Below are 246,869 nucleotides of genomic sequence, written 5' to 3' on the forward strand. Positions count from 1 at the left end.
GTTCTTTATTGTATGGTTTACACAAAGCTAACAGAGGACCACTCCCAAGTGATCCTTCATGTTTCTGCCTCCTTGATTCCAGTCAAGGACCAAGGCATTCAACTCTCTTCTTAGTAGTATGATAAAAATCAGCTTTAGATCAGTATTTATGATAATGATTATATGATTATGGAAAGGCCCTTCAAGAAGTAAACAGAAATTACCTGGGAACCTTGTTAAAAATCAATTTTGATAAGGGAGGTCTGGGGTGGGGCCTGAGATTCTCTTTTTCTAACAAGCTCAGAGATAGTGCTGATATTGCTGGTCTACAGACCACACTTGGAGTAGCAAGGATTTAGAATGCTTTGGCTACCTAACACCTGAAGGGAAAGGATTTCTTGAAAAGGCAATAAAAGCCATTCTATCAGAACACATTCAATGTTCTAATACCAAATCTACAAATCCAACAGGAAGAAGTCTAAAACCTTTATTCCTTTGCCTTGTTAAAATGGAACAGCCCTCCTTCTAAACCCAGCCCCTGCACTGGTACTTTGGGTTACAGATATAACCACCTGTTCAGGAACCTTGCTGTATCAGTTCATCTTACTCTCCTCTAACCCCCCCACCCAACCCCGTCTCTGCTAGCCAATTTCTACCTCTGTTTAATGGCACGCAAACTCTTCTATTTAAAACAAATGCAACAAAACAAAGCTCTTAATTTAGTCCATCTTCTCCTCCAGATGAGGCCATATTTCTCTCCACTTCTTCAAAGGCAAACTTTTCAGATGTATTGTGCATATTTATATCTGTAGCCTCTATCATGTTGCTTCCCATTTTCTCCTCAAATCAATCCAACTAAGCTCCCCTGTTTGCCCTTCTACGGAAGTGCTTGTGCCAAAGTCATAAATAACCCTGAGTCACCTCGTTTTTTTGGACATTTGCCAGTGCCCGACCTTTCTGAATTACTTCACACAGTTGACCAATCACTTTGACTACAAATTCTCTTTTCCTATTGGTTTTCACTTTTCTCCAGTTGCTCTGGTCATTTCTTCTCATTCTCCTTTTCTAGAAAAAGATCTTCTACGCAACTCTTGCAGGTTAAAGACTTGAGAGCCGTCCTAGACTCTCTTCACTTCTCAAAGCTGCATTTGGCAGATGAGCTCATACATCCTAGATATTCTACAGGGTCCTTAAAATTCATTATTGCCAAGACTCAAGTCATCTTTTCCCTCAAAGTATGCTCTTTCTACAATATTCCCTTTGGTAGTATATAAGCCATTACTCATCTAGTTCCTTAAAGGGTGGACTTGGTATCATCATTTGCCTCATCCTCTCCACCCTGCACCTCTGTCTCCTCATCTCATTATTCACCATGTCCTGTTATTATATATCTGTAATATTTTACCTCCTGCTACCATTCTGGTCCCAGCTATTACTACCTCTCACCTGGACCATTGTGAAATCCCCCGAAATGGCCTTCCTATGTCTACTCTTGCTTCTCTCCAACCCATCTTTCATGCAATGTAGCCAGAGTGATATTTTCAAATTTCATCATGTAACTTCCCTGCAGAAAGTTCAATAGCTTTCCATTTCCTCAGGATAGAGTCCCAAATCCTTTTCTGGCTTACAGTGTCTTTCAGCCACCTGATCCCTGATTTCCTCTATGGTATCTTCATACTCTAGCAAAACCAGCCCTCTTCAAGTGCCTCAAATATATCCCATCTCTCTCCTGCCTTAAGGTCATCGTACTTGCTCCCAGGATGCTGTCTATTTCCCCTTCCACTTCACAGTTCAACAACCCCTCATTGGACTATAAGTGCCATAAACGACAAAAGCTAGCATACTTATTCTGTACCAGGTACCTGTGGTAGGAGCGTCTAAAATGACCTCTAAATGATTTCTGTCCCCTGGGATTCATAGCATTAAATAATCTCTTAACTTTCAGCAACTTAATTCTAAACATAGAATACCTTAACATCGAGGGGATATGATTTCTATGACTAGATTACAAAAGATTCTGACTTCCACCTTAAGGGCAGACTTTCTCCCTTGCTGGCTTTAATGAAGCCCAGTGTCATACCCGAAATACTCAGGCAAGGAACAGCCATCTAGGAAATGAGGCCCTTAGTCCAACATTCCCCAAAGATGTGGGATCCTGCCAACCATCCCTGCGTGAACTTGCAAAGTGGATCCTTCCTCAGTTGAGCCTTCAGATGAGATATCAACCCTTGTGAACATCCTGGATAAGCACAGACAGGTGGGTAACACAGTGTGCCATCCCTGGTCAAAGCCATTGGCATGGAGATCAAATGTTGTATGTTGGCCAAAGCTCAAGAGAGTGCTTCAGTTAAAATTGACGAGGGTGAAACTACTAAGGACTAGCTTTGCCCCCCTGTCACCCTTCTTTCTGGCACCAGGGATCCCCAATGTGCACTAATGTTGTATTTTGAACATGTCAAAATCTGTCAGTTTGAATGTGTCATACATGGTGTTTGTCACCTTGGCTGACATGAAGCTGTTCTGTGAGGTTTGCTTCTCAACTAATCAAACTGTGCAATACTTTGTGAAGTACTTTGATTTCATGAATGAGAGACTCTAGTTAAGCTCTGCTTGGATCTCTGACCTACTGAAACTGTGAGACAATAAATGTATATTGTTTTAAGCTGCTAATTTAGGCAACAATAGGTAACTGATACAGTACACTTCATGTGCTTTTCCTTACAAACTAACATAGTCCTCACAATATTTTTATCAGATAGGATTCATGTTTTGTGGATAAGATGCATAAATCAATAGAACAGAATATAAAGCCCAGAAAGAAACCCATGATTATATGCTAAATTACTCTTCAACAAAGGAGGCAAGAATATACAATGGGAAAAAGGCAGTCTCTTTAACAAATTGTGTTGGGAAAATGGGACAGCCACATGGCAAAACGATGGAACTGGACCACTTTCTTACAGCATAAAAATAAACTCACAATGGATTAAAGATCTAAATGTGAGACCTAAAACCATAAAAATCTTAGTAGGGAACACAGGCAGTAATTTATCTGACATCGACTATGTCGACTTCCAGGTATGTCTCCTGAGGCAAGGAAGATAAAAGCAAAAATAAACTATTGGGACTACATCAAAATAAAAAGCTTCTGCACAGCACAGGAAACATAAAACAAAGCTAAAAGGCACTGAATGGGAGAAGATATCTGCAAATGATATATCCAATAAAGGGTTAGTATCCAAAATATATAAAGAACTGATATAGCTCAACACCCAAAAAACAAATAATCCCATTAAAAATGGGCAGAAGATATGAACAGGCATTTCTTCAAGGAAGACACATGAAAAGACGCTCAACATCACCCATCATCAGGGAAATGCAAATCAAAACCACACTGAGATATCACCTCATCCCTGTCAGAGTGGCTAAAATAAAAAACACAAGAAACAACAGGTGTTGGCAAAGATGTGGAGAAAAAGGAACCTTCGTGCACTGTTGGTGGGAGTGCAAACTGGTGCAGCCACTGTGGAATCAGTATGGAGGTTCCTCAAAAAATTAAAAATAGAATAATCGTATGATCCAGCAATGTCACTATTGAGTATTTACCTAAAGAATACAAAAACACTAATTCAAAGGGATATATGTACCCCTATGTTTATTGCAGCATTATCTATAATAACCAAATTATGGAAGCAGCTCAAGTTTGCATTGATAGATAAATGGATAAAGAAGAGGTGGCATAGGTGTGTATATATATATATATATACAATTATACACACACACACACACACACACACAGTGGAATATTATTCAGCCATAAAAAGAATGAAATCCTTCCCCTTGCAAACAACATGGATTGATCCAGAGAGTATAATGCTAAGCGAAGGGGCGCCTGGGTGGCTCAGGCGTTAAACGTCTGCCTTTGGCTCAGGTCATGATCCCAGGGTCCTGGGATCGAGCCCCACATTGGGCTGCCTGCTTGGCGGGAAGCCTGCTTCTCCCTATCCCACTCCCCCCGCTTGTGTTCCCTCTCTCGCTGTCTCTCTCTCTCTGTCAAAATAAATAAATAAAATCTTAAAAAAAAAATAATGCTAAGTGAAATAAACCAGTCAAGAGAAAGAAAAATACCCAATGATTTCATTCATGTGTGGAATTTAAGAAATTAAAAAAAAAAAAAATGAGAGGGGAAAAAAAAGAGACAAACCAAAAAAACCCCAAAAAACCAAACCCAACAAAAAAACAAAAACCCAATCTCTTAACTATGGAGTACAAACAGATGATTATCAGTTGGGTGGGGGAATGGGTGAAATAGGTGAAGGGGATTAAGAATACACTTACCATGATGAGACTAAGTAATATATGGAATTGCTGAATCACTATACTGTACACCTGAAGCTAATACACTGTATGTTAACTATACTGGAATTAAAATGAAATTTAAAAAAATTATAAGTGTATTTCAGAGTGCAAATCAGTTAATATAAGCATTATATAAGTCACTAATGTAACTTCAAATTTTCTAGGAATTGCATTAGAAAATGGAAAAAGGGGCGCCTAGGTGGCTCAGTTGATTAAGCGACTGCCTTCGGCTCAGGTCATGATCCTGGAGTCCCGGGATCGAGTCCCGCATCGGGCTCCCTGCTCTGCAGGGAGTCTGCTCCTCCCTCTGACCCTCCCCCCTCATGTGCTCTCTGTCTCTCTCATTCTCTCTGTCTCAAATAAATAAATAAAATCTTTAAAAAAAAAAAAAGAAAATGGAAAAAGGGAACAGGTGAAATGAATTTTAATAATATATTTTACTGAACTCAATATATCTATAATATAGTTTCAACAGACAATTGATATAAAATGATGAGCTATTTTATATTCTAAGTAAGTACTAAGTCTTTAAAATCTGGTTTGTCTTTTATACTTTTGCTACATTTCAAGTGCTGAAATTTGGATCTGCCCTATTTCAAGTGCCCAGTAGTTAGTATTAGACACTGAGTATACGGACAATGCAGGTGTGTATGGTTAGTGCAGGTATGAAGAAAACTTGGAAGGAAGACACAGCCTCTGGGAGTCAACAGAGTATCTCTTGTCCTTATAATTACTCCTTCTGTTACAATCCCAGGACTTACTAGAAACTACTCAAAATAAAAACTGAACTTTAGGGACAGAAATAGTCTACAAATTTTTCTTTAAATGGAACCTGAAAAAATAAATCATGATGTATCATCTTAAACAGCAGCCTGAGAAGGGTGCGAGCACCTGCCTTGATGCTTCTAAAATTTAGGTTGCCTGAAATACGCAATGTCATTTCGGGCAGAAGACAGGAACGCTTCAGAGAACAAAGCTGACAGTTTCTGTGTTCTAGAAGGCAAGGATGGAGAACGTGGCCCTTCCTTGGCAAAGGCTATTGTAAGTCTTTGGCTGGCCAGAGAAAGGCCAGGAGACAAACAGGCAATGGAAAGTGCCACGGACACCTTTTACTTCCGGCTGCTGGACATCTGAACCCCTTTCGGATGGTTGTGTGTTTGCCTTCCCCCTGTATGAGGTTGGGTGGGAAGCAGTCTGTCTCCACCGTAGGAGCGAGAACGCCGGATGCTTTTGTCTGGCTTCTTGCGGCCCACGGCAGGGATGGGCATACGTCATGGGTTTGACTGATCAGCTGCCTGCACCCCGCACTAGAAATTGGGAGCTAGCGATGCACAGAAGCAGGGCAGAGAGGAAGCTGTTCGGGCCTTCTGGCCCGGGGGTGGCCCCGGTGAGCAGCACCGGCAACATCCCTTGGCAGCAGCAGCAGCACGGGCCGCGGGGCCGGTGGCGGCCTCTGCATCCGCACCCGAGGTCGGGGGGCTGCCGGCGGAGGCTTCTACTGTTCTGTGCGGGCGGCCGTGGCGCCCGGGGCTCTTCGCTCTGGCTCGGGCTGCGGAGTCTTTATCTGTTCGCGTCCTTTTTCTGGCCTCGTTGGCGGTGCAGCGGTGAGTCTGTGAGCTGCTCGGGAGCCCTGCCGTAGATTTCTTTCCTCGGTGAGTCCGCTGACAGGCTCAGGAGCTCAGCTCCTCTGTCTAATGAAATGAGGGGACCCGAGGGACAGAGATGGAGAGAGGGCGGCCTGGAAAACGGGGAAGCACGGAGATGGCGGGAGTCTTGAGGGAGAAGGGCGGAGTTACAAGGTGGGAGCGCTCATCTGGGCGGGGGGAGCCAGTGAGGATGGAGCCATTTCTGATGGCAGGGTGGCCTAGGGACCTGTACCAACAAAGGTGCCTAACGATCCATGTTCAGCAGTTCGCATTTCTGCCCCGTAGATGCTCTCTATGGCACAAAAGTTTCAGTAAAGGCCGCTATATATAATTGTTCTGGGTGGGTGTTTTCAGTGGAAATCAATGAGAAGTCACCCAGGTTGGTGCAGAACAAATATGACAGGAGAGCTATGGAGATGAACTGTGAGGGACAGCTCGACAGAGCAGTAACTTGGAGTCAGAGGCTTGGAGATGTCAGCTGACATCAGGGTCACACCCGTATTAATCTATTTGTCTTTATAAGAAGGACTGGCTCAGGGATTGGTCACAGGGGACAACCAATAGTTTCTCATCTTTATTACGGGAGTAGTCATTTTTGAAAGAGGAGCTGTTAGTGACTCTCTAAAACAAATGGAAGGGCCAGAGCTAGGAGAGTCCATATGCCAAGAATTTTCAGATAGTGGACATAAAGCATCGTCTTTTCAAGGTGACACAAAGGGGTCTAGTTCACTGTTTTAAACACATAGGTTTTAAGCAGGCAACAGTGACTAGGTAAGACCAGCACAGAGGTGTTCAAAGGTCCCATTAAAGTCTTACTTTTAAAAAGAAACATGAGGTCAGTCAATGAAGCAAAAACTTTCATGGAAACTGCAGCTAATTCGTGAATCTATTTCAACAGCACCTGCGGACGCCAATTGTGCATGGACTGTGCTTAGTATAGTTAAGAGGTTCTTGACGTAAGAGGACACTCACAAGCCACATGCTCTGTTATATTTTAAAGGTGGCAGGTACTGTTTTGGTATAAAGACACACTTGTAAAGGAGAAAACATATGCATTGCAAGCACTTCTAAAAGTCTGACAGTTTTCAACACACACAGCCCGCTTCTCCAGTGATTGTAAGCGTACAGTCACTGAGGGTTGCTTTTAGATAATGAATAATAAAAACAATCTACATATGAAAGCTGAGGACTGACACTCATTTGGTGTGGCACTATTACAGAGTCAACCCATCTAAAATGTAGAAGCCTCTTATTCAGGAACTTGCCTTCCTGGCCACAGTGTTCCTGTGGCCATGTTGAGTTAAAATGATATAACTTTCTTTATTAACAAGTGTTGAATGGCTTTTCCCTATCAATTACCTTCGTCTTGTAGACTCCTTCCCTGCTCTGTCCACCTCCCATCTCCTACCCACCTCCAGGCTGTGTTAGGTGACTCCTTCCATGTCCCTGTGATGCCATGGATATAGCTGTCTCTCGTGGCACTCACTTACCACATTATAATAATGTGGTTTTCTCCTCCCTGACCTGGGACATCTTGGGGGACAAGGTCCTTGTGGTGTCTTTTTTTTTTTTTTTAATCTCCATACCCAGTATGGTGCCTGGTACCTGGTCAGCACTCGAGAAAGTCTGTCACTCTAGGAATGACCCATTTGCTTGCATTAATGACCCACTAACTCTGGAATTAAACAAGATTTAAACAAGATTAGACAAGATGCCAAAGATTAGTTTCTCATTAGTTGCATTGTCAAATTACCTTCAAAAGGTAATTAAAAGATGGAAAGTGCCTTTCACTCTGTGCCCTAGATGAGTGGTAACCCCATGCACTCACTCCTTCTGCCCTGCTCTTCTTTTTCACCCACCCAGCTCTTCCGTTAAAATGCTTCTTCTCTGCCTCACCATGATCAAAAGCTCTATCACTATGCAAGATTTAAAGAAGCTGAAAGGAGAGATATGATGTTGTTTTGGTCAAGTTTCATCAGTCATTTTCATTCCTGTCCCCACCCCCGTTTTAAAGAAGACCAGCAATCATAAAATCTTGAATCCATAGTGGCTTGTGTTTATGCAAGTTGGGATCGATTATATGTTGTCTTAAAATAGCTTTAAATTATAAAAGCTATTTCTGAACATAAGAATTTATTAAAATTATCTTCTGAAAGCTTGATGGCGATGCAATGACTCCATGCTATGTGGAAAATAGCTGGAAAGAATAAGATGATCGAAACCCAGACGATATAGATTCCTTATTCTTTCCCCATAGGAGGTCCCTTCACATTCTCACTCAATGCATTTTCATTCTCTTGTCACATATTTCAATCAAGTCGGTTCCCAGGCAGTCAAGAAGCCATGCAAAATAAGAGGTGGCCAATTGATCGGGATGGAGGCCAACTGTTGAAAACATGGCACAGGAATTCCCAAATCCTCAGTTTTAGATCATTGAGGGTGGGGGCACTCATTTCTGAACATCACTGTGAGGACTTAAGACAATTGTCCTATGGACCAAATCTGGCCTGCCCAAGTGTTTTGTTTGGCCTTTACAGTGTTTTTATTTTTTTGTTTTATTGAGCTAATATTTTTGAATAGAGGGGTGTTCACAGAACAATATATTGTTCCATAGAACAATTTCCATAGAAAGGCGGTTTCACGAGCAATCATACAATCTGGCAGTACCGGGCCCGTGCGTGTACATGGGGAGAGTAGCTGATGCTCCGTGGTGACCGCACCTGGGAGTGCCAGTTCCATTGCCCACATGTGGGTTGCCCGGTACCCAACCCGGCTGGTTTTCTCATTTCTACCTAGTCACTGTAGGCAATTCCGTTTGCCACGAAGAGCTTCATATCATGGTCCATTTTCTAATTGTCAAACCGTTTACCTTTTTACAGTGACAGGGAATTCTCCACTGCACCAAGAAGATCTGCTTGCCTCCCACTTGCCTAGAATTAGTTACTTTTATTTGTGTAAAACCCAAAGTATGTTCTGTAGAACATTCATTCCAAGGGTTGTTAAAATTGGTGTTACAGGGCGCCTGGATGACTCCGTCAGTTAAGTGTCTGCTGTTCGGCTTAGGTCATGATCTCAGGGTCCTGGGATAGGGCCAGGCCTCAAGGGCTCCCTGCTCAATGGGAAGTCTGCTTCTCCCTCTCCCTCTGCCCCTCCCCCCCACTCACGCTCATTCTCTCTCTCAAAGAATAAATAAAATCTTTAAAAAAATTGGTGTTACATAAAAGAAAAATTTCAGTAGTCAGGTAGTTATTCATTTATCAGCAAAGATAAATTACCACTTTTTTTTTTTTTAGTGAAGGACTTAGAGCCTTTAAAACACTATTGTGCATTACTGGTCTCTACCAGGCGGATAAACATGCAACCTTTCTTCATATATATTTGACCATAGAAACTATTTTCTTGGGACTACCCTTGGAAAATGCATATAGGGATTCTTAAGGATTTCTAAGTTTTATTATGTTGTCTTCTACTGTTTCTGAAAAGTCAGTCGGAAACAAGATACAGCAACTTGCTCCAGAACACAGAAACTGTGGCTGTGATGAAACTGAGTTGGAATCCCAGAATCCTGCCATCAGTAGGCAGCAGGATGCATATGGAGTGTGCACACTGATCACTAAGTTTGGGGATAAATAGACTTAGTTAAATCCACAGTACTGGGAGAGGACAGTGTGACCACCTTGATAAAGGAACACCGATGCTAATGTAGAATCCATGATAGCAAAAAACATAATAACAATAAAAATGGGAGGTGGTAAGGAGATTAAGGAGGTAATTAATGGGGGCTTAGCCTTATTTTCGTAAAAAGTGAAAACACTTCTTCCTTTGATGTTCACATTTTACATAAGACTGTAATATATGTAATATATGTTATAAGCGTATTCATTACAAAAGCAAGCCATACAATGGTTATGGTCTCATTTTTACCTCCTGTCAAAATTAAGTCCTAGCGAAGGAGAAATTGAAGAGAACAAAACAAAATTTCCCACTATTATCATTAAATTATCATTATTAAAGACAGGCAGTCTTGTTAGTAAGTCTCCTTTTGTACTCAGAATTTAATGTTAGCTAAAATATGGAGATTCATGTTTTGGGGCCATCTCAAAAGAATAATAGCATTGTCATCACCCCTATTAGGTTAAGAGTGCAGTAGAAGAAAGGCAGAGAAAATTGGAAGCTCAAAAATTATTCATTCATTCTTTCAACAACAAATTGTTGCATCATGTCTTAGCCTGGATTTCCCTGAAAGCAGAGCCTGAGACAAGAGGTTTATTTGGGAAGTGATCCCAGGGAGGAGTGAGAGGCCAGGAGACTGAAAAAGGACAGAGGGGAAGACAGCAGCACAAGGATGCATTAAAAAGTTGGCTAGCACTGTGAGCTGCTAGGCCCCAACCCCCTGGACCTCTTGAGAAGCTTTCTGAAGTGGATCTCGTAACTGTCCCCACGGACCAAGAGTGGCCCCACAGTCATTAATGCCCTGGCCTCTGGCTTGTGTATTCTTGTGAGTCAAGTGGGTTCTCCCAGGATTCCACACCTTGGGCCAGAGAAGCACCAGGGCAGGAAGGGAGAGCTATGCGCTGTGGGCCCAGTGAGGTCCAATAGATTATACCTGCACCACGTAGGTGAATGCTTGCACAGAACTGGGGGCTGGGGTAGTGGCTGGAGTGGGAGGTGTGCTAGGTGGTGCTCCATACACACAGGCACTGAACTAGGCATTGGACTGGAGCCACAACAGTAAGCAAAAGAAGGCCTGGGCCCTCCCTCCGGGAGCATACAGACATAGATAGGTGATAGCAAATAGGAGCCCCGGGGCAGCTGCAGAACTGTTACGCTGGATACTCATGACTCTGGATGATTATGAACGAGCCGTCCAACCACTTGAGAATAGCTGCTGGACACTGTACAAGGCAGACGGCTGAATACATTGAAGAGCAGGAGATATAGGTCCCACCTCATGAATATGGGGAGGAAGGTCATCACAAAAAATAATATTCCCACCAGGGGCATCTGGGTGGCTCAGTTGGTTAAGCGTCTCAGGTCATGACCTCAGGGTCCTGGGATCCAGCCCTGAGTCAGTCTCCCTGCTCAGCGGGGAGCCTGCTTCTCCCTCTGCCTGCCACTCCATCTGCTCATGCTCTCTCCCTCTCTCTCTAATAAATAAATTAAATCTTCAAACATAATAATAATAATTCCCACCAAACACTGAACTACAACTGTAACAGCTGCTGTGAACGAGAGAAGTTCACCAGATTTCGAGAGGCATAACAGGGGTTCTGGTAAAGTCAGTTGAGTCAGGAAAGGTTGAATGCTTTCTTCATAGAAATGATATTTAATCAGAGACCTGAAGGATGATGCGCTATTAAATAAGCATCAATCGGCTATTATAGTTCAGATGCTTGGAATACCCTGTAAATGATTACCTTTTTTTTTTTTTTTTTTTTTCCTCAAATTGCTCACAGTCCAATTGTGGACACAAATGATGATTACAAGCTAACTAGAATTAAGTAAAATGGGAACAGGGAATCAGCCTGAGGAAGCTAGTGATGTTTTGGCACAGGAGATAACGTTTGGCATGGTCGGGAAGGATTTGGAGGTATCTTCCAGGTGAATCAGATAAGGACTCCATTAGAGTGTGTTTCTCCAATGGGTGCAGGAGATTGCAATGCAGTCTAGGAAATTCCTTAAAGAGAATTCAAGTTTAGCTTTTACTTTTAGGATAATCTTTTTAAAGTTAGTTAAGCAAACCTGCATTATCTGTGTGATCCATCTTACCACTGGACACTGCTGTACAACTTCAGGGCCTACATTTTCAAATGTGTTTGTTATCACAGGGTATCAAGAAACAGTGTTTGAGTTATCTGTTGCCTTGCAGGAATTCAGGCCCAGTATGTCGAGAGAGATTCTAATTTTAAGATAAGAAAAAAAATATCACCTCTTCACATGCACTATTCTAGTATCTAAACGTTGGAAACTAATTTTTTTCATCATTGCCCATGGTAACAAAACAAAAACGACTCCTACTCGGCAGTGTCTCTGGGTGCGTCAGGGTCATTAACAAGACATCGTTATCCACCTAATGGCCATGTAGTTTCACCTCAGTCAGAAGGGCTTGAAGGAAATTTGCTTCTTGCAAATTCTTATGGAGAAAGTTCTTGGAGAGCCATGACATTTCCCTCTCTTCTTAGTCGGGGGTGGGGGTTGGGGAGAGATGTGCTTTGTCGCTTTGCCATCCAAGTGAGAAAGGCTTTGGGGGAGTCACTTGAGGAGCTTGATCTGTGTCCTCTGGAATTCAGTGGACTGGTGTCTGAACTCTGAGGATGACTGTTCAGGTTGTACACTGCACAACTATAGGGGGTGCCATCCACACAGATGACAATGTTTATAACCTGTACAAACGGTACTTGGAGACCCTGGGTGTCAAAGAGGCAAGCTCTTGTGGCTGGTACTGCAGTTATGTAATAACACAGGAAGCAAATTGCACTTTCACCAACATTGGGACAAGGAGGTGAGAGATTTTCTGGTTGGTTGTGTGGGTTCACGTGAGGGAGCTGGCCTGGACTCTTCTTAAGAAGGACCACCCAGGGGCGCCTGGGTGGCTCAGTCATTAAGCGTCTACTTTCAGCTCAGGTCATGATCCCAGGGTCCTGAGATCGAGCCCCACATCGGGCTCCCTGCTCAGTAGGAAGCCTGCTTCTCCCTCTCCCACTCCCCCCGCTTGTGTTCCCTCTCTCGCTGTGTCTCTCTCTGTCAAATAAATAAAATCTTTATAAATAAATAAATAAATAAATAAATAAATAAATAAATAATAAAAAGAAGGACCACCCAAAACAAAGCCTTCTGAAGAGTTCCTCAAACCAGCAGCCTGAGGGTTGAGTGTTGGCAGTGAGAGTAGACAGGTAAAGAGTTACTGCTTTCATCATGCAGTTTTCAGTGGGGAGTCTCAAAGGGGAAAATACGTCATGAGAGAGTCGGGCCTGCACACCCAAGATCAACGAGCAGCAATGCCAGATTACAGAGGCACCATCCATGGAAGACTGTGCCCTTTGTCTAACCCTGCATGCCCTGGGCCCAACCCTGGAGGGGATGGAAAGGCAGCTAGTAAGCGGAGGCACTGAAGGAGGAAGGACATCAACCTGCCCTAATGGCCCCTGTGCTCCTGACACCCAAGACCCCAAGTTTCTTGGCCTAAATCAAGCCTTAGGGAGGGGAAGAGAAAAAATTAGGAATTTTATGATTACACTAAACTGATTATTTTAATTACTAAAACAAGGCTTTCCTTAAGACCAAAGGTGACCTCAGGACATTTCACCCAGAGTGACTGAGAGAGCTGCCTGAGACTTGAGACAAGGACAGGGAAAGAATCAGGACACTTGGTGGGTACAAAGGACAGGCTGTGGCAGAGACAGTGTCTCTTTGGGCCCTGCTGAGTGCCAAGCCCTCCAGGACCAGACCCCCTGGGAAATCTTTCAGAGAGATGCCCATCCATACCGGAAACACTTTAACTTGAAACGTATAAATAAATACTCATCCCCAATCTTTTGACCTACAGCCAAGGCCTCTGTGTGAGCACAGGTGGATGGATCTTTCTTAAACTCACCCACAAAACATCAACTGTGAAATCGGTTTTGGCTTCCTTATATTGGACTGAAAATTTTACAAACTTTGCCAAGCAACCTGAATATAGCTATATGCATGTATATGATTTCTTTTGTCTTCTATGGTCATCTCACCCATACCCATTTTTAGAAACTTGCATTTATTGGGTCTTTTGAAAGCCTTCAATTTAGTGTTTCATAGAGACAATTTTCTTTTTTGGACTCCTATTTCATCGGTTTACATAGTATTTAATTAAAGTATGTAATTCAATAACAAGTGTTACTGGCATAAACAGGTTTGGGAACACACCCAGCTGCCTCTTGGTAAACACACAGTTAAACTTGCAGGAGCAGAAGCACATGGGTGCGCTGGAAAATAGCCACTAGCTCATGTATCCTGAACATTGGTCTGTATGTCTCATAGACAGAAGGGAGAGCACAGGATTTTCTGGTGAGTTGGTAAGTGAAGGTCGGTTGGGTGAGCCGTCCACTTTGGAGGTGCAAAGTTGGAAGTGACCAGCACAGAAAGAGTTACCATTTACTGAGTCCCTACTATGTGCCTGGTGGGACACTGGACCCTTTATACACACAAGCTCACTTAGCTTTCACAGATAATTATTTTTCCCTATGTCACAGTTGAGGAAAGTGGAGTTTACAGCCATTACGTAATGGACTGTGAGTCAGTAAATGAAATAGTCAGCATTTCTCAATCTAATGTGCAAATGAATCGCCTGGCGGATGTGACTGAAGAGGCATATTTTAATGGAGTAGGTCTGGGGTGGGGCCTGAGAGTCTGTATTTCTAACAAGTTCTCAGACCATGCTTTGGGTGTCTCAGTTCTAACCCCTGAGATTCTGACTTATTTGTTCTGAGATAGAACGTAGGCATCACTATTTTCTAAAAAAAGCTCTTAAAATTTCTGCGTTTTATAAGACTTCTAGAAAGACAACTCTTTCCTTGTTATTGTTATTCTTTAGTTTTTCTTCTTTTTAAAATAAATTTCTTCTCTACTTTTTTCCAGATGAATTTAGAATTCCCATGTCAGGTTCTAAAGCAAAGTCTAACTGAAATTTTTTGTTTTTACCGAAATTGTATTTTAATATACTAATGTGGATTTTTATAGTATTTTTATGATATTTAGTGTTCCATGCAGAAACAAGATATGTCTCTCCATATATATATATATAATATATACATATAATATATATATTTATTTATATAATATATATATATTTAAAATATTTCTTCACAAACATAGATCTTGCACATTTCTTGTTAAGTTTATTCCTGGGTGAACTCTCTCTACATACATATAGTGACATCTCTTTCTAAATCATCATTCTAATTGATTATGACAATACAGGACAACTGCTGATTTAAATATATTTATCTCCTAAAAACAAATTAAAAAAATAAATGTTTATGTCCTAATTATCAATCTTACCAGGTTCATAAGGCCTAAAAATTTAATCGATTGTCTTTGGAGCTACAGAGTTTTGATTTTACCAAATTCATTTGTTAGTTTATTTTTTCAAGTATTAAATTATTGAGTATGTGAGAGAAAAAATTAGAAATGTAGAAAAATTACCCCAACAACCAAGGGAAACTATTATCATTTTACTTGGGTCAGTTTTCATTCTTTTTATATTTGCATAGCTTCTGCCACATAATTATAATCACATGGTTTAATTAACTGACGTACTTTTTAAAAGAGTAAGTGTGTTCAATATGCCAAAATCGTTTTGCTGGAAGTTTGTTTTGTAAAGAACCACGTGCTTCTCACTAATAGGCAGAAATGCGAATGTCACTTCTGTTCCTGAGATTATTGAGTTCAGTCCCTTCTTATGCTGCCAGCCCAGCTTGCTGGGATTTCTAGCAGCCAATTATAGTTCAGCGTCATGGAGCCCTCTGTCCCTCGCCCCACACATAGCTGCTGACCTCACCACACACTCAGCTGCTCCGTTTCAGGCCACTGCCGGGGTCACTCTTGCTAGGGGTTTATAATTCCATTTGAAAAGCTGATTTGATCATGACATAATCAAGATTTCCCAAGAATTTGTTCAAAAACCATTTCTCACATGGCTTTCATTGACATAAACGTATATGGGGTTTGGGTATGGTTGGGTTGATTTGTTTCTTCTTCTGTATGACTTTAAATGTGATTTCCCTCAGCTCTCTGCTCATTCACCTTAACAGGGAGGGTTTCCTTGGCCTAATTTTATAAAATAGGAATCCCCACGCTTATCCCCAGGCCAGATTTGTCCTTAACATACCCAGGGCTGGAGCAAGATCATGAAGGGAGGCCCACACATCATATGTCGAAGTATTTTAAAGGCCCAGTAGGGCTTCATGTAGACACATGTTACACCCCCTCCCCCCCTCCCGCCATCAGCCTGCCCTAGCTCTCTCCAAGCTCCCTCCCCAAAAGCCACTTTGACATTCCCTTGGGCCTGCAGGTGCACACACTTGATTTTTTTTCTTATGCAATGATTATGCATTTCTTGGACGTGTTACTTTTGTGTCTTAAAAAAAAAAACCCAACTATATCTTTTCCCCATTATTTTATCTAGTTGATTGTTGCTGCTTGCAGTAGATCTTTCTAGCCACCTCCCAATATCTCCTTGTCCTTTTGTTTTACCTTTCCTTTTCCTTTTCCAGGTAAAGATTACCTTTTTCAAATTCTCGTGCCCATGTGACTAAGTTCGGGCTAATGAGATGGCAGCAGAAGTTGGATGTGGGAGTTCTCAGAAGTCTCCTTCCTAGGGGCACCTGGGTGGCTCAGTTGGTTAAGGAGCTGACTTTTGGTTGTGGCTGAGGTCATGCTCTCAGGGTCATGAGGTCGAGCCCTGTTTTGGGCTCTCTGCACTCAGCAGAGTCTCCCTGAGGATTCTCTTTCCCTCTCCCTCTGCCCCTCCCCCTGCTTGCACCCTCTCTCTCTCTTTATAGAATAAAGAAATAAAATCTTAAAAAAATAACAACAAAAGAATAAGTCTCCTTCCTAGGAGGGAAAGAGGGAAAGAACACAACACATCTTTCATTTTGAAAAGTGTCCTTATTACAGGTAAATGATTAGTTTCTTCTATGTTTTCTTCTATGGTTATTATTCTAGTCAGGTATCCTAAGCCTTTTTGAACCAATCCTAATTCGTGTTTCTCTAGAAAACTATCTGAAACATTATATAGATTTTTAAATTTATTGACTATGGTATCGTCTTCAAGTTGTTTTGTTCCCTATTTTATTTGTAACCATAGACTCTATTTTATCCCTAATGTTGCTTATACATTATCTCTTTTTGGTGTGATTGTTTGCCAGATTAGATTTAGTAATTTTACTTCTCTTTTTTTTAAAAAGACATTTATTTATTTAAGTAGGCTCTATGCCCAGCATGGGGCTTGAACTCATGACCCTGAGATCAAGAGTTGCACATTCTACTGACTAATCCAGCCAGGCATCCTTCAACTTTTCATTTTATTTATTTATTTATTTATTTATTTATTTATTTATTTATTTATTTATTTATTTATTTATTTATTTATTTATTTAAAAGATTTTATTTATTTATTTGAGACAGAGAGAATGAGAGAGACAGAGAGCACATGAGAGGGGGGAGGGTCAGAGGGAGAAGCAGGCTCCCTGCCAAGCAGGGAGCCTGATGCGGGACTCGATCCAGGGACTCCAGGATCATGACCTGAGCTGAAGGCAGTCGCTTAACCAACTGAGCCACCCAGGCGCCCTCATTTTTTTTTTTTAAAGATTTTATTTATTTATTTGAGAGAGAGAGAATGAGAGACAGAGAGTACAAGAGGGAAGAGGATCAGAGGGAGAAGCAGACTCCCCGCCGAGCAGGGAGCCCGATGTGGGACTCGATCCTGGGACTCCAGGACCATGACCTGAGCCGAAGGCAGTCGCTTAACCAACTGAGCCACCCAGGAGCCCTCAACTTTTCATTTTTAATTGCTATTCATTTTTTCTTTAGGTTTCCTATTTGATTGATTTCTGCCTTTATCTTCATTGTTTCCTTCCTTCATTATCTTTTTTCTTTGATTTTTCTTTGTTATTTTTTGGTTTCTTGAGTTTTGTGCTAGAATCATTTATTTTCAGTTTTCCTTATTTTCCAATATGTACACTTACAAGCCATACATTTTCCCTAAAGTATGATTTTGGTTACATGAAATAGCAGATGTAAGACACTTAGAAAGTTCTGGCACATGTAGGCACGACTTTTTAAAAGTGTGCTTTCCTGTATCACATAAAAAGTCTTTAAAATTAAAAGAACTGCTTACATTATCATCTTGACTAAATATTTTCCTAGACATATTTCCATATATATTGACATTTCCTATAACCAAATTAAAGAAGAAATTCTTTTCAAAATATTTATCTTGTATGCTTTTTAAAATTAAAGACTTCTTTTCTTTTAGAGCAGTTTTAGTTAGGTTCACAACAACACTGAGAAGAAGGTACAGAGATTTTCCTTATGTCCCCTGCCCCCACATATGCCTACCTCTCTTTATCACCAGCCCCCACCAGAGTGGTGCATTTACTACAATTGATAAACCTACACTGACACATGGTAAGCACCCAAAGTCCATAGTTAACATTAGGGTCCACTCCTAGTGTTATACTTTCTATGGGGTATTTTTTTTTTAGAGTATTTTTTATTGTTGTTTCTTTTTTTATTCCTTCTTAATTTTGGCTGCTTTTTAGAATTACCCAGGAAGCTTGATACCTGATACCAAGGCTTCAACCCAAATTATATCAGAATCTCTAAGCGTTGGACCCAGACACTGTGTATTTTAAAGCTCCCTAGGTGTCGGGGTGCCTAGGTGGTTCAGTTGGTTAAGCGTCTGACTCTTGGTTTCAGCTCAGATCATGACCTCAGGGTCTCGAGATCAAGCCCTGCATCCAGCTCTGCACTCAATGTGGAGTTTGCTTGAGATTCTCTTCCTCTCCCTCCTTGAGATTCTCTTCCCCTTTCTCTCTTTCTCTAAAATAAATAAATAAATCTTAAAAAAAAAAAAAGCTCCCTGGGTGATTTCTTGGTATAGGCAAGGCTGAGATTTACATTGATCTTAACTTTCTATCCTATCTTTCCTACTCATAAGCCACAGCCATTCAGAACTATTAAAAGTCTAATAAAAATGAATGGATGTAAATGTAATGCAGAAATTTTAATATTTTATGTAACACTCTGGCAATATTTGCTCATGGACATTGGTAATCCATAATATGTAACTGAACATTACTCTGAGTATTAATAAGTGAGTTTCCTCAGCAATTTCGTGGACTTATCATAGGGAAAATAAATTTAAAGGTGGATAGGTTTTCAGATTAGTTCAGGAAAGCCTGTATAACAATGTAGCTGAAACAGTTATTTAAACAGAATTTACTAGGCACAACTGAATTAAAGACATTGTTTGCTTGAAGGCTGATGATCAAGTAAAATCAGTTCTAATTAGAAAACAAAGAGAGGGTGGGATTTCCTAAGGTACTATGCTATTTAATTATTTTCCTTGTCTTTGAAAGGGGCATCTTTATTGTACAAGCAGAATGATCATTTATAGCTGAGAATTTGAGGATTTCAAGTCCAGCTTGATACCCACCGTTTAGATGAATTTGGCCAGAAGACTATAAACTCTCTGAGCCTTCGTATTTTTTTTTTTTTAAAGATTTTATTTATCTATTTGTCAGAGAGAGAGCACAAGTAGGGAGAGAGGCAGGCAGAGGAAGAAGCAGGCTCCCCGCTGAGTAGGGAGCGCTATGTGGGGCTCGATCCCAGGACCCTGAGATCATGACCTGAGCCGAAGGCAGACACCTAACCGACTGAGCCACCCAGGCATCCTGAGCCTTCATATTTTTAAATGCAAAATGGGGACAATCTATCCTGAAGGATTCTTTTAGAGGTTACATGGCATCGAGTAGGTGCTTGGTAATTTCAATGACACTGCCAGCCCTGCTTCCTATTTATCATTATATTAAGCCTAAGACATCATCTTTCTTCTTTGCTGAGGTGACATCTCCAGGACTGTTCACTAGCCATGATGAATTGTATAACCAGGAAGGAAGAAAGAATTGCTGTGGTAGTTGCCGTTGATCTCAGATCAGCTAGGGTTACTTTTTAGCTGAGCCTGGAGGAGGCATTGCGCAACCAGACTTCCATCTGCGCAGGCTCCTTAAAGCTGAAAAGTCAAGTTACACTCTTCTGTGAGCTCTTGTGGTTTTTTGCTGCTGTTGTTGTTTTGTTTTTTGGTTTTTTTTGTAAAAGTTTGTATAAATCTTAAAAGGCATAGAGACGTGCTTTCCTTTCTCTGATTATTTTTCTGGCCACTTTGGATTCATGGTTAAAATATGCCTAGAGTAGCTTTTTTTCCCTTACTTCTGTGTTGCCACAAAAAGGAGTCATTCTGTGAGTACTAGAAAACTTACAGGGGTGCGCGGGTGGCTCAGTTGGTTAAGCGTTTGCCTTAGGCTGAGGTCATGATCTCAGGGTTCTGGTATCGAGAGCTGCGTCATCCAGAGTGGGCTCCCTGCTTGGCAGGGAGTCTGCTGCTCCTTCTTCCTCTGCCCTTCCCCCCAGCTTGTGCTCTCTCTCTCTCAAATGAATAAATAAAATCTTTTAAAAAAGAAAGAAAACTTATATAAATGATGCCATCCCAGAGCCATTATAGATGTTCCTCTAAATTAAAAGCAGAATGAGGTAGAAAGGAACTGCTTAATTTTTATTTGTGCCTAAGACTTATAAGAGAAACAGAAAGAGTCAGAGACCTTCTTAGTGACTGAATTATAGTAATTCTAGTATTGGGTTGCAGTTTGATTGTGGAATGCAATGCTCATGTACAACCCTTGTGCCAATTTACATAGCTAGTGAGCTTTACTGGCCTGAGTGAGTAGTTAATGAACAGAAAAGTTTAAAATATTTACCCAAAAAAGGGTAAAAACTAGACCAGTTGTTTGCTGGTCTAGAAAATCATGCAGGCAGCTCGGAGAAAAAAAAGGCTAAGATTACTAGAGCCGAAAATGTCTCAGCACTGCCACAGACCTTTGCTCACTCAGCGTTTCATCTAGTCCCAACAAGTGAGCAGGATCAGAGGTATTTTCTCCATTTCACAAGGGAAAGAAAAAATTGGTTCTGGGGACAAGAAGTCAATGTCTGCACGGCTAGTGAATGTGGGGCTTGAATTAGAGTCCAAGTCAGTCTGACCTCAAAGTTCTTTTATTTCTTTCAACAATATTCCTTCCTTCTGGGTAAGCAATGTCAAAAAAAGAAGTCCAAGTTCTGAATTTATGTACAATGAGGTGTGACCCAAGGTCAAGAACACTAATAGCATGCATTCAAGCAAAGGGAGCCATGAAACACTGAAGGCAGGGTCCTGGACTCATGTTAGAAATAAGGATCCTGGAATGTTGGTGAAGCAGGAAGCAATCAATCGGATGTGTGTTCAGAGGCCTGAGGGTGAAAGTAGGCTCGGGCTGCAAAGTAAGGGGAGGCAACATTTGGAGTTCTCCTGGGATCTCTTCTAATCAGACTGGTCATCAGGGTGACCTGTGCATGCCCAGCCAATCAAAGGATCTTTCCATTATGTTACCAAGGGTGAACTGACATATCAGGAATTAAATTCTGATCACTGCATAAAATTGTTTTTTTGATCAGAGCTATGTATTTTCCAACCATCTTTCTGATTTTTCTACCAGGTAGCAAAAACCAGCTGGAGAATATAGAATGTCTCATCATTGGCATTGACATCGCTGCTGAGCTAGGGCAGCTATCCTGCCTTGGCCTCAGCAGGAACCTGCACCTCAGTAAAGTCTTTTTAAGTCCAAAGTCTGAAACTGAACTTAGGAGTCTGAGGAACAGTATTTTTTTTCTTTCTTTCTTTTTTCTATTTATTTGTAAGAGAGAGAGCGCATGAGCAGGAGGAGCGGCAGGCAGAGAGAAGCAGGTTCTCTGCTGAGCAAGGAGCCCGACTCGGGACTTGATCCTAGGACCCTGGGACCATGACCCGAGCCAAAGGCAGATGCTTAATGACTGAGCCACCCAGGCGCCCCTTGAGGAACAGTATTTTCATCAGTTCACCTAGTTGTGATCAGAATTTAAAGGGCAGATTCATATCAATAAAAGCCAACTGACCGATTAATCCTATCACAAGTTAATAGCAGAATGGAACAGAATGCTCATGCCTATTGATGATGACCCATATCCTCCAGATCCTCTGAATATTCTCCCTATTTTGCATCCTTCTTCATTGCACGTAGACCCCCATATGCCTGTAACATGGTCGTACTGGATGATGTTCTGAAATGCTCTACGAACGAGGACCCTGCAGTCAGATCCAGGGTTGACATTCTGTTTTCCTCACTTTCAAGCCCTATGACCTGGACAGGTTACTGCCTAAATCTCTTTCCACCTCCGTTTCATCCTTAAAATGGGAATAATAATAGTAACATGGTTACTATGAAGCTAAAATGCAAAGATACCTGAAAACAATAAAAACAGAGCCTGGCACAGAGTACATATCTCAAAATATATGCTTAATTTATTTGCATATGTATCTTTTTAAAAAAGATTTTATTTATTTATTAGAGAGAGAGAGAGAGGGAGAGAGCACAAGCAGGGGGAGCGGCAGGCAGAGGGAGAAGCAAACTCCCTGCTGAGCAAGGAGCCTGATGACCCTTGGATCAGGACCCTGGGATCCTGACCTGAGCTGAAGGCAGATGCTTAACCAACCGAACAACCCAGGTGTCCCAATATATGTATTTATCTTTTAAAGGAGGACCCTCTTCCTCCCACCTTAGCATTACCAACAGCATTAGATGTTCTCTCTTGGGACGGGATCTCTGATGATGATGATTTTCTATAACATTAATTCTTATCAATCTCTGAAATTGGAGCTAAATCTTTTTGAACTTGTCTCAAAGTAATAGAGTGTATCCTATGTGTCTGGAAGAGTATCATGCTTGCCTTCCATCAAGATAAAGAATACCACCGAGGGGCGATTGTTTTCTACACATTATCTCTAACGGTTCCACCAAATGGCCACTATACGTCTCATGAATGAAAACTAAGGTCAGTGGTTAGAGGCTATATAAGAAAAATGTTAACTTTGGGAGGTTGGAGTTACTATTTTTTTTTTACCATTTTCCATATTTTTTCTGTATTTCTGAATATTTCATAATGAGCATATATATTATGTGTGTGTGTGTGTGTGTGTGTGTGTGTGTGTGTGTGATCAGAGAAATAAAAAGCTCCTTACAACTTAAAAATAAGAATTTTCCCAGGTCACAACCAGTAAGCGGGATAAGTCAGTATTAAACCTATCCCTGGTGATGAAACCCATGTTCATTCTTTCCCTCATGAATTCAACAAGTATGTATTGGTTGTCTCCAATGCTAAGGGCCAGGCACTGTTGTACGAGCAGGGGAAGCAATGAACAAAACAGGCAAAAGTCCCTGCCCTCCTGGAGAGCATGCTGGGGGAGGGGGGAGAAAGATAACAAGTAAGAAACAAAGGCAAATCACATACCAGACGGTGATCAACGCTGTGTAGAAAAAGAAAACAGAGGAAAAGAAGATAAGGAAGCGCAGGGTAGGGTAGGATTTCACCAGGCTTATGACTGAGAATGACCGCACCAAGTAATCTAATTTGTTTAATCTGGAACGTCAGCCAAATTAGTAGTTTGCATTGTACCAAAATGCTTGCATGGCTGTCATGCAAGGAGCAGAGTCTGATACTCAACCTTTTCCCCATTCATCTGCAATGAGCTTAGGAATGCTTTTTGAAGAATCTGGTAGATTCTAAACATATTTTAAATAAATTAGTCATGTGTGTATCATCCAAATCTTTTGGACTCCCATGTATTACAAATGAAATCAAAATGCTAACGTTGAAGTAATAGTCCACCCAGTCAGTAGGAATTGACTATCACACCACTCAATACAGAACCTAAATTCTGAATTAATGTGTATTAGGAAGGGCCAAACCAAGAAACCAGTCATGGAAAAACTGAGGCACACTCAAAAGTCTAAGCATTTTTTTTTTCAGTCTCTCATGCAACTGATTAGCTCCTGTTCTTTATCCTTGTTATCATTGGTGATTACTTTTTTAGTCTACACAGAATAATATATGGGGGGAAAAGCTGATGAATGAAAAAAAAAAGGACTAAAATGTGCCTTACTTGCAGAGCAGGCATCATATGAAGTGAACATCATATTGACTCACACCACAAAGTACAGTTGAAAGGTTCACACTTGAACATGCTGGTGTGCCTTATTTTCGAATCCGTTTTCGCACGTACATACTGAACTAGCTTCTGTAACTATGTATTCTATAAAACTCTTCCCCACACCCACACTCCTGGGCCTTTTACCGACTGAGCATGGCTTACTTCTTGCTGCCAACACAAAACAATCTAAGTAATATCCAAACTGTTTTAAATTGTCTGTAGAAACCATGTGTGAACATGATTAGCATTTGTGGGATGCAGTGACGTGACATGATCAAAATACCAATGTGTAGGTGCTTGAGAGATGATAGAGTTTATGGAAAAGGTCTTCTCCAGCGGGACTTGTCTTATCTTTAATTGGCACCAAACACTAAAGTTAGAGTAGCACAAGGCCAATGTCACTTGGAAGGGTGGGCCTCATAAGCTTATCTTCGAAGTACAAATTTTAGCCTCAAGAGTGTCCTTAAAGAGTCAGACAAAAAAAACCACCAGACATTTCACTTGTCTACACAAAATAACAAGCGTTAAGAAGTATTTCATCCTGGTAAAGGCGATTTCAGCTTCTCGGTAAGAAGAAAAACTTTTTTGGCAGCAAATATCACTTGTTTCTCTCCACATGCAAAACCGCTGGTGGTGGGAATGGAGATGTCCTGACCTATGAATTGTTTAATGATCCTCTCTACTTTCTTTAGTATTTAAATTACTTGAATCTTCAAACTGAAATATCTGTAAGTACTTTCCTTTATCTGAATTACTATCTGGGAGGAAGCCCGATATTCTAAGAGCTATGTTTTCTAGGCCTCCAACTGAGGCTATTGAGGACTATCTCTATGGTAGTAAAATGAACACCCTAGATGCACTTTCCAGGATGCTCCATGTTTCCCCCCAACTGAATGACTACTCTTGTTCTGGAGCATAAGATTTGGAGGGCAGAGGCCTCCTTGAAGAGATGATGTCTCAACTGAGCAATGAATGGCCAGAAGGAGCGGTGTATAAAGCAGGATTCCAGGCAGAGGGAGCAGCAAGCCCTCGTCCAGCAGGTGGCTCTCTCCCGGAAGGGCTGTCAGAGGCAGCCAGGCCTAGTGACCCTCCTTCCACGTTCCCCTCCCTCCAAGGGATACTTGTGTCAAATGGAGGTGTCTAGGGTGCCGCTCTACTGCCCCCCTTAGCCCCACCAGCCTGGGGCGGATCAATTTAAACAGAGGAAAAGAGAGGCAAGACTCCCTTCCTGTCCAGCGTTTGGGGAAGAGGAGACCACCTTCCCTTCTCCCACCTGGTTATCCTATAACGAATGGGGGTAGAGATGGGTATGTTAGGGAGCAGAACTTCCAGTTCTCAAATGGGTGCTTCTCCATCAACCCTGTGTGTAGGTTGCTGACTCCAGCTGCTGGATGTGATAGTGACTTTTCCCATTTCTTCCTGGCCTCGGCAAAATTCCCTACAATGGGAAAAAGCATCTACCTGATGCCCTATTCCTCTGGTCTAATAGCCATCATTTGGGGAATATTGGAAAGTGGGATCTGGAGTGTGAGGAAGCCTTTGTGAGCCACTCAAGCCATGAAAAGTAGATGACTTTCAGGACGGCTGCAGCCATTCAAGGGGCCAATGCTGGGAGTGAACTTGGGACATGAGCTTGGGATTCCACCCTTGCTCGTGTGGAAATGAGCAGAAATATCCACAAATGGCAGCTGAAAATGTTCAAAGTCTAGATGAGGCTTTTGCCATTTGGAAGAGAGCCAAGCTCAGTAAATGACTTTGCACCTGTTTATCTGAAGCCGCTTAAAATGATCGTCCTAAGAGAGCAGAAATATTTATACACTTGAACAAGTCAGGGTTCGTGAGTGGAATAAAACAATCAAATTTATGAGTTTTAGGGCCCAAATTGGTCAGGAGTTGGTCAAGATTTCATTTATTTTCCCTTCAAGCCAGTTAAACAGGCTTCACTTTTCTTTTGCCCCAGTTAGGAAGGGTCTCAGATAATTCATCAGCATAACTCCATATGACTAGAGGTTTTACTAAGTGATGATCTCAGCTGCAGGTTTGAATATTTGAAAACACTGTGCGTGGGGTATCTGGGTTAAGTGGGTTAAGCGGATGACTCTTGATTTTGGCTCAGGTCATGATCTCAGGGGTCCTGGGATCAAGCTCTCCCCTCCCAGCCCCGATGTTCCACTCCGTGCTCAGCAGGGAGTCTGCTTGAGAATTCTCTCTCCCTCCCTCTGCCCCTCTCCCCGCTCATGCACTCTCTCTCTAAAATAAATAAATACATCTTTTTAAAAAATTAAAAAAAAAAAACCCACTGTGTGGAGCATACTCAGATCTGGGCCCACAATCAGTTCTAAGGAGCTGACCAGACCGAGGACATCCCTTACTAACAGACACCAGGACAGATACCAGAGGAATCCTCTGAATGTGTGCCTTTCCTCTCTAGCAAATGAGATTTTCAGTGGGGAGGTGAGCTGTGCCACTGGACAGAGTTTGACAAGGGCAAGACATTCCCAAGCCTCATCTTGGCTATCTCCCGTGAATTTCTAGAATATTACAAATTGAGAACCAAAACTATTTTCTCTCAGCTGGTACGAAGCTGAGGCATCTTCCTTGGTTGCAAATAGCTTGCCAATGCTAAGAAAAGAATTCATTTCATCGGTAACTTAGACTACTGATGAAGTGGGCTCCAATTTAAGCTGTTTAAACCAATCATACTAAAATTAACCAAACAGCCATGTTACTTTAAGAGTAGCCTGTAGTAGGTAATTAATAACTATGTGCTGAATGGAAGAACAAAGCTGTCTTAACTGGTGTCTATAAGGTGAGCAGGGAGATGTTAGGAGAAGACTGGAAGGGTTGTTGGACTTCATGCTTGTGACTGGGGATCTCCTAACCACCAGCTCTGTGACACAGTGTCCAGTCAGCCCCTCAATCCAAAATTCCAAGGGTGATTTTGAATTCCCGCTGCCCACCTGCATCCCTGCAGCCTGTCAGCAAGTCCTGCCCGGCCCTCCTCCAAAACAGAACCAGATTTGCTTCTTTCTCCACCTGCACGACCCCAGGCAGCTCCTGGGGCGCTGACAAGCCTCCCACTCACACCCCCCTCAGCAGCCTTGACATGGCGCTGCTTACAACCCGTCAGAGCATCCCGCTCATCCGAGCCTGCAAGGCCCTTCATGACCTGACCTCTCCTTCCCTCTGCTTTTCTTGTACCTTTGATCCCTTTGCTTGGGACTCTTCAGACACATCGGCCTCAAATGTGCCTTGTGGCCTTTGCGCTTGCTGTTCCCTCTGCCTTGAAGGTTCCTCGGGTGGCTCACCACTTCCTCTCTCTCAGGTCACAGCTCAGATGTCATCTCCTTAGAGATGCTCTCCCTGGCCTCCTTAGTCATGACTCAGTGGCTCTTTATGAAGTGACCATGCTTCATTCCCTTTATAGCATGTACCGCAATTTGACAATCTGTTTATTTGCTTATCCCTCCCTCTAGCAGAGGCAGTGACTTCATCTGTATTACTCACCACTCTATCCCCAGTACTTACTCATTGTTCAACTAATAATTGTTGAGTAAATGAAGTGAATGTTACTCTTCTCCTGACATTTTCTATTTGGATTGTGACCGCCCTCCCCCCCAAAAAATCACAGAAGTGTAACATGTGACAGTGGATAGGAAAGTGAGGTCATCTATTCCTGTTTCTTCACTTTGGGATGGGCATGTGGGGGCTGGGGGTCCAAGGTGACTTGTCCAACATCACATAGGTTATCAGGGACAGAGTCCAGAATAAAGCCTCGTCTCATGATTCAAGCTGGCGCCCTCTCTACAAAAACCATGGGCAGGGCCAGGTTCCAAAATAATTGGATTTTGTGACCAAGTAAACAGTAGAAAGGGGATGTATGATGAAAGGTGGGAGGAAAGACTAGAAAGAAAATATTATAAAGACCTCTTAAAATAAAGGGAGAGGTAAAAAGATCTCACAATAACAAATAAAGGAAAACGTGTGGGCAGAGTAGTCATTGTTATCAGCAGTGGGAAAATTAGTATAATCTGCTGCGTTCTATCCCAGGGGCTCCCTGATGGGCAGTGTGCGTGAGAAGGGGGTGCCTGCTGCTCTGTAGGACAGCATTGATGTGGAGGCGCCATGACAGGCTAGAGAGGATATGCCCTGCCTGCAGACATTCACATTTGATTACACACTGTTCTGGACAAACATAAGCTTTTTATGGGGTTGGATTCAACCTAGGGGCAGTCAGTTTGAGTCCCCTGACATAAACCCCTGAATCTGGTTGGTTCTTGGGTTATACCAAATATATAATGAGCTGGAATTGTGGTCCAGTGTTGAGTACACAATAGAGAGATGCCATGATACTCTGATAGGAGAAATGATGGAAAAAGCCATTGGGTTGTTTCTAAATCTGTTATCTTCTTTTTCTACAGAAGCCATGCTCAGGGTTTGACAAATAAGTGACTGCTCAGGCAGAAAATCACTTAGGAGATGGGGAGAAGAGAGGGCTGGTTTGTTGGCTAGTGCTAGTACTCACCAGTCTACACACGGACCATTGTTTTCTTTATTTGGACTCTGGGCTATGACAGATTATATCTGAGCCAGGAAGATGGTCAAATACTCTGGAAAGAGGTCATCCCTGGTCACTGGAGTGCGATCCCAGGATTTTTCATTGTGTTAGGAAGGAAGTCCATGGTTGGGTTACAGAGCAAAGGGCAATGGAAAAATTTGGGGGATGGGGTCTAGGTATTAATGTCAAGGAGGGATATAGTGAGAGGAATCAGAAGGCTTCCAAGTAATTAAAGGGAGTGCCCTCATCTGATTATAAACGAAAAAAATCTCTGAGAGCTAAGAAGACTCTTCAGGGTTTCATCAATCAGTCTATTTAGTGAGGTTTAACTTATACTCCCTGTGTAACAGCAGCTTGAAGGTAAGTTCTATTTGTTTGTTAATATTCATTAATTCATTTATTCAAGTATGATTTGTTGGGTGTCTAGCATGCCCTAGGCACTTACAGGCTAAGAAGACAACAGGTAACAACAATAACAGAACACTATGGATTCACAGAGCTACAATTTAGTCATGGAGATAGAACCTTAATAAGTAAATCACAGAGTGGTTAAGTTTCACCCGAGAGGTACTTTGAAGGGCGCTTCACACAGGTCTGATCTTCATGTGAGAAAGAGGGATGGGATTCCTGAGAAAGAGATGGTCAAGTGCAGAGCTGAAGGCAAAGTACAAGTCTGCCAGGCAGAGCCTGGGGAAAGAGATTCCAGGAGGAGGGAGCAGCATGTGCAGAGATGGTGTGGAGACAGGAAACTCTGAAGGAAATGCAAGGAGACCCCTGGAGCTGGAGCTGAGCTGTGATGAGCTAGTGTGAATAGAATCAGAGTGGTAGGTGGGGCTCAATTGTGTGCATTGCAGACCTGCTGAGTAAAGAAAAATAGACCAAGCAGAATTTGAACATGTTCCAGGGGCAAAATTCAAAAACATCTGGATAATACCAGCACGGGTGAGGGTGGGAAAGCAGAGCTCTTCTGAAATGCCAGGAGACACCTTTCTGGAGGACAGTTTGGTGAACTGTAATACAGTTGACCCCTGCACACTGCGGGTGAGGAGCGCCCGCCACCCCCACAGTGGAAAATCCAGTATAACTTTTGACTCCCCAACAACTTAACTACTAATAGCCTTCTGCTGATCGGAAGCCTTACCAATCACAAAAACAGTCAATTAACACATATTTTGTACGGTTTCTGTCCGTTATATACTGTATTCTTACAATAGAGTAAGCTAGAGAAAAGAAAATGTTATTAATAAAACCATAAGGAAGAGAAAATACATTTTCAGTGCTGTGAAAAATCTGCTTGTAAGTGGACCTGCACATTTCAAGCCTGTTGTTCAAAGGCTTATGTCAACTGCATAAGCCTTCCTAACATATCCTTTGACACAACAGTACTCCTTCCAGGAACGTATACTAAAGAAATAATCAGATGAGGGCAGTAAGACAGTGTTATTTAACTTTGCATGAAGGAGAATTTCAAGGATGGGAAGTTGTTACTTCTTTTCAACTTTTCTTAAATCTGACTTTGTAAATCAGTTTATCTGAATAGATTTGTTTCTGCCTCTGTCCATAACAAAGTAAAGATAAAAATGAAACATTGTTATTTTGGTCAATATCTGAGTTGATTCCAGATAGGATAAGGCCATTTGCTAAGAACGTGGAGATTTAATAAAAGCCAAATCTCAACCACACGGTGGCTTGTGGATCTTGCTACTGAAGCTACTGTTCAGGAGCCACAAATCACTGCCCATCTGGGGTGACCGTCTTAGGTTACGTGGTTTTGCATCACGGCAGGCTAGGCACTGTGCTGCCAATCCAAGTGATATGGGTCAGTTTTCCCGTCTCATATAATACAGGGCTGCGTATTATAAACTGTGATCATAAACCATTAGGTCTACGACTGGGACTTTGTAAAGTGATTTTTTTTTTTTAAAGATTTTATTTATTTATTTGAGACAGAGAGAATGAGAGATAGCACATGAGAGGGGGGAGGGTCAGAGGGAGAAGCAGGCTCCCCGCCAAGCAGGGAGCCCGATGCGGGACTCGATCCCGGGACTCCAGGATCATGACCTGAGCCGAAGGCAGTCGCTTAACCGACTGAGCCACCCAGGCGCCCTGTAAAGTGATTTAAATGTGGTTCCACGCATTTTGGCGTCACCAAGAGTGAGGGCTACCAACCATCCCCCACGCAGAGATACGATCATGTTAATATTCAGCATCATGGGACTTCCCAGGGCTCCAGTAAACCGTAATGAGCCCTAACTCAACTCACAGAGATTCTGCCTGCTTCCAACATTTCCGTGAGCGGGGAACAAGAGATAAAGTAACTTCCCGGAACCTGTTTCCTTACCTGTGACTTGGAGATAACAATAGTATCGTCTCATCAGGTTATTTCTGGGGATAAGTGAGCTGATACGAATAAGAACTAAGAGCCAGGTATGCCTCAGGGTTGACTGTCCCCATGCACAATAGAGAGATGCCACGAGAGATGAAATTTTCCAGATTCAGAGTTTTGAAGTCACTGGGAGGAAAATGCTGTTATTGAAGACTGGGGGCGGGGGGGGGGGGCACGTCTAAGTGGACCCTGAAATTCCTGCTTCAAGAAACTCAGTCTTTTTGCTGCTAACCCCAAAGTGCCAGGAGCATGACTGCTCGGTTCCAGGGACAGGAGACAGGTGAGTTTGAACAGTGGCCAGAACTAACAACAGTGTCTGGGGTATGTTTGTGGAGGCAAAGTGAAAGGAAGCAAACTGACGAGGCATAAAGAATGAATGGTTACCTTGGAAAAAGCCGTCTCTAGATAGCTATGGGATACGTGATTTTGCAGTAAGCACAAACCTCCAAAATCCTAAAGAGTCTTATCTCGTTTTTAGGGAGTCTATGTCTTTTCTTTAGGATTACTTGACATTTTTCAGAGACGGTTTGTGAAGGGTCTGTGCACAGACTCTAAAGTCGGAAATACCCGGCTTTGTATCCTGCCTCTGCCACTCTCTTGGCTGTGTGAACTTAGGCAAGTTAATGAACCTCTCTGTCCCAGGGACGATATTAAATCATACCCATTTCAATGAGCTGCTGTGAAAATTCAGATAACATAAGTAAAGTGTTTCAATATTGACTAGCACTTACCAAAATGCAATTATTATAATTATTATTTCTTTTTTTCATCTTCTGGTTCCTAGACCCTTCATTAATTTTAAAGATGCTTGGCACCTTTCTGGATTCTCTTTTTTCTGTACCAAGCCTGGGACCCAGCCTGTCACTTTACAGTAGCATTCTCCAACACTCTGGATCCCCCGCCACCATGACCCAAAGGTTGGTTGCTGAAATGGAGCAGGTGCCATGGGAATTAAACTGCATGTCTGTGCTGTCAAATGGATGTCAATACTTCTGCAAGGAGGTCAAGGCTAAGACAATTCAAGAACACCAGCTTTGAAGTCAGATGTACCTGAGTTCAAATCCTGCTTCTGGTCGTTGACAGTGTACTCAGCGTTAGATAAGGTGGTCTCTCATGCCTCCATTTGCTCATCTGTGACATGGAGCTACAGGATCTGCTGGGCTGGACATCTTCCATGTGCCCTGTCAGATGTCACTCTACCCTTCCCCACTCTGCGCTGTGCCTTGAAGCTCCCCTGCCCTCTGGCTCCACGTGGGAAGCGCCCAGAGCCAGGTTCACGCAGCTGCCTCCCGGGAGCGCCCGCGGTGGTCCAGACTTCTTCAAATGCAGCCTGAATGCCACCGCTAAGCACCAAACACTGGCCGCTGGAGTAAGGCTAACTGTGTAGCCTGTAATCTGACATGGTTCCTGATCTGCCAGGAGTCTAACTTTAATTTCCACTTCTTCCCCTTGATGGACCCTCATCCTGATGACACCGCATTCCTCGCTCACTATTTCCTGACCACATCCATGCGATTCCCGACCTTGTGCCTCAACTTCTGCTGTTCCCTGCTAGGTCCTGACTACACAGGGCTAAGTCCTACCTTTTGCTTTGGCCTGGTTCAAGTGCCTTTAAGGCATTCTTCCCCTCAACTCCCAGGCACAGGGATTGTTCTCTTGCAAGAACTCCTATGCCCTATCCTCTATCACCGTGTATCTTTCTTTCAGCACTTTATCACTTCCTGCTTTGTATTACAATTGTGTGTTTTATTTCCCCTGCTTATTTATAAGTCCTCTGGCGAAATGTCTGCATTTTATTCATCCTGTGCCTCCCACAATTGCTTGCCCACGCAGGCTGCTCAACAGATCCTTTGTGAATGATGGGTGTGGTGGTGCTGGTGGGTAATGTCCATAGGCTGGGTGAATGACTTGAAAAAGCACTTGTTTGGGGTGTTCTTCAGCTGTACGAGCAAGCACCGTGTTTCTGTACAGTACCACTCATGTTGAGGGAAGGGACGGGGAGTAAAGTCATCCCTAATCTCTCTTTTGGATCACTGCTACTTATAGTTCATGACAAAACACTGTCTAAAAAGGCTCGCTGGGGGTAACCCTACATGAATGATGATATTCCAGAACGGATGGCGGGCTCCAGGGGGAGGGGAAAGTGTGAAGGGAGAGTGTAAAGGGAAATTTTCACTCTCTGCCTGCCAACCAGGAAAAATGGAATACATCCTCCATGCTAGCGTCTTTGATTCCCCTTATAACACGAGGACACATCATAATGAATTAACATTTATGTCTCAGTGATAAATTCAGCCAAGATGTATTGAACTTGCACTGTGTGTCCCAGCACTGTCACGTGCCTTGGGGGATACCGGGGACCAGAGGCAGGGTCTCTGCCCCTAATTTATTGCTCAGCTTTACCTGGGAAGCAAAATCTAAAAACAATACCATCCACAGAGAGGAGGCCTATGGATGGGCTCATTATTCGACAACTCTGCCCTAAAGCCATTCATGCGTTGAAAGCATTTTAATACAATTTGAGGTCATGTTATGTGAGCCAGATTCTCCGTGCCTGAGTTACTCTCTGGGCACAAATAAGGTTCCTCTGAGGTAGCCAGGGGTAAAAATAGCTTACCGTGGACTTTGACTTGGAGCTAAACATGTTAACCTCTTATGAAGCAACCTTCACTGGCTACCTGCCTCTGTGGCTCCAGACTGACCCTTTACTTCTGTCCCTCATCTCAGAAATGTCGACCGACATGCTGCTCATGGCCATTTGGGGAAAGTGCCGAGAACGGTCTTGGATCCTGTGGGCAGAGCACAGGGGCACAGGCAGCCTGCTGGGGCTGCTGTTGGCAGGAGGAAGGAGCAGGTCGGGTTACGGGAGACCCAGCAGTGGACACATGTCCTCCTTTCCCCTGAGCTTCCATCTAGCTGGTATTTAGAATTAGTTTACGTAGCCTATGGCTGGGAAATGAAGAAATGAAATTTCACATTTTTAATGTCACTCAACCTCCTGGTAATTGCTTGATTCTTGCTGTTCTTGTCTGTTTTTCCCAGCAACCTACTTCACAGAGTGGTTGGGAAGATAAGCTAATATGGGCTCAGGTGCTTAGGAGAGTGCTGGCACATGATTGGCATGCAAAAATATTAGGGGTTAAATATAAAATTCATCACTTGCTACCCTGTGTCTCAACCTCTTCACTCCCTGAGAGCAGGACATATATTTGACTCCTCCTTGACTCAACCTAGCAAAGGCATATGTTAATTCTTCCCTTCTAGTCTTTAATACTTTCTGATGATGTAGCCTAAAAAGTAATTTTTAATGTTAACTGCTATAAATTAGTCCTCTTCCTTGTTTATGCCCACACACTTATTATAAATATCCCTCAATCCAGCACCAACTGGGTCAGGAGAAAAGGACCCTACATCTCTTGATCAGCAGGGCTCGCCTGCTTAGAGCTGTGCTTGCTGTGGCTCGGGAAGGGTGTTGGTGTCCCCTCGTTTGTGAAGGTCTTGTCTTGTCTTTTTCTTTTTCTTGCCACAGATGAACAGACGTCAGCCTTGCAGCTGCTCTAATGACCCTGCCCAAAGGAAAGCCACTCTAAAAATAGAATCAAAGGGAACAAATGGTTTGCCTGACAACCTGTTTTGAGGGGCAGGAGGCTGGAGGATTCAAAAAATGAAAGTATGTTATCAAGGAGGATGAAAAACATACAGATTGGAAAAGTTTTAAGGCATGATTTTTACCAAAAAGCTCATTTGGTCAAGTTCATAGCTATGTGGCATCTATAGAGATTAAGTTAAACATGTAACATTGCCAGTATCAGATACAGCCTGATGCATCTGTTCTGGTTTTACGCGATGCTTCCTATATTTAACAAAGCCCTTGGTATCTTAGGAACACAATTTAAAACATTTTCATAGTAAACCACAGGCCTTTGAACTGGTGTTAAGGAGAAAACCCTAAAGACTCCACAAAAAACTGCTGGAATATATATGAATTATATATATATGACTATATATATGAATTATAAGTGAATTCAGTAAAGTTGCAGGATATAGAATAAATGTACAGAAATCTGTTGCATTTCTATATACTAATAATGAAGCAGCAGAGAGTGAAATTAAGAAAACAATCCCATTTACAATTGCACCAATAATAGTAAAATACCAGGAATAAACTTAACCAAAGAGGTGAAAGACCTATATTCTGAAAACTATAAAACATTGATGAAAGAAATTGAAGATAGCACAAAAAAATAGAAAGACATTCTATACTGCTGGGTTGGAAGAATAAATATTGTTAAAATGTCTATACTACCCAAACCAATCTACACATTTAATGCAATCCCTATCAAAATACCAACAGCATTTTTCATAGACCTAGAGTGAACAATCCTAAAATTTGTATGGAACCAGAGAAGTCCCCAAATAGCCAAAGCCAAGCCAAAGCTTGAAAAAGAAAAACAAAACTGGAGCTATCACAATTCCAGACTTCAAGTTATATTATAAAGCTGTAGTAATCAAAACCATGTGGTACTGGCAAAAAATAGACACATGGATCAATAGAACAGAATAGAGAGCCCAGAAATAAACCCACAATTATATGATCAATTAATCTTCGACAAAGGAGGAAAGAAAACACAATGAGAAAAAGTCTCTTCAACAAATGATGCTGGGAAAACAGGACAGCTACATGCAAAAGAATAAAACCTGACCTGTTTCTTACACCATACACAAAAATAAATTCAAAATGGATGAAAGACCTAAATGCAAGACCTGAAACCATAAAAATCCTAGAAGAGTACAGAGGCAGTAATTTTTCTGACATTGGCCATAATAACATCTTTCTAGATATGTCTCCTGAAGCAAGGAAAACAAAAGCAGAAGTAAACTATTGGGACTACATCAAAATAAAATCTTCTGTACAGCAAAGGAAACAATCAACAAATCTAAAAGGCAATCTCCTGAATGGGGGAAGATACTTGCAAATGGCATATCCAATAAAGGCTTAATATCCAAAATATATAAAGAACTGATACAACTCAACATCCAAAAAACCAATAATTCCATTAAAAAATGGGCAGGAGCCATGAACAGACATTTCTTCAAAGAAGATATCTAGATGGCCAACAGACATATGAAAAGATGCTCAGCATCACTCATCATGAGAGAAATGCAAATCAAAACCACAATGAGATATCACCTCACCCCTGTCAGAATGGTTGAAATAGTGTTGGTGGGGCTGTGGAGAAAAAGGAATCCTTTTGCATTGTTGGTGGGAGTGCAAACTGGTGCAGCCACTGTGGAAAACAGTATGGAGTTTCCTCAAAAAGTTAAACATAGAACTACCCTACAATTCGGTAATCACACTATTGGGTATTTACCCCCAAAATACAAAAACACTAATTCAGAGGGATACATGCACCCCATGTTTATTGCAGCATTATTTACAATAGCCAAACTATGGAAACAGCCCAAGTGTCCACTGATAGATGAATGGATAAAAACATGGTGTGTGTGTATATATATCTATACACATACTATATATATATATATATATATACACACACACACACACACACAACGGAATATTACTCAGCCATAAAAAGAATGAAATCTTGCCATTTGCAACAACATGGATGGAGCTAGAGAGTATAATGTTAAGAGAAATAAGTCAGTCAGAGAAAGACAAATACCATATGATTTCACTCATCTGTGGAATTTAAGAAACAAAACAAATGAGCAAAGGGAAAAAATGAGAGAGAGAGAAAAACCAAGAAACAGACTCTTAACTATGGAGAACAAATAGATGGTTACCAGAGGGGAAATGGGTGGGGGGATGGGTGAAACAGGTGATGGAGATTAAGAGTACACTTATCATGGTGAGCACTGAGAAAAGAATAGAATTGTTTAATGATTGTATTGTATACCTGCAACTAATATAACACTGTGTATTAACAATACTGGAATTAAAATAAAAAACTTAATGAAAAAATAAAATAAAATGGTGTCAAGAGCCTTCCAAGTTTTCCAACTCTTCAGAGAACATTTAGCTCTCAGGAATGCTTGATAGTACCATGGTACAAACAGAGCACTCACCAAACACATAATGTCACCCTGAACTTGCTCCAAAAACTCACAGCTCAAAGCCTTGCCTAGGAGACCCTCTCGTTTCTGTGAACTTCCAATTTTCCCCTCTCCCCAGGTAAACTGGAAGTGATCTAAATGATGGGAAGCAAATCAAACAGCAGAGTCACACACCTACCATTTGAGTGGACTGACGTTATACATGGAAGCCCCTAGAACTGTGTCTAGAACCATCAACTTTTTTTAGTGTATGTTCCTACATAGGGTTTTTAATAATTACAGATGTGATTATACTGTATATACAGCTATACATTTTGCTTTTTCACTTATTTCATCAGTATTTTCACCCACATTACATTCATTACATTTTTTTTAAGTTTATTTATTTAAGTGATCGCCACACCCAACATGGGGCTCAAACTCACGACCCTGAGACCAAGAGTCGCCTGCTCCCCTGATTGAGCCAGCCAGGCGCCCCTCATTACATCTTTTAAATTACTTTGTCATAAAATACACTCATGCTTAAAAAATAAATAAATAACATAGAAGTGCGTGAAGTGAAAAGTAAAATCTCCCCTCCCTTCTGTTTCCTAAACCCAAGAGGTACTAGTTCTGGTAAAGTCTTCCAGCGCCTTTTTATCTATGAGTGTCTGTCTGTGTCTAAGCAAGCGTGTTTATGTATAGATTAATTTTTCTTTACATTTATGGGATCAATCTAAACATCACTTTTGGCAACCTGCTTTTTTCACCTAGTAATGTATTTTGGGTTGTCAGATTTAGCAAATAAAAATACAGGGTGCCTTGTTAAATGTGAGTTTCAGATCAACAAGAATTTTTTTTTAATGTAAATATGTCTCAGATACTGCATGAAACAAACATACTAAAAAACGATTCATTGTTGATCTGACATTCAAATTTCACTGGTCGTCCTGTCTTATGTACTACAAACACATTTCTGTATCTGCACTTTAGATCTGTTTGTTTAAGTTGTCATGTCTAAATGTGGCCAGGCAGTCTTGGTTGGTAATAGAAGTAGAATCAGGCGTAATTTTTCTCTTCTTATTTTTCCTTATTTGTCATTACCAAAGGTTTATCACTATAAGTGCTTTGTAGGGAGATTAGGTCCTGTGAGCTGGAAGTCCTCTTCACCCACAGAGCACATTGATTGGTGAGGTGAAGGAAGCCTGTGAGTGAGACTGTGGAATGTTCTATTACTCTGCCTTATAGAGGCAGAAGACCCCCTGGGGCAGCCAGGAGGAAGGAACTAAGGAGAAGACCAGGCCAGCACCTCAGGAGGCCCCAATCTCTGCTGACTTCCTCAAAATCATCTAAGTCATCCCCTAGTGCCTGGGATTGGTGGGGTTGGCAGAATTTTCTTGGTGGGGTGTCCTGAGCCCAGACTAGGACTTGTATAGAGCCCTAGGTTCCCAATGGGCTCTGGCCCCTTTTCTTCCTTTTTGGGGCAATCTCTGATCCTCTATCTGCCCCCCCACTCCCCACATGTGGTTGACTAGATGCCCTGAGGAGCACGGGAGACTTTGTACCTATGGGGTCTTCTGGAGGCCCTGATGCTGGACCCCAGTTCCAGAAGGGAGGTTTGGCAAGTGGATCATCTCCGCTATCTCGCTCAGTATTTCTCACATGGAACTGCATGAGATTGGGCAGCCAGCGTGGGGCTGACACGCTGATTTTGAGTGACTCAAATTGTTTATACCGACAAGGCCCTGGCAAAAAAATGTTGTCCCCTCCATCCCCACAACGCTTGGGGTGGCCCTGGAGAAAACAAGCAAAAGGAAGGAGCAGGGAATGGGAAGTTGGAAAAAGGAGGGTACAAGTTGATAAAAGTCTGAGAGAAACCAAGAAACACAGCTGAGAAGGAATCTGGGGAATGTCTATGGGCAGGTGTCTAAGAATTTTGTATATACTAACTTGTTTCATCCTCACAACCCTAGGAGGTAGGAGCTATGATCACCCCGATTTACAAAAGAGGGGGAAGGAAAGAAGGAAGGAAGGGAAGAAGAAATTGATTGGAGTCCAGAGAAATTAGGTAACTTACCCAAGAATACACAGCAGCTAGAAAGTGGTAGAGATGGCTTTTGGTCAATAGAGTTGACTCCAGAGTCTATGGTCTAAAACACTTGGCTACATGTGACTAATGTGGATTTTTAACTTGTTAACTGAATAGTGTGTGATAGGACTACTTCCCATTGCCCCCAACTTTCCAGTAAACTCTACTATACTCATGAATGACTTGTTATGTTCTAAATTTTGCTTTGTTTAGAAACCAGTAAAGAAGTTATTTCTTGTTTAGATCTATAAAGCAAAGAAGCAGAAATGCCTGGGCACCAGTGAACATGTGACCGTAAGACTTTCTGGAGTCCATACAAATCTTTGGGAAGGCATATGTATCAGTTAGGATACCAACAGGGAAAGCCAACACCCTCACAGGATTTAACTAAGAAATGTTTGGTGGGAAGGGTGGACAGAATTAAGGGAACTATGAAGGACGTGAAGCACCAGGGGCTAGCAAGAGAAAAGCCTTTATATTTCTTGTCCTGAAGGGGCAAAGGGAGATAACTGTGTTATCGAGTCTAGACAGAGCTGGGAACCTCAGAAGGCAGATCGCCTGCCCAGAGCTATGACCACAGAATGAAGAGCCATGGCAACACAGGAAAGAAGTAGAGAGAATAAATATCTCTTCCTCTTTCTCTTTCTGATTTCCGATATCCTGCAGGTGTTTCCACTGGCCACACCAACCAAGAAGCCAAAGGGCAGGGGACCCTGCTGAGGCAATCTAAAGTTCAGCTTCTGGAGACACAGAGGAGGCAGAGAAAGATGGTGGAGGGGCAAACATAAAATAACAGCACTGGAATTGGAACTTTAACACACCTGGGAGTGTGTGTGTGTGTGTGTGTGTGTGTAGAAAAACACTAGTTTTGGTTTGGGTTCAGGCTCTAAGTTGGGCTTCAGTTGTTCCTAGATATCCCCCAAAGCCCAGATATATCCTAAGGAGACTGACTCTGTGAAGGTATATGCTTGCCTCCCTAGGAGCCTGTGTATACCTTGAGGTCTCTCTGTGACTGAGAACACCTTTTGCGCTTGTCTGAGTCAGTGTGCCAATCTCAGGGCATGGCCGGAACCATCTGGCTTTCTGAGGCCGACAGCCAGGCATTGGTTACCTCTCTGGTGTCTTGCTGACTCTGGACTAGGCCCACGGTCAGAGGGGCTCATTCTCTTCCGATGCCAGTGATCCTGAGGAGCGAGGCATTGTAGACTATTTCTGAGTGTCAGCAGAAGTGTTCAGGACGTTGCACAGCTCATGTAAGAGAGACCACTTTATGACTCATTATTTTAAAAAATTATATAATGTCATTTGCAATCTTCACATGCTATGGAAGTGACACATGATTCTTATTTGACTAGTTATTTTCAGTGAAAGCTTCATTGAAAATAGTGGTTTTTCGTTTCATTAATTTCATTAATCTTAAGACAGAGGACTTTTAGACAAGGGTAATTATCTTTCAGAATAAATTCCTCCTATATAGGCTTTCATTTATTATCCTGAAAGTCCCATAGGGCCTACTTGTTTGGACCTGAAGTAATGCCATTTGACTCCAGAACTGCCGTCTCTTAGAAGAAGGTCAATACTATATGATCACAGTAAAACGTGACTGCCATTGTATGATCGTCTTTCTACTTTGTAAACCTGAAAATTAGAATAGGAACAATGGTTAAAGTTTTTAGGAAGCAAACTGTTGTGAAAGCCGTAACAACTCATTGGCAACAATTTGTTTTAGCAGAAAGTATCAGGTGCGTGTTGGCCATCCTGTCATCGATCAGAGGCAGTGATGATTCATATGCTCCTTGAGGATGGAGAAACGAAGGTTTTAGAAGGATGGGGCTGATGTGTTGATGTGGATTTTGTGGGGAAGGCTTATTCCAGATTCCGGTACTGGAGTCCTGTGGCTATGCTGAAGCCTTCTAGCAATTTCTGCTGTTTCTTCAACTAACCCAGGTGAGTGAGTGTTTCATCTGATTCTGATCTTTGCTTCTACCTGATACAGTGGGGGAAAAAACCAAAACCCATAATGTGGCTAATGTGATGTTCTTGATTATGTGCTGTAAGGTGATGCTGTGATATGATCTATGACATTATCTTTGAAATGTTTTGAAGAGTCATTTTTTTTTTAAAGATTTTATTTATTTATTTGACAGAGAGATAGAGAGCACAAGTACGCAGTGAGGCAGGCAGAGGGAGAGGGAGAAGCTCCACCGAGCAGGGAGCCCAATGCGGGGCTCGATCCCAGGACCCCAGGATCATGACCAAGCCAAAGGCAGCCACCTAATGAACTGAGCCATCCAGGCACCCCTGAAGTGTCATTTTGATAAGGGAAATCTGTGTCCTAAGATGGCCGACCGAGCCAGCGAGCCAGTCCCTGGCCCGGGGCTCTTCCGGGTTCTTCTTCCTGCCCCGCTTCGCGCACACGCCAAAAGTGCCCAGTATGCGGAAGTAGAAGTGTATAAATTACCCCCTTTGTTTGTGCTTGAGGCTCAGAACTTTGGAGAGACCACTCTCCTCTGAGCCCGCCAGCGTTAAATAAACCTCCTAACCTCCAAGATCTCCAGGTGCCGCTTGGTTCTTCCCTTAGGAGATCCAGTCCAGCTTCCATAACAATTTCATTCTTACTTTTCTCAGAGGAGCACTGGCCCTTTAGGTTAGAGATTTCTTGCTCTTTTTTTTTTTTCTCTCTTTGTTTTTCAGTGTTCCTTATCATCTTGGCTTTGGCTCTGTGGTTATTTCAAGGTCGCTGTGGTCCAAATGGTTCTCAGTGAACTGATGCAGCCTCTTAGGGTTGGCTTCCAGGTCCAAAGCCCTCCCAGGGGACAGGGGAGTGTAGAGCAGGCTGGAGAAGCTAGGAGAGAGAGGAGAGGGCCATGTTCTGAAATGCTATCCCGTTCAAACCGTCCATGTGAAGGATAAATTCCAGCAAGTACACCTTTCTGTGCCTTGCTGAACTTCTAAGATCTGAAGGCAAGCCCAAAGGACAAAAATCTTAAAAATAAAAAACCAGAGGGGCACCTGGGTGGTGCAGTCGGTGAAGCGTCTGACTCTTGGTTTCAGCTCAGGTCATGATCTCAGGGTTGTGGGATCAAGCCCCATGTTGGGCTCCCCACTCAGTGCGGAGTCTGCTTGAGATTCTCTCTCCCTCTGCCCCTCCCCCACCTCTAAAATAAATAAATAAATCTTAAAAAAATAAATAAACATAAAAAGCAGAAACCATAGAAGCAGGGCTAAACCCAAGATTCTCCCTGCCCCCCGTACAGCCAAGATACCTAAAGATACTCAGTGGAATGAAACGGCAGGCTGGGAAAAAATCTGCCTCACAGCAAAAGGCACTACCAAAAACAGACAAACAAAAAAAACTGCTGACAGGGAAAAAAAATGACAATAACAATTTCTTCTCTAAGGATCTGTAATCAGAGGCCTGCCCTTTCAAGGATCTGGGATTCCAATCTACACTACCTGCTCAGTCAGGGACACCCCAAACCCAGAAATGAAGTGACCCCAGGTTAGTGTCAGTCCTGGTACATATACACGTCCTCTCCAGAGAGAAATACCCTCATCAAGCTCCCACAGGTTATTCAAACCTGAGCTTATAATAAACAATTACCAGATGCTTTAGGAAATATTATACCATGAGTGAGACTCACCAGAACCCAAAAAACAAAACAAACAAACAAAAAAACAGTTCTAGACCCCAGTAAGATTTCAGATATTGGAATTAGCAGATATAGAACACAGAATAACTATCCATGAAATACACACTTAAAGAGATGTTACATATTTTTAGTATCCCATTTAAAAATAACAATTTTCCAATTAAGAAGATAGAGCCAAAATACTGGACAACAATAGTAGGTCAACTAAGAGGGAGTGATTAGAGGTATACAATTTTAAGATTCCTATATTTTTGGAAGCAGAATCTGCATTTTATTTTACTTGGAGCTTTGTTAAATTATATACAATTTTAAAGGTAACCACTAAAAGAATAAAAGTAGAGTGTGTAATGTACAAATAGAGTGAAAAAATAATCTGAAACACATCAGGAGAAAAAAAAAGAAACATGAAAAACATAGCAAAGAGATCACCAAAGAAGATGGCAGAAATAAATATAATTCATCAGTAATCGGAAGAAATGTATACAGTAGTCCCCCTTTACCCATGGTTTTGCCTTCTGCAGTCTCAGTCACCCACAGTCAACCATGGTCCAGGAGTAGGTGACCCTCCTTCGGACGTTTTGTCAGGAGGTCAAGAGTATCCTAACGCTACCTCATAGTGCCCACGTCATTCCCGTCACTTAATCTCATCATGTAGACATGTTATCCTCTTACATCATCATGAAAAGAAGGGTGAGGGGCAGGCGCCTGGCTGGCTTAGTCAGGGGAGCATGAGACTCTTGATCTCAGGATTTTAAGTTCGAGCCCCACATTGGTTGTAGAGATTACTTAAAAATAAAATCTTAAAAAAAAAAAGAAGGGTAAGTACAAGACAATAGGGTATTTTGAGAGAGAGAGAGAGAGAGAGAGAGAGAGAGAGAGAGACCACATTCACCTGACTTTTATTAGAGTATATTGTTATATTTGTCCTGTTTTATTATAAATTATTATTAATCTCTCACTGTGCCTAATTTATAAATTAAGCTTTATCATATGTACGTATGTATAGGAAAAACCAGTCTCTATAGAGTTCAGTACTTTTGCGGTTTTAGGCACCTGGGGGTCGTGGTTAAGGGAGGATTACTGTACCGATGTTTTTTTAGCCTCAAAAATAATGTTTCTGATTGTAAAAGTGCTTTCGCCCTCCCTGTGTGTGGCCTTGGAGCAGTGCCCACAGAGGGTGGTGCAGGGGCCATGGTGGCTTTCTCCTGTACCCTGGCAGCCCCTTAAGGACCAAGCATGACCTCAAGGTGCCTGGCCTGACGCAGCCATTAGCCAGCATCTGAGATTCTCCTCCTGGTGGCAGGTCACGATGGCAAATGTTTCTCTATTACGGCATCTTTTAGGATGCTTGTTTCTCACGCTGAGTCTGTATTCAACACTAAAAGGAAATGTGCCTCTGAGGGAAATGAGGAAGGTGGAGCCATGGAACCTATGTTTCCAAGGAGGAGATTATCTTGAGGGGTGCAAAGCAACCACCAGAACACCCAAAGGATGAGAAGGACCCTTCAAAATCTGGAAGCAGATCTCACTCTAGAGCAGATAATAGAAATGAAAGGAAAGCAAATCTTGAAAAAAACGGAAGGACTTGTGTTGGCTATCCAGAAAGTCAGGAAAGAAATTTTTTAGATGAATTTTTGTCCCAAGTCTGCTAAAGAAAAAGGAAGAGAGAATGAATTCTGGTGGAACAACAGGGCTCTGAGCATTGAGAAAATATTCTCAGAGCGTTTACATGGATTTTAAGACAAAAAAAAAAAAAAAAAAAGCAATGCTTTGCTGATGCTTTTTCCTTTAACTTTTACTTAAGATAGTGCTTCTAATAAAATGGATAAACATAGCTTATCCAAGTTGAAAGCAGGAATGAGAAGTACAGCCCATCCCATCTTAAAGAACTCTTACTGGTTCCCAGAGATCTCAGCCATCACTAGGTGCAGCCCACAAATAGCCTGAAGTACCTGATGTAGAGCTAGGCTGCCACCAGCTGGTGGACCATATTTGTTCCAGGAAGTACCACTGACTTGTATTTCTAGTGCTCGACCTTTGGACATTTCCTCTCTTTTGAAATGAAAGCTAAACCTAAAATCACACTTTATCCCAAATTGGCTTTGCTTGTTGCTATTTTCCACCACATAAATAGACACTGGAGCTCGCTGGGACCCCACTCTTAACTTCTCGAGAAAGGGGTTCAGAGCTGTCCAACATCTAGTTAACCACTGGATAAGCTGAGAGTCTTTCATTTGTAAGGTAAGAAATTCAACTCAAACTTCTTACGTCCCAAATCTGAATTTATTTGCTCCTATAACTAGGAAGTCCAGCTGGGGAACTGGTCTCAGAGACCCCCAACACTCAAGCCACGTGTGGATCTGGAGTCCGAGAGCAAGGTTTGCCTTGTTGTTCCCTTGCGCTCCACACTCAGCACCCTCACTGACTCAGAGGGCCTTTCCCCAAGGAAGGATCAGGATTGTTACAGCAGGAAAGCAAAGAGAAGAAAAAAAAAAAAAAAAACGAAAACAGTGTTTATCTCTTTTCAAGTTCTAAACATATTTAAAATTTTCACAACACAGATTTTTTAAAGAGCTTTGGATTTGCAAAACCAGAGACTTTTGAGAGAAGAAAGGCTTACTGAGAATCAAAAGAGCTAAACCCCAAAGGAATCAGGGGATGGGGTCTGTGCCTTAACCAACATATAGGAGAATAAATAGTTGGTGCTGGCCCCCACAGATCAAATTAGGATTGCCCAGATGTGGAGTTTGAAAGAGGAAGGGATGGAGCATGATCTGGAAGGAGGCTGGCAATTCTATGAGCAGAGGAGTGCACCTGGGGGGACTTTTCCAAGGGGAAATGGGGTCAGCACTGGGGCATTGCCCAGGCTTCTGCTCCAGCAGCATTTGAGACTAAGTACCTGATTTCAATCTCCTACTGAAATGAAAAAATATATATTTTAAATAATCTTCTCAAAAGCATTGATGACCTGGAAAAAAAGTAAAGTGTATTCAGGACAAAAGCTATAATAGGAACATGAAGTGAGAAGAACACAGAAGCTGCTCTTCCCAAACCAGTAAATATGAGTTTGAGGTTTAAGGGACTTGCCAGTTACAGAGTACAAGAAAAAAAAAAAGCCCCATAAAATAGGAGATATCAGCCTATAAAGCTGGGTTCTGTAAAGAGCCAAACCCCTTCCATGACCAGCTTCATAATTTATGGGGCTCGGTGCAAAATGAAAATGCAGGACACCTCATTCAAAATTATTAAGAATTTTAAGACAGTAATAGCAGAGCATTAAACCCAGTAAGGGGCTCTTCTGAACTCACTGCCCTATGTAACCCCTTGTGGTGTGAACTACGCGGGAGCCCAACTCCCACCATCTCCAGCAGACCTCATTTCTAAACAGCCACCACACAGCCTTCATGGGGGTTTGCAGCTGAAATTCATACTGTCTGGGTCATTCCAAAATACCTCCAGCCAGGAATTTAGTGTAAAGGAGACTTGGGTTGGTAGTGCCCCAAGGAGCTGGCCAGAATCCAAGACAAGTCCTGTCTGATGGAATCCAACTTCAATTCAAGGGCTAACATCAATCCCCCTACTTACAGAACAAGGTAAAAACAGTTCATCGTCACAAATCATATACTACACAAGGAAGCAGGCCACCATGAACAAGAACCAACAGAAATAAGAAAATTGTAAAAAAAAAAAAAAAGACCAGGGGGCACCTGGGTGGCTCGGTCAGTTAAGCCTCTGACTCTTGGTTTCAGCTCAAGTCATGATCTCAGGATCTTGAGATCAAGACTGGTGACGGGCTCCACGCTCAGTGGGGAGTCTGCTTGAGATTCTCTGCCTCTGCCCCTCCCCACCATTCATGTGCACTCTCTCTCTCCCAATCTCTCTAAAATAAATAAAATCTTCAAAAAAAAAAAAGAAAATTGTAAACAAAAAAAACTTACAAAGACTTTTCTATTGTTGGCCTTATCAGACATAGAATATTAAAAAGCAATATAGTATGTTTGTGTTTTTTTTTAATTAAGGTCCTGGGGTGACACTCCGCTACAGTTTTGCAAGATGTTACCATTGGAGGAAACTGGGTAAATAATACATGGGATTTCCCTGTATTATTCCTCATAACTCCATGAGAATCTACAATTACCACAAAATAAAAAGTTCTAATAAAAATTTGAGGAAAAGCTAGATAATATGAGCAGTGAACAGGATAATTAAAAGGATGAACAAGTAAATTTTTTTTTAAAGATTTTATTTATTTGACAGAGAGAGACATAGCTAGAGAGGGAACACAAGCAGGGGGAGTGGGAGAGGGAGAAGCAGGCTTCCCACTGAGCAGAGAGCCCGACGTGGGGCTCAATCCCAGGACGCTGGGACCATGACCTGAGCCGAAGGCAGACGCTTAACAACTGAGCCACCCAGGCACCCCAAAAGGATGAACAAGTAAATTTTTAAAAAGTAAGTAGGACATCTAGAATTGAAAAGGAAAGAAGGAAGGAAGGAAGGGAGGTGAACTGGAAGGAATGTAATGTTCCAAAGAATTTTTGCAGAGAACAAAGAACAAAGAATGTTCCAAAGAAATTTTGCAAAATGCAGCACAGAGAGAAAAAGAGATGGAAAAACCTGACCTAGAGGTTAAGAAACGAGTAGGACAGAGTAGGTAGATCTAACAGGTCCAATTAGAGCTCTCGATGAAGAGGAGAAAGTTAGAATGGGGAAGAGGAAACACTTAAGGAGCTGACAGCTGAGAATTTTCCACAGTTGGTGAAGGACAGTAATCCATACCACACATGTCATAATAAAAATGCATGACACAACAGCCATGATGAAAAGAGGATTACTTCCAAAGGAACGAGATCAGGCAACTGACTTTTTTGACAATTCATTTAGAACCTTCCCACACACACTAACAACCTTCCAATAATTTCCCATCAGCTTCCGGATAGAGGCCAAAATATTCTGCATGTTCTACAATGCCATGCGCTAATAGTCTTTAGGAGTCACCCGTCCCTCTAGCAATCTGCGCTCCACGGTCTTCTTCCAATTTCTGGTGTAACTGCTATATTCCCTCCTGACTGGAAACTTCAGGCATGACACTCCGTCTGCATCACTTCCCACTCTCTCCCTCCTTCGCCTTGTTAACTGCTCCTCATCCTGCAGGACTCAGGCCAAACTTCGCTTCCTTAGGAAGTATAGTACACATTTGTGGAATCCGTGTTCGTTCTTTGTTTGCTTAACAGCCCAACATCTGAGCTCCACTTCTGCCTCAAGGGGAGTCTTATAAATTATATACTCTGGCTGATAAGGTTTCAAACTTCATATTCAGAATAGCTATTAGAAAGTATTCAGCCTGGGTGGCTCAGTCCATTAAGCCATCTTGCTTTTGGCTCACGTCATGATCCCAGGGTCCTGAGATCAAGCCCCCCCCGCGTTGGGCTCCACACTCAGCAGAGAATGGGCTTGAGATTCTCTCCCTCTGCCCCTCCCCCAACTCTCTCTCTCTCTCAAACAAATAGATAAATTTTTTAAAAAGTATTCAGCATATGCAGTAGGACTACCAACAAGTGAAACTTATTTTCTGGGGTGGTTTAGTAAAATGTCTCCTTACTGAATAGTGAGAGTTCTGTACTTTTTTTTTTTTTTAAGATTTTATTTATTTATTTGACAAAGAGAGACAGTGAGAGAGAGAACACAAGCAGGGGGAGTGGGAGAGGGAGAAGCAGGCTTCCTGCGGAGCAGGGAGCCCGATGCGGGGCTCCATCCCAGGACCCTGGGATCATGACCTGAGCTGAAGGCAGATGCCCAATGACTGAGCAACCCAGGCACCCCTGTACTTTTTTTTAAATCAAGAAAACATATTATTTTTCTTATGTGAAGTACTCTATCTTCAGATTTTCTAAATTCCAACGCAAATTCAGTTGAAGAGTATTTAGGTGAAACACTTTTATAAAGCGGCAAAGCCATTTTTTAAGAACATAGGATCAAGAAGTCTCTCTTCCTTTTGCATGTACAAAGGGTAGAAAGTTACCAAATCCACAAAGTGTGCCAGGGTCTTACTGTCTCTCAGTACTATAATTAGTCATTCTTCTGACTTTTCAAAGCAAGATGATTTGGGCTCTAAATACATATGGCTTTGGTTCAAGTACAAAATCTTTGTTTGGGGTAGTCTGGAGGCACTCAGTGAGTTTTCAGGTGGAGGATGATATACAGAATTATTAATTTAAATGACACTCTTTATCAGAATCCTGAGAGAGGGAAACTTCATCATGAAATCTTTTTCACCCTCTTTACCTTTTCTTAAGATAGCTACTGAAAAAGCAATTTGTAGAAAAACCTTTCAGGAGTGACTTCTAAAAGATAGCTGTGAAAGCAATGAATATCAATTCAATTTTTCAGTCCAAGGAGGCATAAAAACAAACCAAAATATGTACCATGACATCTCCATTCACTTAACTCTCTTATAATCTGTACAGAACTGTACAAAATGAAAGGTGAAAAGATTCTCCTATACTTCACCCTCTTTTTATCTCCAATATTTCATGATAAAAAAGCAGATATCCTAGTAGAGCATAGCGACTCTGATTAACAATACTGTACTGCATATTTGAAAGTTGCTAAGAAAGTAGATCTTAAAAGTACTCATCACAAGAAATAATTTTTTTATAACTGTGTGGTGATGGGTAGTAACTAGACTTATCATGGTGACCATTTCACAATATATGCAAATATCAAATCATTATTTTGTATGCCTGAAACTAATATAATGCTATATGTCAACGATACCTCAAAAAAGCATATATCCTAAAATAGGTATCTATTTGCATTCATACACATTTTTGCACAAAAGCCATTATGTTGTTCTGCACCTTGTTTTTTCTTTTTTCATTTAATAGTATATAAGAAACAATTTGCCACTGAGAAGGTCTAACTGTATGAATCATGACTTTACAATAAAAGAGAATAAAAACTTTAGGACCCTTACACAGTGGTATTTTGGCCTAGCCTGAAAACCTCAGAGGCAACTAGCATTTTCAGATAAGTTTTTAGATGACTTTCGTGGCCAAAAAAAAAAAAAAAAAGGTCTCGGTTTTGGAGGTAAACCTTCCTATATTTGATTTCAAGCTATAGAATTTACCAGTTATGTGTCCTTGGGAAAGTAAATTGACCTGAGCCAAAATGGAACAAACAGCACCTAGATTACGGGATTGTTGTGAGCATCAATGAGATTATGTATATAATGTAATTAGTGCTGTGATCACATAGTAATCCTTCAGAAATTGTAGTTTTTTAAAAATGTAGGTGTGCAGGAAGCCTCCATTTTCCACATTAGCCTTCATCTTCCCTTCTAGGAAAGCCATGTGGGTCTTTAGCAGTAAGTCCTCCCAGACTTGGCATCCTGATTTAGTGACCAAGATCATTTTCTGGACCACCACGAAGCAGTTACTTAACCTGTGCACTTCAGTCATGACTAAATCTTCTTCGTTTGTATCTGAATCTTCTTTTTTACAAGAAGCGTTTCCTCTTGTTTGGCAGAACACTGTGTACCCAGTTAGGATGTCTCCAGTGTCACAGAGAAGCCCAAGCGCTCGGCATGGCTCTAGTCCCAGAATCACCTGAAGCTGGCTGCAACCCATGTTGCCATTCTTCCCAAGGTGGCCTCTCCATGACTCTCCCCATCAGCATCCTCATCTCCACTCCCTCCCTGCGCCCTGCTGCTAATGCTCTGTCTGTGTTACTTTCTGGGCTGTCTCTCGTGGGGCCCCTACACCTTTCCCACACATTAGTAAGTAACCCCTCCTGGACCTGGGGCAGGCCACCCTGACTGAAACACTTCCCAGCTTCTCCAGGACACTGGCGAAACTCTTTGGGAGTCAGGACCCACTTTTTTCTTGCCTGTGATTCTCTCTTATAAAAGCTCCATGCTCAGGCGGAAAAGGTTCAGTAAAGGCTGGGAGAAGCTCTGGCATTACAAAATAGGAATATAAAATATGTGATCGCAGGAAGCCTTCCCTGAAAGTACTTTCTTTCCATCCAAGATGAAACGCTGAGGGTTGAAGGCTGAGGGCTGAACGCTGCTCTGTCTCTGCTGGTCCCCTGTCTGTGTAGCCCACCTGTGGTTGGGTTCCTGGGCTGGTTCTCCTGGGAAACAAACCCGGGTCTCCACTGTTCCCTCTTGAGTTTGCCGCAGGAAATCCGCGCACGTGTGCTATTATGGGAAGTGTTTCAGGGCATCTGGGAAAGCCACCGTAGCCCCCGGGGCAGCTAGCTTTCGATCCGTGAAACGGACACGTGCCATGTCTCTACTCAGGTAAACCACTTTTTCAAAGAACCTCCAAATTCCCTTCTCTCCGTATCTCTAACGGAGTCTGCTGTCCTGGTTACTGCAAGAAAGCCTCATTACTCAAAGTTGTTTGAAGCAAATCTCATCTTTTACCTTCCGTTTCCACTCTTCTCCTAGTAAATTTCCAAAGGAACGTTCCCCGCTGGATACTTTATTCTGTGCTTGTTTTATTAGGACCTACCCACCTCGCCCCGGCTGCTGAAGTGCTGAGCTACCCGCCTCCGAGCTCCTGCTGCTGCTCTGCCCTGCCCTCTAGTGGCATAAGGATGTCAGAGCAGCGGCCTCTCCGCCTTTCCGCTGCTGGAGGCTGCCAAACATGAGCCTTCAGCCCTGGCAATTTCTAGTAATAGAGTTCTTGCTTGATGCAGCTCTCTTGCCAGAAGAGGATCGACTTTAAGAGATAGCAGCTGTCTTGGACCCTAGTTTGAGTCAAAGTGCCCAAGAAATGTAGGCCATCCTGATGCATACAATATGTCACTTTGGAGTAACTACTCTGGGATCCTTTGATGTGAGCCTACAATTCAGCATGCTGGAGGAAGGATGGCAAGGTGTAAGAGATGCAACCATCCATCCATCCATCCATCCATCCATCCATCCAACCATCCATCCATCCATCCATCCAACCATCCATCCATCCATCCATCCATCCACCCACCCACCCACCCACCCAACCATCCATCCAACCATCCATCCATCCATCCACCCATCCATCCACCAATCCAGCCATCCATACATCCAGCCAGCCATTCATCCACCCACCCACCCACCCACCCACCCACCCATCCAACCATCCATCTATCCATCCATCCATCCATCCATCCATCCATCCAACCATCCATCCATCCATCCATCCAACCATCCATCCAACCATCCATCCATCCTCCATCCACCCACCCACCCAACCATCCATCCAACCATCCATCCACCAATCCAGCCATCCATACATCCAGCCAGCCATTCATCCACCCACCCACCCACCCATCCAACCATCCATCTATCCATCCATCCATCCATCCATCCATCCATCCATCCATCCATCCATCTATCCAACCATCCATCCATCCACCCAACCATCCATCCATCCATCCATCCAACCATCCATCCATCCATCCACCCATCCATCCACCCAACCATCCACCCATCCATCCATCCATCCATCCACCCACCCATCCAACCATCCATCCATCCATCCATCCATCCATCCATCCATCCATCCAACCACCCATCCAACAATCCATCCATCCATTTATCTATCTAACAACTATCTGAAACTTTGTTATAAAGAAGTTGGCTAACACAATTACAGAAGCTGAGAAGTCCCATAATCTACAGTCTGTGAGCTAAAACCCCAGGAAAGCTGGTAGTATAATTCCAGGCCGAGTCTGAAGGCATGAGAACCTGGAGTGCCAATGGTGGAAGTCCCAGTCCAAGGGCAGGAGAAGACCTACATCTCAGCTCATGCAGTCAGGCAGAGAGAGAAAATTCAACCTCCCTCTGCTTTTCAGTGTTATTCATGTTCCCAGCAGATTGGATGATGCCCACATTGGGGAGGGCAATCTCCTTCACTCAGTTCACCAATTCAAATGCTTATCTCTCCTAGAAACACCCTTATAGCTACACAGAAATAATGTTTAGTCCGTTTATCTGGATGTCCCATGGCCCAGGCAAGTTGACATGTAAAGTTCACCATCCTAGGGAAAAACTATTTGAAAGATGATGTAACCTGACAAAATTAAGTAATGTGCTGGCATAATAATGAGAAGAGGTAAATGGTAGCAATGTCAGCCTTATAGACGCTACAAGATAAAGAATTCAAAATTACTAACCATCATCACACATACTTCATGAGGAAGCAGAGGAGGGGCGGCCAACCAACGTCCAGAATGAAGCCAAGAAGGAACTTCAGAGGCTGGGGCATCTCACTCTCTTGTTCTGAGATGAGGCTGGGAGCCCCAGGGAAGGGCAGAGTAGTATCCTGAGCATCCTGAAGGGAGGACAGAAGGAAGACCAAAGGGAGCAACTTCCAGATGTCCTTTCAGAGGAGGAGACTCTTTAGAAAAAAAAAAAAAAGACTCATGAGAACAGAAAGAAAGAAATAGTTTGCAACATTCTCCATCCTCTGTGTATTCATTTTCGTTTTAATGTTATTTTTGGGGGGATAACATATTTTCTCTTCAAACCATTCCAGGCATTGAAAGTACAAAAAGTTAGCATAGAAGATTCAGTTCATTTCTGCTGCTCAGGAGAAGAAGGTGAAGATGCCCATATCCCAACTGGAATTTTGTGTTTTCCCTCTGGAAAGTCACCAGTGTATCACTCAGTAGGCTTCCACTCTGACTTCATATTAGAATAATCTTGATATTTTCTTTTTTAAAAAAATTTTTTAAGGTCTTATTTATTTGAGAGAGAGAGAGAGCACGAGCAGGGGGAGGGGCAGAGGGAGAGAGGAGCAGGCTCCCAGCTGAGCAAGGAGCCCGATGCAGAACTTGATCCCAGGACCCTAAGATCACGGCCTGAGCCGGAGGCAGATGTTCAACCAACCGAGCCAAACCAGGTGCCCCTAATCTAGAGATTTTCTAAAATTAAATCGCAACTGGGAGGGGGTATGGGGCTGGACATTTTGATTGGGAAGCTCCCCAACTGACCTTGGTGTGGCCAGGACTAGCCCATTCCATTAGCACTTGGCTAATGTACAGTGTACTCCAGGCACATTTGGTGGATTAGGTAGACATTTTGGAGAAATGGAGACAGGTTCTACCATGACTCCTAGACTGGCCTGCAGAGTTCCCACGTGTACCCCTACACACACAACGGGAATGATATTCAAACGGCTTTATTTCACAGCACTGTGGTCAGGTTATTGTTTTCTTCCTAAATTGCTTTTATTCCAAACCTTCTGAAATCTAGAAAAGTTTATAGTTAAAAAAAATACAACAACAACAACTGTTTCTCTGTACCAGCTACTGACTTTTATCTCTTATTTTGTATTTGGGTATTTTTTTCCCCCTGTCATGTATTCTATGTATACTGAAAGCATTTTCTCAAAAAACCCTTTCCTTCTGCCTTGTCTTTCTCCTTGACTCAGTGCCTACTGATTTGGTCTTTGAACCCCCAGCACTTTTGCTCCTTAAGTCTGTGGGGAAATGCTGCCTGCTCATGAGCCACACCCAAATCTGACTTAGCTTCTCCTCCTCGCAGCCATACTGCATTTGGAAAATGAGTGTCTTTTTTTTTTTTTTTTTAATTTTATTTATTCATTTGAGACACAGAGATACAGAGAGAGAGAGCATGAGCAGGGAGAGAGGCAGAGGGAGGAGAAGCAGGCTCCCTGCTGAGCCAGGAGCCCGATGTGGGCCTCGATCCCAGGACCCTGGAATCATGACCTGAGCCGAAGGCAGATGCTTAACCATCTGAGCCACCCAGGTGCCCCTGGAAAATGAGTGTCTTGATGAATTCACCTATGTTGGCCTTGCTGCCTAAACTGTAAGCCTGTAGAAGGAAATAACAGCTTGGATTGATTTCTCCAGTCTTGGACATATGGAAAGGGCTGAAACATTTTAGTAGATGTAAATTATCAAAGGCAAGATTCTCTTCTTCAATGTAAAACTAAATTTCAATGCAATTTTCATGTCGTGCTTGCCTGTTCTTCCTTCTACCCCTAACCTTCAGAGGTGATGCACACACTGGGTGAAGTTACGAGGTGCAGAGACTTCTCAGGGCAGAGGTCTGCCAAGCCTTCAGCCCCTTGGCTCAGAACTTCAACCTTCTGCAGGAGGAAATGTGCGAAAGTGGTCTGCTCCGCCCTCTAGTGGTCGCCAAGTTGCAGAACACCTTCAAAGACTAGGAGTTTTTACTATGTAAAAACTCTCCAGAATGGTATTGAAACTCTAGTTTGTTTAATACTCTGTGTATTACATACACAACTATTATCTCAGCCTTCATTAGCTGCTTAAATAAGAGGCTTGCAGTCCTTTGGTTAAGGGTCTGTAGTCATACATGGGAGGATCTCTCTGGAAGGGAGTTTCAGATCAGAGTCCTTACCACTGTAAATGTTGGGGGTCCCAGCAGCATCCCACAGGCCCCTTCAAATGTTTTCTCCCTTCCGTGTCCAGGTATTTTCCCATAAGGCACAGGAGCACCTGTGCAGATCAGGTCTGGTAAGGCTCCAGGTATTATAGTCCCTTAGGTTAAATACTCAAGCAAAAGTCTACAATAACAACCCAATGTGGTCCAGAACAGTTGACCTAGTATGTACCCCCAGGTGTTTAATCAAGCCTCACTGACTTAAAGAAAGTCACTTTGTTTCTGAGTTTTGTTGTTGTTGATAGTGGTGGTGGTGTGGTAATTTTTCATTTGTTTGCTGGTTTTTTAATTCAATCATGACGATAGAAACTGTGGCTGGGGTTTGGGGGAAGAAATCTAAAATATCACTGAAGCCAGCAGCTTTATGGAACCTACCACATAAAATGTCTTGATAAGGGGAAAGGACATTCTGATTCTGATCTGACCTTTCTCAGATAGGGGCTATGTAGAAGATGAGGAAAAATATGAGGAAGAACATAGCATCTGCAGAGAGAATATGCCCACGGCCTGCGAACAGTGCTGTCTTCTGTGGATGGTATTTTGTCGGCAAATTGCAAACATTTTCTCCAAATTGCAGGCACATTTTGAGTCCTGACGATGTGGTTCATGAAGCAATTTGTAGTCAGTTTCTTTCACAAAATGATGATGTTTAAGAACATCTTGCAATTAGGTCAAAGGAAAACAGTGTTTATTCTATGAGCTGAGAACAGGCTGCAAGCCTGAGTTCTCATTAACCCAGTGGTTGATTCACTAATGCCAGGCGTCTGTTGTGAAGGAAAGCATGGAAGCAGTTCCGCAGGTAACATTTTGCAAGGGGCCCTCTTTATAACAGCTGTCTGCTTGGACAAATGGTGGTGGCAATGCATGCACACCCTAATGCCTTGAAACATTTACCTGATGAAACCTTTACCACAAACTGGGTTCTTCTCACCTCAAATCCGATTGTGAGAAAATGGAGATTTTTTTCCCCTCAACAAATGTGTACAAGAGAGGTCCCTGGAAATAAGCAAGTGATCACAGATCAAAGTATTAGCCCATGCATTCTGAACAAACACAAACAGCAAGGCTCAAGAGAGAAAGCTCGGTTTTGTTTTCAGTGCTCTTAGATCACAATCGGCTCCTTCAGAGCCCCAGAGAACCAGGCGCAGAACAGTCCTTGTTCCACATTATGCTTTCCTTTTGCAGAGTTAAGGCTTTGACTGAAATGCTAACTGTGGAAAAACAGATCTGCTTAGGAGCCTGTAGGTTTCCACTTTATTCCACTTAATGATAGTGATGAAATCCCCCTCTGGTAAAGCTCCACAATCCTGTGAAAAGTGTCGAAGAGATTAATTAATGAAAAAAGAGCGATTCACCTGGTACCTCAAAGTTGACAGATGGATAGAAAATTAACCTTAGTAACTTCAGTATTCCTGCCGCCCAAATTCCTCTGTCCATTCTTTTTTTTTTTTTTTTAAGATTTTATTTATTTATTTGAGACAGAGAGAATGAGAGACAGCATGAGAGGGAGGAGGGTCAGAGGGAGAAGCAGACTCCCTGCTGAGCAGGGAGCCCGATGCGGGACTCTATCCCGGGACTCCAGGATCATGACCCGAGCCGAAGGCAGTCGCTTAACCAACTGAGCCACTCAGGCGCCCTCTTTTTTTTTTTTTTTTTTTAAAGATTTTATTTATTTATTTGACAGAGACACAGCGAGAGAGGGAACACAAGCAGAGGGGGTGGGAGAGAGAGAAGCAGGCCTCCCGCCGAGCAGGGAGCCCGATGCAGGGCTCGATCCCAGGACCCCGGGATTATGACCTGAGCCGAAGGCAGATGCTTAACGACTGAGCCACCCAGGTGCCCCTTCCTCTGTCCATTCCTGATAACACATTAAACACACACACACACACACACACACACCTCTTTTAGTCCTTTTGGCAAGTGTGTTTGTTTTCTGGTGTTTCTTCACGTGGGAGACAGGTTAAGGAGAGAAAGGATTACCTATGGGGAGGGAAGAAGCTGATTTAAGAACATTAATCTTTTTGCCAAAGGCATATACCTGGACATAGCAAGACTCTGACCTCTGTTAAGTTTAGACAGGAACCCAAACTCAAGCTCTCATCCTCAATGCCTCCTTTTCCCTCCTGTGCAGGGCTGCCCACCCCCAGTCCTTACTTCCCCTTACTGCCATCTGTCACCATCCTCCTCTTGAAGGAAAGCTGCCTTTGGAATAACCTGCCCCTCTTGGCTCTTGACTGATAAGGGCTGGAGAAAATGCTGCATGGAGACATAGCTTTGAGATTCTCTCTAATGGCAGGTGCCCACCGAAGAATCTCAAAAGATCTTCCACTTCCTTCCCACTCTTTAATTTTGTTGTGAGATCAGGGAGAGCAAATGTGGAACTTCCCATTTTAAAATGTGGGTTGTTGGGGCTGAAAATCTGAATGGAGTTGGTCTGAGCAAAATTACGAAATAGGTATTTGGTATCTTCCTTCATCTTTAGCTTCTTGCCCTCCCCATCTGCCCTCCCTTCAATTCCTCTTCCTTCCCTGCTTATTCAGTGCAGAACCTTCCAAGAGCAACTTCTCGGCTAGCTCTCAGCCCTTCCACCTTCCACCTCTTTAGCTGATCACCAGTAGGGTCTCAAGGCACACTGCATTTTAACAAGGCATCTTAATTCTCAGCTAGTGGGTAGGGATCCTCTCTATCCCCTGGGATCATGCTCCTAGAGAGGCTGCCTTGGGATAGATATGGTCAAATTCCCTGGAAAAATCAGGGAGAGTTCTAGCACTCTTACTCTCTAACTAGCATAACCTGCGAAGTGTGGATTTTCTTTAAACAGAAGATTGGCAACAGTTACTGATGTGAATTTTTCTGTTTTCATTGGCATTTTGATCTTGGATTTCTTAATACTTTAATCAAGCAGCTACTGCTTTCATGGGACACAATGATTTTTTTCAGATACAACATTTTTTTTTTTTTCCCCAAAAGGAACAAGCCTGGGTAAGCAAAGATCTGAGTTCTCATTCGTATCTGCCCCTCAGTAGCCGTATGACCTTGAGTAAGTTGCATCCATTCGTTCTACAAGCATGAGAACACCAGCTCTCTGCCAGGCCCTGGGATATAATGGTGAGGAAGGCACTGAGAAACCGGCCATTACAATGTGCTCTCCAGGAGGTTTGTCCATGGCCCCAAAGAAGAGAGAGGAATGAACTTCTAAGTCTGTTTGGAGGAGGGGAGGACCTTTCATAAAGCAGGTAGAATGCCGGCTCTGATGCTATGAAATACTTTGTCAGCCATATTAGACCACAAGCTTTTTGACAGCACCTACTGATTTGAAAACTCTATCTTGAAATACATATATATTTCTGTTGGTAATGGTGGTAGTTAACATTTGATTGCACACATGTGCCTTTCAACTTTTCAAGGTTAACAAATGTCTCACCTCCCAACTAATTGAAAGACTTTAGAACACTCTCAGCCAAAATCTCCTCCATCCTGTTTTAATTCCATCCTCTTTTTTAAAATCGCAAACCAATCATTATGATGTAGCTTTATACAATCAAGGCTTATTTAGAATTATCTAAATATTTATTAATTTCTTTGCTTATTATGCCTTTTTGCATATCACTCCTTCCATTTTAATTCAATTTTGTTCTTCCTGAAGTAGAGTTTGTTATAGGTGCACCCCCAATTATTATTATTATTACTTTAATGATAATTTAGTCTGGCATAGAATTTTAGCTTGATGACTATATTCCGTCAGCACCTTGAAGATATGAGTGCACAGTCTTCTGACTTACAGTGTTGCTATTGAGAATTCTCATATCAATCTACTCATTGTACATTTCGGGTACATTTTTCTGACTTTTGCTGCTAAGATCTTTGTCTTTGCTACTCTGCTGTTTCACTACAGTGTGTTAGGGGTGGATTTACTTTTACTTATCTTGGTCAGGACTTTGTGAACTTTCTGAATCAGATGACCTATGTGTTTCATACATCTTGGAAAATACTTAGTCATTATACCTTCCAATCTTGCCTCTTCCTCTTCCTCTTCCTCTTTTTTTTTTTTAAATATATTTTCCTTTTGGAACTCCTGTTAGGTAACATTTCATCTCGTCCTCAATGTCTCTTCATCTCTCTTCATATTTTTCATCTCTTAATCTCCCTGTGATTCATACTCACACCTACCCTCTGGTATGACAGTGCTCTCTTAGCTCTTCCAAACCTGTCTATTTAGAGTTTTTAATTTCAACAAATGCATCTTTGTGTTTGTTTCTTCCCCCCCGCCCTCATCTTTGCAGTTTTATTTGTCTCCTGATTCTTAGTGTTTTATGTCTTAAACTCTTAGGCATCCAGTCATGCTATTCGCGGTGTCTGTGGGGTCTTGCTCACTGTGGCCTGTGTTTTAGAATTTTAGACTGTGAGTTTATATCCAGTGAGCCTTTATCTGTGAAGATCCTGTGAGGCCTGGATTAGAGGCATGGTCCTTCAGCAAGCTATATATTTGCTCTGAAAACATGGTACTTTGAGTTCCATGCCTTGCATGAGGCCTGGGCCGCATCTCCTGTCTCCATGTGCATATTTATATACCAAGCTTTGGGCTACTGGGTGAACATTCTCTTCTGTCTCCTGCTTCCTCCTCAGAACAACCATGTACTTACATCCTCTGTGTTGCTCTGGTTTTCAGTTTTGGCTGCTTTCTCATACTTTCCCACAGTTTCTTATAACCTCAGCCATGCATTTAGAAGGAAGTTTGGTATAATTCATTCAGCATTTCTAAGTGTTTTATAGTTGGAGGCACTACAATTGTCTATATAGTTAGAAATGGACAACCCTATGCACTCTAAGAGCCAGAGCACAGAAGAATTTTAACTAGGTGACATCATTTCATTAGGTGAAAGGGTGGTCATATTCACTGCTAACATGCTAATGAGACTCAGCCACCGTTAACATGCTGTCACCTCAAAAATAGGGAAGGCTGGACTGCAGTGAATCAAGAACAAAACTTCTGTTTTTTAAGGGAAGAGATGACCAAGGAGAAAATGGTCAAGACGTAGGGGGCCTTGGAGATCAAGAGTCTGACGCTTAACAGACTGAGCCATTTGGGTGCCCCCATTCATCAGTTGTTTGATGGATGTTTCCTATGATGCAGAAACTGTTGGGGATTGAGTTCTTCCTCTTATAAAGCTCACCTTCTGGTGGGCAGCAATGCACCGTGAACAGTAAACAAATGATTGAATAACATAGCTGCAGATGGTAATAAAGGCTACCCAGAAATATGGGGACTGGGAGGTGTTAGTTTCCTTGAGGAAGAAGCACAAGCTGAGCCCTAAGAAATGAGAAGGAGCCAATCATGAGAGAAGCTAGCGAAGGGCTCCCCAGTATGAAGACAGTGTGCAGTCCAGCTGGTGGAGAACATAAGGAATCTGAGTGAGACACCAGAGCAGACAGACAGTCCTGGGAACACAGAAAGCAACTCTGCCAGATTTGGCCGCAGCTGGGGCTCTGATGGTACCTTTTCTGTTCTCCAATCCCCAGCTTCCCGCACGTCACTAATCCTCTTGCTAGCTGTCTTGTTCAGCCTCGTCGTTAAGCAGGCTGCCATCCACCACATCAAATATTTCTAAGTGCTTACATGAGCCGTAGGAATACCTAGAACACCTGCTTCTGTGGTATTTTATAGCTCTGGGTCCAAATCCTCAGAGCTTTCGCCATTAATGACTGTCTACGAGTTCTTGCACCTGTTTTTTTTTTTTTTTTTTAATTTTTTAATTAATTTATTTATTCATGAAAGTCAGAGAGAGAGAGAGGCAGAGGCAGAGGGAGAGAAGCAGGCTCTGCACTGAGCAGGGAGCCCGATGCGGGACTCGATCCCGGGACCCTGGGATCATGACCTGAGCCGAAGGCAGACGCTTAACCGTCTGAGCCACCCAGGCGCCCCGCACCTGTTGTTTTTATAGAATCCTGACTGTGTTCATGAGAATAACCACTAATTATGTTCTGGTTCAGTAAATATAAAATTTGCTATCATGGTTTTAGAAAATAAAGGAAGTGCTTGATAGATTGACAGAAAAATGTCTAGCTTTAATTGTAAAATTCCTGGATACCTTTTTTAGGTATAGATCTATAAAGCTGTGCTTCAAGTTAACAAGAACAAACACACAGCCATTTATGCGTGTTTGCATGTATTTATGTGATCATACTGGAAGACTGGAATTTACTGTGTTCCTTTTCTTGTACTATGACTCATTAGTAATTCCATACTCTTAATAGTTTTAAAACTATTGTTTACTTGATTTTGCTCTATTTTCATAATAATGATGTGAGGTCAGTGGTATTATCCCCCTTCTTTTACAATGATTTGAAAACTGGGTCCCCAAAAAGAGGACAGATTTGTCATCATGGCTCAACAGAAAATATTACTGAGACTAGAGTAAGGGTAAAATGTGCAGTCCATCTCTGCACTAAGTGAACAATACCAACATTTACACCTTGATTTGCATTAATTCAATATTTATTTATTTATTTATTTTTATTTTTATTTTTTTTAAAGATTTTATTTATTTATTTGACAGAGAAAGACACAGCGAGAGAGGGAACACAAATGGGGAGCGGGAGAGGGAGAAGCAGACTCCCCGCCGAGCAGGGAGCCCGATGCGGGGCTCGATCCCAGGACCCTGGGACCATGACCTGAGCCGAAGGCAGACGCTTAACGACTGAGCCACCCAGGCGCCCCTCAATATTTATTTTTTTAAAGATGTATTTATTTATTTAAGAGTGAGAGAGAGCATGCTCGAGAGCAGGGTAGGGGGGAAGGCAGAGGGAGACAGAATCCTCAAGCAGACTCCCCACTGAGCGCAGAACCTGACCCCAGGGGCTTCATGTGGGGCTCAACCTGGGGCTGGATCCCATGACCCTGAGATTATGACCTGAGCCAAAACCAAGAGTCAGTGCTCAACCAACTGTGCCACCTAGGCACCCCACATTAATTCAATATTTAAATAGCTATGTCGTTTCCTACCATTGTAGGAAGGCTACTGTGCATGTGTTTTCTTTTGAAATAAACACTCATTGGCCAAGATTCGTTATTGAATATCAAAAGAAAAAATTTCAATGTTTATACTCAGACATCTGTGATTTTATTTCCTTTACCTTATTTTTTGAAGACCTTTCTCTATGAAGTCAGGGTCTTCTACAATGAATTCTACGATGGGACATATTTCTGAAATATTAATCACATTAGAAGGAGTTACTTTCATTAATCCTTCATATAACAACTGAAAATAGACCTCGAGAGGAGCGTTGAGAAGGTTAAGCTCAGACATGAAGAACACTCAGTCGGAGGAGGATCCTGGCAGAGGTCTGCTTTCCTGGGGCACGGTCGTAATTTAATCTTAGCGTCAGAGCCACGAATGGCGCGACTCTTTGCAAGATTCAGGTTTGTCAGGTGACTTTTTGTGGTGGCAGTGTTGTCTCAGTGCTGGCGCTGTCCGCCTATCCCATCAAGCTCTTTGAGTACACACTTCACGACAAGTCAGAACACAAATCAGGAACGGGAAAGCTTTTCTGTTGCATCTATGTTGCATTTTAGGTTTTGTTTTACTTGCTCTAAGTAAGTCTCCTTACTTCTTGTTCTTGATGGCAAGGTACTCTGTTCCGCACTAGTCACCTATAAAACGCATCAGTTGGGAAAATCAACTGCTATAGAATCGCACACAGCTGATTTCTAACCAACCCTTGAATAGCTAAGCTTTGGGAGGGGGGAGAAACAAGGAGAAATAGCTCTTGGAAGCAAAGTGATGACCAGAATACAAGGCCTCCCAATCACCCTTTCCTTATTTATTAAGTTTTAGGTGTCATGGAAACAGATCAAAATCCCAGCAGTCATTGCCATGTTGTCATTTGATTGAACAAAATTTGGAAACAGAGACAATACTTGTCACAAAGAAATTGGAAAGAGCTGTGGGATAGGGTATAATTATTAGGTTGGGTGGGCTGGTGTAAGTTCTCTTCCTCCAACCCTACTTACAAATGTCTCCCTTAGGGCAGAATTTTGAATCATTCAAGATTCAAATAATGAAATTAGGAATTTTCTAAATTAATAACAGCTAATGTTTACTATATGATAAGTGTACAGCAAGTGACTTATATATAACAGGCTAATCCTCCCAACTACCCAGTGAGCCTGGTACCTCAGCCCCTTTATACAGATTAGGAGGTAGATGTATTTAAGCACCTTGTCCAAGGCCATACAGTAAGGAAGGGATGGAACAAGATTCGAACCCAGATAACCTCACCCAAGGCCTAAGTGCTTCATCACCAGGACATGGAGCATTGCTTGCTTGTTCTGTGCAGGGCATCTTTCTGGGTATGTCCTCAGGAATCTGACATTCTAGTATGGAAGGAAGTCAAGAGTCTGGGAAGAGGAGTTATAATGTAAAGTCCAAAATCCTTTGCCTAGTCCTCATGGACCTTTATTTTGTGATTCAACTTATTTTTCCAGTCTTTTTACCTACTACCTACCATTTTCCTACCTGAACCCTGGTGTCATTATGACGTTTCTAGAGAAGCTCTCACCTTCACAGCTCTGTTCATTGGTTTACTACTAAAATATGCTTTTCTCCGTCCCCGTTCAGATTTTCTCTAGGCTGTCCATGAAGCACTCCTTACACTTGAACTCATACCATTCCTTCCCTCCTCTTACAGTAACTGCTGTGACCAGGCATAATTCTGTGTGCTTCACATCTCTCACTGACGCAAGCCTTGAGGACACCTAGAAGGGTGTTCCGGGGGCAGGGAATGGAAAATTCAAAGGCCCCAATGCAGGAGTTTGTTAAGCATGTACCAAACCACAAGAAGGCCACTAACATCTAAGAACAACAGAGCAAAAATGAGCTATGTGAGCACTCAAGGCCAGGGGTCTTTCCATGTGTCCTGGATAACCCAACACTCAGGCTTGCCTGTTGGAGTGGTTCTTTGGAATATTATCACAATTGTTTTGTGTGTGGACTTAATAACATAACCTCAAAAGAGAGGAAATAACATTCTCAGAACTAAAAAGAGAAATAGATAAATTCATAATCATTATGGGAGATTTTAACACACCTCTTTCACTAAAGGTTATAAAAAGAACGAGGAGACAAAAAAACCCCCCAAAAACCAGGCTGACTACAGGGTGATTGGAAGGGAATGCCTGGTTCAGCATGCCCACCTCCACACCTTTTCCCCAGCTCTTTCACCCACGTCAAAGGTAGAGTGAGTGAGAGGTCAGGTCAAAGCTCCAGAAAATAACTAAGTTCACAGGTGAATTCAGTCTCACTCGGTGTCATCAACCTCATTAGGACCAGAAACTCACTGGCTATCAGAACTAGATGACAGGTACAGAATTCTCCGTGAAAATCACTCCACTGTAATGTCTTAGTGGCGATGACTGAATCATTGTGCAAAACCCCAAAATACCAGGAAAGACACTAAAGTAACTATGTATGCATTAATTTGCTACAACAAGCTTTTCCTGTCCTTCATCAAGTCAAAACTAGCTATTCTAGGCTTTTCCTAGTCAAAACCAGTTATACCTGTTATAATACTTTACCTCCCACAGCTAGCTGGTTACAGGCATATTCTCCCCACAATTGCAAACTGAGAAAATCTACCTGATCAGAGTCACACAAATGGGAACCTAACAAACACATAGATGTCCAACTTCACTATTAATCAGATAAATGTTATAATTAAGATGAAATATTTTTCCACAGATATCATATTGGCAAAGATTTTAAAGTCTGACAACACAACTAGGAAAAAAGGAAACTCTCATATAATGCAGATGAGATTGGAAATTGGTTTGACCATTCTGGAGTGCAATTTGTTAACACCTTATAGAACTAAAGATGCACCTACTCGTCAAGTCAGACATGTCACTTCTAGGTAGAAAATGTATCAAGATCCTCAAACTCTCTGAAAAACCAAGTGTTAAAATTCCAACCTGTTGAGGATCAATATTTTTGTAAAATACAGTAAAAACATAAAACAAATGAACCTTAAAAACAGACAAAATACAAGCCTGAATAATTTTTTTTTTTATTATTAGTTCAGTAGACATCAAAGTACTCAGGTGATTTGCTTCTCAAGTTTCTAAATGCCTCTTCTCAATTTCTGTACTTTCTAGTCATTAACTAGTAATGGTCTTTGGTCCATGCTTGGAGGAGCCCTGCTAGGTATTTCTAGCCCACAGGAACAAGGAGATGCATTTAGAGGAGAATGTTCAGTGCACCACTGTTTTTAAATATAAAAAAATTGAAATTTACTACCATAGTGGATAATAAACATAGTCATACAGTGAAATACAGCACAGCAATTAAAATGAATAGAGTAGATGTCACATATTAACATGGATGAATCTTAAAACTAAAACATTGAATGAAAAAAATTGTTAACAGAATCTTTCTTGCATGATGCCATTTACAAGTTTCAAAAATACTCAAAACAACATATAAAGGTGTTATGGATATGAATGTATTTGTTCAAATTAAGGAGATTACACACCAGCTTCAGGGTAATAATTTTCCTTTGGGAAGTTTGAGAAAGAGTATGAGATTAGGGCACTTTATTTTATCTATAATGTTGTATTTCTATAAAAATTGAAATAGGTATTATATAATATAAATATTTGTTAAATTTGGGTACTGGGTACATGGGTATCATGTTATTTCCCTTTAAAAATGTTTGAATTATTGCGTAAGTTTCAGTTTAAAAAGGCAATGAAAACAGTTCAAAGAAATACACTACATCTTTGAAAAATGGAAACAGTTTTAAAGTGTCATAGTTTATTTGGCCAGAATATATGTAGCTTTAGAGAAATAGACCTTATCATATTAAAACTTAATCAGTTTTAGGTTCACAACGGACTTGAGGGGAAGGTATGGAGATTGTCCCTGATACCCCTCCTCCCACGCAGGCACACCTCCCCCATCATCAGCATTTGTTAAAATTGGTGAACCTACATTGACACATCATACTGACCCAAAATCTACAGTTCACTCTTGCTGTTGTACATTCTATGGATTTGGACAAATGTATTAATCATGTACTTTTCTTTCCAAAGTTCTCTCTTAATACTGGAATAGTCCACAGACTCAGTAGGGATAATGAGAAAAGGTGCCCTGCTCTGAACACAAAATTTGTATCCCAGTCCCATCGCTTCCTATACTAACCTGTGTGAATATCAACAAGTCTCAAATCACAGAGGGAAACTTAGAGGTCACCTACTCCAACCTCCTCAATATAAAAGAAACTAGCTCAGAGAGGCAGTGAATTGACCAAGACCACATACCCATTGCTGTTGAAACTAAGATGGGGGTTGGACATTTTCTCCATTAGAAAAGTCAGTCATTTAGAAACAGAAAGATGGCATTGTAACTGCTCCATGTGTCTATAAGTCTTGATTTCAGACATTTAAATCCAGGTCTCTTCTTTAAAACTCAGTTGAGGGACCTCTGGCTCATAAGAAGCACGGAAAGAAGGCTGGCTTTGGAGTCAGGCAGATCTCGGTGTGAATTCCAGCCCTGTTCTGTGCTGAGAGCTGTGTGGCCTTGAGCCCAGGTTTACTCATCTCCAAGGATGGGGAAGAATAAATTACAAATCACATAAAGAGTCCCTGGCACATGATGGACACAATAAGTGTCTAATGAACACTTTCTTTCACCATCCTTAACTGCTAAGGTGCAGAGCGTGAAATGACACCACGCCTGCCTTGAGGTGGTGAGACAGACATGTAACAAATAATTGCAACAGAGGGAGACAGGGGCCAAATTAGATACATTCAGAGGACTCGGAGGTAATTGAACAAGCAGCAAGTAACTATTATGCTAGCCTGTGTTGACACTTAATGTATCTGAGTTATAATTTATTCACTTACAAAATGGTTCTTGGCTTTTTTTTTTTTTTTAAGATTTTATTTATTTATTTGACAGAGAGAGATAGCGAGAGCAGTAACACAAGCAGGGGGAGTGGGAGTGGGAGAGGGAGAAGCCGGCTTCCCGCCCAGCAGGGAGCCAGGTGTGGGACTTGATCCCAGGACCCCGGGATCATGACCTGAGCCGAAGGCAGACGCTTAACGACTGAGCCACCCAGGCGCCTGGTTCTCGGCTTTCTATGCTGCTGATTCAAAAGTGAGAGCATGAAGAAACGGAAGTCTTGGTATGTCATAAAGCATAATACCAATGTGAGGCATTTGTTCATCACCCCCTCTCCCTCAACCATGTGGGAGGCAGAATAATGGCCTTTCAAACCCGTCCACGTGCCTATGTTGTGTGGCAGGGAGGAATGAAGGTTGCAAACCAGCTAGTCCTAAAATAAGGAGATCATCCTGGATTAACTAGGTGGGCCCAATATAATCACAGAGGGTCTTTTGAAGGTGGAAGAGGGAGGCAGAAGTTCAGAGTCAGAGAAAGTTGAAGATGCTGCACTGCTGGCTTTGAAGGTGGAGGAAGGAACCACAAACCAAATGAATGCTCTTGGCTTCTAGAAGCTGGCAAAGGTAAGAAAACAGATTCTCTCCTAGACTTTCCAGAAGGAATGCAGCCATGCCAACAGCCCGACTTTAGCCCATAAGACCCTTTTCAGAACTAATAAATAATAATAAATTTGTGTAAAAAATTAAAAAAAAATAAATTTGTGTTGTTTTTAAGCCATTACATTTGTGATGATTTGTTTACAGAGGCAATAGGAAAGAAACCAGTATGTACAAACCACAACCTCAATACTCTGAAGACAACAGTATGAAGAATGGGTTAGTGCAGAAGGCAGTGAGAATGTGAGTCCTGCTTTTCTTCTTCTAGATTTCATGGTCATCAAACCAGAGACACTGGGTTAAAAACACTGCCCTCTCATGGTAAATCTGGGTCTAGGATCAGCAGGATGAGGTCCTTCATTAAAGCTCCTCCACATAATTCTAGCTCTGGCATGCATAGGCTGTGCTCATCTTCACTCACTAATGGCCCCAGTATATTCCATGACAGACACCGAGTAGGGATCTCCGGAAAAGCCCCAACTCCCGTCAGAACATTTCTTTCAAGCCAAATACTGTGCACTAAGGTTCCTTTATTTCTCCTGATTCATATTTCAGATACTTAGGTCCACCTAATATAAACTCATAACCATCTCTTGGAATATAGATCAAAGGTTTCTCCTGTGGTAAGTTCACTTTTGGTCCCAGTTCTTTACTTCCCTGTAGTAGCATCCATATCCATATTATGGAAAGGTCGAGTATACTTCCCTACTCCTTGACTTTGGGCTTAGCCAGGTTACTTGCTTTGGCCAATGGAATTTTAGTGACTGCAGCAAGAGCAGGGACTGGAACAATGGTTGCACTGTCGGGCTCTCTTGCTTGTTAGTGATGCACTATGAGAACATCTGGTCCAAGGAGGATGAGGACCATGTAGAGCAGATCTGAACCCAACCTGCAACTTTGAGAATGGAGCCCAAAGCCTGGAGTCAAGCACAGCCCAGGGAATGGGCCATCCTCTTGCAGACTATATGCAGAAGCCTCAGAAGTAGTAAGTCATCATGTCTTTAATTTGTTATGCGGCATTATTGTGGCAATAGCTGACAGATAGACCTCTTACACGAAAGCTTTTCTAATAACTCCCCTGAGTGCAACTGATCAACCATATCCTCTTTTGTGCCTGTTGTACTCTTAGAGATTTATATATCTGTCTCCTCAGATGGATTTAAGTTCCTCAAGGCCAGGTACTGGGTAGGATTTGACTTTGTATCTATGATCCCTAGCATGATGGCCAAAATATAGTAGGCCACTATGCTTTCTATATGAAAAGATTCAATTAAACAAATGAACAAATGAATGAATGTAAGGAACACACTATTCCAAGTCTGTGACCTTGAAGTAGGGGCAGTGACGGGGAGAAGGAAATCACAGATTTCTGGGCTGCTGCAAATGTCATCAAATACATAAGGGGCCAAACTTGGTTAGCAGACTGAATAAATCCTTTTTTTTTTTTTTTTTTAAATGTATGTTCTGTTTTTCAGGTATCTATAAATGCGAGTGTAATTAATGAAACACATTTATTTCAACATAATAACAAATGTGTAGTTGCTCGGATCATTATGTATTTTCTCAAATGATGTGTAAAAAACCCCTCATTTCATATGACGAATGAAACATTTTGACATTATTCCAAAATGGAGGGAACAACCATTCTAGACCATTCCCTTTTAAGAATCAGAGAGTTCAGCACTGTGCCATGTCTTTCTGGCTTGCTGACTAGTAGACCATGTAGCAGGGACTTGGCATGTCTGTCTGGCTTATTCTGTCCTGAGTCTCCAGGTCACTGCACATTTACATCATAAGGGCAGGGCTACTGTCAGACTTCAAGATACCTCCAAGAAAATTATAAGCTTTCATTCTTTCTCTACCCTTCCTATCACAACAGCTGTCACATCACTGCATTTTCCAGCTCAGCCCTGGGTCGTAATTATAGTCATTGCCATAAGCGTTCTTCCAACAGAGAGGCTTATTTAATAGAGAGAAACTCCCATGCAACAGAAGAAAAGACTGCCACTCCAGGAGTAATGATGGAACACCGAGAGTTTAGAACATGAAAACTACACACTGAATGTGGCAGGGTGTGGCCTTCCTGTGCTAAATATTTATAGTAGCGAAGGGGTTTCTGTGCAACTGTTGAAGCCCTTTCTCTTCAACTGGGTTTATTTTCTTTCATTCTAATTCATTTACAGGATGTCATCTCTACTCTATGGCTGGCACAGTAGATAGAAATATTTAAGGGTTTAAAGGCATCTTACGGGGCCTATCAGGCCCTCACCCTGCTCCAGAATTGATCAGGCAGCAAAAAGGGTAAGATACAGTTGTGGGTGTTGGGGTTAAGAGGAAGGAGGACAAATCATTGGGTGAATTTTAGCTGGGGATGACATCACCAGATTTACCGGGGGGAAAGGCACATTAAGTTTAGAGAGAATAACAGTCTGAAGTAGACAAGAAGATCATTGTGGAGAAAAATGATTACAGGTTATTGCAGATTTTAACTAGGATCAGGGCAGTGGGAATAGAGAGCTGGGGATATATACTGCGTGTTTCAGAGATTTGGTGGTTGACTAAAAATGATGCAAAGACGGAAAGGGTCTAGGATGACTCCAAGGTAGTTAGTTTGGGCAAAGTGTATGTCCTTCAGGACAGTGGGGGATACGGGAGGAAAAGGTCCACCAGAAGAAGAGAGAAGGGCCCGGAGTTAAGTGTCACTTTTAATTGCAAACAAGGAACCAGTGGATCATCCAGAAGATAGATATCCACCAGTAGCCAGTTGTTTTGGAGCTCAGCAGAGCAATCTGGGCTGCAGATACAGACTTCAGTCACTAGCAAGCAAGTGGAAGTTGAAGGTTAGGTGGTGACTTACTTTGCCTGAGGATATTGTATACAGAAGAGGTTCTAGGGATCGGGGATGGGAAAGGGTTATATGGAAAATGCCAGGGAGTTGACTTAAATTACATGCCTTCCACTGCTAAATAGGTGTCGTAGCGGTTTTAAAGAAGTGAGAATTACTGACAGTGCAGTACCTTTCCCCTGGGGGTGACTGTGTGTAATTTGAAAAGCTCCCTATGTGTGTCGGATATAATCTTCCATCTTGTGAACCACTGTGGAATAAACTTCTACAACACCGGATATACCTATTTACATGTTTGACTTTCCTACCAGTGTCTGCACTTATCGAGAGCGGGTATTTTTTTTTTTTTTTAAGATTTTATTTATTTGACAGAGAGAGACACAGCAAGAGAGGGAACACAAGCAGGAGGAGTGGGAGAGGGAGAAGCAGGCTCCCGGCCAAGCAGGGAGCCCGATGCGGGGCTCGATCCCAGGACCCTGGAATCATGACCTGAGCCAAAGGCAGACGCTTTTAACGACTGAGCCACCCAGGCGCCCCGAGAGCGGGTATTTTATCATGCTCAAATCTACATCCCCAGCACTTAGCACGGTGTCCAGCACACAGGTATTCAAATGCTGTACGAGTCAGATGATCTCATTTCTTGTTGATCTCATGGGTATGGCTTGTCACTGACATTTTACTTTTTACTTTTTTTTTTTTTGCCACTGACATTTCAAATGTGAGAAAAAGAGGCCCCCTAAGATTGAGTAACTTGGTTGTGTCATACATACAGCTATGAAGTGGTTCAGCAAATACCTTGTCCCAGTTGTCAATCCAGTGCTCTTCTACTATGGCCCATTGCCTCTGCTCCCTCCTAGATCTACCACCGCCATCACAAGGCAGGGCGGGAGAATCATTTAGCAATGGGCTGTAGCATTTCTGGAAGACCTTGCTAAATTAAATTCAAAGTACCCTCTAAGGTTTGTGCAGTTGGCCTTCTCACTCTCTACTGGCAGACTTCTTGAAATATCAGGTGAGAAGAATAAATGTTAAGATAGGAACCATTTCATCCTGGGCTCACTGTAGAGAAAGACTCAGGCTAACTGGGAACATAGGAGAAATGACTACATGAAGGTGAAGTGTGTGTCATAATTCCTCATAAGCCTCATCCCTTTTATCTAATCAAATAAGTAGTTTGTTTTCACATGTTTCTTATGTGAATACTAGGATTTTTCAAACAGGAAATTAAAAGTGTTGCTGCTCTTCAGGTCTCTCCTTAACCAAAATATTGGATGCTATCTTTAATATATGGAATATATGCTAAGGAAAAAAAGGAAAATGCTGAGAAAGGATTTTTATGAGAGGACATTTTATGATTGGAAAACGTAGGGGAGCAGCATGGAAGCCTAGCTCCTCCATGGTCTGTGAACAAATAGCCTTTGACTGGTAAACACCTGCTCCCTGAAAGGTAGCATCGATGCTCAGCTGGCCAGAACTCCTCCAGGAAGCCTGCCATGGAAAACCTAGCAGCTTCCAGAGAACCTATGGATCCAAGGGTGGTGAAAGGAAGATCCTGAAAAGCCAACAAAGCTTGGGGGAGCTCTCTCAATGGGTAGACTCTCATGGGAGTGATTGTGATTAGATCTGTCTTGGTGAAATGAGCTTCAGTGAGGAAGAAGTACAAAACATTAGGAGGGTAAAGGCCACCACCAGTCACGCAACTTGATTGGGATTAGTGTAATCCGTGTGCTTTTGAACAAATAGCAGTACCTCCAAAGGCAAGGGAGTTGTGTCGGGGGAGCGCGGCCCACACTGCCTGCACCTCCAAGTCAGGCAATGTGGACGGGCTTAACACCACCTAAGGTTCGAAAGGACAGAGGAAACATGAGCAGGAGACGGGTACACAAGGCAAGTAGGGGGCCAAAGACCAAGTTTGCCAAAAGAGAAAATTTGCCAAGGGATGATCATGCACCAGGAAAGGGGAAGGGATTCTTTCTCTTTTACTACAGACCTGGAAGCCTTCCCAGAGCTTCCATGGCTTAAATTCTCTTTTCCTTTCTCTGTTTCAAAGTCCTTTGTTCATCCTTTGCCTAGAATGGATGTTTTTGTAATTATCTGAATTGACCCCTTGAGTTAAGCCTCTGAGAGGGAAATAACACTTAACAGTAATCAAATGTACTGGCTACTTGAACATTGTTATTTCGTTTCAGTCTTAGAACAATCCTGTAAGGCAACAACTGTTATTCCCCTTAGGAAACCAAGCCTTAGCAAGTTAAATATTTTATTCAAATTCACAAAGCACTAAGGAGCAGAGCAGAAATTCAAATCTTGGTCTGTCTGAACCTGAAATCTTTGTTCCAGAGATGGCTCATCTCCCATGAGGCCCCGAATCAGTTCTTGTGCATCATTTCCCCCTCAGGGTATCTAGCACGGTGACTTGCACAAGCTAAGTCCTCAACACATGTTTACTGAATTTATTTTGAGTTTTTCAGTCTTTTTTTGGCGGGGGGGGATGTCCGTTTTTGTTGAATTGACCTCAGGGTATTATTATTACATGAGAACATATGTTACTAGAGATGTACCAGACATAAATCTTGTCTACCTTCTCAGAGTTTCTCAAGTGACTCATCCACCTCTACTCCACTCCGCTCTAGATTTGGATGGGAGGCCACATTTCTGGACATTGGGGCTGGCTTCCTGGGAGCTTTTTAAGGGCCAAATGACAACACCGACATAGGGGGGAATTAGGTCCCAGTGGGATAAGACTCAGTCAAGGGTGAGTGGGAGGGAGGAGGTAGCCAGGTGTCCTTTCTCGTAAACCTTGTGGAGAAAATCCTACCGGAGAACAGTGAAAGCTATGCTTTCTGAGCTATCTGGGAAGTACCCTGGCCGGTGGAGTAACTCATTGCTTCACATGGCCTTGCATTTGTCCTTATCTCACTTCTTTCTTCCTCACCTGCACTGCCCTGGGTGCCCTCGCAGCACCTGCCAAGTAAAACATCAGCCCTTAAGGAATAGAGGCATGTTATATCATAATAGAAATAATCTAGCTATCTTCTTTTTTTTTTTTTTAACATATAATGTATTATTTATTTCAGAGGTACAGGTCTAAGATAGCAGGAGGGGAAAAATGAAGGGGGGGAAATCGGAGGGGGAGATGAACCATGAGAGACTATGGACTCTGAGAAACAAACTGAGGGTTCTAGAGGGAAGGGGGATGGGGGGATGGGTTAACCTGGTGATGGGTATTAAAGAGGGCACGTATTGAATGGAGCACTGGGTGTTATACGCAAACAATGAATCATGGATCACTACATCAAAAACTAATGATGTAATGTATGGTGATATAACATAATTAAAAAAATACAAATTAGCTTATCTTCCTTGATCAAGTGCAGATGATTCCCCATTTGTCAACTTGTAACAATACTTGAACACAAAGCACTTTTAAATGCCCAATAAATGATAGCTATTAATAATAAAAAAAAAGAAGTAATCCAATAGGGGGCCCCTGGCTGGCTCAGTCGGTAAAGCATGCCACTCTCGATCTCAGGGTCATGAGTTCCAGCCCCTTATTGGGCCTGGAGCTTGTTTAAACAAACGAAAAAAGAACCCAAGAAACTCTAACAAACATATATGTACCTAGCAACAGAGATATAAAATAGATTTGTGAAGAAAAAAAAACAACAACTGATGTCACAAGGAGAGACTGGCAAACTCCTAAGTCATACTGAGAGAGTTTACTATTCCCATCTCAGAAGTTGATAGATTTCAATACTTCTCCTTTTGAAGCAGAGATAAAAAGAAATTAAGTCTGTACGAGTACTGAATGAGAAAAAGGATGCAAAATATCTTTGAAAACCCAACTGGAACGTGGAATCCTATTCAATAATCATAACAGAGTTTCTATGGAAACATAGGCTTGGGGGTTCAGAAAAATGCCGAATTTTAGGGTATGATAACTTTGTACATCGGGGAGAACCCGGTTCTCAAAGTCAGGGCATGGTGCTAGGGCGCATGATTTACACGTGTAGGTCCTCACTGGCCCCAGGCTCTTGGGTTGCTCCACATGAAACATCTCCCTCAGAAACCAAACACTTGTGGCCAAAGCCCACACTGAGCTGTTAGAAGGTGGGCTTCTGAGGATTTGTGGTCTCTGCCACAAGCCTCCCTATCCTCTAGCTCTTTCCATGTGATGAAAATCTACTTGCCAAGCAAAGTTAACCCCGAAACCGGAGAGCTGTGAGAAAGTTGTTTTGAGGCTAATGCTTTTACTGAATTATGCATTTGAAATTCTTGGTGGTCTTTTACAGTAAATGAGCATCAGATTTTTACCCTGGCATAGCCTCTCTCCCACTGTACATGCAGTTACTATTCATTTGAATTCCTGCCTCCCTGAACAACTTTGTTATCTGGAGTTTTCCAATGACATATTTGATTAATTTTAAAAAAACACGTGCCATTTTTTCCTCGTAATAAAAACAATACCCATTCATTGTAGAAGACTTCGTAAATACTGAAGAGCAGAAAGAAGAAAATAAAATTCACTCATTATCCTATCACTCACTGGTGGCCACTTGCATATTTTATCTTAACCCGGCCACAGCCTTTTGAAGCTGACCAGATTTTCTCGAAGCTCTCAGGCCTGCTTTTCTCTCCCACCTCCATCCTTTCCTTTCATTCTTCTTCGGCATCCGCCCCCCCTCCGCCCACCGCCCCACCATTTCCCTTTATGTCTGCTATTCATCACTAAGTAACAAACAGCTTTCCGAAATTACAATTTTAAAACTCGTTATATTTTATTAACTCAGAAAATTTAGGTGTAAGAGATCCATAGATGAAGACATGAATTTGTCCACCAGATTCTATGTAAAAGGTAAACCACTAGCACAAGTCATCTGAGGGATGGACTGGGTGAGATACGGGAAGGAATCAGTTCCTGGCACTATCCCCAAAACTTACTTTCTCCCAGTTCTACAGAGTCACCAGTCTGGATGAGCAAAAGCTATTTACAATGATACACAGACATATAGCACTTACTATGCACAGGAAGATGCATACCATCAGGCCTCATGAAGGCAGGACGACAAAGGCATTCAGGATCTAACATAGCTGTGGCCTTCAGGTCATCTACAGCAGTATTTCCCAAACTTTAGCAGGCGAATCACCTGGGAACCTCAGCTTACAGATTCTGATTTAAGTCTGGGATTTGGCCTGAGCTTCTGCATTTCCAATAAGCTCATGGTGATGCTGATGCTGCTGGTCTGCAGATCACACTTCTGGTACCTTCTATATAGCATTACTTACATAATCAGAAATGAAAATTATTTTATGCTATTTGTTACTAACAACATTATCACTTTGGCTGTCTTGTGTACGATGCTGGGCCTTCAGATACCCACAGTGCTGGTGAGACAAATACAGATTTGAGAAAAAGGGAACGGAACCCAGGGCACTCAGGAACACATTCTAAGGACACAGCCAGCATCTTTGGAAGGAATTGCAGGATTTCAAAGGGGCCAGCAAATTGCATCTAAACACCAAATTGTAGAGGCCACTTTTAGGCTTGAGCCATGGAACCTTGAGCAAGGCAAAAGGGTCCACAGTGGCTATTGACCTGATGCAAACAAGCTTATTAAGCCATAGGCCCTAACTGACCAATGGGCTCCTTACAACCAGGCACAGTTCTTAAGATTACCAAAAAAGGGAAAATTCCATATGCCCCCATATTCCCTTACTCTTGTCTGTCAGTGGGTCCAATCCTACACTGCAGCTTGTGAAAATTGATAAAGGGAAATCTCCTTTAGAATGGAGTCGGGAGGCTGGAAGGAGGAGCTCGCAGATCCTATCACTCACATCAATTGCAAATCCAACAGGAAGAGTCGGACTTTGCATGTGTTCTCTACTTTACTACGCCAGCAGGAGTTAGAAAGGTTTTCTTCCTCCTGCAGCAGCAATAGTTCAGCCAATGACCGACTGTTACAACTCAGTCCATAAAAGCCACTGTACATCAAACTCTCAGTTTAGTCCAATGGACTTCTTGTTCATAACAGCCTTCCCAACATCCCCCTTTGCTCTCTCAAAGAGCCTTCCTCTCCTTTGTTCTGTGGCTTTGCCTAGGGTTTTGCTGTAGCTTCCTTGTTCTGGATGGCAATTCTCTGCCATTCCCAAATAAACCCATCTTTTGCCAGTAAAATAGCTAGCAGTTTTATTTTTTTAAGGTTAACAGCCCATCTGGGCTCACTGTGGAAGGGAGTCGGAGAGCTTTGTCATTCTATGATGGCTTTCTTCTTTAGACAGCCTTGCCATGACTTTGTGGCCTCCCCTGCATGGGGACACATGAGAGGGAGCAAGAGAGGGCCATCTGAGAGTGTGCACAGGACCTAGAGGCAGCCTGTCGGTAACTAAAGTTTTTTTTTTTTTGACAGTATGTGGGATTTTATTAAACAAGATACAGATTCAGGGCAAATGAGAAGTGAAGTATAAAGGCAAACTACTATCAGCAAATAATCTGAGCCAAAACAGCTCACAGGAAACACGAAGAGAATGCAGTAGGACTACATGTGAATACAGATGATGCTAAATGGGAAAGCAAGAGAAAAGGGAGCACAAGGAGGAAAGAAAAAGACATAACAATTTGTGAGCCATCTCAAGCACCAAGAAAACTTCATTCTACTGTAGGGCAGAGGCTGGGAACAATGAGCGCAGTCCTGTGCGGCCACGTGCACCAGTTAAGAACTGAAGCACTGGCTCCAGGGAACCAGATCATGACAATCAGAAGAGACACAAGCCTATTAGAACCCAATGGTTAGGTCAGCAGCCTCCAGCGAGCTAGGACAGAAACTTCCTGCAAGCTGTCTCCAGCTACAGAATGGTACATATACTTAACTCATTTAATAGTAAGTGAAGAGACACAGTTAAGTACACAAAAGCAAACCATTTACCACCTACTACGCAACTTACTTTTTACTGAAAATATCTTGCATTCATGATGGATGCTTTCTAGGTTTTGCCAGACATTTTAACGTTAAAGGTTAAATTATTTTTTATATGCAAGTAGTGTGAAGTTTCCCCCACATGGGATCAATGATTATAAGAAGACATAATCACATGGGTTATTTGTGTTTTTTTATCGAAAAGCTAACAGACCGGCTAGTTATATTCCCCCCCAAACCACAAATTGAGTAGTAACTGAGTCTCTAGCCAATATATTCAAAGCTGAGGATTAAAAATGCAATAACAAGTCCTTACATCCAATTAAGGGAGCCCTACTACATACAGGCTAATCAATACCAGTGATACTCCTTGACTCCAGGAAGCTGGAAGACATCCTAATAACCCCACTCAAAACATTTACCTCAGGTAGCCTTTTTCCAGTTTCCAACTCATGAATAAAGAGAATATGTTGTTAATTCTATTTCAGAAAACATTTTTCAACTTGTTTTATTTACAATGCCGACTTTTAAAAGGTCATTAAACTAAAGTTAACTAGACAATAAACTAGGCAAAAATTGCTTTACAAAGAGAGTTTCGGAAAGCCCAAAATGCCACCTTCTACAGAGAACCCACAGTTCAGGTTTATTTAGAGCAAAGAAAAAAGAAACTTTTGATCATACTAGAAGAAACTCAGCCATAAGTTTGGAATCTGTACTCAAACTACACATGCAAGGAGGACAATATTCTGCTTGAACAACTGATTTGCTGCTGCCATTTGTCTACTGCTTGTCTAATATTAACAATTATAAACAGAGCAGTGGAACTAGTATTTGGAACAATCCTTACAGTGTTATAGTGTCAGGCATAACATTTCACTTCTCTTCACACCACTGGTTCTCTTTGCATACCCGGGCTTCCTCTTCTTCAGTAAAGTCATTTTTGATATTGAGGGTCTTGGCGGATCTCCTCAGGAGTTTTCCCCTTGATCATATTGGCAATGGTCTTGCATGTAACATCAAGCAAACCTTTTTTGTTTTTGTTTTTAAAGATTTTATTTATTTATTTGACAGAGAGAGAGATAGCGAGAGCAGGAACACAAGCAGGGGGAGTGGGAGAGGGAGAAGCAGGCTTCCCGCCGAGCAGGAAGCCCGATGTGGGACTCGATCCCAGGACCCTGGGATCATGACCTGAGCCGAAGGCAGACGCTTAACGACTGAGCAACCCAGGCACCCAACATCAAGCAAACCTTTGATGTCTAAGTAGTTCGCAGCCAGAATAAGTTCAAAAAGTGTTCCTTGGTCAACTTTCAGGAATTCTTGGTCCCAAACAGGGATATCATCTGTCCGCTTTTCTTCGTTCTCATCATCCTCGGGAGGAGGGGGGTAATCCTTGTGGTGGGTGCACCACTGAATGACCTTTTTTAATATTGCTGCGTTAACATTTGGTAGAGGAACTGGGTCATCATCTCCTTCAATCCATTCCCAAATCTTCCAACATGGTCTTGATAGTCACAGACTGTTTGGCAATTTCAACATCAACCTCAAATATCTCTCCATTGGAACTCTGCAACTTAATTGAAGGCATGGTGCTCAGTCTCAGGCAGACTGCAGGCTGTAGGCTGACAAGAACAGAGCTGCCTCAGCTACGAGAAGAGAAAGGCGGAGAACAAGGCCACTTGGTAACTAAAGTTTCTAATAAAATATTTCTCCAGATTTGCACTAATTACTGGCTTAGGGCTTAACCAGAACAAGATGGTATGTTTTACTGGCCGTTTCTATTTTGCATTCAGTAACTTCATCAGAGAAACAAATGCTAAACATCATACAGTTGGGTGTAAATCAACTTATAGCCCTCCCCTTCTTTTGAAGCTCTAAGTTCAACCGAGAACTACTTCAAAGAATGGCCAAAAGACCCCAGCCTCTCAGTAGTTCAGAGCTGAAGGGTGGGTCCACTGTGCTAGGCTTCAATGTTTCAGTAAAAGAAAAGGGGCTCTCCTTAGCCTGGGGCCTCACCCTCCCAGAAGGTCATTAGCCTTTAAGATCAGTTACAAGAAGCCGGAGGTAAGAGAGGACTGCTTTCTGGACTCTGGGGGACTGGGAAATCAGCTGATTCTGCCTCATGTAGACCCCCACTTCCCAACCCCAATTGACCTCACGTACAAACCGCACTTGCCCGAAGACGGACCCTAAGGGACAACCTTCGATGCTGCCCTTTACAAGGTTCTGCCAACACAACCCCACTTTCCCTGCTGGGGGTGCTCAGAGCACACATATGCTGCTATTCAGCATTTTGTGAGCTGCTGAAGGTTTCAGAGAGGGCGGGGCTGAAGACCCAGCAGTATTTACCAGTTCAGCACAGAAATCGTTTATATCACATGGTATAGACCTTATCCCATTGTGATGAGCCAATTGACATGTGTAGCTATTTATAATTGAGCTATTAAATATGATTTGTGTTGGTGTGTTTTGCTGACATTCCCACTTCATCCCTGAAAGCCCTCAAACACCAGGGGTTCTTTGACGTAATACTTTCCAGGGCAGCCTGAGGGTATTTACTTCCTCCTTCTGTGCTTTGTCACAGTGGTTCAGAGAAATCAAAATTTAAAAAAGGAAGGAAAGTCAGTGTGCCTCTAGGGAGAAGGACAGAGGGTGGAACATGTCCGTAGCTGTGGCAGAGCTAACTAGTGTCTTTGGAAAATTAGAAATGTCTACTGGTAATTTTTTAAATGTGTTCTGCAGGTGTGTGGTGCAAACTCCCTCTGCCATCTCTCCCCTAAAATCCTCAGTGAAATACATGGTACTCACCAACGGTTTTGTGTGAATGGAATATTTAAGAGCATGGGAAGATCTGCATGTTCTGGGGTGTGTAAAGAAAGCACGACAGCACTCTTGGGCACACGGGCTGGAAGACAGGGGCCCCTGGCTGTATTCGCCCAGGGGGTGCACTGTCTGGGGATGTGCAACTCTCACTGTAATATAGGCAAATGTTGCCCCCTAATGTCGTGATGTTCTCAGTCCGCATGACCAGCTGTGGTGGCCTGAAACGCAGGGGTAGACTGTGCTTTTTTTCTATCCATACATTTATAGAGCATTTCCTGGGTATACGGCTAGGATTTTATTCTTGCCCTCGAGTTTCTTCTATGCTTCAGGGAAGGCAAAATGAAATGCAGAGATAAAGACGTAATTTGGCACATGCTAAGTGCTACATGAATAAGGCAGATAACTTTTCTGAGAATACTAGTCCTATGAGATGCTCTGTGAAAAGTGTTCTGAGACCAATTAAGTTGGGGAAACACTCATATTCGGTCCTTTCCTTGGAGGTTCTCCATGCATACAAGCATATTAAAGGATCCCGCCACAATATAATCTGCACATCTTCTGCAATATAATCTGCACATCTATAATCTGCACTCTGCCCAGAGTTCCCCATTTATTTCAACATGGAACATGTATTTGTGTAACATCTATTAACATCGCAAGAAAATGGGGGAGCTTCTGTCGTAGAAGGTACATGCTGAGGATTTAGGGAAGGAAGGAATTGCTCTGGGCTGGATTTACTGTTCTATGGAAGCATTTTGGGGAGGCAAAGGAAAAGCATACAGCCTTAAGAGATAGGCAATAGGTAGGTGAACAGAGCCAGGGTGGAAAAAGAATGATCTGGAATCAGGAGAGCAAGGCAGGAAGGTAGGAACACACAGGCGAGTTTAGGGACCTTTGAGCCTTGACTTTTGGGAAGAGGCTGGGAAAAAAAAGTTGAAGAGGTAAGTAGGAACAGATTTTGAGAGTCTTAAATCTACTAGAGCTTTCACTTCATTCTGTACATCACAGTAAACACAAGCTTATTTTTAGAACAGTTTTTTCATGAAAAATTGCCAGGTACTAAGCAATGTAGAAGGCTGTTGGAGGTGTAAAATTAATTAAACAAGGAGGCTATTAGACTGAGGTGGGCTCTAATGCCTTGGTGGCCGGTCTACATAAGCAAACCAAGATCTAAGCCTGTAAATGCTTCAAGGTCATGAAATCAAAACGCTAAGGACAACCAATCACAAACAGCCAAATAGGCTTTAGATTATAACCAATCAATGATTTCCTTCTTCTGCCTTTTCCCTATAAAAGTCTCCCTTGGCTCCTGTCGGGGGGCGGGGAACACTCCTAACCCCTCTGAGTGTGGTGGCTGCCTGATTCAAATTGATGTGTGTTCAAATAAACTCTTAACATGTTTAATATGCCCTCAGTTTATCTTTTGACAGAGAAAGACTCGGTAGAAAGGAGAGCCATTCAGAGCCCAAGAACAGGATGAGGAGACCGGAGCCAGGGCAGTGGACAATAAGAGGGGATGTGCAGAACCCAACGGAGAGAGAATTAACTGGTCACAGTGGCAGGGAGGGGGAAAAGGGAGGGGGTTGCCACGAATGAATGCTACAGGGGTGGCCCTAGTAGCAGAAACAGGGAAATGGGAGAGCAAGCAGATCTGAGAGGGGCAGGGCAAATGTCACTTGGCCTTTGTTTCAAGGTCAGTGGTTTAATAGCGTCTGGCTCAACTACAGTTGACTGTTCCTTCCTGTGCCTCGTGAACAGGAGATCTGGCCACAACTATACTTTGCAGTGCAGAGAACTGTTCAAATTGAAGTTATAGATAATCAAGTCCAAGCTGACTTTAACTGAGATTGAAGATGTTCTGAGTCTCTGCCTCAAATCACACTCCCTTCTCTCTCCCTAGCAGTAATAGTACCTACCTTCCAATGTGTGAGTACCTGCTGTGCGCCAGGCACACAGTGGGTATTCTCCATACACTCCCTTTTCATTTTCACAACAACCATACAAGGCAGACTTTACCGATTTCCTTTTTCAAAAACGGCAACTTAATAAGCTTTGGTTAACTCAGAGCCCCCAAATGTAATTGTACTGGAAGTCTAAGGTTCAGAGAGGTAAAGTATATTATCCATGATCACACAGCTAGGATGTGAGCCCAGGTTTGACAGACTCCAAGTCCTATGATATTTCCTGGCTCTTACTGAAAACACTCACCTCATCCTGATGTTCCTTCTTCTTTTAGAGTATAATCTGCATTCTGGCTTCACTTATTTCAATTATTTACTGTTCTAAATAGCAGCTCAAAATCACCCATCTCACGTCCATTTTCTCACTTTCCCCGTCCTCAATCCTGCTTAATTCTTACCTGATTTTGTAATTCTGATCCGATAACATCAGGTTATGTTAAATAACATCTTTTTTTTTTTTTTTTTTTTTTGAGGGAGAGAATGAGAGAGAGAGAGCATGAGAGGGGGGAGGGTCAGAGGGAGAAGCAGACTCCCTGCCGAGCAGGGAGCCCGATGTGGGACTCGATCCCGGGACTCCAGGATCATGACCTGAGCCGAAGGCAGTTGCTTAACCAACTGAGCCACCCAGGCGTCCCTAAATATCATCTTATTACAATAGGGAGTAAATCCTTTTGAAGCTGGAGGATTTATTCAGCCCCTACAACATTAGCTGGGAAGCCCAGAGAGGTATTGTTGGTGGGTCCTAAGCAAAAGCAACTGGGGATGCTCAAAGAAGAACCCGGGCTTATGAAGATGTAGCCAGACCTCTCAGGGATCAGGCCAGGACATGGGCACCAGTTTCGGCTGTGTGGACCAAGAGTGATGCTAAGTGAGTCCACAGGGAACATTCCTGGGATCACAGGAATACCTGAGACTTAGTGCCGGGGCGTGAGCAAGGCTCAGATCTATAACAGCCAGGGGCCATGCCATAAGCATCTGAGTGGACATAGCGTAGGCTGCAAGATGTAATGGAAATCCACAATCAGCCTGTTTTCTGAAGAGCAGCCTGTGATCTCCTCCCTGCAGAAGCTCAATGGTGCAGCCTGAAACAAAGTAACTCCAGTGGCCTGGGCTGAGGCCTCTCTGAAGTCAGCCATCTTTGAATCAGCTCTCCCCGACTCCCTGTTACATTTCCCGCAGCAGTACCCTCCCTGTTTCAGGCCCCAGTGGCTCACCCTTCCACCCAACTGCAATCGTGCCTTTACTATGAATCTGGAGACTGTTCCTTGTGAGGATCAACTTCCTTCCTCGCCACGTTAGCAAATCTCTCAGTATTGTCGTTTATCTCCTTCTCCCCTCTTCCTTCTGGGGGTTAACACCTGCAGCTCTGTTCCTGCTTCCCTGAGTGGTCCCTCTCTCGCCTGCCTGTTCACTGCTTCCCTCCACTTCTCTCTATTACCCAGAGCTCCTGTTTCCTAAAGGGGCTGCTTTTGATTCGCTTCCCTATTTAAGCTGTCACTTCTTTTCCTCGTTCCTTCTCCAGTTTCCAGTCCCTCACCTCCAGTTATCATGAAACCCTTTACCATTTGACTTCTGCAGAAATGCCTCTTTCCTAGGAATCAGGGAGCTCCTGTGGACCCCTCTACCATTTCCTCCATGCTGAGACTCTCTCCTCTATGATGCTCAGTCCCCTGGTGCCTCTCTTCCTCCTTCTTTGCTTTCTTCCTGGTTCCTCTTCCCCCAGTCTGTGTGCAGATGAGTCCTCAGCTTCTGGCCTTTCTTTCCCCCTTCCTTTTACTATCTCCCTCAGTGAGGATAAAACTTCCATGACTTAGGCCACAGACTATGCACAGCACAGGGAGGCCTCCTTCTCCATCTCCAGCACAAACCTGCTGAATTCCAGCTCTGCTTTTTCAATTGGGGAAAAAGATCTTAACCCGCCTGTCCCGATTGGGCCTCAAGGTGCCCATCATTCTCTGCATGCCCGACCTCCCCAACCTCAGGTAATAATAGTTATCCTCATTATAGCTACTTTTAATGAGCATCTACTATGTACTGTAGGTCATTTACTTTAATGCCAATGATATCTCAATGAGGCAGGTGTTTTTACTCCCATTTTATAAATGAGGAAGCTGACATCAGTCATCTAATTTGCTCGCATTCACCCAGCAGAGCTGGGATTCAAAGCCAGATCTAAGTGAATCAACCAGTTAGCTCTTGTGCTTTGAGAAGAATTTAGGATAGTGGTAAAATGCAGGGCCACTGATGCTAGATTAACTGGATTCCTACCCTGGTTCTGCCACCTCCTAGCTGGTGATTTCAAGCCTGATACTTAACCTCGCCTGTGTCTCAATTTCCCAACTGATGGAATGGAGACAACGGAGTCCCCATCTTGGGCTGTTTGGAGGTCAAAGCTCTTAAGCACAGTGTCTGGCAAAGAGTAACTATGTGAGTGCAGGCTAGTATTATGCAGCACTATCACCTGTCACCCTGTTTCTTTTTCATCAAGTGACCATCCTCACATTGATCTCTTTATTTTTAAAGATTTATTTATTTATTTTAGAGAGAGAGAAAGACAGCATGCATGGGAGGGGGTGCAGGGGGTGAGGGGGAGGGAGAAAGAAACTCAAGCAGACTCCGCACTGAGTGTGGAGCCTAACGTGGGCCTCCAGGTGGGGCTCGATCCCATGACTCTGAGATCAGATCTGACCTGAAACTAAGAGTTGGATGCTTAACCAACTGCACCATCCAGGTGCCCCAAAAAAGAGAATCATAAGCAGGCTCCATACCCAGCTGGGAGCCTGCTGTGGGGCTCGATCTCACAACCCTGAGATCATGACCTGAGCCGAAATCAAGAGTCAGACTCTAAACTGACTGAGCCACCCAGGTGCCCCAATTACATTGATCTTTGACTGCATTCACAACATCCTTTTGACAAACACTGTCATTATTTGGGGGAAAACCAGTATTTGTTTTTCAAATACATCAATTTGTTTCTAGTATTTTTAAAGTTGTTCACTGTGAATAAATTGGCATTGCTTAGCCTATTATACAGAATAAAAGGATTCCCCTCCCGATTTCCCGTTCATTGGTTAAACTCATTAGGCATCACTTTGGGTAACTCTTTAGAAAAATAAGGAAGATTAAAAACTTTATTTCTATTATATACTTAGGCAAAGCAGGGATATTGTGAGGCTTTTAAAAGAGAGAATAAAAGAAGGAAATGTATGCTATCAAATGGAACACAATCTACATCAATACTTTATCATTTAGAGCAGTGATCACCTAGAGATGATTTTGCCATCCGCCCATCCCCCAGGACATTTGGTAATGCCTGAAGACATTTTTGGTTGTCACCACTTGGAAGAGGGTCCTATTGGCATCTAGTGGGGAGAGGCAGGGATGCTGGCAAACACCCTATAATTCCCAGGACACCCTCTCCGCAACAAAGAGTTATCTAATCCGAAATGTTCATAGTGCCAAGGTGGGAAAATCCTGATTTCAAGATACAGACAGGATGGTTCATACTGGTCTTCTAGTTTTTAGACTGGTGCTTGTTAAAAGCAAACAAAACTAAAAGTCACCATATAAAGTTTCTCTAAATTCCATAGGGATGGAGTTAGTGGCATTCAGCTGATGGTAAGGTAATCACCACTTCTGATTTTATTTTGGAGGACAGAGTTTAAATATATGACAGCAACCATGGTGAGATAAGAAAATTGTCACGATGGTACAAGAAGAAATAACCACCCTCAAAAGTCCTGAAAAAGTTTTAACAACAAAAGTGGTAGTCAGCAGATATCGAAGCAGAGAACTGTCACCTTGTTTCTAAAACAGCTGAATCCTCCTGGAGGCAACTGCCATCAGCATACTGTGTCAAAAGGACCTTGTCAAGTAAAAGCTGTAATTGCCAGTAGGTTCCCTGGGCAAGAGGGGGAGAGAAAAAACTGGAAAATTTCTATCCCTCTGTGAACTGCTCTAACACAGAGCACAAAGGGGCGGTGGATGTGACAGCTTTTAAGCAGACAGTTGCTCTAGGTGAGCCAGGAATAGAGTGACCCTACAGATGTTTAATGAGCCCAGAAGAAGACACTTTGCTCTGCTCCACTAGATAGAGACTGTCTTCACAAAAAACCATTGACTTGGTATATGCAAATGTTTTTGCGTAAGATGTCTTGCAATGTCTCATGGTTGCCTATGAATGCATTGCAAAATGTATGGCTTTGTAGAATGATAGTCTGTTTGAAATATAAGGAGATAAAGAAATTAATGGTGGATACTGTTTACTCCTGCGCAGGACAGAAGAGAGAAAATCCTGACACATGGTGAGCATATGAAACATCAGAAACCTTTGGGTCAGTGAAGGACAGGTACCTTCCCTTTCTTCCTCCACACTAGAAAATATCCCCAAAGTATTTTGTGTTGCCTCAATGCTATCAATCAGTAGATGATAAAGGATGGTAGGTAAGGAAGCTAAGAATGGAAGAAATGTGTCTGGTAGGATAGAGTTTTTGGGAGAGGTGCACACCTGGGGAACAGACCAGGCCCTGGAATGGTTTTCAGATGCTGATTTCCTTTCCAAGGTTCCAAGGTGAGTGGCCAGGGATGGGGTACATATGTCCCAGCCACTAGCCCAAACACAACTCTGTCTAAACTAGAAAAGAGGCCCCTCCTCAACACTTTTTTCTATCTTCCAGAAAATTGACACAATAATTATACAAGTCTACAATGACTACTGTGTCAACTCCCCTACCCTTCCCTGAGATGTGCAAAACACAACATGGGCAAAATTATAAAGAAGGAGGTCTGGTAAAGATATCAATGGTCATCAGTGGCTGAAATTTTAAAATTCCATGGCCCTAGTTTATCCCCAGTTAATAAAAAAAAGTCCTTTCTTCATAGAACAAAAGTAGTTAAAAAATTTAGGAGGAAGAATAGACCTAGAAAAAGCATTATTTTTGCAGTTCCATTGAAATAATCGATGCGGGGTGCCTGGGTGGTTCAGTCGGTTAAGCGTCTGCCTTTGGCTCAGGTCATGATCCTGGAGTCCCGGGATCGAGTCCTAATTTGGGCTCCCTGCTCGGCGGGGAGTCTACTTCTCCCTCTGCCTTTACCCTGCTCATGCTCTCTCTCTCTCGCTCTCTCCCTCTCAAATAAATAAATAAAATCTTAAAAAAAAGAAATAATTGATGCAGGCAAAAATCACCAATGAATGCTAAAACTACTAGGTAGGTGAAAGATGGTTGGAGAACAATATTTATGTGGTGCTTAAGTATCACCCTACAAATTACTTGTGGTTTTTCTTAAACAAACATGTCCTTTTTTTCAGTTAACTCTCCCAATATATATTTTACTTATTTATACGCTGTAATCATACACTACTGTACTGATGTATTTCTAAAACATACACACAAAAATACATCTGAATGAGTGAGATAGGGGTGCCTGGGTAGCTCAGTCGGTTAAGTGTTTGACTCTTGGTTTCAGCTCAGGTCATGATCTCCTGGTCCTGAGATCAAGCCCCACAAGGGGCTCTGTGCTCAGGGCCGAGTCTGCTTCAGATTCTCACTCTTCCCCTGCTTCTGCTTCTCCCCCCACTCGCACACACTCTCTCTCTAAAATAAATAAGTAAATGAAATCTTTAAAAGAGATAAAAACAATTAAGCTACTATAGATTTTTCACCCAACATCATTGTCTTTCAGACACACTTCAGAAAGCCTCAATTTAGTCTATCCATTATTTTATGCCTGGAGATTTCTCTGATGATTGAAATTACTGGCCAAAGCAGAAGAAATAAAAGGCATGGTAGAACAACATGAAAAGGGTTCAAGTCATCAAAAAGGGTCTCCTTCACCACCACTGAATGGTGAAGATGAATCCTTCTGACTCGAAGAGAGCCAAATATGTTACTTGCTTTGTTTCACTCCATTACTGGGATGTCAGATGTGGTTATGATTTTTATGTTTTTCTCTCCATCCCACATTTTCCATGTGTTGCTCATTTTTACCATTTGCTTTGGGTTTCATGCCATTCTGTAGCATTTCCCTTGTATTCCCTGTCCTGGGCCTTGACTCTCACACCAAGCTCCGGTTCATTTCAGAATAACTTGTTGCATTACCAAAACAGACAAAAGTGGGCCACTCTTCAATGAATGGGGTGGAGACTGGGGGCCAGGGAAGGCATCTACAAGGTGTGATGATGTACTTAAGGAGTGAGAGATGAGTGTTTTGGGTTTTTGTTTAAAATATGTTTTTACAATGCAGGAATCTGGTGGTCCCCACCTTAACCAAGTAACCGCACTTAGCATTACTCATCTCCTGACGAGTTCTACAATGAAATACACAGCAACTATGAAGTACGCTTACCAAAAATGCTTCACCTGTGTTTATTCAAGCCTTTATGCCTAATTTCCTTTTCATAGGAAATACAAGAGATAAAGAAACAAAATAACACCAAGATGAGAGTCAGATAGATCCAGAATGTAGGTCTGGTCTCCAACAAAGTTGTCATAAAGTAACAACAATAAAAAGTTAACCACTGTGTTGCCCTAAATTAGCGAACATATTAACATTACTGCAGTTGTGATGGGTAAATGGCAACACTTATGCTGAGAAGTCTCCTGGCAAAAATATCATATATCTTTAAATAGTTGATCATCATTTTGCAGATTATTCTTTCTTTCTTCTACATAATGAAAGACCTTATCAAAATATATTACTTTGTTAAAAATGTGTATCAAATAATATAAAAGCTTATAATAAAAGACAACATTCTTTGCATTCATCACTACCCATATCCCAGAAACAGCCAACTTTAACTTCTTTGGCTGTTTTTAAAAATAAGTATTATCATGTCTTTAAATAATGTGCTCTTATTATACTGTTTTTCAGTTTATCAGTGTGAGACCTTCTGCTATGACAGATGAAGATTTGGTTTTCTTACACTCTCATCTCATCTCTCTGTCCTCCAATATAGTTATACCATCACTTTTTGTTAATGAAAAATAATTGCATGAAAGTGTCATTGCAAAACCAAGTAGCATCCTACGAGTATACTTTTTTCTTGTATGCTTTTGTCCTTGCCCTAAGCATCTTTCCTTTCTTTTGCAATGTTTTCCTTATAACAATTCTTCCTTTTCGTTGGTGATTTTGTTTGTTCCTTCTTGTTATTTAAAAGCATCACCATATTGGGGCACCTGGGTGGCTCAGTCAGTTAAGCATCTGACTCTTGGTTTTGGCTCAGGTCATGATCTCCCAGTTGTAGGTTAGAGCCCTCCATTGGGCTCCATGCCCAGTATAAAGTCTGTTTCAGATTTTCCTGTCTGTCCCCCCCACCGCCGCTTGCTCTCTCTCTTTCTCAAATAAATAAGTAAAATCTTTTTAAAATAAAAAAGCACCACCATATTTATCTGGTTCCATTATTTTTTTTTCAGTAAAACTTTCATAGAGCCTTCTGTGCTGCTCCAGTCTCTACCAGTAGACCTCTAGATCTTCTTGGTGTTATGTCCCTTAAAGATCTCCTAAATTCTGGTTTTTCACTTTTGTGGTGTACTCTTTTGTTTTGTACAGCATATTTTCTGGAAACTTCCTAAGACAGGAAAGAAATTATTTCTGAGGCTCTGCATGTCAGAAAATGTCTTTATATTACATTTGAATAAGAGTCTTGCTGAATGCACACTAGGAGATTAGAAACCATATCCCTTGATGTTTGAAAGGCACTGCTCTATTGTTAGGCATTGTTTAATTTTCAGATTGTTTGTTGCAGAGCTTAGAAATACAGTCAATTTTTGTATAATTGTTTTATACTCTGTAAACATGCTGAACTTGTTTATTAGTTCCAATAGTTTTTTAGTGGACTCTTCATGATTATCTCTATGTAAGATTATGTCATCTTCAAATAGAGATAGTTTTATGTCTTTTTTTTCCTATCTGGATGCTTTGTATTTTTTTTTTTTTTTCTTAATTGTCCTGGCTAGAACCTCTAGCACACTGGTGAATAGAAGTGGGAAGGATGGATGTTCTTATCTTGTTCTTTAGAGGGAAGGCATCCGGTTTTCCACCATTGTTTAATCATGAAAGGATGTTGCATTTTGCCAATGTTCTTCTTGTGTTTATTGAGATGATCGTGTGATTTTTTTTTTTAATAGCTATGGGGTATTACATTAGTTGATTTTTGGGTATTAATTCCTGGGATAAATCCCACTAGCACATGGCATGTAATTCTTTTTATTTATATGTATAATTCATTTTATATATGCAATTATATATATATATATATAATTTTTGTTTCTTTTTTATATGCCTTTTCATAAGTTTGTTAGTATTTTGTTGAGGATTTTCGTATCTGTTTTTATAAGAGATATTTGTTTGTAATTTTCTTCTGTTGTTTTTCTCTGGTTTTGGTATCAGAGAAATACTGGCCTCAGAGATGCATTGGAAAGTGATGTCCTGCCACTTCTGAGAATATGGCCCTCTGACTAGGACCTGGGGGCACAGGGAGCCCTGTGTTCTTGGTGGCACCTGTCTGGAATGGAGTTGCTATCTCTCTGAGCTGGGAAGGGGGGAAAGGAGCAGGTGTTGGTTCAAATGCCACAGACTCTGTTCCTGTGAAGTTTTAGCAGATTTTCTTGAATAAATGTGTCTTCCTTTGCTCTTTGCCCTTGGGATAATCTCCAGAGATTTTAAATTGTTCTTTTTGAACATAATTTTGTTTTTGTTTTTGAACACAAGTTTTGCTGAGCAGTAGCTCTGTGGAGGCTTTTACACTGTCACATCAGAAACCAGAAGTAGAACTCGTTATCTTTCTTATCTCCTCTAAGGGTCTTTTAATTTAATATAGGAGGAATCCCCAAAATGCCCTGTGATTTTTGATTGTCCATTCATATTTAAAACTGAGGTGTTGAAAAGCTGATTATTCTGTATGGGGCAAGGACAGGAACAGGGAAGCTAATGTGAATCAATTACAGAATTTATCTCTAGATACTGGGTAAATTATGGGTTCAGAATAGAATAGAAAAGAAAACAAAAAATCAGAAGTCTGGAGGAAAAGTGAGTGTGCTAATCATCTCATCTCTTCTAGTTGGAGAAAATCAACACTGAATTGGAAAAAACTAGCTCTTTTCCTCAGCCCCGGGATTCTCGCTAACACTCTCCACACTTGAATAATTTCAATTAACTATTTTTCTTTAATTTTAGAAGGACCTTTTGGGAAAAAAAAATCTTTTGGGTAAAGAAACATTTACCTAAGGTTCAGTCATTCCTGTAATTTAAATTTTATTAAGACAAAATCAGATTTAATTTTTTTCTTAAAAATATCATGTATAGTACTATCCTCTCTTTATAAAATAATTTCTATTTATAGCTGTTTATCTCTTTGACTAACTACATTGCTTATATATATCTACCAGCCTTCTTTCTCTATATATGCATAGAGAGATTATAACAATATATGCCAGTGACTAAGGCTAGTTGTTTCTGGGCAGTAGGACCTGGGATGCTTTATTACTTTCTCCCTTTAATTTTTTGTATTGAGTGACATTTTCAAAAAGAAGCACATACCAATTTCTTTTTTAAAGCCAATACAATGCAAAAGCAAAACCTAACCCATTAACAGAGCCAATCAACCATACAATCAGGGCTGGTACCTATGGTGAGGCCAGCGAGGAGACTGGGATACAAAATTTGATTTGAAATCACACAAATGAACCCTCAGCTCCTCACTAGCCTCATCATAGTAGTCCTGGACAACCTTCAAATGACACAGGGAAAACTGGCAGATCAATGCAGGTGAAGAACAGCATGTTTGGAAACCTGGGTAGATGAGTAAAGCATACTTTTCCTTTCTTATAAATGATTATTAAATATATTTTTAAAAACTTTTCCCAGAAGAAATCATAGTCTTTACACTTTAGAATTATCTCTATTATCACTTGGAAACTAACAAGCACCTAGTCTTCTCGTTCCTTCCTGTTCCTTGATTCAGCACTTGCGTGAGTGTGTCGCAGGCTCTGGCCGCAGGGCACTGAAAGGGGCGTGTTGCTGTCAGCTGCAGCATCTCTTGCTTCATCTAGGACTTTCCTGATCACCCTCGCTAAAACAACACAATACCCTCCTTTGTCTTTCCAGCCCATATTCCTGCTTTAATGTCTCCCTAGCAGTTGTCATATTCCAAATGTATCCATCCTTTCTTCATATAGTTTTATTTTGTATGTGATGGGTTCATTGCCTGTCTTGCCTTATCAGTATATAAGCCCTGCGATGCTACCCTCACGGAAGCCTGATGGTGTGCAAGAGGTTTCCATAGTATTTGCTGAATGGAAGAATGAATGAGTTCATTGTGCACTCACTGAATGACTGTGGACCCGATGGTGTTGTGACAATATGAAAAACGCACAGTCTTTACTCCCCACAGAGAGAGTCCATATGGCAGCCTCCCTCCCTACCTCTGTTCCTGGAGACAGTCACAGGCCTCATGCAGTCATTACCTCCCAATCACATACAGTTTGTTTTCACCCACCTTTTCCTTTTCTCATAGTCCCTCTCTTTTTTTTTCTTCCTTCAACTCTTGCCCAATTAGCACAGGGAAATATTTTCCCCCCTTAAAAAAATCACTCAGCCTGATAAGCATAAAAGGTAATACTAGTAATAACATACTCATGAAAAGAAAGTCAGTTTTGAAGAGCAAATAATAGCATTATTAATAGTGAACATCTATGTTTGCTATATATCTGGTCCTCTGCCAAGCAATTTATATGCATTGCCTCATTTAATCAGTATAGATAAAGAAACTATGGCGGCAAGAAGTAACTTGTCTGGGTCACAGAGCCAATAACTGGTCTGAACCCATGTCGGTCTGATTCCAGAGCCCAGGCCTGCCAGGGGCAACAGAGAAGCTGTGCTGTTCATTTCTAATGTAATCCCCTCTGTGGGATTTTCCCTCCATCCTCTTCCCACACTACATCCTCATCCACACTACAAGCAGTTGCTCTCTTCATGTTCCCACAGCGCTCTACTCATACTACTTCAGTTGTGATCACATAAAATGTTAGGTCTATGTCTGAAAGGCTCAGCTGGGTGTATTTTCACTCATTATCAGTGTTATGAAGTATCTGCTTGCCTTATTCATTGCAATTAGGGTTGTAATAGAAGCAGGAGCTTTGGAGCTATTCCATATACATATGCATATATGGAGGATGGGGGAGAGCAAGTTCAAAACCCAGCATCTGCTACTTATTAGCAGTATAAAGTTAGGCACAGTATTTAACCCCTCAGAATGTTAGGTTACTCACATGTGATGTGGGGATAATGATGTCAGTGTTACAATGTAATGAGAATAACCTAAGATGTGTCTGTAAGGTGCCTGGCATTGTGCCTAGAACAACACAGGTACTTAGTGAACACTCTTCTTCTGGGTCCTGTACAACCCTCTGCCTACCTGGATTCTGACTCTTCTGTTGCACCTCATACAGCATTTCAGCTATGTTATGTGTTATCTGTTTTGGCTTGTATTAGTTATGTATTACTTTGCAACAAATCACCCCAAACTTAGCAGCTTAACACAATAAGCATTTACTATCTCAAAGTTTCTGTTCACCAGTGATCTGGGAACAGCTTAGCTGGTGGCTCTGGTTCAGTCTCTCGGGAGGTTGTAGTCAAGATGTCAGTTAGACCTGCAGTCATCTCAAGGCTCAACTGGGAGACTATTTGCCTCCAAGCTCACTCATGTGGCTATTTACATGCTTCAGGAGATTTGTTTCCAAGCGTATTCATGTGTACCTCTCCACAGGGCTCTCAGGCCATGGCAGCTGGATTCCTCCAGAGGAAGCAATCCAAGAGAATGAGAGAGAGCATCCAAGATGGAAGCCACACATAGTCTTTTTATAGGAAGGAATAATGCAGAGCATGAATATCAAGATGTGGAGATAATTGGGGCCATATGAGAGTTTGTCTGCTACATGGTTTAAATATTGTAGAGAGCTAGCCTAGGAATTGTGATATGCCCAATTGTTTCACTGATTTTATAGAAAAGTTTTTATGGAGAGTCCTGTGTTTACATAAGGGACTTACATACTTTGGAAACGTATACATTGCTAAGCCGGTAACTGGCTATACCAGTAATAAAGCTTCAACATACTCAACAACATAAAAATAATAACAATAATGACTTCTTTTCATAGTCTTACAAGTTATCATGCTATCTGTACCTTTCATTTCCCACTCTATGCATAATTATACTTTTCCTCTGAGTTGGTTTGTTTCTTAAAAACCATTTCCCCTTTGGCTGTCTCCTTGGTACATTTCCTACCCACTTCCCCCTCTTTGGTCTATGGATACATGAGCACACACACATTCTAGCTTCCTTCCTCAGAGAGTGGCAAAGATCAGGTAGGTAGTCATGGTGAAATATAAATATTATTCCCAGTCCCACATTTGGAGGGCAACTTGTTTTTTATTCCCAATTAAGTCATAGCTCCAGCTACCTCCCTAGATTGAAGTGTCCTGCCTTGGGATGATCTTGGCTCCTTTTCCCCCTTTCTCCTGGTGGCTGCTCTTAGTCATAGCATTGCCTAATTGTGTTAGCCTCCCAGGAGGGATTGACATGGGCAAAATTTGATATTTGTGTCTTCTCAGGCTTAGAAGAAGGATTATATAAATACAAAAATATGAATAGTAACTAGTAAAACATATCAAAATATTAAATAAGTATCATAAATATTAAAACTTTATTGTATAAATATTAAAACACATACTTTACATAAATATTATCTGCTTGGATATTAAAAAGGTAGATTCAACAATAACAGTTTGACATTTTGTATTCTTCCATTTCTATAAATTATTGAGAAGCTATTTTATTAGAGATAGTATTTAATTATTTGGGTTGTCTATGACTGCCGTTAAGTATTTTAAACTAAGTAAGTTCTGCTTTTGAAATGTTCTTTCTCAGGAAAGTAGACAGAAAAGAGCCAGATGAACAGTTAAAGAAAGAAATATAAGGAGCCATGAGCAGGTACATATTCTGAGGCAGAAAGATTTGATGATGATAGTTATATTGGGAAGGGGAAGGAAAAAAGTGATAATGGAAAAACAGGTGCACTGGGTGTGAATCATGAAAGAGAAGTGTTTATAAAAATGAAAACCTGATAGGATCACTTACTTATGATGGACTTTGTGCCATTTACTAAATGATATACTAAGGAGAACATTTTGAGGAAGAAGTATGATCATAGTCCTTTTAGAGTTGTCAGAGACCGTATATACTTTGTTACGCCATCTGCTCCAGTTAGGATGAGAAACAGGAATGAAAGAGGTGAATCTTTTGACATCCAGTGTTATTTTGTTGAAGAGCCAGGGCTGAGATTCACTGAATTCTTAATTCAGTAGCTTTTACTAATAATTGTACTTTATGATCTGGAAGAGAATTGGTTTAAATTTTTACTTACAAATTTCTTATTTTCTACATCACTTAAGAGACTTAAAAATCTGAAATAAGTCTGTCAAATGAACTATAGTTATATTCTATGTGTATGCGAATTCAATAGAGGGGTTCAACAACAGATGAGATAAAGCAGACAAAAGAATCAGAGCACTTGAAGACAGGGCAGTGGAATTTATCCCATCAGAAGAGCAAAAAGAAAAGAGAATGAAGATAGCTTAAGTGAGGTATGGGAAAACATCCAGTGGACCAATTTTTCACTTTATAAGGGTCCCAGAAAAAGAAGAGAGAAAGAGGCAGGCAGAAAACTTATTTCAAGAAATAATGGCTGAGGGATGCCTGGGTGGTTCAGTGGTTAATCATCTGCGTTTGGCTCAGGTCGTGATCCCAAGGTTTTGGGATTGAGTCCCACATTAGGCTCCCTGCTCTGCAGGATTTATTCTAGGGATGCAAGGATGGTTCAATACTTAAAATCAATGTGATATACCACAGTAACAAAATGAAGGATAAAAAGTCATATAATCATCTCAATAGATGCAGAAAAAGCATCTGACAAAATTCAATAGCCATTCATGATAAAAGTACTCAACAAACTGGGTATAGGAGGCACATACCTCAACATAATAAAGTCCATATATGATAAGCCAGTCCATATATGATAAGCCCAAAATGATATGACAGATGCTCAATGGTGAAAAACTGAAAACTTTTCCTTTAAGATCAGGAACAAGACCAGAATGGCCACTCTTGCCACTTTTATTCCATATAGTACCAAAAGATCTAGCCAGAGCTACTACACAAATTAATAATTAAAATAATAATAATAATAATGAATAAAATAAAAGGCATCCAAATCAGAAAAAACATAAAACTGTCTCTATTTGCAGATGACATAATTCTTCATACAGAAAATCCTACTGATTCCATAAAAAACTGTTAGAATTACTAACAAATTCAGTAAAGTTGCAGGATATGAAATCAATATAATAAATTAGTTGTGTTTCTATACATTAATAGCAAACTATCAGGAAGAGAAATTAAGAAAACAATCCCATTTACAGTTGCAACAAAAAGAATAAAATAAATTTAACCAAGGTGGTGAAAGGTCCAAACACTGATAACTATAAGACACTGATGAAATTTAAGAAGACACAAATAAATGAAAATATATTCTCTGTTTATGAATTAAAAGAATTAATATTGTTAAAATGTCTAAACTAACCAAAGTAATCTACAGATTCAATGTGATCCCTATCAAAATTCCAATTATATTTTTCACAGAAATAGAACAATCCTAAAATATGTATGGAACCACAAAAGGTCCCAAATGGCCAAAGCAATCTTGAGAAAGAAGAACAGGCTAGAGCCATCAAACTTCCTGCTTCAAACTATATTACACAGCTATAGTAATCAAAATAATACTGTATTGGCATAAGAACAGGCTCATAATTATCAGAACAGAATAGAGGGCCCAGAAAAAAACCCATGCATATATGCTCAATTAAATTACAACAAAGGAGTCTAGAATATACAACGGGGAAAGGACAGTCTCTTCAAGAAATGGTGCTGGAAAAAATGGATAACAATATGTAAAAGAATGAAACCAGACCACTATCATATACCATACACAAAAATAAACTCAAAATGGATTAAAGACCTAAACGTGAGACATGAAACCATAAAACTCCTAGAAAAAGACATAAGTGGTAATTTCTTTGACACTGACCTTAGCAATATTTTTCTAGATATGTCTCCTGAGGCAAGGACAAAAGCAAAAATAAGCTATTGGTACTACACCAAAATAAAAAGCCTTTGCACAGTGAAGAAAACCATCAACAAAACGAAAGGCAACTTACTGAATGGGAGAAGCTACTCATAAATGATATATTCAATAAGGGATTAATATCCAAAATATATAAAGAACTTGTACAACTCAATAATAAAAAAGCGAACAATCTGATTTAAAAAAGGGGCAGAGGAACTGAATAGACATTTTACTACAGAATACATCCAAATGGTCATCAGGTACATGAAAAGGGGTTCAACATCACTAACCATCAGGGAAATACAAATAAAAAACCACAATGAGATATCATTTGCACCTCTTAGAATCCAATTTTATGGATGAAATTTTAACTGGAGAGACATGACATCCTTTAGTTAAATGATCAACATTTAATAGTAGTGGTATTTGAATTGTCTGAATGGCACTACTCAGTAGAAAGGGCACACTTCTGTTTGTTGATATCTTTTTTTTTTTTAAGATTTTATTTATTTATTCATGAGAGACAGAGAGAGAGAGAGAGAGGCAGAGGGAGAAGCAGGCTCCCAAGGAGCAGAGAGCCCGATGCGGGACTCGATCCCAGGACCCTGAGATCATGACCCGAGCCGAAGGCAGACGCTTAACCATCTGAGCCACCCAGGCGCCCCGATATCTTTTTTTTCTTATTTTCATAAAACAGTTGTTGGCCTTTGATGAAAACTTAGTGTCCATATTGATTTAATTTATATTGTAAGAACCATAACTATAAAATAAAGGTGATCTAGGACAAGACTGATCTGCATGATCGTCTAAAATCCTTTGTAAATCAAAGTGGAAAAGAAATGAGGCAGCTGTGTTTATTTAAATGACTAAAAGATGCATTTTGATCAATTGAGATGATGTATGTTGATAGTTCATTTGAACTGTAAAACATTGTACAAATGTAAAGCATTGCCACAACCTGAGGAAAGACTTCTTGTAAGCCCCCTCTAGGCTTCATCCCTCAAGTTTTCAGTTTTATTGGAGAAAAATGTTATGAAGCAGAGGCCAGGAAAAAGATGGATTCAGTGGCAGGTGCTTTTTTTTTTTTTTTTGATTGGGCTCCCCTGGTGTACTCTCATTCATGTCAAAATACTTTTACAGTCTCATTTCTACTAATCCTCCATATTGTTTTCCCAAATACAGTACTCATATGGTAGGCTTTCTTTTAAGCTGGTAACTGAGAAGAGAGTATTGGCAATGACTAATGCCTAATGTGTAGTTTTCTGCAGTACAGAAAGCTCTTTCCACTACATTAATTCAGTCTTCTCAACAGCTTTTTGAGTGTGGCAGTTTTCATGTCTTTTGTAGAAATAAAGAAACGGATGTTGGAGTTAGTATGATTCACTCATGATCTAATCCCTAGTAGTGGCAGATGCAAAAATTTGATGCAAAATCAAGAGTTCTTTATACCCACCCCACATGACAGATGAGTGTTTGGCCCATTTCCACCAAGGCAAAATGTTGTTCAATATTTGACTCATCATTAGCACATTTATTAGGAGACTGAGAAAAATAGAAAAACAAATGAAACTCAAGCTGCTCATTTGTAACTTCTCTGAATGGAGGAGTAGATTAAAATCTATATAATACGAAATTTTGGATTTTCCACATACTAATACAATCTGTGAAGCTGAATAAATAAATGATTATAATTAATAAAAAGCAAGGAATAGTGTTTTTCTTTCAGACTAACTTTCCCATAGATAACAATTATAATGCTAGACAAAATATTTTTAAAAAAACTATCTGAAGGTACTAGAGAGTCACCAAAAGCAAGCAGGAACTGAAGAGGACTGTACACTTGGAAGAAGGAAATACCATGGTGTGAGTTTTCTGTTTTTATGGCTTTGGCAAGCATAGACACTATACTACATAAAACCACTAAAATTTAAAGATAAATTAAAACGGGCAATGTTCATAGCAATCTGACCGCCTTGAGGTACTGTGGATCAGAGTTGGAATGACCATGGCAGCTGGGAAGTGAGAGAGGGAAACCTCAGAATGGACTGAGTGAGAGCAGAAGCTCCAAATTCTGCATATAAACTCCACCTAAGACCCCTTAACTATGTATGTTTGAAGCAGCACGATTAAAAATAAAATAACTGAATACAAAATTTCAGCTGCCATACACCACAGAGAAAATAAAATGCTATAGGTCAAATATGTGTCCCACCTCAAATTTATATTGTTGAAATGTAATCCCCAATGCGGAAGTAGGGCCTCTGGAAGGTGATTAGGTCATATGAGTGGAGCCATCATGAAAGCGATTAATGTCCTTATAAAGGGAGCCCAGAGAGCTCCTTCATCCCTTTCTAATATGTGGAGACATAGTGTAAAGAAAAACATATATAAACCAGGAAGCAGGTCCTCACGTGACACCAAATCTAGTGGTACATTGATCGTGGACTTCTAGCCTCCAGAAGTGTAAGAAATAAATTTCTGATGTTTATAAGTTACCCAATATATGATATTTTTGTTATAGCAGCCTGAGGAGACTAAGACATAAGAGTTTGAAGCTTGATTTCATCTAAGATGTGTCCTAAAACAAAATAAAAAAATCAATACTCTTTGAAGTAATATAACAGAATCCAGAGATTCTATCATTCATAACATCCAGGATAGAACCAAAAATTACTAGGCATACTAAGAGACAGGAAAACGTGACCCACACTTAAAAGAAAAGGCATTCAATGCGGATTAACACAGATGACCCAGATGTTGGAATTAGTATACAAGGAGTTTAAAGCAGGGATTATAACTATATTCAGTATATAAAGGAACATATACTCTTAATGAATGAGCAAATAAGAAATCTCAGCAGAGAAATATAAACTATATATACATAAAAAGAATGAAATAGATATTCCAGAACTCCAAAATATACTATCTAAAGTTATATTTCATATGGGCTTAATAGTAGCTTGCGATGATAGAAGCAAGAACCAGTAAATGTGAAGCTAGATAAATATGTATTATCCAGTTTGAAAAACAGACAGAACAAAACAATGGGGGAAAAAGCAGAACCTCAAGTACATGTGTGCCACTACCAAGAAGTTCAACATTTGTAAAATTATAATATCAAAAAGAAAAAATAAGAAATTGGGCAAAAAAATTTAAGGACTCAATGGCTGAAAATATTCTAAATTTGGTGAAAGTTTTAAGTTCACAGAGTCAAGAAGTTTAGTAAACTCCCATCAGGATAGATATGGACATATAATAGTCAAATTGTTAAAAACCAAAGATAAAGAGAAAATCTTGAAAGCAAACAGAAACAATGACACATTACATACAGCTTAGCATCAATTTGAAATATTGCTGACTTCTCATAAAAAACAATGAAAATCAGAAGAAAATTAGAATGCTGAGAGAAAAAAATTATCAACCCAGAATTTTATATGCACTGAACATGTTCTTAAGGAATTAGGGTGAAATAGAGACATTTCATAATAAAACTAAGAGAATGTTCTGCCAACAGACTTTCACTGAAAGGTGAGATGAATGAGGTCAGGTAGGAATAAAGAACACTGGAAATAGTAAACATATGAGTGAATGTAGGAGACTTTTTTTTTTCTTATTTCTTTAAAATACATATGGTTATTTAAAAAAATTACAAAATTCTGTTGTGGAGCTTATAACATAGGTAAATGTAATACACATAAAAGCTAAAACATAAAGGAGCAGAGAGGTGGCAAATGGACCTAGATAACCGCAAGAGTCTTATGTTTTACATCTTCTGGTATATACATGTGAAAATTTAAGGCTGTATAATGTAATCCCTAGAGCAGCCACTACAACTAGAAAGCCTATAGACAGAATGCAATTACTTATTTATTCAAAAGATGGTGGAAAAGGAAGAACAGAGGACGAAAAATCAGATGGTACAGACAGAAAGCAAATAAAACATAGTAGACTTAAATCCAACCATAGCACTACAGTTGACCCTTGAACAACATGGGTTTGAACTACGTGTGTCCACTTATATGTAGATTTTTTATAGCATTGTCCTATAAATGTATTTCCTGTTCCTTATGATTTCCTTAATAACATTCTTTTCTCTAGCTTACTATGTTGTAAGAATACAGCATATAACACATATACAAAATCTGAGTTAATTGTTTATCAGTAAAGCTTCTGGTCAATAGTAGGCTATTAGTAGTTACGTCTTTGGGGAGTCAGAAGTTACACATAAATTTTTTACTGTGCAGGGGTCAGTGCCCCTAACCCCTGCATTGTTCAAGTGTCAAGTGGTAATTATATTAAATGTAAATGGGCTAAAAATTCCAAGTAAAAAGCCAGAGATGGGGGGGTGGAATTTTAATTTAGTAGCAAGAGGAAATCAGAGAAATCTTAGAGTGGCAACTTTACTTCTGATTATATAGATTGTTGAATTCTATACTGATTTACCCATGAGATTGTGTAGGTTCTCATGTTTTTTGAATGGTGTGGGTGTTCTTCCCTTACAGCAGGGATACATAATCTCTAGAAAATGTCCTTAAATTCAAATTTGAAGAAACAGAGGTTTGGGTCTGAGTGCTTCCTCTCCCAGAAGGATTCTCTTGCACATTTCTTCCTAGTGTCCAGCATTGCATATAATAAGATTTAATTTGCCTATTTGACTTGCATATAAATAACTCGGAGGGCCACTCATGTAATTTTTTATAAGACAAAGATTAGACTCCCTAGATTAAGAAAAAAATTATACTATGATTGTTATAATTCCCTGGATAACTGCCTTTCTTTCAGTAAGACTGAAAGCTCTGTCATATTCCTTCTTATCCCCCCAGAAAATTAAGCCAGTGACTGGCACAATAGTGGGCATTAAATAAATAACAACATGATTTCTAGTCCTAGAAGTAATTTACAACTGCCTCTTAATTACATTTATCTGTATATTATTTATTAACTTTTAAAACTACTTTTATTAATGAATAATTTTATATAATAAAAAGTTCCCATTTTAAATGTATAGTTTGATGAGCTGAATAAATGTATACACACATGCAACCACCAACACAATCAAGATACTTGTATATGGGGAACAAGGCTAGAAATTATATCAATAAGGAAAGCCTAAAACTCTTCAGGATACAGAATTGGTTCCCTATTTTCCAATTCACAAGGTGTTTTCATTTTTTTCTCTCTTGCCAGACTAACGTTTCAAATTCTCGGAAGTACTGTATATAGAAAACCCTAAAGACTCCACCAAGAAACTATTAGAACTGATAAATGAATTCAGTAAAGCCATAAGATATAAAATCAATGTACAGAAATCTGCTGCATTCCTATACACTAATAATGAAGCAGCAGAAAGTGAAATTAAGAGGGGTGCATGGGTGGCTCAGTTGGTTATGCATCTGACTTTTTTTTTTTTTAAAGATTTTATTTATTTATTTCAGAAAGAGAGTGAGTGTGAGAGAGAGAGAGCATGTGCAGGGGGAGGAGGAGACTCCCTACTGAGCAGGGAGCCCAATAGGAGGCTCAATGCTCGGCTTGATGTGGGGCTCAATCCCGGACTCCAGGATTATGACCTGAGCCGAAGGCAGATGCTTAACTGACTGAGCCACCCAGGAACCCCTGCATCTGACTCTTGATCTCAGCTCAGGTCCTGATCTCAGGGTTGTGAGCTCAAGCCTCACATTGGACTCCATTCTGGGCATAGAGCCTACTTAAAAAAAAAAAAAAAAAAAAAAGTGAAATTAAGAAATTGATATAACTTACAATTGCTCCAAAAACAATACAATATCTAGGAATAAACTTAACCAAAGAGGTGAAAAACCTGTACTCTGAAAACTATAAAACACTGATGACAATATAAAGAATGGAAGAACATTCTGTGCTCATGGATTAGAAGAACAAATATTGTTAAAATGTCTATACTACCCAAAGCAATCTATAAATTTAATGCAATCCCTATCAAAATATCAACAGCATTTTTTACAGAACTAGAGCAAACAATCCTAAAATTTGTATGGAACCACAAAAGACCCTGAAGAGCCAAAGCAATCTTGAGAAAGAAGAACAAGGCTAGAGGTATCACAATTTCAGATTTCAAGTTACATTACAAAGCCGCAGTAATTAAAACAGTATGGTACTGGCACAAAAATAGATACATAGATCAATAGAATAGAATAGAGAGCCAGAAACAAACCCATAATCATATGAACACTCTTCAACAAATGGTCTTGGGAAAACTGGTCAGCCAGATGCGAAAGGATGAAATTGGACCACTTTCTTTCACCATACACAAAATAAATATGGATTAAAGACCTAAATGTGAGACCTGCAACCATAAAAATCCTTAAACAGAACACTGGCAGGTATCTCTCTGACATCAGTCATAGCAACATTTTTCTAGACATGTGTCCTGAGGCAAGGGAAGCAAAAGCAAAAATAAACTATTGGGACTTCATCAAAATAGAAAGCTTCTGGACAGCAAAGGAAACAATCAACAAACCTAAGAGGCAACCTACAGAATGGAATATTTGCAAATGACATATCCAATAAAGGGTTGGTATCCAAAATATATAAAGAACTGATACAACTCAACACCCAAAAAATAATCCAATTAAAAAATGGGCAGAAGACATGAACAGACATTTCTCCAAAGAAGACATACAGATAGCCAACAGACACATGAAAAGATGTTCATTACTTACCATCAGGGAAATGCAAATCAAAACTACAAGGAGATACCACCCCACTGGTCAGAATGGCTAAAATAAAAAACACAAGAAACAACAAGTGTTGGTAAGGATGTGGAGAAAAAGGAAGCTTCTTGCACTGTTATGCATGGAAATGCGACCTGGTGCAGCCACTGTGAAAAAACAGTATGGAGGTTCCTCAAAAAGTTAACTACCCTATGATTTAGGAATTGTGCTACTGGGTATTAACCCCCAAAATACAAAAGCATTAATTCAAAGGGATACATGCACTCCTATGTTTACTGCAGCATTATTTACAACAGCCAATCTATGGAAGCAGCCCCATCGATAGAAGAATGGATAAAGAAGATGTGGTGTGTGTGTGTATATATATAAATGTACACATATTTATATACCATGGAATATTATTCAGTCATAAAAAAGAATGAAATTTTGCCATTTGCAGCAATATGGATAGAGCTAGAGAGTATAATGCTAAGTGAAATAAGCCAAAGACAAATACCAGATGATTTCAATCATCTGTGGAATTTAACAAACAAAACAAATGAGCAAAGGAAAAAAAAAGAGAGAGACAAACCAAGAAATAAACTCTTATCTATAGAGAACAAACTGATGGTTACCCAGAGGGAGGTGGGTGGGGGTGGGGGGATAGGGATGGGAGAAATAGGGGATGGGGATTAAAGAGTACACTTACCAGGATGAAAAAAAAATAAAATGAAATGAAAAAAAAATTCTCTTAATCAAAAACAAAAACAAACCAAGAGGCAGGCCTAACAGTAGCATCTTCTGAGAGCCCCAAAGCTGGGGAATTTCAAAGCAGATTAGGTGTGTTATGGTCAGTGGATTAAAAAAAAAAAGACGAATTCTAGGTAGATCCTTGGCAACAAAATTGTCAAGAATTCTGCCCCTGATTTCGCAGAGTTAACAGAAGTTTGCCAATTATTTAATGTGCGTGTCGCACTGTGGTCATTATAGAGATCTATGAATGAGACAGTACTTGTCCAAGACGTCACTATCTCCTTGGGATTAAGGTCATACAAAAATAATCATAACGCAAATGTAAGTGTCATAGAGAGACACACGGGGAATACTAATTGAGGTCTGAATTTTTTAAGAGACCAGCCGTATCTTTAAAACATATTTGGTGTTTATTAATAACCTAGTGTAGTAATCTCTGGAAGTCAAAGAAGATTAGGATGAAGGAGCCAGGCCTTTCTTATTTTTGTTTTTTTTTTTTTTTTTAAAGCAATTAGAAAACTTGCAAAGACAAGTCTATGACTTGCTTACATTCCAGACTCAGTCTCTCAGTCAGAAACCACAGTTTTCCACTAAAAGTGGCACAAAATGGGTTTCTGGAATGTGAGAATAATGGAAGAGTGGTTAAGGTCCAAAGTTGAGGTGGCCTTTCTTCCCTGAGAATGTAGAAATCACACCAGGACAAACAAAAGAGAGAGTGGAGTGGGTTTGGCAGTGGAATTTAAGGATGACCGGAATTAGAAAGTTAAGGTGATAATTCTGGGCTCAAAACCAAAGTGATACTCAGATCCATCCTCACTGATTGGGAAGAAAGGAGTCCTCCTCCTAGAGTTGAAATGATGAAGTGTCCTCCTCCTCACTAACCCCGTGGGAAACTATCCTGCACACAGTTGGAACTGGAAGTCTGTGTAGACATGTATGCCTTGTATAAACTAGTTTCAGATAAAAAATTCCCTTGGTCACTGAGCATGCTCAGCTTTCAGTCTTCTGCAGAAAAGTGGATTGGGTGGCTCCAGCTTTTAGCTTTGGCAACTTGGGTCGGGAGAGCCCGGTTGTGTCTGGCAGAGGCCACAGGTGGAATCTTGAAGAGAAAGGTGTGAGGACTAGGGGGCAGCTGGTAGGGGAGTCAGAGTGGGACCCAAAAGACAATCCATCAATGTGACTGACTTTGATCTGGTCGGCAGCCCTATGTAAAGGAGCCAGATGGTTTTCTGGAGATGGGGAGAACAGATGTTCTGGTCCTAGTCCTTGGGAATGAATCAGGGGCGAGAATGAATGGTCGTTTATTATCCAGTAGTGAGCCTCCTGAGTCCTCCCCAGCTACTCCTTCTTGGGCTACACTCTCCCTTTGCAAGATACTGGGTGTTGGTGCAGAAACCCAGGAGCTGGTTGGAGGATGCTCACCTGGCAGCCCGCAGCCGACGTGCCCCACCTCCCCCACTCCTCCCTCCTCACAAGCTCAAAATAGTCGCCAGGAGCCAGCCAACATCTGGCCGGACTAGAACAGGCTCAGAAACTCACCTTTGCTACCTCGTTTTTGCGTTTGGACTCCCGATGGGGTGCATCCATGCCAATGAGAACCTTACAGATTCTGACTTCTCTGCTTTTGACGTAATGGGGAGAGGGACTTCCTGTTAGTGTATAAACAATAAACAAACATCCAGAAGATGTGCGCCCAGGTTACACAGCCTGCAGGCGGTGCCCGCGGACCAGAGGGCACGGTCGAGGCCCCGGCGCGGTGCGGGGCTGGGGGCAGCCCGCTCATTTCTGGGGTTGCTGGCAACCGGGGAACCTCAAAAATCACACCGAATCTCATAGCTCCGGGCGCCCATGGAGCGCAAGGTACGCTTCGGGGGCGGTCCTGCCTGACCCCGGAAGAGAAAGTTGTTTTGGGGAAGGGGAGCGAGGAGACGAGAGCGAGTTAAGTAAAAATCAAAGTTGTTCTGCTCCCCTCAGGCCGCCTCTCCTCTGCTTCATCTTTACCCCAAGCTCCATTGGAGTCAGGCTTCCTCGGAGGGCCGGACGCTTCCCGAGTCCCAGCCTGAGTAGGGGGATAGGGAGCGCCCCGCCCGCAGGTTCCGACCCTCTCTGGCTCCGGGCCTCCAGGAAAACCCGGAGCGGAGCATCCCCCGGGTCGGGAAACGCCCTCGCGCGCGCCCACTGGCGCGCATGCTCAGTCGCGCGGCGGCCGCGAGTAGGAAGCTCCGCGCGGAATCAGCGGCCGCGGCGGCGCGACTGGAGGGTGGGAGGAGGCGCACCGGCTGGCGGGCGGGGGCGCTGGGACGCGGCTGGGGCTCCCGCCCGAGGTTCCTGCGAGCGCTTGGGACCGCGAACCCCCGCGCGAGGAACTAGCGAGCACCGGAGCCAACGAGTGCAGAGTGGGCAGGGGGCGGAGCGGAGCCGCCGGGCGGAGCGGGCTCAGAGCCCGGGTCTCCGCGGCTCGGCTCGGGACCCGGCGGCGGGGACGGCGATGTTCCACTGCATCCCCCTGTGGCGGTGCAACCGTCATGTGGAGACCATCGACAAGCGCCACTGCTCGCTGGTCTACGTCCCCGAGGAGATCTACCGCTACGCCCGCAGCCTGGAGGAGCTGCTGCTGGACGCCAACCAGCTCCGCGAGCTGCCCGAGGTGAGTGTCCGGCCTCACCTGCGCGCCGTATTCGGGAGAACACGGACGAGCCTGGCCAGCCCTCTCCCCCCCTCTCTCCCGCCGTCTCCTGCCTTCCCCACTCTACCCCCCTTCCACCTCCAGATCCGGTCCGCAGGTCCCACTGAACCACCACTACCTGTAGTCACCTGCTTCTTCCTCCCTTACCGCCCCCCCCCCCCCACCCCGTCGCATTAAAAGTTCCTGATCATTTTGTACAAAGCGAGCGACTTGCAGTTTTCCAAGTAGTCACTAGAGCTTCTGCGACTAGGGAAACGTTCTGGTCTGGTGAGTAGTTGAGATACACGTCTAAGTACTAACAACTGGTGCCTGTGGTCAGGAGCCAGGTGGCTCGGGCTTTTCCCGGGTGAAAGGACAGAGCGTGGCATCCGCTCCCTGGGCAGTTTTCCCTGCGCTGCCTTCCCCTATCACTGGCCAGGGCGCGCTTCCCCGTTGGCTCTGGCAGGTCCGGAGGAGGTGGGCAGCGCTCAGGAGAGTCGCACTATCTCGGCATCTTCCGAGGAATGTGCCCTGGGCCTTATCGCGGGTGGGCAGTGCTTGCAAGTGCTGTAGTTTGGCTGGCGGGTCTTGGCTCCGGGACCGTTGGAGAATTGGGGGTGGGTAGGAGGAGATCGGGCAGGAAGAGAGCTATGCCTTGGGAGCTGTGGGCAGGTGCCCAGGTGCCCGCTGCTGGGTCCCTGCCTGCGTGGACCTGTTGCGTGGAAGGAGCCGCTGTGAACGTCAGCAGAGACTGTGCCTGACGGGCCAGTTTTGCGGCCGCCTCTCCCGGAGCGGGTACGTTCAGGCTCCTGACTTCTGCCCTTGCAGTGATGCGTTACCTCTTCAGAGTTGTTTACGTAAATTAATCAGTGTGCTGAGGCTGAACTTGTTAAGCGACAGATGCTGATTGAGCTTTAATGGAGGGTCTGTGACTGCGAACTTTTAACCTTCGAGCTTGCGCCGGGAACTTAGCTTGAGTAACCCTCGAAGAGGAAGGTATCACAAATCCAAGGGTGTGCAGGAAGTCGGTGTGCAGTAATCCAAAGGTGTGCAGGAAGTAGGGAGACTAGATTGCTGGGAGTTGGAGGGAGGACCCGAGGCCTGGAGTTGGAACTCAGACAATCTTTCTTGTCCTTTAGTTAACCGAAGGCCCAGACACTGTCACAGAAACACTCACTAGTCAAATGATCTGGCTTGTTAAAATGACCTGCCCGAGTGTTTTAAAAAGCAGAACAGTGTGTTTTTCTTAATATTTCAAGTGTTATTCTTCTTGGATTAACTTTCCTTGGTTCATGTGGAATTGGATGGTTTGCTCTGTGTAATCATGGAGATTATCCTCACTAGGATCTTTGCAAAGCCCCCCAGGCTTTATTTAGCTTAGAAGCAGAAAAGCCATCCAATTCCCTCAGGCATTTATTATTTTGCAGGCATTTCCAAACACATGGCTTTGTCTGGCCTTTAACTTCCTTAAATTTGACTTGAAAGTCATAAATAAGCTCACTTGCTGCCTTACGTTGTGAATAAGTTTTAGGCATTACTAATCGCCAGAAATACAGAATATATTATTTAATACTTTTCAAGTGTGTCAGAATGAAGTTACTAGAGATTGAGTGAAAAGCTATTTAACTAGAAATGTTTCAGTGTTCCTTGTGGTATTTTTGTTTGTTTGTTTGTTTGTTTTAGTAGAACTGGAAGATTTCCTTTGACTGGATTGGCTTTTCACTCCCTTCTGCAAAGTTTGTGGGTTTTCCTGTCATGTTGGGGAATTCAGCTTGGTAAGGGGAAATTATGGGTTTTGGAAGTGTTAGGTATTCTTACTGATCCTAACTGGAAACTTCTCAGAAGCTCAAAATAGTCTGATAGCACTCTGTACATACGGTAAATAAACAAGTTTTTCAGAGACGAAAGGTGGTCTTGCTTATGGGTAATTACTGCTCTTAGAGCTCTGAAATTAGTTTTATGGCTTCTAGGTTGTTTAAAACCTGTTTCTTCATGACTTATTGTGTCTGGGTGCCGGGATGTGTATAAGCCAGACATGAACAACCACCTTGAAAGTACAGATATTTCATTCAAAGGTACAGTCTTTCCTTGGGCTGCTAGTTTCACCTCTAAGGTCTGTGTTACACATGAGCCCTGTTCACTACTCTCCCTGCCCCCTCCTCCAACCTCTATCTCTTTACCTTCCCTATCACCTGGAGGCCTCTTTTGCTGACAGACCCTCAAGGTCCCTGTGGTGGTGGTCATACTGGCTATCTGTTCTCTGTAATTTGTTTGGAAGCACAGACAAGGGAGGGGGGAAGACTGCACCCCGTACCCCAACAGCAAAGATACAGTATCCGGGCTTCAGGATGATGAAAAGGTTTGTAACCTCTGACTTGCTCCAACTTCCTCATTTTGCAAATTGAAACTCGAACTTGAAGTGACTTTTTCAAGGCTGTCCATCTGGTTAGATGCAGTCACTGGTCGCCCCCTTATTCAGCAGCTCTGGACACCTAGCAGGAATCTGGCCTATTCAGCTTCTCAACATCCATTAAAACCTGTTATTTAGTCCCCTCCTGTTTTACTCACATCATGAAGCCTGGCCTCTATCAAGCAGTTATTGACCCTTCATTATTTATTGTTGGTAGGAATATAGAGATTAAAGAAGGTATGATTCTTAGGAGCTATTCACAGCTTTGTGGGGAGACGGATGACTTTAAAACAGAAGTGGTGAGTGTGGGGTGGAGGGGGCATAGCAGTTAGCTTGATGGTTACTTACCTAACCTAACCTTTTACCGAACCTGCCTCCCCGCCCTCAGCAGATTGTCCACCTTGTGATAGCCTCTCAATGCTGCTGTCTGCAGGGAGGGCTCGGAACATTCATCATTAGCCAGACCCCAGATAGATGATAGTCTCACCATCCCTTCCCATCCCCCTTCTCCTTCCCACTTCCTCCCGGCTCCATCCCTTTGGCATGTGTATTAACAGAGACAATCTGACTCTAACCTTCTTGAGATGCTGGCATGTTTTTGCTCATACTTATGAGTGAGCACTGAGCCTGGCACCCAATAGGTCCTGCTCAGTAAACAGCTTTTATCTGTTGAATGAATTTAGCCAATTCTGATACAAATCTTCCTCCTCTGCTTGTTTCTCTTACCTTAAGCATACCACTACTCTGACATCTATTCTTTTCTAATATAGTCAGAATATTCAAGTTGGGAGTAATTTTTTTTCATGACTGTCTAGCTGGTTAGATGCACAGTCTCTGGTTGCTTCAAGTTGGAAACCACTTCAGAAGGTAAAGGTCATTCTGGATAAAGAAGATGTGGTATATATATATATACAATGGAATATTATGCAGCCATCAAAAATGAGATCTTGCCATTTGCAACGATGTGGATGGAACCGGAGGGTATTATGTTGAGTGAAATAAGTCAAACAGAGAAAGACATGTATCATATGATCTCACTGATATGAGGAATTCTTAATTTCAGGAAACAAACTGAGGGTTGCTGGAGTGGGGGGTGGGGTGGGAGGGATGGGGTGACTGGGTGATAGACACTGGGGAGGGTATGTGCTCTGGTAAGCGCTGTGAATTGTGCAAGACTGTTGAATCTCAGATCTGTACCTCTGAAACAAATAATGCAATATATGTTAAGAAAAAAAAAAAAAGAAGAAGAAGGTAGCGGGAGGGGAAGAATGAAGCGGGGGAAATCGGAGGGGTAGACGAACCATGAGAGACGATGGACTCTGAAAAACAAACAGGGTTCTGGAGGGGAGGGGGGTGGGAGGATGGGTTAGCCTGGTGGTGGGTATTGAGGAGGGCACATTCTGCATGGAGCACTGGGTGTTATGCACAAACAATGAATCATGGAACACTTCATCTAAAACTAATGATGTAATGTATGGGGATTAACATAAGAATAAAAAAAATAAAAAAGAAAAAAAATACTTAATATAATAAAAAGGCCCCTCATAAAAAAAAAAAAAAAAGAAGAAGTTAAAGGTCATTGATATGGTGGAGCTGTTTTGTCTTCTCCAAGATCCTCTACCCCACTCTGTACCTTCTCAGTGTTTCTGACACTGTCAGTTTCTCCCGCAAGGTGCATGGATTGTTGAATACCTTCACATATGTGTGTTTTACTGTGATCTCTCTGGCTCCAGTACAGAGCCTAGTCTAATGGGCAGCAAATATTTTGAATGAATGCTGTTGAGTCTGGGCAACTTATAAAACTGAGCTTCATCTTGTCACCTACTCTTAATTAGGATTCAGTTGACCTTTTGATGATAGCCAGATGACATTATCTCAAATATCTACCCCCTTCTAGCATTCTTTCTCATATCCTGCTTAAATTTTTCCCAGCCCTTAGAGCACTATTACTACCTAACTCTAGACTATAAACTTGCTTACTTGTTCTTTGTCTCCCCAACTAGAACATCAGCTCCATGAGGACAGGGATGTTTTTGTTCATGGATGAACCTAGGACAGTATCTGATATATAGTGGGCACTCACATGCTTGTTGCATGAATGAGTCTTCTCAGGTGATGTCACGTGTAGTCTGTCCCTGTTTCTCAGCCATTGTGATCCTCCTTCCTACAGTCTCACATCTGTATACCAATCTATTGAAACTAGTCATGGCATAAAGTCATTCTGATTTCTGTAGTCTTATCTTACCAGTCTTTGTTCTCCATCTCCTCTGTGCTGGGCACCTTTGACTGTCTTCTCTTTTTGAAATAATTTTTATGCATTGTAAACATAATTTCTCACTATGACTTCAACATCTCCAACTGTGATCTGTTAAGAGGATAGCCATTCCCACTTGGAATCCAAGACCCTTTTGTCTTAAATTTACCATGTTTCAATTTATGTCTGTTTCCTGCAGTTCAATTTCTGATGGGTGGGACAGCCATTCTTCCTAGCCCACAAGTCCATGGACCAAGGCTCTTTGGGCTTGTCTTGAAGGAGCAGAGACCAGGGGTGCTGGAATAAGATAGCTCAAATGCTGCTCCATCACCTGGATGCTTTCTTCAAGCCTTGATTTCCTCACTTATTATTTTAGTACCTGCTTTTTAGGGTTATTCTGGGGACTAAAGAGATAATGCATGCAGAGCACTTACAGTCAGATAGAAGATGTCTAAGATCTTTGTAGATACTGTGGCAAGACACTTTTTAAAAAATAAAACAATGTTTCTTAACCTGGAATTGGAAGACATTTTCCTGGGAGTTCGTAAATGGTTTTTTTAAACCAGAATGAGAACTTTAATGTTCTTTTCAATAATTAAAAAAAATCATAGACTCCATATATCTAGGTGAAGTCACAAATGAGTAGAGCCATAAGGTTTTAGTAGTGCCATAATCTGTGTTTGAGCACTCCCTTAATTGTCTCTAGCCAAGGGGGAAAGAAAAGATGTGGGCTTATTGCAGAAATCATGTGTTTGGGTCAGATGATCACTGGAAGTTCCATGAACAAAGGTTTCATGGCCATTTGTTAGAGAAGAGTGATGGGGAGCTGAAGGGGTCACGGAGCCCATGGTGGCATAGGCGGGCAGAACTGCGAGGAACCCGCTCCGAGGTAGTGCTGTACCGTTGTGCGCAGCCATGGGATGACTGCAGAATTGCATCGTCGTCCTCTGTCATGTTAGATTAATGTTGAGTTCTTTCTTGTTGATTTTTGTCAGATTTTTACCTTGGTTCACCTGCTAGTTTTGTAAGAGCTAAAGCACAGGGAGGACATACCTAGTTTTATATTTAGACATAGTTAAATAACATTATTATAAAAATAACAAGTCAAAGCTTAAGAAGAACGGAGCCCAGGAGAGGGCTTTCCCCTAAAAGTGATGATCCACACATTTGTCCAGGTAAAGAAGCCGTTCTCATTTCTCAGATATCCTGTTACACAGTTTAGCGCTTAGTTGTTTGTGATTTTCTCTCTCTTTTTTTAAATAAAATATTTTATTTATTTGACAGCACGCAGGCAGGCGAGCACAAGCAGGGGGAGGGGCAAAGGGAGAGGGAGAAGCAGACTCCCCGCTGAGCAGGAAGCCCGATTTTGGAGGGGGAGAGCTCTATCCCAGGAGTCTGGGATCATAACCTGAGCTGAAGGCAGACACTGAACCACTTAACAGACTGAGCCACCCAGGAGCCCAGTTGTTTGTGATTCTCTTATGTGTTTGTCCAACCCCCCTTCTACTTCTCGCCTGCCCTCAATTCTCCCCCTCCTTTTGTAGGTAAGGAAACTGAGACCTAGAGAAGTTATAATTTGGAGGGTAGAATCTCTCTGATTAAGAAACATTGAGAGAGCACCGAATCCTAACCACTAGACCACCAGGGATGGTGCTTGATTAAGAAACATTGAGTGAGTAGCTGGTACCTATTAAGTAGAATATTAGCCACCACTTATTGAGATTTCACTGAGCTCCAGACATTGTATTAGGTACTCTACATGAAGTTATTTATCTTAATTGAATAACAACACACTTTAGCCATTATAATTTCAGTTTTGCAAATGCAGGAATTGAGACTTATTTAAGAAAATTATTTAAGAATCTTCTTTAGGGAAGTTGGTCAAGGTCAGTTCCGGAGCTGGCATTTGACTCCAGCTCCATGTGTGCATTTACCACCTGGGAGCCCACCTGGGAGCAAGGAGGCCTGGCAGTGTGTCGATGCTTAGGAGGGAGCCTGTGCAGAAAGCTCTTGGCAGCCTTGAGGAGCCTCACACTCTCTGAGGAGCTGAGGGAAGGCTTTAGAGGTGGTGACATTCACGCTAGACTGGAAGGAAGGAAAAAGCATGTCAGCTGTTGAGAAACTTCCAGGAGGCTAGAAAGTGTGGCACCTGAGTAGTAGGGAGTAACTGGAGAGGAGCCTGGGGCCAGATCACAAAAGGCTCTTGACAGTTTTGCTAAGGAGACGCATTCTGTCCTGTAGGGAGGAGGCCCATGGACGGTGTGTAAGCAGAGATGCAGTACAGTTAGATCTTTGTTTTAGAAAGTAATTCCAGGGCAGAGTACAGAGTCAGGGAGACTAGTCAGGAGCTTATTGTGGTGGTCTAGGCCAGAGAAAATGATAGAGCACCTGTGGGGATGAAGAGGGGAGACGGCTTTGTCCACGATGTTCACACTGGGCATTTCCTGCCTTGGGTCCAGTGCTCTTTCCGCTGGGCCACCTTCTAATAGTGCGGTCGGTGAAGCACTTTAATACTTGTGAAACACTAAGAAGCATTTACCTCCACATTTTCCTCGATGGTGGTGTGTGTCTGCATTCAGCTTGCGAATTGCTTGCTACGACATGGCAAGCATCATATGTAGGCATTGGCTCGGGGGAAAGAAGAACAGCCAGATGTGCTCTGGATGGCAAGAGATTGTTATTTTTGGGTTTCAGATAAATGTCATCAAGTTTATAAAAACTGGCCAGCCTGTGGGTTTTATTTTTCTGAGTAATGTGAAGGTGTACTATGTGTTTACTGTACCATGAATGTTAGTTTCATCATCATCTGCTGATGCTTTGAAAGACTAGGAGAATTTTTAGACTGTAGTTGAGGCACACTGGTAAAATAGCAAAATAAGCTTGTTTCCACGGTTCCTTCTCCCCTCTTCGTGAAAAAGGGGGAACCTCGAGCCTTCCTCCCAGCTTCCCAGTGCATTATCCTCACTGCCAGAATTTGTAATTTCTGTACTGTAATAAGTAGGTACTTGGGATTTCCTTAAAAAGGACTCTATACCACCCACTTGACATTCTAGGGGTAGAGTATAGTTGATATTTACACAAGCGGGTCAGAAATAGTAAGGTAAACATTTTTTAGCAACGATGACAAAAATCTCAACCATGATCTTGCTGTGCCATGGAACAAACAGGCATTGGATTCTTTTAGGTGAGGATATAGTGAGTGCTACAGGCTTTTCTCTTTGTTCGCAGAAGTCTAAGGGAAAGTTTGCCTATTTTAGGACTCTACCCAGAACATAGGGCTAGAAATGTTTGTTCTCTACTTCATCTGATAGTTATGAGGGATGATGAGATCATGGGCCAGATCTTAGTAAATGCATAGGAGAAACTTCTGGATGTCCATTTACTTTCTCTTAGGTATTATTTAGTGGACAGGAATGGTAATTTACTATTGCATGTGGTATTTTGGAAGATCTAATGTGTGTCTAGTGTAAAATACTTTGGACTCCTAGAAGATGAAATGTTTAAAAAAATACATTTTTTGCTCATTATTATTTTGAAGAGTTTCCTTATCTAGGCTGTAACTCTAGAGTCCAGAGAATTTGACTCAGTTGGAAGAAATTTGGTATCTCAGTTTCCAAGAACCACAAGGAATGGATTTGTCATGTGGTGGGTGGAAGGAGGTGTTATACCTAATTACAGCATGTTCCATACTGATTTCCTGGGTAGTGTGGACAGATGGAGAGGGCTCTGTCTACCCTGGCCACTCTAGTCACCTTTCTTTCCACAGTCTACACCCACTTCTTGGGAAATCATCAGGAGGGGCTCTCGGCTGACTTGTGGTGGAAACTAGGAGCTCGAGTCAGAAGAGCTTGTGCAAAGGCCAGAAAGTGGCTTCTGAACCTCTGAGTATGTGCCGTGGGCTCCAGCTGCTTCACTTGATTCGGAAGATGCTGAGACCTCTGAGCTCATGCTATTAGGTGCAACCGGCCTGACTTGGGACCATGATGTGTGTGTTTTTATCTCATTAAAGGAGTAATATGGGTTGGATGCTTAAAATAATTCAAAGAATAAAAGTGACATTTTCCTTGCTTCCTTTGAAGTGATGCCAGCCATTAACAATTTTAGAATGTATTCTTACACCACCATGTATTTATTATTGTTAAAACAAAAACAACTTACTACATAAATTGCTTTGCTGCCTGCTTTTTTACTTAACACTGTCTTGGACATCTTCCATATCAGTACCAATAAATGTATTTTAGCATTGATTCTGGTATTGTAGTGTTTCACTGAATTGGATATACCACGATTGATTGGTTTAACCTTTCTCCTATTGCTGGACAGTTAAATTGTTTCTAATTTTTTGCAGTGATGAACCATGATGGATTAAATGTTCTCGTACATATTACTTTGTACTCCTGTGCAAATGTTTCTTTAATAATTTTTGGATGAAAGGGTATACACTACAAATTTTACTAGATGATGCTAGATTACCAAGATTTCTTTTTTTTTAAGATTTTATTTGAGAGAGAGTGTGTGAGAGTGTGTGAGCAGGGAGCCCAATGGGGGACTCGATCCCAGGACTCTGGGATCATGACCTGAGCCGAAGGCAGATGCTTAACTGACTGAGCCACCCAGGCACCCCCCCAAAGATTTGTTTTTAGTAATGGTGGAATGAAGGCTTTACTAGAGATGATAGAAACCTACCCACTTTACACAGCTAAGGAAATGAAAATCTGGAGAGGTCAAGTGATATGTCAAAGCAAAATGAAAATATAGACTGTACATCTCCAACTCTAGACTCTAAGTCCTGTGGATTTTCTAGGGGCGTAGAGACTGGTTCTGTCATCTCTGCTCCCTTTTTTTTGACTGTGACTCTTTTCCTATAGGCTGGAAAAGCTCTCAAGTGGGCTTTAGTCAGTTAATCAGATATTTTTTCCAGGGCTTTGGAAGACTTAGGTCTTGCCTTCAAGTAGTCAACACTCCTTAGTTGGGGAGAAAAGTTTAGGATCATGGAATTCCTAATGTGGCTCAGAGACACATGGGTCAGTAAACCAAGAGTTGCTATGGACCCTTGCAGGAGGCTCATTGGGGCATCAGAAAAGCAGGACTCTGGTTTTCACTGAAGGTAGGTTCAGATGGGCTGGGAAAGCTGGGCAGGTATTGCAGACAGGGGGCTTATTTATTTATTTATTTATTTTTATTATGTTAATCACCGTACATTACATCATTAGTTTTTGATGTAGTGTTCCATGATTCATTGTTTGCGTATAACACCCAGTGCTCCATTCAGTACGTGCCCTCTTTAATACCCATCACCGGGCTAACCCATCCCCCCATCCCCCTCCCCTCTAGAACCCTCAGTTTGTTTCTCAGAGTCCATAGTCTGTCATGGTTCGTCTCCCCGTCTGATTCCCCCCCCTTCATTTTTCCCTTCCTGCTATCTTCTTTTTTTTTTAAACATATAATGTATTACTTGTTTCAGAGGCACGGGTCTGTGATTCAACAGTCTTACACAATTCACAGCGCTCACCATAGCACATACCCTCCCCAATGTCTATCACCCAGCCACCCCATCCCTCCCACCCCCCACCACTCCAGCAACCCTCAATTTGTTTCCTGAGATTAAGAATTCCTCATATCAGTGAGATCATATGATACATGTCTTTCTTTGATTGACTGACTTCAGTCAGCATAATACCCTCCAGTTCCATCCACGTCATTGCAAATGGCAAGATCTCATTCCTTTTGGTGGCTGCATAATATTCCATTTTATATATATACCACATCTTCTTTATCCATTCATCTGTCGATGGACATCTTGGCTCTTTACACACTTTGGCTATTGTGGACATTGCTGCTATAAACATCGGGGTGCGTGTACCTCTTCAGATCACTACATTTGTATCTTTGGGGTAAATACCCAGTAGTGCAATTGCTGGGTTGTAGGGCAGCTCTATTTTCAACTTTTTGAGGAACCTCCATACTGTTTTCCAGAGTGGCTGCACCAGCTTGCATTCCCACCAACAGTGTAGGAGGGTTCCCCTTTCTCCGCATCCCCGCCAACATCTGTCGTTTCCTGACTTGTTAATTTTAGCCATTCTGACTGGTGTGAGGTGGTATCTCATTGAGGTTTTGATTTGGATTTCCCTGATGCCAGGTGGTGCTGAGCACTTTTTGATGTGTCTGTTGGCCGTTTGGATGTCTTCTCTGGAAAAATCAGACAGGGGGCTTTTGTGAGGCGACACAACGTTGAACTGTGGAGCAGAGACCCTCCCTCTGGGTTGCCTTGGTTCTGTTTCTGGAGCAGGGGCCAAGAGGATACGAAGCATGTTGGGGGACAGGAAGCATGGCTGCTAAATTGGTGTGCTGAGTCTCCCAGAGGCGCAAACTCCTTCAGCCTTTTCTCCTTCAAATCCTTTCTCAGTACTTGGCTGAGCGAGTGATCTTTCTAAAACAAAAATGTGATGAATGACTTCCTGCTGCAGTGGCTTCTCACACCTGTGGGATACAACCTGGCAATGTTTTTGTTCTCTTATCTCCCATCTCTTTCCAACTTGAACTTTCTGGCTTGTGTTTCAGCAAGAATTAGCTGCCCTTGGTTACCAACATATCATTTCATGCTTCTGAGTCTTCATTTTTTTATTACTCTGTGTACCATGAGTTACTCTTTCTCTACTTCTTTGCCTGGCTCATTGCTCTTCATCCCATGGGATACAGTTGGGGAGATAACATTCCTCCAGGAAGCCTTCCTTACCTCCTCTCTGGTCTCTGGGGACACCTGTGTCATTATTCTTACCTCTTTGTTCTTTCCTCTGCCTCCCATCAACGTGAGTTTCTTAAAGCTACACAATTTTTCTTCTTTGCATTCCTGCTGCCTAATTGGGTGGTTGGCACAGAGCAGACATTTAATACATATTTGATCAGCATTCTTGGGGAAGTTTTCAGCCCTTTTGGGGAGTGGATTTAGAAACGGGTTCGGACTAGACCTCTCTAGGTGAGAGCTTGACGATTATTCCAAGAAGAGCTGGGCTTTCTTCAGTCTTTGCATGGATGGTAGTGTCATGATGGAGTGAGATCAGCACTGGCCTGGTAATCAGCCCTGATTTTTGTCCTTGCTCTGAACGACACTAGCATTGTGACCTTGGGCAAATCACATAATCCTATGAACCTCGGTTTCCTTATCTGCGTGATGAAGGGATGGTGTCAGTGATGTTCAGGGTCCCTTTGAGTTCTGATCTCCTTGAATGCTAATTTTATGAAATTTTATGACTTGATGCCACAGTGCTAACCTTAGGAGAGTGATCCCACAGTTGTGCACATACTCTGTGAGGTTGCTTAGTGGGGTTTAGTAGAACCACAAGTCTAGGCTTAATAATTATAATCAAGGATTTGATGATAAGGAGAAGCTGTTCCAAATACACGCCTGTGGTCAGCTGTTTATTCCCTGAACCAATTAAGGGAAAAAGATCAGCAGATTTTCTCTGGTTAAAACACAGCCCCCCCATAGCCATACCCCCTCCCAACATCACCCCTCCCCTGACATACCCACAGCCTCCCCATACTCACCCCCCCCACAGACCCACACCCTCCCACAGACCCACACCCTCCCCACATACCTACACCCCACCCCTGTAGACCCAACCCCCCAACCTCCCCCACATGCTCTCATGCCCCCACCCTCAACAACCTTTGAACACTGACAATGTTTCTCCATGTCAGTTGCATTTCCCCAGCTTTTAGAAGTGAAGTAAAATGGGCAACAAGGCTGGGACTTTTTGTGTCTTTTATCAAATGAACTGAAGCAGTTCAGAGGTGGTTGTTTGAAACTTTGCATTGATTTAAGTACCTGAGTGACTGTATTTAGGCAAACTTAGTTTGGGGACTGATGATTGAGAATATGAGTTCTTTGGGGGTGCCTGGGTGGCTCAGTCGATTAAGTGTCTGATTCTTGGTTTCTGCTCAGGTGTTGATCTCAGGGTTTTGAGTTCAAGCCCCGCATTGGGCTCCACACCCAAGTGTAGTTTAGCTCCAAACCTGCTTCTAAATCCTCTCCCCACTTAAAAAAAAAAAAGAAGAAGAAGAAGAATATGGGTTCTTTGGATGGATTAATATCAGACTGAGGTGGCTTTCAGGGAGTGTGCTAGGATAAAAGGCGGCAGCTTTCTACCAGATATTGGTATCTGGCTTCCCAGGCAGCTCCATTCAGGAATGGGCACCGGGGTGGATCTCTGCTGGATCCTGACACACCCTCCCTCTTTCCCCTATTCACTGCACAGATTTACTGGGTGTCGGCAGTGCTTTAGGCATTGTTCTATCTAGTAAGATAGGTATCTTGCCTTATTCTTACAAGCTTCCATTCCAGGTAAGGGAGACAGCCAGTAAGTGGAAAAGTAAGTAAGAATCTCAGATAATGATAAAAACTGTAAAGAAAACAAAACAGGGAACTGGGGGTAGGGAGCAATAGGAGGGAGGAGGCCTCTCTAAGGAGGTGACCTTTGCATTGCTGTGAATACGCCAGAGGTCCTTGCAAAGACTCAGGTATTAGCTTGGCGATTTTGTGGGCAGCAAGAGGGCCAGTGAGGCAGGAAGACAGTATGACAGGGAAGGGAGTAGAAAATGAAGGTGAACATGTTGTTGGGGTTCTTATATGGAGGGGCTCTGAGACCCTGCTGAGGAGTTTGGATTATTATCATCATTATTATTTTTTTGTCAGTTGAAGTATGGCAGATCATAAACCCATAGGATAGCTGACTTATGCTTTAGAAAGTTCCTTCTGCCTGCTGGTTAGAGACTGCAGGAAGGAAGAGTTCAGAGAAGTGGGGAGACTGGGACAGGAGGCTTTTTATTGAAAGGTTCTAGAGAAGAGCTGATGGTGACTTGGACCAGGGTGGTAGCAGTGAGGAATGAGCTATGTCTTGGGGGGCCAAGTCAAGAAGACTTGCTGATGTGTTGGATGCAGGGTTTTGGTTTTGTCAACTGGGGAATGGCAGAGCCATTTACTCTGTTAGGGAGGCCTGGGAAAGGGAATGTAGCAGCATAGGAGGTAGGAACTGGTAAGTATTTGAATTGGGACACGTCAGGAGTTTTTATGAGACCTAGAACTTAGGAGAGGAAGTCCGGGTAATGATAATTATAATAAAGACAGCACACCTTTTTTTTGAGCAGTGTGCCTTGAATTGTTCTAAATAACTTCCCGTGATTAACTCATTTAATCCTCATAAACATTACTTCATTTTACATAAATAGCTTTGTTTTGTTGTTGAGGACACTGGGACACAGATGAATTAGCTTGCTAAGATCACACAGCTAGTAATACTGCAGCAGAGCCAGAGGTCAAGCTAATGCAGTCTGGTTTGAGAGCCATTATTCCTAACCACTGTGTCTTCCTTCCTTAAGTTAAATATGGGACCACCATGTCATCTGCACAAAGAGCCACCCCATGGGCCAGGAGTTGTGTCTGTTCTGTGAAAGGGAGTAGAGAGACACCCATGACGCCTGAGTTATTTTTGCCTCGTTAAGAAAAAGCACTGAGCTGAAATATCATTTTAAGAATCAGGTCACCAAATATTAATGTGCTCACTCAAGCATAATCTTTAAAAGAAGATTAGTGGCCCCCATTCTTTGGTGCTGGATTTCTTTCCTTCAGCAAGTAACTTACAGCTGTATCCTTACAAACTCTTGAAGGAAAAGCACATCCATCTGGAAAACCGATGGGTCTCACTGAACATAATGAGCACCGGTTTTATTATAGCGGTGCCCACATTATAATTCTGCTCATAATTATTCAACTGTTATGCTATTGGTCTCTGTTTTCAAAGCATGATCTCAAGTGATTCGCTTATGAGGCAGTTCTTGGTCTTGACCTTTTTTTTAAAGATTTTATTTATTTATTTGACAGAGAGAGACACAGCAAGAGAGGGAACCCAAGCAGGGGGAGTGGGAGAGGGAGAAGCAGGCTTCCCGCTGAGCAGGGAGCCCGATGTGGGGCTCGATCCCAGGACCCTGGGATCATGACTTGAGCAGAAGGCAGATGCTTAACGACTGAGCCACCCAGGCGCCCCTTGGTCTTGACTTTAAAGGTTAATATTATCAAGAGGTTCTAATGTACCTTTTGGAACTGCACATATTCTAATACTGTTGAAAATGGATGCCATTGAGATTAAGTTAACAGAAAATATGTGCTTTACAATAGACTTACCTTAACACATAGCATGTCACAGTTATTTATACACCTTGATTCTTGGTAACTTCATTCTAGAATGGCAAGAAGAGGTGGGGGGATGGTGTTATGTATGCCCTGCATCTCTGCTGGCTAGTGATTCACTGAGTTCTGTGGAGGCCAGGAGGAGAAAGAAGCTAATCTCACCCCAACTCTTCAACCTAACCCATCCCTGCCTCTCTTTCGTAACTAACCACTGAAAAAGAAAATTCATATAATCTATGTTATATATATAGATTATAGATCAAATTATATATCTAATTTATAATCTCTATATAAAATCTATAATCTCTATATAAATATAATCTATAATATATATAAAATCTATAATCTATCTATATATAAAATATATATTTTTTGTAAGGTAAATGTAGTAGAGTGTTATTGCTGATGAGGTGTAGTTTCTAAAGCCTTTTTAAAATATATGTATTCTCAATGTTTTATTTCAAGATTCAGGTTTAGATCCCAAGTAAATCTGGCTCAAGAGGAGTGTCAGGGATCTTCTGTGGTTTCAGTTCCCTGGTGGTTTCTTCTGAGGGTCAGCCCTGGAGAAACAGAGGAGTGTATCTGGAATACTCTTGACTGCAAATAACAAGCTTTGCAGCCTAAAAGGCCCTAAATAGGCCCGTCGCCACCTCACCTACAAGGAGGCCCGGAGGAAGGTGATGGTGGGGTTGGTTTAGCAGGTTGGCGGTGCAGGGGTCTGGTGTGGCTTTGGTGGGACTAGCTGGGCCTCTGTCCTGCCGCAGCCCCTCACAGGTTGGCAGCTCCAGGAGACGCCTCCACAGAGTCACGGGCCCTACCCTCGTCTGTTGTCATTGTTGTTTATTTTTCCTCGCTAAGTGGGACACAGGTAGGCAAGGAGTAGCATCTGAGGTCTGGGGCTGGGTGTGAGGTGCAGTGCCTACTGCAGGAGGAAGGCAGGGGAGACAGACGGCGGGAGACTGGGTGACTGTTGCAGATACCCTGTTTCCCGCCAGCGAGTAGTGGATCGTTATGTCTCTCTCTGGTTTAACCCCATTCTGCCAAAAACACAGGGACCATCTGCTCAGGAAAAGTCTCATGTGGGAGGGATTTCTGTTTCAAAGTATTCTTAAAAAAGAAGAAAAAAGAGAGCTTGTACATGTAGACATTTTCCCTAGATTTTATTCTCACTATGTGTGAAATTCCATGAGAGAAAACCAGAAGTAAATAGGATATTATAAAGATTAAATTACCGGATAGGCTTGTTTTCTAAATTGTTAAATGCTAATGTATGTCCTAAGTACTTCCTGGTACTTTCTCATGTACTTTTTAACCAACTGAGCCACCCAGGCGCCCTCTCATGTACTTTTTAAGTGTTAAATTTCTGTGACTGCGTGGTCTCAGGTTTTCCCGATCTCCGTGCCTTTGTCAGTGCTCTGCTCAGAACACTCTTCAGTGTACATGCTGCCACCTCCATGAAGTCTGCCCAGCTCTAGTCACATCTGCCTCTCTGTGCTCCCCTGACCTGTTCACAGTTCACTTCTCTCAGGCTCTTTGTCAGGATTGGGCTTCGTCGTGCATCTGTATATTCCCCTCAGCTTGTCATCCGGGACAGATTTTATGCGTCTCCGTCCCAGACATTTGGGAATACGGTGCCTTAGTCAAAAGAAATGCTGCAAAAATGTCTGTTGCATTGAAAAAAAAATTTTTTTGTTGTTGTTTTGTTTTGTTTTTTACAGTGTCGTTTAGGTCCATACATCCTCAGACATTCCTTAGGTGTCTAACCGCTCCCTTCTAGTGCCTCGGTGTAGTGCGTTCTTCAGTGCAGTGAGCCGCTCCCTTCATCGCCAGTGGCGTGGCCTCGTCTGGTTTGGTCCGAACGCGGCGTCCCCTGAGGACCCCGGGGCGGCCGCAGACTGCAGCGCGGGCCAGCGAGCGTGTCCCGTCCGCTGGCTGTCCACCTGCGAGTGAGGTGGGGGGGGGGGCTGAGTCAGCACGTCCTGTTGGCAGAGGGTCAACAGGAGCACAGAGAGATAACACATCATTAGTCATGTTGACAGAAGGACAGGTCCTCTCCCCCTTGCCTCTGAGTGGAGGTGTTAATGAGGAGCAGAACGGCCAAGAGGCAGGAAGTGTTTCTGGAGCCCCGGGCTGCGCTGCCCACACCCTGCATGTGCTGGGTAACCTGCCCTCGCCTTGGAAGTGTGCACCGAAACCTCAGTTGCACTTTTGAAAGTGCAAATAGCAGCTCTTTGCTGACTGCCCACGGTATTCCAGCTGCACTCCTAAGCACTTACACAGAATTTGTTCCACCTTTGGGTCAGCCTTATATGGGTTTTTTTTTTTAAAGTCCTGTTTTACAGGTGAGGAAACTGAGGCCACACCCGTGCCGACGGTCACTCCTGTGGGAAACAACCTGGCTGTGGTTAAGCCCAGGTCTTCCAGACTCCAAAGGCTGATTTTTTCGTGTGAGATGCAAATTTGGCAGATCTGGTCAGGTAGTCGCCTTGAGATCTTCATGCAGCCAACGTGCATTGAAAGCCCACTGTGCTGTTAGGCTCCGGGGATGCAAACATGAAGGCCAGTCCCTGCCTTTGGTGGTGGGGTTTAGTGATGGCATCAGGCACCCAAGCAGATTATGATGAAGGCCCGGTTGTGGAGCTGGTGGCTAAATTTTCCTGGTGGTGGAGGGCAGGGGATACAACACAGCCAAGTGTTGTGGGAGGTGTGGGGTGAAGGGCGTCAGGGGGCAGGCAGCAGCCCCATCGCGTGGGTGGCTCTGAATGCCAGGTGAGGGAGCTTTTCCTTTATTTTTGAAGCCCAGGAGTGTCTTGTCAGACTTGACTTTGGAGAGCTCAGCCTGGTAGCAGACGGTGGATGACTTTGAGGGGAAGAAGGCTGGATTCTGGGAGAATACTTCGGAGGCAAACAGGAGCAGGACTTGGTGGCTGACCGAATTGGAAATGGAGAGTCTGATGGTTGCAGGGGTCAAGGCTAACAGTTGAGTTTTCAGCTTGAGTGACTGGTACCCCCTACAGGATTTGAGGAATGAGGGAAAGGATGCATGTGGATAAATGAAAGATCGAGTCTGGTGGCTTTTGTTTCCTCAGAGAAGGACGAGATAGGGCAGTGGCTGGGCGAGAGAGATGGGTGTTGAGCAGGGGGTGCCTGTGGGCGGTGAAGCAGGAGAGGGGGCTAATGGGCATTCCTAGGATTGGCGAGAATTTCTGGCGGTGCCAGGAGCCTTTGTGATTTGTGTTTTTTTTTTTTTTTTTTCTTCCCCCTCCGGAGGGCTCAACTCTACCAGCCCAGGATTGGGAAAAGTAGATTGTAGGTGCCTGTTGCACCTGCAGAAGAGGGGTGGCAGGATAGGAGGAGTGAGGCCACTGATGTTTGTGATGGAAAAGTTATTTGGGATGCTGTGTAGGCAGAGAAAGAAGGGGATTTTTAAGCAAGGGGCGGATGGTCAGAGAGAAAATAGTGGAAATGAAGCCATGGGAGAGGTCGTGGCCAGATCTGGAATACTGGAGTTGAATATAACGGAAAGGAAGCAGCTCTGGGTGAGGTCAGTGTTCCAGGGCGGGGACCCGGGAGAGGATGGTGGTGTGTGGTGGATGTGGAGGTCAGCGGGAGCTGCTAGGCTTGCTTGTGGGATGGGTCACCTCCATCAGGAGCCACGAGGCCAGACACCTGGGGCAGGGGCATGTGGACAGTGTAGGCTGAGGAGGTCTAGTTGCAGACAAAGCTGTGGCAGAAGAGAGCACGTGCCCCATCTGAAGAGGACAGCCAGTACCACCGCGGACCAGCCCTCTCACATGGGGATGCAGGCCTGTGTGTGTGTGTGTGTGTGTGTGCGTGCGTGCACGCACTGCTTCACTCAGTGCTTGCTTGCTCTGTTTTATTTTTGTTTTTTTCTGAAAACCAGAATTTTTATATGAAGTCTCCCAATTTTTAAGTGTTGACACCTTATGCAACAGTTTAGAACATTCACTGTTTATCAGGTGTACAGACTGGACTTGGCCGTGTAGGCTGTTTGTGTCCTCTGCTGTACAAACCCCTTGACAGTCCTAGGACTGTGGCAGGAAGGAGATGGGTGGGAGGTGTTTTGTGAATTGAATCCCAGAGTCTTGGTAACGCCTTACCTTCCTGGTCATTTCATTCCGTTTGTAGGATGGAGGTTTGAAAGATAAAGAGCTAACTAGCTAATTAGTTTTTCAGTGGGAGCTAATAGGAGGTGATAGTAATCTGAAGCCTGTGGCTCAAGTGAACTACAGATTGTGATAAAAAATTTGCTAGCTTCTTCTGAAACTCCTGCATCCTTACTCCTTTTTTAGAGCGTCCCTCTCGAACTCTCTTAGTCTGCTTCTTGATTCATACCTCCTCTTTTGCTTGTTCATGGCGTTTTCTTTCCTTGCCCTTTTTTTTTCTCATTTCTTCTTTCTGTATTTACTTCTCTATCTCCAATTTGTTTTCTTAAAGGGTTCAGCTCGAGTTAGTTGTTTAAAGCATAATGGGTAGGTTTTTTTTTTTTTTTTGTATTGACTCCGTAAAATTTTATTTTCTTAGTCTTTAAAACTTGTAAATTAATGAGTTGTGATTATAGATAGTGAAACTTAGGCATTTCACATCCAAATGCATGTTTTGCCCTTCAGATTAATCACTTAACGGGTTTTACTCAAATTTCAAAACACTGTTTGTCTGCAGGCCACCTACACATAGCTTCAGCCGTCACCTGTGTTTGCAGATCTGTGTCCCTTTGAAGGTACATTTAATGTTTGGGACAGGCTAAGAACTGGGTTCTTGAATAAGAATAAGGTTATGGATTGGCCTGGGAAATATCATAGTGCTATGTGAGAGGAGGTGTGACCGTGGAGTACTCCCACCGTGTCTGTTGTGCGGCTCACGGTACATCCCCGGAGACAGGGAGGTGCACACATGTTTGAACAGTGCTGCCTGCTTGGAGTCTGTGCCTTTTATCCCCTTTCAGCGTGGCTTTAAAGACTTTGCTTCCAGATACACTGTTAAGTGGCTTAACAGTTGAATTTTCTCATTTCCAAAGACGTTTTAGTTGGGCCTTTAGTTAGTCTTTTGGAGATGAATGTACAATTTCTCTTGGCCTTTGAAATACTAAAACAGCCTTTGGGACCTGCCTTATTGTCATTGTGGGCCTGCTGAGCTCTGGAAACTCTAGGTTAGGAACCACTGGGGGATGGGTTCCCTAAGTGATGATTTTTTTTCTTTAAGATTTTATTTTTAAGTAATCTTTCTACCCAACTTGGGGCTCGAATTTACAACCCTGAGATCAGGAGTTGCATGCTCTACTGACTGAGCCAGCCTAAGTGATGATTTTGAAGAATGCACACACACACACACACAGCCCATTGCTTAACTTGTCTCTCTGTTAAAGAACCAGGCTGCTTCTTACTGGCTCATCGCTTGTAGGGGCACCACAGTGGCTGATTTAGACTTGGCTCTTTATCAGAAGCAGCTGGGAGTTGTTTTAAAACATGGATCCTAGAGCTCCATCTCCACAGATTCGGATTCATTACGTTATTGTGGGACCCCAAGAACCTGTAATGTTTGCAAGTGACCCAGGTGAATGATGTTGGGTGATCCTGTGTCCACAGAATGAGAAACACTAGTTTGAGATTGAACAGACTTAGTGTTACGGAATCTTGGAAAGATGGCAAAGTTACTTAACATCTGTGAGCCTCAGTTTTCTCATCCTTTGAGAATGAGAATGGTGATAGCACCAAGGGAGGGTCTCGGGAGGGGTACGGTAATAATACATAAAGCGCCCAGCTCTGTTGGGCACATGTTGTGTTAATTACCTGTTGTTGGAAATGAAGGATCCCCATCCGTACTCTGAAGTTGGCATATTTGTCAGAGGGAGTATATGACTAACCCCTGAGGATAAGGATCGCATTTTATACTTTCTCCTGTGTTCTGTGGGTGATGGGGGCCACTTTGTTCTGCTTAGTGCCAGTGTTTATGGTGCAGCCTGGAGTTCCAAGTTCATAACCTGAGATTAGCCTGTCTCTTGTTGTCTCTTACCATGTACCTTAGGGCTTCTTCCTCCTACGTACTTGCGTCTACACACATACACCGCCCCCTCCCCCCAGCGTGCACACACACACACACACACAGACAGCTGAGAGTTTCCTCAGGAGCTGTCTCTGAGGCCTAGCTCTGAGGTCAATGAAATGTGGTGTCAGTTGTCTATAGACCTGCCCTGCCAAGGCCCAGGGACTCTCCAGACTATAAAATTGGCCTCTGCTTCTTCCACCTACAGGGAAATTAAGGCGTCAGTTTTCAGTGGACAAATCTAGGTTAAATTCCGTTCCTCCTGTGACCACAGGAACATGAAGACGGGGCTCCCTGGGAACAGTCTTTGGTCCCCGTGAAGCGTTTCATCTTGGCCAACATCATCTTGATCCTCCTGGAAGACAGGCAGTCCAGTTTTTACAAAATGTTTTATTTTTATTTGTTTTTAATGCTAGCACTGAAAAATAATGCCTCGGTTTTGGCCCACAAAACACTTCCTGCATCCAGGATCTAAGCAGGTTTAACGAGTACCCAAGCATGTTGCTGCTTTTCGTTTTCATCTCCCCTTTGTAACTTTTGAAGTGGAACACCGCTGCATTCTTCTCTTGCTAATCATTTAAAATTTTAATTGAAAGTTCTGCCTTTATAACGTGAGCTCTTTTGGCAAATGCATGAAGGTGTGTCTAATGTAATTCTAGTTTCGAAGCAGTTTTAAAGTAAAAGAGGCTTTAATCTTCAATGCCTTTGACGCTGGGCTATTAGATATTTTTAGCATACAAATTATGGTGAGCATGGTACCAAAGGGCACATTTTTTTTTCTTGTTTGGTATGTTTCCTCTTCTTGGCTTGGTAATTATATTCGGGATAATTTAGCCTTGGACTGCAAAATAGATGTTAGGTCTGTGTTCTTATTATACAGTAATGCTTCTGTGTTTGTTACCTGGCAGAATATATAGATGTGTTTTAGGAATTGATTCCCATGATCTCTCTCCCTGCAGGCCCTTGAATCTTATAAAAACAAACACATGGGGAAAGAGAAATTGGAGATGGAAATTCTAAGTGCCTAGTGACTATAGAAATCTGTGAAAAGCCTTTTTATGTTCTTTTTGAGTTACCAAAATCAAAATAATGCTAAACTTGTAGTTAATGCTTTTGAATATTGCTTTAATACAGTAGAATATATAAATAGCATATTACAGTTCCTTATTCCCAAGGATAAGATTTTTAAATGTTTTCAAGATTTTAAATATTTTCCAGGAAACTTTGTTAAACTAAATATTTTCTTTGTAAATAAGCTCATGTGGACTAGAGGGAGGGATAAGGGACACAGTCACACCTCTTTTTTCTGATTCCTCCATTACTTCGTGTGAATGCTTTTCATGTGCCGGACAATCCAAAACAGCCTGAACGCCCTCTATCCAGCTGTCTTCCCCTTTAAAAACATGATAGCACTTTAGTTAAGATAAAAAGAGATAGCCAGGATTTTAATTAGTGCTTAAACTTTTAAGCTAAAAAAATTCATCTGGGTTGGTATTTTTGATACTGGCAATTGATTTTTGGAGGGAATAGTTTTTCTTTGTTTTTTTTTTTTGGCCCTGACTGTGGGAGTGATATTGATGCCCATTTTGAAACCTTGACAAATACAGAAATGTTTAAAGAGGCAGAAGAAAAAAGTCCCTCGTAAACCAGAGGTGGTGATTGTCTAAACGCCTCATCTGCATGCCAGTGCCTGGCTCCCAAGCAAACCTAAAGGTATCTTTCACGCCGAGCATCTTAGCTGCCACCTGGCATTGAGGATACCTCACGCAGGTCTTTTTCTTTACTGGACTCTGAGCTCCTCGGGGGAAGGGGCTGCTGTAATTTTTATATCCCTAAAATCTAGAGTAACGTGGGTACTCAAAAAGAATCATTTAAACCAAATTCCACGTATTTTAACTTCACAACATTTAGTTGCATAGAGTCAATACTGTAAGGTCAATGCTTATCTTCTTTGAAATGTCTACTAATATTTTAAAGAGCCTTTTATATCTTGAAGCTGTAATATACGGACATGGTAAAATATTCAGCCAGTGCAAAAAGTGTGTGTAGCGGAAAGTGGGTGTCCCTTCCCTGTTTCCCAGGCCTGCGCTTCTCTTGGGACCAGAAAGCTGCTTTTCTGTTACTTTGTATCTTTCCAGAGATAGTCTGTGGATATGCAAGCATTAATACAAATTATCTTTTAAAAACCTGACTCTGGGATGTAGGGCAATAGTGGATATGTGAGTGAAATGGTCCTTTTGGAAGCCATTTGAGCAATATCTTTTAAAATTGAAAAATCAAGCCCAGCAATTCCAGTTCTGGCATTCTGTTTTAAAAATAGAAATACCAGTGTGTCAAGATATATATGGAAGGATTTTTATTAATGCATTCTTGTGGTGGCAAAAGAAGAACAAACAAAACAAATGAACGAGGAATGGGGTGGGGAAGGAAAAGTGAATAAAATGAATGCTGTCAGGGAAATGGTTGAGTAAATCATGATGCATACAAGCCATGACTGTGGTACAATCCTTACAAAGATGAGGTTATTCTTTAGTTGTCATGGAGGAACCTTTCTCGATACATTGTTTTGTACAGTATCTCTTTTTACAGAACAGTGATACACTGTAAGTGACCATGTGTCTGCATGTTTATGTGTGATGTGATGAGCCTGGGAAAGATAGAGAAGGGAGGAATCAAGTCAAAAACACTTTCTAAATTCCTTCTTCTTTTTTGAATATGCCCTTGAATCTTTCCTGGTGGAGTTGGCATCATGGTCATCAAGTGATTTGCCGTATCCACTTGCTTTTCACTTCTAGGAAGTGGCATTGGGTAGTTCAATCCTCACTTATCTTATTTCATAAATGTTTTTATCTTCTGAGGTCTGAGTCACCCGAGGCAGAGCATCGGAACTCACGTTAGGGCAGCTAAAGGCTTTGTGCAGCCCGTGGGTGTGAGGTTTGAAGCCGTCGGGGAGAGCGCCGACCCTGCCAGGAGGAGCGAGCAGTGCTGGGGAGGACTAACTCCAGTTAGCGGGCAGAGAGGCTGGAGAAGAGGCAGCGGTGACCCGCGTGGGGAATGATCAGAGGCTGGGTTAAAGCCCGGGAAGATCAGAGGAAAGAATTGCTGAGAGCTGTGGGAAGACAGAGACAGTCAAGAGCCAGACGGTGACTGGCGTGTTGTGCCAGAAAAGTGAGTTCAGTGGAAGTGCTGGGATGATGAGGGTTAATAAGGCCAAGGCAGTTTGGAGAACTGATGTTCAGATATCTTTTCCTGGTTTACGTCTCAGCACATCTCTTTGTTGCCAGTCACGTTGATCTTCTTATCCTTTCCCGGATTCATGCTTCTGGCAGGAAGGAGTGGGAGGTGGATGTCATTCAGTGGGGACTTGGAAAGTACTTGAAGAAATAGCGTCCCTGCCCTCTCTTTACAGAAGTGCCTAAACGATGACTCCAGTGGTTACGAAGTAAGCTCGGGGGGAGAAGTCTAAATTGCTATTAGCAGAATCCTCAGTTTTTTAGTCTTGGATTGAGTCTAGTACCTTATCTGCTCATGCGTCTATAAAGGAGTGCAAAACCTCCACTCTGTGGACCAAAGAAATGTCAAGTCAGACGGAAGGGTGAGGGCAGTGGGGGCTCTGTGTGTTTGAAGGAATGTATGGCACCGTCCTTCTGTCCTTGAATCAACCCTACCCCCACTTCCATCTAGTCTCATATTCAATTACAGTTTTCCAGTCCATTTATTTTGCCTGGTTATGCTTTTATAGAGATGTTATTTTTCGCCAAAACTTTTTAAAAATGTGATATCCCAGATGAGATACACCAGCCAGGGCAAAAAACTGTCATTTCCTTCAGTCTGGACATAATACTTTTATGAATGCAGTCCTAAAGCATATAAATGCATATGTAACTATTGGATTCATAGTGAACTTATAGTTTAATTAGTGTGTATACCTTTGGGTATACAACTCTTAGACTCACACTGAGCTTTCTAGGGAAAGCCATCCCCAGGTTTTGTTTGTACATGCAGCTTTTGGGTCAAGTCTCCATTATTCTGTACAGAATTTTAGTTTCCTTGGATCCAGTTGTAAGACTGCATTTCTCAGGGCTAAATTTAATCTCATTAGATTACCACATTAGCTCTATGATAACTGCCTTTAAAGAGATCCTTTTCCATCTGATTTTTATACAACTTACTGACTAGTTTCAGGAACCCTGAAAATGGAATAAAAGTGCCATCAAATGGAAAGAAGGTAGGAGCTGGAGACGGAATTTAGTCTTCTGTTCTGCTGTTTGTTAGTTTTGACCTTCAGCAGACCGCTCAACGTCTTTGAACTTCCATCCCTATACTCTTCCCTTGTTATAAAATGGGAAAATCTTTGGGTGCCTGGGTGGTTCAGATGGTTAAGCGTCTGCCTTCGGCTCAGGTCATGATCCCAGGGTCCTGAGATCGAGTCCCGCATCAGGCTCAGCGGGGAGCCTGCTTCTCCCTCTGCCTCTCTCTGTGTCTCTGTCTCTTATGAATAAATAAAATCTTAAAAAAAAAAAAAAGGGAAAACCTTTGTCTCACAAGCTTTTTATGAGGATAAGGTGAGTCCATGTGTCTAAAGCATGTAGTACAGTTTTGCACATAGTCAGCACACTGCTGATGAATATCAGTGTCTTAAATTCATCAGTTAAAACACTGAATAGTGTGAAGCCCTGGGTTATACCCCTTTAGTTGGGCCAACAGGTAGCTAATGAGCCCACTGGTCAGCATGCTTTGAGTTGACTTTGATTGCTCAACTGGCTTTGAGTCCCTCCATTTTATCCTTTGGCCATGACTCTCCATTTTGTCCAGGACACCATAAGAGGTGTTAACTGCAGACCTTGGTGCATTCCAGATGCTCCATTGAAGGACTTAGGAAATTACTCATGATATAATATTATACAAAAAAGGGGCAAGACATTGAAGTGTACGTAGAGTAAAACCACAGTTTGCTAAGAAGACAATTCCAAAGTGAAGTAGATATGACCAGGGGAGAAAAGAACAAGGCAACAGTGTTTAGAGAACACTTAAGAATCTGTCACTTGCACCAAGCTTTCTTTGAACAACTGAAAGCAAAAGTTTTTTTTGTTTTGTTTTTTCCTTTTACTTTGTGTGTGCTGTAATAGTTAGAGTTCACTGTTTAGCTCTCACTGTGGAAAATCATTTGTGTTAATGCTGTGGCTCATTTGGAGATTGTAGATTCTCACGTGCCTGCCTTGGACCCTGAGAAATTCGCTAGCATGTGCTTTTTCTCTACAGACAGAGCCGAATACAACTCTCCTGGGCCCTGACATAGGCACTTTGGCTTCGAGCGCCCCTCCCTCCATAAAATCATTCCTGGTCATATTTTGTGACTGTGATAGACAAATAAAATTCAGGCTGGATTCATTGTTACTATATTCTTTTTTTTTTTTTCTTTTGGCCTTCAAAGAAATTAAAGCATTTTTGAACACCCCTCCAAGTATCCTGGACCCTCAGCCCTGTGCTTCCTGTGCCTAAAGGCTGAGTCTCCTGACTCACAGCCTCCGTTGTGCCCATCACTGAGAGCCCCCCACTGCACTTTGAGGTCCACACGATTTATGATGGTGCTGCTGTTCCATTTTGTATCCTCGTCTACTCTGAGAATATTGGATGGTCTTGATGACTAATCTGAGAAGTAATCGCTTGCTTTTCCCTTTTTAATACGTTCTCTTTACTCCTTCTTGGGTTATTGTGCCTTGGTAGCCTTTCCCAGATTCAGATTCTGTGTAGATTCTTGCCCTACTAAAGGTGGCTGGGAAGGAGGCTTTTTTTTTTTCCGGTTAACTGCTCTGGCCCATGTTATTAATGCTGCATTCCTGGGTGGCTCAGTCGTTGAGTGTCTGCCTTTGGCTCAGGTCATGATCCATGGTCCTGGGATCGAGCCTTGCGTCGGGCTCTCTGCTCAGCAGGAAGCCTGCTTCTCCCTCCCCACTCCCCTTGCTTGTGTTCCCTCTCTCGCTGTGTCTCTCTCTGTCAAATAAATAAATAAAATCCTGACTTTGGAAACACGTCAAGGTTAATGCTTTGTTTTCTAATGGTAGGCTTTTTTAAAAATTAAAAAAATGTACATATGGTATGAGATTGTTCTCCCCCCCTCTTTTGAATGGGGCCAGTCAGAAGTGTTTAGGCTTTGTCAGTGATTATTTTGAAATAAATTTGTTACAGGAAATATAATTACTGCACTTGTCATGAATTGAAATACCACTTTCTCTTTGTTCCTACCCCAGCTGTATGTTTCTGGGTCCTGTAAGAATAGCTCATCCCCTGTTAAAATGTCAGGTGGCCAGTAAGGAGTACAGATCCTTGACAAGAAGAACATAGCAATCGAGGGAGGAAAATTGCAGAGGAGTTGGGGAGGATACAGTAATAGCAAAGGCTCAGATGCCAGAGAGAGACCAAAGAATGTGGTTAAAACTTGCCTCTTGAGTGTTCAAACAGATAGGCAACACTAAAATAAAGGCCCACAAAAAGCCAGAGAAAGCCCACTCATTCGAGTACACCCTTGGAATGGAAGAGGTCAGGGCAAAATAAGATGAGGTTTATTCCATCAGTCTTTCTGTAGTCAGGAATGTTGTTGGCATTTCCATCATCCTCATAAGTAAGTGACTTTGAGCAGTGAAAGCATGTCTTCCTAAAGGTCGCCAGGATGGGCAAGTTTTCAGCGCTTGTATGGTTGCCGGGCTGGTAGCCAGGTCCTGCTAGATCCATGGACGGGGGAGCAGTTGGTTCATGTTTTGATTGTGGTTCACCCAGAATTATCAGACAAATGGCCTCCTCCTTGTTGCTGGCAAAGTGTTGAGATCTCATTGACTGTAACAGAATGCTCTCTCATTCCATTTTTTTCCATTCTCGGTTCTGGTCGCATATACTTCTTCATAATGCAAGGGAAGAATGGCTTCATGGAGAATTCATTCTCTGTGACGTCTTGTTCTTGCAGACATTTAACCCACATGTGTATTCCAAGGAGGTGTGAACTCGTTCCCATCTGTAGGGAAGGCTGAGCACAGTTAGGGGGTGAGCCTTTCAGGTACTAGAAGGGGTGTTTGAGCAAACCCTGTTGTATGATGCATCCTCTGGCTCTTCCAGCTCAGCCATCACAAAGACACAAAAATAGATTGGATGCTAGGATGCATCTCCCAAGTTTAAGCTTTTACGGTTTCCCGGATTCTCCATCTTCTCTGATCCTCACTGGGATCAGAGTTAAAGCAATGGTCATTTGTTCTCTGAGGCATCAATGGTGCTTCCCTCAGACATGTCTCTCCAACTCACAATGTTCTCATCTAGGAGGCTTATTTTTTAAATTTAAAAATAGAACAAGGAACTTCTATTAGCATGGAAAATATTGATAAGAATCCATTAAAATTCCATATTTAAAAGTTCTTTATAACTCACAAGGAAGGACGTGAATCCTTTCATAAAGAATATATTGCAGGATATATCCTCATGAAAAAGCCAAGTCGATGATACTGTCTTGCCACACTCTTTTCTCCCCCCAGTCAGTATTCAAGAAAAGTAGTGCTGATTTTTTGCTACCTGACTTGGTCAGTGTTTCCTCTTTTTCTTCTAATTCTCCAGGGGATGTGACATCATGTTCTAACTTGAATTTTGGATGCTGTCTTCTGACCCCAGATAACCTGTAGATTGCTTTGCTGCTTCTTGCAAATACTGTACTTGGTGCTGGTTAATTTTAGGCTAAAGTGCGTATCACAGGCTGTTATCTAAGAACCTTGGTAAATTTTGAGTGGGAGGAGGAGAATATGTAGGGAAATGGTGCTTGTAGAATCTTAGGGTCAAGAAGGCACTTTCTAGATCAACCATCTGTCTGATTCATCAGTTTCCTTCGTAAAACCATACAAAGTAGTCATCTGGCCTGTGCTTGCACCGAGGGTTCACTGTATTCCCGGAGGACCCTGTCATATTTTAGTTCAATTTATAGAGGGACATTTTTCTTCCTTTAGTTTCCTGCTCCTGGACCATACCAAGCAAGTCTCATCCTTTGACCATGTGACAAGCCTTCAAATATTCAGAGGCCATTTGACATTCCCTGCACATCTTCTCTCCTGACCCACTTTCAGCTCTTCATGGGTTGTGACCAGCTCTTGCCACTAGCCTTGCTGTTCTGGTGACTCTGTACTGAGCATGTTCTGGTATCCTGGGAAGTTCTCCCTTTTGCCTGGCAACCATATATGGAGAAGGTGCATGAAGTTTTCTTTAAGACTTTTGGTTTGTGTGATTTTTAGGAACACTACATGATGGTAGTAGGTTCCAAATCTTGAATATATCATGGGGGAGGAATGCACTTTGGATGTAGAGTTTCATGGGTCTACATGGAAGAAGAAATGTTTGAAAAGTGACCAGGTTCTAAAATTTGGCTGCCTTGCCTTAAAAGTGTACTTACATAGGAGCCTGCTAATTTGGGCAGCCAGTCAGTCCTCTTAGGCTGCGGAGCCTGGATGCCATGGTAGTCTCAACCTCTGCTGTTCAGTGAGCTCTCTCTACTGCCATTGTTTTGAAAATTAACACTGGGAATTGGCGGACAAGTCATTGGTGTGGAAAATAGGGAGTCTTATAAACATTATAGGTATGCTTTCTGTCCCTGGAGGTATAGAAACAGGGTAAGTTCATAGTGGCTTCAGAAACAAAGAATTTTTTGGCCAAATAACATTAGAAGTTGTACTGAGCACTCAGAAATGGAGCAGCAGTCAGTGGGGGGATGGAACACCTTTATGAAGAGGAAGGGAGCTGGGTTCATTGTTTATAAAAGCAGGTCTAGAACCATGTTTCCAGAGCTTGGCTGCTCAGCAGAATCACCTGGGGAACTTTATAAACCAGTGTGCATCAGCCCCAGCGTGGGCTCAGACTCCCTGAGGGTGGAGTCCAGGAATCTGAGGCTTATGCAGTAGACTAAGAACTGGTTTGCGGGGGCAAGTGGAGGACAGGAGATGGCCCAGCTTTTAGGACCATGAACTGCATCACCTTTAAGCTATTCTAAAACTAGGATTTTTTTTTTTTAATATTCTGTTGATCTACTTTGTGATTTCTTATGGCATATACTTTTTTATTGCTTGCGTTCTTCCACTCTCTTTCTCTGCTTATTGCTGGCTTCTACCCCTTTGAGTAACTTACTGGCTAACTGTCCGGAGGGGTGTTTCAAGCAGGGGAAGGGCGTGATCACAGTTGCCTTTCTCCTCCTTGCTTGTCCGTGATGACTGTTCTTTCCATCTGGGGCTGCAACCCCCTCCCGCCAACACTCGGCTGCATGTGCACATGTGTGCTTGCTCAGGCGTGATCCTCGGATCCCATCTGGGTTACACATCCATCTCTCTTTTGGTCTCCTGAGCACCACACCTGGCCAGTTTGTGCCTTGGGAAGGGCCCACTTGTGACTTGCATCTGGCTTTTTAAATTTAAACCTAAAGAGGCCACACCGTCTTCCAGCCTAGAGCCTCATTTTGATTTATATTTATGGTAGGGGAGCTCCCGTCCTTGCAAGCCAGCTTGAAATGAGAAGGGATGTCCCACCACACCCTGGCCCGAGACCCGAAAAAGGAGAATAAAGAACTCTCAACAGTTGCCATGGGTGATATACTAAAAGCTTGTATTTGATGAGGTGCACTGTTCTGAAGGTGCTCATATATAGTCAGGCTCCCACATTCAAGCCCATATCATGATTTGCCCCCCAGTTAACAAATCTTTAATTCAGAGCAACTGTAGGACAAATATGTGAGGCAAAGGGGAAATCTTGCTTTATGCACATTTCAAGAGTTGTTCAGTTTTCATCACTTTAAGTCAGTGTTTCTCAACCTTATTTTCTTTATCACTCTTTTGCCTCCTCCCCTGACCTGCACAGGAGCTTCTTTAGACATATTTTGCCTAATTGCACCTTCCATCATGAAATTTTAATACCACAGATGTACTATGAACCACAGACCATTGTAATAGGTAAGACTTTTTAAATACCCCACCATTAACTGTCAGCCTCTTGAGGACTGTGTCATCCCTGTAATGAATGCATGGTTTAACCCTGACCCTATCTCAGACAAGGTATACTTTGGTGGTTCTAATATGCAGCCAGGGTTGAGACCCAGTAGTCAAAGCCAGCGTTTCCAAAACTTGCTTGATCAAAACATTAACTGGGAGCACTTGTTAAACTATCAGATCCCCAAGCCCTTCCTCCTGAAGATGATGCATGGACAGGTCTGAGGTGGGGCCTAGGAATCCATATGCTTAACAATTGCTCCAGTAATTCTTAAAATTTGGAGGGTTTGGTTCTCTCCATTCTCACACAAAAGCCGCTCCCTTCCCCCGCTGCTTTTGTGACTCGCGGTTGTGGGTGTGGGGCTGTTGCTTACAGAGCATAGATAGGCTCTAAATATCCTGAATTAGAATTAGCATTCATTTTCTAGTAAATATTTTAATAAAAAACAGCCAAAATAGTGTTAGGCCACTTCACTGGACAACCATACGTTGAATATTTATTGTGTAGCAAAACCACGGTAGGTGTTCTGAGGGACACAGTGGTGTGTATGATGTGGTTTATTACCCCAGGGGCTTATTCATCTACTGGGGGAGCACAGACAGAATGCTTTGGAGGAACGGTTTTAATTTTGCCCAGGTGATTGGGTAGAAAGGCTTCCGAGAGGGTGTAGCATTTTAAGGATGAGTAAGATGTTGATAGCCAGAAAAGGGTGTTTGGAACAGTAAAGGCCTGATGCATAGCAAGTGAGTCACTGGGGCTAGAGGATGGGGTGCACGGATCTGTGGGTGTGGGAACTGACCTTAGAACGACCACGGGGGCAGTTGTGGGGCAGAGGGTAAACCGAACAGGACACTTGACTCTCAGCCAGAGAGGCTGGGTGCAGGTGCGGCCTCATGTGCTGTGTGTTGCCTTGCTAAAGTTCAATTTGTAATGACTGATTGCTCACTGGCTGGTTCTTCCAGTGGCATGACGCAGAAGAAGGCACTTTACAAGTTGTCAAAACCTACAGAAACTTTGATGATGGATAGTATAGAATATGCCCAGGTTAAGGGCTCTCTGAAGAGGAAATTAAGAAGGACTTTGTACTTTGTTCTGGAACTAGTGGACAGCCTTTGGAAACTTTTGAGAAGACACGTTTATACTGGTATGGGTCGAGTGGGCTTACAGGCTCACTTGAAGACTTAATCATGACATGTAATGTTGTTTCTATGCACACAGGTGTGCATTCCTAGTTTCCCTCTGTGACCTACAAATGACTTGTTTGGATAATGCATTTGAGAGTTGGAAGCTCTCCGTTTAAAGGCCAAGGAAAAGGAACATGGGTAATTTGTGTCACCTGCTTTTCTTCCATCTTTTTTCATAGTTATAATCAAAGACTGTTGGCACTGGAGGGGAGCCCAGGGATCTAGTTGAGTCCCTGTGCCATCTTGCACAGGGCTGGGACTAGAGGAGTCCTGCCTCAGGGCAGCCCCATGCGGTGCTGAGCCAGGCAGGCAGGCTATCACCCGGGAGAGCTGGGAGAGCTGCCTAGCTGAGCTGCTGAGCTGTGGGCTGCCCAGAGGTCTCCCAGTCTCCCCAGTGCACACAGCCCTTACTGGTGGTCAGGCATCCCAGCCCTCCCCTCCCACCCTGTGTTCCATTTGTGCCCAGGTCAGACCCACTCTTAAGTCTTGACTTGCTTTGCACGCTCTGGGTTACTGAGCTCCCTCCAAATCCATACAACCCTTTCGTGTAACTTTCAGTTTACTTTTTTTGCTTTATTTTGTTTTTAATGATTTGATTATGATGAATGATTTGATGAAACAGTTGTTTTGAATTTACTTTCTGTGCTTGGATAGTAGCTTGAGTACTTGGTAGAATGTGGGTTACTTGACTTGCTAGCTAGTACTTAAGGTCTCTTCTTGAGGCGCTTTAAGCTTTTGCCCCAGCCATCTATTGATTTATGTGTATAATGACTTTTTGTTTTTGGTCCTTCTCTGCTTTCGAAAACGAAAGGAGTCTTAAAAGTCTAAAAAGAAAGAAGTCTAAAAAGTCTTGTATTGGCATGATTCTTGTTCAGCATTGAGCTCCATCCTAACAGTATACTCCAGGGGCAGCAGGACTTATAACTGGATCTAAATGTCTTACATTTGAAGAGTCTTACTAACTTGGATATATAGGAGGCTGTGTTATGTGGTGGTGTAGGAGTAGTTACAGCTTACATTTATGAAGCATTTCTTGCATGCCAGGCACTGCTCTAAACACTTTACCTGAATTCACTCATATAATTATCACTACAGTTCTGTGAGAGATAGATGCTGTTATTACCCCCTTTTACAGATGAGGAAGCCGAGGCATGGAGAGGTGAAGCAACTCATTTGAGCTCACGCAGCCAGCCAGTAAATTAGGGAATTGGGATTACAGACCTTGGATTCTTTGCCCTACTGTTTACAATAGACAGGTGGACACACCTGTGTAAACTGAGTCCAGGGATGTAAACTCTCTGTGCTCCAGTTTCATTATTTGTGAAATTAAAGTGGTTACCTGGCTCAGAGTTAAAGGATTAAGTGACATTATGTATGCAGAATCCCTAGACTAGTACCTGGCACATTGGAAGCATTTCTTATTATTTGAGAGCTACTTTTGTAAAAAGTAAAGTGTTGGAAAGTTTTTGAAATTAGACTTTTCCAAGTCTGCTCTCATAATGTAGCATTTTAATTTTAAATTGCTTTAACCCGTGCATAGGAGATGTTCTTTCTTCAAAGAAGTCCTTGATGAGTCATCCCTCAGGATTGCCAGGGTATGGAAGGTGCTTTCCAGGGAGAAAAGGAGGTGGTGGTACCGGGTCAGGGCCAGCCCCCATTGGTGCCGATGATATGGTAGAGTGAGCCACCACACGGATAAATGAGTTATAGATATGTGGGTAGAAAGCTCGATTCAGCTGGGAGCAGGAGGCTGGGACAGTAGCACAGAAGTTCGGGAACACAGAAATACCTCAGAACATTGTATGGAGCCTGGTTCAAGCCATTTTGTCTGGACACTTGGGAGCTGTTGCTTATTTCCTGGAAGTCCAGACACTGAAGGAAAGCTGTTGTGTCTCTTACTTTATTTTGGGATTCATTCATTTCTTTTAGGATTCCTACATTTCCTTTTTCTTAAAGTTTCTCAAATGTTCTCATGTCATAAAAAGATTTCCAGGCTCTGAGAACTCTTGAGGTGATGATGTACTGAATGAATAAGTACTTGGTTTGTAGTCTTTATCCCGAGGAACCAGCTGGTCAGCAATACAAGCACGCTGCCAGAACTTTTTTGAAGAGCTTCGTCACAATGAAAGAGCCATGTCCTTAGACGGATGCTGTGGTTAGTGAGCGGAGTGGTTCCTCGTGTGGCCTACAGGCCACCATCTAGCATTACGGTACATTCTTTTTTTTTAATGAGATGTATATTCTTACATTAAATGAGCACTAGGAATGTCAGCTTGGCCTCTTACCTAAGTTTGCTGGTAAGCAGTAAAAACAAAATTTGAAGAACGTCAGAAAGAGCAGCTTAGAGATGTGGCTGTGAGAGAGCTTTGCCTTTCCTCGTCACAAAGAAAGTAGACTTGTTAGACTTCAGCATTTAGTCAGATGTAACTGCAGACCATGGGAGTTGAGCAGAATCAGTTGGACACTATGGTTTCTCTTGTTCCTTAAACAGTAGGGCAATTCAGAAAGTTTTCAAAATTAGGCCTCGTGTTTGTGGTTCTTCATCTGGATTAATACTAGAATTTAATATTTAGTTCAGTTTGTGGGGCTAAAATGTGGGAATCAGCATGAGCTCTGTTTTGTTTTTGCACAGCTGTTTGCGAGTTGCTAGGGAGTCTACTCTCAGTTTTTTCCATCTTGCTTTTCACAACTGTTTTGGTCAGCCAGTAGGAAACAGTGTGAATTTAGAATGTGTGAGAAATTTAAATCAGAGAGAGGACTTATTTTGAAGATGCAAGACTGCTCTTAGAGGAGCTATAAACACTTTGGAATGCAAACATGTTTAGGTGGAGGGACACTGCTACTAAAATTACTTAATCACACAATTTTAATCTTAAAATGTGATTCTGGAAATGCCAAAATGTGTGTTGTAGCTCACATGTATTTAGACTATGTAGACAATGTTTTAGGGCAAGTTAAGCCTTTTTCCACGATTAAATTCTGCAATGATCATGATGTTTCTAAATGCCTGAAATCTGGTTAGGGCCTAACAGGGACTTCTTAGCCTATGAAGAGATCAGGTTGCACATTTAAATTGTTCGGAGTCATGTGAGACTTCAGTAGGTATGCATCTGATGCTTGGGTTATTAGTTCTTTTAGTGTTTGCTGTATTCTACTGCTTGGTGATGCACTCCCGCCTCTTTTGGAAAAGTACCTTGGCAATTCCTTGAAACTAACTCTCCTAAATAAATATAGTAACATCATGATTACCACTGCAGGACTCCCACTTAAGCCATGCAGCAGTTGGTTAGAGACAGGTTCGTGGCTGCAGCATGCCAAAATGCCATATGTACTAAGTGGTTAGTGAGATCCTTCCCCCAACCCTTCAAGGTCTCTTGATAGTGGTTTAAAACAGTTTGGTCATCTTGAGCATTACAGAGAATAAGAGACACACTTTTTCTCTTTTTCCCCTTTACTTATAATTACTGTATGCTAAAAGTGCTGTTAAATGTTGCCTTAGAAGATTATGGGCCATTCTTGAATGATCGTACTCTGGTAATTCAGATTCATTTTTGAAATACTGTGTCAGTAACTGAATTCCTCCATTTCTTTCTTGCTATCTGGAAAGATCAAATCTTGGCTGGGGAGGATATCCATTTATTATTTCAGGAGATGAGAAACATTAACTCATGGGCAGTCCAAGATATTCTATGCTTCCAAGACAAGGGCGCATCAGTGTTGCCCATCTTTTTTCTTAGCTGAGCCTGTTACTTCAGAACTGCTTGTTGATCCACACGTTGGTGTATGTCCTGGGAAAATTCAGAAACAATATTCCCAACATTTACCTGAATAATCCATTCTTATGAATGGATTCATAGGAACCTTTCATAGGAATCTGATTCATAGGAATCTTTGATCTTATTGGTATGGCGTGACTGACCATAAAAAGGCCTAATTGACCTTTTAAAATTTAACCTGAAGGAGCATAACATGTAGTTTATGACAAGAGGCATTTATGATCATTTCATAGCATTTTGTGCCTCATTTATTATGATTTTCACTTTTTCTCCCTTGTAGTTTAACTAATCCACTGGTTTTGTGTCAGCTTCTGGATATCCCTTGAGAGTAAGGACTACATCTTGTTTGAACATCTTTTTCTCTGCTTCAAAACTGCATAAACGAGGCACATTACATATACATGTGGTGCGTATTAATGCTGTTAGCTTGGATAAACTGTCTCGAATCCAACACAGAACATCCACTAAACACATTGTATTACATTTGAGTCATGTAATGCTTTCCTGAGTACGATATATGAAAAATTCAACCTTACTGAATATCCTGTGCCAAAATATAAGACCCCTTTTAATAAAACTTAATTGAATATTTCTTTGACTTCTTTTGGAAGAACTTTTTTGGTATGTAAACTGGTCTCAAGTTTTGCTTGAAGATACAGTTGGTTCAAGTTTGAAGGAAAAACAACTCTTCGTTCAGATAAATAGACTCTTTGGCTTTCTGTGATACAAAACATCAACACCCTAAGGTTGAATGATCCTAAATCATTGAGTTTAAGTTCTTTTTTATTCCAGAAGATGTACCTTTTTAAGGTAATTTTCCCCCAGAAACCAATAATGAAACGAAGTTGCTTATTCAACCAATATTGAAACAATTTAATTTTTCCCCAGAAACCAATATTCCCCAGTTATGTTAAGTATCTAGAGTTTAAATTATAAAAAAATAAATAAAGAAAAAAAATTTTTCCCTAAAATTCCTATTATAATACAAGCAAAATAGGGATTATGCCATACATACAATTTTAAATTCTTTTTTGATAACCCTAGAACACATATATTTGTATTATTAAATATTCCTTAGACACATGACTTTTACATTTTTTATTGAAGTATAATTAACATACAGTGTTATAGTTTCAGGTGTATAACATACTGATTTGACAGTTCTGTGCATTAGTCAGTGCTCATTGTAATAAATGTAGTCACCATCTGTAACTATACAACATTATTACAATATTTTTGACTCGATTCCCTATGCTGTGCTTTTCATCCTTGTGACTTACTTATTTTATAACTGGAAGTTTGTACCTCTGAATTCCTTTATATAATTTCACCCTGCCCCTACCTACCTCCCCTCTGGCAACCACCAGTTTGTTCTCTGTATATAAAAGTCTGGTTTTTTTTGTTGATGTTGTTGTTTGTTTTGTTTTTTAGATTCCACATGTAAGTGAAATCATATGGTAATTGTCTTTCTCTGACTTACTTCACTTATCATAATACCCTCTAGGTCCATCCATGTTGTTGTAAATGACAAGATCTCATTCTTTTTTGTGGCTGAGTAATCTTCATTTGTGTGTGTGTGTGTGTGTGTGTGTGTGTGTGTGTGTGTGACATCTTCTTTATCCATTTGTCTACCAGTAGACACTCAGGTTGCTTCCATACCTTCGCTATTATAAATAATGCTGCAATAAACAAACATAGGGGTACATATATTTTTTTTAAATTAGTGTTTTCATTTTCTTTGGGTAAATACCCAATAGTGGGATTACTGCATCATATGGCATTTCTATTTTTAATTTTTTGAGGAACTTCCATGGGGTGGCTGCAGCAATTTACATTCCCACCAGAGGTGCACAAGGGTTCGTTTTTTCCCACATCCTCGCCAACACTTGTTGTTTCTTGTGTTCTTGATACTAGCCATTCTGACTTTGTGTGGGGTGATATCTCATTGTGGTTTTGATGATTAGTGATGTTGAGCATCTTCTCATGTGACTGTTGGCCACCTGGATGTCTTTTTCGGAAAAATGTCTATGCAGGTCCTCTGTCCACTTTTCAATCAGATTTTTTAGTGTTGAGTTATATAAGTTCTTTATATATTTTGGATATCAGCTCTTTATTGGATACATCTTTGCAAACATCTTCTCCCATTCAGTAGGTTGCCTTTTTGTTTTGTTGATTTCCTTTGCTGTGCAGAAGCTTTTTATTTTGTTATAGTCCATAGAGAAACAAGATTTTTAATGGCCATATAATAGTTCATTGCTTGAATTTACCATCCTGTGTTTAATCCTTCCCCTGTAGTGTTCCAGGTTGATCCTTTTTCTCCACTTTGTCATATTTGACCCTTCTCTGTGCTGTGCCAGTCCTGCTCAATCCAAGTCTTGTCAAGTCTCCATCTGTGCCATCAGCCTGTCCTTCCATGTCCTTGGTTTGTCCCTTCACTCAGGTTCTCAGTAAAGTAATGCTGTTCTAATTTATGCTACTTTTAGTATATGTGCTGCTGAAGCAAGCACCTAATTCATCTTCATTTTGATAAAAGTTTTCCTTCTCTAAACCATTGCAAATACCACTGTCAGCCTTATCTACTCTTCTGGTCATAGCACAATAAATAAAACATTCCTGTCTTCATGATTTTCAAGGTGATTCACACCTGAGCTATTTTAATTGTTGGGGTTGGGGGGTACCCTTAGGGCATTCATATCTTTGTTAGGGTTCATTAATGGTAATAGCTTGATAATGTATGAAAGCACCTCAAAAACATGAAAACATGTTAACAAATGAGAGAAGACAAAATTACTAGTGGAGCCCAGAAGACAGAAAAATTGGAAAGAGAAATATTTTAAGCAAAGTAAATATAAACATCTTTATTATAATACGTGCTAGCACTCAGTGGGAAACTAAGTTGCTTCTCTGAAATTTGATTTACCTGTGACCTTTAAGGGTCACATAAGGACAAGAGCCCACACTCTTTTCTTTGTTGCACAAAGGGTATCTGTGCTGCTGAAATCGTGAACCAGTTAAAAAAATTTATATTTTAAAACAGGAGATTTTTTTCCTGTGATCTGTTTCATTTATTTGGACAAAGAAATGGGCAAGGAAATATATTTCTTCCTGCTTCAGATTATAGAGGAAGTGGTTAGTTTTATTGAGAAGTTAAACCTTTATCTCATTTTGTATTTATTATCTGTTACCTGGCCCATGTTATAGTGCGTGGATAGAAGCTTTCAGTTTTGTGAATCAGTGTTTCAGATTTTTAAGTATTTGTGACTCTCGATTGAATACCATTCTATGTTTCTCTGAAAATGGTTAAAAAAAAAATTGAATTGCCAGTTAAATAGACAGTGTTGTTAGTCTTTTTTGAATTTCACCAGGACTGTCCTGGTGCTGGGTGATACCTTCCCCAGTGCCCCTAAACTGGACCAAGCCTTTTTTTCTTTCTATGCTCTTTTGCTGTATCATATTATAAACTTGTTTCAGATTTCTGTCTACTGCTTTCCCTGTCTTTGTCAGCCTTCCCCTTTCCTCAGTCTTTATCTGGAGTTACCTCGCCCTGCCCATGATCCTCTAGAAGTGGATTCATTTTCTTATCTGTCTAGATTACTTTTCTTTTATGTCTACTCTTTTGGCCTGGATCTAATGGGCAGCAACACCATTTAGGTGCTCTTACATGCTGCTTTCGTTGGCATGCGCTTTCCTTTCCCTTTCAACTCATTCATCAAGATGAAATACAGCATTGGCGCAGTTGTGTAACTCCTTATCCCTTTCCAAGCCTAAACTCCCCCCTTCCCCTGACTTTGTTTTACTTAGCTAATGAAAATATAGTTTCCGAAATGTTTTTTGTTAGTCAGTTAGTTACCTGAGCATTTTAATTAGCAATAATTGCGCCTTGGGTAAACCTCATTGGCTACCATACTGCCACTGCTCAAAGCTACCTGAGCATTTTATTACTCTGTGATCCTCCACTGTGATCGTGTTTTAGAGTTTTCCTTAAAGAATGTTATTAACTGGCAGCAGGGCTAGGGAAGCCACTAAATGGGGCGGAAACCTCAGTTTTCTTATCTGTTAACTGGAGATGAAAAACTTAGCCTCATTGGTACCTGTAGGGATTCAACTACGTAAGGTATCTGGGTGTCCCTCACTTAGTCTTTTATCGCCAAAAGGGGTCCCATCTTCATTGATGTCTACCAATCCTATGCATGGTTTGACATCTTTATTGAGATATGACTCATATGCCATACAGCTTACCCATTTAAAGTGCATGCACGATCCCATGGTTTTTAGTATATGCCAAGTTGTGCAGCCATTACCACAATTAGTTTTTAGAATGTTCTCATCACCCCAAGAGAAACCCCAAACCCATTAGCAGTCATTCTCTATTTGCTAGGCAACCACTAATCTACTTTCCGTAATTTTATGCATTTTTAACCTCATGCTTATTGTATTGTGTGCTAATAGGATTTTCATTTTTTTTAAGGTACACTGAAGGTATTTTGAAATGCAATCTTATAATTTTTAGAACTAAAAAGAGCCCTTCAATCATTGGATGCTTTTTTTTTTAAATAAGGGAACAAAGTGATTCACCTGGGGACATTCCCATTCCATAGCTCTTTACCAAAACACACTAAAAAAAAAAAAAATACTAATGCTTCTTTAATTAGTAGTTCTCATTTTTGAGTGTCTGCTAAAACTTTTCAAATTCAGATCCTAGACCTGAAATACGATTATTTGAATTCCCTGCTTCAGACAACTGATCCTGTCACTATTCTGTGAATATTTCTTGGGCTTTTCCCTTTATAACTTTCTCATGTATCAAAAATCTTGGCCAGAGTTTGTGCAATATGTTTTTCTCTTTTCTGTTTAAACTTTCTTTAAGCAGTCATCACTCTATGATCCAGCATAGAAATGTCTAGAATAATCTATCCAGTTTTTATGTATGTTTTTCTGTGGCATGCCTGAGGCTCCTGCTCATTTTGTGGTAGGCCATTTAACCTACCAGATTTCTCCCATCCCCTGCCTCTTTTCAATGTGATTTTTGTTGCTCCTTCCATCTACCAGTACAGACTGATTCTCCAACCCCCTGAATGTGGCAAAAATGACAGCATGCACATTTCAAGGCCTGGGCCCCAAGAGTCCTTGCAGCCTCTTCTTTTGCCACTTTCGAATTCTGCCCGGCCGACCTACAGAATGTGAGAAATTAAAAAAAAAAAAAATATTGTTTTAGAATTTGCGATGGTTTGTTATGCAGCAGAAGTTAACTGGTACATATAGGTATCAGCATGGTGGCAACGTTGAGATGATTAAAGAATGTAATCCCTGTAAAGCCCTTAGCTTACTGCCAAGCACAGAGAATCCCTTAATAGAGGCTGATGGCTATATATCATTTTGGCTGTAGCATTATCATTATTGATGTTACTTTTGGTCACTATGGTCATTTTCTTTCTCCCCTTCTCCAGGTATAATGTCATTGTTTTTCATTATCATTAACTATGATGAGTTAAAGAATTGGATGTCGTTGGTGCTAATTGTCTAGTATTTTCCTTCCTGATTAGTAAGACTATTCTTACTGTGAAATTAAACAAATATATAGCAAAGTGCATAAGGTGTAAATGTAGCTTATAACATATTATAGAATGAGTACTTGTAACTACCACTCAGGTTAAGACATTTAACATTGCTTGGACTCCAAAAGTCCATTATGTGCCCTTCCTGGTCACAGTTTTCTCCCTTACACCTATAGGCAGGCACTAATCCGATTTCATAGAAATCACTTCTTTGCTTTTCTTTATAGTTTTTACCACCTCTGTGTGCATCTCTGACCAACACTCTTTAGTGTTCAGCTTTATGTAAGTGGAATAATATAGTATGCATTTTTTTTTGCAAAGGCTTCATTTGCTGAATATTATTTCTAAGATTCCTTCCTATAATGACTAAGCTTTCATTTTGATTGCTATGTAGAATTTCATTATAAGAATATACCTCTCAGATCTAGTATTGATGGGTATTTGAGTTATTTATAGTTTTGGACAATTACAAATAATTCTGTCAAGCACATTCTTTTATGTATTCTGAAATAATATATGTGAGAATTTTTTAAAAAATAAGGTATATACCTAGGAATAGAATTTCTGGGTAATAAAATTACAGTCACTTTTTATAAATCTCACAGAAAATAACATTGCCAGATGACACAAATGATATACAGTTGACCCTTGAACAATGTGGTAATGGATTAGGGCTGCCGCCCCTCACTCCCAAGGACAGTCAGAAATCTGCATGTAACTTTTGGCTCCACCAAAACTTAACTACTAATAGCCTACTGTTGACAGGAAGCCTTACCTATAACATAAACAATAGATTAACACATATTTTGTATATTCTATGTATTACATACTGTATTCTTAGAATAAAGTAAACTAGAGAAAATGTTAAGAAAATTATAAGGAAGAGAAAATACAGTTATAGTGCTGTACTGTATTTATTGAAAAAAAATACAGTTCAAATCTGTGTTGTTCAAGGGTTACCTCTATCCTGTAACAAGTGTTAATTCTACCTCAAGATTAGAACCATTGGTTTACCATATCTTTATCAAAGAGGTTGTCCAAAAAGGCAGTTCAGGTCAAAGGGTACAGGAGTAGGAATGTGATGAGAATTACATAGAATGAAAAGGGGTGACCATTTAGTTGAAGGGTTCTAATGCATCCGGAAGGGAAATCTTTGAGTCAGTTTGGTGTCAAACTGGAATCAGCTGGAATCAAACAATTTTTCAGGAGTTTAATAACATTCTTTATGCCATTTTCCTACAGGTGAATCTGTAACAATGATTTATGTTTTCTTTACTCTGAGGAGGAGAAGTTTGGGCAATTGGGGGGACAATTGACTGATCCTTGGCCATATAGTAATTAAAGGATATAGCTCTTTTAGGACTGAGATCTCTTATGTCCCTTTCTTTTTCTTTTTTAAAGTTTTTATTTAAATTCAATTTAGTTAACATACAATGTATTACTAGTTTCAGGGGTAGAATTTAGTGATTCATCAGTTGCCTATAACACCCAGTATTCAGTACATCAAGTACCCTCCTTGATGCCCATCACCCAATTATTCCATTCCCCCACCCACCTCCCTTCCAGTTTGTTTCCTAGTTAAGAGTCTCTTATGGTTTGCTTCCCTCTCTTTTTATCTTATTTTATTTTTCCTTCCCTTCCCATGTGTTCATCTGTCTTGTTTTTTAAATTCCACATATGAGTGAAATCTTACGGTATTCGTCTTTCTCTGATTGACTTATTTCGCTTAGCGTAATACCTTCTAGTTCCATCCATATCATTGCAAATGGCAAGATTTCATTCTTTCTGATGGCTGAGTAATATTCATATATATATATGTATGTATTTATGGGCTATTGTGGACGTTGCTGCTATCAACACTGGGTGCATGTGCTCCTTCAAATCACTATGTTTCTATCCTCTGGATGAATACCTGGTAGTGAAATTGCTGGGTCATAAGGTAGCTCTATTTTTAACTTTTTGAGGAACCTCCATACTGTTTTCCAGAGTAGCTGCACCAGTTTGCATTTCTACCAAAAACGTAAGAGGGTTCCCCTTTCTCCACATCCTCACCAGCATCTGTCATTTCCTGAGTTGTTAATTTTAGCCATTCTGACTGGTGTGAGGTGGTATCTCATTGTAGTTTTGATTTGTATTTCCCTGATGCCGAGGGATGTTGAGTGCTTTTTCATGTGTCTGTTGACCATTTGGATGTCTCTGGAGAAATGTCTGTTCATGTCTTCTGCCCATTTCTTGGACTGGATTTTTTATTTTTGTGGTATTGGGTTTGATAAGTTCTTTATAGATTTTGGATACTAACCCTTTATCTGATATGTCATTTGTGAATATCTTCTCCCATTCCGTAGGTTGCCTTTTAGTTTTGTTGATTGTTTCCTTTGCTGTGCAGTAGCTTTTTATCTTGATGAAATCCCAATAGTTCATTTTTGCTTTTGTTTCCCTTGCCTCTGGAGACGTGTCTAAGAAGAAGTTGCTGCGGCTGAGGTCAAAGAGGTTGTTGCCTCTGTTCTCCTCTAGGATTCTGATGGTTTCCTGTCCCACATTTAGGTCTTTCATCCATTTTGGTCTATTTTTGTGTGTGGTGTAAGGAAATGGTCTAGTTTCATTCTTTGTATGTGGCTGTCCAGTTTTCCCAACACCATTTTTTGAAGAGACTTTTTTTCCATTGGATATTCTTTCCTTCTTTGTCAAAGATTAGTTGACCATAGAGTTGAGGGTCCATTTCTGGGCTCTCTATTCTGTTCCATTGATCTATGTGTCTGTTTTTGTGCCAGTACCATACTGTCTTGATGATGACAGCTTTGTAATACAACTTGAAGTCTGGAATTGTGATGCCACCAGCCTTGCTTTTCGTTTTCAACATTCCTTTGGCTATTCGGGGTCTTTTCTGGTTCCATACAAATTTTGGGATTATTACAGCTCTGAAAAAAGTTGATGGTATTTTGATAGGGATTGCATTGAATGTATAGATTGCTTTAGGTAGCATAAACATTTTCACAATATTTGTTCTTCCAATCCATGAGCATGGAATGTTTTTCGACTTCTTTATGTCTTCCTCAATTTCTTTCATGAGTGATCTATAGTTTTCAGAGAACAGATCCTTTACCTCTTTGGTTAGATTTATTCCTAGGTATCTTGTGGTTTTTGGTACAATTGTAAATGGGATCAATTCCTTGATTTCTCTTTTTTCAGCTTCATTGTTAGTGTATAGAAATGCAACTAACTTCCGTGCATTGATTTTATATCCTGCCACTTTCTTGAATTCCTGTATCAGTTCTTGCAATTTTTTGGTGGAGTCTTTTGGGTTTTCTACATATAGTATCATGTCGTCTGCGAAGAGTAAAAGTTTGACTTCTTCTTTGCCAGTTTGGATGTCTTTTATTTCTTTTTGTTGTCTGATTGCTGAGGCTAGGACTTCTAGTACTATGTTAAATAACAGTGGTAAGAGTGGACATCCTTGTGTTCCTGACCTTAGGGGAAAAGCTCTCAGTTTTTCCCCATTGAGGATGATATTCGCTGTAGGTCTTTCATATCTGGCCTTTATGATATTGAGGTACGCTCCCTCTAGCCCTACTTTGTTGAGGGTTTTTATCAAGAATGGATGCTGTACTTTGTCAGATGCTTTTTCTGCATCTATTGAGAGGATCATATGGTTTTTACCCTTTCTTTTATTAATGTGGTGTATCACATTGATTGATTTGTGAATTGAACTACCCCTGCAGCCCAGGAATGTCCCTTTCTGAGAAGAAGGGGGTCACTAACACTGTTCCAAAAGAAGGGGAAAAAGAACCTTGTCAAAAGTGGGTAATGGGAAAAGGAAATGAGCTGTACAGCCAAATTATAGACTCTGCATCTACTAAAAACGAGGATGGCTGTAAGAAGCCTGTGGTGTGGCATAATGAGCCAAGGCAATTTGGGTTTCTTTGCATGTAATTGTACACAGTGTCCTCTAAAGCGGGCCAGTGTGCTGTAATCAAACATGGTATAGTTGAAGAATGGTGTCTGTGTGTTGCGTCACATGATCACTCCACGCTGCGGTGCCCTGCCAAGACAGCTACATGAATTGTTCTTCCTGTGCCCTGGCTAATGTCAAAGAGGAGGCAGAAGGGCTTATAGCTTGTTGGGATTTTTTTCCCCCTGACTATCTGAGGAAGTTGAAAACTTGAGGATTTCTTAAAGTCTTAGTGGCATTGTGTCCGTCTTATAAGAAAGTAGTTATTTTAAAGCATTTGGATGATAAATTAAGATCCCATCAGGGCAATGAGGAAAGGATTTAGAAATTAATGTTTTCATTTTGGGGAACCTGTCAGATAGGGTTGTTTGATGTCTGGTATGTGCTTCCCAAGTTGAAGAAGGTAGTGTTCATGACAGTCTCTTTGAGGATGCTTTTAACATGCAGAACAAAACTTAAATCTGCCTGCTGTTACGATTTCTACTGGATGTGGGGATTTGTATGCTGTTGTTGCCACAGTCGTAAAACTAACTTATTATTCACTGCAGATCTAAGTACCTTAGGGACTTGATTTCTCGTATTATTTCTGAATGGTCCCTGAATGTATGGAATTGGTGATGGTTTTGTGCTGTTGCTATTATATCTTTCCTGGAAAATAAAGTGAGCTTTTCATGCTTGAGTAGACACATTGATGCATTATGAAACTGTCAGCCTCTTTGAACAATTGGCATAAGCTCAATTATTCAAATATGTGACTCTTTTGAATGGCATTTGTGTCCCCTAATGCTTTCGTACAACCAGCATCAAGAAATTTCAATACCTTTCCTTAAGAAATTAAACCTCAGCTGTATGATTAAAGAAATCCAAAGGATTAGTCCTTTCATTGAGCACTTTCATTATCTTATATAGCTAATTGGTAGCATTCATTTGCTGAGATTCATCATTTTATTGAAAAATATCTTTCTTTTTTGTTAAAAAATAAAGTATATGCATTTTCCTTATCACCTGAAATCACTTTTTTTCTTGTGTTTCCTTCCTGTCAACATGTACACATGCTTTTTACGTAGTGTACCCGTATTTTTGTCTTTTTAAAATTATATTTGCATTGTAAGTCTTTTTGAAGTTATATGGCCTTTATAGTAATCATTTCTGTCACTTACTCAATATTGAATTATTTAATAACATGCTAATCATTTCCCTTATTTGATATGTATGTTTTCCAGTTTTTCATTTTGTTGATAATAATGCAAAGACATCTTGTGCACTGTAGCTTGTTTTTCTTATTTTCAATTATATTACAAGGACAGATGCTCAAAAATATCATTACAATGTCAGTGAACTTGAAAACTTATGTTCCATGTATTGCCGTACCGCCTCCCAAATGATAGTGCCTTCTTTTTGATTATAGACGTATACAGTCTCTTTTACCAAAAATAAATAAATAAAATAAAATAAAAACAAAAAACTGACATTTATTAAATGTTAGCATCTTTCAAAACTATCATTTGGAGTAGCCTGTAATCTTAGTAGAGACTTTTTCCTTTGTAAATTCAATTTCTATTTTTAGCAAAGTAATATATGCTAATAGTTTTTTTTTTTTTTAAATCCAATAAGCCTCATAGTGTGACAGTGAAGAAGAGTAGCCTCTTGCCTTCCCTGTCCGAAGTTTCTGGCTCTTGAGAACTCCCAGCTCTTAGCTGTTTCTACTGCTGTATGCCCCCACATTTCTAAGCTTGCTTTTAGTTTGATTTTTTTTTTTTCCACTTTGTAGTTACCTTTTGATTTCTTTCTATGGAAGATGAGACTTTAACACTTATGGTTTCTTCTCCATACTCTCAATATTGATGTAACACAAATCTTGTTTTTATCAATATGTAGCTATTAAAACATTACGACTAAGTATTTTTCATAACCAAGTCTTAAATTTATATTATGAATATGTCTTCTCATACTTTGTATTTTTCCTGAAATTAATAACTGCTTCCTTTTTTGCTTATTTTGTTTCTAATTTATCAATAAACAAATCTTCTTGATACTTTCCAACACATCAGATAAACCCACAGATGTGTGTTTTGCCCCCAAAAATCTTTCCTCTGGGAGCCTCCCTGTTGTCTGCAGTGTGGACTGCTCCCTTTCAGGGCCTGCTGGTCAGCCGACATCTTGGAAGTCCCTTCACTGTTCTATCCTGGAAATTTCTTTTGTCTCTGTTTTGTTGATTCTCTGATCGTTGGATCTCAGATCCTCCTCCTTTGAGATTTATGCTCACATTTAATGGATTCCTGAGGTGCAAGGAAGATACATTTTTTTTGAGACCATGCATGTCTAAAAATGTATTTGGTCATCGTACTTGATTGATGGTTTGGTTGGGTATGTAATTTTAGGTTGGGAATAATGTTTTCTTGGAATTTTGAAGGCATTGCTCCAAGGACTTCTTACTTTCAAGGCTGCTGTGGAGTCCAGCATCTTTATGATTCCCAGTTCTTTATTATGACCCCCCACCCCACCCCCTGGTCTCTGGAAGCTTTTGGAATCTTCTTATTGGAAGCTTTTGGAATCTTCTTATTTCTGGAGTTCTAAAATTTTATATTTCTTGGTATTCTTACATGCCTGTCATTCATTTTATTGGCCATGTGGTGGACTTTTCCAAACCAGAAAATGCATGTTCTGAAGTCCCCTGTGTTCTCTTTTTGGAATACCTATTAGTCGGATGTCATACCCTGTGGGACTGATCCTCGAATTTTCCTTTTTCTCTCCCATATCTCTGTTTTGTAGTCTTTTTATCCTACTTTCTAAGGGATTTTAACTTTATTTTTCACCTCTTTTATTGGATTCTTTATTAATCCTACAATTTTTTTTTTTATTTCTAAAAGCTTAATTCTTCTTTGAAGCTTGCTTTTTATGGTATCACATTGCTTCATTTTCTCTTATTTCTCTGAGGGTGTTACTTACATTTTTTGGTTGATGAAGTTTTTTTCTCACATCCTATTTGTTTCATATTTGAAGTGTGGGCACACAGGTATTCCCTTGCATGTTAGAGGCTTTCTTCTAGTATCCAGAGAACCCTGGCTCTGCTTAAATGAAAGATCCATACACTTGAAGGGGCGGGGGGTGGGGGGTGATGGTTGGAAGCTCTGTGTGCATGGGTGGGGCTTGTAACCTGGGGCTTCTCTCTACTATAATTCGTGTCTATAGGGTCTGTTCTCATGCCTGGGAAGTTGGCTCTGGGAAGAGGGTGGGATCTCACTGATCGGGCTTTGACTCAGTCCCCCTGTTTTTAGTAGGGTGCCTCATCCCTGTCCTCAGCTGTGCTTTAGAGTCAGCTCTTCTAGAGAGGAAATTTCCAGTCTCCTGCCTGGATATGCAGGGTAGAGAAGAAGATATGGGGACCTAACTGTTCTTTATATAGATTTTCAACTGGTTCTCCTTCCTTCTCTGAGGTCACCTGGACCTAATTTCCTATTGACTCCTCACTCCACAGGCTTGAATTTCAGCTTTGTTTGGATTCTTTTGTTAGTTCCCATTTGTTCATCTGTTTTCTGGCTTCGAGGATTTTGTGGCATGTCTGGTGTACTTCTTGTCCCCTCTCATTATTAATTGTCTTCATGCATTTATTTCATATTTTTATATTTATATCCATTTCTGTATACATTCTTTTAGTGTCATTTTAGTACAGTTTCAAAAGGTGTGGGAGGAAAAGGCATGTGTTCAGTGTGCCATGGTTAATGGAAGTATCCAGTGCAGGCTCTGCTTTAGATTGGCCAAAACCAATTTTTTTTCCCTTTACACATTTGTGGGATATTTATATATTTTCTGATGCACAGTAATTCCTATTAAACTGTCTTTTAAAAATATTTTCTAATTTTTACGTATGTTCATTTAACACTGAAGATTTAATATCTGTTTCTATAAGTAGAAAATCTGACCACCCACTGGATAGTTTAAAGGAGTAATTACCATTCTCATTGAGCTACTTACTTATTTTTAAAAACTTTTGAGATAATTGTCGATTCATAGGAAGTTGTAAAAATAGTACAGAGATGTCCTTTGTGCCCAGTTTATCCCAGTGGTAGTGTCTTTACATGGCTGTTACAATATCAAAATCAGGAAATTGATATTGGTACAATTCTCAGTAGTTTTTAAAAGACATTCTTTTACATTTCATATTGGGCAGAAAGTTTACATTGCAAATATATGTGAGACCCATGTGAAACTATTTTGTCTTTCAGCAATTTTTCCAGCTAGTCAAATTACGAAAGCTTGGACTTAGTGATAATGAAATTCAGCGGCTCCCTCCAGAAATAGCAAACTTCATGCAGCTGGTGGAACTTGATGTGTCTCGAAATGGTAAGAAAAAGATTCCACTTGAATTGTCCATTTGTCTCTTCTGGTGCTGCGGGCGATTGTGAGTAAATATAGCTGGATAAATGCTGTTGGAGGTGCTTTTTCTGATGGATATGGGGAAGCTATGTATAAATTTGGGGATGAAATTAATTTAAGCCATTATTGAATGGTTTAATCAGCTTGCAGGTATTTACCAGAAATATTTCATAACACAGTTTTTAGGTGATGATTTTCTCAAAGTAGGTTCAGTCTGATTCAGAGAGTTGGAGAGGGGACTGGGAAGTCATATAACCCAGCCCCCTCATTTTACTGCATGTGACTTTGAGAGCTAATGGTGTGGTCATTTGTCCAGTGCTGGGAGGCTGCTGAAGTGAGGGGCAGCCTTCCTGGGGATAGTTTGATTCCTCCGTCTGTGGTTCAGTTGCTTGGTACGCTCCTCTAAGAATCTGTCTCCCGATAGTGAACAGAGCAGCTTGTTGTCCGGGCATCTCTGTCAGTTTAATTATTTCTTTTCTTTTTTTTTTTTTTTTAAAGATTTTATTTATTTATTTGAGAGAGAGAGAATGAGAGACAGAGAGCATGAGAGGGAGGAGGGTCAGAAGGAGAAGCAGACTCCCTGCCGAGCAGGGAGCCCGATGCGGGACTCAATCCCGGGACTCCAGGATCATGACCTGAGCCGAAGGCAGTCGCTTAACCAACTGAGCCACCCAGGCGCCCAAGTTTAATTATTTCTAATTAGGCCACTGGTGGTTCTGCCCACTTGAGTTTGTGTGGTGTGTTTGTGAGTTTATTTTGATTTCCAGATTTCACTAGAATGATGAAGTGCTTCCTATTTATAAAAATGATGATCCTTTTCCTTCTCTCCATTATTACATACCTGTTTTGTGTTTTGTTTTTGCTTTCCTGCAAAAATCTACAAGTTTCTTCTCAGTGAACCTCAGGTCTGGATCTTGCATTCTCATGTCTTCCACAGAAACTGCAAGGCTCAGATACAGAATTTTTTGGTGGGTCACTGTTATAAGACAGCGGTGATAATCAGTATTTGATTGAAAATGTGGTGGAGGAAAAATGATTTTACCCCCTACTTTTAACAGCTGTGAAGTTTCTGTCATCTACCAGATCCTATGAACTGGAAATGGTCTTTAGACCAGGCTCTATGTTCTTGACATAGGGTCTACTTTTATTTTTCTTGAGAATTATTTCTTAGTTTGAAGGTAATGCAAAAAGTGAAAAAAATTATTATTTTTTAAGATAAAAAATAAATTCATTTATTTAGTGCATTTTGGAGTGGCTTATTTGGTTGCAGAGGACCCAGATCTGTTTAGGTAGAGGGTATTCGATTGTAAGGACGCGGCTGGAGCTAACATTTCAAAAGCATTGGCTGGGAGCTGGCATCTGACACCACCTTCGGAGTTTCGTGGCCTCTCTCTGTCTTACAGCGTGTCTGCTTCTGCTGGTCTGTGCTCTGTTCTTCCCTCCCTGCTGATCTGCTGTCCTGGAACTGACCTCTCCAGGCCCAAGTGGTTGTGGTCTCTTTCCATGCACTTTTTGGCTTCTGCCCCTGCTGTGGCATCTATTTGCTAGTGACAGATTTCTAAGTGAGGAATGGTTGACCCAGCTCATCTTTTTAAGACAAATATAAACCATAAACTCCAGGTCCCTGGACACTCTAGGAATCGGCTGCCACAGGACAGGGGTGGCGAGCAATGCAAAGCTTAGCCCTGCCCCTCAGCACAGATGCGGCGGCTTCCCTTACACCGGAGTGTGGCATGGGACAGGCGTCTGAGGCCAGAATCGCCACTAAGGCTATCCTATGTCGCATTTATATAAAGTATATATCACTGAAACTGCTCTCCCTTGTCGCAGCAGTTATCTCCGTTATAAAGAGTAGCTGGCTATTAATTCTGTAAGGAAGCAGTGACTTAGGAAAACGGTCACTGAGATCACACGATCTGAAGAAATAGAAGAGCAATTTTGAAATTGGCATTAGAAGGGAAAATAAGCAGGAGCCCGAAATCCTTGAGAAGGAGGAGAAGTACTGGCTTTAATTATTTGGGAGAGGGGACACATAGAGCGTGAAGATGCCCAGTGTGATGTGACCGGGCGCTCTGTGGACAGTTGCCGTTGGCAGCTCCCCGGTTTACCACTTCTCACATCAGCAATTTCTTGCCAAACATTCTGCTACATGCTTCCTCCCATGTGTCCCTTTATACCTTCCAGCGTGTTGATGAAAGAAATTAAGCTTTCATCGAAGTCAGTTGTCAGGACACAAAATGTTTCCTTTCCTTCTGCAGGTGTTGGGAGTTTTGTGAAGGATCCTGCAGATCCTGTCACCTTCTTATCAGGCTCATTTAGAAATGCCGAGGGGAGTCAACTGCCCCCTTCCTCTAGTGGTTAGTGCCTTACTCTGGCTCAGTAGCACGGATGTGTGTGTGTATGTGTGTGTGGTGTGCGTGTGCGCGTATGGTATGTATGTGGTGTATTGTGAGTGTGTGTTGTCTGTGGGTGTGGTGTATGTGGACAGAGCAGAACAAGGTCATCATTTAGTTTAACCAACAGGAACATGGGTCTTGAGCTATTTCCAGGTCAGGCAAATCTCACTGTTCCATCTCATTATTATTATTATTATTATTTTTGCAGATAAAATCACATTAATGTGAATTTCCTAGGCAACTGAGTAGGTAAATAAAAGTTGCAACGTCTCTAGCCTGAGAAGCATTGTGAAAACCACTAGTTTGTATGGATACAGGCATTTGTGAGGGTTTGGGCTTATGTCTGGAGGCCTGTTGGAGCCTCTGGTTTTCTGTTGCTCCTGCTGAGAGGCTGCTCCTCCATGATCAGAGAGGCTGTTCTTTTGAGTCCCTGCCCAGTCCCTGAGTAGTAGCAGATCCACAGCCAGGGCTGTCTCTGTCATGGTAGGACCTTTATTGGCTTCCTCAATTCCTGATTTTCCAGAGAGCATTGCTTGACCATGGAGGAGGAAGGCAAGGTGTTAATACCAGGCCACTCAAGTCATAGGATTAATGCTTGTCAAACCTGAACATGCAATGAATTACCATAGGATTTTGTTAAAATATGGATTCTGATGCAGTAAGTCTGGAGAAGGGCTTCAGATTTTGCATTGCTAAGAAGCCCACAGAGGCTGCCATCCCTGTTGATCCCACCGAACATGCCAGGTAGCAAGATCTGAGCCATCGCTACCCACAAACTCACTACTAATGTTCCTTCAGCAGCTTCATGTGGTTATGAGTATGGACTTTGCTCAGCTCCCAGCAGTCCTGCACCTTCTCACATGGAAGGTAGGAAACCTTCAGGATATTGCTGGTTAAAGGGTAAGATGCTATTACTGACCTCAGCTCAAGTTGGCTTTCATTCCAGGAGCAAAATTAGACCTGTCCTGGTGTTCCCTAGCTCAAGTGAGGGAGAAAAGACAAGTTTTGTGTTTGTTTCCAGAAAAATCTATCAATGAGGAGGGGAGAAGTTTTTACAGGCTCATGTCCTACACCAAGTGGAACCGCCAAGACCTCCAAACCCTGACTTTTGTGGCTTTGTTTTCTGCTATTTCAGGCACAAAGTCAAGGGGATCATGTGTCGTATTAGAAAGAACAGTGAGCTTAGGAAGAAAGAGAGTGGTGCTTGGAGGTTATGTATAGGTAAAAGGAGAGAGGCTTGGGATGAGCACTGTTTTGCCGCCAAAGTGACTGGACGTGCTTGGCAGGCAGGACTCTGGGTGGAAGCCCTGGCTTTGCTTCTCAGCACCAGGCCAGCTATGGACAGGCCTCTCCTGACAGCGTTGGGCCGTATCCTAGGGAGGAGGGGGGCAAGGCATCGCTTCCTACAGACCCAGAGAGAGGCAGGGAAAGTGGCAGATTTCTCATGTTCTGACAGTGGATTAGTTTTTTAATCAGGCAAATAGCTAAAATAAACTTGGAATTAAAAAAACGAGGTGTTTCCCGTGAACACAGATTAAAAGCTGCCTGGAGTGTATAAAATTGGTATCTGAATATAGTGTTAAAATGCCTGAAGAAACCATACGGCCCTGAATTAAGCTCTGAAGCAGTTTTCTGTGGTAAAATGCAAATACTTTAATGCCTGGACTCTGTGTCCGTTTTCTCTGCTCACTGATTTTTAGCTCTTTGAGGGAAACGACCTCCGGATACGTAAGAAAAGGTATTAATTACCCCACAGCACTATCTTGCTGTCCAAGAATCTCAGGCAGACTCTGTTAATGCATCATGCTTCCTGCCTGAAGGGTTAGTAATTTGAATTTTATAGCCTATGCTGTAATTTGACTTACATCACAGTACTGTCTCATTATCCATTTAGTTCAGTTTTCCCCAAAGTGCAAGGCATACACCACTGGTACTGCTAGAGATGATTTTAAGTGGAGCCACGAAACAGCCGTTTTTAATGAGTCATGTTGAGAAAGTTACCATTTAAAAAAAAAATATTCCTTTTGGTTTGCCTTCTGTGGAATTTAATAACACTATATTATATTTAGCGTTATATTTGTCTACTCTATTTGGGGGCAGTAGTTTTTATTCATGTTAGTGACTTAAAGCAATTTGCTTCTTTAAACATAAATCTCACTCAGCTTTGAAGAGGGGGATTTAGAAGCATGAGGTAACTACTAGAGAACACAGGTGTTATACGAGTAGGGACCAGCATTGTGAAGGACAGGGATGGCTGGTGTGGACAGATCCCACGGCTTAGTATGAGCATCTCATTCCAGAGAGCCTATGAATTTATCTCACTTATGGGGCAGATAATACCGCATACAGAAAAACATGGCCAGAGACCGCACACCCTGGCTAAGTGCTTTGCAGACTCGAAGAAACTAAAGGATTGTTTTAGTACAAATCGTCACGAGCACCAGGACAACACTTCAGAGTGGATGGACCGCCTGTCTACCAGCAGGGTCATCGTCCCACAAAGTCTAGAGGTTAGACATTGATTAAATGCATGGGTTAGCTGTCCTCTGTCCAGCCGCAAGATGCTGATCACTGTCTGTGGTCTGTGGCTATGGGTTTGTTTAATGAAATCCAAAGCCAGTTTTGAAGCCTACTGAAATGACCTTGTATAACATCAAGTCTTGGTGCTTCTGAGTGCCCTGAAAAAAGCTCTTTCTGCCAAGCAATAAATCCAGTGTGCCTAAAAGTCTTCCTACTTAATTAGGAACAGTTAGCCTTTTTTTTTTTTTTTTTTTTTGGTAATAACTACATACACCCACACCACAAGTGTGGCAGAAGCCAGCTTTTACCCATGCAGACTTCAGACTTGCCACAGTCAAGCCATTGATTTCTCGTTTCTCAGGGCCTAATTCTGGCCTAAGTTTAGCACGCTGTTTAACGTCCTGCTCCAGCGGCTGGACTTAATATTACAGTAGGTGAGTTTTCTTGTCACCAGCACTGTTGAAGTATTGCAGGAGACATCCCACAAAGGGAAGCCCCATGGGCCGCTCTGCCTCGTGTCTGGAGAGCAGGACACTTTGCAACCCAGAGCCTGCTGTCTCACCTTTGCAAGAACTGCCACTTTCCCATCATGAGCCCTTTCTCTGTCTTAGCTTGTACCTTCACTTTTGTTAAGAAGGGTTAATATGGGGGCGCCTGGGTGGCTCAGATGGTTAAGCGTCTGCCTTCGGCTCAGGTCATGATCTCAGGGTCCTGGGATCGAGTCCCGCATCGGGTTCCCTGCTCAGTGCAGAGCCTGCTTCTCCCTCTCCCTCTGCCACTCCCTCTGCTTGTGCTCTTCTGTCTATCTCTCTGTCAAATAAATAAATAAAATCTTTAAAAAAAAAAAAAAAAAGAAGGGTTAATATGGAAAAAATAGAATTGCCTTTTCCTCATGTTTTAATTTCAGATAATAATTATTATTTTTAAAGCAGAGGTGGAAAGAAATTAGACTTATGTTGTATTTCTAATCACCTTAACATGCTACAAAGAGGGTTTTTTTTTTTTTTTTTTTTTTTTAGGGAGTTGAAATGTGAAAATGGTATAGAAACCATTTCAAACACTGAAAAAGTTGAAATAAACTGTACAAACAGGTCCCTCCCCCCTCTTTTGGATGGTAAAGAAACATCAATGATATTTTAGCTAATAAAACTGAACATCACAATTTAATGTTACAAATTGTTAAATCAGAAGGGAAATTCTTAGAACATAGCCTTTGCTCAAAATGTTTTTGGAGCTCTTTCAGATTTGTAGTGTATGATTTTGCATATCCTCAGACTAGTAGTTTTACTTTTTAGAGTGGATTGGTTTTTAAAAACAGCCAAACATTTTTTAATGCCAGCTTAGGCATTTAATGCCAACTTAGGCAACAAAGCAGGACACTGACAATCTTACGTTACTCCGGATCTGCTTCAGATAGCAGTTTCGAAAGGGTTCCATAAAACTTCTGATAAATGGAAACAGCTCTGAAAACCATGTATTAACTACCAAAGGGCAGGCATACCTTTAAATGTGTTCTCCAGTATATCTGTTTTTAGAATACAAAGACAGGGCTTAGAAGTTCATGACCACATATCTTCTAAGAATCCAGTATGGCTACAGACAAATTTTTTTAACATTTCTCTTTCAGTATTAGCTGCCTTAAAAAAAAAAAAATCTAAGCTTGCTAAATAAACTCTTATGGAGATATGCTGCACAGTGATTCCACTAGTGAAATAAAGTCTGAATATTATGCATTTTTATTTTCAGATAATCTACAGAAATTAAACCTTTGATTCTATAGATCCCTTTTGATGGCCATATTTGACACTTTTTACATTTTTTTCTTAGCCTTTCTCCCAAATATCTGAATCCTTTTTCCTGTCATCTAGAAGGGTCTCCCTAGGTTGCTTGTCTTGTACTTGCTTTGTCAGAATGTATAGAAGAGTAAACTATGGCTATTTATTATGGTAATATGGCTTAATTCCCTGTTACCAGAAAAGTTGTGACTTTTGTGAAAAGTTGTAGGTTTACATAACTTTCTCTCTCTCTTTTTTTTTTTTTTAATTAGCAGGTTTATAATAGAGATGGTAACCTTCAAACTTGGGAATAACACCTCTGAATATATTTTTTAGGTCAACAAGCTCTTTGGTTAGTTTGAGGTTCTCTAAATTCTTTGCCTCCCTCCCTCGTTCCTGCCCACTTCATTCATTCACTTGGTCTCTAAATGCTGTGCTCTGTGTTAGATGCCAAATTTTCCAAAAACAATGGTGGATTTACATAGAGCTAAGTTTGGCAAAGTTAGAGAAACAAAAATAATTGTGTTTTTTTTTTTTTAAACTGGTTTCTCCTGAAATAAAACAAAACTGTAACGTGGGGTGACAGTTTCTATTCATTTTTTAATTAGGCAATTTAGGTAGGCATCACTTTGACAGTTTCCAGCTCTGAAAGTGATTGTAAGTGAGCAACCATATTGCTTCATTTTGATTTTGAGGTCACCTACTTTGTCATGTGAATCTACCTTGAGCCAAGTGATGCTGAGCCCCTAGGCGGCTAAAGGCTGGATGGCATCTCTTCGTCAGGATGGTGACAGAGACATGCTTCCATGAATGCAAATGATTCTCTGAGCTTATTAAGCTGGAAAAGACCCAACTTAGAAAGGGATGAAGGATCCAAGAAGGAGAAAGTGATTGAGGAGCAATACTGAGAACTGCAGCTTGAGGATTATATAGAAATGATTTGGTTTTTAAATTATCTTTATAAGTGTTGAATAAATCTTTAACCTAACATATCTGCTCAAAGTTAATGATGAATTATGATTCTGAATTATTTTTCGGTTTGAAAAAGCCTTGGACCCTGGCCTCTTATTTTTTATGCTTACAGTTACCAACTATAGCCCATAATAATAATTGTTATTTTTTTACTTTAAGTAAAATTTATTGAGCACCTACTATATTTGTGTGAGGCTCTTTGTCTTATTCTTCCATCCCTTAAGGAGGTAAATCTACAGGCACAACGGACTTATGTGAGTAACTGCACATAACAGCTGTTACACTGTTACATAAATAAAGTGCTGGGACAGGCAGAGCCATGTCAGTAACTATAACTGATTTGAAAGAAGCTTGAAGGAAGAATAGGGCTCTTTTGGTTTGAGGTTAAAATCAGGCAGTCTTTAAAAATTCTCATTAAATTTTAGTTGTAAATTTGGAGGGAGTTAATAATGAATGGATCCTCAGCCTAGTGTCATTGTTATTGTTGGAGATTTTTTTCAAATGCTTCTTATAGATTTACAAAGTCAACAATATCATTAAAAATGCAAATATCTCAGTGCTTGTCTTTTAGATATTCACTGAAAATTATAAGATTTATCAAAAATCAAAGAAGCATCCAGTGCGTAAGAATAAGAACTGAAACTATATGAGTTGTCATGGGATTCTTTCTCTTTTTATTGCATAACTGACTATTACTGTGTTGTAAAGGATTTGTTCTGTCAGGTGAAATGCTAAGCTCTGTGCAGTTGTCAAGATAGACTATCAATTTAAAGAAAAAAAAAAAAGCCAAAAACTCAAGTGCTCAACTTTGTTACTGCTCAACTTACAGTCCAGTGTGTATGTGTATTTCGGGAGCAGAGTGGGTGGGCAGAGACTAGGGAGGTAGGTAGTAAGAGGCCCTATACAGTCAAGAATCCAGGCTGCTGCTTGTAATGTTACATCTTCACTCAACTAGTAGCCTCCACGGTCCTTGTGGGAGAGGGAGAAATTGGAGGATTGTGCATGGGCAATTTTATTTTAAAGGTTTATGTATGTATTTGAGAGAGAGAGCCCGAATGCAGGGTGAGAGGGGCAGGGAGAGAGAATCCCCAGCAGACTCCCTGCTGAGTGTGGAGCCTGACTCCAGGTTCGATCTCACGACCCTGAGATCATGACCTGAGCCGAAATCAAGAGTCAGACACTTAACCAGCTGAGCCACCCAGGCGCCCCTGCATGGGTAGTTTTTATGGGTCATGTCGAGAAGTGCTGTACATCATTTCCACCCACGTTCTACTGGCCAATTTTATGTGCCCAGCTTAACTGAAAGACGCTGGGAAATGCAGTTAGATACTTGTATAGGAAGAGAAACCTCGCTATTGGTAAGCACTAGCAGCATCTGCCACAACTGGCAAATATTTGAATGCTGGAATTGTATGATTTTTATGTCACTGATCACATGCTGCCCTAGTAAACGCACACACACACATACACACACATGCGGAAGATTCTGTGGCACTGTCCCAACCTCCCAGTGAGTGATTCATTTATAGGAAATTTAGATACATGTCCATAGGAGGATGAGGTAGCCTGCCTTCCCACATCTGCACAAAAATTTTTAAACCCAGGCATAGATGAACATGATTGATAGCCACTGATCCTAATAATTAGCATAAAACCTATGCAAGTATGTTTTTTAATTTGAATTTTTAGAAACTAAAATATATTTTGAAAATTAGAATTTTATATTTGGGGAATGTTTAAAGCATTTGCTCTAGGCAAAATGAAAGGTTTTCAAGCCAGGAATCACCATCTCCAACAAGTTACTTAACCTCTCTATGCCTCAGTTTCTTCATCTGTCAAGTGGAGGTTATAATAGCACCGACTTCATAGAAGTGCTGTCACCCTTAAAAGAGGCTGATGTAAAGTGCATGGAACAGTGCCTTGTGCATAACGAGCACACAGTGTTAGCTGCTGTAATTAATCCCCTCATCGTCTTCATGTTGGGCCACGGAGATCTGAACCAGCACTGTGAGATTAAGAAGGCAGGGCAGGGGTGAGGACACCACAAGTTTGAAGGCTGGAGTGGTACAGGTGAGGCAGGTGAGGGAGGTTCCCGCCTGCGGTGCCGTCTAGACGCTGGCTACCAAGGGCAGGCACTTGTGTTTTGTCTCACGCGCACGCTGCCCTGTGAGATGGGTGGAAGCACCTCAGGGTGAACGAGGAGCAAACTGAGGCTTGAAGAAGTTGGGATGTGCCCCAAATCAGACTCCTGTGTATGGTGGGGCTGAGGTAAGAAACCCAGAGGAGCGACCCTGCTAATTATTGAAGGTGGTCAAGGTAGGGCTGTTAGTTTCAGGGGATGTTAGGGAAAGGATGTAGACAATATTATGAGTAGGTACTCCCCAGATTCAGAGATAAAAACAGGGAAAAATCGTTTGAAGACATTTAAACTCCTAGAAATCTACATAGTAAATGAATTCAGTTGCCTGTAGAACTGGCCCACCGTAAGGGGTGCTTTGTAAATCTTCTTTGGCCAGAAATGGAACAGCATCTAATGAAAGATGTGGGGCTTTTTCTCAATAAGCTGTGATGTCACATCTCTAAGGTAATTATACTGTTTTGGCAAAAGCTCGCAATCACATAAGATTGGTGCCTTGCTAGGAGTGTAGAACAAGGAAAGCCCAAAACTAACACTGGGTAGGATTTTTACCTTTGAAAGAAAAGAGCTTAGACGAAAGGAATGTCCCTTGGGAGCAGGTGTAGCTCTCCATTATTAAGAATCAATAATAGCGTAACAGAAAGACATATTATTGGAAAACCAAGAGAACTGGGTGAATCTCTGTTATCAGAATATTTACTGGGTGCTAGTTCTGTAGCAGCTAGAAGGCTGAGCACTTCCTGTGTATCATCTCCTATAGTATCTCATTTAATCTTCGGATCAGCTCTAAGAAGTGCACTTGTATCCTCTTTTTACAGACGGGAAAATGGAGTCCCATTAATAAGCCATGGGAATGTAATATTTGGCACAGTTACTATAGGTAGTAACCCTGTACTACATATTTGAAAGTTGCTTAGAGTCATCTTAAAAGTTCTCACAAGAAAAAACAAAACCAAAAAACTAAAAACCTTGTGACTATGTTCTCACCACGGGAGTTCTCATCACGAGAAAAAAGACTTGTGACAGATGTTAACTAGACTTATCGTGGTGATCATTTCACAGTATGTACAGATACTGAATCATCATGCTGCATATTTGAAACTTAAGTAAGGTTATACATCAATTATACCTCAATCAAAACAAAACGAGTCTTAGATTAAACACTTTTTCTTGGGCACATGGCTAATGAGTGGTAGAACTGGCATTTGATCCCAGGCTTGTTAGACTCCAAAATCACAGTTCTGTCTCCCCAGTGTAAAAATTTTATATCCCACTGCTGAGAAATAATCATCAGTAGTGTTTTTAAATGTATTTTATTTATCTTCTTTTCCCTTTTATTACCGGTTTCACAAAATCAGGATTATGCAGCACAGGTATCTTACTTTTATTCACTTATTATGGGTTGTGAACGTTTCCCATCTCATTGTTGTTAAATACTGAAGTGTTTTAAAAGGCAGATTAATTAATAACTCCTACCTTCTTTTTTTTTTTTTTTTAAGATTTTATTTATTTATTCATGAGAGACAGAGAGAGAGAGAGACAGAGGCAGAGGGAGAAGCAGGCTCCCCGCGGAGCAGGGAGCCCGATGCAGAACTCGATCCCAGGACCCTGGGATCATGACCTGAGCCGAAGGCAGACGCTTAACCGACTGAGCCACCCAGGCGTCCCTAACTCCTACCTTCTTATCTTCCTGGAGAAAACATGAACAGATCTGTAACTTTAACACAACAGGAAGCTGTAGGTTTCAAAGGTAGGATTGGTGTTAGGTAAGTAACTGACAGGACAGGGCAGGGGAATTTCCAGACAGATGAGCCGAACAGACAGGAGGAGGAGGTGAATAAGCAGTTTAGAAGTTTCTACCTGATTTGGGATTTTTGTGTTGAAAGAAGTCAGGGAGGCCCAGGTAGCTCCTACGGCCATGTAGTTACAGAGGTACATACGGAAACAATGTGGGCAGAAGCAGACCAAGCATACGTGCTCACCTGCTTTTAAGGTACTGTGAAGCAGTTAGTTCTCTATTTACCTAACATATACTTTGCTTGTGAAGGTGCTTGGTGCAAGTACCATTACACGTTAAAAGTTGATATCTTGAAGTATTTAACCTTGTCGTTCCACTTTTGTTTGATGGTTTTGTGAGGTATTAAAGAATAGGCCTTATTCCATTCACCTGGGCTGGTGAGCAGTGGGTCAAGATGAACAAATTAGACAAAAGTGGGAGGACCGAGCACTGGTAACTTGACATATGTCCAAAACAAAGGCAGCCCAGAGCCGGGAGGGATTGCTGAGTTAACACCAGAGGGGCCGAGGGGACTGAGCTGTCGCGGGGGAGGCAGCTCACCGCTGGAGGGGACTGAGAGGGTTACTGGCATCTCTCCTTTCCTCAGCTGACTATTTGCATAGTGGCCTCTGTTTAACTGACTAGGACTGAAGAGCCACAGCATGGCAAGGGCCTGGGCCAGCCTGAAGTTAGGCATAAGTTGAGTCAAATGCCATGGGCGTGTGCTTTATCACAATTACAGGGAGCACCTTTGCATCAGGAAGTCACAACTCGCTCTATGCCTCCTCACACACCTTTTAAATCATCAGTCTCTTCAGGGCCTTTGCACATTGGCAGTTAGAGAGAACAGGTGTCTGTTGCTGTTCCTTTACATTAAGGTCCCTGCCTTTGGCTTTTGTCATGGACTGGTCAGCCTTCAGCTTTGACTAATTGGAGCATGGCAGAGAGATCTCCTCCCTGTAGCTGCTTGGCATTTTCTTAGCAGATGCTTTGGTCCTCTGGAGCCCTTTCCTGCTGCCAATTGAATTTAATCTTATCTCCAAAATCCCTTTTTTACTTTAAGTAAATCCCTTCCAGACTCTCCCGGCCCTGTTACCGACTCTTCTGACCTTCCTTAGGGACCCATATGGGAAGAGATAAGCTCAAAGAAATGTTCTAAATAAAGGCATCAGATTTCATTATGAAAAGCACAACAAGCACTTGTGAAGTCTTGGCTAGAATGTTTGTTTCACTGAGATGAGGTAGGTTGGAGCAAGAACAGAATTTTAGAATAAGTTTTAGTCACTTCTTGAATTTTTAACCAGCACCAGGTATGTAAGTTACGTGCTGGGAGCGAGAGATAGCAAGTCGGTTTAGTGATGGCTCTCAAGGGATTTAGGGTACAAGAGTGGAGGGACCAAGTCCATCTGTGATACCAGGACTATGTGGAAAATCTCAGAGGATGCCTGAAGGAGTCTAGGGAGGGAGGGTCTTGATCATTCTGATCATTCCTGGGGAAGGGGATATGAAGAAGGATTCCCCCTGGGAAGGATGTCCCTCAAGCTCTGAGGAACAAGTAGCAGGTAGAGATAAAGTACAGGAAGGATATTTCTGGGCAGACGAAATGGCACGAGTGTGTGTCTGAGGGTTTGAAATAGCCTGATGAATTTGGGAAATGCAAGGTATTACTGGAGTGCATGGCAGTGAAATCATGAAGGTTCTGTATGCATGGCTAAGGAATGTTTTCTTGAAAGCTGTGGGGAGCTGTGAAATGGTTTCCAGGAGGGGAGTGGCTCACATCTCACCCTGGCACTAGCAGGAACATGGAGTTGATGGAGAGCAGCCTGGATACAGAAGGCCAAGGGAAAGACCAGATAGGGGAACAGGAGAAAATGAGGTACCAGACCAGGGGTGCGGGTGACAAGTGGGAAGATTGCTGGATGTGGAGGGGTAGGGTGAGGGAGAGGATGAATTCTCACTTCCCAGTGCAGAAGAGATGGGAGACATTAAAGAGAGCTCAGGCCTGGAGGGGAAAGATGAGTGTATTTGTGGGCATGTGGAGGGTGAAATGCTTTGCGATATCTAAATGGAGGTGGTTCAGTAGGCAGCTGAGTGTAAGGGTCTGAGGCTCGGGGGAGAAATTTGAGCAGGAGATAAATGTTTGGGGGTCATTCATGTGTAGGTGATGGTTGAAGCTACGGGCATGAATGAGGTCACTCCCAGAGAGAGGGAGGATGTGGTGTTGGAAGGGGGGATGAGCATGCAGAATATTAGTTTCAGGGAAAGCAGAGGAAGAGGGCCCCCTCTAAGATTCTGAGAAGGAACAGCAGAAGGATTCATCAGCACCATTGTAGAAAAGGCCCAGCAGGAGAGTGGCGAGCGGTGTCATCACATTAAGTGTCATAGAGGGGATTGAGCTTGTGGGATGGAGCTAAAGTTTGCAGATGAATGGATGGAGTTGTCGTCATGGCTGAAGCTATAGGCACAGGCTGTGGAACAGCGGCACCTTTGCAAGCACCCTCCTGAAAGGACTGATGAGACATGGGAGAGTCACAGGAGTTAACCAAAGGCAGGACCAAAGGCAGGGAGGCACATTCGGAAAGGCTGCAGGGTAAAATGGGGTGGAGCTGTCAATAAACATGGACTGAAAAGTTCCCATTGGTTTTGGCATCTGGGAGGTCATCTGTGACGACAAAAGCGATGTCAAAAGTGGTTTACAGTGCACATCGTTTGTTGTTTTATGCTTTTCCCCGGACTATGAGAGATCAGAGGAAGGCTTGAAAAACACCAACGATCACCATTTCCAGGAGGAAACAGCAGTAGTCACTGTTTCCTGCTGGATCTGCCAGTTCTCAGGGATGTGAGCGGTCATGATGGTGCTGTATGTCTTGGATAGCTAACTGTGATATAATTAATGGAGGAATTTCATAACCCTCTGGTTGTAATGTGGACATGTTTGGGAATGAGCTATGCAGGCTTTGCTGCTGCCAGAGAAGCAGATCGAGAAGGCAAAAGGTGGGGGTAACCGGCCACCGATACTCTTCTCCTGGAGTCGGGTCATTAACTAGGGCTAGGACCAGAGTGGACTCTGGACATTTTAAGCCTGGTTATTACCTATTAAGTATTGAAGACCACGGACAGAGTTCTCTCTGTCCAGGACCCTTTAATAATTGCATGTACCCTTGGTGTTTCCAAGTTTACTTCTCCTTACGACTTTTTAAAAAAAATTATAAAAGCAGTATACGGTCATTATAAAAACTCGATAGAGGCAAGTAAAGGGCAAGTCAGCAACCTTTCTACTTCCAGACTCTCCCGGCCCTGGCTGAGGTTGCCAGTGTTGGGTGTCACACAATATTGGGCTTATTTTTATGAAACCTCTCTCAGTCACTGGATTATGGATCACAGTGGACCAAGACTGTGCCTCTCGTATTCACCTTACTTTCTGCCACATAGGTGGTTCCTTAAATAAATGGTTAAAGGAACAAATGATGAAGGTATAAGTGAACAAATGAGTGAATCTCTTGGGCTTTAGCCCTTACAAGCATTGCTTCCATTCCTTCCATTGTAATTTCAGAGAGACACTGGCTGAGAGGAAAGCACCTATTTTTGTCACCTTTTGATTTGTAGGAGTGCTTATTATATGGATGGTAACTGCGTGACAAGGGACAGGGTCTGTAGTCCCTTTATCCAGCCTGAGGGTGCCGATTTCTTTGATTATGTGAATAAAGTTAATCTATTCAGAAACTGGTAGATGACTGTCAGGGGTGACAACCTTAGCACTTCCCATGGAGTTAGAAGGTGAGCTATTTATAATGAATTTTACGTTCTTAAAAAGGAGTACATCTGAACTTCTGCATTAAGTTCAAGCAGTTTGGAAACTTTTACTGTAAATCCTGGGTCAGGCAGTGGAGTGCTATCCCATAGATAGCAGCAAGAGGAATAATTCTGTCCAAGAGATGACAGGCCAGTGTTCTGAATGTATGGGCAAAACCGTACTTACAGGTTTGAAAGGGAAGATCAGAATGGCCTGATGATCATCAGACCACAGAAGAAGGGGCTTTTAGGAATGGTGAGATCAAGTATTCCTCCTGTCTAGAAATTTAGACTTCAAATTATGGTCTTCATTCACTTGGAGTGGTGTTTCTCCAGGTGGGCTTGAGACTGCCTCCGTTAGAATCCTTGTTAAAATGGCGTATTTCCACCTTACATAAGGACTGCACAATCAGAATTTCCAGGGCAGGATCCCTGGAGTTTGCATTTTAATCTACAGGAAAACTCATATAAATTTAAATTGGAGCTAGGAGCCTAATAGAACCTGTTAGGCTCTTTTATGTTTCTTTTTAAGAAGTTAAATGCATTATAAATAGCATACCTTTTCTTCTGTCAGTTGCCAATTTGTAATTTTTAAGCCGTTAAGCTCTTTTTCTACCGTATTTCTTTGAATCATATAAACATGTTTTTGAGCCCTTTTCAGAATACCTTTTGCACTCTGTTTTCTAGTTTAACCTCTTTTTTTTTTAAAGGGCTACTTTTGGAAAGGTATATTTGTAGTACCGGTAAGGAGAGGGATTTCTTAAAAATTTATTCTACTTAAAAATGGGAAGGAGGTGGTTCAGTTAGATTCAAACAGTCCCCCCTTTCCACCCTCTCCCCGTCTTCCACTAGACAACAAAACAGCTTTCCCTTGTTAGGTTGCTGTTTTATGTCCCCTTTGAGGCAACCCAACCCAGCCTTCAGCACACACAGTCTTTATATGTTGGCTCTGCTTCAATCTAAGAGCAGAAATAGCTTTATTATGGAGGTAAATTATGGATGGGAGCCACGAGTAATTGTCAGATACACACTAAAATGACCAGGGCCTCATCATTAGTGGTTCCTAATATGGCTGCATGCTAGGTTCAGCCCTTTTTAAAGTACTGCCCTAATCCCAGCCCAGGTCGATTTATTGGAATCTCAGGTGATGATTGGCCCCAGGTGGTTCTGGTATGCAGTCAGGACTGAGAACCAACTGAGTTAAATGCCTCAGTGTTTCTCAGAGGCAGCTTTAAGACCCTCTTTATCTGAATCTCCAGGAGTGTTGCATTAAAAAGGCAGATTCCTTCCCTGGACCCTAGACCTGGTGAAACAGTTGCTAGGAGGGGGGCCAACGCTATCACCAAGTAAGTGATCCCAGTGATTGTACTCTGAAATTGAGAATCCCCAGCCTCTGGGGCACTCAGTGGTTTTAGTTACCTGGGTTGGGATGTGCATCGGAAAGAGCTGGTGACAGTAGTTGAGAAGCCGTGTTTTGGCTAGTTTATTTGGGCCACATGGCTTCTCCCTGCCCTTCTGGAGAACTGCATTGTTCACTCCTAGCCCTGCACCCTCTCATCTATTCTGTGTGTTACCCAGAGTGATTTTAGGAGTCTGAATGACTCATTCTAGCCTGTGGTTGAGTCTGTCAGTTCACAAACACTGTGCATGGTGTGGGGGTGTGAGAAGAGAACACCAAGTTTAGTAGGTTGCTTATTTCAGTTGACAAGAGTCACAGATGCTCATGCAAAGATTAAGTATACTTAAAAAGGTAACATGAGGGGCGCCTGGGTGGTTCAGGTGTAAGCGTCTGCCTTCAGCTCAGGTCATGATCCCAGGGTCCTGGGATGGAGCCCCACATCGGGCTCCCTGCTCCATAGGAAGCCTGCTTCTCCCTCTCCCCCTGCTTGTGTTCCCTCTCTCTCTTGTCTCTCTCTGTCAAATAAATAAAATATTTAAAAAAAAAGGTAACATGAGACAGGGGAGCAAGCCCATAGAATTCATGCAAAGGAGGGGTGTGACCACAGGCCCTGATTTGCACTTCAGGGGAGGGAATCTCATGGTCCAGGGAAGATGGAGGAGACTGGGGGCAGAGATGAAGACTTAATTTTTTGGATCAAGAGCATTCATCCATTGGAAGACTTAGAATTTCCTTAGAGAATTTTGATGCATAAATACCAGGCATTGTAATTTTGTTCCTATTAAATGGGAATAATTAAAATAAGCTGCAGTTTTGAGTGAATGTTGAATGAATGGATGAATACAAATACTGTTTTTTTAGTTTTTTAATTTTTGGTATTTAGTTGCTGTTATCGAGAAGTTTAAGTAGGCAATATTCAGAATTTTGTTCTGGGAGGAGGGTAAGTAAAAAGAAATGCCAAACTGTCCACATGTTTTTATTCCTTTCCCATTATTCTATATGAAACCTAACATTCTGCAATTCTTCTTTACTTTTTGGTTGATTTGTTTTTATATTTGCACATTGGGATCTTGTGTCTCAAGACATATTTGTATTTGCTTAGCCAGAACTCTGCTGGGGAGGAAAAGCTGAGGCGTGAAGGTTATTTTGGTAATTGTGGCTGGAATTAGGTGAAACCTTCTGGGCTGGGAAAGTTTTTTGGCAGCACAGGTTACCAAGACTCTAAAATAAAACTTTGGCAAAGGTCCCTCTGGGGCGCTGTGCAGAGAGACCCACGTCCGCCTTTCTGCTCTGCGTTGTGCCTTCACAGACACGGGGAAGGCTGCTCAGGCAGGAATTAGGCCTTTGTCTACGAGGCTGACAGCCGCCTGGGTGAGTCTGTGGTGGTTGGAATAATATGATAAATGGGATGATGCCTTTGAAAAAAATTTCCATTTAGCATTTTTTTTCCCCCCTGCACACCCAGAGGAACAGCTGTGGCAGCAAATGCAGACTTGAATCATGCATTCATATTTAGTCTTGTTTGACAACCCCAGATATTTTTAAGCAGGATCGAGTCAGGCAACCAGCATTACAGCATTCAAACTGTCTTAATCAGCCAGACTGTTTGGCACACAAGAACCTTGTTTTACCCAAGTAGTAAATAATTCTCAGTGAAGCAATATGATGTACCGAGTGTGCCCAAAGTCTCACCATTCAGTATTTTACTACAGCTTGTCAGCATCCCTTTCTACATGCTTGTTCCGTTTATCACTAGTTGTTTATAACTTGTAGTGTTTGAATTCTGTGTTTGGCCAGGTCTCGATCGATGGTTTTTAGATATAATAAGGACCCTAACTTCAACATGACCCTCCCATTTTCCTTTTTGCCCTAATGCAGCATTGCCTGCTACATGCATGGTTCATTTTTTTGCTGAGAATGTTTCATACTATGACTACTTGTTTCCTTCTTAAGAGCCTGGACCATGGGGTTTTGTCATTTGCCTCTGCTATGGATAAGTGGCTCTCATCCATTGAGTCGGCTCTCCATTTATGGGCCTTCCTTCTCCCAGGTTCCTCTCCCGTCCCTTCCTCATAGCCCTGGCTCTGAAGTCCACACTCTCCAGGCCTCCCTTCCCTCCCGGCACTGCCCTCCTTGTTGCCTTCTGGGCAAAGATGGGAATCCACAGCTTTCTCCACATCTGTTGCCTCCCTGCTCACTCCACAAATTTTCCAAACTACAACAAAAATCGAACCCGAGAACGCATTAACACAAACTTCTCCCTTGACCTTGGTATCTCCCTCAAGCTACAAACCCCTTTTCTCTCCCCCAGGCTTTTTGAAGGCATACTTCCCCAGGTTCTCAGGCTTAGATTTTTAATGGAGCGTTATAATTTTTTTTTAATGGGATTGTGACGCAGGATTGCTAACTATTTTGATAAGGAAAACTATCAATGTCATTTTAGTAAAAGACAAAGAGGTTTCAACCCTCCAGGCAAGATATAATCTCTGATGAAACCGAGGACAACAGTCCTTTTAAATACATAAATTTGGCTTCATGATCAGAAAACCTTGTCACCTTCTCCCCAGTTGCCTTGTCTGCCGATTAGGAATACTGTGTCTCTCACTAGAATTTGGCCCCTACTGCTTTTATACTCCCCTTCTCTTTTTCCACAGAAGGCAGTGGATAACACTGGCTTCTCACTTTGTGCTTTGACTTCCCCTCATACCACCATGTGTGTATCCTTTTGAAGGTAACAGCAAATTCCTAATAGCCAAGTCTATCTCTTCCTTACCTGTTGGTTGTCACTTGGACCACCCCTCTTGGTGACACTCTGTGCTCCCTGACTTCTTAGCTCTGCCCCCACAGTTCTCTTCTGTCTGCCTGTTGGGTGCCCCCTGCCCATAACGGGAGGTTCATGCTTGCTTGCTTGCTTTCTTCTTGGACTGTGCACCTACCCCCACTTGCCTGTGAAATGCCTGCCAAGTGGTAGCTCAGAATTGCAGTCTTGTGTTTCTGCTTCCTCTTTCTCTCCATATTCATTGCCCCAGGCATCTCTTATTCCAGCATGTTTGGAGCTGATGGGATCTGACTGTCCAGATCCTCAACCGCTACTTCTGGGGCTTCCTCAGCCCTGAGGCAGATGGACTAGAAATTCAAAGCTCTGCTCTTCCTACAAGTCAGCAGAGCGATCTTGGACAATCTAGTTAATGTTCCGAAGCCTGCTTCTGCATCTGTTAATGGGACTACTGTCTGAGGATTTGTTGTCAGGATTAGAGATGATGCATGCAAAATGCCCTTTGCAGGACCTGGTATATTATAGGCCCTAAGGATGGCGGCTCTTCTTATTTGGAGACAGTCACGTGGAACAGCAGGAATTGGAGGGGAGGAGTTCTTCTTTTTCAGAGCCATAACTGTCACTTTTTCTGATCTTGAGCCTGTCCCCAGCTTTTTCTCTGAGTGTCTGACTTTCCACTTGTGGCTAAGATGGCAGTGACAACAGCTGTTAGGTGACTAATTTCAAAAGAGGCTCCTCTGAGTACCAGGCTGTCAGGTAGTAATTTCAGATCTTCATCGGAAGTAGCAGTACTGTGCTAGAAAATGTAAAGTGTCTGTATGGTTGAAAGGAGGGCTTCGTGTATGTGTGTGTATGTGCATGTGTGCATATGTCCATGCACCACCATGGCGGCCAGCTGGGCGTGTCCGCTCAGCACTGACCAGGGTGAGCCATGGCCCTCGTTTTCTTTTTTAAAAAACACTTATTTAAATTCAGTTAACACCTGTAGGTCACGTCTTACACATTTTCCCTTTGTAGACTAGAAATACAAATGTAATTAAACTCTGACGGGCAGTTGTTCATCTTGAACAAGTCTTGAAGTGGATTACTGAATGTCGGTGCAGAGTTTAGGCAAGGTTAGCCGTCTCTGATGTCCATGCGCATGCTTGTGAATTGTTGCATTCCTGTTAGGGTTACCTCTCTCCCCTATTTCTTTGCAGGGCAGTTCAAGGGTGGCTTTCTTTGTGATGGTCCCATTTGTTGATGCTGCATTATTTTTTCTTCGTCTCTGACTTGGTTTAACATCAGTGATGTCATATTGAGGTACTGTCTTCAAATTCTTGACAGTTCATGCAGTTACATCATTCTTTGTCTAAGATTGGATACTAATAGTGGGCGCCTGGGTGGCTTAGTCGATTAAGTGTCTGCCTTCCTCTCAGGTCATGATCTCAGGGTCCTGGGATCGAGTCCCGTGTCAGGCTCCCTGCTCAATGGGGAGTCTGCTTCTCCCTCTGCTTCTACCCCCCACTTGTGCTTGCTCTCTCTCTCAAATAAATAAAACCTTTAAAAAAAAAAAGAAATTAAAAAAAAAAAAAGGCTGAATACTAATAACCAAGACATCTTTAAACACTCAGTTTTTTGTCTTTCAACAGAAGTTCTTGATGACATTTTTCCCCCTAGTCTAAGTGTCATGTTGGGGATGAGAAGAAGGCAAGAAAACACATGCCACAGACTCCACAAGTTGATATAAAAAGCGACCCACACTCAAAACCAGTCAGTGCCACTTGAGGAGAATTGCCTTTTTCTCCCCTCTCTTAGTCCTTTCCATTTCCTTACTTTTTACAAGTTATCCTGTATATTACCTCATTTTACCTCTCAGTGGCCCTGGTTGGTGGATGAGGCAGATAACCTGAACACCCCTTTTGTGAGGGACCCGAGGCTCAGAGCAGTGGACGTTTACCTATGTTAAGTGAGGATGCTGGCCCTGGGATCTCTCTTCTGATCCAGGCCCAGTGCGGTGAGTAAGGACGTATTGTTGAACGGCAGCCTGTTAAAGACCTACGCTGTGGTAAAGGCTAGGGAGCCTCTGCAGACATTGTAGAACTGACGCCTGAGCTAGTTAGTGAGGACACATCTAGGGGGAAGCAAGGTACTGAGTAAAGTTTATCGCTAATCGCCTTTGAGCAGAGTGCTTACAGAGAGAAGTGTTGGGCACTGTGGGAGGCCCAGTCTGTCTGAGGGGATTCAAGGAAAGTTTAATAGAAATTTTGTGACACTGTATTGCCTCTTTGTCAGTGGTGCTGATTAAATTCTTTCTCTTGCCTGGTGGGAGCTACATTAAGCAAGAAATAACGAGGAAACATTTTACTATTATGTTCTTAATCAAATACTATACTTAGTTTCAATACTGCGTCATAACCAAAAGTTGTTCAAGGTTAGCCATACCATAGGATTAAATTTAAAGCTTCTTCTTTGTTACTTCGGTATTTTTAATTACGTTATCTTGAAAATGGAGTATTTGGTTTTGTTTAATCAGAAGATTTCGGGAAGCAAAAAGTTTGAGGCTGTCCTAAGCTGTCAGATGGGATGGCACACTTCCATGGAGTTTCTCAAGATTCAGAGGCTCTGCTACACTTGGGGCCGTTAGGGTTGGGTTTTGCGGTTTCTCTTGACCTCACACATTCTTTCTAGAGACAAGACAGGTTTACGGTGAGGAGGACAGACTCTGCGGGGAGAAAGCCTAAGTTCAAAACCTGGCCCTCCTGCTTACTGGCCAGGCCCGTCCCCCCTGCCGTGCCTCCGTTCCTCATCCAGAGAATGGAGGCGATCCCAGGAGCCTTCCTAGTTATCATGAAGGCTTACGGGAGTTAATTTGTGCCAAGTGCAGATTCATGCATGACACTTTTTTAAGTGCTCAGTACAGGCTCCGCAGCCATGGCTGTTTTTTCAGTCAAGTTTCACAAAGGGTCCTCAGAGTGTAGCACGGCCGGAACCAGGGAAAGAGGCTGCCCCACACTTGGACCGAATCCAGGTCCCTGACCTTGCTAGCACCTTGTACTAACAAAGCTAACACAGCCGCCTTGCTGTGGAGCTAGTCGTGCTGAGGCAGTAAGTGTAGATGATTGCTTACAGAGCTCTTGCTCCACTTTCAAAGATAAAATTTCAGCTTACCCACTTGCCACGTAACAGGCCCAGAAGTTTAAAATGTTATTCTTTGCAGTTTTACAAAAAAAAAAAAAACAACAACAAATTAATGGGAAGGGGGGGTCATCATTTGATTTCTTTAAGCATTCCTAGTCTTCTTCAACTTCCTATGACTAAATGCTGTCAACATGAATTAGATAATCCTAGAGAATAGCCACCAAAATACTTAAGACTTTCGTTTTGCATCGCGCTTTATGGTGCTCTCCGTGGAGAGAACCTAGTATTCTCACTTACTGACCTCAAATGGGTCTTGAGCCCAGGAGGAAAAGAGATTCTATGTATATAGAACAAGAAATGCCGGTAAGTAATTGATTTATTCAGAAAGAACTTGTGCAATGGACGGGGGCTACCGTCTAAACAGGCGGTCTATGCACAGTCCTCCATGAAAGGAAATGCCCTGGATGTTTGTAAACTCACACATGCTTAGAGGGAACCTGAGACATCCGTCAGTCCAATCTATCTCCATCACAAGAGGGGTCCCAAAATGGCGATAGCTTTTCAGGAAAGGGTGTGGTCCACCGTGAGGATTCTGGGCATGTGGGAAGAGAGCCCTCAATCCCCGCCGAAGAATGTGGATTAAGCCTCTGTATTTGTGGGGGCAGGGAAGTGGGGAAGGTAGAATCTCAGCTTGATGTGTCACAAATGGATATCCAGAAAAGAATATGAGTGCCAGGAAGGGCAGGGGATGTCTTTTTAAATCACTATTTAACCGATAATATCTGTGGTGAAAGCTGTAGTCTGTCTTGGAAGCCCTGGGGGCTAATGATGCCAGAATTGTTGTCTGCCTGGTGGTGGTGAAGATATTTTGCACTGATAAGAGTTTAGGGGTAATTATCCATTTCCTGTATACAGGCGGTAGCATTGGTCATATTAGTAAATTACTGATTCACTATTTTTTAAGTACAATTACATCTCACTAATTGGAGGCAATTCTGATTCAGAAATAATGATGGCTTCGAGTGGGTCCAAATTAAAGGTTATCTTAAGAAAGTTGTAGGGAAAAGATTACTTACTTGTGTAATCATTCAAAGACACTTTGTAAATATCAAATTTTATGCTGTTATTATTAGACATAGATGAGACAAAGCTAGTTTGAATTAATGAAAAATATGATTAAAATCTTTTGTTTTACCTTATATGGAAGCTTGAACTAAGGTGGATGTTGGCAAGTGGAAGTTTTGGGGTACATTCCTTAATGAGTAGATGAAAATCTCATTATTTCTGATATTTTTATGTAAATAGATGTTTCTTCAGAAGTTAATCGCTACTACTTCTCAGATAGTTACAACAATGGGAAAAGCCCTCTAAATCCTCTCATCTCTATTAATAATGCTACTCTTCTTCCTCAGATTATTTGGCCTTGAATGGAAACCAGTGGTCCTCTCTACTGATCTCCCTCAAATATTAATGAATGAGGTCAGAGTGCTGTGTGCTTTTATTCATGCTACTCTTCTTTATCCTTGGGACAGCCCTAAGCCGGAGGTGATTAATCCCCTTTTTATAGAAGAGGGAACTCCTTGTCTAGCAAATTAATTGTAAATAGCTCAACCTGGCATTTGGTAATCTATTATCAAGAGATCGCTTCAGCCTTCTCTCCACATACTCCCGTATTGATATCCTGAAGTTCATACTGTACAATCTTTTCCCAGGGATTACGCTCTCCTTGCTGCATTCAGTGTCCCATTCATGCCTGGTTTTCTCCTCTGCTCTTATTTGGTTCAAAATGTAAGTGTCCTTTGTCTAATTTTCTCTTTTCTCTGATCTTGTATAGCACCAAAGGTATGATATGCTGGCATTAATTTAAAAAAAAAAATCTGTTGGTGACCCATTTTACAGATAAGGAAATTAAGGCACAGGTAGGTTAAGTAGTTTGCCCTTTGGCATAAAACTAGTAAACGCAGAAAACTGGTGCAGATTGCTCTTGTGGCTGTTTGGATTTGATGGAGGACAAATTGGATACAGGGAGAGACCATTTAAGAGGATATTCTAGTCATCTAAATGACTGAGGTCTGAACTAAGTTGATAATAGGAGTGGACAGAAAAAGATGGAGAATATGAGAAGGATTTGGAAATTGAATGTGAGAATTGGCATGGGGGAAAGGATTTGAATTAGTTTTTTTTTTTTTTTTTTAAAGATTTTATTTATTTATTTGACAGATAGAGAGCACAAGTAGGCAGAGAGGCAGGCAGAGGGAGAGGGAGAAGCAGACTCCCCGCTGAGCAGGGAGCCCAACGCGGGGCTCGATCCCAGGACTCCAGGATCATGACCTGAGCCGAAGGCAGCTGCTTAACCGACTGAGCCACCCAGGCGCCCCTCAAATTAGTTTTTTAATGAGGTTGGTGGTCAGCCTAGGTTTCACTGAGAAGGTGGCATTTATATATATATTTTCGTATTTTTACTCTCAAACCTCCTATTTGTCCTGAGTAAAATATTTAAGGATCAAAGGGGATTTCAGCTGGGAATAACCTACAAGCTTTATACTCCTTCTTGTCAGAGATCTGGGACTAAGCAGTTTTCTTACCAGTAAAATGGAGATAATACTAACCTTACGGGGATATTTCATGACCCAAATGAGAGAGCAACTGTTCTTATAGGGCCTTAGTAACATTAGCTTCTCATTTATTCATTTGACACCTGTGTACTGCTTAAGCTCACTACTGTGTCAGCTTTAGGGAAACAGCAACAGACAAGACCCACAAAGTCTTTCTTTGCAATGAACACAAAATTTAATAAGGGAGGTTGACTGCAAACAAAATTATTAAAACTGTCACAGATCTCACAAAGGTGAAGCCTGAGGAAACTGAGAGTGAGGGGAATCCAGCCTCATCTTGGGACCCATGAAAGGTGTCCCTGAGGATATGACATTTTAGCTGGGTATTTAAGGATGAGTAGATGTTTTTCTTCCTTGTTTTTTTATTCCAATATTTTTAGCAACCTAAAGCAAACGAGTACTCAGGACTCTTCAAACCACACCATTGCTGCCCTTGTCTAAAGCTTCTGTTTGTACACGCAGATACATTCTTTTTCTTCAAGTTCATAATGTGCATATGGTAGAAGGAAATGGTCTTGGGAGTCAGGAGGCCTGTGTTCTGTTTGCTGATCTGCTACTTCTCCTGTGTGTATGAGCAGGTTATCCTAAGGAGGGAATGCCTTCCTATGAAGCAGACCTCTCTGTCAGCTCTGTGTGGACCGAGTCCAGCTATGCTGTTCTCTGGCATTTGCTTTTGTTACTCTCAGATCTCTGGATTCCAGCCCTGACCAGAGTTTCTCACAGCTGCTTTTCATGTGTTCCCTTGACAGACCCATCTTCCCAAGCCTCAGTGATGTTTCTAGTGCTCTGAAGAATATTTAAGAGGGGCACCTAATGGACATACCTTCCCTCTTTCTCTGTTTCCTTGCTTTTTTTTTTTTTTTTTTTTTTTGTCTTGGACAGAGCAACAAGTTGCTGTGTAACTTCTGTGTCCGGCTTGATCTTCTTTGGCACTTGTGAGGTAACTGGTGTGACATGTGCACTTCTTTCCTCAGTCTTATAAAGACTGCTCACCAAGCCCTGAGGTAGTGGCAGAAGAGGGACTGTCATGGAGTGCACAGGCCAACCAGCACCTTTCAGACCAAGGCAGGCCACGGTGTGTCACTGTCTCACTTGCCTGGAGAGCCATGCCTGTCCTGTGATGGATTTATGTGTGTTCATTCATTCTTAAGCATGATGGTGCTGTGATCTCAGCATGGGAGGCTCAAGCACTCTTTGGAATAGGCCTGTAATGATGAGGAAGCCATTTCATCTCTCTGAGGCTTACTGTCCGCTTTGTACAATGGAAGTTAAAATAATTTATGTTGAGATGAAGTAAGGTAAACATCTAAAAGGGCCTCCCAGTGTGTTTGTATTTAAAACATTTGTGTGTTTTAAAAATCCATTCCGGACTCAAGTATGTGTGCCTGTGTATATAGCTATGATATTTATGAAATGAGGGTCATAATGTTTGTTCTTTACTACCTTATATGACCGTGCAAGGCAGAGAATACTGTAACAAGAATGTTACCACAAATTTAAATGATTTTGACTTTTAAGTTTGAACTGAAAGCGTTTATATAGCTTCTGATTACTTTGCAGTTGCTGGACCAGGGCATCTATTTTCCCCCTTATTTCTCCCTTCTTCCTGCCACCCCCACCTGAGAAATATTAGGTATGTTTTGGCTCAGCTTGCATTTGTAGAACTAGTAGAAGAAACAGCATGGGACCAGGAGAACCTTTTCTATTTTAGGCCTTCTTAATGTTAATATGTCCAAAATAAATGTAACCTTGAAATTAAATGCTATGAAATTAATCTTTAAAGCCCTAAAAGCTGTAACCCCACGTTTTGTACCAAGAGAAAGAGGAATTTAACAATTTTGGTCATTTCAAAATCACGATATTTAGTGACCAGTAAACATAGGGAAAAATATTCAGTAATAAAAATAAAAATATTCAGTAAAAAAAAAAATATTAGTAATAAAAGGAATATAAAACAAATGTTGCCAGACTATTTTTACCAATAATATTAGCAGGGTTTTGTTTGTTTGTTTGTTTGTTTGTTTTAAGAGAGAGAGCAGAGTAGGGAGAGGGGCAGAGAGTGGGAGAGAGAGAATCTTAAGCAGGCTGCATGCCCAGTGTGGAGCCCGACGCAGGACTCGATCTCACCACCTCGAGATCATGACCTAAGCTGAAATCAAGAGTCAGACGCTTAACTGACTGAGCCACCCAGGTGCCCAATATTGGCAGTTTTTAAAATGAGAGAAAGAAAGGAGGAGGAGAAGTGTTGAATTAGGCACCTTGTTCAGGCTGATGGAAGTATAAACAGGTATAACTTGCCTTGCTCTAAGGCAATTTAATAGTATTTACCGAAGACTGTAGAGTTGTTAATGCCTTCGACACAGTAATTACAATTCTAGGAGCTTAGCCTAAGGAAATAATCAGAAATGGATATAAATATAATTATAACATCAGGAACTTGGAAACAACCTAAATGTCTAACAATGAGGGATTGATTAAATGAAGTATGAAAATATATGCAGTGGGTTTTCTGCCATTAAAAATGGTAAACTGTTTGGACAAATAAAGATGGGGAAAAGTTTGTAAAATAATGTACAGTGAAAAAAACCCAAATCAGCATGAATCCAGTATTTTGCAATATCTATTTATATACACTGTGTGCATGTGTATGATGGCAATGAAAAAAATACATCAGAGTAGATCATCCTCTCTAGCCGATGGAAATGTTGGTGGTTTTCATTTTCTTCTTTGGACTTTTGTGTATTTTCCAAATTGTTATATTTATACCAAGAAGAAGAAAGCCCATGATTTTAAAATGCATACTCTAGAATACTGTGTACTGATACAACTATGTGAAAATGTAAGGAAAAATAGCTTAATGGGAATTATGACAGAATACCATCAGTGACTTTTGATTGGGTGGTGGGACTTGATGGTGGTGGGTTTTTTTTTCCCCACTTTTTCTTGAGAAATAATTGACATTCATCACTATATAAGTTGAAGGTGTAGAGTATGACGGTTTGATTTACATATATCATGAAATGATTACCACAACAGATTCAGCTAACATCCATCATTTCATATAGATACAATAAAAAGAGAAGAAAGAAAGGAAAAGAAATTTTCTCTTTGTGATTGTGATGAGAACCCATAGGATTTACTCCTCTACCAATATTCAAATATACTAGAGCAGTGGTAGCTATAGTCATCGTGTTGTCCATATTATATCCCTAGTACTTATCTGTCCTATAAGTGGAATTTTGTACCATTGACCACCTTCATCCAATTTTCCCCCCCTCTGGTAACCACAAGTTTGATCCCTTCCCATGTGTTGTTTTTGGGTTTGTTTTTAAGATTCCACATGTAAGTAAGTTCCTACGTTATTTGTCTTTTTCTGACTTATTTCACTTGGCATAATGCCTTCAAGGTCCATCCATGTGTGTTGGCTTTTTAATACTTTCATGTGCTTCTACTAAGAATGTATCTTCTATTAGGAAAGCAAATATAAAATAAATGTAGAAAAATACTTTAGAAATCCATGCCACATTTGAATAGAGGTAGTACTTACTAGATATTCTCTTGTGACTGTGGTCCATCTTGAGGATGGTGAAAAGTATTAACAATGGTGGTAAATGACAGATGTTTTCTTTGCTCCTACAGATATTCCTGAAATTCCAGAAAGCATCTCATTCTGTAAAGCACTACAGATAGCTGACTTCAGCGGAAACCCACTGACTAGGTAACCTTTCTGCTTGCTTTGCTGTCTATAGTACTGAGGATATCCTTTTTGAGAACCAAGCCATGAACACAACCTGGTCACACATTGTGGGGGTACCTAGATGGATGGTCATCTCTATCAAGGATGATTGACCTTCACAGATACTTACTTATAAATCACACTGTGCAGTGAAAGGCACACTTGTGCTATTGATGGAACATTGAAAGAATATTGGTAGGGGATGAAGGGAGGCACTGTGGAGTATACAAAACAGGAATGAGGACTACATTTCTGAAGCCGTGTGAAGCACTGAAGTAGTTCATAAATCCCCTATTGATTATCTTGTCTTGTGGGGTAAGACTGAGTTCTAAACTCCCAGAGAACTTACCCTCTAGTTATCCAAGGAGAAGTCCTAATAAGGGATGTTTTTTTCCACTCCAGTAATGAAACTGTCTATAACAGTCTATAACTGTCCTCTAGCTCGCCCTTTAAAACAAACAAACAAACAAACAAAAACTCTGCCCACACCACTGTTTCCTTACTTTAGCAGTAACTGTGAGTATTTCTTTGGGATTCTTCCTCCACGTAGAGCCCCCTGTCCCTGTCTTACTACTGATTCCGGGCTTGCTCCTTCTAGTATGACACAGCACGCTGCCTGGGCGTAGCTACGTGGCACTGTTGTGAGCCCTCCTGGCTCCTGGCTGAGTCACGAGGCCACTGATCACTGGCTTCCAGGCACCTGTGTTACCAGGTTACCTGAATTGTTGCGCACCTGGCAATGCAGACGCAGTCCCCAGGAAAAGTCCTAGAGGTGTCTCTATGCCAGGTGGGTCCATATCATGATTTCTAGACTCTGTAAGCAACCTCAGAAGAAAGGTACCCTTCCCTCTTCCCTTCTGTTCTTTTTTTTTTTTTTTTTTTTTTTAATACATAGGAAAATTGAGATGAGGTTAAAATTTGAGATACGTATCACCCATTGCTTGGGTCTTTCTGGGTATGGAGTGCCAGGGAATGTCTGTTTAGTGTTGTTTTCCCCATATCTGCTATTTTTAAGAAGTAAATACGTTTTAAAAAATATTTTTGATTTTCCTCTTTTGAATTTCAGTGACTGTGTTACTAATAACCTCTATTTTTATGAAAAATAGTAAATCTAGTAAGCTCTAACTCATAGCTGCCCTCAAGTCTTGTCTTCTTTCTTAACCATCATCCATACAATTGTCCCTCTTCTTCAAACCTTTCTGTACCTCCCTGTTCCTATGAGGTGAAGTCCCTGCTCCTCCGGGTGCTATGCAGCCGCCCCTGCCTGGGATCTAAACTTGGCCTGTCTTTCCACGTTCATTGCACCCGGTTCCCTGTGTCAGATGTCATGCTCGACTGTTATAAAGTGCTCATAGGTCATTTGTTTCACCCTCTGGTCTCTCTGCCCTCCTGTAAGGTGTATATTCAGCATGACATTTCTTTGGGAAGCCTTTACTTACTCCCCAGAGTCCCCTCTGCTGGGCTTCTGAAATGTTCTATGCGTAGAACATTTTTTTCATTAACACTTGAAATTTACATTTAAATTATCGCTTTGACCAAGACTCCCCAATTAAACTGAGAGAGTTAACTTATATTCCTCTAGTGTTTATCATTTTATGTCCAGCTCTCCCTTAATTTCTGGAATGGAACTCCGTTAAGTGTTTGTTGAACTGAACTAAGCTATTTATCCTTAAGGCAGCTTGTAGGGTTAGGCAGCTGGGAAATACTCATTATGCTGCCCTGGAGGTTTTTTTCTTTTTTTTTAGCCATTCAATTGCTTAATCCCCTTTTCTACCTCTTTAGTTTTCCTTTTCTAATGCCTGCTGACACATGACTTTAGCATTATCTCAAAACTCCCTGGACCAGAACACACCCACATTGTAGGAGGCTTTACTCAGTTTTTATCCTGGCCTGACATATGGGAGGTTTCTTAAAGTAAAGCCTTTTGGATTTGGCAGGTGCAGTCCTTTAAGAATTGCGACGACTTATCTATAAGGTGAAAGGACCTGAAAAATTATTGAGTTGGACCTACTTATTTTATGGCTGAAGAAACGAGGCTGAGAGATTAAATGGCCTTCTGAGATGATGCGGCCTCTGAGCAGCAGCTCGGACTAGAATTCCCTTCCCCTAGCCCAAAGTCTGCTTCCTTCTCACACACACCAGTTTGGCTCTTAATGCTGACAGCCAGTAAAAAAGGAAGTCAGCCATTTCAAAATACATTTTCCTTATATTTAAGATCATTTTAGCTAGTTTTAAAATTATAAAATGATATGTGCTTTAGGTAGAAACTCAGGCAGCAGATAAAGTTGCATCTTTTTAAGTGTAAATAAACAATCTTAACCTCTGTTAACGCTATGGAAGAGGTTTCAACTTTGTCGAAACCATTCCTGAGAATGTATCTCAGTCATAATAAAATCCTAGAACTCTCATCTTGCAGGGCCTGGATTTACTTTTGAAGTTTGGAATTACCTGTATTTAATGTCAAACAGTAACCTAGAATTTGCTAGAAAGAGGAAAAAATGAAAGATTCTAATGTATAGAGACTATCACTAAGGAAAGAAGTCCTCCCTCCCCATGCCTCCCCCCACCCAAAAAAAATTAGTCATGTGTTCTGTTGTCTATATCAGCAGATTTACGTATAAGGACCTTTGGCATTTTAGATGCAATGAGATCTTTTTAACTTTAGTTTTCTTTTTCCTCCGTAACTGGAGGTAACCATAGAAATACTGAAAGTGAACTTTCTTGGTAAGTTTTTGAATACTTTTATTTTGAAACCTCACTCTTCAGTAGAGTTTAAGGGAAGTATAAAAAAATTTCCTTTTGTGTGGACATAGTGAAAGATAGAATTATCTCAAGTGACTGGCATCTTAAATCGAGTTAAAAGAAAAGTATTAAGAAAGCAGCAATTGCTGTCAATTGATCAATTCTGAGTAATCCATAGCTTTGCCCTGGGTATTATAATCTAGAGGAAAAAAGATTATTAAGCCGCTGTCCTGTGTTTTGTTATAATCTTCTGGGCTAAACTTTCTCTTTATTTTCTGCTAATCAATAAAATGTTCTCCCTCATAGGCACTTTCAGCTACAGCAGCTGTTTTATCTGTTTCTTTCATGAGGCACTGGGCAGTGCCACAGCATTTTTTTTTCCCCTTTATTCTGAGAGCTTGCGTATCTTTTCCTCTGTAATTATTTCTGGATCACCCCACCAAGCATTTATCATGCCCCTGTACTTCTAGGTAAACCAAGCCTTGTTTTTTTTCCTTATCGATGTCTTCTGTCTAGGAAGACAAGGCAAACATGCCTTTATACTGTGATTTTTAGGAGGTTATTTCAATTAGCATATGGGAGGAATCATCACATTTATGTCCTGTATACACCGTACACGCACTTTACTTTTTCAATTAACGGCACTTTGTTGTCATTGCTGTTGCAGATTGCCGGAAAGCTTTCCTGAATTACAGAATTTGACGTGTCTTTCCGTAAATGACATCTCACTGCAGTCCCTGCCTGAAAATATTGGCAAGTAAGTTTTTATGTGAGGTTTGTGTATATCAGGGCGAGAGGGTGTTTATAGCATCAACTCCAGCCTCCTTTTCTTTTACAGCTCGTATTTTTCTACTCAGAAAGCCTTTTCCCCGATCTCGAATCTCACCCTCAAGAAAGATCATAGCTGGACTCCAGTGTTTTTGCTTTCAGTTGCCCCTAAATTTAAAGGGTTAAAAAGGATAATGGTACTTGTTACTAGTGAAAAACCTAATTTGTTTGGACATGCTCTTCAAACTGTGGGATTCCCAAGTAGTTAACTTAAGCAAACAAAGTAGTAGCGCTGGTCCTATAGGTGGTTAATAAATACTGTTAGGAATTACCACTCTCGGCGATTTTATTGAAAACTTGGAGTAGGTACCCCTGAACAACATCTGTGTCCGCCAGTGTTTGTCCGCACAGACCTGAGAATAGTGGGTGGGAATGGTGTGTTGGGAGAGACCGATGGGGTGGGATGGGCACATTTCCACGTTCCTGGCTTAGAGGTCGGGGAGGACTGCCATGGCAAGAAATAAAAATGTTCTCTTACTCATCCCCTCAATGAATTAATTATCTCAGCAGATCTTTTCCGTACCTCCAGGACATACAGTGGGTTAAGTCAGGCTGTGACTCATGCTTTACCACTTAAACTAAAAGCCCAACCTGGCTGGCCAAAGCTAGTGGACCAGTGTTCCCCAGTGTCATAAAAGATTTCCTTTGTGCTCACCTGTCCTGCCTGAGTTCTAAGACAAATCAGAAACTTAGTTTTTGAGAACTGCAGTGTATCTGACAGATGTCCGTTCTGCAAAAGGTCTCTTTCCAGAGGTCTGTGGAAGTAGCCTGTTTTTCACAGACGACTTTGCCCCCTCCCCCCCACTCCTGTGCAGGTGGAAGACAACCGGCTGACCCCTGTTTCTGCCGGCAAGTTCATGCTTTTCTGAGATGCAAGCTGTTTAAACATTTTTGTCAGTAGACTTGCTGATGCAGATTTGTGTCCTTAATGTCTCAGGAGGGGAAGGAGACAGGAAGCCCCCAGTACCCCCTGAGTTTATGGGATCTGTTGCAGAGGAAACAATAATGTTTTACTGTGGATTTCGTGACTTAACCACTTTTGCCGTGGCAAGATTCATGTATTTCTAATGAATGTAATAGCCATTTAAATACCTAAACTGACTCCCCTTCCTCCTCAGGAATCTCTGGAATCTAATTCCCTTGGTACCCTCCTTCCCATTTTTTTCTCAGCCTACCGCTGTCTACGTGTACACCCCTTCTATCCCCCAATTCATATCTTTTTAAAAAAGCCTGAATGCTTTGAGAGAAAATATATTCTTATTAGACAAAAGTGCCCCTGTCACTCCCCACTGCATTGTTTTAATGGAAAATGTTACTTAATAATCATTTTAGAATAAATTACATATCCTTCATTCCATCTTTTCTGTTAGTATCTGTAACTGCTTTTGTCAATGTTCAGGATTTTTTGTGTATCTGCATATTCTGTCAATAATAAGGGTACTGTTTTGTTTTGATATTAGACTATATCATCTTGTGTTACTATTATAGCCTTATGTACACTGATTGATTCACTTTGAACTTGTACCCTGTGGTGAATCATCACCCAGGAAATATGAGTATGGGGCAGATAAGTGAATCAACTGTTTCCTATAAGGTCAGTTTGTGAAAATGGGAAATTGGGAGTTTTCTGTTCCTGGTTGTTATTATTTTCTTTAACCAAAGCAAGAGACTCCATGACTTCTACCTGTTGGATTTAAGATTTATGCACGCTAAAGTAACAGAGTTCTCACTTAGTAGAAACAAACAAAGAACAGAGTGCTTGGAGAAGATCGGGCACCTCTGCTGTCCTAGACCATTCTGGAAAGGCCCTTGGAACAGTTGAAATGGTGAATTGTTGAGGAAATCGCATACATGCATAAGTATACTACATTTTTAAGCAAGTCATTATTTGAAACTTAAGAACTTTCCTCATAAAAACAGTTCTTCAGTTTCCCAGAGGATTCCCAAATGGTTTCTTTAGGGCACTGAACCAAAATATTTAGTAACCAAACAACTGCTCAGAGATAGTATGGTTTTGTAAATAAGGCACAAACATCTGATATTCCAAAAAAAATTTGAAAAGGACCTGAAATGGCCATCTGAATGATCATACCTACTGTTATCTTTGCAGATTCTGAAATGGGAGTTGTTGCACAAATTAACTCTGCTTATTTGGTCAGATGAGTCAACCACCTCAGTGTCTGCCTTTTGAGCATCACTGAAAACGGTACCTCAGTTTCTCTTTTCGGCACCTAGCACAGTACTTGGCGTGAACTGGGAAAGTTACGGATTCGTCAGGGACACGGGCCCCCCCATGATGGGCAGGAGCGTCCAGCCTGGAGGAGAGCGCGAAGCCTTTAGAGCAAGCCAGCTGCAGTGCCTCGAAGCTGGGGCCTCCAGTGAGCGCCTGCCCCATAGTGTGTTTGGTTTGCCGATGGTCGGGTAACTGGAGGAGTGTTTGCGGGTTGACGGCGAAGTTGGGGCTGGAGCACGGCTCTCCTGGTCCCCGCCCCCTGTTTCCCACTGCTCCTCACACACTTCCCCTGCAGTACTGTCGGCTCCCACGGCCCTCGGGGGCCAAGTAGCATTTTCTTAGTGCCCCTGGCGATACCTAACTTGCTCCATTATTAAATAAGTAAGTCTCACCAACTTAAGTCTTTTTGTCCTCACAACCTAGTAGCTGTTTGAAAAAGTAATACCTTTAAATGGAAAGAATAAATATTTCTATTTCATTTTTAAACATTGCCAAATATTTGCTGTAGGATGTGGGTCTGGGCTGGGCAGTGCCCAGCCTCTCTCACTGCCACCTCTTTTCCCATTCCACATTGATTTTTCACCTGGTGCTTGCCTTTTGTTGCTGAAAACCCAGCTTTGCAAAGATACGATGTCCTTGAAGGAACGTCCTGCTGTCACTTGCAGAAACTGAATGATCAGAACTTGTGGTTCATGTGGTGTCTAACAGATGTTGAGTCTGCCGTGTGATTTGGCTGCCACTTCTCTGGGCGCCTCAGTGCACAATAGCCGAAATTGTTGTCCCCCCTGAATCCTTGATTGCCCTGTTAGGAATACTGGGGAGTGCAGAGCCTCAGCCACTGGCGTGTGGGAGGAAACCAGCATCACACAGGTTGTTGTACTTTCAAGGGGCTGCAAAGCGCTGCAGTTCACGTCCTGCACTTCATAGCCAGGTACCATCAGTGTGGTAACTTTAATAAAGCAAGTCTCTCAAATAGTAGAATCCTTTTAATACTTTGCAGTGAGATGAGGAATAATCATGAAAATCTTTTGAACCACGTTGGAGTACACTGGTTACCTCATGAAAAGTCACACATTTTCCTTTTATTAAAAAGTAAGAATGTCCCAGATTTGCTGACCCTTTTGTGTGATGGCACGTCAGCACATTACCTTGTCCTTCAAAGTAAAGGTGATGTTTAGAAAGAGTGAGAAACTAACTCGCCTTCAATAGATTTTGTTTTTAAGACTCTTGTTAAAAATACAAAAACACAGCAACTTCTGATTAGTCTTCATAAACAAGTGATTGATGTCAGGGAAGATGGCGATTTATCAGCAGAATTTCAACGAAGACCTTACCATAAGCAGAAGAAATTTTTTAAAAATTAATATGACGATTTAATAAATGAGGCTGAGAATATGGTTCTCCTTGAATCAGTGTAACTTGTGAAGAATTTTTTCACCTAGTATAGCCATTACACCAAGTATTAAAACAATTCAGAACCAATTGTTTTGTCCCTAAACGTAAAACAAAAGATTTGCTACATAATACGGTGCTCTCACTATTGAGAGCCCAGAAGATTTTTTTTATTTGTAATAAAATATTTTTAAATGCTTTATTTTTTACTTAAAAAACTTTAAGAGTACATCTGTATACTTCAGTGTGTGAGGACCCCCATTCTAGAAGAGAATGTTTGGGAGTCAGTTAAGCTGGATGGTGGTCCTTCAGTTCTGCTTTTTCAGGTCCCTAGGGGTTGCACTGAAGTCTCTCTCCAGCACCGTGGAGAGTGAGAAACAGTGCTCCGGTGGGTGGTCTCTGCCGATCCCTGTTTGTGCCAGCACAGCTCTATTATTAGCTTTTTAATTTTTTTCTGCATTGATGTTGCATTTAATATTTGCTTTAAAAAAAGTCTGCAGCGAATAATTTTCAAGGTAAGTGTGGAGCCCACCGTTGCAGATGCCTGGTATTACTTGTCTGCTGCACCGTGGAGCCTTTACCGTGGTGTAGACCCAGCACGCTCTGCTCAACCCCAGCGCAAAGCTTCAAAGCCTTTCACGAAAAGTGAGCTTTAAAATTGTTTCCCTGTTTCCTGTCTTTACCAACTGGCCGAGGGTTGTCCTCACTAAGTGATTGAAGTTCTACCTCTTTTGTCCAGCCTTCTCCAATGACGGGAAGAGGTGACGTAGATCCTCAATGCACAGGTTCCCTGACCGAGGCTTTACTGTCCACACAACGAGCACGTTAGTCCTTTATCTGTACGCAGTTTAGTGGTTCAGTGTTCAAGCGTTTGCACCTGACTCACACTGTACCCTGAAAGTGGGGGAGTCTTTGGTTGTTAAGCTCTCTTTGTGTCTGGACCGACCCTGGTGTTGCTCCAACATACGGAATGAGTCCCTGGGACCAGGCGCACGGAGTTACCGCCTTCACTCTGCTAGCCTCCAACCTGACACTGGAGGCAACCCAGGTAGGTTCTTAAAGCTTTGTGAGGACCACATTGGTCTGTTCCCATGCAGTCACTTTTCTGGCGTAATGCTAGATAGTTGATTAAAGAGACAACTATGAAAGAAAAAAAAAAAGATTTCCATCGCTCTCAAACCTTCTAATGAAGAATAATTATTGTCCATTAATATTGCTTAATTTCCCTGCTAAAAGGAGCCATTAGGGAGAGATTTTACTATGTATTTTTAGGGAAAAAAATTTCACCAGAAGAACTGGTAAGCTGCTTCCTTTTAAGATTTTATTTATTTATTTATTTAGAGCAAGCAAGAGCAGGGGGAGGGGCAGAGAGAGAGAGAGAGAGAGAGAAAGAATCTCAGACTCCGAGCTGATCTCAGGACCCCGAGATCATGACCTGAGCCGAAATCAAGAGTCAGATGCTTAACCGACTGAGCCACCCAGGTGCCCCAAGCTTCTTCCTTTTAATATCAGTTCTGACATTTATCCCATTTCCTTTTCTGCTTTTGTTGCCAGAAAGCTCATAGCTAATTTTGATGATCAGTGAGCACAGCTGTATTAATATCCATGTGATGAAGGAAACCAAGGAGTTGCTGATGTTTACAAGGGGGTGGGCGCTCTGTCAGGCACATACACGGTGTCAGTACAGCATGCCTACTCAGGTTGGTGTTAACGACCCTGGGTTTCATTAGCTTGTCTGTGACATGGGGATAAGTAGTCTGCCCAGGTTTGTGTTGCTGGTGGCTACAAGAGCTGGGATTCGAACTTAGATTCTTCTATGAAGAAGCTGCATTTTCTATTTCATGAAATTTTTTTACATGTTTGCACTTTATAAAGACCTCGTAATATCCCTTTTAGAAAATGTCGGGGTAAAATTAAGTACATGACTTTACATATCACTGAATTGCCAGTTAGCATGGGAGGGCAGCAGCCGAGGAGGGAAGCATTCCTTAGGGTCTTTGTAGAGTTCCCAGTCTTGGGTAGGCTTTAAGAACACTGGCTGAGTAATATCAACGTTTCCCATATGCCCTTGACAACACTGTTTAGTGAACAATGACTTTTTGCTTTACTCTCACTAAAAGCTCTTGAAGGATTCTACCGGTGAAGCCAGGAAGGATACTTTTGCTTTAAGGAGTTTTCAGATGTTGGTACAAAGTGTGAATGAGTTTGTCTTTCAAAAAACATGCTAGTGAAATATTTTCTTGAGATCAGTTGTATCAGTTTCTACTGAAGTAAATCCCACACTGAATTTTTTACTTTTCAAAAATAGGTTAGCCTGCAGACGAACATGCTCTTATATAGAGAGAATCCTAAGGAATCCATAAAAAGCTATTAGAGTTAATAAATGAATTCAGCAAGATTATAGGATACAAGATTAAAATGTAAAAATCAGTTTTACTAGCACTGAACAAACCAGAAATGGAATTAAGAAAACAGTTCCCTTTATAAAGCACCAAAAAGAATGAAATACTTAGGAGTAAATTTAACAGAAGAAATGTAAGACACGTATACTGCAAAGTACAAAGCATTGTTGAAAGAAGGTAAAAATGACCTAAATAAATGGAAAGGCATCCCATGTTTATGAATTAGAAGACTTAGTATGGTTATGATGGCAATACTCTCCAAATCTATTGATTCAACTCAGTCCCCATCAGAATTCTAGCTGGCTTTTTTTTTTGTTTTGCAGGAATTGACACGTTGATCTCCAAATTCAGATGGAGATGTAAAAGACCCAGAATAGCCAAAACAGTCTTAAAGAAGACGTGCAAAATTGGAGGATTCACATTTCCAGATTTCAAAACTTAACTAGCAAGGTTCAGTGATCAACATGTATCGTACTGGCATAAAGGTGGACAGAGTTCACTGGAATAGAATTGGGAATTCAGAAATAAACCCTTCCCTTTATAATTAACTGGATTTTGACAGGAGTGCCAGAACAGTTCAGTGAGGAAGGATAGTTTTTTCAACAGATGCTATTGGGACAACTGACCATCCATATGTGAAAGAATAAAGTCCCACTCCTAACTTCATACCACATACAAAACTTAATTCTAAATGGAGCAGAGACCTAAATGTAAGAGGTAAAACTCTTATAAGAAAATGGGTAAATCTTCATGACATTGGATTAGGGAGTGGTTTTTTTATATGTGACTGAAAGCCCAGACAACAAAGAAAAAAATGGATAAATTTGGACTTCATCACAATTAAAGACTTTTGTGCATCAGAGTCCACTCTCAAGTGAAAAGAAAACGTACAGGTGGGAGAAAATATTTGCAAATTATGTATCTGATAAGAGTCTTGTATCCAGAATATATAGGGAATTCCTACAACTCAACAGTGGAAGATAAATAACCCAATTAAAAAAAATATAAATGGACAAAGAGATTTGTCCAAAGAAGATATACAAATGGCCAATAATCACATAAAAAGATGTTCAACATCATTTTAGTTATCAGGTGAATGCAGATCAAAACCACAGTGAGATACCACTTTAGACCCACTAACTCTAATTAAATAAAACAAAACAAAACAAAACAGGTGTTGGTGAAGATGTGTAGAGACTGAAACCCTCATCCATTGCTGATGGGAATGTAAAGTGATCCATGCCCCTCACTTGAGGGAGCAGCTCCTTCCTCAAAAAGTTGAACATATAGTTACCATGTAACCCAGCAATTCCACTACCAAAGAGAATTTAAAACACGCCTGCACAAAAACTTGTGCATGAATGTTCATAGTTGCTTTTATTCATAATAGCCAAAAGGTGGAAACAGCTCAAATTTCCATCAGTGATGAACTGATAACCAAAATGTGGTATATTCATCTAATGAAATATTTAGCCAAAAAAGTATTGGGGTACCGATACATGCTACAACAGGATGAACCTTAAAAACATGTTAAGTAAAAGAAGCCAGATAGAAAAGGCCACATAGTGTATGATTCCATTCAAATGACATATCCAATACAGGCAAATGCATAGAGACAGAAATTAGATTAGTGGTTGCCAGTGCCTGGGGCCAGGGGGAGGATAAGGTTGGGGGTAGCAGGGCCAGGATAAGGAATAACTTAAGGGTGTGAAGTTTCTTTTTGGGTGATGACCGTTTTTTAGAATTAGGGAGTGGTGATAGATCCTTAGGCCAACTTGAAACCTGGTGTTGCTGAAGGATGAGACTGTACCTGGGAGACTGACCTAGTTTATTCTTGCAGGAAATACTCTCTAATGTAGCCTTATGAGTAACATGCTGAGGTCATTTTGCCTCAGTTACTCAAACCTGGTGACAAGGCAGGTACACATAGCCAGAGCCTCCAAGACCTTCAGGTCATGAGGAGTGGGAGCATGGTTGAGAGGTTATAAGACTCCAGTGGGAACTCGTAGAGAATTTTGAGAATCTGGGAAGCCTCTGTTTCCATCTGGGGGCATTTGTCTTTATGGATCTGTCTCCATGAGATACCCTGTCCTTGGCCATTAAAGAAACATACCCTCAAAAAAAAAAAAAGAACAAAAAGTAAGTTAGTCTAAATATATCCAAATATCTCTGTTTGAATCTGCTCCTCAAAAAATAGCATTCTTACAGGAGAAGGAATATATATATATATATAAAATGGACTGGCACAGTGCCCAGAATGTAGCTGTCAGTCACAAAATGGTTATTATCAGTAAACATTTAATTATGCAATTTGCTAATAGAAGTAGAGCAAGTAGATAGGCCCTGGGTTCCCTGGCAGGTTGAAATAGAGCATGTGGGTCCAATTTTGTGTGTGCTACGCTTGGGAATGATGACCTTAATTTGAGAGGGCTTTACTAATAAGGTCTAGGACCAGGCTGCTTACCTATATTGTATTAGTGCATGCTGCCTGAGAGGAATAAATCTTACTGCTCTTTTTTTGAGGCCTAGGAATTTCTTTTTTTTTTTTTTAATTTTTTATTGTTATGTTTATCACCATACATTACATCATTAGTTTTTGAGGTAGTGTTCCATGACTCATTGTTTGTGCATAACACCCAGTGCTCCATGCAGAACGTGCCCTCTTTAATACCTATCACCAGGCTAACCCATCCTCCCATCCCCCTCCCCTCTAGAACCCTCAGTTTGTTTTTCAGAGTCCCTTGTCTCTCATGGTTCGTCTCCCCCCTCCGACTTCCCCCGCTTCATTCTTCTCCTCCTGCTATCTTCTTTTCTTTTTTTTTCCTTAACATATATTGCATTATTTGTTTCAGACGTACAGATCTGTGATTCAACAGTCTTGCACAATTCACAGTGCTCACCATAGCACATATCCTCCCCAATGTCTATCACCCAGCCACCCCATCCCTCCACCCCACCCCCCACTCCAGCAACCCTCAGTTTGTTTCCTGAGATTAAGAATTCCTCATATCAGTGAGGTCATATGATACATGTCTTTCTCTGATTGACTGACTTTGCTCAGCATAACACCCTCCAGTTCCATCCACGTCGTTGCAAATGGCAAGATCTCATTCCTTTTGATGGATGCATAATATTCCATTGTATATATATACCACATTTTCTTTATCCATTCATCTGTCGATGGACATCTTGGCTCTTTCCACAGTTTGGTTATTGTGGACATTGCTGCTATAAACATCGGGGTGCATGTACCCCTTTGGATCCCCACATTTGTATCTTTGGGGTAAATACCCAGTAGTGCCATTGCTGGATCGTATGGTAGCTCTATTTTCAACCTTTTGAGGAACCTCCATACTGTTTTCCAGAGTGGCTGCACCAGCTTGCATTCCCACCATCAGTGTAGGAGGGTTCGCCTTTCTCCACATCCCCGCCAACATCTGTCATTTCCTGTCTTGTTAATTTTAGCCATTCTGACTGGTGTGAGGTGGTATCTCATTGAGGTTTTGATTTGGATTTCCCTGATGCCAAGCGATGTTGAGCACTTTTTCATGTGTCTGTTGGCCATTTAGATGTCTTCTTTGGAAAAATGTCTGTTCATGTCTTCTGCCCATTTCTTGATTGGATCATTTGTTCTTTGGGTGTTGAGTTTGATAAGTTCTTTATAGATTTTGGATACTAGCCCTTTATCGGATATGTCATTTGCAAATATCTTCTCCCATTCTGTCGGTTGTCTTTTGGTTTTGTTGACTGTTTCTTTTGCTGTGCAAAAGCTTTGTATCTTGATGAAGTCCCAATAGTTCATTTTTGCCCTTGCTTCCCTTGCCTTTGGCGATGTTTCTAGGAAGAAGTTGCTGCGGCTGAGGTCGAAGAGGTTGCTGCCTGTGTTCTCCTTTAGGATTTTGATGGACTCCTGTCTTACATATAGGTCTTTCAAACATTTGGAGTCTATTTTTGTCTGTGGTGTAAGGAAATGGTCCAGTTTCATTCTTCTGCATGTGGCTGTCCAATTTTCCCAACACCATTTGTTGAAGAGACTGTCTTTTTTCCATTGGACATTCTTTCCTGCTTTGTCGAAGATTAGTTGACCATAGAGTTGAGGGTCCATTTCTGGGCTGTCTATTCTGTTCCATTGATCTATGTGTCTGTTTTTGTGCCAGCACCATACTGTCTTGATGATGACAGCTTTGTAATAGAGCTGGAAGTCCAGAATTGTGATGCCGCCAGCTTTGCTTTTCTTTTTCAACATTCCTCTGGCTATTCAGGGTCTTTTCTGGTTCCATACAAATTTTAGGATTATTTGTTCCATTTCTTTGAAAAAAGTGGATGGTATTTTGATGGGGATTGCATTGAATGTGTAGATTGCTCTAGGTAGCATTGACATCTTCACAATATTTGTTCTTCCAGTCCATGAGCATGGAACGTTTTTCCATATCTTTGTGTCTTCCTCAATTTCTTTCATGAGTATTTTATAGTTTTCTGAGTACAGATCCTTTGCCTCTTTGGTTAGATTTATTCCTAGGTATCTTACAGTTTTGGGTGCAATTGTAAATGGGATCGACTCCTTAATTTCTCTTTCTTCTGTCTTGTTGTTGGTGTATAGGAATGCCACTGATTTCTGTGCATTGATTTTATATCCTGCCACCTTACTGAATTCCTGTATGAGTTCGAGCAGTTTTGGGGTGGGGTCTTTTGGGTTTTCCACATAAAGTATCGTATCATCTGCAAAGAGTGAGAGTTTGACTTCTTCTTTGCCGATTTGGATGCCTTTTATTTCTTTTTGTTGTCTGATTGCTATGGCTAGGACTTCTAATACTATGTTGAATAGCAGTGGTGATAGTGGACATCCCTGCCACGTTCCTGACCTTAGGTGGAATGCTCTCAGTTTTTCCCCATTGAGAATGATATTTGCTGTAGGTTTTTCATACATGGCTTTTATGATATTGAGGTATGTACCCTCTATGCCTATACTCTGAAGAGTTTTGATCAAGAAAGGATGCTGTACTATTGAGAGGATCATATGATTCTTGTTCTTTCTTTTGTTAATGTATTGTATCACATTGATTGATTTGTGGATGTTGAACCAACCTTGCAGCCCAGGGATAAATCCTGCTTGGTCATGGTGAATAATCCTTTTAATGTACTGTTGGATCCTATTGGCTAGTATTTTGGTGAGAATTTTTGCATCCATGTTCATCAAGGGTATTGGTCTGTAATTCTCCTTTTTGATGGGGTCTTTTTCTGGTTTGGGGATCAAGGTAATGGTGAGGCCTAGGAATTTCTATAAAATGTTTGTTTCAAAAATAAGAATAAAGATTTTTGGAAGTTTCTAGAGCAAACCAGCATAAGGCGATTTGTTACCAGAGATTTCTTAAATACTAATTTGGTATTAAAAAAGCAGAAATTTGGGGCACCTCGGTGGCTCAGTCGTTAAGCATCTGCCTTCGGCTCAGGTCATGATCCCAGGGTCCTGGGATGGAGCCCCTCATTGGGCTTCCTGCTCCACAGGAAGCCTGCTTCTTCCTCTCCCACTCCCCCTGCTTGTGTTCCCTCTCTGGCTATGTCTCTCTGTCAAATAAATAAAATCTTTAACAAAATAAAAATACTAAAAAGCAGAAATTTTATGAATATATGAGCAAACTCTCCCTGTCCCTAATAGTGTTTTCTCCAGTCAAGTAATATTGCCATGAATGTTTATAGATTGTATATTTCAGTTGTTTTATAGTGTACTGCCGTTTGTCTGCTTGTTCTACCTCTGTTTATTTTATTCTTTACTTTCTTAATGATTTTGGCCACCAAAATGGAAAAAAAAATCCAGTGGATTAAAAGGGGATTTTTAAAGTATAGTGGAGAACAGATGTAAATTCTTTAAAGTAACCACTCATCCAGTCCCTGAAATAGAATCCTAAAAATACAGATGGCCTACATTCTGACTTACATTATAACTTTTGTCCCTGCTGTCATGAACTGTGTAAAACATTAAGTATTAGTGTGTTGAGAAGAAATGCTTCAACATACTCTTTTTCTGTAAGAGCTCGTTGTTTGTAGTTCTTACTGTTTTGTTTTACCCCATTTGGTGGTAGAAATGGTGGGAAGGTGTTACAGGGAGAATAGAAAATCATGTTTTTTGTAGGAAAGGGATGAAGTCACTCCAACAGTATTGCACAGAAATTTAATTTGCCAGATATTAAAATTGAAGAGGAAAATATCTATTAGTGAGGGAATGGTTAAAAAAATTAAGGTGTTTATAGAAGTGATATACTGTGCAATTATTTAAAAAAAGAGTACTGATATTTACAAATAAGAAATGAGACAAAAATCTGTGTGAGCAGGGATTCCTGGGTGGCTCAGTCAGTTAAGCATCTGCCTTTGGCTCAGGTCATGATCCCAGGATCCTGGGATCGAGTCCTGCATCCGGCTCCCTGCTCAGCTTCTCCCTCTGCCTGCCTGCCACTCCCCCTGCTTGTGTATGCTCTCTCTCTCTGACAAATAAATTTAAAAAAAATTAAAAAAAAAAATCTGTGCGAGCAAAGTCCTAGATGTGTGTGGGATAACTTACATGTGAAGATGGGGAGGATACTTGCTTGTCTTTGCATAAAAGAAAACTCTGGATGAATATATAAGTAACAAAAAAGGGTGATTTTCATTGAGAAGGGTCTCACTTGAGGGAAACTGGATAGATGAGGGAGGAAGGTGGAAGGAAAACTTACTATTGAATACTTTGCTGCTTTAGTTTTCTCATCCACAAAGTTGGTTCTTGTAAAAGGCTTACAATAATATCTATCATATAGTAAGCTGCTGGTATCGTTATTAGCGGTTGAAGTGTTAAAGACCAGTAATTCTCATTTTGCATCTCAGGTGTCTCATTTTTTCACATTTGTAGAAGTATTAGAAACACCCGATGCTTTCTTTGGTCTCTATACTATCACATTTTAACTGAAGTGGCTGAAAAAGTCATGTGGAGTTTGAATCTCCTTGTTTCTCTTGGCCTAGGGTTTGAGAGCCTGGTCTCAGAAGCAGACAGAACTGAGTCTGACTCCCCCACCCCAGCACTTGCCAGAGCATGTTTTTTTATTAGGTGCTATAAGGGAGGCAGAGATGTTTGTGCTGCATTGAATAGGTTTCCTTGATGGGAAAGGCACTATCCTGACATCTGGATTGAAGATGCATGCTGTATTCTGAAAGGCTAGGAAGGGAGATCATTCATTTGTTCATTTATTCATTCAGTTTTATATTAATTTATCTGGTCTAAATCTGCATTTAGGCAGATCTCATTTTTTTTTTTTAAGATTTTATTTATTTATTTGAGAGAGAGAATGAGAGAGAGCACATGAGAGGGGGGAGGGGCAGAGGGAGAAGCAGACTCCCTGCCGAGCAGGGAGCCCGATGTGGGACTCGATCCTGGGACTCCAGGATCATGACCTGAGCCGAAGGCAGTCGCTTAACGAACTGAGCCACCCAGGCGCCCTAGGCATTTTATGTCAGCTGTTACTAGAACAGTTTGGAGAACCACCTTTTGGAGTGGGCTGGTAGGATTCTGTACTTGCCCTGGGACTATGCAACTTTTATCTTTCTAAAAGTTGGCTGGTGCCCGCAGCTCACCGTAGTCTAAAGTTATGGGGAAGTATTAGCTCAGAAAAGCTCTTATTTTATATCCTTTGTTTTAAATTAATGTTTGAATTTTGGAAAGTTACGAAAATTGGGTATTTTTTGTTGTAACACGCGTATACATTCCCATTTCCCCCACTGGCCAAAACCAGTGGAAATTAAGAAGTTTTGGAATCAGAACCTTTTTGCTTAACAGGATGTTCTACTTGGGTGTTAACATGGCAGTGGTGGGAACCGTGCGTTTTCTGTAACGGGACGTTATCAAGTTCTGTACGTCTGGAAGTCTGCTGGCATTTTTGCAGTATTTTTGCTTAAGCATTATTTGCTTTTAGTAGCTGTGGCTTGTGCCTTTTATCCTCAAGAGAAAATGTAAAGATAATTTAAAAATGTGTGCCCTATGTTTAAAATGACATAAAACACTAAAAATCCTTGTGTTCTGGGTGTGGTTAAGAAGGTAAGACTGACATATTTGCCCTGTATTGATAGGTGCTTTTAAAACTGAAATTATAAAGAGAGTCCAGGGAATGGAGGGCCCCTGAGATGCCTCACGGCAGTGTAGGGTGAGGGCGGGAGCTTTGGCTTCCCACCAGACTTGAATTGTGCCTTTGCCACTTTCTAATGGAATTCACACAAAGCGCCACGTTCCTAATTGTGTCACCGACCTGTCGTCACCCAGCTAGGTTGTTACTAATCAAGAGATGACGTGTGTGAGGAGCTGTGTGTGCGCCTCCTGCCAGAGATGGCAGGCAGATGGCCCGGGTCAGGTGGGAGGCCTCAGGACAAGGCTCAGCATCAAGCCCTGCGGAAAACTGCTTTTTTTTTTTTTTTTAATTTTATTTTTAAAAGACTTTATTTATTTATTTGTCAGAGAACACAAGCAGGGGGAGCGGCAGGCAGAGGGAGAAGCAGGCTCCCCACTAAGCGGGGAGCTCAGTGCGGGGCTCCATCCCAGGACCCTGGGATCATGACCTGAGCCAAAGGCAGATGCCCAGCCAACTGAGCCACCCAGGCGTCCCAGGAAAATTGCTTTTAAAGAGCGCATTTGGTGATGCCTAGCAATAAAGTTTGTGAAACAAAGGACTTTTTCCTTCTTTTATTAGTATATGCCTTTCATGCATCAAAATTGGTGTGAAAGCAATGAATGTTGACTAGATAAAATGACAATTTCATCAGTGATTGTTAAAATATAAATGTGAAAATAGCCAAATGATTACTACCTCCCCGATAAAACTGGCCAGGGATTATGTGAAAACTGAAAACAAAGCCCTTTGTTGTTCAGTGTTTTGCTTTTACAGAGGCTTCACAAAAGTCACTTATCACCCTCATCTACAGGTTGCTTTTGGAAATAGATACTGGGTGGTTCCTTCTCACCTCCCTCTTCTTCCAGTTCTTCTGTCTTCCGTGTGAACACATGGCCCAGTAGAGCTACATTGCTGCAACTTCCCACTGGCCTACACTTTTTTCTTAAGAATGTCAGCATTAAATTCATAATTACTAGCACAGATTTTAATTTTTTTAAAAAATATATTTTGAAGAGTTTTTCATCCACTTTGTGAAGTACTGAGTTTTCTAAAATTGGAGGACATACAGATTTTGTGCATTTCAGCATCGAGTTAAGATACATTTTCAAGCAAACAGGCTTCATATGTGTGTATATACTGTTTGTGCAAATCAAATTTACGTTTTCTGATGTTATGAAACCAGCTTTGTTAGTACCCATGATTCTGGCTTTCATGTTGGGAGGAGAATGGAGGATTAAGGCAGATTAGAGTGTTGGGATAATGTTTGACTCCTTGTGTTCTGTGCGCTCACACAATAAAAGTCCTCCAAATCTGGACATTACTATGGTGAGATGAGCAAAAGCTTGAGTTTGCGATTGGTGCAGAGCTTAGTACGGCACCTGGTGGAGTAATAGACGAATCCGTTGCCTTCCGAATCAGTAACGCGTGCCCTTGCTGACGTCCCCTGGGCGTGTGAGGTGTCTGGTGAGGCAGAGCCACCACTGCCCGCAAAGATTCGGCCCAGATAATCAGTGTCCGGGGAAAACATCTGTCTCATCTCACCATGCTCCTGATAGGCATGGATTACACCCGAGAGGCAGGAGAATCTGCAGAGAAGAGCGCCATTGTGGCCTTTCATAGGAATAAAAGCAGCTTTATTACAGCTCCCATATGCTGAATCAGTCTTGTGTTACGGCACCATGTGAGGTGTGTTACTACTCTGTCCTTGATGCATTTAAATGGCCGTCATTTCCATACCGTTGCTTCCAGGTGCTCTGTGAATTTGTGATTTTTTTTTCTTTTTTTAAGATTCTATTTATTTATTTTTGCAAGAGTGAGCTAGCACATGAGAGGAGGGGGGAGGGGCAGAGAGAGAAGCAGACTCCCCGCTGAGCAGGGATCCCGATGCGGGGCATGACCTGAGCTGAAGGCAGACGCTTAACTGACTGAGCCACCCGGGTGCCCTGAATTTGTGATCTTAAGTAGAGCACATGGGCCCTCAACTGAGATGCCCACTACTTTCAAACAGGGATGGTCTCTCACTGATGTTTGGAAGAAGAACTCTGACCTTTGTGAGATTAAAGACATGACTGTTTTTTATGGTAACGGCACATATTTGACATTCGGAAGTCTGGAAGCACATATTTGGCTTCTGTCTTGGTCCCAGGAGTGGTCGTCTTTGATGACTACTGAGTTATTTTCACATATTAAATGTAACAAGTATTTAAATGAGGGTGCCTTACATTGATGATGCTTCTCTTTTAATTTTAATATTAAAACTTGGGAGGTAGAGAGTATGTTGTTTTTAATGAGGGTAGGGATAGTGGTTATAGATATTTTTCTCCTGGGAGGAAGTGATGTATGAGGTTTTTATTAAGAATTGCTATTTGTGGAGTGTATGTATGAAGGGGGGGAATGGGAAGAAGGATCTCAGGAATTTTCCTTATATTTTCTTTTCTTTTGTTCATTTCTAGTCTTTATAACCTGGCTTCCCTGGAACTGAGAGAGAATCTTCTTACATATCTTCCTGAGTGAGTCTCTGGGCAAAATAAGAGGGGATTTTGTACTACATGAATTTCTTCAAGTATTAAAAAAAAAAAAAAAGTACTACAGTATTTTGTCAAAAAGAGATTCTGTGTCTTTTGGAAAGTTTGGGAGATGCCAGCCTTCCATTAATAGTTTTTCCTTGGTAATATTTACAGCCATGCAGTCCAAATGAGTCTTAGTTTTGGAAATGAGTCCGAGTGAGGAATACCATATTGCTCAGCATTTCTAAGTACTCTCTAAGGGTTCCTTCTTCTTCTTCTTCTTCTTTTTTTTTTTATAGCTCTCTTACCCAGCTGCGGAGACTAGAAGAACTTGATTTAGGAAACAATGAGATATATAATTTGGTAAGTCTGTATTGAAGAGAGATTTAGATTTAATTTTGCCCTTAGGTGTGATCAAAACATACTTTAGGGGAGATCTTTAGGGATGTATTCTCACAGATACAGCTTGGCAACATTAGAGAATGTGCTTCAGTTCACACAGGTTGAGAATTACGATGTAGGGGTGGGGAGGGTCAGGACTCGAGATGAGGGGCAGAAATGGAAACCACCGGCATTATTGGAGAGCTTTGGGAGTGCTTTTAGGGTGGGGGACTTGTATTGGAGAAGTCCCAACAAACATCCTCTATAGTACCCATTTATTAACTGTTGAATTGGGATTCTTTCTTAGTGGAAGACTAAACGTTGGATCTTTGTTACCATAACGTTATTTTTTGTTTGTTTGTTTTAGCCAGAATCAATTGGAGCTCTCTTACATCTAAAGGATCTCTGGTTGGATGGAAATCAGCTGTCAGAATTACCTCAGGTAGGTGGTGATTTCACATTGTTTCCCCCAAATTATAAAACAACCACAGACACCACTCATGTATTCCCCGCTTCTGCGTGAAATTTTCTATAAGGGGGATCTTGAAAACCAAAAACATTGGTTGAAAAAGCACATTTGATAAAATATTAAGCATTCATCATACTACATTGCCATAGAAAAATTGAAAGCCTCAACCCACCATTTCTAAAGATAGCAAATACATCCTTTAGTTTGTGAAGTCTGTATTTTATTTCATCCATGCTCCCCACGTGGCTTACTTCAAGCCCAGCAAATTTGTAAATTGCCAGGACCCCTGATTCTTAGATGGTATCCATTTCTGCCACTCTTTGTGATGTGTCAAGTACTTTTGGAAGATTGTACCCACATTCTGTTCCATAATAGGTGATGTCAAAGAAATGTTAAAAGCTTTTATTTCAAAATTTTTGCAAATACTGCTTATGGTTTAGCTGTTTTGTCATGGTGTTCAGGTTTTTCCGACTATTACCAAATGTGAGAACCGTGTTCCAAATGAATTGGAGTCTGCATACACTCCTGTATACGTAATCATCTTATGGAGCCCTAGTAAGCAGGCTTGCTTTCTACTTAGGTGAGAGAGAAACAGAAGCCAACAAACCCAACAATAAAATACAAGCATTTTGGGGCGCCTGGGTGGCTCAGTCGGTTAAGCAACTGCCTTCTGCTCAGGTTGTGATCCCGGAGTCCCGGGATCGAGTCCCGCATCGGGCTCCCTGCTCGGCAGGGAGTCTGCTTCTCCCTCTGACCCTCCTCCCTCCCATGCTCTCTGTCTCTCATTCTCTCTCTCGCAAATAAATAAAATCTTAAAAAAAAAAAATCGGGCGCCTGGGTGGCTCAGTCGGTTAAGCGACTGCCTTCGGCTCAGGTCGTGATCCCGGAGTCCCGGGATCGAGTCCCACATCGGGCTCCCTGCTCGGCAGCGAGTCTGCTTCTCCCTCTGACCCTCTTCCCTCCCATGCTCTCTGTCTCTCATTCTCTCTCTCGCAAATAAATAAAATCTTAAAAAAAAAAAAAAAAAAAAAAAACCCAAGCATTTTCCCGTTACTTAGGTTTTGTCAAACTATTACTGATTTTTATTCTTTGCTATACCTTATAGCCAGTCTTTAAAGTCCAGGTATATTTCATGATGGTCTAGGTGCCGATATTTTAAAGCAGATCAGATGCTCAGCTGGTTGGAGCAGGTGTGCTGGTGCTGTGTACTTTAGGTGAGGAATGCCGTGTTAATGCAGGAGGTCTGACTCTAGGAGAAAGTACTCAGTAACAAGTTATGGCTGTAGGTACAGCACTGGAAGTATGAGGACCTCACTCACAACTAAGGGAAGGAAGGAACTAACTGCAGTCTCTTTCTAAGGTCTTGGCTGCATTTGGGGAAAGGAGACAGACTAGCAACCGATATGGGTGAAGGTTTGATTAGTATCTAGATTTCTCTAGGAAATTATGAGAAATCCTGATTGGGAGAATTCAGGTTACTTTGGGAGTCACCAGATAGGGAATAAAAATACTACGAGATTATCAGGAAAGTAATACACCAGCTCTGGGGCATGATGGGGAAAGAATATGTGTGTGTGTGTGTAGAGATATACATAAATGATTGTGTACGAATACAAAATGCCACATCCTGAACACAAAAAAATTATAATTCCAGTGATCTTGTTGTAAATGGTTATTTAAACATCTCATTCGTCCCTCTTTATAAACTGTTAAACCAGGACTCAACTCATCAGATAGTCTAAATAATCGGAATTACTTTCCTGTCATCATGGATGACAGAAAGAAAAGGATACAAAGGCATTGTTAAAATGAATTAATGAAAAAGAACACCTTCAAGGATCAGGCCTGAAATTAGTAGAAAGGCAGTCTGGTTTCCTACAGACAGGAATTACAGGGGCGTGTCCATAGGGTGCGTATTAGGTAAGAGAGAAGCTGGAAAGAATAGATCAGACCAAAGTAAGTATAGATTGAAGGATTTGTACGTGTGTAGATATTAAGGAGCCACATGATATTTTAATGTTTTTAGTAGAAGGGTGGTCTGATTACATACCTATAGCTAGCTATGTTTCCAGGAGGGAAATACAGAAACAAGAGTTTGTAGCACAGACTTGGCCAGGGAGTATGAGGATCAGAGCTAACAGTCCAGGTGGAAGATAATGACCGGAGGAATTTAATACAGTGGCAGTGGAATGGCAAAGGGGAGGCAAGTATAAGAGAGAAACTGCATTTTGTGAATGGAAGGTAGGATATCTCTTGAGCAGAATATTAGACTCATTGAGGTACTTTCCCTGCTCCTGGGATAGTCTGTTTCCTTTGAAAGCAGGATGCTACTCTCTTCTGGTGAGGTTAAAGGCATCAGTGGGTCCGGATGCCCCAGTGTTGCTGGGATATAGTTGCATTGATGTTTGTTGTGACAAGTACTACCGGTAATGGGAGATATAAAGTAGATGGTTTCTTAACAGAGAAAATCTCAGGGTCACCCTGAAGTATAAGCTGCTTATTGAAGTGATTGATTCCAAACTTGAAGAGCAGGATTCTAGACTCCTTTTTTTTTTTTAAATTATATAACCGTAGAGTCATTTGTTCTCTCTTGGTGCCAGTCTCTTCATCTGTTAAGTGAGAATGATTCCTTGCCTGCCTGAAGTTGGAGGGCTTGGCATCTCTCCCAACTCCGTGTCTGTGATTTTTACAGCTTCCCGTTTGCATTGGAAAGGGGTCTGGAAATTTACTCCAGCCTTCTCATATAGATAAACGCTAAAGAAACATCCTCGGGACGACTTTGGGATTTGACTGTGAAAAATCACTGTAAGAAATTCCTCTGTACTGTGGCAGGTTTAAGCATGAGGCTCTTTTTCTGTGTCACTGATGTAGGAAATAGGAAATCTGAAGAACCTGCTGTGCTTAGATGTCTCTGAAAACAGGTTGGAAAGACTTCCTGAAGAAATCAGTGGCCTGACTTCATTAACGGATTTAGTCATTTCCCAGAACTTACTAGAAATGATTCCGGATGGCATCGGTAAGTATGGAAAGTAACTCCCTACTAAAGATGCTGGCTGTTGTCTCGGGCCTTTGGAGCTCACTCTGATCCTTTGGTCACCACTCTCAGACGCTGGGGATGTGGCTTCTTTAGTCTCCATGTCATTTATTTGTTCTTAAAGAAATAATGCGGAGAACATCTAATGCAATTGAAGTTTCTCGATAGGCAAGTATTTCTGTCATCCTGGTGTGGTAGCTGTTATAGGTATGATTACTTCTAAGTGTTGACTCCTCTGTCTCTTCTGCATCTTGTCTCAGCAATTTCAGTAGAGATTAGTCTGAATAATAGATATGTTTCAGACATGGGAGCAGTCTCTAAGAAATTTCTAAGTGAGCATCCTAAATAGTTTATGAGAAAGTGACTCTGACCTTATCGCATGACCTGGGGAGAATGGTGTATTTGAGTTGAGCCTTTTCTAGTACATTGAGAATAATCTTTTCCTTTAACCATTCTATGCCATTTCCTTAAAAATAAATGAGTCCAGACATTTCCTTTACCGTAAAGGCATTCAGTCCCGTGTGAGAAAATAAACACAGGGAAGGTATAAACAGACATGGACCAGGAGCTCCACCATAGCAAAGCCACTTAGAGGTTGTAAGAAACTGTGTTTAACCACGTGGTTAACATAGGATTGCTGCCTTTGACCTTTGTTTAACTCTTATTCAAAATATCAAAGTTTGTAAAAGATTTTCAGTAGTTGGAAAAGCTGTATGACAGAGGACCACTTCTTTCTGGTATTTGGTCAAGATGAAAGCAGTAGCTGATTGTTGCAACGGGGCAGGAACACAGATGTTGCCTTTTGGTTCACACTGTTTGGAAAATTGGTGGGGATTTTGACTCCAGGTAGAGATGGTTGGTGAGAATGATAATAAAACAGTTGTAGGACCTGGGGACGTTTGGTTGCTGGGCATAGGAAGTAGGAGGCATGAGATGGCTGACTTCAAGCATTTGAGAGGCCGTCCTGTAGAAGAGAAGTCGATTTGTTACTGCATCTTCTAGTTCAGACAGCTGCAAGGAAAGGATATAAATGAAATATTGGTTACTAGTTAGTCTGGGCTGCTTAGTGAAGGGATGAGTGCCCTGTGACTTGAAGTGTTCAAGGAGAGGCAGCAAGACCACTTGCCAGTAATACTGTTAAGGAGACTCCTCAGTTGGAGGGAGAGCTATCGGTTCAATTCAGTGTGCCCTGTGGAGAATGTCAGTGCCTCTCCTGCCGGTGAGGACAGGTGGGAACCCTCTGGGGACAGTGTTAGTAGCTTATTGACGACGCTAAATAAGGAGCTTACGAATCTGTTAGTTCTCCTGCCCTGCTCTGTGACAACACGCAAGGCAAGTTAATTTTTTCAACATTTTCCTTTCTCCAGCTTTACGTCTCCTTTAAGAGAGAGGCCATTTTCTGATTTTCCTGGGGACAGTGTCCCCATGCCAGCCTCTCTCAGTAGATAATGAAGGATATCTGCTCTCTAGGTTCCTTCCTTGAATTATAGTTGAACATGAGAATCCAAAATATTGAGGATTTCCTTCACTCAGTGGGGACATTGAGGAAGCTGTGGTCACCCCATTCCTCTCTTCCATGGCCTGTGGGCACCACCAGAAAATCCACTCTTCCTGCCCTCAGTTCTTCATGTGGCGTTTCAGAGGTTTCCATTTTATTCTGCACACCTAGAACCACTTCATTACAGAAGCCTTCACCAAGCCACTTTCACTCCCAGGTGATAGAATAAACCACACTTTATTTTTTGTTTTTAGTGAGGATGATTCTTGGAGTAAGATGAAAGTCTCTGTCCTTTGTACACAAAACATTTCCTGTTCTCAAAGATCTGTCAAGAGCTAGCTGTTTGTTTTTCTGTAAAGTTTCTGGCTTTGATACGATTTTTTTATGTAGTGACTTTTTAAATGATTTGTTTCTAATTGCTGACCGTTTTTGATGTTCTGATAAAATTAACTCTCCACCTTTAGTGATCTAAATGAGAAAGATGTGGTTTCATAATGTGAAAAGCCAAGTGAGGAAAAAAAAAATAAGACAAAAAAGAACAGATAAGAGATACCAAGTGATGATTAGGAAGACAGTTGTAACTAATGAGTTGAAATAATGCTTTTACAGGAAAACTAAAGAAACTGTCGATCTTGAAGGTGGATCAGAACAGACTCACACAGTTGCCTGAAGCAGTTGGGGACTGTGAAAGCCTCACTGAATTAGTTCTTACAGAAAACCGGCTCCTGGTGAGTGTGGGCTGCACATTCAAATGGATACGTATAGTGTGGTTTCTGTATCATAGAAACTTATTAGGGTAGAGTCTACTTACTCATAATTGGGGTGGACTATGTGGAAATTTTCTTACGTTACATCTAAAAACATGGACTTCAAAGCAAATGCAGGACATAAAGATGAGTGGCTTTTAACCTGCTTAAGTGAAGAGAGTGGTAGTTAGGATCCGCTGACAGAGGTCTCCAGTGAGGGATGGGGATGAGCCACCATCCGTGGATGTGCTGATGCCTCTGCCCTGGTGTCCGAGGACCGCCAGAGGAAACCTTCTCTCAGGGTTCTTCGAACAAATGGAAAGAGACAGAGAGAGAAGGGGAGAAAATGGTGTTTGGCTGCGAAAAGCCTTGGTGGGACTGGGGGGATGAGTGCTCTTTGTGGGGCTGAGCGTGGAATTGAGATCTCACCCCACCCTAGAAATTAGGGGTGTCGGTAGCTGCAGGTATCCCACACTTGGCCCGGGCTTCCCCATCCTCCCAATGGTGAAGCTTTGGCATCAGCCACCTGGGGGGAGAGGGGTGTTATCAGGATGACAGCAGATCTCTGTTCCCGCTCCCTTCCAGCTGCTCTCTCTGCTTTCGTCAGGCTCTCACTGATCACTCCATCCTCTCCTTCTCCTCTCTTCGTTGTCTTCTAGCAGCCATGTTTGCTTCACCGTACTTTCCTACCTTTCTCTGTCACTGTATTTCCTACCCTACTCTCCCTGCTCCTTTTTCCTCTTCTCTTTTCTCCTTTCTTCATAAAAACAGTAAGCAGTGCTCTTGAGGTAGAGAGAGCAGAAAGACAGCACGAGTGGGTAGGACACAGAGCTGGTGTGGGAGCCCAGCCACATCTCTCCTCAGGTAGCTCGGGCAGCCTCCTCTGGTGGGTGTAGTGGAAGTGCCCCAGTCTTCTGATGCTCGTTTATGGTTTTAGGCTTACAGATAGTTATCGTAACAGCTATAAACATAACATTCGCCCCTGGCTTACAGCAGAGCGCTGAAGCTCTCCCCTCCACCAGCGCCCCACCTGGTTCCTAGAGTGCTCTGCACGCCCCACCTCTCAGCCCTGCTCATCTTGCTCCTGTCCCCATGCCGCCTGCCCTTCCCCCAGCCTCACAGCACCCCTGCTCAGGATTCTGGTCCCCCCAGCCTTCTGGCTTCCGGGTCATCCAAGCCATTCTCCCAGTGTGTTCTCCAAGGTTCAGGCAATGAAGGGATGAATCTTGAGGTGAAAATTCTTCCTTAGATTGAAGAGCGTTACTTCTTTACTACGTGTTTCTCTGTTTCCAGGTCTGTGCCTTTGACTTCATTTCATTGAAACATACTCTGGTTTTAACAAAAATGCAAAATACTTAATTCTGCATCTTCCAAATGAGCTGTGACCTATCCGATATTCAGAAAGAACTATTATGTCTCTTGCTGGATGAGATTATATTCTTTAAATCCTTGAAAAGATCTGTTTTACTGTGAGTCATGTTAAAAAAAATGTGTTAAATTAATAATTAAAATGTTGCTTTAACAGACTTTACCTAAGAGCATTGGAAAACTTAAGAAGTTGAGCAACTTGAATGCAGACAGAAATAAATTAGTGTCTTTACCAAAAGAGGTATGTGCTTTAAAAAAACAATAATATTATAAAGAAATAATAGCACGCAAGGGATCATAATGTCACATGTTTTAAAAGACTTACTGCGGTGCTTTTTAAATGTTATGTACTCTCATTTGTGAGCATAGAAATGGTTGGAGGAGTTATATCAAAGAATGATCATCAGTAACATTAAAGAGAATAGGTGGGTCCAGATGACTATGAGCATTGTTGAGAAAGCTGAATTGACAGGATTTTAAGTGGGAGAAAGAGAGAGTTTGACCTTTCTGGCTTGACATATAGAGAACCATTGACAAAAATAGGTAATTTGAGAGTTTAGCAGAGGAAATGGATAACGTTGGGTCTAACGGAGTTTAATGTGAAATTAAACTGCTTCCTAAGCCTTTGGAATTATAAAAGTGGACTTGATGCAACCCTTTTCGTGGGCAGAGATCGAGACCTGGCAGTGTTCATGTTTGGGAGAGAGTGAATGAACTCCTCACAAAGGCGTTCACACAGAGGGAGGTGAATGGGCAGCTGTAGCCAGATTCTTAGGAATTTTGTGTGTGTCTGTGTGTATGTGTGTATGTGTGTGTGTGTGTGTGTGTGGATGATCCCACCAGGAGAAGAGACCATCACCATGCATTGTGGGAAGTAGTTGTGCAGACACAGAGGCACTTCAGTTCTGGCAAAGGAATTGGCTGAAAACAAGGGGACTCAGAGCAGATTTAACAAGGATGCCTGTGTAATGTTTAACAAGAAAGCTTACCTTCTATTTGGAACTAGGGGAACTGGGAGATGGGTAGTGATTTTTTTTGTTAACTGTTAGCCTGAAACTCAGTTTAGCCACCCTTCTTCCCCCCATCAAATGTTGGTGAGCCCCGTCCCCTTTGTTAGGCCTCACATGAAAAGGTGTGATATCGTGTGAGATGATCCCTGGCCAGGCGCAGTGTCCTTCCTATCTCTGTTTTTACCCTTTCTTACATCTCTCTTGGGATAATTTTATTTTATTTTTTTATTTATTATTACTATTTTTTATTTCTCTTGGGATAATTTTAGAACTACCATCCCACCAGCCAGAACTGTGTGTTCTTACTTTCCTATGGCCTTTCTCCGGGTGTCTGAGCTTTGCTTGGTTTCTCTTTCTCTTTCCTCATCTTGGTGCTATACCCTCTGGGTCCCAGTCTTCTGCCTGGGCAAGACAGCTGACATTCCTGAAGGGACGCATAGAGGGTATTTGTCATAAATTGGCCATATTCTGACCCATCCTTACTCTGAGCACTGGCACTTAAAACTGTTCCCTACAGAAAGACTTCAGTACACCTCCGCTAAACTGGGACACAAACAAGTAAGAGATTCTGCTAATTAGAACATGTTGGTTCTGGTCTCACAGTGATAAACCAAAACATAGAGCTGATATTCTGAATATTGACTTTACTGTTGTTGAATGGGTAGCAGACTGGACACATAGACACGTGCACAGGGAAGTAGGGAAGATTTCTTACTTTCTTTTTAGATGCCGCGTACCGTACTCGGCGCTGTTGTGTTTAACTCCCTAAATCCTCGCAGCGGCTTTTGAGGTCATAAGGGAGAGTTCCTCATTTTCCAGATGAGGAAGCTGAGGCCAGTGGAAAGCCCTCCATAGCAGGCCTCACCTAGCTAGCAGTCAGTAGAATGGGCTCCAGAGATGTGTCCCCTCAGCCTGCTCACTGTTCTTCCACCGGCCAAGGAAAGCATGGCCGCTCAGGTCATACAGATTCAGTCCAGCCTTTTCACATGTGGCCCTGAGGTAAGATAGGACCTTAAGTTGGTAAAGAGAGGTCACACTATCTTTAGCTTGGACGTGTTCGAAAATTAATACTTTTCAGGAACATTTTCAAGGTTAGTGCTGAAGAGAGCACTTGGGAGTTGAATGTCCATCCCCACTAAGTTTCCCCACCTAGCCCGTCTTCCCCATCCCCCTCTTCTGATTCTCTAGCAAAGGAATACCTCCTAGGCACAACTTTAACATTTTATTTGTGTAAAATTATTGCCATCATGTTAGCATCTGTCCTCTTTACATTTTAAGAGAATGAAACTTGTACTCAGGGTCCAGAGGGATATGCCCACCACATGCTGTGTCCGTGCAAATTTATTTTATTAGAACAGCGTTTCACGATGTGGAAAGTGAATGTGGTGTGAAAATAGTTCTAGCTTTGAAGCATTCTAGCTAGCTGTCACGTGTTATCCGCTCTCTATGAAATTGTGATTGGTTTTCTGGCAGGTAGAGTTTGATGATAGAGTCTGTGCCCTTTCCTGCAGCGGTGAGAGAAAGCAGGGAATGTGCTGAGGTTTTTAGGAACTGGCTCTCTTCTAGCACACCTTCACTGCTACTCATGCACACTCACCTCCTAGGGTAGGGAAACGCCCTGAGCCCATGTCCCTAATTCCGCTGCGGGTTGCAGTGTGGTGACCCCGGAGAAATGGCTGCTGAGTGCTTGCTGTTGACTGTCGGGGCTGAGCAGCCAGACCACCCCAGGCCTCCTGACCCCCAAGGGTGTCGTGGTGGTCTGCGCCGCATTGCCGTGCCATGAGTCTCTGTGCACCGAGTGAGTGTGGCAGGCCCTGGGACCGTGCGTGTGTGTGCATGTGTGTGTGTGTGAGGGTGGGTGTAGAATCGGGGCAGCGGGGCTGGACCTAGGCGACTATGCGTGTGTGCACTTGCTCTGCCTCCAAGCTTGATGCCATCACATCCTGTACTTTCCTTGTTGGATTCTGCACTTGCAAAACTCTTCTACTCTCTCTTGAACAATTAAGTTGCATGCATGACAGATCTAAACTGACACACTAACTGATTCAGTATATATGCCAGAAATCCATAATTGTGTTAATTGCGATTGGGTCTGGTGTGCCATGTAGTTCTTCCTGTTTTTTGGCTTTCTTTAATTTGGTACTATTGTATATCATGTTTTAGAGCACAGCTCCTTAGTCTCTGGCAGCATTTATTTGTTTTTGTTTTTTTTCCCCCAAATGAGGGGAAAATGTACTGTGTGGGTCACAATAATAGATTCTGTTTGTGTTTTGTGGTGTTATTTGCAAATCAATGAATGTCTCTTGTTTTCTTAATTGTTAGCTGCTTGGAAATTTAGAAAAGTCGGGTAAACTTGTTATCTTGTAAGTATTGTTCAGACCACAGTTGCATCTCTAACTTCCATTTTGCTTCTGAAATGCATGAAGATTTCAAATCGGCTGACTGCTTTGTGTGTTCCTCATTGTAAAATATTGGACATTTTCGTCTAAACTCAGTTTGTTTGTTTTTTTTTAAATGACCGCATGGCCTGGAACCTTATTTTGTTACGTGTTTGTCAGATTTGTTCAGATTGTTCTCTCTCAAAAGAATGCTTTTCTGTGAATTATATTTTAAGTTATTCAGAAATTCCGAAAGGCATAACGTGGCAGCTCATCTGTCTTCACTAAATTCCGGTTTGTCAGCACAATTCTCTCTCCAATGGAAAGGCTAGATTTGCTTTATTTGCTACATGTGGCATGCTTCTGATTTTTCAAGCAACTTATTTGTGTCTTTTATTTCTCATCCTGTCATGTAAGTGTGTATGCTTCTGGGGGAAAGAAGGCTCCCCCCAAAACTTAACGTTTTTGGTGGAGGGAAGAATTAAGAAGAGACTGCGTTCTGTGATGCGTGGATAGAGAGGGAGTTGGTTTTTGTGTGATTGTGAGTATGATGAAAGAGAGCCAGCAACTTCGTAATATTCCCCAGCCAAATCTTACCTTTGAACAACCTGCACCATCTAAAGAGTTTCTGGCTGGAAGAAATTGAGCATGTGTCCAAGTTTAGAGTCCAGTCTTTTGTCTCCATTAAGTCAAAGTGAAAGTGATCTTGACTCCATCACACTTATCCAGTCAAAAGATAGGATTTGCAGATCATTTATCAAAGCTTGTTTTTGTTTTAAATCAGCACTCTGTAAACGTTAAGTACCCATAAATATTGTGATTTTCAGAAGTGTCTGTGGTGATAGAGAATTCGTTTTATGGATGGCTTTCTGTCTTATTACAATTTAATGTAAGCTTCCATCATATTCTAAAATGGATTATTGATAAAAGAGATAAGATAAAACCTAAAAATACTAGAATAAAATATAGTTGGCCATTGGATTTCAAAATGGAGAAGGCATTCCCAAACTTGAAAGAGGAAACAAGTCCTAAAAAAACAACCAGTTGGTAGATTTGTCTATGTGAAAATTAGATTTCTGGTCTTCAAGAAGGTAAAGACAGCCTGGGGGCCAGGGTCTTACAACATTACAGACGGAGAGGTCTCTCCTCATTCTACTCGAAATCCTTCCCGATCATTGAGAAAAAGATGTTCCCACGAGTGGACAAAAATTAAAGCAAAGAACCCACCACAATAAACAGTAAGTGATTTAGAGAAGAAAAAATAGAAATGGCTACCAATGTGAAAAAATTTTAGTCCCATCAGTATTCACAGAAATGTTAATAGAAGCTTTTTGACCTATCATATTGTCAAGATTAAAAAAAAAAAGTGATACCAGATGTTGGCGAGGGCACAGGAAAATGCATAGATAATATGGAAGTATAAATTATTACGTCTTCTGGAAGGGAACCATATTGAAGGATCCTTTGAAAGTGTTCATACCCTTTGATTCTGCAATGCCACTTCTAGGGCTTTGTCCTAGGAACACAGTTGTGGTACACATGAAAACCATGCACAAGAGTATTTCTCATGTATATGTAGGGGCAACTAACAGGTACACATACAGGGGCAGCTCACACGCGCCAGGTACTGCGCTTTCCTGCATCTTCGTGTCTAATCTTCACAACAGTCCTGTGAGGTGTAGTAAGTCGTTATCAACATCCAAGAGTCCTGGAAACCCAGACTCAGCTGAAGTAACTTGCCCAAGATTACACAGGAAAGACATGGTAGAACCAACTATCAGCATCTAATGGGGGAGATTTGTGAAGTGATCTGCGAGACGTCTGTAGAATCAAATAGTTATGTGGTCAATAAAAGTCCTTTTAGAAACATAATGATGTGGGAGGACGTTCCTGGTGTTATGTGTAAACAGAAGTGCTGAAGATCATAGTGTTGGTCCTAATTTCATCAAAGTGTGTATGTATATATATAATCACAAGTGCATGGCAATAATACCGGAGGATTGTACTTCAGAATGTTAATACCAATTATCCCTTTGGGGTAGGATTGGTCTGAGTTTTTTCCTTGTGCCTTTATGTGTGTGTATATATGGTTTTTATTTTCCAGTCAGCGTAACTTTTTTATAATTAGAAATGAAGAATGCCGTAGCTGTTAGTGGATATTTCGATGTCAGGGGCCCAACAATTCAGGAAGTCCCAAAGCCACATGATTTCCAAAATATTTATGAAACAGGAACATTCGAATAATATGCCACGAATGATGATGGGAAAGGCAAAAAACAGTCTTTGGTTTCTAAAATTACTCACCATATTATTACAGCTCAAATTGTGTTTTGACCAGATTTCACTTATTGTACGTTTTCCTTTCTGCCAGTGAAATGTAGGTTCCATTCTGTTACGTATAGAATATTAAAAGGCAGATAGTGAAGGAAAAATGAAAGTTTCTTCACACTTGGGGCAGGTGTTCAGAAAGTGGAATATAGGTAGACAAGGATGACTAATACAGGTTTTCTCTTTGGATCACTGACAGTGATTATCGCCTCTTCAGTAATGTCACCTGCAGGCAATTAATACTTAGCGCAGCTGACCCGACTAAGGGTTTGCTCAATGACCTGCAGATCCCATCTCCTCAAGGTGGGTTAAATCAGGTCCAAACAGTGAAGGAAGGTATCGTCTGGAATTAAGAGACACAAACCAGCAAAACAAAGATTCTCAGCTACATTCTGTAGTTCTCCAAGTCCAACCCTTTGTATTCTGGGAAGGTGCTATTATGTGGTTTAAGGAAGTTTAAAAATACCAGCTTCCTACGTAGATGGTAATAAGTTATTTAAACAGTGACTCTGCTTCCCAGAATTTCTAAGTGATACAGGCATTTTATCCTGATGATCACTAAGGACGCTGTAAATTCTACCTCCTGAACCCGAGAGAGAAAACAAATACACATGAACCATATGTATACTAGAATACTGAGCTCACACCAGTGCTTCACTAGCAGTGAAGTCACAGTGTATTTATCCCTAGTATTTTCCACAGTGACATTTTGTCATTTTGTCACAGTGATGCATTGCTGGGGAGAGATTTTTAAGAAGGTCAGGTGTGTTCTGGGAGGAGCTCACCAGGGTCAGCACACTTCCAACAACACAGCAGGCACGCAAGTGTTGACTGCACTGGTCTTTTGGATCCAGGACTTGGACTTCTTGAAAAGACAGTAACTGTCACATTGGTTTGCCAGCCACATTTATTAGGCCAGGTTCTATGATAGGTTCTAAATTGTGTTTGTGGTTTCATTTAATTTGATCCCGATTGTTACTTTTGGTTAAAGTAACATAGTCTAACACACAAAACACAGGACGGAGCCTTAGTTCCAGCCCAGGTCTTCGTGATCCCAGAGCATCCTACTCCAGTGCGCCACATTCCTCTCTGATGTCTATGAAGAACTATACCTTTTGAGTTACGGTTTTTACTGCTTAATAATCCTCTCCGAAAGCCAAAGGCTCGTGCCATGACTTCCTGGCTGATTTGGAAAGAGGTGTCTGTTTGTGCACTGTTCTGCCTGGGACAGTGCGTGCCTCTGAGGGTGATAAAGGCGTCCCGGCACACTGAGCAATAACACTCGCTCTTTGTTGGCATTGTTTCATTGTTTTCTGAAACCCTTCGACAATAGAGATCAGGAGGTCACTCTGCCTGCTGTGACAACCCAGAGTGCCTACGAGGCTCTTGAATACAATTGCTTTCCACCCCTTGAGGTCTCAGATGGGTTTGAGATTAGAATGGGAAAGGAAAAAGAAAAAATAAATAAATGAGACTATAAACACAGTAGACAGCTCACACATTCCATTGGGAGTTCACATTATTCCCGCCCCCTCAAAAGACTTAAGGGGTGTTTACTTGTCCAGAACTTTTATTGCTCCAACAACTGTTAGAACCCTCTCTGACCCATTTTAATGAGTTAATTGATTTTTTGATAGATAGTATATGTACATGATACAGATTGAAAATGTTCACATGGTATAGTATTAGGGCCCCAAAACAGATATCCTACAGGTGACTGGAGCAGTGGACAGCTTCATGACAGAGTGCCCCCAGTTATGATGCAGTTTCAGCTCTATACACACTCCAGTACCTTATTTTGCCACTGTGAGGGTTGTGTATGTGCATAACTGCTTTGCCTCTCTGGAGTACAGATAAATCCTACGTCTTTATAGCCAGGCCGGGATGATAAGGTTAATGTGAGATCCAGCCTCAGCCACGTGCTGACCTGGAAGACCTCCCACGTGGCACACAGACCCACTACTGAGCCCAGAGCCCATTGCACATGGAGCAGGGTCATGGGGGGTTCCCCTCCATGAGGAGCTTGGGGGTTTCTTCCCATGAATAGATCTTTGTTGGGATCATCTCAGTTTATCAGAGAAAATCTAATCATGTCGATCCTCTTTTGATTCCTTCCATAATATTCCTGGGCATCTGAGTAAAACTGATGATTCCCTTCCTCAAGAGGGAAGAATGCCAAGCCCCTCAAAGATCCTGTTGTATATCTCTTTTAGGGCATGATTTTGGGGCCCTATGTTTATAAAACCTAAGAGAGGCCTCTCTAATGATTCTTAATACAAAAAAGAAGAGTTTTGTAATTTTCATTTCTACACGTAGAAGCAGATATTAACTTCAAGTAGCAGTCTTTCACTAGTAAATAAATAAACATAAGCGTATAAACATATCTAAATGAGAAGAGTTGGTAGGTAGGTAGGATGGGTACTGTACTTGCCAAGCACCCTGGTTTTATGGACATGTACAAGTTAAACAGCTCAGTGTATAGATCATAATTACAAAAGGAATGCAGAGAGCAGTGTATCAGTATGGACTGTGGGGTTTGGGGAAGACTCAATGGTGTAGAGGATGTTTAGCTACTTTGGGACAGTTGGTAAGATTTAGAAAGACAGAAAAAAGAAGAGCATTTCTATAAGACACAGTGGGACCAAAATGTTATATTTTAGAGGGCAGTGAATGCACCAGTTTTACTGGGATGGGAAATGTGAATACTGAGAAATCATGGGGACAATCTAAAAGCCTTTCTACATATCTGGGTGTTTTCCATTTTAGACAAACGTTAGTTCGTGTTTTCTTTTATGTTTATTTTTCTTTTACATCCATTATGGGTAAGTACTCTGGTTAAATACCTGATCTCAAGTCTTTATGTTAACTCCTAAGGGAAGACATAGTAAGATTGTTCATGAAGGTAATGTTCATAATTATGTAGCATAATTTTTATTTCATAAAAAGCCAAATGTTCGTAATTATGTAGCAATTTCATAAATATGCATTCTGCTTTTTTAAGGTACATACATATATTAAACACATGTATACATAGAAGAGGGCATGGGATGTACTTAGATATCATTAAAGATGCAAGTCTCCTGCCTCTCCTCAAGTGGGAAGCTGTGGAGTATTTTTCCATGTGTCAGAGAGACATCAATAGGTTCCTTCATGAGCCTTTTCTTGCAATCACTCTGGGTCAGGATAGTTAGTACAGGAAGAATGTAGTACTGTATGGAGTCCTGCAGAATGTTGTGTCTGAGATTGAGTTATTTTTCCACCCCCTTGATTCAGCTTTCCTGACCATAGAAACCATGGCCAGTTTGTTCAAGAGAATGGTTCAGTTCTTTTGTGCTTATGTTCTTTTTTGAAGACCAGGCTCATACAAAGCTCAATTACCGTTGAATCACTTACTAAATAAATAAATAGTAATCAAATTTGGTGTGGATGTCAATATTGATATGTTTCTACCAGCATTAAATTTACCAGATTAATGTGTGTATTTACCACATTCAGTTTTACCTAAAATATTGTTGATTTTGCATTTGTGAAAGGAAAATGAATAATGAATTTACCAAGTTAAGTTGTGAATGACCAAAAGCAATTAAAAGATGTATGGGGGAAAATTAATGTACTGTATTGTCTATTTGATATCCTTTTTTTACTTTTTTTTGTTTTTTGAAATGAACTGAGACACTGGGAACACTGGATTTAATATAATGGGCAAGTCTTCAAAGGGGTGTGCATGTATCATTGTTGGCCTTATTTTTGAAACTTAGAATTCTTAATCCACCAAATAATATTTATCTGGACCTGGGTAGCTTAGTTAGTATTTAAAAGATATAGTTGCTATTTGAATAGCAGTGGAAAATGACTTGCTTTTCAGAATGAGATTTTTCAACTGTACTGTTTATTTTCTTGATTTAATTTAGAATATGTACATTTAATGTATTGTAGAGATTTTTATGAACTTACTGGACTACTTAATGTTTATATGATTTAAATTCAAAATAGTTGGCCTCAGTGAAACTTAAAATCATGTGGTATCATTTTATGTGTTCTTTTCATGCCATTTGACAAACAAGATACCCACCACCATCTTCCACAAAAACCTGGAAAAAAGATGTATTTTCTTTCTCATTGTAGATTGGAGGGTGCTGCAGCCTCACTGTGTTCTGTGTGCGTGACAATAGACTAACTCGGATACCTGCAGAGGTGTCTCAGGCCACAGAGCTTCATGTCCTGGATGTGGCGGGGAACAGGTAAGCATGTTCTGGTTTGCCTTTTTTGAGAAAAAGAGCCAGATGTTCATCCACTCCAACCTTTGTCATGTGTCTTTGCCATCTTGCCTTTGCTCCATCTTATAGAATATGTACCAATTAGTCAAATGACCCAGAGCCCAGAAAGTTGTTAATCTGAGAGCAGGAGGGATGGATTGGATGGGGGAGTAGAAGAGGTCAAGGACGGCCTGAGTGCGGGGCACTTTGAAGTTTAAGTGGACGCTTCTATAGAAATGCTTCCCAGAACAGCATACAGTGATGTAAGGGAGACAGCGCTGCCTGAGAACTGGGATACTTAGGTTTTCCCTTAACTTTGATAGCTTTTGTAAGTCATCGTGAGCCTCTGGGTTTCCTCATCTGAAGGATGAGCTTGAATGAGTTTGAACTAGATTTTAACCAGGAGTCTTGATGTGCTCTGCTGGTGATTCTGAACCCCTTGAAACTGTAAACAAAATTATATTCAGGGACATTTTTCTGGCCAAAGGATCCCCAGCTAATGTCAGAATCACCAAGTGGTCATAAAGTGAAGAGCTACCTGACTGGTATTCCCCAAGGTCACAGCAGTGCCATTTCTCATGTTCTGAGGTCAGAGGTCATAGTAGACTGCTCCCTGGTTTTGGAATATTCCTTCTCTTCACCTGTGCAGACTGTGGATTTGTTTCAGCCAGTCTGAACTAATTTCGTCACCTCAGATCGCATATGCACTTTCTTTCCCCTGAGCCTAGCTCAGCTACTCTTTCTGCCTGGGACCCTCTTCTCTGACTCCCACTTTTATCTCTCATCACTCCTGTTTTCATTTCCTCCGGGGAGCTTTCTTTGCGTGGAGGCTGCTCCTTTGAATTCCCCCTGACAGAGCACTCACAGCACCGTGAGATAATCGCCAGCGTACGCGTGTGTGACCGTCTAAACCTAAGGGTGCGCGGAGTCAGGTGTTGCGTCTGGGCCGCTCTACCGTTTATCCCTGCACAGTGCCTGGCACATGATAGAAGCCTGGTAAATATTGGTCGCCCAAAGGAAAATGTTAAAAATGTTAGTTTTGCAGAGTGAATAGTAGGCCACTGGGAAATGCCTTGTATCACAGGCTGTGTCACCAAAGGAATTTAAAAAATGCTTTCGAGTGTTACATAGTTAGATAGGAGAAAAAGTGCTCAGACAGGGGAAGACGATCAATGACTTTAAATGAGAGAGAGTAGCAGCAGTCAGAAGAGTGTTTGGGGGACTGTGTGCTAAGTGCTGATTAACTGGTCCCTTAGGTCGGGCACAAGCCACCATTTCTCATTCTGGCTAATGGATTTAGGTAGTGGTGCTAATAAATAGCAGGACTCAGCAGGCCTCAGGGAACGCCCACCATTTTCAAGCGAAGGCTTTCAGGACATCTTGATAGATTCTTGAACCACTGACTGGATACCGGAAACTCAGGGTTAATTTGAGTTGAGCGTTGACTTTTTGCTGGACGGAGTCTCACATGAAGCATAGAGCTTGGGAAGGGTGGTTCTTTCCTAAACTCCAGCAGTAGAAACTCAGTGACTCCAAACCTTCCCAGATTCTTGCCACACCTGTGAGCATGAAATTGCATCACTAATTCTTGAGCCTGAAAACTGTTTTTCACATGAGTGAAGCCTCCAATCTTTAGTTCTCAGAAGGGAAAGTTAAATTTTTATTATGCTTGGGCTGGGGTGGAGAAAACCCCATTAAAAAGTAGAGTTACATAGCTGTCATCTGAGTCAGTTAAATGTGTCACACGTATATTCAGATTCATAACCAAATTTTAAACCTATTAAAATATTTAATTACTACTTATTTAAAGTATTAGTATAGAAACTAATAAAAAAAAGGCTACGATGTCAGCTTTTTAGCTTGCAGAAATGTTATACCATGGGAAATCATACCACATACAAGAGAAGTTTTTGCCTCTTCTCTCAAGCATATAAAAATAGCAAATGACACAGACTATATGTTAGTTTCCACAAATTTTCTTTGACAAGTTTGATAGGGTAACTATAAAATGCCACTTGGAAACTAAGTATCAAATCTTGTGGTACAGTAACAGAGAAGATGTCTTTTATCAGCAGCTACCCATGGACACAGAATCCATTTCCTTAATTCTTACTCTTTCCCTTAGGAATATTCACCCACTACACAACATCTAGTATTTGAGGATCTTTGAGGAAGAGTAGTACCGAATACTAGAAACAGTGACTACCAATGGGGAAATAGGTCGTACCTTTGAATTTTATAACCCAAAAAATTAGATCTAAAAATATTAAAACATATTACCTCACAGCTGTTAGAGTGGATGTTGTCAAAAAGACAAGAGATAACAAGTGTTAGTAAGGATGTGGAGACAGGGGAACCCCTGTGCCCTGTGGTGGGAAGCACAGCCACTAGAGAAAACAGTATGGAGGTTCCTCAAAAAATTAAAAATATAACTGTCATATGCTATAGTGATCCCACTTCTGGTATATAGCCAAAGGAAATGAAAACAGGATATTGAAGAAGGATCTGTATTCCCATGTTCACTGCAGCATTGCTTTGGTCCTTGTACCATTCACAGTAGCCAAGATATGGAAACAACCTAAACATCATCAGCAGATGGATGAATGGATAAAGAAGATGTGGTGTGATATATGTATAATGGAATATTATTCAGCCATAAGAAAGAAAAAAGCCATGTTATTTATGACAATATGGATGGACCTTGAGGGCATTATGCTAAGTGAAATAAGTCACACAGAAAAAGACAAATCCTATCTGATCTCACATGTGAAATCTAAAGAAGTCAAATTCCTAGAAATAGAGAGTAGAATGGTGGTCACCAGGGGCTAAGCGTAGGGGAGATAGGGAGGTATTGATCAGTGGGTACAAATTCCCAGTTATAAGATGAATAAGTTCTGGGGACTTGATGTATATCATGGTGACTGTAGTTAACAATACCACCTTATATCCTTGAAAGTTGCCGAGTGAATAGATCTTTGAATGGTCTCAACACACACATACACACATACACACACACACAAAAAGTGGTGATGATATGACTGGATGGAGGTGTTAACTAACTCTACTGTGGTAGTCACTTAGGAATATATATATAATATATATATAACACTTAAAGTTACACAATATTACATGGCAATTACAGCTCAGTAAAACTGAGAAAAAATATTAAAAGACAAAACACAACATGGCAGCGTAGCTATACTGTGGAATAGTAAGCAGTTAAAGAGTGAGATAATTTTTCTGTGTAGTGACACAGGAGGCCCATGGTACCAAATTAAAAGAACAGCTCTTGGACACTACATAGCACTCTCATTTTTGTTTTTGCTTTTAAAACAACAGATCTATGCAGTACAACAAAACATTAATAATAGTTGCCCTAGAGGCAGAGTGGAGGCTTGAGGTTACAGGGGGTTTTCCGTTTTGATATTTTGGTATTACGTAAATTTTCCACCACTTATGTTTTCTCTATCTTTAAACAGTTTTGAAAACTTTGCTTAAAACTCAAAATTCTAGTAGGAGATAAAAATTCTAGCAGGAGGTAGGAGGTAAAACTAAAAATTCTAGTAGGAGGTAAAAACATTCAGTTGTAAGAAGCATGCAACTCTAGGTTAAGTCAGTATTGCATTGATCAGTTGGCCATGTGTAGTTGTTAAATAAATTTGACAGTACGGTCACTACAGCAGTGTAGAGGTGGGGAAGGTCACCTCAGGTTAGTTGGTCAGGGATTTAACTGGAAATGAGAGGCTTGGCTCATGGTGTGGTTATTCATTTGCTTTAGTCCTTGTGCCTTTGATGTAAATAGTAACCACAGGCTTTTTGAGGGGATGTGGTCCTATATAAAACAGGGAGATGTGAGATGTGTACAAATAGGACTGTGATTTCTTGTGTTGATTCTGCAGTGTACAGAAGGTACCAGAATAAACCAAAAATGTATTTTTAACTCCTCTGAAAAGCAGGAATATATATATATATATATGTACACATACACATACACACACACTTTTATCTGGGATGGTTCACCTAAGAGAAACAGAGGAGTGTGTTTATGTGTCTTTTTTGCCCCAGGTAGCAGTGAATCAGTGGGCGTTAGCTTAGACTGCAGAATCTCCGTATACACAGACTGGGCAGGGAACAGAGCACTTTTGTTTCCTTTTTTTGTCTTCGACACTACTGGAGCACCCCTCCATAGGACACTTAGTCAACAAACTCATGTGTGGTATGTGCTCGTTTGGCAACCACCATGTTCAAGCTGGCCCTCTGATTCTTTACAGGGAAACTGGTGTTCTAGACAAGTCACTAATCTTATATGGCTTGGTTGAATGTGATTACAAGATCTGTTGTTGTAGAGTCTAGTAATTTATTTTAACTTTTACCATATGATTTATCATCCTTAGAACCTGTTATTTATTACTGATGCTCTGTTTAGCCCTTTATTTATGCCTTTGCTTTAGCACTTAGCTGCAAAGCCAGTTATTCTGAGAAGGTATGATGACTATGTTTGAGTACTTGTGTTTTGTGCCAATTTTCGAATCTTAATATTTTTTTCTTTAAGCTCTCATGATTAAGAAATCTAGAGATACTGACTGTAAATATCTTGTGTAAGACCCTGAAAATTCCAAAAGAATTATCCCTTTGTTCAATAAAATGAAAAAGAGTTTTAAAGTACTGGAAGCTTTCACAGTGTGTTAGGATACTCTTTTAAAAAAAAATCCCTGTCACCAGGTCTGGCAATGTCTTTAACTTCCTTGCATTTGAGTAAATGTGTGACAGCCTTTGGGCAGAGGCAGGAATAATCTGTTGTATAAGCATAAGAGATTTCACTTTCTATTCGCTCAAAGACCCAACACCTCAGAATAGGAAGTGGAGCTGTAAAGCCTCTGCTTCCTCAGATCCCTTGGGCGTCCTATCACTGAACTCGGTAGATTCTGGGATTTAAAAATACATATTTCTCACTCAGTTTGGCCCTTAAGAGCAAAGTATTAGAGTGTATAATACACAGAGACTTTTTTTTTTTTTTTTTTAAAGATTTTATTTATTTGAGACAGAGAGAATGAGAGAGAGAGAGCACATGAGAGGGGGGAGGGTCAGAGGCAGAAGCAGGCTCCCTGCCGAGCAGGGAGCCCGATGCGGGACTCGATCCAGAGACTCCAGGATCATGACCTGAGCCAAAGGCAGTCGCTTAACCAACTGAGCCACCCAGGCGCCCAGCACAGAGACTTTTCAAGGGTACTTTAACATATGGAAATCTCATGGGTGCATTGACTTTAAAACCTAACTCCCATGTAAGGTACGATTCCACTGACTCAGTACTGCACCCAGCACATATGTGTGGGATGGACCAGCCTTTGCCGGACTGTTAGGAAAAGAAAATATTTTGTCATCTCCATAACTTGTATATTGGAAGTATTTTGTAAGACATACTAATTTGTTCTTGTGAAAAGTTTAATAATGCATTTGTTGTTAACACTCTCCATGCACTCTTTGATAATTTTTACTTCATTTATTAAGGTAACAACATTCTGTGCTTACATTTTATTTAGATTAGTTTAGTAATATTGGAGTACAACTTCTCTTCATATCCCTACATAGAGTTCGAATTAGTTTTCCATAAGCCTGCCCATTCAGAATGGCATCTACGTCTGATAATGCAGTATTGATCTCTCGGTAAGATGTATAGGTAGACCTCCCACATGTGTTAAACTGGAAATAGGTGTGCAAGTTCATAAAAGAAAGAGCCCCAGCAATACATGCTGCCATAGGATTTCTTACGGAATTCATGGGCCAGGGATTTCTTTTCAGAAAATGTGCCTCATCTTGTGGCTCACAGAATGCAGTGAGCTCATTACTGTCCAGCTTGTGAAGTCACTGCTGAGATTGTAATTTAATGCACATGGAGCCATCTTTTTTTTTTTTTAAATAGTATTACAGAGGCTAATCAGGCAGATAATTTAGCTTTTTTTTTTTTAAGATTTATTTATTTATTTGAGAGAGCGAGAATGAGAGAGAGAGAGAGAGAGAGTGTACATGAGTGGGGGAGGGTCAGAGGGAGAAGCAGGCTCCTCGCTGAGCAGGGAGCCCGATGCGGGACTCGATCCCGGGACTCCGGGATCATGACCTGAGCCGAAGGCAGTCGCTTAACCAACTGAGCCACCCAGGCGGCCCACATGGAGCCATCTTTAGAGTAAAAATACTTGATCAAATACAACCTTAGTTTCATTAAACCTTAAATTCCTGGTATCTGCAGAGGTTTGGTTGTTTTCACAGTGCATTAGTAGACTTGTATAAAGCATTGGTTTTTACTAAAGCAGTCTTTTCACCCCAAGCCCTGTTGGCATTTTGGGCCAGGTACTTCTTTGTTGTGGAGGCTGTCCTATGCATTATAGGATGTTTAGCAACATCCCTGGCCTCTACCCACTAGATGCCAATAGCACCGCCCAAAAATGTGTACAGACATTGCCAGATGTCCCTGGGGCAGAAGTGCCCCTGGTTAAGAACTACTGCACTAAAGTAATCTTTGGCAAGTACGCACTATATATGATTCCCAGTGCTGGTCTTGGCTAAATAGAGTTAAATGGGTGCAGCTGCTCTGTCAGACACGTGTGCGAACATTAATATAAAATTAATCTTTAGGTGTCACATTATAGTTTTTAAAGCTTTAATATATACGATCTCATTTGAAACTAAAACAATGTGAAATGGACATTAATTATCACATAGGAGTCTGGGGAAGTGGGAGCTTCTAGAAACTAGAAGATACAAGTTTAACATGGATACCTAAAATAATCTCCTCAGAGAAAGAAAATGCAGTGCAGGAAGAAAATGTTTTAATCTTTATTATAACTGCCACTTAAACTCTTTAGCACCCTAGGCATCTCCTTCCGTTCTTCCTCATTTGCCAAGTGCTACTGAAAACATGTCATTGTCAGGGAGGCTTTTGCCATTGACTCAGTAAGAACTCCTGCTTTTGGGTCCTTCCACAGTCACACTGGCTTCTTTTCCTCTTTAAATCGAAACCTCCTAATGTTCTGCCCTGTGGCCAGAGGTGCTGACGAGAGAGATGACAGCAGAAGAGGGACGCACAGTGACGGGCCGAGGAGTGTGCTCACAAAGAGTACACCAAGGATTTTATTATAAACATAACATCCTGTTCCATGTTGAATCCATGAGGTTCTTTTTAATGGTTTTTTTTCTATCTGTATTGATAGGGATTGATGTAATTATAAAATCTGAGACCTTGATGTCTCCTTTTGTTTTAAATTAGGCTGTTACATCTGCCTTTATCCCTGACCGCCTTGAAGCTGAAGGCTTTGTGGTTGTCTGACAACCAATCTCAGCCCCTGCTCACATTCCAGACGGACACAGACCACACCACAGGAGAGAAGATTTTGACCTGTGTCTTGCTTCCTCAGCTGCCTTCTGAACCTGCTTGCCAAGGTGAAATTAAGAACAATACTCACATGGCTACGAGAATTAGTAGGAGCTAATACCTATCCATAAGACCTCTTACTCCCACGTGTGTCTGTAACTCGTCTAATGTGCCCCTAGCCCGCGTGAGGTCACTCTGGGTGTCCTCTGGGAAGGTTCGTTCCCCTGCACCTTCGAAGAAAAAGTACCCCTCACACCTGCTTATCATACCTGAAATTTGCTTAAACAGCCTTTTGGGTTTGAATTATCACCAAGGCTGAAAGTACAAATACTCTTAAAAAAGTTGACAGAGTCCCTTAAAATCCAGACTGGTGGTTTAGAGGATTAGTATTGAACACCACTGACAGTTTTGTTTTTTTTTTAAGATTTATTTATTTATTTGTTTATTTTAGAGAGATAGAACACGAGTGGGAGGGGCAAAGGGAGAGGGAGAGAGATCTCAAGCCGACTCCACACTGAGCGCAGAGCCTGACCAGGACTTGATCTCACTACCCTGAAATAATGACCCGAGCTGAAATCAAGAGTCAGTGTTTAACTGACTGAGCCACCCAGGCGCCCCCACGGACAAATAGTTTTTAAGCCAATCTGTTATTTTAAGTCATTGTATCTTTGTTTTGTAAATTATGTGTGGTTTTAAAAAATATTTGCACTAACATCAAATTGCCATTATAAATCTTTTGCTGAGAGCTGGTTTTGATAGAAGAGAACTAGAGTGCTCTGGGAGAATGGGAGTCCCCTAGGTGGAAAGGCCCCAAAACCCTCTTGCCAATTTCAGCCTTGTTAGAGGAGCTTTTAAGACCCCAAGGGGAAAACAGCAGAATGTGTTACTAAGGAAAGTACTAGTGTCCAACATGTGCAGCCCCATCACTGTCATGTAAAAGGTTTTTTATTTTTTTTCTTTTGTTTTTAAGAAGGCTCCATGCTCTGGAGCACTGGGTGTTATGCACAAACAATGAATCATGGAACACTTCATCTAAAACTAATGATGTAATGTATGGGGATCAACATAAGAATAAAAATAAAAATTAAAAAAAAAAAAAAAAAAGAAGGCTCCATGCTCAACGTGGAGCCCAACCTGGGGCCTGAACTCACGACCCTGAGATCAAAACCTGAGCTGAGATCAAGAATCGGATGCTTAACCCACTGAGCCACCCAGGCACCCCTCATGAGAAAGTTTTTACAGTTAGTGTATAGAAAAGAATTGTGAAAAAGGATTCTATAAATTATGATGACATTCTGTAATGAGATACTAAACATTAATTTAGCAGATATTTTATATGATCTCAAATAGAATTATGCATCATTAAAAAGAAAGGGTGACCCTGTCCCAGATTTTTTTCTTTTTGTTTTAAATTTTTTGAAGTACTGCATAGCAGTTACTAGTCACACAAACCCAAGTTCCCAGCTGATGTGGTCTTTGCCATGACAGAGAACCTGCCTCGCTGTGGGGCACTGGAGTGCTTGGTAAATGATGTCCCGGACGAGGCTTGGAATGAGCGTGCGGTGAACAGAGTCAGTGCAATCCGATTTCTGGAAGATGAAAGAGATGAAGAAGACAATGAGACGGTATGGAAATGGAGATTGTTGGCCTCCCTGAAAATTCAAAATTTAAAACCTTTCCAAGATAAGAGTGGCACCTAATAAGGATTTCTGTTAATTTCAAATTGTTCTCTGCTTTGCCTTTAGCATATAAGAATTTTTTTAGAAGACAAAATTAGGTATTTCTAGGTACTGATTCACCAAATGTATATAAAGCAAATGGAACTTTTGGGTTTTTTTCTTGAATAGTTTATACTCTTATTCTTTATTTGTGATAGTATCCCTTCTTGGCTCCACAAAACTGATTGGGAATTTGTTCTGTTTTTGTTGTTCTTGGTGAATGAAGTCTCTTTCCCACCACCATTTAGAGGTGTACCATGATGACTCCATTCACACTTCACAGCGTGACTTGGCTTGCCTTCTGTGGAGCTGTGCTTCTCTCTCTCCTTTATGTAATCATTCTCTCCACCCTCAGGCGGAGTGCTTGCCATCTTAGTTGGGCTAATTTACAAGTTTTCATCCAAAAATCAGGAATAGATTTGAAAGTACTACTTAGCCTTACTCTAATTTCCAAGCACATACCCACACTTTAAAAAATGTCTCTCGGCCTGCCGAGGTCTCCAGGAGTCCGTGACAACTCTTGAAATATTACTACAAGTTGACTTGGGCGTCTTAAACTCCTAGTGCTGAGATTTTCATAAGCGGAGCTTAGAGGGAGTACCTGCAGCCCCCAAAGCAAAAGACTGCCTGTGGTCTTTGTTATTCCAGCTGTCACCAAATGGGATTTTATGTGTTTACTGTAGTGGAGCGCAGAATAGGAATTAGGCACGACCAAGTGACTTCAGCAGAAAGGAGTCATCAGTGCTTACCTGGTGGCTTGCTGGAGGGTGAGGATTTCACCAGTTCCTTCACTGCCTCAGTAGTGCCCTTGCGGTGTTGTGTCACCCTTCTCTAGGCTCCTCCTCCTGAAACTCCTGGACAGGCCATTTACAAGACGGAAATGCTGTCTTAGGAGCCAGAGAGCACGGGACATGTCAGATAATACAATGTTTTAAAGACTGTCCCTTCCCTGACACTTCACTCCCAGCACTGTGGCCTTTATTAGAAGAATGTGAGCTCTCTTTAGTAGGCAATATGAATAACACACACAGCAGCGCAGTCAGAAAAGAAGCCCTTCTCTCGCTTCCCTTTTCCTTCCACTCCCATGCCGCCAGGGTTGAAGGAAGCCAGAACCACTTAAGATAGTAGTAGACCAGTGCAGTGATTTTAAGTTAGAATCTGTTTACCCCCTTATCTTTTTCTTTCTTCACACCGCACACTAACATCTTAAAAATCTTTGTTTCCTTGCCCTTCATGGGTCTTTATTTTTATCTTAAGCTAATCTTACATTTTACAAAGTACTCTTTTATTCTGAAAGTAATCCTTCTATGTGGACTCGGTAACTTAGACGCGATACCTTCATCTTCCACGAGCTGCTAGTAAGCAGCTCGTAAGCGCACAGGGCTCCAGAGGAGGCGCTTCCGCCCCTCTTAGCTCCTGCGCCCCCGCGAAAGGAAGCTTTGTCCCCGAGCGCCCCCACCTTGAAGCTGCGTGTTTGAAAGCGGAACGGCATAAAACCCACACGCTCACTCCCCTGCTTGTTTTCAGAGAACACTTCTGCGGCGAGCCACGCCACACCCAGGGGAGCTAAAGAACATGAAAAAGACAGTGGAGAATTTGCGGAATGACATGAATGCTGCTAAAGGACTGGATTCAAACAAAAACGAGGTCAATCACGCCATTGACCGAGTGACCACTTCCGTATAGAATTCCACCTCCGAATTTTACCTCCCGTACCTCCCGTGTCTTCCCCTGCTGTCGAGATCCTGCCTCCTTCCTCCCCAGGAGCCTCGCGCAGTCCTGGGGCTTCCCCGGAACGTGGGCACGTGCGCGCCACCGCCCAGGAACGTGGGTGCGTGCGCGTCACCGCCCCGGAACGTGGGCACGCACTGCGCGTCACCGCCCACGCCGCGCGCTGGGCTGCTGCTCTCCCGATGGAAGTGCCTTACTCCGGCTCCTCAGCCAGTCGGGGCAGCCGGTGCGCCCCCGGTGTGCCGCCCTTCCTCTGACTTCCAGTCGTTTGTCCCAAGTAGAATACACTACTGTAAACATCTGACCTTTGTTTCTGTCTTATGTTGGGGTAAGGGAGTGCAGGAAGGGGAATTTCGTTGATCCTCCTCCCTCCCGTAAAGTGCTGGGACATTTTGAGCCCAAGTTCTCCTGGACCTACTGGTGAGAGAGAGTTTTATGTATGGGGCATAACTGATCCTTTTTAAAAAAACTTTTTGGCAGCTCAGATGGTGTAAATTTAAAAATTTTGTATAGGTATTTCGTAGCAAAAAAAAAAATGCGTTTTTCTTTTTTGTTATTTTATCTTGGAAACGGTACATATTTTAGTATTTGTGCAGAAAAAAAAGAACAGTCCTAAAGTATTTGTTTTCACTTGTACCATCCACTTGTGCCTTACTGTATCCTGAATCATGTCAAACCAGTTGAACGCAGCGGCATCCCTGAGCAGTGAGACGAGACTAGGAACGTGCCACTTTTAAAGCAGTGTTGGATTTTAATCAGTAATCTACCTGGTGGATTCGTTTTTAACCAAAAAGAAGAGTTACCACCAATTTGTAAATTTTATCAGTTGATTTTTTTTTTTTTAAAGATGAACCAAAGGATTAGACTGCTAATATTTCATGTCTTACACTTTAACTTTTTATGAATGAGTCTCTTATGAGTGCAGTGTCTGATTGTAGCTATTTGGAAGGTATATGCCATTTGTAAAATAAAATAGATCAGAAAAGCACAAAAGGAGAAAACCGGCTCAGAAATTCAGTGGATAAATGAATTATGTACTGCAAAAGAAAGTATGATTTTTATGGAAGAAAGCTTTAAAAGTTTTATAATGAGATATAAAACCACAATAAAGCAAAATAACCATATTAGAAATGTTGCTATCTTTGTAAGTGCAATTTAATTTGTAAATAGAGTTTGAATCAAAGTATAACAAATCCTTGCTTCAAGTTTTAATTTTAAATCTGCTAATTTAAGGGGCATGGGGGTATGTTTTGGTGTGTTTGATTTCTTTCCTTTTTTTTTTTTTTTTTTTTTGGTATAATGTCATAAAAGAGAAATGAAAAGTGCCAGTCACTATGTGGTATCTAGGAAAATCACGATATTGTTGGTTTTTTGTTTTCTCTCCATGAAATAAAATCGCCCTGTAATTAACCATACAACTTTTTAAAATTAATTATCATCTTGTATGTTCAGATGGTGGCAAGTAGCTGAGTTCTTTGACGATGCACTCCCATCCATTAAATATCTAAACTACTGGTCAGTTTTGAGTTAATTGCTTGCCGTTTTGCACACAGCACAGACCCCAGAACTGCCTTTCTCTCTGGCTAATAACTTTGGGTTGTGGCTGTCTGGCCAGTTGGACTCCATAGAAACCTGCTTTCAACCAACCAAATACACCTTCTACTACAGCTATGCATTTACTTACTGGGTTCATTTTGCTTTTTAAGTTGTTTGTGTGTGTGTGTGTGTGTTTATTTATTTATTTTAAAATCTATTTATTGAACTGGAAGTACCATGGGTTATAAGTGGTTTTTGGCTAGTCAGTTTCATACCTTGCTCCCCAATCTGAGTCCCTGTTTGGTTTTTCTCCATTTTAAGATTTTGTCATACTCTGCTTTAGGCCTGTGAAGATGATGCCACTAAACTCATGGACTGATAAGCAAATTCGTTTTATTTAAGGAGAGTAATCTTGATGCTAAAGAACAAATAGAACTTGAATGGTGTTTTTTGTTTGTTTGTTTTCATATAAAGCCCACCCTTTACCACTCAGTTTATCCTGGCTTTTGGGGGAATGTAGTGGGCAGAATAGAGGGTGTGCTTAAATTTTTCTAGGAAATTTTATGTAGGTAATTATCTGTTTTCTTTGGCTGCCCTTCTTTACCACACGTTCGCCTGTTTTGTGTGTTGTTTTGTTTTCAGTTTCTGGGATTTTGTTTTCCCCTTCCTTGCGAAGGGAAAAGTTACTTTCATTTTACTTGTTCGTGCTGGGTGACACTGCTGTGCCCTTTACCTTCAGGGTGCCGGGACCAGGCTTACACCTCATGATGGAAACAGCATCAACCAAAGAGACCCAACTCAAGAACATGCCAGTCTTTTCCAGTGAAGCCTCTCTTGTCATTAGAAGGAAAACCTAATTATGCGAAAGGATACCTGTCCCTTGTGAGGAGGCTAGTGCCAAAATTTCCTGACCTTTTCCTAGCGGAGCACTGGCGGCCCCCACCCCGCAGTCTGGCCCTTCCTTCAGGAAAGGGAGGAGTTCAGTGTATGGCCTGCCTGTTTGTATTGTGGGAGTGACAGGTAAAAGCAGGAAAGATTATTATGACCTGTTCACCCACTTTTATTTGTGGCCCCTTATTTCCTGTTTTTAGCCAGGGAATTATGCCTAAGTGGATAAAATAGAAAAAAAAAATTGGGTTGAAATAATGGAAGTCACTGTTGGAAAAGAGGTACAGGTAAGAAAACTAGAACCATTTGCCTGGATGTTGTGTTGTTGTTTTTGTTTTTGTTTTTGTCTTCTGGGCAAGTTTGGAGGCGTGGTCCTGACCAACCCAATCTTTCTACCTAAAAACTTCTTAGGTAGCTGTCCCAGGTAAGGAAGCCCAGGTGGAGGTGCGGGTGCAGCCTGCCAAAGCAGCCTGCCGCCTCTTGGGAAATCTCCCAGGCCTGAGAAGACACGCTTCGTGGGTGGGGTGGAGGCTGGGAAAGATTCTGCCTTCGTCTGAAAGGTACTCTGAACAGCCAGGTCTCACCGTGTAAAAGTGACCGACACCCACTGAGGAGGGACAGCCCTGCAGCTGCTTATTCGTAGAAGGCGGTCAGGGTTCTTGTAGCTCAGCGACATCGGGGAGAGTTGAAATCTTGCTCCAGCAATTCATATCGACTCACCCAAATTTCCAAAGAACCAATTCAAAAACTACACACACACACACACAAAACCCACAAAAACACCCAAACTTTTTTTTACAGATAGTCAAAAACATACAAAAGTAGAATTATATAATGAACCCCCATATACCTATCACTCAGCTTCAAAAGTTATCAACCCAAGACCTAGCTATTTTAAAGGAACCGAATTGTGTTTTAAAATATATCCATAAGGGGCACCTGGGTGGCTCAGTCGGTTAAGCATCTGCCTTCGGCTCAGGGGCTCAGGTCATGATCCCGGGGTCCTGGGATTGAGCCCCACATAGGGCTCCCTGCTCAGTGGGGAGCCTGCTTCTCCCTCCCCCCTCTGCCTCTCCCCCTCCTTGTGCTCTCTTGCTCTCTCTCAAATAAAATCTTTAAAAATAAAAAATAAAATATATCCGTAAGAAGACTGCACAGTGAAACAATTTAAAAACTTAGGAAAGGCAGGGCACAGATAGGCCCTTTAAAGTAGCACCTTGGAGTTAAAGGTTTTTCAAGCATAGCCCAGCACTGGCATCATGTAGATACGGGTTTGAATCCCAGCCCCTCCACGTGGCTTTGGATGAGCTACTTAATGTCACCGGGCCTCAGTTCCCTCATCTCTAAAATGGGGCAGTAAGACTTCTCACAGTCTTAGAGTGGGGATTAAGTGGGAGACATGAAACATCAGCTCTCCGGAAGTGAGTGGCTGCTGTTATTACAGGTCTTGCTGTTGTTAAACAGTGTTATTAGCAGCTCCGCAGTCCCTACCCGAGCCAGCAGTATGTGATCACGAGTGCAGTGTCCCTCAGAAATGAGGGCACCACAATGGCTCTCTGGCAGAGAAAACTTTCTCACCTGTGGGTGTCGCATAGAGACCCTTGAGTTACCTAATTGGGGAGGGAAATCTTAAATTGTCACGTCAGCTCACTTAATGGTGAGGTTAGCCATGGTCTCACAGCAGCCCCCTCTTTGTAAGTGGACTTACTAGCTGGCTAGCCTCAAGATGAAGCTGGTTTCTACAAGAAAGCATTAAACCTCTGGCTGAGAAGAGGGTCTCTCTGCATTTCCGCACAACGTCCTCAGGTTTCTAAGGTCCGGGTCTCTTGTGCTCATTTACTGTCTTACGTCTACTTTATTTCATTTTGATTTTCATTACTTCCTCCTTTTCTGTCTCCTTTCTCAAAGGGAGACCTCTGAGGCTTTTATGTATCAGGAGGGGAAGGTGGATTTAAGAAATAGCTCATCCATGGAGAAAAACCGGGATACAATAAGTAAATGCAGCCCGATTTGGGGAGTGGAGAGGACACTCCCACCTTGCTGGAGCTTTTTCTTTTGAAAAGCTGACAGCTGCCGGGAGAGGGAAACCGACCAGAAGAACCTGATCGGGTTACTTTTGTTCAGCAGGTTGTATGGAAGGTTGGAGAAGAATGCTTGTGCCTCACAGTCCGCCGGAAGGACGGTGTCATTTTAAACTGCGAGAGTGGGCAGTCAGTGTGAGAGACCAAGGCCCTTGAGTTCTGACTGGGTACGAATCTGATGGGGCTGATCCTCCAAGGACCTTTGGAGGCATCATCATTTAATTTCTAAAACCAGTAATGAGCCGTCCCTTTGGGGTAGCGACATGGTGGTGACAGTGGCCCTGCTTACTGAGCACTCACTATGTGCCAAACACCAAGCTAACTGAACACAGTCTCAGTTTTTCGGAACAACCCCCTGACGTAAGTGGTGACGTCCTCATTTCACAAAGGAGAGAATTAAGATTCAGATAGTTTTAATAACTTTTCCGTGATCAAATAGCACACGACAGAGTTGGAATTAAAATTCACATCTCTGTTGACCGGAGTCCGTGGTCTCGATTATTGCTTTATTTTGCTTTGTTCCCCTCAGTCAAAATACAGTGAACCTGTAATTATATTTGGAGTTGTATTTATCATTGTGGTCAGTTCTGTCTTAGTTTAAGATTATTTAAGCCTAGATTATGGACAAAGCCTGGCACAGGACCGAGTGAAGTTTAGTCACCATTTACGTTGACTGGGACCCTTCATTTGTGTCTAGTTGTGGTAGCCAATGCTCCCCGTCTCCCCTGCCCACTCCATATTATGTTGTTCCTTGGTAAGTGCCATGGAAATATTCATGGGATCTTTGTCCTACCCTCTCAAACTGTGTGCAAATCTCAAGAGACGGGAGATAAATTATTTGGCTAGTGGGAGGCCAGAAAAAAAACTTGGTATGTTTTTTAACATTGACTGAAGTGACAGTTTGGTAACCAGCTCTCCGAGAGAGCTTTAACACGTTCCAAAAATTGGCAGGTAGCTCTAGAGTGAGCTAATTAGTTAGGAATGATTTTTATCCTCACTACCTTTAATAGCCTACCCTTGGAGAAAAGGCAGATAATGAACACTTGGAAATCAATAGTGCTGCAACTTGACCTTAATGCCATTTAGGGGAAATAAGAGGGGTGACTCATGATTTATTATTTCAGATCCTCCTTTTAAAAAGCATTGTTGTGAAAGATTTGACGAATAACGATTGCTCCCATTTAGGAACTATAATCAAAGAGGCAGAAAACAGGAAGAATGGAAAACTTCTGTGACTCAGCAGTGTTTCATTTTATTTGAAACAGGCTCTACCACCCTGGTTGTAGAAAGAGAAGACCTTGTGGTCTCTACATGGCAGGAAAGCCTGCTGGCGCTGGGGCATGATGGAGGGACACCCCCTACCCGATGCCACATAAGTAGAATCTGCAAATGCTTCTCTTTAGGTCCTTTTTCCAAGTCCGTCATCAGTGAGGTCTTACTGCTTGTACAGAGTTGCCCAAGAACCCAATGGGAAAGCACTGGCTGAGCACGTAGAGGAAGTGGGCTCTCCGGGGGGCTGGTCAGCGCCTGTCTGGACCCCGAGCGTCCTGTGTTGGTCATGTCCACACACCTGATTGCTGCTTCCCGCCCTTCCTTGGCTGGAGGTGTGAGCACTTGTTTGTTTAAACCTTCGTCAGTACTGCTTGGAAAAACAAAACAACACACTTACTTGTCTGGGCATTGAATGTTCTTCCTGGATTTTTGTCCTGCCCATTGGCCCGGAGGCACAGTGGGTGGGGCGGGTTTCGGCGTTGGTTTGGGAAGTTTCGAGAACCGGGCTATGGGTTGGGTCTGTTCGGTTGGGGTTGCTCTTGGTTTTAATCGTTTTGGAACGTCTGAGGGTCAGGGAGCATTGCCATAGATGGCTCTGGGAGTTGTCGTGTTCTGGCTGTGCCTCTTTCCTACGGGAGGGCAGCTACGCCCGGGGAGGCACTTCACACAGCCCTGACAGATGCTGTGTCCTCCATCCACCTTGTGTTCTCACCTGGACACCTGGAAGGTGTGCCACGTAAAAACGTCACCAGTTCGATGACACCTGCTTGATGTCGACTCCCTCCACATCAGTGACTGCCGGTCTTCATTCCCCTCACCTCCCCCCAGCCCTGTGGTGCTGTCCGCCAGCAGGCAGAGCTGGGGTGCCCCCGGGACTGGGTCGAAGCCGCCCTTTGGAAGCCCAGGGTTTGTCACTGGTGGTAACTTGGCCCCGGGCCCCTTACCTGGCTTGTTCCCCATCTCCGGTATAGCGATGCCACATAGCACATAGGTTGTTAGAAGAGACGGTATCAACAAAGTTAAGATGAAGCTCTTGTCTGTTTCTTTCCTTTTATTCGCGGCAATATATGATAGGAGTGCTCTGCTCTTTAAAGAGCTGGACATTAAGTGGCCAGAAAAATCAGAGCCTCCGCTGCCTGGCCTCCTCCCTTAGCGCCTTAGTATTTTGTTCAGGGCTGCTCAGTGTTTCCAAGCCTATTCTTGCTCACTGTCCTATAACCTACTGCAGTATCCCCTCTTTCTCGGAGACTGTATGTGCAATGGTTTCAAACTTCAGCATGTATCAGAGCCCCTTGGGGGCCGTGCTGAAGCAGGTGGCCGGGTCCTGCCCCCAGCATCTCTGATTCGGTAGGTCTGGGTTCTGATGAGGGAATTTGCATTTCGAATAAGCTCTCAGGTGCCGCTCTTGCTGGCTCAGGGACTCTACACAGAGAACCACTGCTCTGGGGTATGGGAAGAAGCAAAAGCCCTTAGTGAAGCAGAGCTGGATTTAAATCTAACTATGCCACTTAATTTTGTGACCTTGAAAAGTTTTTCTTCATTTCCCCAAATCTCAGTCAATTCATCTCTACAATGGGAGTAATACCTACTTCAAGACGTGTTAGAGAATCTGATGATAGAAATAGCACAGAGTAGGCTCTCAGGAATTACCAGCTCTTCTTGCCGTCCTGAAGTGTGCGCACTGTTGTTCCCTAAGGAAGCAGAAGAGCGCTTTGTCCTTTTTAGCGGAGTTCTGAATGTCAAGGATCCTCTTGTTAATATATACAAGCTACTGGGAGTAGAGGAAATGCAAACAGGAGTAGAAACTATGCTTACTTGTGGGCTGAGCACCCCAGGGGAAGCCTGGAAATGCTGATGGTCAGACAAGGTTAGAAATTATTAACACTTCCTGACTTGCCCGATGGAGGAACCCTGCCTTACTCACCATTTTTGTCTGTGCCTGACACGGCAGCCAAAAATCCCCAGCCCACAATCTGCTGATACACGTGCGCTGTCAGAAGAAATCTCCCAATCGTGACATCGCTGAAAGTTTCAGGATCCCAGACCTCACTTGTGTTCTCTAGGAAGTGCTAAGATCACTGTAGTGTGCTTAGGAAAAGGAAATCAAATGGCTTTATTTCAGTAGTTCCAGGTTTTCATTACTCTCCCCAAATCCATTATCCTCCTCCTTGTCATCTCAAGGATGATCCTCAGAATGGGTAACTGGTATGGAAATGTACAGCAATATACAAATCAATACCTCACATTTAAGTGACATCGATTTTCGTTGACTAAAGCAAAATTATCTATACCAGAAAACTATTTTCCTAAAGATCTGAATGGTAGTGCCAATCATTAGCACATAATTTCCAAGTAAGTTGTGTATTTTTAAGCCTCGTTTAATGTGTGATCACTATCTAAATGATAGCCTTCTCCGAGCCATGATTTCGTTTGGGAACAATATCAAACTGTTTTGATAATATTCCTATTAAAATACTCAAGTGCCGAGGTCCTTAAGCCATGGCTCACTGCCTGTTTTTGTAAACAAAATTTTGTTGGCACACGGCCATGCTCTTTTCTTTATGTGCAAAGACCGAATGGCCCTCAAAGCCGAAAATGTGGCCCTTTTGAGTTATTTGGCCCTTTTACAAAAAAAGTTTACAGAGGTTTCTGCCTCTAGTCAGTGGGTCCCACCTGGTACCTTTTGCCACTAGAGGGCGCTAGATGTACCACCAGCTTATCACAGCCAGCCGCCTGCCTGGACACCCCGGCTTCCCACGTGGGCTGAACTCAGCCTGTACCTTGGTCCCTGCCGCCAACAGCATAACCTGTCCTACCTTTTGCTCTGCCAACATTGAGATGCTGTGCAACACATGCCCGGGTCCACCTCTTTTCGGCTGCTCAGGGGCTGGAGCACACCCTAAGCACCCATCCTGGGCCCCGTTGCAGTTCTAGGCTTGGCTGAGCAACATCATTACATGACCGGTAGTTTCCACAGTTGAAATTCTTTAGCATCTTGTAGGAAGAGCTACAATATTATAAGAATTGTTAAGGTAGGGCGCCTGGGTGGCTCAGTTGGTTGGGCGACTGCCTTCGGCCCAGGTCATGATCCTGGAGTCCCGGGATCGAGTCCCGCATCGGGCTCCCTGCTCGGCAGGGAGCCTGCTTCTGCCTCTGACCCTCCCCCCTCTCATGTACTCGCTCTCTCTCATTCTCTGTCTCTCAAATAAATAAATAAAATCTTAAAAAAAAAAATGCAATTACATAATGTGTATTTCTGGCAATGTAATTTTAGAAATGGTGAATATGGGGGCACCTGGGTGGCTCAGTTGGTTGAGCGACTGCCTTCGGCCCAGGTCATGATCCTGGAGTCCCGGGATCGAGTCCCGCATCGGGCTCCCTGCTCGGCAGGGAGTCTGCTTCTCCCTCTGACCCTCCTGCCTCTCATGCTTTCTGTCTCTCAATCTCTCTCTCTCAAATAAATAAAAAAAAAAAAAAAAAAAAAGAATTGTTAAGGTAGCGCATTTATTTTTATTTTTTAGAGCTTGCTTATTAGAGAGAGAGAGTTGGGGGGGGTACGGGTAGAGGGAGAGGAAGAATCCCAAGCAGGCTTCATGCCCAGCGTGGAGCCCGACGTGGGGCTCGGTCTCATGACCCTGAGATCATGACCTGAGCTGAAACCAAGAGTCAGACGCTCAACTGAGCCACCAGGTGCCCCATGAGATAGCACATTGAGCTACTGACTGAATGTCAGCTTTATTTTATGGAGGAAATTCAGGCTTTCACATGTGAACTGCCACAGTTTCCATTTCCCACTAATGTGTACCCACATGTCATCTATGTTAGGCTGTCTGCTTCCCCCAGACCATAACTAGCTCCTGCAGCCATTCTCCTGACCCTTTCTCTCTTAGAGCTCGTTCCATCAGTGATCCACTTGGCCCCATATCTTCAGCCATTTCTATAGATTTGTTTAAGTCCTATCCTTAGTAAGCAATACACCTTGATCTTCAGCCCCCTCCGTAGCTGCCCAGTTCCTCCTTTCTGTGCCAAGGTTTTTTTTAATTTTTTTTAAAGTGATCCACTTTCTTCTGACACTTTTTTTTTAAAGTGATCCACTTCCTTCTGACACTTTTTTTTTTTTAAAGATTTTATTTATTTATTTGACACAGAGAGAGAGAGAGAGGAATCACAAGTAGGCAGAGTGGCAGGGAGTGGCAGAGGGAGAAGCAGGCTCCCCGCTGAGCAAGGAGCCCGATGTGGGACTCGATCCCAGGACCCTGGGATCATGACCTGAGCCGAAGGCAGACGCTTAACGACTGAGCCACCCAGGTGCCCCTGTGCCAAGGTTTTTGACAAGGAGACCTATTCTTATTCTCTCCTCTTCGAAGTTCCCACACACCTCTCCACCCGGTGGGGTGGGCACTCCTTCTCCAATGCACTGTGGAAACTACTCTGACCAGGTCACCTGGACTCCATGTTGCCATATCTGATGGACATTTTCCCCTAGCTTTATTGAGATATAATTGTCATATAACATAGCGTAAGTTTAAGGTATACAAGGTGTTGATTTATATATTGTGAAATCATTACCCCTGTAGCATGAGCTCACACCTGATGGACATTTTGATTCGGCCCTTGCCTTTCTAGACCAGTCTACTGCACTTGGTCTGTGGACAGCTGCTCCCCCTTGGAACTCCTATGTCGGTGCTTTTCTTTGACTGCAACTCAGTTTGAGAAAGAACTTTTTACATAGCAACCCAGGAAACACATACAGGTACACAGCTAAAACTAAAGTTTCCCAACAGAGTGCACAAGAAACTCTGATATTTCCAGTTCCATTCTTTTTCTGTGCTAGTTACAACCAAGTAAATTGATTTCATGGCTCACTAATGGCTTGAATCCTTATGCTTTGAGTTTCCCTGACACCCTTCTCTGCTTCTCCTCATACATCTCTTACCACCCTCTTTGGTTCCCAGAATTTTTGATATTCCCCAATGTTCTGCCTTCAGCTTTCTGTTCCTACTGTATGTGTTTTCCCTAAGGGATCCCATCCTTCCTCTTCATGCTGCAGATTTCAAAATCTATCTCCATTCTGGAACCTCAACACTGTGCTCCTACAGAAAATGATGTCGGCCCCAGGTTCCATTCCTAGGGACCTGTGCTGGGTCAACGTCAGGGAAGACTGGTCATCAGGTTAAAACTCATGTACCTGCAGCAGATTTAGGACAAAGCTAAGAGTAAAACCCAAGTCAAAAGCCAGGTGGGTTTTCTGCAAGGATCTAAGACAGAACCAGTCTTCTGCACTGTGAAGTTCCGCTGTGCTCTTTCCAGCGTCCTCTCTCTGTACTCTATTGTTAGAAGTGAATCACTAGACTCAGCCCACACTCAAGGGAAACCATCCAGCTTTATCATCAATGTGAGAGGAAGAGATACCAGCTCTCCTTTGCCTGGTGACTGCTATTATGGGTCAGGCACTGTCCAGGGTGCAGCACATACACAAGTCCCATTCAGTTTTAATTCTCACAACACTATGAGCTTGGTGGTATCATCCATATTTGAACGATGAGGAAATTGAGGCATAAGTCAGATAATTTACTTGCTCACGGTGGCAGCTCTTGGGCTTGAACCAGGCTGTTTTAATTCTTTCAATGGTAACTTCCAAAGGCAATCTCAGCCCCAGCATTTGCAAAACTCTTCAGGTCAAATCCCAGATGGGGCGGTGATGTAGAGAGACTGAGAGACACAGAAGTACAAGCTGCTCGGGTCCAGTCCATCCTCCCGATTGGCCCCCCAGGTAGGCTCCCCTGACCCAATTAGCTGTGGCAGGGACTACAGAGGGAGAAGTCAAATTGAATGAAAATGGCGGACGGGAAACAAAGCCTCTAGGAAGCTTCTTACAGGTTGATGAGCATCTATAGTATAGTCAACTGGTACTGGTGGAAGTTGTGTGGTGGGGGGGGAGGGGAGGAAGGGAGGGCAAAGTGAGATGTAGTCGGTGTGAGCGCGACTGGGTGAGAAAGGCGTGGTGACCAGAGGAGACTGGGTTTGGAAGTAGGACATGTAGGGAGGTAAAGAGGATGATTACAAAAAAGGAAGGAAATCTGCATAACTGAGAGGACTTTTATGAAAAATAACTTTTGAAGTGGATATAGTGTTTCATAGTACCTAGTGTACTTTTGGAAGAAAGATAATCTACCATCATGGAATAAGAATCACATGGGGTTTTCTCTCCCCTATTAAAGGTTCAGGGGAAAAGCCTACCCAAACTGAAGCATTCTCAGTGGAGAGCTCTATTTTTCCTGCCACTTGACAACCTGTTGGACCAGGTTTCTCTGTTATATTTATATGTTGTGCCGAGTTAATCGCTGGAGACTTCTGCCTGCTTCTCAGGTTGACCGCACATCAGGCAGAACAGAGTTGGTCTAAGAAAGGGAGGATGTTCCAGAACTATGGCTGAGATCAACTCACCTGTTAACTTTCCAGACTCTCAGCTTAGCACCTT

General features: G+C 41.8%; 1 protein-coding gene, 2 long non-coding RNA genes and 2 pseudogenes across 3 annotated transcripts; 1 reads left to right on the forward strand and 4 right to left on the reverse strand.

Moving 5' to 3' along the window:
• Positions 1 to 40,883: 40,883 nt before the first annotated feature.
• LOC135365572 (uncharacterized) lies at positions 40,884 to 106,792 on the reverse strand. The gene is made up of 4 exons (XR_010413657.1): positions 106,202 to 106,792; positions 103,919 to 103,975; positions 52,695 to 52,918; positions 40,884 to 41,728 (listed from the first exon to the last, which is right to left on the reverse strand). It is a non-coding gene; the product is annotated as an uncharacterized LOC135365572 (long non-coding RNA).
• Positions 77,857 to 78,955, reverse strand: LOC123836991 (S-phase kinase-associated protein 1-like; annotated as a pseudogene).
• A 93-nt stretch (positions 106,793 to 106,885) lies between the features above and the next one.
• On the forward strand, positions 106,886 to 236,125 carry LRRC1 (leucine rich repeat containing 1). The gene is made up of 14 exons (XM_045867025.3): positions 106,886 to 107,309; positions 156,933 to 157,050; positions 186,002 to 186,080; positions 189,508 to 189,597; positions 206,275 to 206,331; positions 206,628 to 206,691; positions 207,077 to 207,151; positions 210,050 to 210,194; positions 212,320 to 212,438; positions 213,982 to 214,065; positions 223,666 to 223,781; positions 231,058 to 231,230; positions 232,651 to 232,787; positions 234,408 to 236,125. Exons 1-14 carry the CDS (start codon positions 107,151 to 107,153, stop codon positions 234,564 to 234,566), a joined length of 1,575 nt encoding a protein of 524 aa, XP_045722981.1. The 5' UTR covers positions 106,886 to 107,150; the 3' UTR covers positions 234,567 to 236,125.
• Positions 147,006 to 147,126, reverse strand: LOC123837982 (U4 spliceosomal RNA; annotated as a pseudogene).
• On the reverse strand, positions 231,808 to 234,688 carry LOC129045510 (uncharacterized). The gene is made up of 3 exons (XR_008505314.2): positions 234,597 to 234,688; positions 233,630 to 233,767; positions 231,808 to 232,751 (listed from the first exon to the last, which is right to left on the reverse strand). It is a non-coding gene; the product is annotated as an uncharacterized LOC129045510 (long non-coding RNA).
• Positions 236,126 to 246,869: the final 10,744 nt, after the last annotated feature.

Source organism: Mirounga angustirostris, unplaced genomic scaffold, assembly GCF_029215605.1.
Source record: "Mirounga angustirostris isolate CCGP_5_RB_7025 unplaced genomic scaffold, mMirAng1.0.hap1 SCAF_8, whole genome shotgun sequence".
NCBI classification, from domain to species: Eukaryota; Metazoa; Chordata; class Mammalia; order Carnivora; family Phocidae; genus Mirounga; species Mirounga angustirostris.

What these genes read in the sequence shown, in the direction of transcription:
- LRRC1 (XM_045867025.3), top strand. Translation starts at nt 107,151, where the DNA reads ATGTTCCACTGCATCCCCCTGTGGCGGTGCAACCGTCATGTGGAGACC. An exon ending in CTTCTTACATATCTTCCTGA is followed by an intron (nt 206,332 to 206,627) that starts GTGAGTCTCTGG and finishes TTTTTTTTATAG; the next exon opens with CTCTCTTACCCAGCTGCGGA. An exon ending in CTGGATGTGGCGGGGAACAG is followed by an intron (nt 223,782 to 231,057) that starts GTAAGCATGTTC and finishes GTTTTAAATTAG; the next exon opens with GCTGTTACATCTGCCTTTAT.